Genomic DNA, 281,281 nt, shown 5'->3' with positions numbered 1-281,281 from the left:
TGCACAATTATTATATTTATGATAGCCGAATGATGGTCTGATCTGTCAAGTGCACGTATGTCACTTCTGCCCTTGTTAAAGACCAATATTGTTTTTGATCAATGTCCTAGCTGCCCTGTGTGCATGAAATACATTTTTTTTGTCTGACCAGTTTCTGAGGCTGAGGAGTTTGTGGGGTCTTCAACTGTCCCTTTAAGGGTGGATTATGGCCAAACCAAGTCCTGATTTGTGAAATTGAATCCTGGAACTCTGCCCATAGCTGCTTTGACTAACAATAGAGCCAGGGCCTTCCCATAGTCTAGTTAAATGTTATTTCCACCCTGACGTTAAAGAACCAAATGTTTATTTTCTTCTATACTGACCTTCTTAATATAGGTTCAGATCCGATAAAAATAGGCGGTCTTAAGAAGCAATCTGTTTGTGCTAAATATGCATTGCAATGAATTGGTCTTTGTTGTTTTCCAATTCCAAAAGTTTTCCTGGGTAGTACAGAAACATACCTGAACGCTGTCTAGGACATTTGCTGAGTTCGCTATGAACAGTAATATTATGTACTCATGAACAATGTTCTAATTGATTAACGCAACCGTTATACATTTTATTACATTGTGCATTCGCATTTGAGCTCTATAAAGCACTGTTTGTCGCACTACAAAAATTGAAATATACCTTTCTATGAAAGATAGGCTAGGGCTATGTAGTCGTACAAAAGAATTGCATGATTTGTTCAGATTTTATGGTAAATTCGTTTCAGAAATAAAGCTTAGATTGATTGAATCCAGCTCCTTCGTCCTCTATGGCGTTCTGCCTAGTGCCGCTGCCGAAGTGCTCTTTAGATTTATTAACTTGAATGGAGAGTAATAAGAAAATCAGAATGTTTAGTAAGAGCAAAACATGATAGCGTTACAGTTTTTATCTTGTATGACCAATTCCTTGTTCTTTCTACTTACTCTCTACTCTAATGCAGGACAAGATGCTGGACAGTGTGAGCAGCCAGTTCAACTCCTGCGTCTTCTGGAAGCTTCCTATCCCAGAGCTGGACCTAAGCGAGCTGGAGGGATTGGGCATCGAGTTCCCACGGCCTTCGAACAAGTCAAGTGCCAATGGAAAGCGCATTGGGGATTCGGAGTACGGCATGCTGAAGGAGCCAAAAGAAGAGGACACCCTAGTGCAGTACAACTCCTTCAACTACTGGAGAGCACCAATCATGGCCGTGGACTTTGATTTCATCTAGAGAGGTCTAGCATACCTTAGCATCCCCCAACCACAGTTTCTCACTCATGGAAGGTGCAATAGCAGATTTTGGGTGCCATCTTGAAAGGCAGGATAGAAGGCTTTGCCAACCAACTTTGAAGCTGGCATAGGAGGCTTTGGGGGGGAGGGAGTAGGTGATTTGGGTTTATTTGTTGTCCATAACTGTGACATCAGACTTTGGGTGAGTGGGCTCTTTTTTCCTCATACCTCCAACATCTGACTTAGTGTAGTTTCTTCTCTTTTGTTTGGGCTATCCTGTGAAATTCCACCTTCCTTGTCTTAGCCTTATATTCCTTAGCTCCAATGTTCAGATGTTTTTTCTGTACTTATGTTACAACTTTTGCTCGTTGCCTACTGGGGGTAAAACCTTAACCTAATCCTTCGGGGATGGAACAAAAATAGGACCTTTGTAATATATGCCGTTGATAGCAAGAAAGCAATGCCTCGTATTTCTGCTCCTAAGTATTAACCGAATATGAATGTTAGAGGCAGGCACAAATATAAGTGCAAACAAGTAGGTTTTGCAGGAGAAAATATTTATACAAAATCTACATATTTGACAGATTTCTGTTTACTGAAAAGATTTCCGCCCAAACTTGTTTTGTGGAAAATGTAAACACAGGCAAAGTGTTGTAAATGTTACAAAGGTAGTAAAAGTTTTCAACTTCAGAGAACGCAGCAGGATGAAATACGATTATGTGCACACAGTTCTACAGAATTGAAACACAGCAAGCCATTTATCAGCGAATCCAAAAAATATGGACCTCGTTGAGATATGGGGTTAATATATGCTGAATGTATTTCATACTTTTTATAGTTTATTATTTATTAAGGATTTCTATATTGTGTCAGTGTTCTGCTTTTCGTTCGATTTAGAGTGGCTTAAGGCACTGCAAAAACTAGACCACAACTTAAGTGGAATTAAAAGACACACAGAGTCACCACAAACAGATTAACCTTGACTAAGCAATAGGTCTTGGTGTCCTCCGTCTTCTTTCCCCTCAACAGACCCTTCTATGGAAAAATGTGGTCCAGTTGGTTCAATTGCGATGGACAAGGACTACATCTCCCAGAATACATTGAATTCTGGTAGAATGGGAAGCTCAGGAGACCGGTATGTGGTGTATCCCATGCACTGAATTGCGGTAACCTCAGACTTTCCAAAATCATGAGCTCTGGTAACAGATATTGTTACCCCTCTCAGTCTCTCTCAATTTAGCGACTGCTGCACGGCTGCCAAGTGGATCCATGAGATAACTTTATCCTTTTTTTAGCCAGTATGAATTGCATTTGGGAACTTGTAGATTCATTTTCAACTTTGGAAATATGGGTCTTACAATTTGAGTTCACAAACATAGCTGGCTGAATGTGTCACACATAACATTGGGGACATTGGCGGCTACAACCTCGCGGAACTATTCCCTAGCAGAAACCAAACTTGCACCCCACACATGCGTTTACCTGCAGATCGAGCTGTTATTCTCATTTGTAATACTGAGCAATGATTCCCTACTGCTCAGCGTGGGAACACCTCTGTCATACTTACCTCTGCTTTGGGTCGCGGTTGTATTTGAGGTTAGCTGCCAAATTGCCCCATGTCATGCGTGGAACCTTCAGACACACAAGGACTGTAAGCATGGGCTCAAAAATCCTATCTTGCCATTTTAAAAGCTGAACTACAAGTCACAGAATGCAGTGTGATATTGGCAACATGGCCAGGAAAGGCCTACGGTGCCATGCACTGCATGGGTCACTTTGCAAACTACACATGAGGGTGGGGAGAGCTATTACAAGGGAGTCTCAGTGCTGTTCCCCACAGCTAGGTGTTCCCACGTTCCTACTGAACATTATATATTTTATTTATTTATAATTATTTATTTATTTATTTATTTGTATATGTACATGTATCTGATCGGGGCGGTACCACACCTCGTCACGAGACTGAGTGAGCGTGGCAGACCTTTTATTGTGGTGTGTTAAGTTAACATCAGAGGATCCAATTAAATGTTGGCTGGAGTGTATCCCCAGGCGGCCTTCTCCTCCAGCTGATTATAACTGGCCCAGTCCTCCTGCATCGTGGATTACCTAAAAAATCATTTGCGGGTCCATGGTGGAGCTGCAGGGTGTATCCTGGCCGGTGCCGGACCCCTTCTACAGGACGGCACTGTCTTCTCATCTAACTGGCCCAAAGGCTGCACTGAACCCCTGATACCATCTAGGCTAATGCGGCTTTCAGAGCTCCTGAAAACATGCCTGAAGACATTGATGGCTAGAAGAAATTGATACACATGGTGCCCCGCTCTCAATATGTGCAGTAACAGCAGTTACCGCTTCTATTGCAATAAAGAGCTTCTTCATAAGTATCATCTAAATTTACTGGGGGTAAATGTCTGGTAAACAGTGAGACATGCAGGTGCTGCAAGAGCCAAAATCCTAATGTCATGACCCATTTTGAGGTAAACTGGCCCTAATGTGTTCTATTACTCCAACATTCTACATGTTTTGCTTATCAGGCATGCCTCTGAAAGGCCGGCGAGACTAAGACTGGGTCACTAAAACTTTGAACTTGCCTGCCTCTGAAAAACCGGCTGGGTGGGTTGAGGTGTGGCGCCGTGGCCAGGGCGACTGACTCCGGAATCTAGGGATCACCGTTCGATCCCCGGCGGCAGATTAGCCCAGCACCATGTGACTCTGGGCAATAGCTTGCTTAATCTTCCCGACGGCCCTTACGGGTGATTGTTCGCGCTGTACAAATGTGGATTATTATTATTGAGTCCGTCACATATTAGGAGCCCGAAAGCAAGTGCTGATGGGGTTGAAACAGAATTAGCCATGTTAGTTTAGCTTTCCTGATACTGAACTCAGAATACCCAGTAGAAGGCTGCACTAAAAATGGGATGAACCTCCAGATAAAGTGCTGTCTACCAGGCCAACCATGACCGAATCTTATGGGGCCACACTCAACAATGGCCCACGTCAGAATGTGTACTCCCCTCAGTGTTTTATGAATGTATTTATATTATTTAATATGTCATGTCAATTATTGCTGTTTGGCAAGAGGGGCAGGTCTCCCTTGCAAAACTCCAAGCATTCATCTGTTGGATGGCGCACAACTCTCTTTTTGCCAGTGGATTTCTCTTTTCGATGGCTCGTTTTGTGATTTTTATAATTGAAATATTATCTTTTGCCAACTTCTTTCTACTCCAGTGAACCATACTGAGGCTGCAGCATGCCCGACTACAGGTTTCTTGCCGTAACGCATAAGTAACTGTGCAGCCAGCGACTGTGGCCTGGGAGACTATAGTGTCGCCACCTGCTTTGTTTGAGAGTGGTGTTTTTGAGTTTGTGTCGTCAGAAATAGGATGACCAGATTTTAAAAAACCAAAAGTGTGACGTTCGACAAACATAGAAATAGGACTACAATTCTGCATTCACCAGAGGTGCAGTATGGCTTAATGGAGAGTACTCACCCACATAGAAAACATGCGCTGCGATGGTAATTCCTTGCAATTATTAAGTACAGAATATTCTGTATTAATTACAATGCCTTCTAGTGAGAGCTGCTATCCTGTACAGGCGTCTATGAAAACTTGGCTTCCGCTGTGAAATTTACAAAATTTACTGAAAGTTCCCAAGACAGACAGTGGAAAATCAGGAGTGTCCTGGCATGTCTGGGGCTCCTGGTCACCCTAGTCAGAGTGCAGTATTGAAAACTGGAGTATTAGTGTGGCCTGCGTTGGTCACTGTAGTGCGAAGACTTGTCTAAGATATTGTGACATCCTGGACTGCGGTGTCAGAGACTGAGGTTTGTGTAACTACTAAATAGGCACTGCGGCATCAGAGATTGTCGTGCCCAAGACTTTGTCTTGAATGCATCAGTGGTTGAGGCATTCAGTCTGTAGCAGTTTGATCTGCCGTGCCGGAGACTGTTGTATCAGACTGTGGAATTTGACAGTGGTATCAGACGCAGCAGAGTTCATGACCTCAGGATAGAGAAGACTGTATGGTTGGACAATTCTTTAAATGGAAATGTGGAAGTGCTGGTACTCAGTAGCCAGACTACCAGTTTGTTACTGAAAAGTGCTGTTAATCTCCCATTAAATGTATTGAGGCAGTGCTGAGAAGTGCAGGTACTCTTCCTTTCAAATGAAAGAAGTGCAGGCACTCAGTACCAGGCAGCACATGCCCATTTAAAGCACTGGTATTGGAGATTGGCTACCCAGACTGTGGTGTCATACAGAGTAATTTTGATATATTGCAGTATTGGACACTGCAGCATTGAAGACCATGGCATCAAAGGCTGTGGGTGTCTGTGACAGTGATAAATATAGAGTCAGAAACTAATATCTGAAACGAGCATGTCGGAGATTGCGGCATCTCAGACTGCAGTAGGAAGACCGTGCTGTGGGTCACAGTGGCTGCAGCACTGGTGAACCCACTAATACAAAAACTCGAGAAAGCAATCATCAATGGACATGTTTCCCTTTATTACACAGTATTTCAGTACAGTTGCCACAGAATTTACTTGCAGATATAATACAGGCTCACTGCAGGTACTTTCAAGTGAGTGTAGGCCAAAGAAAGACCCTCAAAGTAGAGATTGGACAGAGGATTTAAGAAAAAGAGAAGGTCCAGTCTGGAAATTGTGGTTTGATTTTAGTCAGGAAGGTTACAATGAAGGACTCTGTCGGATCTTATATTGTCACGCTTGTGTGGTGCTTCATGTCCCTATCACAGTTGCAAAGCAATACAAATTGCATCAGAAAGTGACCATGCCTCTTCTTGAAACCAAAAATGTTGTTTCACAACTTTTTCCTCATGTTATCTTTCCTGAAGCATTCCTCACGCTTGATCAAATTTTCTCTGTCCCAACCCAATCCATCATCCAAAGACAGAGCTGTTCCACTTTCAACATCAGCTCACAGGCTCCCTCGATTGCTTCTTATCTCCCCTGCTTCCATATTTCTGCCCACCATGGTACTCTGAAGCAGCCTTTGGGTGGTATAAGCACTACACAAGCAACTAACCTAACAGGAGTGTATCAGAACATTGATGATAACCCTTTTCATGCATTGCCAAGCGAGTCGCGGATCGCTTCCTCCACTGATTTGTTTTGTGATGTTTTTTCCTTGGGCCTATGGACTTTATTTATTGCATTTAATGTGCATTTCGGACGTTTGGGTCATAGCCAGGAGAAGAATCGCACACTAACGATGTTATTTAAATCAACAACATTTTCTGTGTTAATTTAATTTTCTCTGTATGTTTCTTGCAACTGGTCAGTGTTACATCAATAAAAATGTTGCAGCAATCACATAAAGAAGCAATGATTAATGATGTGCTGAATGTATACTTTCCTGTTTTTTTGTCTTCTGGCCTTTACGACAAAGAAACAGCTGTGAGAGCAAAGTGACAAATAAAATATGAACTTCAATTATCAGATTTGAAAGCTTTTTCATTTTCTGTCAAAGCAAGGTAAAAGAAAAAGTGTTATTCAATTGTATTGGCTTACGAGTCAAACCCAGGACTTTTAAAAAGAATGTTCTTGTGATAGACCATACTTTAATGATTGTCTTGCTACCCCCTTCAAATATTTTCCAGTGTATTGATGCAATATAATGATATAGACATTACAAACTATGCCACAGGTGGATCAAACCCACAGGTTCTCACTTTGGACTGCAGAGCAGTCTTTGAGATTGTCCATATCATCCAATCAATTGCAATAGACAGGGGACATCCCTGAGGCTACTTAGAACTTAAAGGCTAGATCTTAAATAACTAAATTATCCATAAGATTACACACCACATTAAAGCTCATAACTAACGACTATCAAAAAGACCAGGCCTCGCGTGGCAGAGCTACAGCGGAGTCGACACAGATGTCACAGTTGTTAGCTTGTAGACAGCACATCTGCATCTCGTATTTCATAAACATTGCGTGGTTGGGCTCCAAACAGCAGAGCAGTCCCTAAAATGGCTGAGAACACAATCCTTGGTTTCAGACAGGAGTGCTAAATCTTTGGTCAGACAGAATATACTGGTTAGACCTTAAGTAAGAGATCCATTCCCCAGGTGGCACAATACCTGCAAGCTCAGCCCTCAACAAAACTATTTCACATTCAGGCATCAGATAGCAAAGCTATCTCTCAGGCTTTAGACAGCAAAGTTATCTCTGAGGTTATGGAGATCTGTTAGTCTGAGTTCTCCATACCATGTGCCGCTGAGCCTCAAATGCTCCATACTCAACACATTTGTGTGGAACCGCAACTCTTCACACTATAGATCTTCGGGCGACAAGTTCTTCACATCCAGCGGTTCAGGAGTTTTACAGTTGCTTGTGTCACTTCTGTAGTTATCGCTGAATTGGACTCTACATAGAAGGTTCTTTTTGTTTTGCTAATAACGTTTGATTCGTTCATCCCAAATTTGGCCGCTCCATTACGGAACATTGATGATCATTCTAAACCACATTTGATTGTCTTCTTTCTCAATTGCAATCCAGCCTCAAATTCACCCAATCTAGAATGCGCCTGGGGGGGGCAGCTGAGGTAACATTGCAAGACTACATAATTGAAATGAAAGGCAGGATCCCTGGGAGAAATTGAGCCGCATGTCAATAGGTCTCTCTCTGAAGAGAGGCGCATAAGTATCTGGAGAAAAAAAAATCAAGCAGCACTAATGGAAATTATTTGCATCAACTTTGCCTTAAATCAGAGCCACATCAGGAGCTTGTCCTGCTCCAGATCCCATGCAGGTGTGTGCCCAGGCTTCATAAAACAGCAAACACATCAATAAATGCTAAGTTTGCAAACCTTCCTGATGAGCTGTCACAGAAACACAAATCTGGTCTACTAAATAGATGTGGTTTTAAACCACTGCCTGTCTCTGGTGTCCCCTCCTCCCCCAAAAAGGCTGAGAACTGAGCTTGTTATCCGGTTATGGACACTTTATCTAGAGTTTTTTGTGTGTCTAATTCTAGACGTAGGCGTTGCACCATTGACATTAAAGAGCTGCTCGATTATAGGGAGTTTTCGGACACATGGAGTATGGATACTCCAACTGCAATGAAAAAAGCAGAATAGTATTTTCTTTTATAAGTGGGCAAATTTGCTGCATGTCTCTTGCGCTGCTTAAGCGAAAACATTCTGTTTCTTTGTCGCTCAGATCTTTTCCTCTTTTTTGCACATAGAACTCGCAAAAGCTTAAGTTTCTGTGCTAACAGGATTTTAAAGACACTTATACTCAAACTTCAGGATGTTCTGAATTATAGCAATGTACTTGGCAGGAGGTTGCAACATTGTGTATCCAACTGAGATTGTACCCGCCAGCTCCACAGAAATATTAGGAGGACAAAGGTAAATAAACTCTCCCTGCTTAAGTTGAAGAAGAAAGAGAGAGATAAACCAAGAACTGTGGACATGCTGTCTGCCCTGATATTTAACTGAGAACCCTCTGGTTCCAAATAGGCATATGAGGTACTACATGCCTACAATAAAAACATAATATGATGCTGCAAAGCAAATAGGGAGGAATCAACTAGGTGATAGGAATGAGTGATTAATAATGTTTGGGGGTATATATTTTCTGTGCGATTCACATTCATGACGGTCGATTATCTACCACTATAGTGATAATTGCACATCATGGGATTCATTTTAAATTAGCACTTAATAAACACCAATTTTATAAAGGTACCAAGTTTTGTGTGGGTGATCAGGCAGGTTCTTATCTATCCATAATAAAGCGAGAGGCAATAAACATGTGTAAGTAATAAGAATAAATGTTCTTGAGTCTAGAATGTTGAGGCCGACATTTTTCTTTAATATATATTTATATTTTCACACAAGTGCAGCCAACGCGTTTCACCTTAAAAAAGCCTTCATCAGGGCCAAGCAAATCCGTCCTTGTTCACACCAGCAAAGTCTGAGTTCCCTTGATCTATGTCAGCGTTACAGAATGCACATGTAGTCCTAAAACTTTTATCGACCATATGTTAGATCAGGGTTGTTACGCCTAACTCCCAATTAGTCCAATGACGAAGTCTTGCCAGTATTGTCAAATGGTTAAATAAACAAAAGTTCTTGATGTCTCACTATATTTACAGCAAGACAAACAGGTAAAGAGCGCCGTGTACGGCGTGGGAAGTCGCGCCCTATCTTCCGTGGCATCCGGTGTTTAAAAGGACAGATTATTGTATCACTGTTTTTAAATTGACAGATTAATTGTATCACTGATGCAATTAATCTGTCCGTTTAAACACCAGACGCCACGGAATATAGGACGCAATTTCTGTTTATTGCCTCTCACTTTATTATGAATGTATTGTCTATAATGTATAGTCAATGAGCAGCGGGCCACTGAGGTGGGCAACAATTTTCTTTACGATTTATTCTTGTAGACTATAGTGACTTTTTCAGGCAGTGTGACTTTGAATATCCTGGCTTCATCCTGAAATTTGTGTTTAGGTTATTATCTATCCCAGGTAAGGATGACACCTTCTCTGGCTGGTCTGTCTGAATCCACACACACCTACACACTCCTGTAAACGCAAGCCAGAAGAAGAGGTTCTAAATCCTGCATTCTTTTTCACAAAAGCGGCAGATTACTGGCTCACATGGCTAAAGAAATCTATCAAAGTGTTATTCCCCATAAGGGGAGCGGGGATCATGACACCACGTCAATGAACTACTAGTCACAGGTAAGCTCGTCTTGTATCAACCCAATGACCCAGTGTTATACCATATCCAAAAGCTGCACTTGCATTAATGCAATGGTTCTGTAAACAAGTGGACTTGTGTCAACGCAATGCTACTGTTGTGTCGCTTATTAGAATGATGGTCTTGTAATGCCCTTGCTGTTCTATTTGCCACCGCACAGTTCGACCGTTATGAGCCAAACACCATCCTTCAGTGTGTTATCGGAGGGACCATTTATATAATTTTGGCATCACTATACTACACGTAATCAGAAAGCTAAGCTTTAGTGGATTACCGCTTCATGTTAGTATTGTGCTGAACTTATTTAGCCAAAGTATAAGCAAAATACCAGACTCAAAGAATTATCAAAAGACAGGATTATATTTGAATAAATGTTCTACATAGCACTTAATTGTGGGGTTAATCAATTCTTTGATGTTACCTACGTGAAATAGAAATAAGGAACCTGAAGTCCAGGTAGATAAAATAGTGTTCGAGGCATATGAGCTGCAGATTACACACTGTGCATAGATCGCCATCTGGTGTTGGGCCCGGATGTTTGCAGTTGTTTTTCCTCTTGGAAAGTCTTTGGAAGTCATGAGGTATGTGACTCCTCCCTTGGATCGTATTGCGCATGGGCTTCGGCTCCATCCTCAGATTGGTTTTTCCGCCATCGGGCTCAGATGTGATCTTCGCGCTCCGGTTCCGAACAGTTTCCAGTTCTTCTATTGACGCGCAATCCTCCGCCCCTTTCGCAGTATTGTCGCGATCTCCACACTCGACGCGGCTCTCATCGATCCAAGTCTTCGATTCTGGTCGTCGATGAGGGCCTTCGGGCCTACCCAAGCTCTGGTCCTGGCTGATGGAAAGGACTCCATTCAAAAAGTGTCCTCGATGTGGGTCCAAATTTCCCCACACCGATCTCCATGAGGTATGCAACCTCTGCTTCTCCCCTGAACACGAGGCTCGAGACTGTCCGGCATGCAAATCCTTCCGGTCCAAGAAAACTATTCGAGACCGAAGGGCGAGAAGAACCATGGCACACTCGTCGACAGCGATCCTAGACGACATCTTCGGAGAAGGCGTCGACGCTCCAGAAGGACAGCACACCGAAGAGGGCCTCGTCAACGCCTCCGAGGCCGACGATTCAGATGTCGAGGACATCACTCTGGCACAGAGGGTCGTGAGTACCAACATCCACCCCCACCTCACACCCTCGACGGCATCCAAAAAGGCTTCGGTCACGCCTTCGCCCTCGGGCCTAGGCACAACCTAGGACATTGCTTCCCACACCGCGCCTTCAGGCCCGGTAAAGAAGCCTATCAAGCCTTCCTGCAGCTCGGGCTCGAGCCAGCCTACCGTTAGTGCCGAGAAACACTCCTCCGCACCGATGCCGAAAAAGAAAATGGCCTCCTCCTCGGCACCAAGCTCCACACCGAAGCACTCTGCGCCGAAAACAAGCACCAGCTCCTCGGTACCGACACCGTCCCCGGAGCGGAGCAAAAAACACAAAGCTATCGACACCCACACCTCGAAGCCGAAAGTCATCTCAGAGCCGAGTAAACAACCAGCCATTCCGAAGCCGCACAGTTCAAAATAACGAACTGAGGAAGACTCCAAGACAAAAAAACCTACGGCCCGACGCCTTCGGCGCCGATGGAGCAGCTACTCACTGAAGAACTATTTAGGCCTGATCCATTACAAAAAACACTGGTCAAGGACCCTAAGACTGGACATTTGATGCTCAGCATCAAAAAGAGACCGCTGGACAAGCCTGCCCCAGCTCCACCTCCAAAGAGGAAAGACTTTGCTACCTCCCCTTTGAGAATACCTTCACCCCTCCTCCACCTCCTCCTCCAGCTCCTCCACCTCCTCCTTCTCCTCCCCCACCTCATCATTCCCCACACCCTCTCCGGCTGATGATTATGATGATGATGATCTCTATGATGACACGGGACGAGCCCCATGACCAATCTACAGGGGTCCCCACTCCTACAGGCTCCCCAGACCCATGGGATGACTATAACATTCCAGACATCCCTAATGTCCCGCAGGATGATCTCTACCCTTCGAGACCATCCCCACCGGAAGACTCAATGGGGTTTAACCAACTACTCCAGAGGGCTGCACACTACAACGGTGTGGATCTCCATACTGACCCCGTGGAGGAGGACTTACTCCTAGATACCTTCGACACAACACACAGGGCCACTTCCATCCTGCCCATGCTCAAAGGCGTTATCAAGCACGCGCCGGAGGTCTTTAAAGACCCGGTCAGAGCCAGGGTCATCAACCCTCGCATCGACAAAAAATATAAGGCCGCCCCTACAGACCCCACCTATATCAGAGGGCCAGCACCACTAGATTCCCTAGTAGTGTCCACTGCAAGAAAGCGTGCAAACTCCCAGGCATCAGGCGAGGCACCACCACCTGATAAGGAGTCCAAACTCTTGGACGCATCGGGCAAGCGTACTGCATCCCAGGCTGCCAACATATGGCGCATCGCAAACACGCAAGCGCTTTTGGCAAGATATGACAGGGCACATTATGATGAACTAGAAGCCATAATGCAACACCTCCCTGACAAATATAAAAATAGAGCCAATGAGCTAATCCAGGAGGGCAAAACCATCACCGACACCTCCATTCGCTGTGCCCTAGATGCAGCTGACAACGCCTCTAGGGCAATTAACACCAGCGTCCTCCTCCGTCGGCATGCCTGTCTACGAATTTCAGGTTTCAAACCAGAGGTGCAAGCTTCCATCCTGAACCACCCCTTTGACCAGGAACATCTGTTTGGCCCAAAAGTTGATGAGGCCCTAGAAAAAATGAAGAAAGACACAGATACGGCGAAGTCTATGGGAGCCTTACAATCGCACCCCCCCAGGCGCTCCTTTCGCCGCTCTTCCTTTCGAAGCACCTCCAGAGGCTACTCCTCTGACACCGCTTCTACTTCCTATAAAGCCCCTACACAATCCACCTTCACAAGGGGTTACCAAAGAGGCGGCTACAGGGGCAACAATAATAAAGGCAGAGGCAAGACAAACACCTCCCGCTCTGCCTCCACCCCTACCCAATGACTTCCCTCCACTCCCCCCAGACCATCCCACTCCGGTCGGGGGCAGACTCCACAATTTCCTTCCTGTCTGGACTACCATCACCTCAGACAAATGGGTAGCGCAAATAATTCAGTCAGGCTACTGCCTCAAACTAACATCTACTCCCCCAAACATTCCACCCAAACAACGCCCAATGTCACAGGAACATTTAGCACTACTAAAGCAGGAGGTAATCTCCCTCCTACAAAAGAGTGCGATAGAACTAGTTCCTACCAACCAAAAAATATGGGAGTTTACTCCCTATATTTTCTCGTACCAAAAAGGGATGACACTCTAAGGCCCATCCTAGACCTCAGACCCCTAAATCACTACACTCAGACCATTTCCACATGGTCACACTCCAGCAGGTACTTCCACTGCTCTCCCAAAATGACTTCCTGGCCACCTTAGACCTCAAGGACGCCTATTTCCACATTCCTGTTCACAACGCTCACAGGATGTTTCTCAGATTTGTAGTGGACGGTCAACACTGTCAATTCAAGGTGCTCCCCTTCGGAGTCACCACAGCACCACGGGTGTTTACCAAGTGCCTAGCGGCAGTGACAGCACACCTGCGAAGACAACACATTCATGTCTTTCCATACCTAGACGACTGGCTCATAAAAGCCAACTCATACAACCAGTGTGTACCACACACTCACGCCACTATCCAACTACTTCACGACCTGGGCTTCACAGTAAATCACATGAAGTCCCATCTGCAACCATCCCACGTAAAACAATACCTCGGTGCCACCATAGACACCGCAAAAGCGCTAGCCTACCCCAGTCCTGCCAGGATAGCAAGCATTCAGGCTCTAAGCGCCAAATTTCAACCGGAACACTCTCTTCCAGCTCGAGTGTTCATGCAACTTATAGGAATGATGGCCTCTTGCATATTCATAGTACCTCACGCAAGACTCCAGATGCGTCCTCTCCAAGAGTGCTTAGCGCGCCAATGGAACCAGGCCCAGGGTCAATTGACAGATCTGGTGTTGGTAGACGGTCGTGCCCATCGCTCTCAGCAGTGGTGGACCACCAGAAACCTTTCCAAAGGATGACCGTTCCTGGAACCGGTTCCTCAAATAGTACTGACAACGGACGCATCGCTCTCCGGCTGGGGAGCTCACATACTACATCACACCATGCGGGGCAGGTGGACGCCTCAACATAAGTTGCTCCACATCAACCATCTAGAGTTACTAGCCATATTGTTAGCCCTAAAGGCCTTTCAAAAGCATGTCTCAGGCAAGGCCGTCTTAGTCCGTACCGACAACATGACAGCCATGTACTATATACAAAAACAAGGCGGCACACACTCCCCGCAGCTCTCTCACCTAGCACAGAGCATATGGAGATGGGCCATACCCCAAAAAATCTTTCTCCTAGCCCAAAGTGTCCCAGGAGTCCAAAACACTATGGCGGATCTGCTTAGTAGACAAACACAACAGATCCACGAATGGGAACTCCATCCACAAGTTCTTCACCCGTACTTTCAAATGTGGGGGCATCCACAGATAGACCTCTTCGCCACCCACAAAAATGCCAAATGCCCAAGCTTTGCCGCCAGATATCCACACCCATTGTCCAAAGGCAATGCGATATGGGTGAACTGGCCGGGCAAATTTGCGTACGCTTTTCCGCCTCTCCCACTCATTCCATTAGTGGTGCGCAAACTACAACAACACTCCCTCACTCTCATCCTAGTAGCTCCAACTTGGGCCAGACAACCGTGGTACACCACACTGCTGGAACTATCTGTAGTACCGCACCAAAAATTACACCTCTCTCCACGCCTCTTAACCCGGAACCATGGAGAGATCAGGCACCCAGACCCAGCTCAGCTCAACCTTGCGATCTGGCTCCTGAAATCTTAGAATTCGGTTACCTAAATCTTCCCCCTGACTGTATGAACATCATTAAAGAAGCTAGACGACCTACCACTAGAGCTTGCTACGCAGCCAAGTGGAAACGTTTTGTGATCTATTGTCACAAAAATAACTTCAATCCCCTAGATGTGTCCATTCAACACATCATAGGCTATTTACTACACCTACAAAGATGCAATCTAGCCTACACGTCTATTAGATTGCACCTTGCAGCCATAGCAGCTTATCTACAAAACAGGCAACATCTATCTCTCTTTAGAGTACCTGCCATAAATGCCTTCATGGAAGGCCTCAAAAGAGTAATTCCCCCAAGAGTGCCACACTCACCGGTGTGGAACTTAAACATCGTTCTCACCAGACTAATGGGGCCTCCCATTGAACCTCTACACAAATGTGAACTTCAATTCCTAACATGGAAAACTGCTTTTCTTGTAGCCATCACTTCTCTCAGAAGGTTCAGCGAGATACAAGCACTCACCATTCAAGAACCCTTTCTGCAAATGCACCATAACAAGGTGGTTCTCCGTACTGATCCAAAATTCCTCCCAAAAGTCATTTCTCCCTTTCACCTAAACCAATCTGTGGAACTACCCGTATTCTTCTCGCAACCACAAACCGTTGCAGAAAGAGCTCTCCACACATTAGATGTCAAACGAGCCTTACTCTACTACATCGAGAGAACACAACCCTTTCGTAAGACAAAACAACTGTTTGTTTCCTTCTCACCACCACATAAAGGCAACCCCATCTCCAAATCTGGGATAGCTAGGTGGATTGTCAAATGCATTCAGATTTGCTACCACAAGGCAAAACCAACACTATCTGTTCCCACTAAAGCCCACTCTACACGTAAAATAGGGGCTTCCATGGCATTCTTAGGGAACATCCCCTTAAATGATATCTGCAAAGCTGCTACATGGTCAACACCGCACACTTTCACTAAAAACTATTGTGTAGATGTGCAACAAGCTAGTGTGGGCCAGGCTGTACTCAAAACATTGTTTCAAACCACTGCAACAGATACTGGTGGTCGCCGCTAAGGATGGGTACTGCTATATAATCTCTGCACAGTGTGTAATCTGCAGCTCATATGCCTCGAACGGCAAATGCTACTTACCAGTATGCATCTGTTCTTGGCATGTAGAGCTGCAGATCTGCACACGCCCACTCACCTCCCAGGCTACCTTTATCTGTTCCAGTTTATCTTATTTAGATACAACACACATGGGCATCTTCACTGTTTATTACTACGCTCCATCTTTCCCTGCTGGCGAAAAACAATCTGAGGATGGAGCCGAAGTCCATGCGCAATACGAACCAAAGGAGGAGTCACCGACCTCGTGACTTCCAAAGTCTTTCCAAGAGGAAAAACAACTGCAAACATCTGGGCCCAACACCAGAGGATCTATGCACAGTGTGTAGATCTGCAGCTCTACATGCCAAGAACAGATGCATACTGGTAAGTAGCATTTGCCTTATCCCACACCTCGCACTGTGGTCACATGAGGGAGCCTAGATTCAACCACATTGTCCGTTTCATAGTTAACAATGTAACTACTAACAACACTTGTTATTATTTCCTCTCCACAAACAGGATGGTTGATGACCCTGCAAAGGATCTTCTAAGATCTAAGAAACCTATTTACTTCAAACAAAGCTGCCCATGGGAGAGCTAAACCTTCTCCCAGACAATTCTGGGTGGGATAATCCATGCGTCCGTGTCCATAATAGAATCAAGACATACCTTCTCATTAGCCAGGAAATTTTGCATTCTGTATTGGGACTGGAGGCTAGGATTATGCATGTTCAAAGCCTACTTACCACCATGCTGCTTCAGAGATGTGCTTATAATAGAATTTCTATTCTGACTGATTCGGATGACCAATCCACAGCATTCATGATGTCTTTCAGTCCCTCTCCAACTGCAATTGCTTTAGAGGCCATTGCACCTCTAGCTGAAATGTTGCACATCTATTTCTTGCTTCTGCATGATCCTACTTACCCACGTGGAAATGGAGTTACATGAAACTGCTTTAAAAGGCTTCTTCAAGGCCATCAGCATTTGTCTCTTTCCTGCCAGTCTACAATATGAAGTCATATTCTCATAGGTGTTTATACCTAACCACACACAACTTTGTCATCAAACGCTGGATTCAAAACTGACCTGGTATCTATCTTTGTGGTCCGGTCGATAGTGCAAGTCACCGCATCCGGCGTAAACATATACCCTGAAATATCCAGTGCCTGGACATCATACACCCTTTTACGTGAAATCAAACATAACAATATTGCTAACTCAGCTGACAATTCGTGCCCTTATAAAAATGTATTAAACTTCCAGGACAGCAAAAATATTTTATACTTAATCCTTATCCCAAAGACTGGTATATCTAGACTCTAGGGGTTTAGATAGTTTAATTCTCTTCATCACTGTATATAACCAAGAGTGTCCAACCACAGAGGTCTCATTGATTGGGCTGTAGCCTGCTGATATGGCCAATCTAAAAGTATTCATCATCCTGTTGGCTAGATCTGTTTCAGCGTTTTCTGATAGGAAATTCAAGAGATGGACAAACCTGACCCCACTGTATCCAGCTGCCTCCCCAAACACCAACATGACCATCTCCTCCATGCTGATTGTTATCTCTTGATATTCTTCTCTGCCTAGGCTTGGTGAATGATCGCTGCAGAGACCTCTAAAGCCATTGGTTCACCTCGCATTTCCTGAAATCCCTCATGCCTAAGTCTGAAATAGTCCTGTACTACCAGAAGATGAGGTTGACCATTATAGTCCGACAAAACGTTTGGTATGACAGGTAAGGCTATCAGACAAACCCATGATAGTTCCATTAGCATCACAAACAAAGCCTCTGACCTCCTGATGGGAGTCACCAGAATCAAATCCACTGTCTGCCATCTCCCCTGTGCTGAAACCCTGGTAATTATGGCGAACAGGGGACATGCATATTTCTGCGTGCCTGACCAGTTCTGCATGACAATCGCGCCTGGATGTGGTCACCAGCTGAAATATTCTATTAGCTAATTGTTCACTCTGGACAGGAACAGTTCCCATCTTATCATCAGTGAATCAAAAACTTTGTGATTCAACTTCCAATTGCTGAAGTCTTCGCCGGAATTGCAGTTTCCATCTTTGTTCTGGCATCCCGGAAGATACTCGGCCTCTAACTGCAGAAGTGCCAGAAATCTCTGGCAAACTCCATCAGATTTGTGGATCTTCTGCCCACTAATAGGTTGAAGTGCCTCAATGCTGACATGTTATACATCTTCAGAAGCACACAGGATGACACTTTGTCTTTCGTCAGGGATCTGATGGTAAATGAGCTTGCTTGAAGTTCCAAAAGACTTTATGTGGAGTTTCAGTTCCTCCTCTAACAATTTACCCCCATTAAGATATCTTCACATTTGGCTCTCCAGTCCCAATGGCTGGCATCTGATTCTTCTGTCATATCAGGGAAGGATCCGAAAAATGCCATCCCAATCCATGCCTCCTTGTGACCCAACCAGCACTGGAACTGTACAAGCTCAGAATATCTCAACCATTTTGTGCGGTGAGATGCCTTCGTTCTTTGAAGAACTAGATAATTTAGAGGGCCTGGAAAATACCTTGAATTAATGAAAGCAGGCCTACTATCCTGGCTAGTTGTCTGAGGGATACTCAGCCCACCGAATGACCTTCCTCATTTCCTTCCTTATCTTGGACATTTTCTGCCATGGAAGACTCTAGGTGGGTTTCTTTGACTTTATGACGAATCCAAGAAATGACACGACTGACTCGGAACCAACTGCTAACTTACCTGGTTGATCACAAAGCCCAGTTCAGTAATAAAACAAGTCATGTTCAAGTTGGAACACAGCAGCGGATATCACTGGTCCATGAACAGGATGCCATCCAAGTATGTTATCAATCTGAAGACCGATATTCCACCATTGAATGTAGTAGCTTAGTAAAGCACCACAGGGCTGATTAAAAAAACATGTATATCTGATCTCTCCACACAAATTGTAGGCATTTCCTGTGTGGAGAAAAGATGGGATCTGTTAGATAGGTGTGTTATTGTCATGATTCACTCCCTGTGCTCTCGTGCCCACCACCAGGGGGCTGAACTGTGGGATTCTCCAGTATTCTAATGAGTTTCCAGACCCTCCCCTTCATGTACATGCTGACTTCCAGCCATTTGGACTCTATTTGGAAATGGCCATCCATTCCCAATCCATGCCGGGTTTTGTGGAAGACAGTCTGCTCATGCTGGAAACTCCATTACCTAAAATCCACTGCTCACTGCTCCGTCTACACCCCTGCAGGCCAAGAATGGGTGGAGGAATTCAGCTCATCTGTGGCTGGTTGCTGCTAGCCTGCTCACACCTGATGCATGTGAAAACTGTGAGCTCTTTTAAGCCCCAGCTCCCTTCAGGCCAAGGTTGGTCATTGTAGCTGTATACCGGTGAGACCGATCCTTGTTCCCAGTGTTTCCTGAGCTTTTGCTATCCTTATTTCCAGTGTTTCTTGAGCTTTTGATAGCCTTGTTTCCAGAATTCCCGAGCTATTGCTATTCCTTGTGCCTGAATTAGCACTGCCTGCAGTGCTACCTTGTTTCCTGAGTTCCTGAGCTATAGTTATTCTTTGTTCCTGGGCTTCAGCCATTTATTGTTCCTGATTTGCACTGCTTGCAGTGCTCTCTTGATTCCTTGTTTCCTGAGCTGTAGCTATGTCCTGTTTTCTTGAACCAGCACTGCCTGCAGTGCTACCGTGACTCCTGAAGCTTTAGTAATTATCTGTTCCTGAACCAGCACTGCCTGCAGTGTTACATTAACTCCTCAGCCTTAGCTCAATTCTTGTTCCTGCCCCAGCACTGCCTTCAATGCTACTTTGTTTTCTTGATTCCTGAACCTGCACTATTCTAGTATACCCCTGTAGCCTCCCCTTCTGTATATCCTTTTCCAGTCCCTGCCTTTCTTCCCATTTCCTTGGTTCCAGTTCCTAGTTTGCTGTCTTTCTATTCTGCTGTCATGCTTCTGTTGCCTTGTATGTTTGTTACCTGCTTTCATCCAGCGTGCCCTGTGATTTCCTTCCTTTCCTGGTAAGCACTCCTCCTTGCTAGCTCCTTGTCTATTGTGCTTGTGTTTAGTTCTACCCCCTTGCTGTTACTGACTTGCGTGTTCCTGTTTGATTGCCAAGATCCGTGGGCACAGCTGACGACCTAGGTGGTGTTTCTTGTTCACTGTGAGTATTGTCTTTGAGTTACATTTATAAAATCACCATAGTTATAAGCTCCACAGACCCTGCCTTTGCATGCATATCCTATATGTGGGTATTTGCAGTCAGTGTCTGTAACAGCAATTGTGGGTGAGAAACTTACTGAGCTTCAGTCTTACTGTGTGGAGCTCCTGAGTGCTTTACCCCACACTCCCCTTTATTGTTAATGTTGTTTCATATATATGTCTTGCACATTTGTCCTGGGTGTAGTTTTTCTGAATACTAAATTACCTCATAAGTGCCTGTCCTTTCTGGGTCTTAGCCATCTTGTTCACTTGTACAGGCTTCCCCTTTGGATCCCTTTTTCTCCTCTGACTTCCAGTGTGATCCTGGGCAGCGCTGTACTACTCTTTCTGTGTACGTTTTCTACCTAGTCCCCAGTCCTTGCCCAAGTCCCTGACTGTGTTCCCGACATAGTCCCGGACAGTCTCTGACAGTTTAAAATTAAGGGGCTGATTATGATGCGGTCTGAAAGTGCTCCGACTGTCGGTCGGAGCCGTTCAGACCGCATCGTAATCGGCTGTTTGGATTGCTTTGCGACCAACCCATTTTGATGGGGTTGGTCGGAAGGGAATCCGAATCCTATTTTCCAATGGCCTCCGACGGGCTCTGAGAGCCCGTCCACCATTTGAAAAGCCTTCAGTAATCCCTCGGCCGGAAAGCAATGGCAGATTTTCACAGCCTTTCTGTGCCGGCCTTTCCGACACAGAAAGGCTGTGGGAATCTGACTTTGGGGCTCTCCCAGCAGGGCCCCCATGGGTATGCCCCCCGACTGATCCTGCTGTGCCTGCTCGGGTGCAGGGATGAACTGCACCTCTGCTCTTTACAATGAGAGCTTGCATTCCGTTCGGAATGCATACTCCCATTGTAAAGTATAGGAATGCGACCGAACAGTGTTTGGTCGCATCCTAATTGTTGGGTTGGGACCGACGACAGGAGGTCGTTCGGTCCAACTTCCCAGACAATGTTGGATGGACTCAGCTCCGTCCTATATCGTAATCTGGCCCTAAGTGTGACTATCAAGTCTCCCAGAGGAGCACGTCTCATTGATTATCGATACCTTCTATTTTGAAATGGCGACACACCAGCATTCTTTGAACTCCTTCAGGTTTATTGGGGGTCACAACCCTTTGTCTTTTTGCTCCACCAATATATGGTTTTATAAGAAGCCAGTGGAAATATTGACCGGCAAACATGCACACTAACAGACCGAATTCAGGCGGGAGACTCCTGATTTTTAAAGGCAAAAAAATTGTTTATTTTAGCTGTCTTCCATCTAAATATGCCTCTGTTTCAATGTTAGTCAATGGGGAAAATGAATTCTCCTGATTTGTTTTCACTATATCCCTCTTTCCTGTTTTGAAATGTTGGCAAATTTCTCCCTGTTCTCCTACTCCATTCCAGTCTATATTGTTCCTTTCTAGGTTTTATAATCTAGGTGGTATAGGACGAGAAGTCTGCCCAGCAGACCTATAAAACTCTTTATAGAAACTCTGCACCAATTCCAAAACCCAGGTAATGGCTTTTATCCATTTTTCAGTGAACCATCACAACCACCCCTTAACTCCTGAAGGGTTAAATGGATAATCTTTACCAGAGTACCCTACTGAGGAATTCGCTCCTCCTCTGAAATATCTACTGCAGACCATGGCTATCTCATATGCTCTCAAGGGAAAGAAGGTTCCTGACGGACGTCCATTTTGCCAGGAAATGCTCCTGTTACCCTGTGCTTAGAAGGGCTTGTTGAAATGGGAAGATTAAGGAGCCACCCATGACTATTCCGGCACCTGGAAAAACATTCCCAGCAATTTTGTTTTTATCAAAGTCTGAGCCTTGGCAAGGGCTGAGATGGCTGCCACAGACTTCCCAAGTTCTTTATTAAAAATGGTCTCCAAATAAATTGCCATGGGTGATTCTCCCACCTCTGACATGGCACAATCTCTTAGCTTCTGTCGATTTTTATAAGGAGGGATCTCTATTGTTCCGCCAAGAGAGACCTGTTGGGTTTTCCCAACATACACACTGCCCTGTGAGCCCATCCAGACACTAACTCTAAAGACATAGGTCTGTCTAAACAACAAAATATAGTCCTCCTCCAGCTTTAAAAAGACCCTTTAAAAAGGAATTAATTCCTTTACTTTAATGTGTATCCACTGTGTATTAAAAATAACACTTCTGTAATTAAAAATGATATAATAATATTTATTTTTTCAATACAATAAAAATTCCAAATTTCATTAATAAAATATACTATAGATCACATATCATAAATATAAATATTAAAAAGACAATACAATGTAAAAGACACTTCTTCCCATTATTACATAAAATTCATAATGCGTAATAAAAGTAGTTCTGTTTAACCCTTTCCCTGCGTGCATCAGCCAACGGCCGTCATGAGCACTACCTCCATAGTGCTGCGCACGTCCGTTGGCCAACGTGGCCCCGCCCGCGCACGGAAACGCCCGCATCCGCCTGGATGGGGTTGAAAGACTGTTGATGCAGCATTTGTGTGGAATAAAGAGTTTACCCCACCTTCTAAAGGACACATATTGCACAAACATCTATTAATACTGAATCCAATCAATACACTAGTCACAACAAAAATAGCATTGCATTATACAGCGACTCTTATTCTTCTCGTCATTCCTCTTATATAGTCATGCTGGGTTCTCTTCCTTAAACTTGTTATTTCTCTAATTATTGAAAAACCCATCGCCACTTAGGATTCCATCTCACATTAGTGGCTCCTCTGTGCTTGATAAATTCTATTAAACACTTTCATTGTCCCCTCCAAAATGAATTACCATAATTTTGGAAATCGATTTTTCCCCCAGTTCAATTCCATACTTAGTTTCAATTCAATCACATATAGCTTCAATATGGATCAATCTTAGATTTTTTGATCATTATAGCAATCTAAGTTTACTTTTAAATGGTTGCCACATATGCTTCCAACTGATTGTATCCATGGCCTTGCCGTGTTCTGTCAGCTGAAGTATATTTGTGAGCGAACCCACCACATTCAATAATCTATCTTGTCAAACCATCTATGAGTTGTCAATTTCTTTTTTGGAGATCCTTCATGCACTTTGCAAAGAATGTGTGCATTTTGGAACCTCTGGCAAGGTCACTTGAGCCCCCCAAAGAAGATCTTGGGCGCTCAGCCCTCAATCTCATTCTGACCTCTTTATCAAAATGCTGCATAATCTCCTCTACTACATTGTCTGCCACCTTCTACTCTGGTATCAATTATGAAGATCCGGAGTGGTATAGATGCTCTGCTTCAAACACGTCTGAATGGACCATCCCTTTATATGTCACTCCCAAAGGAGTGGGTCCTGGCCGCCATGGTCCACAACCACCCAGCTCTTTATCTGATGTATCATCATCATCTATGACCCCCACCAAATATGGCGGACCCTGTCATTCAATCGATGTCTGCAGCAACGTCTTCGCAATTTTTTCCAGGTACTACTGCCTCTGGAGAAGAAACATGTTTCATATGTTCGCACTTTTAAGAAAGGATTCTCATAATTTGATTAATCAATCCAGGTGCCCTGCCTCACGTTTTCCAGGTACCTTCTTAGGCCATTGACCATCCAATCCCTCACACTTATCCTGACTGTACCCCTCTAGGTTACTCCCTTCCCCCAAAAGTTTGGGAGTCTTATCGTCAGCATGAGGAGCTGTCCATTAATATGCCTGCAAGATCTGAAATTTCCAGGGAAGAGTCATTTCTGCATCATGACAGATCTTGCCCTGATGGGAGCCACTCTTCTCCCACTCCATCAAAATACAGTGAGTATTTGTTATCCTTCAAGAATTCACTTCTATGATGGGGGTAGGCCACCGGTCAAAATCCTGCAGTACTTCGGAGGCTCCCAATCGCCGTGTCCTCGGTGCAGAGTGGAAGGCGCTGATTTTGGTCATATGTTTTGGTCTTGTGTGGGACTGAGCTCTTATTGGGCGGATGTGGTGGCGTGTCTGAATCAAGTGACGGAGCGAGAGCTGGAGGCGGAGATGGGGACTTGCCTGTGGTTTCCGCACACCCCCAATACCAAAATTACAAGCAGGTTTTACGATCTAGGATTGATAATGGCGAAGAGGGAGCTCACTATGCATTGGAAGGCTAGATCTGGGCCGAGCTTTCGGAGATGGAAGGCGAGCTTCAAGTCCTGGGCGGGAAGCGAAGGGACGCTGCGCCTGCAGTTGGCCAGATGCGCGTCTAATGATAAAGCGCTGGAGGCAGCGATAGGGATCCTGTGGACAGGGATAGGAGTGTGGAACCCGGGGTGGGGCCCTCTGAGACGCCTGGGGAGACCGCACTGAATAGGGCTACTTAGGTATACCTGTGGAGGACTCAGCGTTTGCACAATGTATTGGAAACTGCCGAATAGTCGTGGTTGGCGGCTGGGGTCTGGATGGGTGGCAGGGGGAGGGGTCTCCGGTCTCTTGAGAACAGTGGACGTGCTCTTTTGATTGCCTTGGGCTCGGATTTCTCGGACCCCGGGTCCCTCCCAGCAGAAGTGAAGGAGGGGTTGACGTGGGCACACTGGCGGGGGGGGGGGGTAGAGAGGGTGGAGGGTTGGGACCTTAGGGAGGAAACGTGGGTAGTACGGATTTCTTCTGGCATGTACATTGAGGGATGATTCTTTTATATGTTGTTGGTTTTGATGTGCTGACGGACAAATTTAATAAAAATATTTCAACAAAAAAAAATGATGGGGGTAGGCCCAAGTACGAGGGCCCTGGCATGCCCCGGTCAATGGTGTACAACATTAATAGACTCCCTCATGGAGAATCAATCTCACTGCATTTGCAGTGTCACGTAAGCAGAGGAGGGTTGGCGCAAGGAACACTTTAAAGTGGGTATTCCCTGCATGCATGGTGCCTGCCAGGAGGCCTCCTGTCAAGAATTCCTGTCATGCGAGGGGAGGAAAACGGTAACCAGCGAAAACGGACTACATCTCCCAGGATGCTTAGCGGTTGAAAGGTTATGTAAACAGGAGAGCTGTTACATAACTCAAGGAAAACACGCCCTTATGTAAACAGGAGAGCTGTTACATAACTCAAGGAAAACACGCCCTTATGTAAACAGGAGAGCTGTTACATAACTCAAGGAAAACACGCCCTATAAAGGGAGGAACCGGGAGGTACAACGCTGTCGGATATTGTGTTTACACCGACGTACCTGCTTAGTGAAGAGCAGTGTTCCGGAGTGGTGCTCCAGTAAGGCAAGAACGGAGGTAGGTCGAGTCGTTACTCCCTGGGCCGTGTCTTGCCCCATCGTCACCTGTGAAGGACCCGGAAGCTCTACCGGATAACCATTGAGCTTCGCTTTTTGACTCGGCTGAGTCAAAGCGCAGTGGCGCTTTTGCTGGTTGGAGTCGTAACTCCCAGCCCGACCAGAGATACAGGGACTGCCAGCTGTAACGCACACCAGGAGGTGTTTGCCGCGTTACAGACTCGGAAGTCCCCAGGATCGATCGAGCGGCTGCTCTCGGTTCAGTCTTCTTTGCTTGTGATTGGGGTATCGGTGACGCATCACCAGGAGGTGACTCCGCGTCCCGGTGCAGTCTGAGGAAGAGGTTGAGCGGCTGCTCCCTTCAGGTAGAGACCCCGGCTGGGTGTTTCCCTGACTCCTCGATTCTCCCCAACACTCTTCGTGCCCCTCACAGCCTACCGATTGGCATTGTCGGCCATTTCATTTCTGCCCTCTGTTGGCATACGCCGGGATCGGCGTATATGCAGAGGACGGTTAGGACCATCCGTGCTGTGGGCTGGTAACGTACTTAGCCTGGAGGATTCCAGTGACTATAACCTTTGTTTATTCCTTGTATTATTTTTGCCTTCATTAAAATAACTAAACCTTCACAAGTGGTTGCGTTCTCCTTATCGTGTCTGTTAAACGATCCTGAGACGTTCAGGGCGTTACAAAATATCCGACCGTAATAACACTAACTGTCTCCCGGTCGATAACAGACATGGCAACACTTGATGAGGTGCTGGCTGCTTTAGCGACCGTGCAAATTGAATTGGCTGCCTCCAGGCAAGAAACAGCCGATGTAAAAGCCAGACTGGATGCTATCCAATTGGACCCGCTCACGCCCAGCACCTCCCTCACGAACCAGACCCCTGCGGTAGTAGTGGAAATGCCGGTAGCCGTCCCCTTGGCAACACCAGAGAGGTACAGTGGGGATCCTAACACAGTGCAGGTATTCCTCACACAAGTGGCGCTACATTTATCGTGCAAACCAAGGGCGTTCCCCACGAGTCAGGCTCGTGTGGCTTTCCTTATATCCTATTTGGCTGGAAACGCGGCACAATGGGCCGTACCTCTGGTGAGCAGGGACGACCCCATCTTATGTGATTGGGGTGCTTTTCGCGAGGAATTCCTGAAGGTCTTCGACAGAAGGGCTGACTCGTACACGGCGGACCGTGAAATGCTTGAGTTGAGACAGGGATCCAACGACCTGGTGCAGTATCTCAACGCGTTCCGAAGGCTGGTTGCGGAAACCAAGTGGCCTGTTGCTAAACAGACGGCGCTCTTCCATCACGGGCTGTGCGATGAGCTCAAGGACGCCGTGGCTCATATTGACCCACAACCCAAGACATGTGAGGGCCTTATCAACCTGGTATTACGGCTGGAACATAGGCTAAGTGAAAGAAAGGGCGATCATGGGAGAAAAGGAAAATCCCTTCCATCCTATGTGACAGTGGGAAGTCCTGAAACTTCCACCGCATCCAAGGGAGAACCCATGGACATCGGCGCAATACGAGCGAGCCTCACAGCCACGGAGAAAGAGTCACGCCGTAAACAAGGATTGTGCCTATATTGTGGCAAAAAAGGCCACTACGTACGTGAATGCCCTGCCAAACCGAAGACGTCACGTTATCCGGCCAACCGGTCGGTAACAGCCGTGGTGGACGTACCGGCGGAAAACTAGAGGACTCCCAGACCAAAGAAGGGGCATCTCGGAGTCACTCATCCATCCCTTCACTTTCCAACTCGGTCACTAAGGGACAACGACACCTGTTTCTCACGGTGCACGTGGGAGTGCATGACCAGTGGATACCCGTTGTGGCCATGGTGGATTCAGGGGCCACTGGCATGTTTATGGACCACAACGAGGCATGCAGGCTAGGGCTAGTGCTTCTTCCCAAAGCTGTACCCGAAGACGTCTATGCTGTAGACGGAAGGCGATTGGTGACGGGGCCCATCGGGCAACACACGGGGGTCCTTCCGATGAGATGTGGGAGGAACCACTTGGAACAAATCGATTTTAACATCATCCGAGCGCCCCAATATGGCGTCATATTGGGATTGCCGTGGCTACAGAAACACAACCCCTCTGTGGATTGGCCAACACATCGCATCGACCTGACGTCACCGTATTGCATCCTGCATTGTGGAATAAGAACGGAATCCCTTGACGCAGATGAGAGCGGGAGTCGGACGGTGGCTACAGCGGCAGAAAAAGATGTGGCTCTCCCCCAGGCTTATCACAGTTTTGAGGATGTATTTGATGAGGTGAAGGCGGAAGTGCTACCACCACATAGACAGTTTGACTGCCAGATCGACCTGGTGCCAGGGGCCAGCGTTCCCAGCGGCAGGCTGTATGCCCTGACGGAGCCTGAAAACGTGCATCTCCGGGAGTACCTGGATAAACTCCTCAAGCTAGGATTCATCCGCCCGTCCAAGTCTCCGGCCGCCTCGCCACTCTTCTTCATCCCGAAGGCTAATGGGGAGCTGAGAGCCTGTGTGGACTTTAGGGCATTGAATGCGATAACCGTAAAGAATCGGTACCCCTTGCCTCTCATCAGTGTACTTCTGGAACAGGTCAAGAAAGCTCGTTTCTACACCAAGTTGGATTTGAAAGGGGCATACCATCTGGTGCGCATGAGGGACGGAGACGAGTGGAAGACCGCCTTTAAGACCAGGTTCGGCCTTTTTGAGTACCTCGTCATGCCGTTCGGTCTGTGCAACGCCCCGGCAGCCTTTCAGTACTTTTTGAATGAGGTATTCAGAGAGGAGTTGGATATCTACGTGGTCGTATATATCGACGACATCCTCATCTATTCGTCCAGTGTGGAGGAGCACGTACACCACGTCAAAGCTGTGCTCCAAAAGCTGAGGGAAAACATGCTGTTTTGTAAACTCAGCAAGTGTGACTTCCACGTCACATCCGTGGAATTCCTCGGAGTGATGCTGAGTCCAGAGGGACAGGAGATGGCAGAACGAAAGATCAAGGCAGTGAAAGAATGGCCGGTGCCCCAATGCGTGAAGGACGTCCAAAGTTTCATTGGCTTCGCCAACTTTTACAGGCGGTTTATAGATGGATTTTCAGGATTGGTGGCCCCAATCACACAGCTACTGAGGAAGTCCAAGGAGTTTGTCTGGTCCCCTGAAGCGAACAAAGCCTTTGAGGCCCTGAAAAGCGCCTTTGGTAAGGCGCCGGTGTTGGCTCACCCCGATCCGGATCTCCCCTACGTGGTGGAAGCGGACGCATCGGATGTGGCGCTGGGGGCTATCTTGTCCCAACGCAACCACGACACAGGGGTGCTTCATCCCGTTGCGTACATGTCCCGCAAACTCAACGACGCCGAACGCAACTACCATATTGCGGAGAAGGAGCTTCTCGCAATCAAGGACGCCTTCACCGAATGGAGGCATTGGTTGATGGGGGCAAGACATGTGGTATCGGTGTACACGGACCATCGGAACCTACAGTTCATGACGGCCACAAGACACCTTTCTCCCAGACAGCTGCGGTGGATGATCTTCTTTGCGGGGTTCAACTTCCGCATCACATATCGGCCGGGGACGGAAAACCGGAAGGCGGACGCCCTGTCCCGTCAATCTGCAGTTAAGGAACCATTGCCTGCGACCGAGCATTCCATCATTTCCCCGAGGATGGTATTGGGGGTTATCCAACCGGATACTTTCCTGAGAGGAATAAAGAGAGGGATCAGGTCATTCGCATGGCGGAGGTGGCTCCTCAGTCACAGAGAATGGCAGCTGAAGGACGGGATACCCCTGAAGGGCAGGTGCCTATTGATACCCACGCCTAGGCTAAGGAAACAAGCATTCATCTGGTGCCATGACTCTCCATGCGCAGGTCATTTGGGCTTTGAAAAAACGGTGGCTAGCATGGGACGGCATTTCTGGTGGCCAACCATGAGAGTGGATGTCAGGAGGTGGGGACAGGAGTGTCCTACGTGTGCTACCATGAAGGCCGACCATGGCCGAACCCAAGGGCTCTTACATCCACTTCCGACCCAGGATAGACCATGGGATAGCATATCACTGGACTTCGTGGTGGGCCTACCGGTAGACCAGGGGATGACGGCAATACTGGTGGTGGTGGATTACTTGACGAAAATGGGGCACTTCATCCCCTGCAAGAGAGTCCCTACGGCCGGGGAATTGGCGTCACTACTCCTAAAGAATGTGGTACGACTGCATGGATTACCTGGGGTGATCGTGTCGGACCGGGGGTCGCAGTTTACTGCGCAATTCTGGAAGACTTGGTGCACTGCGCTGCATGTTAAGACCGCCCTGTCCACCAGCTACCACCCTCAAACGGACGGCCAAACCGAGCGCCTGAACCAAACGCTCAAACAGTATCTGCGATGTTTTGTGGACCAGGGCAGGGAAGAATGGGTCGACTTGCTATGGGTTTCAGAGATCGCCTATAACAACGCCACTCACAGCTCCACACAGTCATCTCCGTTCTATAGCAACTATGGCCAACATCCCAGGTTCTTGCCATTTCTACATCCGTTCAGAGAGGACAGGATTCCCGCCACAGCGGACAGGGTGGCACACATAAAAGACAAGTTGATGCGCTCAAGGGCTGTCCTAATAGAGGCCAAGAGAAGATACAAGGCTGCGGCAGACAGGAAGAGAAGGCCCGGGCCACTGTACCGCACTGGAGACTACGTCTGGATATCCACAAGAAACATGAGGTTTCGAAAGAACAGTGTGTTCCATCCCAAGTACATGGGCCCCTATCGAATTACCAAGTGTATGGGTCCCGTGAACGTGAAGGTGTGCTTGCCCCAGTCATTGCGGATACACCCTGTCTTTCATGTATCATTGCTCAAACCAGCACCCTCCAAGCCGTCTGGGACACCTAGGTCGGTATGCGTGGAGTCGGAGGTGGAGTATGAAGTGTCGGGCATACGGGCGTCCAAATGGCGCAGGGGGAAGCTGTGGTACCTGGTTGCGTGGAAAGGCTATGGCCCGGAGGAGCAGTCATGGGAACCGGCTGAAGGGGTTCATGCTCCGCGCTTGGTCTCCTTGTTCCATCGGCGTTTTCCTGCCAGCGCTGGACCCGTGGGGAGCCGCTGAGAGGGAGGATGTACTGTCAAGAATTCCTGTCATGCGAGGGGAGGAAAACGGTAACCAGCGAAAACGGACTACATCTCCCAGGATGCTTAGCGGTTGAAAGGTTATGTAAACAGGAGAGCTGTTACATAACTCAAGGAAAACACGCCCTTATGTAAACAGGAGAGCTGTTACATAACTCAAGGAAAACACGCCCTTATGTAAACAGGAGAGCTGTTACATAACTCAAGGAAAACACGCCCTTATGTAAACAGGAGAGCTGTTACATAACTCAAGGAAAACACGCCCTATAAAGGGAGGAACCGGGAGGTACAACGCTGTCGGATATTGTGTTTACACCGACGTACCTGCTTAGTGAAGAGCAGTGTTCCGGAGTGGTGCTCCAGTAAGGCAAGAACGGAGGTAGGTCGAGTCGTTACTCCCTGGGCCGTGTCTTGCCCCATCGTCACCTGTGAAGGACCCGGAAGCTCTACCGGATAACCATTGAGCTTCGCTTTTTGACTCGGCTGAGTCAAAGCGCAGTGGCGCTTTTGCTGGTTGGAGTCGTAACTCCCAGCCCGACCAGAGATACAGGGACTGCCAGCTGTAACGCACACCAGGAGGTGTTTGCCGCGTTACAGACTCGGAAGTCCCCAGGATCGATCGAGCGGCTGCTCTCGGTTCAGTCTTCTTTGCTTGTGATTGGGGTATCGGTGACGCATCACCAGGAGGTGACTCCGCATCCCGGTGCAGTCTGAGGAAGAGGTTGAGCGGCTGCTCCCTTCAGGTAGAGACCCCGGCTGGGTGTTTCCCTGACTCCTCGATTCTCCCCAACACTCTTCGTGCCCCTCACAGCCTACCGATTGGCATTGTCGGCCATTTCATTTCTGCCCTCTGTTGGCATACGCCGGGATCGGCGTATATGCAGAGGACGGTTAGGACCATCCGTGCTGTGGGCTGGTAACGTACTTAGCCTGGAGGATTCCAGTGACTATAACCTTTGTTTATTCCTTGTATTATTTTTGCCTTCATTAAAATAACTAAACCTTCACAAGTGGTTGCGTTCTCCTTATCGTGTCTGTTAAACGATCCTGAGACGTTCAGGGCGTTACACCTCCTCGCCTCCCACTCTGACTGGGCATGGTTTGTGAGCACTCTACAGCGACTGACTGACACTGCACAGCACTACTTTTTTTTATGCAGAGTTTTATATAGCGCGAACTTGACCCGAATCGGGTATCAGAGCGCTTTACATAGCACCAGTTACGTTACATGAGGACACACTTTCATTTTTGGTAGGCACGGGGAGATTAAGTGATTTGCCCAGAATGACAAGATGTTCAGCGTCATTGCTGAGATTCGAACCCAGTTCCCCAGGTTCGAGGTCGACCGCCCTAGCCATGAGGCCAACTCCTTTCCCAAAAGTGGAGAGGAGTTGGCCTAGGAGGGCTGGCACTCCTCTCACTTAGTGCCAGCCCTCCGGTTGATCGCAGGGGCTTCCCCGGTTGGGGGCCTATTGCTTCTACTTGTCACAGAAAAATAAATTGCATCAAAATCAGAGTACAGTAATTAAGCAAGGATCGACCTAACTATGAGGCTGCCCGCGGCCCACACAGGGGGCACCATAGGAGGGCGGCCACCTTCGTGCCACATTAGGCACACAGCCAACAGTCTAGTGTTTGGACCCTTTGGGGTCCGGCGCGTTCAGCATCATTTCTGGCGCACCAGTGGGCAGGCAGCCAGGTATATCTATCATCTCTCCCACCCATCTGGTGACCCCTTTTGAGCCGAGACTTCACACCGTCTCCCTCCCTCCTGCTTACCCGGTGTGTCGGCTGGTGGGGTGGCTATGGTAGGTAGGCTATTAACTTGTTAATTTGTGTTGCAGGCGGAGTTACATGGTGATCCTGAGGCTGAATGGTACAGAGGGGTACCCTCTTCAGGAGCACAACAAAGGTGCAAATGCCAAACAACCCCAGGAAGTCCTTACAGCAGGACCCTGGAGGAACGAAAGAGGCCCGTTAGTACTGCGTGCGGTTGGAAACCTGAGCAACCGGGGGCATGCCTGGATACGCTCCGCCCCCTCCAGGGGCGTGAGTAAATGGGTGGACTGGTGGTCCACGTGATGTAAGGGGTAATCCCCCAAAAGGGTGAGCACCGATCGGTGAGTGCCACAGTGCAATTTGGCTCTTCAGGTGGGCAAGACAGCTTAGGGGTGTCATTGCTGCCTGCCCTTGGATCGCCTGTAAGTTGACCCACCATGTTGGCATATTTCCTATGCAAATAAACCTGCAGCAATGCTTTCTCCAACAAACAATATGTCTTGTGTGTTTTTTATTGGGAGATTACTGTATTGCGGGTGGGGTGGATTGCCGATATTGGCACTATGATTCCGGCAGTGAAAGAAGAGGACGAAAGTACAAAATTAGTTATAGACAGTGACTGGTGAACTGTAAGGCTATTTTATTTGATTTATATTTCTCTGTGATTTTGGGACACATACTTATTGTAGTAGAGAAGTGAATTTGGAAACAAACGTAAAGTGAAACAAGCATTGGAAATGTAATAGGTCTCGCATTAGCTTAATTTAGAGCTATTGGCGTAGTAAATGACAATGTCTTTTACCCCCTGTTGACCCCCGCAAAGCTCATCAGCATGTGCCCATCATAAAAAGGAATATCTGACAATCACATCTTAAACATTTTGCAACATTTCTATAGTTCCACCACAGTTGTAAAGTAAATTGTAAAATAACGTTTTTATTCTCATTGACACAACCTTAAAACGGGGGCCCTGCAAATGGTGTGCAAGGTCTTATCTGAATCTGATTGTCTTTTAAACGTTAGGTATCCTATGGTGCTATATTTAAATAAATCAATTTGTCACAGTGGCTGCTGTCATGAGCAGGCAAGTACAACCCTGACTGATCATTTCCATTGCGGCATACATAATGTTCGTAGGTCGGTGTGTAGCAGCTGCTTCTCAAGTGCTAGTTGAAGCATAAAATAATGATCCTCTGAAGTTGTATAGTGTTAACATAAATATTTACATTTTAGCACATTAAAACAAAGTCAGTAAACTTCTGGTTGGATATTTGACAGCTGCACTGCACCACTGCTCCCTGGTTCTCTGTTGTGTTGTCTGCAACTTAGGCACTAACTGAGAATTTTGGAGTTACATGTGTGCCTTTGCGCAATGTCCTACTAGCAGGCGCCACGCTCTGCACCTACGCACCCAAACATGTATGTTTTAATAGGTTGTTAAGAGGTATTTCTTACTGTGGAGGAAGCCTTCGACACGCACCCCCCCTCATAAATAAATTTTAAAAACACACGCACAAAAAGATACGAGACAGGTTGAGACCGGTAGGGTGGGAGCAAAAAGTTGTTACTCAGAGACCCTAAGCGACATCGATCAAAGTCTTTGCAGAGTGAGAAGGGGGTCCGAAAGCCTGTGAAGCCGTGGCATGTGTAGGAGTCAAGTAGGGGAGGCTTGGGATGAGGAATGAGAGAAACTCAAGGGATGGAGAGCGAAAGGGACAGCGTGAGAAAGAGTTTGAGCGTGCTCGCGCGTGCGTTTGTGCGAGAGGGAGTATGACAGTGAAGCAGAGGTGGTGAGGTCTGCATGACACTAAGAGGCATGGAACATGAAAAATGACTGGAAAGAGGCTTAGATTGACAGGGAGATGGGGACAGATAGAGAGAAAGTGGTTGAACAAAACAGAGGAGCGGACCACGGTGACACAGGGAGACGTGGCGGGTCACAGTGGAACTCAGCGGGACACTGTTCAAAAGAGACAGGGTGTTAAGAACCCCGAGACGCACACGACGATACAGAGAAACAGGCTGATGCTGATGGGGAGACATAGAGTTGAAGAGACATGCAGAGAGTCAGGGTACCTGTGAGAACGGAGGCAGAGAAAGAGAAGAACGGAGGCAGAGAAAGAGACAGTACGACACAGAGGAATGGAGAGGACAGGGGGCCACGGACGCACAACGTGGCGTGCAGAGTCAGGCACGCGAGGAGAAACACGAGGGTCACCGAGAAACATTCAAAAACACTGAAGGAAGAGTCGGGGGGTGGCCAGCGAGACGCAGCGAGGAAGGAACATATCAGTGGGATATCGAGAGAGGTAGATGAAGAGAGGATGAAAAGACTAACAGACACGAACACTGAGATAAAAGAGACTGGCACTGGAAGAAAGACACCGTTTGGCACAGAGAGAATGTAAAGAGACAGCATTGAGGAAAATATGGATGAGCAGAGTGACATCAAGATGAACAAGCTGTCGCCATTATGCACACAGCAGCGTGTTTATTTTTGCATTGCGCTTTCACTTCAAGTGAAAGCGCAGTGCAAAAATGAAAACGCTGCTGCCTCGACGGGAAAGCACCCAGAGTGTGCCGGGATCCCCCTGTCCTTCCTGTGACCCCCTCCGCCTCTGAGCTCCGTGCCTGCCCGGAGTAAACATGATCCGTCCCGCCAGGTCTCCCAAGATAAGGAGTATCGTCACGACAGCCGGCAAGCAGACAATCCAGTCCGTATACGCCGGACATAAACGAGACAGGGCGGTAACAAATAAGCCTAATTTCCAATCGGAGGCCAGCGTTTTGCATAAAGGATGACGCCAGCCAATGGGATTGATGGGCGGGGCTTCAAGTCCCCTTCTGAAATCTCCTTGATCACAAGAGGTCTCGCAGAGCAGAGCGAGCAGCGCGCATGCACTGCAACGCTCGACGAGACCTAAAAAGACAGGCATAATCCTCACATCCAGCCCTCACATAAAATTGACACATTACAAAAGAAACTGGACAATTTCACACTAATTATTTTTCATCTACAGCTCACGGCTGTCCCAGAATAACAAACCAAAAACAAATGGCCAGTATTTTTCAATGTTGTCTATGTTAGTCTACAAGAACACAATCTAATTATTGGAACTCAAAGTCTCAAACTCACAGCCCAGATATTCACTGAAATTATGGTCTTCACACTTTTCTAGCTTTTTAGGTCTCGCCTGAACCAGCGCTTTAGCGCTGCTCTCGCCGAGAGCTTTAGTAAACGGGGGGATTTGGAAGTGCAAACTAGTGCTTTCAGGCCTCCAAATACAGTGCATATGCGCCGGGCGCGCGCACCATTTGGCAGCCTGCATGATCATTTCGCGGCCGCTTTGATGTTCTCAGTGAGCCTCGCGGCCACTGAGAACATCAAAGCGGCCACAAAAGTGCTCACCATTTGCCAGCCTGCGGGCCTCTCTCCCCTACCCCCTCCCTTATCCCACTTCCTTATAGCGCGAGGAGCTGTCTATCCCTAGCGCGCGCTTCAACGTTCTTCCCCACCACAGAGTGCGACTCGCGGCCGCGCGTCTTCCACAACTCCCGGGCTTGTTGTCTTTTGTTTCCTCCCACGGAGTACCGCCCAATTGCTTGTATTTTTACGCATCTTTGTGTATGTGTTGTTTAGGGGGACAGTTTTTTTCTTTGATTCCTGCTCGTGTTTGCCTGTTTTCTTGTGGGTTCCTCGTTTTTTACGTCATAAAGTCAGCGTTATCTTGCTTAACTATTTGTCGCTGACCAACTTTGCTTGATGGCGGACGTGCATGCCTATATGTAACATCATAAGGCACAACACCAGGAGCGACCAACAATGGGATGGATTGCTGTCACGACTACTTACTTATCAGGTGCCTACCTTGCTAATCTGCCACCTTCTCTGCCGGTATCTAGCAGAGGAGCTGACCCAACCCCCACACTCTTCTCACTCAAGGGACACGCTGGCTACAGACCCAGAGCGGTAAATGTCCAATTTTCAAGAAATGGCAGGATCCCCAGGGATTGAACAGCTGATCCAGTCAGCATTCAATCCCAGACCACGATGCAGCACAATCTAAAATGATTCCCAACTCATCCGAGGTCACTATACTTTCCCTACTACTAGAATTAATTTTCTTTTCCTCTATTGCATTTGTAACTGGTTACCACACCTTTGCAGTTATTGCCATAAATTCGGTAAAAAGCATATATGTGTGATGAACAATGATGAACAACTATCACTTTAGTGGGTGCAATGTCCCCGCCCCCACAGGTACTTTTAATTCCTGGGACACCCTTCTTCTTCTTACCTTTACAATACTCTCATTCTAAGATGGCCCCCAGGATCGCGTTTCTGTCTAGATCCCCCTTATTTGTGTTTTAGCTACACCCCCAGCAGTAACACTTTACGCAGAACACGTACGATCATGGTGGTGATATTTTGATGCCGTCCTCTGCCCAGTTTTTAAGCCCTGTTTTCTCTATTTTTCCTTGCCTTTGTGAATGATGATAGATTTGTAGGTACACTGTAGCTTTCATCCCCGGGTCTGAGTCACTATCACACCGGTCTGGTTTTACAGAGCTTTCAATCTCTTGGAGCTACTTATCTCACTGCCATCTAACTACTTGAGCATTTCCCGAGTAGAGCGCGATGCTTAGAGGCTCAAAAACAGTGTGTTAAAGAGATCTCGATCGCAGAGCCAAGGCATGCTCTCCGTGAGGCTTTCAATATTTATTTTTGAGTACCTTCTTATTGTTTCAGTTAAACAGTAAGTTAGAATGTAGTTTCGAGGATGATTGTGGTGTCCTGTTTCACAGCTATGTGCAGATTTTCATATTGTTGTGTAGTTTAGGTGTGTCTTTAGCTTTATGGAGATATATTGACAAGTTACATCATGAGGTTTATTGCTTTCAATAGTGACAATTGATGTGTGCCATCAATTTTTCCATTATCCAGTTATATATTCCAGTTACATCCAAAACAGAACATAGACACCATTTTGTGCTATAAATTAGGTCTAGTTGACTGTATTTCAATTGGGGAGCTTTTATTAGCTAACCCCTGTCAAGAGTAAAAGTAAACGTCAAGAAACAAATTCACTTTGACAATGAATCCCAGACCTGTTTTTTAGTTTTTAATAATTCTTTGTTTTGTAGTGGGTCAATGCTCCAATACAGTATAATGCATTCCTGGGCTATGCACACCCCATCTATGATAAGCAAGCTTTGGCAAAGCTAATAGGTCTCACCTATGTGCAAACGATTTGCTTTGGCAATCAGTGGGGTGGAGAATGGGAGATAATGCACGGTTAAATAACAAGCATTGGCATAGCCAATAGGTCTCGCTTTTGGGACCTTTATATGTATTTAGTTATGCAATACAATATCCTTGGTGCAACAACATCAACCGTTGCATGGCTAAACACTTATAAGGTCCCAAAGGCACGACCTATTGGCTATGCCAATGCTTGTTTTAGCATGAGCCCTACGACCCTAGTCCTCGTCACAGTCATTATTATTCTCTTGATTACTTTATTCCAGCCACTACAAATTGAAGAAAACAGAATGTGTATCCTACGTGACGTTTCAATCACGTGATAGTGCGTCGCAAGTATCATTTATCTTCAGGTTGCACGCTCTTTAGTCCTTTCTCTTTATCTAAACATTTAGCCACGCCCCTTCAGATCTCCTCTCTCGCTGCTCTCTCCTCTGAGCTAGAGCGTCTGCGGCCTTCGAGCTTTCACTTCCGGTGCGGCCGCCATTTTGTAACCTCCTGAGAGGGAGAAATAAATAATATTTTAAAAAATAAACTCTAAAACCAGTGGCGATAAGAGTGGAGGGGCCAGAGAGGGTGAGTACCTTGGAGGTTAGTCGTTGACTGTGTATGTTAGTGTGAAACGCTGCTTCTCCCCTCACGACGGCCAACAGCATGTCTGTATTTTTGTGTGTCCGGGAGGTGAATAGTGAAGGCGCCAAAGCGCCCCCATCCGGCATACGCATAGCCGATATACTCACTTTAGTATGTACCGTGTGACATGCAAGTACTGTAACGTGTCTTACACTCGGGAGGGCTCAGTCCTGGCTGGGAAGGGGTGTCTTGTGCTTTACAATCTTATTATTGCCACACTACGTCACTCTCGTGGTGATATTCTCGAGATATACCTACTATCTTTTGCAAGGGGGCGCCAGCGTTGGAGTCGTTTTCACTTATGCGCATAACATGGCAATCGTTTCCCCTCGTGCTTTTGCGCGGTCTCTCGCACTGTAACACTTTTAACCGTACCCCAAAGTAAAATCCACAGCTTCTTTCTAATTAGACAGCTGTGGTACCTTTGTAGCGACTTATGCCGCCAAAAGTGGGGGTCAGTTGATGCTGTTCTTATGTGTGCACAGTTTGCGGGCTGCCAAAAGTGCTGAGTCGTTCTTAAATTCTGTACATATAGGGCGGGGTCGGGGACCATATGATAATTATGTGCGTCGCCTCTGTCATGTCATCCATCCGATGAGTTTATAGTCCACCGTGGCATGGATGTCCTGGAATAGAATACTGATCCGCTGTATCCTTCACTCCAAGTGTGCTGTTTAGCATCTTGCTCAGGGCAGGTCAGACTGCTCTGAAGATCCCGTTCGCGTGCCCCCCATAAATGTCTCCTTGCAGCGTTGTGCTCAATGGTGTCCACGTCAGTCGGACACGCCCTAGGTAGGTTCAGATCCCCTTTATATAAAGCCATTTAGTTTACATCGATGATGGTACGCGAGTAAGAATACACACGGAGTCCCGGTTTGCGGGAGGGAACAGGCATACTAGCCGACACAAAAGCAAAATACGGAAGTATACATTGAATGGACAGATAGATCCACGTGCATTTTCCCGAGCAGTTAATACGGAAATGCCTTCATATGGAGTTCATTGTATCACTTGATTGATTTCATTATGGTATTGGTAGTATTTTATCGTCAGTAGTGATTGCCAGGATTATTCTGAAATGAGGATGTTTCAACCCCGATTTACACTATTTGGGTAGTGTTTAACATTTCTCAAAATGTTGCAGAATTTAACTATAGCCCTACATTGGTGAATTAGCCTCCTGGTTTGGGGAAAGTTGATTTTATTTTTCTGAATAGTCTTGAGAATATTGTTGAATAGTAAATTAGCCTTCTTTGCACATGTTAAACATCTGCACCCGAGTGCACACCTGAAAGAAAGACATTCAAGGCAGTTGCTGTGCTTGTCAAAGAGACTAGTGAACAGTGTAACCCATTTCTATGTGGGAGTTTGGGCGCCGGATTGGAATAATTAGGTGGCTGTAAAGATTGGTTTTTTTCCGAGGAGGTAGAGATTGTTAAACTTGATGTATACAGTAAGCACCTGGCTTGAATGGTGTCTAGCAGGTTGTGAACGCTAATATAGTTGGCTGGATATTTTAAGAAAGTTTGAAGTTTTATTGGGGTGGTGAGTGAATTGTGGCATCTTCCTGTATATTTGGTGATGGCTTCGTATTAAATGGGCGTGATAGGGCGCTTTGATCAGTTTATATAACGCAATTTTATGGAAAAATATATTTTCCAAAATTCTGTTGTCCCAAGACCTGTCTAATCTCGTATTATACTTTTTTTTGCCAAACCCCGTCTATGCAACTCCAGTCATGTAACAAACAGCTGACTTCGGAGCACAGGTTTCACGGTTCGATCCCCGGCTCCGGCGGCAGCTATGCACCATGTGACTCTGGGCAATAGCTCCCATAGGGGCATATCAGCAAGGACCGGCGATAATTCTCGCTAAGCGCACTTAGAGTTAGGATAATTATTGCCGGCTATCGTGGAATTTTATCGCTGAGATAGCGTGCTATCAGCAACGCTTATCTCAAAATTGATAAAATTCCTCACGCTAACAGCCAAAAGTGAGATTATCGCTGGAAATCCAGCGATAATCTCACACATTTTTGCGTTAGCTTGCTGATAAGGCAGGGCATACTTAGCCATTATATCCACCTTACGTTGGATATAATGGCTAAGTCAGGGTGAAAGCAGGCGTAAGGAAAGTAGCGCTAACTGTGGTTAGCGCTACTTTTCTTATCGCTATGCCTGTTAGCGATTCCCTTGATAATTGGAGAAATGTCGGTTAGCGACATTTCTCCAGTTATTTTGGGACGGAACGCCCACTTTGCATCTCATTAGAGATGCAAAGGTGGGCGTTATGGGAAAGGGAGCTAAAGCAAGGAATCGCGCGTTAGCGTGACCTTGCTGATTAAGCGATAACATTATCGCCGCTTTTCGTCCGAAAACGGACGCTAAAGCGGCAATTTTTTATCGCCAGCTTGCTGATATGCCCCTCAATTTCCACGATGGCCCATAGCACCTTGAGACCTGTAGGGGTGAGTAGTTTGTGCTTTACAAATACGGAGTTACATGTACGTTTTAGCTCCAGTGGTAGAATTTTTTTTACTTTGTTTTTCTTTTGGTTTGCAAGCCTTGGTTTTGGGTTGTTATTAGAGCCTTGTTTTTGCTTTTTGGTTCAAGACTCTGAATTGCCCAACACATTTTCTATCAGTTGAAACATCTGTTTTTTTTTTTAATGGGAGCTACATGTAGAGGAGGCAGACTGCTGTGTGGTCCAGTGAAAAAGGTTATTGCAAGAAATGAAAAAAACACTACTAATAACATAGTAAGAGTACTGACTTTTTATATAGTGCGTCATACGCACTTCTGCTGCGTCTAGTCCATTTAAATCGCAGATGTTGCTGTTACCCATTCCCCCTCATGATCTCAACTTACTTATCTTCAGTCGGGTGGAAGGTAGTGTTGACCTTGCAAGGATTCAAAGTCATGACTTACCAATCAACACATTATTCCAGCGACAAATATTCAGTTCATTGAGGATACCCAGCAGACTTAGAATCATCTTGGCTTGCTAATGTCATAATATCACAATGGGGTACAAGGAGGTGGACTTTGAATGCTTAAATTTGTCTTACCTTACAGGATTGCCTCATTGTCTGTCCGTTAGGAGAGAAGCACATTTCCTTTCAATTTCTGCTAGTCATTGTAGCATCCCATATCCCAATTTCCAGTTCAATACTTGTTGAATACCTACCGTAGTGGAGGAGACTACACACAGCATAAGGGAGAAAATTGTTTGCATAGGGCAATTATTATATAATTTACTCATGCGGTTCTCCAAATGAATTTATATTTCTGAATGATACAAACCTTTCTTCTTCCTGCCACTCTATAATAGAACTTTTCGTGGTAGCAGTCTCTTGATTGCAGTAAGCACCAATAGATATCTTACAGTTATGGAGTGAAGCTTGCAGTACATGGACAGAAATAATTGTTATTAGAATAAGTAGCTATTGGGCATAATTGCTGTTATAAAGTATTCTACCATAATAATTTTTTTTCTTCACAAACGCTTTTAAGGAGCATTTATTTTAAATCATGTCTTGTGTGGGTCCCGCACAGAATGCTGGCGTTTTGGGATAACTTAAGAGCTTCTTATGTTGAATGGATTTATCCCGGGCTACTAATATTATTAGTTTTGTAACAGTGACCACATCAGACGAGCTTACCTTAGTGACCGCTAAATGCAGCATTAATAGCAATGATTACCTCAGTGCATCAGGCAAGGTTGCTGTCAGTAATGTAAAAAAGTCTTTGCCAATTTTGAATGCCTCGCCATGGGTAATACACACAGGCCTATCTCCAATGCACCTGGCACTAAGGTAATAATATGAGTACAATGTCTCCCCAATGCTACACAAGGTATAAATAAATCAGTTTTAAATATATTGTGGAAATTCAACCAATTTTCTCTAAACATCTACTTATGAGTTTTGAAAAAACTGGCAAGATGGCGGTCAGTGGCTGAGCACTGCTGAGTGTGGTTGGAGGTCTAGCTCCTACGGTAACCTACAGAATGGTGGATTGACCTCTCTGCCCTCCCCCCTCTCAGGCTTTGGTCTCAGACCAGATGGTAAGGTCTTGTGTCCCTAGTCGGTGTGGACTTTCGGAGGGCTGGCGGCGCCCAGCTGACTTGGCAGCAGTGAGGAAGTCTCATGGTGCAACCAAGCAAGAGCGTCTAATTTAGAAGGCTGGACTGCACGTAGGAGATCTACTGATGCAACTGGAGAGCTACCAGTATCTAGAGGTACTCTGAGAATCCTGATTTAGACCATGTACATTAAATTTCTGTTTGGGCCAATTGTATATAAACCTATCTTATGTGGATACACCTTGATAATCTGCCAAGAGTACAAACCTCCATAAATGATGTCCGGCATTTTTTGCTCTAAAACTTTCAAACAAGAAAGGTTGATGGGTGTACATCGATCATTGTGACTCCTCGGGCCAAAACGTTTGACCAAGTATGAGTTGATTCCATAAGTTTGTCCTTCACGGAATTTTTTTTCTCTTAAATTGCTTAAATCCTCTGCAATCTCTTCAAATTTTTTTGATGAATAGTACTTTGACCCCCTTGATGTGTGCAATTATTGCTCTAGTTTGTGGTGAAAATAGACTTAATAGGTTAACATGAAGATTTAAATTCTCTTTTCTTCTTTGGTTTAGTAACATAAGCTATTGGACACTATCCAAATAGGTCTTCTGATCGTGGAGCAGCCTTTTGCCCTTCTGACCATTCTGGGTGATCTATTAACTGCTTTGGACAATATCTTCATACCCTTACAGGCACTGCCGTGCATTAAACGCTGCCTTTGACAAAGTAGATATTTAGATCCTATCAATACATTTGAAGTTGCTGCTGTTGAGCCAAGCTGTGGTATGGTATATGCATTTTTGTGTTTGTCATAATGTGTGACTAAAGGACTCCTGTGTTGTATTCCGTTGGGGTTACTGTATTAGTTTCCCAGGGTTCCTCTCGTCCATTTTTTTTTTTCTTTTCTTAATGACACCTAAGACTAGTAATAAACCTGCCACTAGTATGCCATCTGTTCTTCCACACATAGACCAACGAGTCATAAATGTATCTGCCAGTGAAGGGACTAGCATCAGCTGATGCCTGGATTTGTGGTAGTTTGAATGGCGTGAAGAATGAATCCTAGCCAATGGGGGTCCATATTCCTACATTTTGTTTTAATGCCTCCTCTTTAGACGTGGTGTCAGCCAAGACCATCTAATCTTCAATTATGTGTATAATATACTTTCTTATAGGGACACTCTGCCAGCCCTCTTCATCGTTGCTCTTTTTTTTCATTCTTGTCCCATTGCACTACTGGGCATTGCTTCAATCCAATTCAGCCATTGGCTAACTTTACAGTGAGTGACAGCATTTTGCACTATCACATGGAACACATCAGCATATGAAGTAGTTCCATTCCGTGGTACCATAGCAATGTGCGAGTGTTTTTTAGGTCTCGCCTGACCCAGCGCATGCGCTGGTCTGGTGAGACTTATTGAGAGGGCTCCAAAAAGTGCTACCAGGCCAGCCTAGAGCCACAGTGCATGTGCGCGGGCGCCGCGCTTTACCGCGATTACTTTTACTTTCGGGGCCGCGCGGCCGCTTTGATCGCAATCACTTTTACGGCCGCTTTGCATAGCCAATAGGTCTCGCTTTTGGGACCTTATAAGTATTTAATTATGCAACTGTTGCATGGCTAAACACTTATAAGGTTCCAAAGGCGAGACCTATTGGCTATGCCAATGCTTGTTTTTTTTTTTTTAAACGAAAAAATTGTTTTTAATTTAGCCAATGTGTGTCTCTTTGTGTGTGTGTGTGTATATATATATATCTATTATTATCTAAAGTGCCTCTGATTCAAAGACGCCACTCCATCGAGAGGCGAGTTATCAAAACCTTTATTTCTGAAAGCGGCATATTATGGCTGTTTTATAAATCCCCAACGCGTTTCAGAGCCACAAGCTCCTTCCTCATGGGTTAGCAGTAGCAAGACACGGTACGGCCACACCTATTTTTACCCAAAATGCATGCAATCTCCAGTAAAGCATGCTGGTAGTTGTGGTCAAATCTTCCCCGCAATTAGGGTCCATGTAAGTTTGCCAACACAGTTGCTTCTGCCAAAACATTAATTTGCAAGCCCTCCGGTGGGCCCCAGACATGATGCGCCGCTCTCGATGGAGTGGCGTCTTTGAATCAGAGGCACTTTGGATAATATGAAGCGGGGCGGCCTCAGCCGCGGAGGATGCACCACCTGCTTGAAATATGGAAGCGGGACTGCAAGGTTGGAAATTGTCAGCCGTGAAAGCAGCGTTGAGAGGATACAATGTGAAAGCGGCGCATCATGTCTTACAGCGATGCATCTCAGTGAGTTGAGCATCTGCTGCAGGGCAGTGTGTGTGTGACATTCAGCTCAAATGTTTCGATAACACGAGGCCAGCGCAGCCTTTCATCCTTTTCAGAATTTTAAAATGAATGCCATCGAGTGGGTGATAAATACTTGTATTAAAAAATCGGCAACAGAAAATGTCATTTGTGGCGAGCGCTACATGAATGGTCATGCTAATCGCACACATGCCCAGCACAGTAGCATGTATGCATTGCCTACTGCACACCACATGCATAACCTCAAGGGTACGCATCAGGCACAGCACTGCACACACATCCAATACAGCACAGACAGGCCACATACTTGGGAAGTAGGACAGTGCTGATAACAGCCATGCCCACGAAAACATGCACAGCGCGTTACAAGAGCATACAGCAGGACAGAACCCCGAACACCTCCTCGACCTGATATGAAACTAGTGAGCCCTCGCTGGCACCAGCTAATCGTCACGCAGGCAGCTGGCAAGCAGGGGGCACCAGTGCCTGCCGAGGGGATGCATAATATAGTGCAAGCAGCCCTCCGGCCACACCGACCTCATGCAACGCCGCATCACTGTCTACCAGTGCTGTGTGGGACGGGAGCGGCACACCCCGGGCTATAAAAAACCCGACAGCCCAGCCACAAACAGCAAAGCCATCGCCAACCCAGTGCACGTCACATGGAGCAGGAGTAAGCTCGTTTCACACTAACGACACAAAAAGGACTAACCTAGACATTTTACAAAGCATACACAACCCGACTGGCATATACAGCCAAGTGAAGGAAATCTCAAAAGCGTATCAAAATGTTAGCCAGAAGAAAAAGTGCTTCAGTGCCATAACCTAATTGTAGAAGGCGCTATAGAATTAGTTATAACATAGCAAAGGTCATGGGGTGAACACACACTGTAGAGTCGTGGAAAATGACTGAGGGACACTGCAACACGGTACGACTACAGAGACACAGCCTGTGTGACCCGGGCACTGGAGCAGAGGTCTTTTGAGTGTCAAACTCTGGGGAAAGAGGCACTTAAGTGCTGAATGAACAGCAGCAGTGTGTCACGGATTCACTAATATTAGCACAACAGTCATGCTCCACTAGCAATGTGTTCCCCTTTGCTTTTCTCACATTAGTTTCCACCTGTGGACATTACTGTCACCTTCAGCAGCCCCAATGCCACTCCCTCTTACAAGCTTCCACTTTCTCATTTGAACTGTCCCCATAGCCCCCAGAGAACGACCATCGTTGGCATCACTGTGAGAAAATTCGGGGCACCTGCTAATGGTCAAAGCTGCGAGGTCAATAACGGAATGGGCATGGAATCTAAGCTCTCCAATCAGCCTCCTGACCCTACCCGAGCACCTCAGTGGCCAGCATGGAAAGACCCCCACAGCTCCTATTCTGACACCAAACCTTACCCAAAATGCTCCTAAGCGCCTTAAAACACTTCAGTTTGGGTGTAAACGTCGTCAGCCCCTTGCTGCAGATGCAAACTTGGTGGCGTTTGGATAATAACGTTATGTGTGTGTGCAGGAAGCTTTTTTGGGGGGATAGTATCACTTCATTGGTTCCTCAGTTTTACACATGGTTTCACCTCATTATTGTCAGTATGGCACCCAAAAACAGCACTAAGCAATAGAATGCTGGCAGTCAGGCTTTGCAAACGGCCTTCTGCTGCGCAACACCGGTCATTGCGTTTTTAGCAACTTTCCATCCACTTGAGCTAAAAACGTTTTTATTAAAATCTGCTGATTATGCTGTAGATGATGGATTTTGGTGCAAATGCGGCACAACCATAATTATGTGGGAAACACCCAAACCGCAGAATTGCACAATTCCAGTGGTTCTGATGATAGTCCCTCTGTCCACAGCTCTTCCTGCTCTCCCTGACCTTTATCATCCCACTCTTCTCCGCCATCTCAGCTCTCCCTCGCTGCTATGGTCCCACTCTACAGGTGTTTCTGCTCGGCATCTCCTCCTTTGTTCCTCTCTCCACAGCCCTCCCTGCTTCCACTCTCCTCTTGCCCCTCTCTCCACAGCCCTCCCTGCTTCCACTCTCCTCTTGCCCCTCTCTCCACAGCCCTCACTACTTCCACTCTCCTGTCGCCCATCTCCACAGCTCTGCCTGCTTCCACTCCCCTCTCACCCCTCTCTCCACAGCTCTCCCTGATTCCACTCTCATCTCGCCCTTGTCTCCACAGTTCTCCCTTCTTGCGAGACCTATTTCATTGCAAATGCTTGTTAGATTCTGTAGTCCTTGCAAGGGATTAATAAGCAACAGTTCTAATGTAGAAAAAGGTTTGATAGGGCTTGTCCAGGAGACATGAAACCTGAGGACTGCATGTCAACATTGATGTCTTTGACGAAAACTTCAGCTGGGTGGTTAGCAGATAAGTTACCTTACTCTGGTTGTACTTAAAATAGTTGATTGGTGTGACTCCTGTGTGGATGTGTTGACTCATTTTCAGAATGCATTTTTTAGGAGCGATCCAACCAGCTATTATGTTTTCTGCACCATATGTATTTATTAAAAAACGCTAACTTCAGTGTTTTTCACACTTTACTAAGATCTGTCCAGGTGAAGAGGTAGTGGCGGTGTCTTCTCACAAAGCATTAATATGGGGGGGGGGGGGGGGCACCCTGTCAGGGGAAGGCAAAAATAAGCATTGAAAATGCAATAGGTCTGCCATATACGTCACAGTGCTTGGTCATCAATGGTGCAACATGCATTCATGCTTTGTTTGGAGTTTGTTTTACTTTTCGAAAATACAAATATTCATTAAAAAAAAAAAAAAGAAAATGCAATAGGTCTCGCCTTTGATTAAGTTAAAGCCATTTGCTTTGCTAATGGTATTGTATAGCAAAGCAAATGGCTTTAACTTAATGAAAGGCGAGACCTATTGCATTTTTAATGCTTGTTTTCTACTCTGGCTGATTCCTGGGACAGGTCACTCTTGATGTGCCTAATGCAGCTGTGGCTGACTCCTGCGGCTCATTCCTGCTGCGGCTGATTGCTGCAATGGCTGATTCCATTCCTGCTGCAGCAGTCTAACTAGGGCTCACTCCTGCCGTGACTGAGCCCGCCGAGCCCGTCAGCACAAACACAAGCAGAGGCAGTGAGGTGCAGGAGGGGGCAACGGTCGCAGAGAACGACTTATCATTGGTGCGCAACTGCAGGTGCCAGGCGTTCAAACCTCCCGACTATGAAGAAGGGGGGATGGGGAGAAAAGGCAGTGAATTAAAAAAAAAATATTAAGAAAAGTGAGAACATAGAAGAAAATGGACTGGTGAGATGGAAAGAACGAGAAAAAGAAATTGAAAAGAAAGACAAGCGGGAAAAAATGAAGACCAAGAGTAGAGCAAAAAAAATGGAGAAAGGAAGACAGACATTAAAGTCAAGACAGAGGAACCGAAAAGGTATCAAAATAACTGTCTAACACGCGAGAAGTATAAGAATGCACAGGAGAAAAGAGGGGACAAGCAAATGGATCTCTATCATGAAGAAGACAAAAAGGTAACGGAGACAGGGGAAAATAGACAAAAGAGAGAATGGCTGTGCTGAAATGGAAGAACTTGGAAAGGGTAAGAGAACATAAATAAGGAAAGTTGAGAAAGTTCGGCGAAAGACAACGGGAGAGAAACGGAGATCGATCTGGGAAATGGGTGTGACTTGAAATGAAAGCAGGATACAGACAAAAAAAGACAGCAAATGAGAGCCAAAGGGCGATGAAATGAAAAGAGGGAGAGGGGAAGAGAATGTTAAAGAGTTCCTGAGATGTGAGAACGAATGCGCTGTAAGCAAATAACAGAAGCGAAAGAAATGGATAAACACGATAAGTATCCCAAACAGGTGAAATAAATAAGAAATACAAATTAAATTTACGAAACGCACACCAAGAGCGAAGAGAAATGCACGATGTGTGTGTTGATTTTGTCATGCATGGTTTATGGTTATACGTGTGAATACATAATAATGTTAGGTGTCTTCCCTTCCCACAAATGAGCAAATCACTCATCTGGAGACATTAAAATTGTGAGATTCTGTTTCCTTTTTAATCAATATATTGTCCCTTCACTTGAAATACAATATATGTCAAACTTTTCAACAGGGCTATGCATAAATTGCTTATCTACACTCGGGTTATATCTATAACCTACGTGCGTTTTCCGAATTGTAAATCACACACACAATACGTCGCAGAAGCTTTAAAAGCGTGCACCAAAACGTTGCTCATTTTCACTCAAACTATGAGAGCTCATACTGCCAAGTTGTGTTACATGTTTTGAGAGGCTTTTGCCTACTAAATAGCACCCCTGATGTACCAATGCTTAGATGGCTTTGCAAATTATAAAAAGCCCAGACCTGCCCCCTGCTCGTTTTTTGATGCTCGCTCTTCCTTAAATATGAAATGCCTACGTGTGTTTTAATAGAATTACGTTCTTTGCAAACCACTATCAGACAACTATAGGAGTTTACTCAGTTGGCCTTAAGGCATCTCCCCTGCCCCCCTGCCTGCTCCCCGTGGAGAGTGCTCTGTTGGCAGGCGTGACGCAGCTGTAACCCTATGACTCGCCACACTCATCTAGCGAGCTGTACATCAGAGCTGCTGCCTCTGCTCTGGGTGGGCAGGTGGGCCCGACTGTGGTGTGGTCACTAACAGCGGTGGGCTGGTGGGGTTCGCCCGTGTGGTTGAGGAGGCTGTGGGTCTGTTGTTACAGCAGACTAGATACAAGAAGGGAGAAAGACTTGAAGCGATTGATACAGGGGCAGGGACTGGGGTGCCCTGGGGTGGGCAGTTGTGTTGCGCATAGAAGTCGTGTAGTGGGAAAGGCTGCTGTGCTGGGGTGGGCAAGGGCATAACACAGGACCCTGAAACCCCTGCGGTGAGATGTGGGGGGCATCGAGGGGGCTCTCATTCAGTCCAAACAATATGAATATATTTGTGAGATATTAGCTACTCGTGGGCCCCATATCACATTCCGGGAGGGGAGGTGGGGGGGGTTTCCATCATTTTGCGTTTCGCCACTGTGTTCTGGAAGCGGGCAAAGATCTGGGTAGGGGTGAGGGGGGGTGCGTTGCGCAGGCTGCCCTAGCGTTGGGCAGTGCTGCGGTTTGGATATTTATTTTATTTGTTTAATGCAGTTTTATATAGCGCGAACTTAACTCAAAGGTGTCAGAGCGCTTTACAAAAGTACCAGGTAAGTTACATAAGCTATACAAGAATAACAAGAACTGGCAGACTTATAGTGAAGGATAATAGGTACAACTTAATAAATTAACAGACCGTTTAAACTTCCATAGCTGAAGCCCTGTCCACAAACACTTAAAGTCAAAATGGTGCAACTCAGAAAAGGGAGTACGTATTTAAAGATACTGCACAGCGCTAGCGCACTAGCCGTTCATCTGCAACGGATGTCACTTATGTGTGGTACTACCACACAACAGGAACAGGCACGAGGCTAGAAGACTAGTCTGTGGTACTAACGTTCATTAACAGAGAAACAGTATGGTAAACAGTCCGACAGCTGTAAGGTTAAAACAGAGAGATAAGCATCATGGGGGGAGCTGCACGTGAGGAAACGTAGGGCAATAGAGAGCATTCGTCAGACTAGGAATGCTAGAACAAATCCTCACCACCTTTACAGTGTCGAAGTTACAGTAAACACACGTTAAAAGCACAGTTTCCGAGGGCCTGCCTCATTTACCTTGCCTGTTTAAAGATAGATTATCTCCCTATAAATCGAGTGGTGAGCGCGCGCCACAGCGAGACGTGTTTTCAATTATCGCACCCGTGTCTGGGCACGATAATTGAAAATACATGTCAGCAATGCGCTTAATAGACACTAATAGGCCATGGGCGGAGCAATGCGCCTGCCTTTGGCCAATTGCGTTCGGTCTTTCATAAAAAGACGCACACACAGGCCAATAGCGTGGGCCAAAAGGAAAAGCACACACAAGCGTCTGCGATTCCTAGGTCCATTTCCAAACCCCCTACAAAAAGTATCTTGCTGCGCACTGCACCACTAGGTGCGAGACCTAAAAAGTGTTGTATGGAAATGTACACCCACTTCACAATTTAACAGATGGTTCAAATACATGACGATTGTTCTAATACATATGTAATACTGATGACGATGGTTTGGAGGAGTGCATGATATTTTCAGTATCAATTGAAATCTTTTTTTTCCTTCAGTTTTTTTGCCTGAATATTTCTCAGATGCTCACCTCTAAGAATGCTTAATGTTGCATAAGGAAACAGTAAGATGAAAAAGAAAAGTATTGTAACTGGGCCTTTCATGTACAGTAAAACTGCCGAAGCAAAGGCTACAAAATGATAGCTTAAAGCTGTGATATATAAAAGTTATTCTCACATTTCAGTTTTTGCAGTTCCAGTTAGATTAAATGTTGTATGTAGTTTTTCTGGGTAGTTGTTTGTATTTATGCTCCTGGTCCACCAAAAGGGCCTGGGTGCGTTCTTGTACCTTTGATACATATTATAGGTGATTAATGCAGAGAGAGTCATAATATAATAATTTCCATCACCCACAAGGGTTATTGGCTATAATTAGTCTGGGTAATAGAGGCGTTGGGTGCACTCAGCTGGAATCCCCTGGATAAAATCCATTCCCTTATTTAAGAAATAATACAGCCATCTGTCCAAAAACTTCTTTCTGCCATTGGTGCATATTTATCATTGAACATGTTCAGTTTACTGACAAACATTTTACTCAGTTGAACTGCTACTCTGTTTTCTCGCGCTGTCATCCACAGTATTGATTTGTTCGTTTTTATTATTTCCTGCGCTCCTAGCACTGAATTGAACATCCTGTCCTAACTGCTATTCTATTTCCTGTTTTCAAAGAGCCTTACACGGAGGAGTAAGTGGCAGCATTGTTTGAAAGCTGACAACCATTTTGTTGCAGGAGGGTCATAAAGGGGATTTTGTCCAGGAAATATGTTAACAAATTCAGCCTTTTATATATTTGGGCTTTACTTTTCCAGTCGGCTCATATTGAAGTTGGATGCATTTCTTTTACTTCAGTTTATCTGTAATTCTTGTGTGAAAAATGTTGTAGAAGAGCACACAGCAATACAACCATATCTAGACCCCAGGCCATTTACTACACAGAGAAACTCTGAATGATGAAACATCGCTGCAAACAACTAAAGCACAAATGGAGCATGTCGAAAATGCAGACAGGAGCACATACCAAATAATCTGAACCACCAAACGCGCTGTCCTGGCAGACCGCATTAATGCCAGCACTAGGAAACACAAAAATCTTTTCCATTGTGAAAGATTTCAACTTGCCTGGGCCACCTCCAACTCGGTCACCCCCTCACAGGACCTCTGCAACAATCTCTCTGTTCTTCAAACACAAAATCACTGCCATTTACAGCAACTTTAACTCTCAATTGGACAACACTGATCTCTCCAAAGCCTTCTTGTCTTATCCAAAGAACCAGTGCTAGCCACATAGTCCATCATCACCCCAGAAGAAACCATTGCAACCATCAAGTCCATCCATACCCCTGCCCCCACTATGTCTGCTTCAGAGAACTGCAACCCATCTGTGCCATTCGCACTCTCATTCTGAATACCTCCACCTCTTCTGTTGCCTTCCCAGATGCTTAGAAGGATGCAACTGGCCTTCCATTCCTAAAGAAACCCTTTGCGGACCCTATAACATTTGCCAACTGCAGACTGATCTCTCTTCTACTATACTTGACCATGGTCTTAAAGAAAATCAACAATAGGTGCCTCACCGAATACCTTAAAGACCTCCAACTTCTTGAAACCGCTCAGTCTGTTTTCAGACCCAGCCGCAGCCCTGAATCTGTCCTCATCTCCTCCACGGGTGACCTCCTCATGACTATGAACAGAAGAGACATGGTGATCCTCATCCACCTGGATCTCCCTTCTGCTTTTGACACTGTCTCCCACCTCATCCGCATCCAACACCTATACAGTTTCGGAATCCAAGGCCATGCACTCTAATGGATCTGTTAACTACTGTGTTACTATCAACACCTACCTAGAGTTATCCTGATGATACTTCTAGAGAATGAATTTCTGCAAAGATTGAGTATTCATCAGAAAACTTATTTCAAAAGCCAAGTACCTTGTTTTCTAAATGTTGAGTTACAGCAGGACCAGTTGCCTGAATATTTACACACCTTTTTGTTTTCTCTGATCTTATTTAAGTGCAGATGCAAAATGGGCTGGATGTTCTAAGCAGAACTGACTGAAGACTGGATATCCTGCTCAGGTTACAACTGCTTCACCTCCGTCCTAACATCTCTTCCAGCCAACCAGTACAGCTGCATGCCCAGGAAAGCCAGGTAGGGAAAGTAATTTAGCTGGCAAAACATGGCCAATCCCGTCTGTGCACTATTAACTTTCTGTAGACTGTTTCCTTCAATATTGAATTCTTTGCTTTTTCTTACTCTGACTCGATCTCGGAGTTCTGTTTTTAGTTGTCTAGCACTTTACACGCTTTCAAGTCAGCTAAGTATTTGGAGGTAGTGGACACATACATTCCACAAGTGGACCTGTTATGCACAAGAAATACTGTTTTCCCTGCCAATGTTTGTAAATGGGACCAGTATTGTTTTTCATAAATATCCACTTGACTAACTGGCAAAGTCATGGCAAAAAGGCTGCTAATCTGTGTGACTACAAAGCTAGTAATAGTTTTTCACACAGTTGGTGGCATATGTACATGGCTGTGCCTAAGTGAACGTCCATTGCGCTCTGAGTGGTCTAGTTAACTTTTTGCCTATGGTTTCAATCTGCCTGAATATTTTTGGTACGATTCTCAGTGGTTCTGTTCAGACTTGAAATGCCTTGTTCATCCATTAATTCAAACTTCTGGATGACCAATAAGAAGTTTCCTGGTGACTAGCCCATGTGCAGGAATGTATATGTATTTGCTGATACTGCTTGTTCCAAAGCATTATTAGGGTTAGTATGGATCTGATACCACAATTGAGTGCAATTTTCAATTGATGTCTGGTATTGTTGGGCCATGTTCGAGTGCCTGTACACAGAGATCAATGTAGAGGTATAGATTGATTAATCATTGTTAATGCCGCAAGTGAAGACCGCGACAATGTGACTTCTTGTAGGAAAGTACCCATTTTTGACATGGTCACCTCCACTTTTTGCCTGGTATTTGATGCAATTTTGACAGACAGTGCACGGAGTTCCTGCTATCCAGGTCCTCAGTGCTAGATCTTTCCCTAAATACTGCAATTATTACCCCAATTGGCAATACCTTTATCACTATCTGTAAGTCCCTAGTAAATGGTACACCTGGTACCTAGGGTGGGGTGTACTAAAGAGGGTCCCCAAGGGCTGCAGCATGTATTGTGCCAACCTAAGGGACTCCTCAACTAGCCTATGCAGCCTGCCATTGCAGGCTGCATGTCTTGGCGGAGACAAAAGTGAAAACACAACATGGCACACAGAATTAAGTACCATGCCGGGAGACACTGCATGCAGTATAGTAAGTCACCCCTACAGCAGGCCTTATAAGGCAGTGTGCACTATACTACATATGTGGACATATCTGCATGAGCAACTATGCCTCTGTTCTGGCCAGTTCAATTACTGCCATTATAAGTGAACAGAGAAGCCATTTTAAATACACGTGCCGGACACTGGTAAAAACGAGTTCCCCAGCTACATGATGGCTTCACTGAAACCAAAGATGTTTGGTATCAACATCTTGTATTAATGAACACACACTGATTCCATTGATGGGTTCATTAATACATGCGACCAGAGAGCACCTTAGAGGCACCCCCTGAAAACCTACCAAGTACTAGTGTGCTAGCTGACTGGACCTGACCAGCCTGTCACCACCGACTAGTTTCTGACCCCCAGGGGTGAGAGCCCACACTCTCATGAGGTCAGGAACAAAGCCTGCTCTGGAAGGAGTTTACACACCTTCAAACAGGTACAAACATCTGCATTCCCTCAGAGGTGAGGGGATGCCAACTCCCCTGACTAGTGCCCATTTGGCACCTAGACAGGCAGTAAAATTAGTAGTCAGAAAAGCGTGTTCACCCTCAGGCTAGTTCCACCCCTAAGGTGGGCTACCTGATGTGTATACAAAAATCAGGATTCTATCATTTTGGTGATGGCAGAATTAGAAACTTTGAACAGGGTTATGCCTGTTTCCTACAGAAAGTGGTCATACAGGGGACGTAGTGACCCCATGGGTAAGTATCCTACGGGCTACTACCCTACACTCCCCTAGCGCCCGTAAATGTGGTATTTAGGGGAACCCCTGGCACCAGGAAATCAGATCCTGCCAACCTGAAAGAAGGACACTGAAGAGCTGCAAGAACAGAGGAGCAGCAACTGACTTAGTGCCGACCCTGCTGGCCTACCTGCTGTCCCCAACAGGTCTGCCAAAGATCACTCGTCTTACAGCTGCTGTACCCCCAAAAGCCTGGGGGGGGGCTACCAGCCCTTCACCTAAGACCCAGAAGCTCCTGTGGAGTAGCGGAGCTGCTCCCCTGCAGGCACCCCAGAAGAACTGCAAGGACTTCGTGACAGCTGGAAACCTGACACCGGGAAGCACCACTGCACCTGTGCCTCCTAGCCAGAGTCAAAGTGAGCTAACGGTGCCAGCGTGGTCCACTGACCCTCAAGAGACAGTCCACCCTGGGTTTGCCAACAGTGGACTTTGCGCCTCCGCCTGCAGTCTCTTATTGCACGCCCCCTCTGCTGCGAGTGTCTCAGGTGTTGAAAACCTGACTCCTCAGGACACATCTGCGCCTGAGTCACCAGGCCCGAGGAGAAGTGGACTAAAGCTGTTCCTATGTCCCCAAGCATCGTTAAACCCGAGTCCCTTATTGGTTCACCCGGACTGGCCCCCCCAGTCCTACCTTGCAACCTCTTTGTGAGTGGGCTGATTCCCATTGACTTACATGGGGACACCCGATGCTGAAAACCTCCTCTGCACCTGGCCTCCCCAGGGCTGCCCGAGGTGACCGGTTGGTCATGCCTAGGACCATGCCCCATTCCTGCTTTAAGTATAGAAGATTGGTCCTGTAAGTCGCTGTAATGTACCTGTATACTGTATATGTCTTTCCTCCATAGGATAACATTACCACTCCAGAAATTGTACTGTTGATTTTTAAAAACTGTAAAAATTGGTAACTCGAAATGTACTTACCTGATTTGGTGATCTTGGTGCCTAAAGTTATATAAAGATATGTCTTATTTTTTATAAATTGGTGTGAATCTCCTTGCTGAATTGTCATTTATTGAATGTGTGTATGCAGCGGGTGTTAAGCCTAAGACTTCTCGACCAACCCCCCCCTCCCCTCAAGAGAGCACCTTGGGATTGCTAGAGCACGCCCCTGTCCACTTATAAGGGATACCTGGACTCTGCGCATTATACCTCTTTTTCCTACACACCTTACAGTGAACGCTGCAGAGTTGCTTGAGACATGCAGTGAAATTTCTTAGACTCTCAATGTGTCCTGTACTGCAGTGTGTATGAATTATTTATTATCATATTTAATGTGTTTGTCTGCAGATGTCGCTGGTGGACCTGGGGAAGCGGTTGCTGGAAGCAGCGCGTAAAGGACAGGACGATGAAGTCCGAACCTTAATGGCGAATGGTGCTCCATTTACTACTGACTGGGTAAATCTTGTGTTCGGTTGGAGTGTACTCTAAGAATTGATAAGAACAAAGAGGAAAACCATATTTCATATTTTGTTACTTGTTATGACAGAAATATGTATATATCTCCATTAACTCACTAGCAGTCTGCACATATAAAAAAAATGCCAGCTCTGCACCAGAAAATACAAATTGGTGCAAACCTTTCCATATCTTGTTATTGCACATATCCACATACAGCTTAATTAAGTGGTCCAAAGACATCTCTGTAGTTAAAGGTTACACTTTGCTCTATATTTAATCTGCTACAGCTCGCTTACTTACTTTCTTTATCTCCCCAATGATCCCCCACAAATGACCATAAACCAATTTGAAGCAAATCTTTGAGAATCTGGAAAATCCATAAATACTTCATAAAGATGTTAGTTGTAGGTACCACATATTCACTTAATGTCAACCCATTGAGTCCAAAATATTAAAAATATAGTCTAATAGGTGTTTCTAAAATTGTACGTTGCCATATATTTGTCTTTATATACAAATCTATACATGAGAGATGCTTATTTATCTTAAGTTAGACACAGAGGTTTGTACTTATGTCTTTTTTAGAATTTAATTTTGTTCCGAAACTGTGTGTGTGTATATATATATATATATATATATATATATTACCTACTGGCGGTCGCCAGTAGGTAGTTATAGTTAGGACCACGTTTCCATAGGAAATCCGCAACATTCTATTTTGAATAACTTTGGCGCCGGTCGACGAATCCTCGCAAATTTTTCAAAATAGGTGGGGCGCTACGCTCCGCTCCTACCCTGAAAGTCTCGGGGGGATTCGTCAAGTGGGGGCTGAGATAAAAGGGGGGTCCCAAACGCGTTTTTCCCATGCATTTTTCCATAGGACCTTTAGACAGGGCTACAGCCCGAACGGCTGAACAGAATTTAATGAAATTTGGCAGAGAGGTAGTCCCCAGGTCAAGGAAGTGCCTTTTGTAGGTTTGGTGTAAATCTGTTCAGTAGATTCTGAGAAAATAGCCTTTAAATCAATATATATATCTGAGCCAGCTTACGGTGCGCTTACGGTGCGCTTACCGTACGCGTACGGTGACGTGCGCGAGCGCGATTCTGATTGGCCGTTAGATCTTAGTAAACATTCGAATCGGTCTAAACCAGGAAGCGGCGGCCGCCATTTTCTCTCTCGGACTCTGACAGGGGGTTGAAAAACAAAGTGAACAAACATGTAAAGGGGCTGTTTAGACAGCTCCCAAGCACCTAGCCATGTCGAGGCAGTCCTCAACGATCCCCCAAGTGAAATAAAGCAATTTTAATTTTTTCGAAAATTTCGCCGATTACGCGTACGGTAGCCAATCTTAAAAAAAAAAAAAATATCCACATTCTCCCCACCCCGTCTGCAACTGGTGCCCGAAGGGCAACAGTTGTGGAGGGCTTATAAAGACATTACAAAACATATATTTTACCTGTCACAACGATGCTCATCATATGTTTCCTCCATGTGCGCACGGTGCGCGAAGCGCATCGTGCGTTCAGGGCCCATCTAGCATAACGTGGACACGCGGTGCGCGAAGCGCACCGCGTGCTCACTGTGCGCGCATGGTGCGCGAAGCGCACCGTGCGCGCACGGAACGAACTGCGTTAAGTGGGCGCGCACGCCACAAATGGCATAAAGTAACTTAGCATTTAAAAAACCGTACAAATTCACTGAAAAAACCATAGGTTTCACACACGTTATAGTTAGGAATTAGCATTTAAAAAACCTTGCAAATTCACTGAAAAAACCATAGGTTTCACACATGTTATAGTTAGCTGGACATTTTACTGATAAAAAACCAATGAAATTCCCCCGTTATAGTTACTGTAGGCAACTATAACTCACGCGACCGTAATCCTCTGCTGATGACATATGTGTCTTTATGAAAAAAAAATATTTGTAATATATGTATAGCTAAAATTTAATGGAAGAAGACATGGGCAAATAAGTGTCTAAATACAGTATTAGCATCAGCAGAGGATTACGGTCGCGTGAGTTATAGTTGCCTACAGTAACTATAACGGGGGAATTTCATTGGTTTTTTATCAGTAAAATGTCCAGCTAACTATAACATGTGTGAAACCTATGGTTTTTTCAGTGAATTTGCAAGGTTTTTTAAATGCTAATTCCTAACTATAACGTGTGTGAAACCTATGGTTTTTTCAGTGAATATATGTGTGTGTGTATATATATATATATTTCAATTGCATAACGTCTGGCTTAAAACAATGTTGTATGGTAATTTCAGCATTTCAAATATTATGTAATGGATGTTTATTTGAGTGGAAACAAAGATCTATACTATAATAGTGTAGGTTAAAAGGACTGTTGACGGCTTCACTGCCAAGCCAGTTCTAAAAATCCATGTTGGTTAATTATCTGCTCTCCCATTTTTGCTGCACACAGAGAAAAACACCATAAACTATCTTGTTATCTAAGACACTTTAATAGAATTACATTGTAATGTGTGTGCGCCTCTAAAAGTTCAACCTCAGGTAGCTGGATACATAAACAAAATGATTACAGCTGTGTGAAGGGCAAGCACTTTTTTGTGTAGGCGTTCAACTTCTGCCCAATCAAAACGTGTACTCCTGGCCATAGTCACCTATGTTACCCTGAGCGCGCAGTGTCTTGTCTGGAGAGCGCAGCACAGGACATCCTGCGAGACACCAGTATTCATATTAATTGCAGCGCTGATGTGGCGCTGCAATTAACTGAATACTTTCATAAAGGCATGCACTGTGTCCTACAGCCACGCTCTATTAACGAGGAATGCAGCAACTCTAGAAGCACACGTGTGCTTTCAGAATCACTGATGTATAGTGCCTCTAGACTTGCTGCATTCCTTGTTAACAGAGCGTGGCTGCGGAGCAGATTGATTATCTGCCACAGACCTGCTGATGTGAGTGAAGACTTCTGCTCAGAGGAGCTCCCTGGCGCTGCATGCACTTAGAGATGCTTTAGAATTCTTGTAATAAAGTAATCACTGAGAAGGGAGTTTTACTAGAATAACCCAATGTTATATTCTTTGGGGGTAACTGACAAATTGTGCCCCTCTTCTGCTGGGTCCTTGTGAAAACTGTACGGCTCAGCGCGTGCTTCCAAGTGCTAGGTGCTATAGGGAGCAGTGCTGCTCTACTGCCAGACAGGTGGTGAATCCTCATATCTTTTATTGTAGATAGGACAGGATTCCTCCTGTGCAAGTGCCCCCGGTACCTGTCCCCTCATGCACGCACTTCAGCCTTCAAGGCTCAGAGGAGCGAGAGGTTGAGCTGCTCTGGGGGAGGGGAGTCAATAGAAGGAACGGGAGATGACCATCCTTTGGGATAGGGAGCGGGCCCAGTGAGGATTAAGAGAGACACGTCTCCTGTTTGGTAAATGCAGATGACTCCAGTGAAGGTATCAACTTCCAGATGTGGGTGAGTATAGAGGTGTGTCTTTGTCATCTCCATTGTCCTAGAGTGCTTCTACGCCTGTCCGCCAGGACACGCCTATCAACATCCCTCCTGACGCGCCAAGAGCTTCCTGTATTGAGAAGCGGGGTTTGTAGCGATATATGGTGTCAGACAGTATACTGTACTGGGGTAGATGTGTGACATTGTTCTGCATTCTGTGCATGTGTCAGACAGTATAAGACACAATCCTGCTTATTCCAGGTGCCTCGCTGCATCCTAGATCTAGCTCCTCGGCCCCTCATAATATGTGCCCGATTACAAATTTCGAGTCGGGTGGAAACTGCGCTTAGTTCAGTGGTTTTGCCTTCAGGTTTTACCTGAATTGCATATTGTGGCTAAAACATCAGACAGTGGAATACCACAAGGCACCTACGTTTGCAAAGAACATTCTCTGTGTTTGTCCCCATTACGCCAGGTGAATGTGTCACCGGAAGTAAACCCCACACAGGGAAATGGTGGTACCAGGAGGTAGTAGTATTTCTAGGTCTTTTTGCAGCAGTTGTTAGGGTGACAGTCTAATTTGAAACTTTACATGGCAGCACATGCTGGCAGGATGACTGCGTGATAAATGCTTGCCGCTGAGACATGCTGCCATCTGAGAACTAGGTGTAAACCACCAGCAAGGTCAACAAATATTTCCATCTTGATGAGGACAATCAAAAGTTTAGAGTGATATTTGCACTGATGTGTTGCTGCACCTACACGTGTGGTCAGATTCTTGGCACACATAGCCTTGGCTGCAGCGCACAGAGACCGCTCACTGCCACACACAGAGGAAACAAATTTAAAGGGAACATTGTTCCTAGCTCCCAACATATAAGCAGAGTCACACCCCCGCTCCTGTGGATTGTTACACAATTGTCTGGCGACAGCTGCTCTGTCCAGCCAGACCATAAAAATTTGGAAAGATTAGTCAAACCGGTCATAAGTTATAAAAAGTGGGCGTTCAAAAAAACTTGACACTTTAACATGCCATCTTCCTACAGGACATGGGCCTCCCGCGACAACCACCCCCCCCCCCCCCTCCCCAGAAAACGCTGCTTGCACAAACCTAGAAACCACTAGACGAAACTTCACCAAAATGTAACCTTCAGTGGTCTTTACACCATTTGAAGCCCGTTTGTGTTTGGTAAAGCTTGGCCTAGAAGCGCTAGCACCAGTTTTATGTTTATTTTTTTGTTTTTGATCGCCACATTAAAATAAGGAAAACTTAACACAGACACTGAGCAGTAAAGAGTGCATGTGTGCAGTAGATAATTCATTCCCCTCTCTCTATGAATTTGGGGATTTTGGAGCGGAGGGGGAAGCAAAAATAAGTCTGGAAGCCGATGAATAAGTAGTCAACAGTCTTATTCAGCTGTGTTTTGGCTGCCAATTTTGTTTAAAATAAAGGACCTCGGTTAAATGTAAAATATTTAAACCGGGTTAGCATTGCAGAAGAACCCTGAAGTAATGTGTTTAGCAATGTCCCTGCTATTCCCACAGGCTGATGTTTTTTGGTCGCTTTACTCTCCGGCTTTGCCTAAAGTAGAACATGGTATAAGCTAACAATTAAGGCTCAAATTATATGTTGGGTTGATTTTAATTCAGCTGCTCAAAAGGCAAATGAAGAAGCATAATGAGACATTCTGGGGTAGTATTATGTTACTATTTGCATATTTTAATGTACATTAATAAAAACTGGGCAAATGTTTTGCCTCGTAAGTGCCGGTTTCATCACTGATTTCAACAACTGGCAATTAAACAGTTAAGTCTTGCAAATGGTCTGCTATAGCTTGCTCTGTTTTTAATAAATCTTGATGCATTTTAGCTAGTGTGTGCTGGGGGCTTCTTGAAACAGGATGCCATGTTGTAGTGGTGGTCGCAGCGTACTTTGTGTCTCTATCTGCAACCTATCCCACCTCTCAATCTGTAGCCTTTTCCTCACAGACACTTTAAAAAAAAACACACTTTATTGATGACTTTGACAGTTATACAATGCACTGTTTATCCTACAGAGGCAGTCTTTTGTTTTTGTAAGAAATTACATCATACATATTACATGCAACTTCTATATGTGTTATTCTATTAGATATAGAAAACAGAGGATAATGATCTCCAGTGATATCGTTGATACTAATACATTAGAGTCCTAGTACAGAAAGTGACAGTATATAGCCGTTACATTCCAATTAACAAGAAAAAACCTATTCAACCATGTCCCTCTCCCTCCCTAGCCCACCCAGTCCGACTCCTGGTCAGTCTTATTTTTGGCTTCCATGTTAATCAATATATGACACTAAAGGTATAAAACTCGGAGGGCGGAAGTGTCTTTGGGTTAGAAAGCATGTGTCTGGGTCTCGGAACCTACAGCTGAGAAGTCACATGGTAACCTTGTGTGCTAAAGGGTTGGGGTATCTTGTGGGGTTAATAAGTCAAGTGATTCTAGTTTAAGCTGCATAGCCTCCCAGTCCATCAAGATGGGCTACTTCCTCAGTCCTCTCTCTTCCTCTCCGCGAAGAGCTGCACACTCTGCCTTCCCCCACTGAAGCATGTCAGCCTGCCACGTGGATACCGCGGGACCCCTGGGAGACTTCCACCGCACGGTGAGGGCTCTCACTGCTAAGATGAGGGCCAGGTCTAAACACTGTATCTGTACCTTCTGCACCTTCGTGCGTCTGCGGAGGCCTGTAAGGCAATGCAGTGCTTCGTCCGGGACAGGAATTTGTGTGACTTCGCTCAGAGTGCAGCGGACTCCTACCCAGTAGTCTCTAAGGCAGGGGCAGGACTATAACATATGGAGAAAGTCCGCCTCATCTCCCTTACAGCGCGGACAGTGATGGGGGGATTCTGGGAACATGCGATGAATCCTCCCAGGGGTAAGGTATGCCCTATGGAGGACCATCATCTGAATAAACTTCAGTCTCGCGTTACGTGACACTTTTTTGTGATGTTCAATCATACATTCCCAGGCCTTTTCAGTAATTTCAATATTAGAGTCCTCGGACCATCGCGCCCTAGGGCCGTGAGTGTGATTGCTGCCTGTGTCCGGATACCTGTATATAACCAACGGACCAAGTGTCCCCATTTCCCATGTAGTATAAGAGGTGTACTAGATAATGTTGTGGGGGTTCACTCCTCTGTGGGGCCCATGCGTGCCTAATATAGTGGGATACTGTAGCGTGTAGGAAATATAAGCGTGGTGGTGCACCTGTAGACTGCCGGAAGGAGTCATGGTCCAGCATGGTACCATCGCCGAAGTATGCACCAATGTCCTCTACCCCAGCGTCTGCCCAGTCCCGCATCCTGGCCTTCGTGAGTTTGCCTTGTGGTGTGGGAATCCCCAGGAGGGGGATGTTTGTTGCGTAAGGAGTCGCTGGGGAGGTATATGATAATGCCTTCCTCCAGCATTGTAGGGCTGTCGCAATAGGGGAGGGCTGTCTGTAGGGATCATGGCCCTAGACAATAGTAAGATGTGCAGCTCGCCCCGGTCTAATCTATGGGGCGTAAATCCGATCTACAGATTTTTCCCCGCAGTCCAGTACGATAGCCATTGGAGCTGACTGGTGTAGTAGTAGGCCCCGAAGTCGGGGACTCCCAGACCGCCACTTTGGGTATCCAGTTGAAGCTTCCGCAGGCTCACTCGTCTGCGGCCTGTGCCCCAAATGAGATTCACCAGTATAGTATTCAGTGTGTTAAAAATGGACAGTGGGAGAACCACGGGCAAATTTACAAAATTGTATAACAGGCGAGGTAGCCGGACCATCTTCGAGATGGCAACTCTGCCCATCACCGATAAAGGTAAAGATAGTAAGTGGTTTATACCATCAATGGGGATGCCGAGCTGGTCCGCCGAACCTCTGAGTGCTATAGCCAGGAGCTCCAGCGCGAGTACAAACAATAGGGGAGACAGTGGGCACCCTTGTCTGATACCCCTATGAATAGAATAGTGATCTGAGATGTAACGGCCTGTGCGTGCTCTGGCTGTGGGGGATGTATATAATAAGCGAACCCATTTGAGATATGTGTCCAGAAACCCAAAACGTTGCAAAGTCGCAAATATAAAGTCCCAAGAGAGGGAATCAAAGGCCTGCCTGAGGTCTAATGCTATGCAGCCCTCAGACTGGTAAGCAGGCGGAGCAGCCGTCATTACGTAGTGTAACCGTCTGGTATTAAGGGATGTGCTACGGTTCGGTAGGAACCCGCATTGGTCACTGTGTATGAGTGTATTAAGATATGGCTGTATGCGATTAGCGAGGGCCTTACTTAAGATTTTATATTCAGTAGCTAGCAGGGAGAGGGGTCTATAATTAGACAACTCTAAGCCATCCTGTCCCGGTTTGGGTATCGATGTGACCAATGCTTGCATGGTGGAATATGGAAGGTGACCAGTCTCAAAGGTAACTTTATATATTGATTCCAATGTGGGTACCATGGTATGAGTATGTATGGTAAATTTCCACTGGTAATCCATCCATCCCAGGCGCTTTTTTACGATTCAGACCCTTAATTGCAGCTCGGATTTCTTGTTGGGTTATGGGGCCATCCATGTTTTTTGGTATGTTTTCAGGGATTGTCGGAAAGTGGAGATTCTGTAGAAACTTCGTTATAGAGGGGCCCTCCACAGGGGTGGGTGGTGCGTAAAGCGCTACAAGGTGGGCATAAAAGGCTGTGTTTATTTTTCTTTGTGTATAGACTATATGTACGGTGGGTGTACGGATTCTAGTTATGATTGGTGTATCTGGTCTATCCCGGACTATGCGGGCAAGCAGTGCACCCGACCTGTCCGCCTCCGTGTGTTTCCGTTGTAGGAATGCTCTGTGATCTATTGTCCTCAATGTCTCTAATGTTTCCGCATTGTCTATATGGGCAGACTGCAATGCCTCTTTTTTTTGTCAGGGTCTGCCACCGCCTCACGCTCAAGTGTATCCAGTCGTTGTTCGATGTTCAATAATCGTTGGTTTATCTCCTGCCTGGCTCCCACTAACCGCCCTATCGACGCCCCCCGCACCACCACCTTCAGGGTATCCCATTCGATCAGATTAGAGGAGGCTGTGTTCCAATTTTCGGCTAGATATCTCGTTATGGTGTCAGTAAGAGCTGTACGGAATGGGGCATCTTCTAGCAGCCGTGGGTGCAACTTCCAGGTAGGGAATGGGGTCGGCACATTACCCCAGTTGAGTGTGAACTCTAATGGATTGTGGTCGGAGAAGGTTTTTGCTAAATATGTAGACTGACAGACCTGAGTAATGATGGATCTAGAACAAAGGAATCTATCAATTCTAGTGTGGAGACTGTGTACTCGAGAATAAAAGGAGTGTTCTTTGTGGGTGGGGTGAAGGCATCCCCATATGTACGAGAGTGCCCATCAGCCAGCCCATGTCGTGCACTGTTCGGCCAATTTACTAGCAGTCGTACCATGTAGGGGCAGGTGTGACTTCCTCACAGACTCCTAATAAACTTTCCTGTACTGTGTTGTTGGGCAAATATTTTTGTATTGTTTTACTTCCTTCACCCGCATCTCCTGCCTCTTCTCTTTTGTTATCATTTGCCTCAGTTGCCATTGAACTTTACGTGTACCATAGCTACTGCCTTGAGGGACTGGTTGACGGTTTTCTTTTCTTGACAAATGGGGGTTCTTGGGTGGTTCCTCGACCTTTGCACCCCCTGTGTTCTTCCACAAATTCATTTTATTCTTCATCTTTTTCTGCAATTTGCAGTTCTCACCTCTGAAGCAAGGCACTGGTTGATTAACTGGTTCATAATTTACTCCAGATGAGACCACCTTTTTTGCATTGATTTCTCGAAGAAACAATGTCCTTTGTGACCCTCAACCTAGTCCTTCTGCTCCTTGTCTCATTCCAGCTCCATATTTAAATGTCTGGCATTTATGCCCTAGACTATGCCTCGTCATGACCAAGACTCCTGTTTGTTAACTTTGGGATAGAGGGCAAAGTTCTGCTTAATGGCAAAGAGCGAAAGTGGGTCAAAGGCTCACTTGCTTTTCTTACAACATTCCCAGTTCTTAAACGGCTGCAGGAAGTGTTGTGGGTAAAAAAAGGAACCCACTGCTGTATTATTGTGGTTTTCCACACATGTATTGCTGCTTTTAGACCTACTGTTTCATATTTAGGAAAAGACAGCGTACTTCAAGTACTGCTGAACCACTATTAACCTAGCAGCTTGAGTTCAAGCCTTGCAGCTTTTCCCTTAATACTTTAATGTGTGCCGAATACATTTGTAATGGGTGAAAGGAGATCGATTAGAGTAAGTTCAGAATATGCTGAGATTCGTTCGGATGGGGAATTGATGTGATGTGGTGTTGGTATTTTGAAGCATGCATGCTGCCCATTGCTCCAGCTTGGTTGGTGAGAGCTTCACATTATCAGAGATTAGAAGAGAAAACATGACATTGCTGAGAAAAATAAGGACCTAATTGAGTTGAAAGTCAAGGAGCAGCCAGATATTTTGTGCATCATAAAGGGATCCAAGTGAAGCAGTTGTATGTGCTTCAGATCTATGGTTGGTGCAGGAAGACTCCTACAGGTGTGTCCCTTAAATTCGAGAGGGCTGATCCTGAGGTTGCTGATGGACAATTCCTAACCTTTCTTAGCACTCGACTGCCTTTCCTCTTGGCATCAAGTCACTATTAGTTAATGCTATGGGCACTGTCTGATTAATATTTATTATTGTTTGTATAAATCTGAATGTCCAAAACTCTTAATAGAGTGGTTCCTCCAGTGAGCATGGTTTTCCCTTATCTACGTAAAAACGTAACGTAACTCATGCAGTGATGCTTTCAAACTTTCTGTAACCGCTTTTGCAGCATCCTCAAACATAGACAAACATTGTGTTTCTGTGCCATGCCCTGATACATCAGTGCTATCATAGTGTACTTAAGTGTTCTGTTCTTTTTGATTACAGCTGGGGACTTCTCCTCTTCACCTCGCGGCTCAGTATGGACACTATTCTACTGCTGAAGTTCTTCTGCGTGCTGGTGTCAGCAGAGATGCCCGTACCAAAGTGGACCGAACCCCATTGCACATGGCAGCCGCTGATGGTCATACGCACATTGTAGAACTGCTGGTTAGGGTAAACACTTATTTTGAGCTATTTTAAAAATGATGATCTGAAAAGTATGTTATGTTTGAGGGTTGTGGTCTGTTGAGAAGCGTACTTGCGATGATTGCCCCTCCAAGAAAACTTTCATACTGGGTGTCCTCTTCTGAAATTCAAGTTCGCAAGTAGACAAAATGCTTGCTGTACTGACCTCTGCTGAGATCTCCTGATGGTTGCTTACATGAATTCCTTCTGAGTGTGTGTGCGCATGCGCACTTTGCTGGTGGGTAGCCCACCGCTGATTTTATGTCTGTAACTTCCCCTACATGCCCTGAATTTGAGGAATCACTCCCTTTTAAATAATTGTGATGCAGGACAAGAATCCTTCAGGACAAAAACACCGTAAAAAGATGTGTATTTTTAATGATAACAATAACATTATGGATCCCCTTAAGCTAGACTGTGCTTATATGGAATAAAGCTAAATAGTGATGCTTCACTGAACTGAGCAAGAAGTATACTAGCATGGAGCTACAGAGAGATAATTTTTGGATTGAATCTTGTTTTGTGCCTGCACTTTGTTAGTCCTCATTTATGAGTGTGCCTTACAGATATCCTAGTCTTCTAATATTGATGTTTGTCACAATTCTGTTCACTTTCAGAACGGGGCAGATATCAATGCCAAGGATATGCTGAAGATGACTGCTTTGCACTGGGCAACAGAACACAACCATCGTGATGTTGTGGAGATGCTCGTTAAGTATGGCGCGGATGTGCATGCCTGTAGCAAGTTCGATAAAACTGCATTTGATATAGCGCTGGGCAAGAATAACCCGGAACTTTTGGTCATACTGCAGGTCAGTACAATGTGCAAACAGGACAGAGTTTGACAATGTATTTGATGGTAATGTGCAATGACTATCTAAAGTAACTATTGCCAGGTGTGTGGGCTTTGGACCATGATTTGAAATGGTCTTCAGACCCTTGGACAAAGAAAATATATGTTTTGTACAAGCAGCCTGACCTTTGTTAATAATTATGGCAGACTGAGGTGGGTCGTCCAAATTTTGCTGTACAATTTGCATATTTTGTCTTTGTGTGTATACTTGGAGAGAAGTGTCTGCTAGCTTGAAAAAAATCTGGTTACAACAAAGATTTATGGTACTAATTAACCTGTTTCCATCTTGTTGCTCAAAAAGCCTGCTGCAGGCAAAAGTTAACTATGGTTAATCTTCCAACCCCTCACTAATGTTCTGTTGAATTTAATTTGAATGGTGGGTCACTGGTAAATTTGTTGACTGTGGAAGCAATAGGCGTAAAGTCTAATTCAGCCTTGCTTAATTTGCTTTCATGGGTGAACAACTGTAGCTTCCCATGCCACTGTTCATTTATCAGGAAAATTGTAAACGTGTAGGCAGTCTGCACTTGGCATAGGCAATAAATAAAGATAATCTGCTCTTGCCCTCTATTTTTATTATTCTATACTGCAGTGCCACCCAGCGTCTTTGTCCTGGGAAGAACAGGTCTTCAAATGTTACTGCAGCTCACAGACTAAATAATGTAACCAGTTTCTTAAACGATTGTGTAATATAAACTTAGGGTTTCCTATTTTCAGTGGCGTTTTTGCTGATTCTATAGGGATCATTTTATATATAATAAATATATATATATATATATATATATATATATATATATATATATATATATATATATATATATTTATTTTATATATATTTTCGAGATCTGTAAAATCAGTGAATGTATTTACAGTTTTTTGCCACACATTAACAAAATCTAGTTGCCTGTATTTATCTCGCTATTCCACATATTTGTATACAGATTGAAATAGTTTTTTCCACTGCCGGAGGCTTTTTTATTTTCTTTAATCTGATCTCAGTTTGCAAGCCAGATCTATTTACTTTCCGAGTGCTTTTTTAGGAGGAGGGGGGAGATGCTGTTAGAGAGCATGAAACAAATATCTGCAAGTTTTCCCTTTTAGCTATGCAGAATGCTATCTAGTAATATACCTCCTGCTAAGTATATATAGTACTATAAATTTAAGATGCTTCTGCACACACAATCTGTGTGCTGTAGGTAACGCACAGATGAACACATCACTGTGGTTTCATCAAAGGTCAGCTAATGGTAAAGATATACAAAATGTAAGGTCCAAATATGATGCTTTTTGTTTATCCTAATGCTGTATAATATGGATAGCATATTTCATCATCAGAACACCACTTTCCTAGTCCTGGGATTTACTTCTACAAGTCATGTTTTTTATTAACTCAACAAAGATGACAACTAAAAAAGACAATGTGGACTTATGATCTGAACAACCATGCCTGGAAACAAAATGCCCGTTTGATATGGTGTGATTTATTGATCCTATAAAATGGTTAACGTTGAGTTGGATTATATCGTACCTTCTAAGTGTGGGAGGAAGATGAGCACAGAAGATTGTCTTGGGTTACTTTATCAGACCCCCGCTATGCGTGGCAGCTGAGAACAAGGTATGAAGAAAAGATGTCTAAGGAAACATAAAGGCATGAAACTCCAGTACTTGATCCTTCAAGCAAGGACACATCTCTACCCTTGTTTTCAGCAGACGCCAAAATCTGATGAATCTGGTATTTCCGAGGTAATGATCTGCTCATATTCATCTGATTCTAATTAGTCTGGGGCAACATTTGAATTGTTATGGGGTCAGCTTTGACCACAAGATCGACATAAATATTTGCACAGGATGCCCTTTGATGCTGGAAGGTTCTATCTTGAGGATTGAGAAATACTGTCTTGAGAATACGGACGTCGGACAAACGGCCAATGTTGAAAGGAGTGCATTGAACTCTAGTCTTAAAGCCTATTATCATACCTTGTGATGAGTAACTTTCAGGTTTTCTGTTTTAGGCCAATTGAACTTACTGATATTCCAGCAGACTTGGAACTCCATAAAGTATATTGAGTCACATATTCACAAGGAAAAGCCATTTCTGATTTCTTTCAGTGATCAGAAAAAGATTTCCCTGACCAGGAGACACCATAGTTCCAGGTCACACTCTGATACTATTTGTGACTACGGTTACATTTGTACAGGGATAGACCGAACAGCTCCTTGAATGTTCAAAGATTTGCATCCTTATTGCCACTTTATATCACAGAGAGACCAACTAAAATATTTCCTGATATTTATCTTGGCTGGCTCTGTAGTTTCTCAATATTTTCAGGTCTGTGATACACTACTCGGGCAATTTCTTAAGCCCTAGAGTCAACGCTGGCCCTAAGAACAAACGTTCCTCAGATCTGTGGTTTCTTAAACCAGTTATGAAGGTTGCAGATTCTAGCTTTAGCAAGTGCCTATCGTCACGGATCTGAGCTTAAATATAGAGCTCCTCTGGGTGGTTGTATGATACAATCACGCATTACATTTACCACGCATGCCGTACAATGAATTTTCTTGTAAAGGTATATGCATGGTAAAGGTTGTGGTACTGGTACCAGCTTTGTAACCGCTGGCACTCACCACGGTCCCTCCCACGCCCCAAGCCCTGTACACCGCTCCTCCCCTTTCCCCCAGCCCTGAAAACCATCCCGCCCCTGCCCTGAAACCCAAAACCAGCTTCCCAGCCCTAAAATCACCCCAGATCCCCACTCTGAGCCCTAAAACCTGGCCCCAGCCCTGAAAACTTCTCACCAAGCCGTGTCTCGATCCCTATGATGTCCCGATGATTTTAACATTTTTTTTTACCTCATACACCCTGCACCCATTCACTTCGAGCCTAGAACGCTGAGTACCTTTTCCACACACATCCCTATGCCTCCTTTATAACGAAAATCGTAAAGGCCTGCGTGGTAAAGGAATGTGTGGTAAAAGCATATGCATGGTAAAGGCAAGTGGGGTAATGCTTGTGTTGTAATGGCATGCATTTTTGAGACCGCGTGGTAAATGCGGTTTCCCCTCTGAGGGAACTGCTTCATTTGAGGGATAACAAGCTTACTAATTGAGCCAAGTTTCAGCTGAATAGGTAAGCAGATATTGTTAACTTTATTCTCTGGACAACCGGAAAAGAGGACTGAAAGCAGAGGCCAATTGGGGCAGAAAGTGTTGTGCATCAAGCACTTTGGCTGTGAGGGCCCCATGCTAATTAGGTTGCGTCATGTGCTCATCAGGAAATCATGGAATGGCAGGACAGATAAACCATAAAATATGTAGGATAATTTAAAAAAGTGCTTAAGAACACTTAATAAGGATTCCTCTTCAGAGGAGTCCAATCTCCATGTATCAGCCATAACTCAAAGGGTCCTGGTAAAGCTATCTGTAGTGCCAGTAAGGCTCTTTTTCAGTTAGCCAAAACAGTGACTTCTTACTTCAACCTCAATCATTTGTCCCTTGGGTAGGAAGAAAGATTTCTGATTCCATTTAGGCTTGGTGGGGAATCTCCTTGGACGATGAAATGTGAATGTTGTTTTAGAATAATAATACTCTGAAGTTTCAGTACCATCTCTACTATCTCCTTCAAAGTAGAGTTGCTTTCGATGACATTTACTACAGTTGCAACAGGTCTCTACCCAGTCTCATTTGAGAAGGAGGAAATAAGAAAATGTTCACTGTGTCCCCATTAAAATAGAGTACTTTTGCTTAATTGTTCGTAGCTCTCCATAGGTATTCAAAAACCTATCATCTGTTTTCATTGTTTCTTTCGTGTAGTTTAGTTCCAGAAACATAGATGTATTTCTTGAGATATTGTCTTTCAAGACCACACACACTGTGTGGCAACCTACATATTCTAGTACGACGACTATTTTCTGATGCGGAGACCGGGTTATCTTCACCGTTCTTCAAAATACTCCCCACCCCAGAGATTTGTGGTGTTTGTAATGTTCGTTCCTCAAACACTATTTTCATATTTCCAGGCCATGTTGAGAGCATTTACCTTCCTTCAGTTGCCTGTTCATGCTTACAAATAAAGTTTAAACCTTGAAAGGTTCCCCAAACAGAGCTTCTTGGAAGGATCTTTGGATGATTGTTAGAAAACATTCCAATTTTCAGTGCTGACTTTTGCCTCCTATATCTATAACCAGTTTCTATATTAGTTTTGAATTTTCCTGTAAGATTCCAGAGTATTACATTTTGGTCCTTCTTTGCTGTACCTGTGCTAATATATTGAGAGGTTCCTCGGGTTTCTGGCATGCAGATCCCACTGTTTAAATGTCTGTCTTATACCTCGGTTCGCTGTTTGAGAAATACGACATAATGCACTCCCAAACGAACAACAAGCAAAGAATTTACTAATGGTATGCATTTTTGTAGCTACAGCAATGTCTTCATTTTACCTAGGATTGGATCCAGATGTGCTGTTTACAGCTTAAAATAGAACATCTAAAAAGATGGGTTTGTGTGTAATGACAAATCCTCTCTCACATATCAATCTGACTCTTCCTTTAAAAAAAAATGTAAGCTCTCTTATGACCTAGTTGTAGGAAGCTGGCTCTTTATATAATATACCAAAAAGAGGTATATTGTGTAGTGTCCAGTTATCCCTTATGAGTGGACATAGGCTTGCTTAAACAATCCTTTAGTGCTTGTGAGGTTGAGCAGCCTTCGTCTGATTAAGGAGGAGTGTTAGACATCTGCTCTCTCTCTTCCCTCCCTCTCTCTCTGCTCTCCTTACTCCTCCCTTCTCTCTCTCCTCTCTTGTCTCTCTCTCTCTCTCTCTCTCTCTCTCTCTCTCTCTCTCTCTCTCTCTCTCTCTCTCCCTCTTGTCTCTCCCTCTTGTCTCTCCCTCTTGTCTGTCTCTCCCTCCTGTCTGTCTCTCTCTCTCTCTCTCTCTCTCTCTCTCTCTCTCTCTCTCTCTCTCTCTCTCTCTCTCTCTCTCTCTCTCTCTCTCTCTCTCTCTCTCTCTCTCTCTCTCTCTCTCTCTCTCTCTCTCTCTCTCCTCTCTCTCTCCTCTCTCTCTCTCTCCCCTCTCTCTCTCTCCCCTCTCTCTCTCTCCCCTCTCTCTCTCTCCCCTCTCTCTCTCTCCCCTCTCTCTCTCTCCCCTCTCTCTCTCTCCCCTCTCTTCTCTCTTCTCTCTTCTCTCTCCATGGGTTCCATATGAACGGAGAGGGGCTTGCTATGCAATCCCAATGTGCTCTAGAGTAGTACTAGCCTGAGAGGGGAACACGCAACTCCTGACTAGCTAATTTACCCACCTGTCCTTGTACCAAATGGGCCCAGGGCTAGGGAGGCATTTCCCTTGTAAGGGAAAGTCTTGGGTCTCATATCGAAGGCTTTCTACTTTTCTTCTATTGACTTCAATTATGAATTGATTTCTTAATTTGAAAAGCTTATCATATGTAGTATAGTCTGCAGGTAACCTTGGGGGGGGGGGGGGGAAGTCCTTACGGTTATCTATTATAAAAATGTTCCAAATCCATCCACACATTGGTGTGCCTGTAAGATGTTGCTATGTTAGCGATCCAGGATTACAAGTAAGTAACACTTCCTTCTCTATTCAAAACTGTGTCAAAATATACAATTGACTATTGCCGAAGGTGATGTCTTTTTCTGCTAGTGTTTGAATCCATTCTGTTTCAATTTCATGCTGCAGGTTAGACTTTGTACATCACCTAAAGACCTAGGAATCATAAGCTCTATATAATTTAGTCCAAGATCGAAGTACACCAAATTAGTTGTCTGATCTACTGCATAAACTTAACGGTACGTAAGAAGGAAGGAAGCAAGGTTTACTGCTGTAGGATTAATTGTTTAGGGAAGTTCACCTGTTGACTAACCTTAATTTTAAATCATGCCGTGTTTTAAGCTGGTACGTGGCAGACCAATTTAAGCAAGCATGTTATTGTCTGATGATTGGCGAATGATTTTACAACGTAAATCATTTGTATTTGAAGCATTTTACCATCTTTACCCTCTAGGAAGCTATGCAGAATCAGGTGAACACGAATGAGGAGCAGCCAGAAACTGTTTCAATGTCCTCACCTCAGTTTATCTACACATCAGGTGGACTTGTCAACCTTGCCAGCCTGGTATCCTCCGCCAAGACCACCTCAGGTCCAATTTCTTTGTTAGTTCCACAGTCTTTATTGTTAGCCTGACTTTGAACTATGCTGGTGGTCTTTGCTCAAGAGTGCGTTGCATTTGGATGGTTTATATGGGAAATGGTTGTTTCAAGATAAAAAATGATCAGGGTGAGAGGTCGTTTTTTATCCTAAGCAGATAAAACCATTGTAGATTAAGTGTGAATGTTTTTGCCACAAATATAATTTTCAAGTTTATGAGTTTCATTTTTTGCCCTGTGGTCGTTTCCTATATTTGTTAATCCGTTTTAGTTATTTTTTTAAGAGTTTGAGGTTAGTAACTATATCTTGCAGACAATGGTTTGAACAGTTCAAATGTCAGACAACGATTTATAATTGTTGTTGATTCCAACATTTTCAGAAAAAAAACTATGGTGTTTTGGCACCCTTTCTGTGCAAATTTGGTAACCAGGGCCTATTTTACCATCGGCATGGGTTCAGCAGTGCACAGATAAGCTGAAGATTTATGGCCAGGGAAACCACAAGCACAATTGACAAAAGTTTACATTTCCACGTTGTGTTCGTTTTCGGAAAATCTATCCTAAAAGGATCTTCATTGAGGTGTTAGATGGCACTGACCCTCCTAAGGAAAATGTTTTGAGGTCAGGCCCCCCCTCCAAAACCTTATGGCAAGACTTGTAGGAGTTGGAGTGGTAACGGCTGAGAGTATGAGATAATTTCAGGTGTACTTTTCTGTAGCTCAAATTCTGCACTATATGTGAGCAGTATAAAAGAGCGAATTTGTCGCACAAAAACAAAAATTGGCTGAATAACTCTGTCCCATGTAATTTGGGTGTTGTGAGCCCCCCATTCTCCTGGGCCCAATGGAACTGGAACTGCTGCACTAACGAAAGCTGCAGTCCTGAGTAGCAAGCTGTCTCTCTGCCTTTGCCACCACGCCTGGCCATCCTCCCAGTCCTGAAAAAGACTTTCCCTTTTTAGAAAAAAATTGAGCCTCCACGTGTTGCCCCCGCTTTGTAGCAATGGTTACCTCTGCTCAAATCAGAACAAGGCCACGCACCTCTTTTGGAGACTAAGACAGTCATGATTCTGATGCAGTTGGCCCCTCAACCCTCTGGGGTACAGTGCCACTTTACCTACAAAGCCCCACACCCTCCTGGTTGCTGGGGCCCTGTTCCCTATGCAGTAAGGGTGACCTGTGCCCTAATACGAGCAAGGAAAATGGGTCTCCACTCCACTTTTTGATAGTAAGAGAGTCATAATTGGGTGTAGTGGCCCCCTCACACTCTTGGTCCCAGTGCCACTGCACCTGCTACATTAATAGTAGTGCTGACCCTTTTATTTAAAAAAAACAAAAAACCCACATGTTGCCCATATGTCTGTTTATTAGTAGATGGAAAAATGAGTCCCTAGATAGCACCGCTCTTATGGGCCATGTTTGGATCTTGTTCTTTTCCTCTTTCCACAGTTTGAAGACCTCTGAGCTACTTTATTCTTACTGTTGATAACGCCTTCCTTCTGTGTGTTAAGTGAAGATGCAGCAAAAGATGGGGTGGCATATAATCTGGTGCACGTGTAAATATTCTCTTCTCTTTTTGGTCTTTCTAGTGGCAAAATTTGTCAAGGAACGTGGGTGGAGACTGAGCCTAATTAACCCAGTCTTTTAAGAAGGGAAAATATATATATTCACTCCTCCTGACATACTTTTACTGGCAATGCACTACCATATACAAAAATATTTGCCCATTCCATAAGTTGATTTTCACAGCCGTGCATCAGCATCACGTGCCAAGGGATTTGACTTCAGAGGTGCTATTGTTTATTCCTTTTTAAGTCTTGCAGACCTAGCCCTGGAGCGCACATGCGCTCCTCGCTCTGCGAGGGCTTATTGGTATCAATACGCTTTCCTAAGGGGACTTGAAGCCCCGCCTCTTATTCCCATTGGCTTGCGTCATAGCTTTGGCTAAACACTGGCTTTCTATTGTGAAGGAGGCTTTTTAGTCTTACTTTTCAAAAGCGCACACACCACACTTTCACAGGAGGGGAGTGACCGCTCTGGTACTTAAAATGGCGGCTGCGTTTTTGTTTTCTGCGCAGCTCACCACAAACTACTTTACAATCATTCATTTGTTACTTTTAAAAGTGCGACTTACAGCGCTTTCACTTTCATAGTAGTGGACCGCTCTATGCCTGCCAACGCTGCAGCCCGCTTCCGCTCCCACTTCTCAGCAGGGGAGGCCAGAGCAGCTGTGCCACCCGGTCTCAAGCTCCATCCTGCATAAAGAAGAGCGGTTGGCAAGGGCAACAACCGTTTATGCTGCAGCAGTAGGATGTCTGCAGTAGGTGGTCCGCATGAGGACCGCACGTTTGTAACTCCCATTGCAGAGTGAAAACCAACCTGGCTGTTACCACCGACCTTGGGGACGAGTGCACATTTGTCAGGTTCTCCTTGGGCAAATGGCGTCCATTGAGATGGAGCACCACGCAAGGCTCATATATTATGCATTTTGTCCGGTGCTTTCGTCTAGTACGTGAAAGTGAGTTTAGTCCAATTTATTCTAAAAATGTTGTCAACCGCGTATTCAAACCAGTGCTCTCAGTTAACTTTTAATAACAAAGCCACAAAAAAAATTCTCCCAAAACAGGTTACTCTTAAAGCTTTGAAGCTTGTTGAATGGCAGAATCATTATATCCTGTTCAGGAAGGTGCTAGAGTACTGTGGGAGAGAGAGTGCCGGGAAAAAGAGTGAGAGGAAGTGAGTGTAGCATGGAAAGATAAAAACCAGAAAAGAAGGCAGAGGAAGAGAGGGAGGACGACTGGAAAGGGTGAAAAGTGTGGTGGAGGGAAAGACCGAAAGGGGAAAGGAGGTGAAAGGAGGAGCAGTGAGATAATGATGAAAAAGAGATTGGTGAGAGGAGAAGGTCCAGAAATGGAAAGGGGACAGGGTAATAGTAAACAAGCATTTGCCATGCAATTTGGTCTCACATTTGCAAAAGTTTGAGCTCTTGGCATTGTAAATGACAGTAACTTTTATTTATGTGTTGGTTTTTAAAAAATAAATGAAAGGCATTATTATTTACAATGCCAATAACTTAAACTCCCGCAAATGCGAGACCTTTTGCATTGCAAATGCTTGTTTGTATAGTTATGGTTACTTGCTGTCAATATCGTGCAAAATAGTTGCTGATTTGTTTTGGCTTTGTGTTTCTACAGCTGGCTCTGAAGAAATCATGGAAGCGGATTCTGTGGACTCTGCTATCCAGCAGATGGTTGGCGGTGGTGGTCAGAGAGTTATTACCATTGTTACAGATGGTGGTGTGCAACTGGGTAACTTGCAAGGAAGTCTTACCTCTAGTGGCATTGGTCAGCAGTTCATCGTTACCATGCAGGATGGCCAGCAAGGTAAAGGGCAAGGATGTGTGGGTGTGTATTTTTACTCTACAGATATTCACAATTTGAGGTACTTTGCAATAGGGACGGTGTTCAGTTCCAAACCGTTAATTTTCTTCATTGTTTTGGTCAAGTAGGATAGTTTGGATTAGACCACAAGGCTTCAGGTTCCCAGATCACCTATTCAAAATGAGGTTGTCACCACAAGGTACTTCACAGACACTGCCCAGTTGTTGGAGGGCATGGAAGTGTTTCATTGCTATGTCTTGCTTACGACAAGGCGTAGGCATGCATGTATGTCCAATCTTCAGATACTGTGGCCGAGGAAATTGGTCATTCAAATGTTTTCACCAAACCTCTCAATGCAGTGCTTATAGTTGCATACGTTACAGTTGTGAAAGCAATACCGATTTGTCCTAGGGAGCATTGTGTTGGATACAACACAATGGTGTCTAAGAGACATGATTTGCGCTACACTTGTTCAACAAAACGTTATTGGCCAAGAAATATTAATTCTCTCCAACAACTGTTTAAAAAAATAAATTAAAAAAAGTAAAGGCATGACAAGCTGTAAATGTAATGCACAATATAACTGAAATCATTAAATGCTTTAAATACTGAAATAATGAAAACAGAAAAATATTAATGAAGAAAGCAAACCTAATGTTTTTATATTAAACGCAATAAAAAAAAATACCTAGGGAACGGGTTTGTTACAGACCACAGGGTTTCTGTTGGTGTTAAACACCTTTAGTGCACAGTTCAACAGTTGTATAAGTGACATCCATAGACAGGACAGACCTGGTCGATACAGATGAAACGAGTAACTGTATGAAAGTAGAGAACTGACAAAGCATTTCAGCTGTTGATACATGCTCATGCAGTCAGCTAAATGGCAATAGTCACATGAAAAGAAGATTGTAGTACCTTACAGCAGCCCTTAGAGACCGAAATCGTAGAAGGGAATGGTGTGAGAACACTGTTAAAAACGTAAGCAGTAGAGCAGTATGCAGCTTTATGTGTATGTAGCCTTTGGAATTCCACATTGTCTCTTATTTCGGTATAAGATGAATGCTTTTGTGCGGAAAGATTTGCCAGCAGCCTAAGAATAAAAGTCAAGCTTCTAAAGGATGATGGAGGTGGGTGTGTTCTAGTGCTAAAGAAAAACAAGAGTTTTTGAGATGAAGCAAAATTAGAATTTTAATTTTTCAAAAGCTGAATTCGTTGAAAAACGGGACCGTCTGCAATTTGTTTTTGTATTTAGTATTTCCAGCTCTGGAAACCTGAAAGTGAGTGGCCTGCCTGAAAGAAAGCATTTTTATTTTTGATTTGTTTTAATGAGGTACCTATCTGAGATTCTGTTATGCTCTCCTCTAATGTGTACTCAGAGTGTATTCTGATGCAAATTATTCACCGAAGCAGTTCCGTTATATTAAGCAAGTGCTATCTGTTACAAGATATCACTGTATAGTTTACCTTTGACACTGAAATCCTATGCACCTTGGTGCAAAATGGGCCTGACTCTTGCATGTCCCTCCGCTTGGCCACTCGTGGTAAGTACCCTAATCACAAGCAATAAAGCTTCCTTGAAATAAGTGAATGTTGGGTTTAAGTCTGCATGCAAAAAAGGTAGTTTAATAGCAAGGACTTGATGAATATTATTGTGTGTAAATATTTAGCTGAATATTCCAGCTCATTGTTACGTACACAATTCCAGACTCTCGGAAGCCCAAAAGAGATATGCGGCTCCGATTTGGAGTCTGCAATAGGCCAGATCGTATTCCGATAAGCACCTCTTTGTATGAGCCTTGTGGACTCCTTCCCTTGTTGCGTATGTAACGACTTTAGAGTAACTCTACAAGGGGTGCTTTTCCCATCCACGGGTGACACAGGTGAGTTTAGTTCAATGCACCACGTTGAATGCGAGGAACGTGTTAATGTAGCTCCGCAGTATCGGTGTATCTGTCATTTAATTAAAGAACTTGGACCAAGAGGGCGTTGGACCTACATAAGACTGAATTGGACCGTAGGGACTTAATGTCACCGACTAATAAGCAGGGCCACTGGAATTATGCGATTGCGCGGCGATTTTCTCATAATGATAGATTTGCTGCATTTGCACTTAATCCATCATCTGCTAGATAATCTACAGATTTGAAGGAAAAAAAATAGTGTTCGAGGCATATGAGCTGCAGATTACACACTGTGCATAGATCGCCATCTGGTGTTGGGCCCGGATGTCTGCAGATGTTTTTCTCTTGGAAAGTCTTTGGAAGTCGCGATGTATGTGACTCCTCCTTTGGATCATACTGCGCATGCGCTTCGGCTCCATCCTCAGATTGTTTTTTTCTGCCATCAGGCTTGGATGTGTTTTTCGCGCTCCAGTTCGGAACCGTTCCAGTTTTCCTGTTCGGCGCACAATCCTTCCCCCTTCGACGGTATTGTCTCGATTGCGTTCTCCACACTCAACGCGACTCAACAATTGAAGTCTTCGATTCCGGTCGTCAATGAAGGCCTTCGGGCCTACCTGGGCTCCTGTCCTGGCTGATGGAAAGGACGCCATTTAAAAAGTGTCCTCGATGTGGGTCGAAGTTTCCCCACACCGATCTACATGAGGTGTGCAACCTCTGCCTCTCTCCAGAATACGAGGCAAGGGACTGTCCAGCTTGCGCCTCCTTCCGATCGAAGAAGACTATCCGGGACCGACGAGCAAGGAGAACAATAGCTCACTCGTCGACTTCGATCCCCGGCGACATCTTCGAAGAAGGCGTCGATGTTCCGGAACAACAGCACACCGAAGAAGGCCTCGTCAGCGCCTCCGAAGCTGACGATTCCGGCGTCGAGTACATCACTCCGGCACAGAGGGGCGTGAGTACAGACGTCGACCCCGACCCCAAACCCCCCTCCACGCCGTTGAAAAAAGGCTTCGGTCACTCCTTCGCCTTCGGGCCTAGGTATGCACCGAGAGACTGCTTCCCATACCTCGTTTCCGGGCCCGGTTAAGAAGCCCACCAAGCCTTCAGGTGGCTCGAGCCAGCCTACCCTTGGTGCTGAAAAACTCTTATCGACACCGGCACCGAAAAAGAAAACGGCCCTTTCCTCCTCCGCGCCGAGCTCGACACCGAAGCACTCGGCGCCGAAGACTAGCACCGGCTCCTCTGCACCGATAACCTCCTCGGAGCCGAGCAAGAGATCGAAGAGCCTAGACTCCCAAGCCTCGAAGCCGAAACCCACCTCGGAACCGAGGAAGCTAAAAGACATTTCTAAACCCCACGGTTCCAAACCAAGAACCAGTGCCAAGTCGACGTCTAAAAAACCCACTGCTCCGACACCATCGGCACTGAAGGATCTGCCCCCTACAGATAAACTGTTTCGACCCGATCCTTACCAAAAAACCCTCGTAAAGGATCCAAAGGCTGGGCATTTGACGCTTAGCACCAGAAAAAGACAACTGGGCAAGCCTGCACTAGCTCCACTACCAAAAAGGAGAGACTTTGCCACCTCCCCTTTGAGGATTCCTTCACCTCCTCCACCTCCTCATCCCCCACCCCATCATTTCCCACACCATCTCCAGATGATGGTTATTAAGCACGCACTAGAAGTCTTTAAAGACCCGGTTAGGGCCAGGGTCATCAACCCTCGCATTGAAAAGAAATATAAGGCCGCCCCAACAGACCCAACCTTCATTAAAGGCCCCGCACCACTAGACTCCCTGGTAGTCTCCAATGCGAGGAAACGTGCCAACTCCCAGGCATCAGGTGAGGCTCCACCGCCTGATAAGGAGTCTAAACTCCTGGACGCCTCTGACAAGCGGACGGCGTCCCAGGCGGCCAACATATGGCGCATTGCTAACACCCAAGTGCTCCTAGCCAGATATGACTGGGCACATTATGAGGAGCTGGAGGCCATAATGCAATACCTCCCTGACAAATACAAAAATAGGGCCAACAAACTATTTCAGGAGGGTAAAACCATCACTAATACCTCCATCCGTTATGCCCTTGATGCAGCTGACACCGCCTCCAGGGCAATAAATACCAGCGTCCTTCTGCGTAGGCATGCCTGGCTACGCATTTCGGGGTTCAAACCTGAGGTTCAGAGTTCCATCCTGAACCACCCCTTTGATGAGAAACACCTGTTTGGCCCTAATGTCGACGTAGCCCTCGAAAAAGGACAGCGACATCGCAAAATCTATGGGAGCCTTGCAGTCGCAAGCTCCCAGGCGCTCCTTTCACCGTTCCTCCTTTAGAAGCACCACCAGAGGGTACTCCTCCGACAGCGCCTCCACTTCCTACAAGGCCCCTACCCAATCCACCTTCACTTGGGGTTACCAACGAGGCGGTTACAGGGGTAACAACAATAAAGGCAGAGGCAAAACTAACACCTCCCACTCTGCCTCCACCCCCACCCAATGACTTCCCTTCACTCCCCCAGACTATTCCACTCCAGTCGGGGGCGGACTCCACAATTTCCTTCCTGTCTGGGCTACCATCACCTCAGACAGATGGGTGCAACAGATAATTCAATCGGGCTACTGTTTAGAACTAACATCTACCCCCCCAACCATTCCAACCAAACAGCGCCCAATGTCACAGAAACATTTGTCACTTTTAAAACAGCAGGTGATCTCCCTCCTACAAAAAAGTGCAATAGAACCAGTTCCCACCCACCAACAAAACAAGGGAGTTTACTCCCTATATTTTCTCATACCAAAAAAGGACGGATCTCTAAGACCCGTTCTGGACCTCAGACCCCTAAACCAATACATACACTCAGACCACTTTCACATGGTCACACTCCAGCAGGTACTTCCTCTGCTCTCCCAGAATGACTTTCTTGCCACCATAGACCTCAAGGACGCCTATTTCCACATTCCCGTTCACAACGCTCACAGGAAGTTTCTCAGATTCGTAGTGGACGGTCAGCACTACCAGTTCAAAGTACTCCTTTTCGGAGTCACCACAGCACCACGGGTGTTTACCAAGTGCCTAGCGGTAGTGGCAGCACAACTTAGAAGACAACACATCCACTTCTTCCCATACCTAGACGACTGGCTCATAAAAGCCAGCTCATACAACCAGTGTGTACAACACACTCATGCCACTATCCAACTACTTCATGACCTGGGCTTCACAGTAAACCACGCCAAGTCCCATCTGCATCCGTCCCACGTACAACAATACCTCGGTGCCACCATAGACACCTCAAGAGCGCTAGCCTATCCCAGTCCTGCCAGGATAGCAAGCATACAAGCTCTTTGCGCCAAATTTCAACCACAACACTCTCTTCCAGCCCGAGTGTACATGCAACTTATAGGGATGATGGCCTCTTGCATATTCATAGTACCTCATGCAAGACTCCAGATGCGTCCTCTCCAAGAGTGCTTAGCACGCCAATGAAACCAGGCTCAAGGTCAATTATCAGATCTGGTGTTGGTAGACGGTCGTGCCCATCGCTCTCTGCAGTGGTGGACCACCAAAAACCTTTCCGAAGGGCGACCGTTCCTAGAGCCGGTTCCTTAGATAGTTCTAACTGTGGACGCATCGCTCTCCGGCTGGGGAGCTCACCTACTACATCACACCATGCAGGGCAGGTGGACACCTCAACAAAAGTTACTCCACATCAAACATCTGGAGTTACTAGCCATATCCCTAGCCCTAAAAGCCTTTCAAACACACGTCTCAAGCAAGGTTGTCTTAGTCTGCACGGACAACATGACAGCCATGTACTACATCCAAAAACAGGACGGCACACACTCTTTGCAGCTCTCTCAGCTAGCACAGAGCATATGGAGGTGGGCCATACCTCAAATCATTTTTCTCCTAGCCTAACCTGTCCCAGGAGTCCAGAAACACCATTGCAGATCTGTTGAGCCGTCAAACACAACAGATCCACGATTGGGAACTTCATCCACAAGTTCTTCAACCATTCTTTCAAATGTGGGGGCAACCACAGATAGACCTCTTTGTCACCCACGAAAACGCCAAATGCCCAAGCTTCGCCACCAGATATCCACACTCCTTGTCCAAAGGCAATGTGATATGGATGAACTGGTCAGGCAGATTGGCGTACGCTTTTCCGCCTCTCCCACTCATTCCATTAGTGGGGCGCAAACTACAGCAACATTCCCTAACCCTCATCCTAGTTGCTCCGACTTGGGCCAGACAACCGTGGTACACCACATTGCTGGAACTCTCCGTAGTTCCGCACCAGAAGTTACACCTCTCTCCATGCCTCTTAACCCAGATCCGTGGAGAGATCAGACACCCGGACCCGGCTCAGCTCAACCTTGCGATCTGGCTCCTGAAATCCTAGAATTTGGTTACCTTAATCTTCCCCCTGACTGTATGACGTCATTAAAGAAGCTAGACGACCTACCACTAGAGCTTGCTACACAGCCCATAGGAAACGTTTCGTGACCTATTGTCACAACAATAACGTCAATCCCTTAGATGTGTCTATCCAGCACATCATAGGCTACTTACTACACCTTGCTGCCATAGCAGCATATCTACAAAATAGACAGCATCTATCACTCTTCAGAGTACCTGCCATAAAAGCCTTTATGGAAGGCCTTAAGAGAATAATTCCCCCCAGAGTGCCACCCTCACCTGTGTGGAATCTAAACATCGTTCTCACAAGACTAATGGGCCCTCCATTTGAACCTCTACATAAATGCGAGCTTCAATTTTTGACATGGAAAACTACTTTCCTTGTAGCCATTGCTTCGCTTAGAAGGGTCAGTGAGATACAAGCACTCACCATTCAAGAACCCTTTCTGCAAACGCATCGTAATAAAGTTGTTCTCCGCACTAATCCGAAATTCCTTCCTAAAGTCATTTCTCCCTTTCACCTCAATCAATCTGTGGAACTGCCCGTATTCTTCTCGCAGCCCACACCATTGCAGAACGAGCTCTACACACCCTAGATGTCAAAAGAGCTTTACTCTACTACATCGAGAGAACACAACCTTTTCGTAAGACCAAACAACTATTCGTGTCTTTCTCACCATCACACAAGGGCAACCCCATCTCCAAATCTGGGATAGCTAGGTGGATTGTTAAATGCATACAGATTTGCTACCACAAAGCAAAACTAACGCTATCTGTTCCCCCCCCCTAAAGCCCACTCTACACATAAAGTAGGGGCTTCCATGGCATTTTTAGGGAAAGTCCCCTTAGATGATCTCTGTAGAGCAGCTACATGTTCAACACCACACACTTTCACTAAACACTATTGTGTAGATGTGCAAACTAAGAAACAAGCTAGTGTGGGCCAGGCTGTCCTCAAAACCTTGTTTCAAACAACTGCAGCAGATACTGGTGGTCGCGGCTAGGAGCGAGTACTGCTATATAATCTATGCACAGTGTGTAATCTGCAGCTCATATGCCTCGAACGGAATATGCTACTTACCAGTACGCATCTGTTCTTGACAAGTAGAGCTGCAGATCTACACACGCCCACCCGCCTCCCTTTATCTGTTCCAGTTTTATCTTATTTAGATACAGCACACATGGGCATCTTTCCTTTTTCTTACAAAGCTCCATCATTTCCCCGCTGGCGAAAAACAATCTGAGGATGGAGCTGAAGCCCATGATCCAAAGGAGGAGTCTCATACCTCGTGACTTCCAAAGACTTTCCAAGAGAAAAACAACTGCAAACATCCGGGCCCAACACCAGATGGCGATCTATGCACAGTGTGTAGATCTGCAGCTCTACATGCCAAGAACAGATGCATTCTGGTAAGTAGCATATTCCTTCCAGCTCAAACTGGTCAAAGGTTTCTAAAAATGCAGCGATGTGTTGCCGCGCACTGCAAGGCCCTTTTATATTTGGGTGTTAAATTGGTGCTGATGAGGCACAACCAATGCCCATACAGTGATACCAAGTTTAAATATGACAAAATAATAAAGTAACACTATTACAAAAAGTGCCACATTATGCAGCATAATTTGCCCATCTTGCCAAAAAGTGCCACATTATGCAGCATAATTTGCCCATCTTGCCGCATAATTTACTCAACACTGCCACATAATTTGCCCCCTATTGCTGCATAATTCCAATGGCCCTGCTAATAAGTCATGTAGTCAAAAAGGCGTGGTTGTCATTCACATTGTTCATCTCACCCTGAACTGTTTGACATTTGAAGTGCAAAAATGGCTTTGAGGCTTCTAGTCTTATCTCTTAAAATTAAGATGTAGGTCCAGGTAAAATTGTTTATGCCAGCATTATCTTGCCTAAATCCTAATTACTGTGCGATTGGTTCAAGTAGAAAGTGTCGCTTGGATAACACCCTATTTAGCAGTTATCTCATATGATTTATGTGCATCAGGGCATGCCTCCTGTACTTTACAAGTGCACACTCCTAATTTACGTAGTTTTTGTGAGAATTATTCTAATTATGTGCAGAAAAGAAATCCCTCTGTTTTGAAGCCCTATTTAGAAGCTTTGTTAACATCTTCTGTTTGTATAATGCATTCCCCGCGCTTCTCATCTTACTGTATGATATCCTAGAATTTTGATGAAGGACTGTGAGGCTAGGAAAGCATTTGGAGTGGGTTGAGTCGAGTGGATGCTGCTCCTGGTGGTTATTCTACTGAGTAACCTGCAACTTACCACCTACAAATACCTTCATGTTCCTATAGCATTACTTGCTGTCAGTCCTGCACAGAAGTACAAAACAATACCACAGCATGAGAAAAGTAAAATTTAAACTGCCTCATATAGCACTCTGATATGGCCAATGTTCTCTTGACAAATGAAGTGAACGAACAGCTTACATTGTTTGGGGGGCTTTCAAAGTGCTAGCGCCATTACATGCTAGGACAAGTTTATCTCCGTCACACCATTTAGCAAAATGGTCTATTAAGTATAACAATGTAAATTTCTTACCAGTAATTACTCTTTTTAATTGGAATCCATTTTTCATCGAATCATTGCTAAAGTAAACTAATTCAACTGTAAAAAATGCGTATTTAACAAACTTGTGGATGAGAATCACCTACATGGACCACATTGCTTACTGGGTCCGAGGCAGGTCCGCATGCATGTCTAGAGCGCTGGTTGGGGTAGTATCTCTTGCGTCTGTTCATCAGTGTGCGATTCGTCCTGGATCATTTTCCAGGAATGTTAAGCACATGAATCTGTTAATCACAGTGCTTCCAGGGCTCAGTCCCTGTTGGTGTTGCTCTTATGAACTGGGGCACACCAAGCACTAGTTAACTGGCTCCAATGTGTGATAGACCAGCTGGAACATTGATTTGATATTTAGGGCAAAGGGCTCATCCCTGATGTCACTAGTTATTTTTTAATAATGCTTCTGTTGATTCCAGTGTTAACTGTACCTGCTGGCCACTTTGCTGAAGAGACGATCATAGAGGAGGAGGAAGAAGAGGAAGAGGTGTTGGAGGACGATGGTGAAGAGGAGGAACAGCCACCTCCAAAGAAAGTGAGATTTGAACACGTCATTAATAACGTGGAGGAAAATAAGGTGAGCGAGACTTGTCTCTCTGTGTTTTGGCTACAGTTACTTTACTTTCACCCATTTACGTTGGTATATCTTTTTATCCAGTATTGGGGTAACTTTCATAGATTCACATGTTTGAAGCATTCCCGCCGTCGAGATGGGAGTCCCATTGTAAAATAATCAAGCAGTAATTAACAAATATAATAGGCTATAATGGCCCTAGGCCTTGTTATGGATAGCCTATATATTCCCTTTTTTTTTTTTTTAAAAAGGACCAAATGTTGAACCCAGCCAATCAACTGTCAGCACCCTCTAGAACACTCCCAGCAGAGGCAGATTCCCGCCGATGTCACTGCTTGTCATGTGGAAAGGAGTCTCCCTGAGTTCTACTCAGTTTCTTTCTACAACTTCTGGAATTTCTACAGTCTGGACACCATGTCTGACAAAGGAGGCCTTTTCCACCTATGTTAGACCTGTGGCAGAAAAAGGGTCCATGTGAATGATCCACATAAGAAGTGCAAATATTGCCTCCATCCTTAGCATGGGATGAGGGAATGCAAGTTCTCTTCCAGGGGATCCTCATCAAAGTCATAAGCATTAGAATATTCCCGCCCATGCGCGGGACCCCGGAAACACTATATTGTATGTGCCCCACATATATATATATATATATATATATATATATATTAAAGCTCCAAGGTGCCCACAGGCAAGGTTGCACTCATCCAGCAGCACTTCACTTACAAGCGGGTAAAGGACATCACCGCATGCCGGTCTGCAGCTCTCATGTCTCGATTTAAAGCCTGACGCGTTTCTGAGCCTTCGCTCGTCTTCAGAGGCTCGACTATATATATATATATATATATATATATATATATATATATATATATATATATATATATATATATATATATATATATATATATATATATAACAAGCAACTGCAGCCTACTAAACACCAGAGCTGAATCATGCCATAAGGATTCTCTACCATACATGAACAACATGCATTAGAAACAGGAGAAAACAATAGCAAAACTTGTTTTAGAAACCGTTTTAATGCTCAGCACACAGTAGAAAAACTCATAAACCACTGAAAGCATAGGAAGCTCCCAGGCTGCATTGCAAACACCCAGTCTAAAAAGACTGAAAAGCTAACTTGTAGCTGCATAGCAGCAAACTGACACCGTGCCTTTAAGGCACACCTGAACCCCAACTTCCCATCATGCCTCAGGGGTGACAGTTAGGTCAGTTGTTCTTTCCGGCTCCTTCAGGAAGGATCCTGGCAACACAGCTCCACTCTTTTCTGGTTTTTGTCAGAAAATGTTTTCACTTTTCACAACTTTTATTCCTTACTTCGACGTTTTACATCAGTTAAAGTAAGAGGCTGTCTCTTTTGACAGGTTTGGGCATTTTTTAATATCTTAAAATGCCATCTCTTTTGGACCCTTGCCCTTCTTGTGCCAAAAAGAAGGCCAAGACTGATTCTCATAGGGTCTGTATCCTTTGTCTACCGGAGGACCATGATCCTACGACCTGCCCTCACTGCCAGAACCTGTCCAGAAGAACTTTGAAGGACAGGGAAAGGATTCGCCTGTATGGCCTGGCAGGTAAACCATCTAGGGGAAGATCTCCAGTGAAGAAGGGCTCCAAGAGGTCTAGAACGCCTTCTAGAAGCAAGTCCTCGTGTCCTTCTGCTTCAGCGTCGTGCTCGGCGCTGACAAAAGATCTTCAGGTGGGTCATATTTCCAAGAAAAGACCTTCGTCAGCGGGCTCGCTGTCGAGAAAAGGTACGTCGTCTACGTCGAAGACTCGTTCGCCGTCGTGAACAAGACCCCTCCGTCGTCAACTCGGCGTCGAGGAGCAGAGACCCTCCGGCGACTCGGCGTCGAAGTGTCACCCCTCCGTCGTCGAGGGCAGGCTCACTTCCGTCGTCGCAGTTCCACCAGCGATCGACGTCGAGAGCGGAGACTCCTCCGCCGTCGTCAACCAGGCGACGATCGGCGTCGAGGATGAGATCGTCGTCGTCTCGACGGCATTCGGCTTCGAGGGCGAGAAATACCCCTCAGCCGTCGTCGCGCAGACCGTCGACGTCGAGATTGGACGCAGCTCCGCCGTCGTCTAGACGACGTTCGGCGTCGAGTGAGAGAGTCCCTCCGTCGTCGGCTTCACATCGCCGTTCGACGTCGAGGCATCATTCTTCTCGGCACAGGTCGCCGTCGATACGGCGTTCGACGTCGAGCACACTGGAGGCCCGCCAAGCACGAAGACAAAAGCGCAGATCGCCGTCCAGAGCACGCTCGACATCGAAACAGGCCTCGGTGAGGTCTGGGGATGGATCACAAAGTGGTCTTCGCGCCATTCGTCCTCTCTCTCTCATCCAGAGCTTCTCCAAGGTCAGCTACATGGAGGGAAGTGGCTAGCCATGTCCGCAGGTCTCCTTCAAGACAACGCGAGACCACTGCTGCGGTTCCACTGTCGCCCATATGGCTTCTGCCCGTACGTCACTGGCAGGACTCGGGGGCTACAAGAAGGATGCAAGAGTATGCCAGTCTGGCACATAGATCCCCGCTTCAAAGATTGGTGGACGAAGTGGACAGAGTGAGCCCTCCCAGGCAAGCACGCGAGAAGTCACCTGAGACACAGCGCCATAGATCGCGCTCCCCCAGTCGAGAAGATCGTGCAGTCAGATCACGGGCCGGTGATCATCGACGAGGTAGAAGAACACCATCTACTTCCTCGACTTCCTCCACCCGATCTTCAAAGAGGGATTACTCCCCCACGCTTTCTGACAGCCCAGTGTCTAGGGTCTCTCCCATAGACTATATCAACACCTACCATGAGGTTCTGCAGAGGGCGGCTCAGAAGCTCAAAATTGAGATGTCAGTCCCGCAAGTCACAACGTCTGTGATTTTCGAGACTTTGCATCAGAAGACTGCGTCTCGGCCGCTGCTCCCATTGGTTCCTGGGATCCTGGAACCTGTCATGGACACCTTCTTAACCCCAGCAACCATCAAGGCGGTGCCGGCTCGCATCCTTAAGAAATATAAGCCGGCTACCTCTGACCCGGTCTTTGTTAAGATGGACCCTCCTGCAGACTCGGTCATAGTAGCAGCGGCAAGGAAGACTCGCGCTGTATCGTCATCTTCTTCTGTCCCACCAGATAAAGAGAGCAGAGCTCAGGACTTGTGGGGTCGCAAAGCCTGCACGTCGGCGGCTGCCTCCCTTAAGGTCTCCAGCGCGGCTGCGCTGCTCGGCCGGTATGACAGAGCTCTCTGGGACTCTTTGGAGCGGATCAGATCCAAGCTCCCTAAGGAAGACCAGAAGGATTTCGAGGAAATAGTCACTGAGGGATCCCTGGTGGCGAATCAGTCGATTAGCACTGCGGCGGATGGAGCGGTGCTAGCAGCGCATTCTTACGCACATGGAGTATGCTCCAGGAGATCGTCCTGGTTGCGACTAACAGGACTGAAACCTGATGCGCAGCAGAGAATCTTGAACCTTCCATTCTCTGGCTCTTCACTCTTCGGCACGCATGCGGACGAAGAGATGGGTTGCATGAAGACCGAGTTGGACACCCTCAAGGCGGTTGGGTTGGAGAAAAAAGAGTTCAGACGCCGCTACAGACCCAACCAGCGCAAGGGGCCTTAACAGAGGGTTCAAACCCCTCAGTGGTCCCAGTATAAGGCCCAAGGAAAGTCAAAATATCGAGGAGGAAAGTCCAACAGAGATAGAGGGGGACACCAGCAGCAGTCCTCTACCACGGCGAGAGGAGGGAAGGCATGAGCAGTGGCTTCCTCCACCGCCGTTGCCCACTCCAGTGGGAGGAAGTGCTTCACAACATCTGGCAGAGTGGGACAGCATCACAAAAGATCGCTGGGTGCTGAATATACTGCGCAATGGATATGCGCTTCGTTTCCGTGCGCTTCCAAAGGACATACCACCAAAACGGTCTCGTCCTCACCAGTTGCAGCTGCTTCGGAAGGAGGTGAGGGCCCTTCTTGAAAAGCAGGCTATCGAAAAGGTTCCACCTTCTCAAATTGGAAAGGGAGTGTACTCGTGGTACTTTCTGGTCCCCAAAAAAGATCAGGAGCACAAATTTCGGCCGATCCTGGACCTTCGTCTTCTGAACTAGGTGATCGTCAAGGAGAAGTTTCGCATGTTGGCACTTCATCAAATATGTCCACATCTACAAATAGGGGATTGGATGTGTTCGGTGGACCTCCAAGATGCGTACTTCCACATTTCCATTGCAAAGCATCATCGCACGTACCTGCGGTTTGTGGTGGGCCGCCAGCATTACCAATACAAGGTCCTGCCCTTTGGGCTCAAGTCGGCTCCGCGAGTCTTCACCAAATGCATGGCAGTGGTGGCAGCCTGTCTGCACTGAAAAGGTCTCTTAGTCTACCCATACTTAGACGACTGGCTGCTGAAAGGTCCTTCCCAGCAGCGGGTGAGGCAAGACTGCCAGATCTGTCTGCAACAGTTGCACGATCTCGGCCTTCATGTCAACATGGAGAAGTCAGTGCAGCAGCCCACCCAAACCATTCACTACCTTGGCTCCGTTCTGGACACAAGCGTGGGAAGAGCGTATCCTTCGGAGGAGAGACTGTCCTCAATGAAACGGAAGTGCGGACTCCTGCTCCAGGTACAGAAACCGTCAGTCTGACAGGTGGCATCCCTGCTGGGATCCATGGCGTCCTGCATTTTTCTTATCCCCAACGCACGGCTGAGGATGCGGCCTTTGCAACAAACTCTGGAGGACCAGTGGGATCAGTCAACAGGTCGCTGGGAAGATCAGATATGTCTCTCCCAGGCGGCGAGATCCTCCCTCACATGGTGGACTCAGCAGCGGAATCTGATGGTGGGAGTCCCTTTTCACCAGCCACTTCCAGTGCAATCGGTGGTGACAGACGCGTCTCTACAAGGCTGGGGGGCACACATGGGGTGCCTTCAGATACAAGGGCGGTGGTCGGCGAAAGAACAGACCTACCACATCAATATGCTGTCCACCTTGCTCTGAAAGCTTTCCTACCGGCAATCGAGTCCGATTCGGTCCTGGTCTAGACCGACAACACAACGACCATGTTCTACCTGAACAAACAGGGCGGAACTCGGTCACGTCCTCTCTCCCTGGAGTCTCAGGCGATCTGGCACTGGCTTCTTGCCCGGAACCTCTCGGTAGTGGCAGTGCACCTTCCAGGAGAGCTCAATATCAAGGCAGACGCACTCAGCAGGCACTTCAAAGATCAGCCAGACTGGGTGCTGCACGACGAGGTGGTGGCGGACCTTTTCCATCGTTGGGGTCGTCTGGAGATAGATCTCTTCGCAGACGACGAAAACACAAAATGCCACGCCTTCGCGTCCAGATTCCACCGTCCAGGGACAAGGGGGAATGCGCTTTTGATGGACTGGTCAGGGACATATGCTTACGCCTTTCCTCCTCTGCCCCTGATCCCCAAGGTGGTGTCCAAGCTTCTCAGATCCAGCATGACGATGCTTCTGATTGCTCCAGACTGGCCACGGCAGTGGTGGTACCCGGACCTTCTTCATCTGTCGGTACTTCCACACAGGAGACTGCCTTGCAGGCCGGACCTGCTGACAAAGATGGGCAGGAGGATTCTGCATCCCAACCTTCCCTCACTGAACTTGGCAGCATGGCTCCTGAGGTCCTGCAGTACGGACATTTGAATCTGCCTCCTGATTGTATGCATATTTTGAAGGAAGTAAAAAGGCCCTCCACAAGAGCGTCGTATGCGTTCAAGTGGAAGAGGTTTTTTCTTTGGTGTAGAGAACATCACCTTGATCCTACGAAGGGGCAGGAGGATGTCATTCTCCCTTACCTTCTGTACTTAGAAGCATACTTTAACCCTGCTCTTGCTATCTGGGTCCATTTATCTGCCATTACAGCGTACAGGAGATCTCCTAGTCAGCCCTCCTTTTTCCAAATGCAGGTGGTCAAGGACTTCTTACAGGGGTTGAAGAAGGTGTATCCCCCTGTTCGAAACCCTTCTCCTCCGTGGGAGTTGAACTTGGTGTTATCGAAATTGATGGGCCCGCCTTTTGAGCCAATCCATAGAGCTTCCTTGCAACATTTGTCTTGGAAGGCCGCTTTTCTGGTAGCCATTACATCGGCACACAGAGTAAGCGAGATCCAGGCTCTCTGTACGAAGGAGCCTTACACTGTTTTTCACCATAACAAAGTGGTCTTAAGGGCACATCTGTCTTTTCTCCCTAAGGTAGTGTCTGATTTTCATATTAATCAGTCCATTTCCCTTCCTTCTTTTTTCCCGAATCCAGCGACTCCGGCTGAGCGGTCGCTTCATTCCTTGGACCTCAAGAGGGTACTTAAGTTCTACTTGGAAAGTACCAAGGGCATCAGGAAGACAGATCAGTTATTTGTCAATTATGGCGCCATGAGAACAGGCTTCCCAGCCGCTAAGAGATCCATCTCCAGGTGGATTGTGTCCTGCATTACCTTAGCTTACCAACTGGCGAAAAGGCCCTTACCGGTGCCGCCTAAGGTGCATTCCACTAGAGGGAAAGCGGCCACTGTTGCCTTCTTACATGACGTCCCGATGTCAGAGATTTGCAAGGCTGCAACCTGGAAATCGGTTCATACCTTTACGAGGCACTACTGCCTAGAATCTGATTCCAGGGCTGATGCTTAAGTAGGCCAAGCCTCCTTGAGGAATCTATTTGGGTAGCTTAGTTTTTTCTTTCTAAGCCTACTGAGCAGTTTTCTGTCTTTTTCCCTTTGCCCGCAGGGAGATGAGGTGAGGCTCGTTCTCTTCCAGGGGTATCCTCATCAACCCTCCCGCCTCCCCGGGCAAAGGATAGTTTTCTTTTGAAGATGTTGTTCATTCTTTGTGCCATGGCTTTTTCAGTCTCCGCAAAGAACAACTGACCTAACTGTCACCCCTGAGGCATGATGGGAAGTTGGGGGTCAGGTGTGCCTTAAAGGCACGGTGTCAGTTTGCTGCTATGCAGCTACAAGTTAGCTTTTCAGTCTTTTTAGACTGGGTGTTTGCAATGCAGCCTGGGAGCTTCCTATGCTTTCAGTGGTTTATGATTTTTTCTACTGTGTGCTGAGCATTAAAACGGTTTCTAAAACAAGTTTTGCTATTGTTTTCTCCTGTTTCTAATGCATGTTGTTCATGTATGGTAGAGAATCCTTATGGCAGGATTCAGCTCTGGTGTTTAGTAGGCTGCAGTTATATATATATATATATATATATCAGTAAGCCGCACACGAGTCAGAGAGAAGGTTTACCAGCCTTTAATAAACGGTGTGGAAAGAAGCATCAGTCAGTGCAATTGGCAGCCTCTCCTCCGCCTTACGCGTTTCGAGTTCATCTCTTCATCAGAGGCGCGTCGGGAAACGTTCGCGCTCAGCTGGCAGTTCCTCCCTTTTTAAATCACGCTTCCTGTTTGCGTTGCAAGTTCTTATGGGAGTTGTAGTGCCAGTATACTCCACCTCAATAACGGTGCGCTGATCACCGCCGCAAATCAAGCCCTAACATGGGCCCTGGCCTAGGCTTCCTTCCTCTATCCGACCTCTCTGCTCCACATTAGAAGTGTTAAATCTGCTTCCGGGGATCATGGGGTGGTGCTGGCTTGGCGGATGGGCGTCCGCCTCATCAATTCAAACACAGGTAGCCCAGTAAGCCGCACACGAGTCAGAGAGAAGGTTTACCAGCCTTTAATAAACGGTGTGGAAAGAAGCATCAGTCAGTGCAATTGGCAGCCTCTCCTCCGCCTTACGCGTTTCGAGTTCATCTCTTCATCAGAGGCGCTTCGGGAAAGGTTCGCGCTCAGCTGGCAGTTCCTCCCTTTTTAAATCACGCTTCCTGTTTGCGTTGCAAGTTCTTATGGGAGTTATATATATATATATCACATACAATATAGTGTTTCCGGGGTCCTGCGCATGGGCGGGAATATTCTAATGCTTATGACTTTGATGAGGATACCCCTGGAAGAGAACTAGGATTACAGGTAAGTAATTAATCCATCTGTCGTACCTCTTCCTCAAAAACCCTCAAGAATGGAGAGGGAAGGTTGTTGCTGTTGCTCCAGACTACTAAGCACCAAACAGTTTTCATCAGATTAAGATAGTTAGAGCTCTTCCAAGTCTCACAATAGGGCCAGGTCGAGGGACAGTTCCTTTGGCGAAGGTAGGAAACACCATAAACCTTCTCATGGCACCAAGGGCTGTAAGAAGGAGAAAGGAGTGAAACACTCCTCAGAGCCTATACTGTCTGTAACCTCCATGCCGCCCAGAAAGGACAAAGACCGTCCAAGAGCCTCCTCCTCAGACCCTGTGAGGCTGAAATCTGGCAAAAATCCATCGTCGACGACGTTACCACACTCGTCGTCGGCGACGATAAGTGTGACATAGTCGGCACCATCACCGACGCAACTGTGATGACGACGGCAATATTGGTCCCTATATCATCTATGAGTGATTTGTCAGCAAGTGCCCCGTCGATGACCACCCCATCAAAGACCCTACCGTCGACGACGACACATTTGACAATGGAATCTGCCCTTCTGGCTATGTCTGTTTCGTCGACGAGTGTTACTCGGATCACAAAGGTAACCAAGACTTATTTACACCCAACCATATCTGAGTACAGTATGGTGTCCCCGTTAATCCCATAACATATTTTTGACATACAGGACTCTGATGATGGTGTTTATGGTGTAGCTCATAGTCCATCAGAGCTGCACATGAAATGTCAAAATGATGAGGATTACCAGGATGAAAAACAATACGATCAGCAGAGCTATATGGCTCCACCTCATCACTACCATCCATGTACTTTCCTTCAAACCATCCCAGACTTCATTTTAACAACAGACGCCTATAAGGACGGCTGGGTAGGCCATCTGCAGGAGCTATGAATACAGGGCAAATGGTCCAGTGTTCAAAGGCAACAGCACATCAACAGGCTAGAGCTCAAAGCCATTTTTCCATCTCTTCAGGCTTTCTTGCAAAGGATAGCAGATCACTCTGTGCTGGTTCGTAGAGACAACACGACCAGCATGTACTACATGAACAAGCAAGGGGGAACCAAATCCATCACGTTATCACAGGAGGCATAGGAGCTGTGGGACTGGACAGTGCAACACGGAATCTTGCTCAGAGCCGAGCATGTTTAAGGGCTACACAACACACTGGCGGATACGTTAAACCGAGCGTAGTCTGGTTGCCAAGAATGTGATTTGGACCAGTACGAACTCAACAAGGTGTTTCAGATGTGGGGAAAACCAGCTTTAGACCTCTTTGCCACAAGAGAGAATGCCAAATGCCAGTCCTCTGCCAGCAGGTTTCCTGGCCCAAGGTCATAGGCGAATGCCCTTTTAATGCGATGGTCAGCGATATATTCTTACGCTCGCCGCCCCCCCCCCCACTAATTCCCAGGGTGCTGACCAAGATGAAAATGGAAGGCTGTCATCTAATTCTGGTAGCACCACGATGGCCAAGAACGCATTGGCTCCCGGACTTCTTCTGTTTCCGGAATCAAAACTCGTATGCATACAACCATCCATCTGTCCTGACCAGACATGGGTCAAGTATGTCACCCAGACCCGGAGTTTCTTCATTTGCATGCATGGCTCCTGAGTTCCAAGACTGAATATCTCACATGACTGCAGGGACATATTTGCAAAATCAAGAGCTGAAAGCACTAATAAGACATAACGTCTAAAGTGAAAGCGGTTTTGCTGCTGTTGCCAAAGGAACAGCTACACCTGTTGCAAGCGTTTCCAGAATAGATGTTGCCATATCTCCTCTTTAGCAAAATCTGTTCTCTTCAGTGAAGGTGCACCTCGCCTCGATTTCCAGATACTGAAGATCTCCTCAAGTTCTGTTTCTCTGTGCCTCGAGTCAGGTGAAGCAATTCTTGATGGGGCTCTTCCGAGCCTTTCCTCCGGTGCGAGAACCGAGCTCAACTTGGTCCTCACGCAATTGAATAAAATGACAACAAACCAGTGTGTGCCAAGCTTTTGCCCTAGCTGAAACTGTGGAAGCATGTCAAGTCTCCTTTTGATTGCATGGTCTCTTTCTACCCTGAAGTACCAATTACCAATAATAATGACATTAGAAATTGTGTTAGTGGAAATTCTGGAACGTCTAGAGGCCTCTTCCTCATTTAAACTAGGAAAAGGAAAAGCAAGGGTTTCTGGGATCTAAGAAGAGTATTCGGCTCACATTTATTTATTTATTTTATTTATTTAAAGTTTTATGTAGCGCGAACATGACCCACAAGGGTATCAGAGCGCTTTGAACAGGGTGAGAGAGAACAAGCAAAGCATACAATGATAAGCAATAATAACAGTCAGAATAACTGTACAGGAAGTAGTGGTACTAGGGCAGGGTGGCGAACTACCACCAGTCCCACATACAGAAACTAAATGGGCCGTGTTGTAGAGCGACAATTCTCAAGAATAGCTAGTGTGAATTGTCACTGCCACGGAGTAAACTTCCTGTGATCTAGCACAATTCGTTCATCAATAACAATTTCACTTGTTTAAAAAAAAAAAAAAAGCCAGTGAAGGATTAACTCTGATTTCAGAAGGTAGGAAATTCCATATTCTAGGGGCTATGCGAGAGAATGTCCGATTGTACGTTGAGGATCTAGCCCCGCCAGGTAGCTTGAGGTTTTGTGCAATGTACCTCAGGTGTTGGAGTGTAAGGCTTTGTGTAATGCATTCAATTTTTATTTGAATTCTTGCCTCAAGAGGAAACTAGTTTAGTGATTTCAGAGCCGGTGTGATGTGGTTGTAGCGTTTAGAGGCGGTAACAAGCCTAGCAGCTGAATTAAGAGAGGCCTTGAGGTGGGCAACATTTCCATAGTCCAGCCTGGAGATTACTAGGGCTTGAACAACTGACTTGGAAGTCATCGAAGGGGACGAAGGGTATAATTTTACTTAAGAGGCTCATTTGGAAGTTAGCTCCTCTGGTGGCTAAACTGATGTTTCTGCATGTTCAAGTTCTTGTCAAGCCTAATTCCCAATGATTTCGTCGAGTCGATAAACTGTGGAATGCAATTGATGGCTGTTAAATGTTTCAGCCAATCCGCAATGTTGAGTGAATGTTTGATGGGGGCAATTAAAAGGAATTCTGTTTTGAGAGTATTTAGTTTGAGGTAGTTGCAGGTCAACCAATTTTGAGTTCTTTGTAGAGTTGCGTTAAGAGACCTAATATCTTCAAGAGAGGAGATTTTCAGTTAAAGTTAGGTGTACATGTGATAGTTGATTTGATGATTTCAAAATTTCAGGTAATGGTTCCATGAACAGGTTAAAGAGAGTGATAGTGTGGAGCTCTGCGGAACACCTAATGTGACTGGCATGGGTTTAAATAGGGAATGATTTAATCTTTATTCTTTGGGTTCTATTGTGCAGGAAAGAGGCGAACCAGTCTAGGACATAACCAGAGAGTCCCATCCTGTTTTTCAATAAATCAAGGAGGCTGTCACGTTTGACCGTATCAAATGCTGATGAGAGGTTGAGGAGGATTAGAAGACGGGATTCATTATGATCAAGCATTTGCAGAGCGCCATCAGCTATGTGAGTGATGGCCGATTCTGTGTTGTGGCCCTGATAGAAGCCAGATTGATAATTTCCATCTCTCAGACCAATGCCAATGTGATTGCTTAACTGGATATGGACACATTAATTCAGGAGCTTTAATAGAGTCTGGATGTTAGAGATAGGGCGGAAATTATTTCGATGAGTGTGATCTGCCATGTGTTTTTCAACAATGGGATTTATCTGTCCAGATTTGAGGCAGTCTGGTATAGAGCCTTGAAGTAAGGAAGCATTTACTATCTTGGTCCAAAGAGGTAGAAGAGAGGTTTTAATCTCCCCGATTAGGTTGACAGGAAGTGGTTAGAAGGTTTCGGTGTTGAAAGGATTTTTAGAATGATAGTTTCATCAATGGATTTGAATGAACACCACAAGGTGTTAATTTTAGGGTTGAAGGTTGGGCGCTCAAGCCTCAAGTGGGGGGCTGCAGTTTTAAATCACCGGGAGGAGCTACCATGCAGATATTAGGTCACTTTCAATCATTCCCGTCTTAACAAGGAAGAAGGTGGCAAGTTCTTTGCAGTTAGGTCGCAGGTTAGAATCTGATAGGTTAGGTGGTCTGTTAGATTGCAATTTCACAAGTTCAAACTATTTTTTAGGTCTGTTCCTGGGGTCGTCCAGCTGCTTCTTGAAAAAAGTTCGCTTTTGCGATTCGAATGCGTTTGTTGTAAATGCTTCTCGGAGTTCTTAGGTGCTAGAGGTGATCATAAGTGGGGAGACTCTCCATGCACGTTCAGCTAGTCTGAGATTACATCTTTCCCTTTTTAGGCTGCTATTAAACCAAGGCTTGGAGTCTTAGGTAGACACTCTTTAGTTGGAGAGGTGCCATATAGTCTAGAATGTTTGTCATTGAATTATTGTAATGATCAGTTGGGGTTAGTGGGTGGGTACTAATAGAAGTCGATTCATATAAGTTTGTTACGTGATGACAGACTGTAAAACAGGGCAAGCCGATTAGCTCTTGCACTGTCAGGGCTGTAACATACCAAGTGCTTTTTCTCTCGCCCTGATATTTCAGGATGCCAGTCTTGCTAGGGTCAGACTTGTGACCTAGCTGGTGCTCACCTGCCTTTGTTGGCCTTCGGGAGCCAGACCAGGTCTTTGGGTACAAACCACTACTAAAATGTTTGGCCTCTTCTGGCGTAGCAGGAGGGGGAGAGATCTAGTCATTTAAAGATTGACGTTCAGCCCTTGTTGCCCAGCTTGTTTCCTTTTCTGTTTTTTCTTCGATCGCAAGGTGACAAAGCAGGAGATAGCCACCCTGCCTTTTAAAAAGGTGCTTGGCTGTTGCTAATGTCACCAACTACCACTTTGGCATCAATTTACTCCTTTAACACATGTCCTATATTGCCATATGGATTACGTGGTCTTTTTTGTGTGTAGACCGTTAGCACCCCACTGCCTCTCTGGTTCTACAGGTGTTGTGTAGCTGTATTTTTTAGGTCAGAACTATAATTATAATTTTGATTGTGAGTCTTTTCTGCATTCACGAGCTGTGCATCATTCCACAGTCTAGTCGTTGGAGCTGGAATTTTTTCCTTGTCTCTCCCCCCCACCCCCTCTGTTTGTGATATCATGGACTGTTTAGTGCCATGTCTATTCTCTTGTGATCTTAAGGGTATGTCCCTGGAAGTCCTTCCACACTGTCACCATCTTCGTATTATTTTTTTCTGCCATTGGGTCTGAAGGTCCTGTTGAGAGTTCTGGGCTGTGAAGGAACGAAGTAGAGTTTTGTTAGTGGGTTACCATGGACTGAAAGTAAAACCACAGAATCATTGCAGGAAAATAACAGAGGAAAACTTTAGATTGTGTGGGTTTTCTTGGACGCAAAGACCTTGACTACATGGGTCAGAAAATTAACACAGAAGATGGACCCTGAACTGCCACCACAAGTTCTTTCAGAAGAATAGTCATTTGATATGCAACAGTTGGCTATCAAAAAATCACAGTTAGAGGGATACAACACTTGTGCCGGGTTCCTGTCAAAGTCTCAAGACCAAGGCGAGGCAGGGGTGGGAACATTATGCCATGATACGATCACAGCATGAACAGCCCTCTCTGAGTGACCTAGGGATATACAGCGAAAAAGAGAATGACGAGGAAAAAGAATGTAACTGGAAGGATCTGACACTGTGGATGTCATCAAAGCATCAAGGGATAAGGTACCAAAGAGGACTCCTAAAGAAGGACATCAAATAGGAACTTCACAGGCATGCAGTGAGGCGGAGCCGAAACCCTTTGACTTTAATTCCTCAAAGTTTAACCCGATGCTGAAGCAACCAGTGATCAAGGCAAACCAGAAATGGACAGAATCCCACAGATGCCATTGGTGATAAACTCTCAGAGCCAACATTTAGTCCAGAAGGGGATCGAGAGCTTAGGAAGGCAAGAGGTTCTAGAGAAAAATACTTTTATGGCAAAAGGAAAGCCTCAACACTAGAGGAATCTCGAGGGGGGAAAACGCCACCTTCAGCTGAGATGGAGAAACAGCCAAGGAGGAAGAGGGAATTTGAATCCCAAAAGAGATTCCAAAACCCCTTAGGCCCTGTGAAACTGAAGGCCAGCAAAGGGAAACTCTAAGTTGGAGACTGTTACAATGCTGGAGCCCCAAGAAGAGGAGGAAAAGGGAATATTTTTTGAGGAAGGTGACCAAGAATGTCAGTTCAAGCAGGGCTCATTCCAGTATGTGGAGTCATCAAATGAGGGGTGGCCAGAACTTGGATGCAGACTCCACCCTAGATGGGGTTGACAGCACTTAAGATCTTGCCATCATCATGACATTTTAGTGTACAAAAATGTCTTTTTAAGAGGGCAGCTGACACCTATGGAGTACACTTAGAAGAGGATAAACTGACTCCAGTTTTCTGTTTGAGACTTCTTTACCATAGCAGAGGAAAGACTAATTTCTCACAATGCTCCGAGGGTGAGAGGCTGTCAAGGATCCATCCTCAACAAAAGCAGTGGCTTTCCTGCATTGTGAAGAAGTACACACATTCTTCTCAGTATGCCATTAAATTAAAGGCCACGTAGCAGGGCACTCAACGGGCCCCTAGTGAACAAGGAAGAGTAAGAGGTTTGAGATGGTGTGGCACAAGGTTATAGAGGTCTGCTGTCAAACAATGGCAAATATCCATCTCTAATGCACTGAGAAAAAATGAGTAGATAGTGGAGTTGATGGAACATATCTTAGAGCAGTATATAAGTGTGAAGGCCATTATCCAAGGAGGGAAGGACTAATTGCAACACATGCCTTGAATAAGTGCTGAAGGGTGTGGATGCATCTAGCAGGCAGTTGTGCTTAGGCATCACCCTATGGAGACTTAATGACTGACTGTGTTTGACATTAAGCAGAACGTATAGGTGGCAGTAATAAACATGCCTTTCATGGGTGAAATCCTCTTTGGACCTGCAGTGGACTAGTTTCTGCAGAGAATGAAAAAGGAGAACAAGACCACAAAGTTAGTGGGTGCTTGCAGAACAGGGTTTTGTTCTGAGGAGGAGACTCACCAAGAGGAGGGTTGCAGCCCTTCACTACCCCATGCTCAAACGGATGATAGAGAAAGTCTCATAGGGGGAAACACATTAAGGGATCATTTCTGTTTACTTCTTGGTGGCAAAACCAGACCGGATATTCAGACTCCACCTAGACCTCATAAAGACCCAAAAATTGAAGAAGGCTGTGTTGCAAGAAGTCAGCTTGCAAGGGTACTAAATGCCAACCATCGCCCTCAAAGATACCTACCGGCCAGTGCAGAGGAAAAGCTGAGACAAGAAGTTCCTGAGAAATTATGGCATGCTGCACATCCCCAATCCAGGTTAAACGTGAGATCAATCTAAGATTGGCTTTGTCACTGGTGACTAGGAGTTGGAAGGATCTAGTGGATGGCACAGAGAGGGTGCAAAAAGAAATGCCGTGGTGGAATACATACAGCATCATAGTGGACCCTTCAAACAACCAACTTCCTCTGTAGCCATCACACCAAACTCATCCCGCACGGTGTGTGGAGCTCCTATGAGGAGGCTGATCATCAAGAGCCTGAGGAGCAAGGAGTTTTTGAAACACATAAATGTGTTGGAACTAAAGACGGTCTTCTTAGCACTAAAAGTCTTCCAAACTCCTGTCATGGGGACTTTGTGTCAAATCCAGACAGCCAAAACAATCACTGTGCTTCATCTAAACACTCAGGGGGAAAAACAAGGTGGGTAGGGGAGAGGATTTGGCCTAACGGCTAGGGCGGTCGACCTCGAATCTGGGGAACTGGGTTCGAGTCTTGGCAATGACGTTGAGCATCATGTAATTTTGGGTAAATCACGTAATCTCCCTGTGCCTGACAAAAATGAATGTGTATCCTCATGTAACGTAACTGGCGCTATGTAAAGCGCTCTGATAACCGATTCGGGTCAAGTTAAAACTCAGTTAAAAAAAAAAGTGACACATGCTGTCCAGGTTGGCCCAGGACATATGGAGCGAGGGCTAAGCAGAGAAGCACATCTTTTCTGAATGGGGCACATAGATGATAGATCTTTTTGCAACTCAAGAGCAGGCAAAATGCCCATGCTTCGCATCCAGGTCCCCGGAACACCAGTCTCTGGAAACTGCCCTGTTGATATATTGGTCAGATAAATTTGCATCAGCCTTTTACCCCCAAATACTGCTGAACCACTAATGCTCAAACATTGAAGATAAACTCCCATGGAGTTTGCTAGTGCCTCAATGGGCCACACTGTGAGAAAGTGCCATCTCTCTTGCATGGTATGCCTCCACTTTTTGTTGGATTGCTGATGTACTTTGACTGAGTGTGCCCTGGGCTCCTGCCAATCAGGTACCCAGGGCCTATGTTCCTTCCCTAAAACTGCATGAAGCCTAAACCCAATTGGCATCTCTGGCCACAGGTCAGCCCCTGGTAAATGGTACCATAGGTACCCAGGGCACTGAGACCAGAGAAGGCCCCTAAGGGCTGCAGCACTTATTGTGCCACCCTTAGAGGCCCTGTACCCTGACACACACACACTGCCTTTGCAGGCTGAGTGTCTTGGTGCAGAACAAAACAAAGAGTCGACATGGCACACATCCCTGTGTGCCATGCCCACAACACACACTGCCCTGGCTTACCTCAGTTACCCCTCTAGCGGAGTGCCCTATGCCAGTGGTGTGGGTACAGGTGCATGAGCCCTGTGCCCCTACAGTACCCAGGTCCATTCCTGGGCACTGTAAGTGCAGTGCTGCCAATCTGCCAACCCCACCCCTCAGGTGGGGGAGGCGAAGTAAAGCACATCTCCGGGCTCTCGCCATCTTGAAGATGGGGAGCCCTGCCCAATCAGGACTAGGCTACTGACCCCCTCCCACAGGAGAGTGGCAGGATAGGGGGTGTACCCACCCCTGGGAAGGAACCCGTTGGTCCCTGCCCTTTACCTACCTGTAACGCCCCTAAATTTAGTATTTAGGGGCACCCTGAACCTTCCTTCCTCAGATCCAGATTCCGAAACAAGCAAGAAGATCCAAAAACTAGAAGACCAGCAGTGCAGCTGCTAACAAGAGGAAGAAACAAACTGCTTTGGCCCCGGGTCTACATGCCTGTTGACCCTTGAACCTGCTCCTGCTAAACCCCGGCGTCTCCAGTGGTCAGCAACCTCAAAAACCCTGGAGGACCTGACTGCCTTGTGACTAACTAACTGGGACTCCCACGAGCAGCGGTACTGCTCAAAGCAAGTAACAAGCCCCTGACATCAGCCAGGAACCGCGACTCCTGCGCCCTTTGCACCTGCCCAGCCTGGCCTGTGCTGGAGTGAACCAAGACCACGAGGACATCCCCCCGGCGACTGTGAGCCCAAATCCAGCACCCAAGGACCCACCTCGACGCTCCTGACGACGCCTGCAGCCTCAGAACCAGGGACCCCTCCAACTGCAACCAGCTAAGGGTAAAATTTCCTGACGCGAAAAGACACCCTGGCGCCCTGCGGCCCCCTGTGCCCAGTTCCTGGGTGTCTGCCTATCCTACAAGTTCCCAACTTACCTCTCGAAGTGGTGGTCTCACCTGAAGATTCTTCGTCCCCGAGCTTGCAGCCTTTGTTCGTCACTGAGCTTCTCCATTGAAATCCATTGAGCGCCCGACGGCTCAAATGCACCCTGCACCCAGCCGCCCGAGTGCCCCTGGCAGTACAACCTCTACTCTAATCTACTTCCCCACTTGCCCTGAGTAAGTGACCAGGAGCCCAGCTCCCACAGCTGCATGGCCTGCTGGCCAGCAGCCACAAACCAAAGACCCCCTGCCTCTCATAGGATAACATTGGGCGTAACTCACTCTGCACCTGGCTGCCCCTGTGCCGCTGGGGGTGTAACAACTGTACCTACCTGACCCTGAGAGACCCCTGAGTCTATGCCCAGAACCTTAACTCTGCCAGTCGAGTACTTACCCAAAAGCCGATAACTCACTTTTCTTCCATAGGGTAACATTGACTGGTTTCACTTGGAAATTCTTCTAAGTGTCGAGTTTTGAAACTTAAAATATTCATCTAAAATCAGCCGAAAAACGAAAACAAATGTACTCACCTATTAGTAGAGATCCCAGTGCTGGATCTTGGTGCCCAGCACTGACCCTGCAAAGTAATTACAACCGTACTTGCCGCTAACTTGATTTTCCTCCATAGGATAACATTGCCTGGTTTTCACCAGAAATTCTTCCAAGTGTCGATTTTTGAAACTTACAAATATTCCTTAAAAATCGCCTGTATAACAAAAACACTTTCTTCCAACTGTTTACAGGAGATGCACCAGTGCTGGATCCAGGATCCAACACTGAGTTAGAAAAAGTACCGATAACCCTACTTACCTGTTATGTGAATTTCCTCCCATAGGATAACATTGGTGATTCTATGTGAAAAAGTTTCCAAGTGTCAACTTTTAAAATACAATAATATTCCTTAAAAATCATTCCTGTAACTTAAACGTATTTACTTACCTGTTTCCAGGAACTGTCCCAGGATTGAATCTAGGATCCAGTCCTGAGGTTAGAAAAGTAATCCTAAAAGTAATCTATTGCATTTACTTAGAAATTCCTATTGAGCTCAATGTATAATTGTGTTTGAATTGTGTTGCCCATTGCAACAACTGTAACTATTTCATTCAAAAGTCTATTGCCTATTGAAAAGTATTTAACTAAAGTATCTCATTCTGATAAAGTATATTTTGATACCCTATTGTTGGTTCTAAAATAAAACAACTATATCTTTTGATACAAAACCATTGGCCTAGAATTCAGTTCTTGAGTGTATGAGACCATTTGCTGACTGAGTGTGTACAACAAATGCTTTACACTGTCCTCTGATACTGCCATACTGCTCGACCAAGCTACCACTTTAGAGAGTAAGGTTATATCTAACGTTAGCCTTTGCCAAACCTCTGGTTACTGTGGATGCTGTACACACTGTACCTATTTGGGAACAGTATATACAGAGGTACTCTCTTACACACACCAAAGTTGTTTTCCGATCTAGTGGATATAGAGAGCAGGATGATGCAGCTAACCAGCGCATCAATACTTGTTGAAAATACAAAGGTGTTGGGTGTACAAACCGAAGCCAGAAACTGCCAGCCTAGCAGCATTGCTGCTGAAGACCCAGAATTTAGGAAACCGATCCATGTAAGTAATAAGAGAGGCTAGAAGGCCTACCACATGGAAGTTCGACACTGCAACATGGAAGAGGTTCATATACTAGTATAATAGGGAAAGAACTTGGAGATAGTTGGACAAGAGACATTATTATTGTCTGGTACCTCACCCACCTTCTAGATTAGAACCTATCCTACCACTCACTGAAGGTATGTCTTCCGGGTATGGTGGCATTCACAAGGGGTGCCAAAGGAAGTCGTTCCTTCTGCATCAGCCACCCACACCAACTTGGAACCGAAACTGAGTACTAACACAGTTGGTGAAGCAGCTGCTTGAACCAATACATTCATTAGGTCTTGTTTGCTTAACACTCGAGGTAGCCTTTCTGATCACCATGCCTTCTTTACAGAGAGTTAATGAGCTGCAAGTTCTCTCAACAGAAGAAGCTTAAATGCAGATACAGAGTGATAATAGGGACAAATCCACAATTTCTGCCCAAGATAATTTCACGCTTCCATGTCAATTAAGATATACAGCTACCAACTTGTTTCCAACAACCATGACCACAAGCAGAAGGAGCCCTACACTCGCTGGAGATCATAGCAGCCCTGTATTATGTACAAGAAACAAATATATTCAGGAACGGGAGCTACTTCATCTCCTTTGCACCATCAAGCAATACCTTGGCTGCCACCAAAGTGAGTCTCTCAAGAAGGATAGTTCAGACAATCCATACATGCCAAAAGGTGGCTGGAGTAGGGCTTGGGGGTGTGGTGGTGGGGGAGGGAGGGGGAGGGGGGGGGTAACCACCAACGGGTGGACTCTGCAAAACAAAATGGAGAGCTTGTTTCCATAATAGACATCTGTATGGCAGCCACATGGTGTACCTTTGCAAAACATTGTGACTATTCAGGTAATGTAAAAGCGCAGGTGGTAGAAAAAAACTCAACCAGGCCTCCTAAGAAGGGAGAATACAGGCACATAATCTGGGCAGTGCAGGTGAACCCTCAAAAGATTCAAGTTTCAAAACAAAATGGTTACATACCTGAAGGAGCAGTTAGCTAGTTTTTTATTCACATGCAACCCTCCCACCTTCCCAGAAATTAGGACGTTCACAACCAAGAGGTGTAGAACTGAGTCTATGGCCACCATTTTCTTAAGCTTGTCTTTTCCTTAGTGTCCGCATAACCTCAGCAATCCAAACAGTGATTATTTTTTTGCCACAGTAGTCTGTCACCAACCATGTGCTTACATTGCTGTTGCTTCATTGTCTTAATTAACCATTACTTTCCAGACATCACTTCTGCTATCAATATATCGTCCTCCTTTTCCTAACATTTATGACTGTTACTTCGAGTCCTTCTCTACAACCCCAATTTTTAATACCTACCGAGATTCTAACCTAAATATTCCTAATGTCTACATGTGCACATATGTTAATTGCCTGTAATAGATTTTAAATACATAGTTGATTTTTTAGGTCTAGGCAGCGCATGTGCTGTCTCTTTGAGATATTCTGTATCTAGGATACGGGCTCGAAAAAACACCCATCTTTTTCATTGGTTCCTCTTGCTGTCCTTTAGAAATGCTAGCTTTTCATTGGTGAATACACTTAGTAGTCCCTCATCTTGGAATTTTGCATCCTTCCATGAGGACTGCCTCTCCTACATGTGTTCTTACTGTTCTATTTACTTGTGTGATGAAACTTCGGTCATTTCATTTCCTTGCTGTGTGCCTCCCCCTCACTTCTCCCACAACACTGCTTGCGTCTCTTCTCTCCAGTGCCTCCCTCTCACCCCCTCCCCCACATCATTGCTCACAGGCCCCCACCACCACTCTGAGGTCACTGCTGTTTTGCTCCTTTGGTTTATTTAGGCAGTCTACCCTAGGCAGTCTACCCCCACCCCCTTATACCACACTGCTTTCCCGCCCCACAATCACGTTTGAATTCGTATGTCATTGCTTTGAATTCTTATGTTATTTTAAAATAGTGTATTATATTTATGGAGCATGCTGCTTTTATTTATATAGTATAGCGCTCAATGGTTGGGCTGACACCAGTCTTAAACACCGATCCCCAGCTTCCCAGTTGGCAGCCCTCACCGCTAAACCATATCCTTTCCCTAGCCCTGTTGCAGTACCATATGTGGCCAAAAGAGGTCCCAATAGGCACCCAGTACCAGCCTATGGTACTGCACCCTCACATCACTGCTTGTTTTTAGGTCTCGCCTAGGCAGCGCGCATGCGCTGCTCTAGGAGGGCCTTTAGCCATCGGTCTGCTTTTTCTCAAGCACACTCGTGCTTGTGCTGGCATCCACCTTGCGGAAGCGAGCAGCGGCGCGCGTGGTAATTGGAATGGCTCTTGCGCCCCCGCTGCTCGCTCCCACAAGGCGGATGCCAGCACGAGTGCCTTTGCCTGCCCTTTCGGGGCCGCGCCACGCTCCCTCACGCTTGTTCATTATTTTCATGTGCCGCCAAGAACTCCTATCGAGAGTCCACTTTTCATTATTTTTTTTGATGTGCCGCCAAGCAGTTCCAGCGCAGCACACCGTGCTTTCAATGCTCTTGCAGCGCCTGTTTCATGAGTGCTGCTCTTTTTCTTTTCAGTACGAGGCTCTTTTCAAAACCACCTCGCCTTCTTTTTCAGCCGAGGGCTTGTTATTTATCTACATCTGCCCTGTTGTAATTACAGTGTGTGATGTCAGCATGTAACGCTGCCTTCTGAACATGCTGCAGGAAAGAATGTGTAACAGTAAAACATGTTTGTCTTTCATGGTCCTCCTTTCTTTAGTAAGAGCACGGTTACGCCGCAACGCGAACAGAGAGCAAATGTATAACTAGAGAAGTATCCCTAGGGCACCCAATCCTTGTTTTTAGTCATGGATTCTTAGTATTCTCGTGCTCACTGTTGCATGTTTTCATTATAGTGGCTTAAGACTGAATTGGCCATTGACACAACATTTTCACACACTTCCAGGATCACACACAAATTTGTGACACAATTTACACTCCAGTTGCATAAAGAATGTGTCCACAAGACCACGCACCGTTCCAGTTCGCCGCCGCTGCTCTTGCACCAACTTTAGACACGTCTGCCTCATTAGGCTCATGAAATTTATTTATTTTAAACAGATGCTACTTTTCCGAATACTGTTAAACACGATTAAGGGACTATTGATTGCTCTCCCAGGTAGAAAGCAGGAAACAGGCAATGTAGCTGGACCTGCTTCTGATGACAGTCTATCAAATGTTGAAAGTTGAAAATAATTATTAGAAAAAATGTCTGCTTTCAAAAGAGCTGCATATGCTGGAGGTTCTATAGACCTAGTTAAAGTCCTTTTTAGGTCTCGGCTGCGAAGGCTGCGCTTGCGCAGTCTCGCTCCAAAATTTAATGTTTGAATGTTTGAACCCGCCCCTCTTCTCCCCTCTTCTCCATTGGCTGGCCTCCTAAATGCTGGTCAGCCATTGGAGAAGAGCTTTGTCTCTCCAAACAAGCCCTGTCTTTTTCGGATTCGGGGGCGTGTTTTTTCACTTCTTTTGCGTTTTTTAAGCCCTGCCCCTTTCCGCCCCGTTTACACGTGGTGGGCGTGTTTTTTTTTTTTTTTTAGTTTTTTACCGTCGGAAGGTTCCTCCATTTTGTGCGCGGTCGGGACGGAGTGGGACGCGGGGTCGCCTCTTCCTTGCTGCTCGGCGTTTCCTGGATCGGCGTTTCAAGTCCGGCCCTTTCAGGTAAAAGCACTCACTGATTTCTGATGTCTAGCAACATATTTTGTACATATTTTAAAAAAGAGCCCCGAACAAAACACAATGCACTCCGCTTTCACATGATTCGGCGTTTCAAGTCCGGCCCTTTCAGGTAAAAGCACTCACTGATTTCTGATGTCTAGCAACATATTTTGTACCTATTTTTAAAAAGAGCCCCAAACAATACACAGTGCACTCCGCTTTCACATGATTCTTTTTGTTGCTGATGGACACATCCAGGCGAGGAAAGAACAAACGGGACCCCCGCGGTGTGTGCTGGGACATGTTAAACGATTCCGCTGTTACATGGAAGTGCAAACATATTGGAGAGGCCAGGGCCGGCTTTAGCGTTGGTGGCGTGTGTGGTGCGACAATCGTTCCTAGCACCAACCCCCTTCGTGGATTCCCTCACTGCCACCTTCCCACGAGGCCCCTCATTGCTCCGTAGCCCTTCTGTTACGTTCATTCATTCCTTTTACGGCGCCACTCAGTCCAATGTAGGGTCCGTGTGGCAGTCTGTCGTATACTGTGTGGAAGCCTTGCTTATACTAATGGTGCACATACTCACAGTGCTTTCTGTCACGGGCTGGCTACTCATAGCACGTCCGTATTCCCCAGTGCACCAACCAGTGACTCTCCAGCCCCACATTTAGAATCTGTAGTGAGTGCATTAACCAACTGAGCCGTCCTGGCAGAGCAATGCATTTCCCACAGATACATTTCACTGGCATTTACTTTTCATTTACGGCGTGTGCATTACAAGTGATCTATAGGAGTTACCTATAGACGAAAGGCTAAAATAGTTACAGAACATTTTGTTCTTTTTAACTACCTGTCTGACCCAGTTCTCAAACTCCCTGGCCCCACCCCCATACTTCTCAGGCCCACAGTTCCCATACTTTTTAGGTCTCGGCTCTTGAACGAGATTTCAGTCAGTGGAGTTAACATCTAATGCTTAACCATTTGAAACTTCTCACAATTTTCTGGGAAAGAGAGGATTTCTTATTGTTCTTGTTGTTAAGAAAAATGCAGAAAGCCCAAAAAATCATTAGGAATGCATTTCATTTATGTCACACATTTTCTTCTTCAATAAAGCAAAAGTACACCTTCAGTAGAGAGGCTGTCAGTCCACATGTCTTTCTTAAGGACACTGGACCCTCATCCTGCCATCCAGTGCAAATTAATTTGTTGTCTCTTTTTTTACATGAGAAAAAGGGTAGAGTCGGTGTGCACGTAGCTACCAATATATGTGTTCACTCTTTAACGGTTTTATATTTCTAAAGGGATATTCTGTTTTTTTTCTCCCAGCATTGCATTAAATGCTTCCTTTAAGGCAGTCTGTTGGCTGACTTTTGTGCTTTGAGGGCATATTTATATGCAATTCTCGGTTCATCATGTCCCATGGCATAGCCATGTTATGTGTTATTGTGGAGTGTCTCTTCCCCCTATCAAATTCATCATTGCCAGCCCTCATCTCCTTTTTAGGTCTCAGCTAGCGAATGTGTATGTGTCTAGATCTATGTGTGTTTGGGTGGCTCTGTGTGTATGTGGGAGGCTCTATGTGTGTGTGTGTGTGTGTGTGCGTGCGTGTCCCTCTGTGTGGGTGGCTTTTTTTGTAGGTGGTTCTATGCGTGGGTGGCTCTGTCTGTGTGTGTGTGGGTGGCTCTATTTGTGTGTGGGTTGCTGTATGTGAATAGCTCTGTGTAGGTGCCTATGTGTGGGTGGCTCAGTGTGTGTGGGTGGCTTTGTGTGTGTGGCTCTGTGTGTGGGTGCAAATGCAATAGGTCTCGCATTTGAGAGAGATTAAGCTATTGACATTGTAAATAACAATGCCGTTTCTTTAAATGTTTTAAAAACAAAAACATAAACAAAAATAATGTCATGAGCAATGCCAATAGCTCTAAGTTTAACAATGCCGAGACCATTGCATTGTAAATGCTTGTCCTTCCTTGACGATTGGTGTCTCTATGTCACCGTATGACTGACAAAAGGGACAGTTCTAAAAATACAATTAATAATGATTCTTATTTAAGAGGTCTGTGGAGGTTTGTAGCACATTTCAGTTTCTACTCATGCACGTATGTCAAGTGCTGTTGAGTTTGTGTTTTAAGAGGCAGGGCGATTATGCCATTTACTGTTACATTATATATATATATATATATATATATTCACTGAAAAAACCATAGGTTTCACACACGTTATAGTTAGGAATTATCATTTACAAAACCTTGCAAATTCACTTAAAAAACCAATTATCATTTACAAAACCTTGCAAATTCACTTAAAAAAACCATAGGTTTCACAGATGTTATAGTTAGCTGTACATTTCACTCGTAAAAAACCAATGAAATTCCACGTTATAGTTAGATCAGGTAACTATAACTTGCGCGCCCACAATAAACTGCTGATGACGTCACATATTACATCACTCATGACATCAATGATGACATCTGAAATTACACATTGTGGATTGCGGTCGCGCAACTCTCTTCGTTGCCCCCTTTTCACGTTCCCCACCTTTGTTTGTCAGTGCGAGAGACAGAAAATGGCGGCCGACACTTCCTGATTTTGACCGATTCGAATATTTACAGTCATGTAACCACCAATCAGAATTGAGCTCGCGCACAGCACCGTACGCGTACGGTAAGCTTACGGTAAGCGCACGGAGCGCGCTTACAGATATATATATTGATTTAAATGCTATTTTCTCAGGACCTACTGAACAGATTTACACCAGACCTACAAAAGGCACATCCTTGACCTGAGGACTACCTCTCTGCCAAATTTCAAGTAATTCTGTTCAGCCGTTCGGGCTGTAGCTCGGACTAAAGGTCCTATGGGAAAATGCATGGGGAAAACGCGTTTGGGACCCCCCTTTTTTCTCAGCCCCCGCTTGACGAATCCCCCCCGAGCCTTTCAGGGTAGGAGCGGAGCGTGGCCCCCCATTCGTTTTGAAAATTTCGCGAGGATTCGTCGACCGGCGCCAAAGTTATTCCAAATAGAATGTTGCGGATTTCCTATGGAAACACGGTCCTAACTATAACTATCTTTTTTATAAGAATTGTTAAAATATGTTTTGATTTATAAACATGCTCATGGATTGTTCTGGTACGTTTATTTTTTTATTTCACACTTGTGACTCTGAATTACCTCCATTACATTTGTTTGCCTGCAGGGTGCAGTATGTCTCATGCATAGCATGCGAACGTGTGCTGAGTAAGATTAATTCTGTTTTTATGTCTTTATTTGTTGGGTCTTGTTTCTGCTTGTTTTTTTTAATTGTTTCTGTACACTTTGAAATTGTATTTGTTGCCAGAAATGTCTGATGGGTTATAACATGAAGTGCAATGTGCTATGCTCTGTGGAGATTTCAGAAATATTCCTGAATATATCTTTTTATAATTTACATTTCTTCTTGTGAAAGTAATTTCTTGGCAAAGACTTAATATTTCACTAAGCCTCTTTTTGCTGCTTATCTTTGCACAAATTCCACACATGGCAACATTCGCAATCACAGAAGGTGAAGATTTAGAAAAATTGCGTGGTATTTAATTCCCTCATGTAATTTCACTGCAGTGGGCGATATTTTAAGTGGGAGAAACCTAAATTAAAGCCATTTGTAACCTTAAGAGCCGTCGATATAAATTGTTAGCACGCCGCTGTTTGCATGTCCTTCCGACAATAAAGAATAGTAAATAAAACAAGCATTCACAATGCAAAAGGTCTCGCATTACTGAAAGTTTGAGCTATTGGCATTGCAAATAATGCAACGCCAGTAGCTCAAACTTTCAGTAATGCGAGATCTATTGCAATGCAAATTCCTGTTTTAATAATATGTTAACACTAAAAAGTTGGTTTAAATTTAATTGAAGAAGGTGAAATATTGGAAATATTTATTTAATGTTAAACTAAAATAGGATTTGCTAACCTCTAGTCTAATAAGTGTTAAATACTCAATTGGAATAATTTTCCATTTCTTCAAGTAAAAAAAACAACCCTAAAATATGTTTAAAACATTTACTAATTCAAGTAAATTAATTTGAATGTGTAAATGGACATTTACATTGCTCAATATTTACTTTAAATGGATGTAAATTGTTAACTACTTTTAAACAACTTATTTCCTTACCTCTTACTGTGGTAGTAGTAGTACGTCTCAGTAAATGGGAGCTTTACACCCAACCAATACTGGAACTGGCTTGCTGTATTGAAGTGTGATCGTATGCTGTCTTTGTTCAACCTCTTGTTTCCTGGTTAACCGCTAACCCTAAACTTATTTTTTCACTCCACAGACCAGTAATGATGATCGAGAGCGGGAGCTACTGCAACAGCAACTGCATGAAGCAAACTGCAAAGCTCAGGAATATCGCCAACAGCTGCTCAGGAAGGAGCAAGAAGCAGAACAGTACAGACTGAAACTGGAAGCCATGCGCCAGCACCAGACCAACGGAGATGAGCTTCCGGTTCTGGAGGAGATCAGTGGAGTAGACTCAGTCATTGTAACGTCTGATTTAATGGACGGCACAGTGACCACAGAAGTGGTGACAATGGAACAGTCAGCAGAAATTCCTATGGACACTGTGACATAGCTTACTCTCTTGAAAAGTTCCGCACCCTGGGCGCCGACGAGCTGTCGCCGCTTCCCGCATGGGCTGCACAGTCACAGGGAAGAGGCAGTCTGTAAAACTGGAAACGCAAGCAATGATTTGGTTGGAAAGCTATCCAAGGGCAGCTGCTGCACAGCAAAGAATCCTCAGGCCTTGAGCAAAAAAGAAAACTGTACACAACCATGCAGGCCTTTTGTGAAAGAGAGAGCTAAATAAAGAAAGTATGCTTCCATACAATAAAACTATTCCAGCATGAGGCAAACATGCGTACTATAAATGCCCATTTGCTGATGACCAACCTAAGTGCACCGATCAGGAGGAACCTCAGAGCCAAGCCTCTTGTGATCCTTGTTCATGCCCTGAATTTATTCTATTTTTTGCAACCAGCAAATATACTATTTTTATGTTATAGCTCCGCAGTGCCTGCTTGGATCTTTCCAGACCATAATAACAGGCTTATAAATAACAAAGTTGAAAGTGTTGCATTCATTTTTTTTTTTTTAGAAAAGAATTTGGCTTGATGATCACTATGACAGACTCTCGCTGGTTTCGGTCTTCCAAATCTGTTGGCCACTGAGGGGCTTTTGGCTTAAAAAAAGATTTAACTAGTATGTATTGGAACAGATGTAAATCCTACACAAAGCGCTTGTATTGGTGACTTCGGATGTCTGAAAACCTGTTGTAATCAAATTTCTTTGTTTACTCTAAAGTAGAGATGTCTTTGGCAAGTGCAGTCTACTTTCTGTGAGGTATGCTAGAAAACAGACCCTTCAGTTTTATGAAACCTTGGTCACGTTTTCGTTAGTATGTTGACACTGTTGGACAGTGGTGTTTAATCTGAATTGAATATGCAAACCACAGGCTCCGCCAGGCTGTGGTGGACGTTCTTGAGGCGGGCAGATCATCATTTATGGCCAATATCCCTCGCCCACCTTTGAAGATGTTGCTTTTCACTCTTTAGCTCTGGAATCTCTAAGCCAGGCTGGGCCAATAGTCAATGCTTTAATTGCTGTGCAATGAGCAAGCCTGATATTTGTATTAGCTTTACAACTATTAATGTTTGGCCTGCTATTACAATTGGGGAGGTTTTGTGCTGGGTTTAGAAATAGCACACCCTTAATAAGAGTAGCTATATTAAATAGGAGAGCCGTGTATCTATAGCTGCTGTGCTTGAGGGAACAGGCAGGCATTACTTGGTGTCATCACCTTTGGCCTGAAACAGTTTGTAAGGCCCCCTTGGCCAACCATGTCAAGTATAGATCCAATATGCATCTTTGTAGACCGTATTGTGGCTTGTAGTTGAAGGTCAGACCCATAGATGCAGCTTCTGCAAGGAGATCTCTTGCCTTTTTGGGAGGCTGCAGATTTAGGCAGAAACACTTGTACTGGGTAAAAAGGACTTAATGGTAACCTTTTAAAGATGTGGGGGATATCTCCTCCGCCTTTCATGCATTTTTCAGTTCTCTCTACCACATCAAGTTTGGTACCAGTAGGAGTATGTGGGTGTAATGTAACAAACAACTAATTGCTTCATTTTCTTTCACTGACGCGCGCTGTGCCTTTTGTAAGGAGGTTGCCTTATGTTTTTTACTTGTACATAATAAGATGAAGTCTGTGCTACTCCACATGTTTTGGCTGCACTGAGTTATCTAAATCTATTTTTAATGCAGACATTGTGAGGATGTAATGTTTTTTACGTGGTCTCGTATTGACTGTTGGTGCCTAAATGACTAACAAGTGATATTGACCACTACTAGTCAGGGAGCGAGCCGCAGGCTTCAACTTTAATTTTGCTCTTGAAAGTTGTGTGAGCTGCAGTTGTCCTTTGTAATTATTGCTCGCTCAGCATTATCTCTGCGGGATTCAAATTGTACTTACTCACTTGATTCTCCAAAGCAATAAGCAGCATTGTAGAGATGATATATTATGCAACTGTCTGTCCTGTACCATTATAGGTCGGATCATGAGTTGTTTGTAATAAGAAACTACCAGATTTTTTTTTTTTTCCTGGCTGAAGTTTTAGTAAAGGAAGCTAAATGACTAAAAGGTTTTTTCCCCTCTTCGTTCACTTCCCAGAGCTGCAATTCACGCCCTAATGATGCAGTTAAATACCTGAATGTGTCCTTAGTCTAATCCTAATAAAGCATCGGAGTTTATTTCAATCGGTTTAAGGAGGCACAGTCCAGCCTATTTATTTTGTTACAGGTACCTCCTTTTTTTTTTATGTTCCTTTCCTTTTATTGGAGTAGTTAAGTATTTTTACATTGTGTATGTTGGAAAATCTGCCATCTTTGTAAAGGATGGAAGTGCTTGTGTTCCCACAACCATCAATTTTCTGATCCCTTTTGTTTTATTACCCACATCTAAAAACAAGCCGTGAATCCGCTGTTATTGTGAAGTAACATGTTTTGACAGGCAATTTCAACAGGCCTGTAACAGGCCGTTGACGACCACTTTAGTTGTATGTGCTTGCCTAAGATGCCAATGGAGGACTTTCCGATCACCATTAAAAATGTAATTTTCTATGTTACATCTTGTCATTTTATCCCCCTGGATGTTGATCTTTTCAAGCTTACTTGAGAGAGCCCGATGTCTACTTTTGGCTTGGCCGCCGACTTATCGGCATTCAAGTAACCATACATTTAGGTGGTATGTGATACTGCATGGTTCAGGTAACTGTTTTGCACAGGCTTAAATGCAAGGGTCCACAATTGCCGGAAATACATCGGCAACCTTTCTCTCGTTTGATATGGAATGTATTTTTGCATACACCGGTCAGTTTTTCTCATGACACCATTAATGAGCTGTGCCTTTGTGGCGCCCTAAATGTCTGTTGCTCAATTTCCACTAAGTGGCACAGTGGGTGGTGTTTGGGTCAGGCAATAGGGAATGTTATCTTTAAACTTGTCATTAGGTTTGATTCAGACTTCACTTTAACACCAGAGAGCCTCGACCAGACTAAGGTGAATTGTCTCATTCATGGTTTCATGTCTGCATTATGATCCTCACCCACGCAAATCGAAGCTTTATGAAGAAGGTTTGGTTAGTTGGTCATTCAGCTGTGCCTCAAAGTTCTCATTTGATTCTCTGTTATACTCTATCTGACTTGTGCAAACTTGAATGTCGGTGCACTAGATTTTATCTTTGGCGGAGCCTTGTGTTTTTTCTACAAGGGGCACATTTTTATGGTCTTTTTTAGGAACTGTGAAGGGTTTAATGTGTTTACATACATCTCTGCCTTTAATTGCAGTGATTAGGGTTTGATTGCCTTTTACCTCCCAGTGTGGACAACAGAGGCTGTTGGTTGATGCAATACCATTTCAGAACAAATGATTCTGTGATTTTCAAATATCCCAAAATGTCTCTTTAAAAGAAAACTCTTTACTTTAGCACAATATATCAGGCCAAACTTGTTTTTGGTTTATGGTTGGCTATGAGCATCAACATTTTGCTTTGAAACTATAGACGATAGTGATTAATGATAAAGTAGATTAATATATAAAACCCCAAATATATGCAAATTATGATATTGCTTCCAATTACCATTAGGCAGTCTGCAGTGCTTGTGCATGAATCCTTGATACCTTCACTTTGTGAGCTAGTTAAGTGCCTTCGCTTTGTTTTGAATTAATCTTTAGCAGCTTAGGTAACCTTAGTAATATCTGCAAAGGTTCAATTTCCGGCATGTTATGGGAATGTGGTTTGGGTTTTTGTCTCGTTCTTTGCTTCTCGTTTTATTTCACTGGGATACCACATCTCAGAACACTTTCCACCACCGTAGCCTTCCTTTGTTACGGAGTCTGGCAGACAAAGAATAGGCACCGCCATAGGAAGTATGTAAATTGAAAAAAGTAAAATGGCCGCACCAATTTCTCCTTCCCACAATTCAATGAACGAGCTGCCCGACAGAGGCGCTTCCCGCTGCATTGAGCGCTACCTACACCCACCCACTCACAGCCAGGATAAAGGTTTGCACTGTAATTTCAGCATTTTCAAGTGCCGGAAACTGTCAAGGAGTCGAATAGCTTTATGTACAGGACACCATTTAGAAAGTATTCTTTTTTTTATATAATTAGGATAATGTTTTTAAAATATTGTTTAATGCTAATGTGTACATACATTTTGTACTATTGTTATAAAAATGTTTTCTTAATAAATCTCCGAAGTCTCTTTGTCTGTTCCATATGAGCTAATAGGTTTTCTTTGTGCCATGATCTGGATAAACAGAAGCACGCTCTGCAATTCCAAAAAACATAGACAATTAAAGGCAAAATCTTTGTTTTTTCAGTTGATTTGTTTTGCATTTAATGCTTCGTTTCAGGGGGTTCTTTTCTTGTCTCCCTTTATTTTTATCTTCTTGCTTTCAGTGTAGGGTTGAATGAAGTGTCATTTCTCTGAGGGTGGAGCTGTCCTGGTACATGCAAATAGGGGAAAATGTTTGGAAACTGCAAGACGTGGTAAAACGCCAACAATCTCATTGGTGAACAGCAACATAACGTTGTGTTCTTAAAACAGTGCTTTCAACCTTGTTTTCCCCTCATCTTTTCTGTTTCACCCCTCTTCTATTTGCTGTCCTCCAGGTGCGATACAGTGGAGTCATCCAGGGATGGAAAGCAGTGTTTCGTTTGTTAACGAATAATTATTTGCCGTGACCTAAAGTTTTGCTCAGAAGCCCTCTCGTGGGTCGGGGTGCCAAGTCTGTGCAGTCTTGATTCCACCTCACGCCTTCTTTTTTCACCACCAGACAGTCCCTGCTCCTTTATCGTACTTACTATTGCAGGTTCCTTTTCATCTCTGCCTTCTACCTTTGTCGTTTTTAGCTGTTTTTCTTCTCCTCCTTCCCTTGTGTGTTTTTGTTGCTGTCGTCTTCTGAGTTAGTCTGAAGAATAAGTGCCGGTGGGCCCCACCTGCAACCACCGGCTCAAATTAAACACCGAGGCCGGTGCCTTATCTTTGTGCATGTTGAAAGCTTTTACTGCGGTGTCCCAGGCTGTCTGTTCTTTTTGTGAAAATCTTGTATTTGCTTTCCCTGTGTACTGCTGGTTCTTTGCATGAGCTGCACTTCTGATTCCTGTCCTGTAACTATTTGGAAGGGTGAGGAAAGCCTGCATTGCTAATGCCACAGGTAAGTCTGTGTGTAAAGGAAGTTTGTTTTGGTTTTCTCATTCTGAACTTATTTGTGTGAGGTAACTCTTTTATGCTTGTATGTGCTATGTTTTGTGATAGAAGATTACACAGGTCCCACCCCTACTGTTATGTCTGTTACTCTGCTCCCAATTGCAATAGTGTAGTACATGTGGAGTGAAAATTGCACAGCTGCAGTTAGTGATGTACTGTGCACGCCTGTCTGTCGGAATGAAGCTTGAAGTGCTACTTACTATACTATACATTGTGGGTGTATCTGTTTATTAGCCTGTTCGGGCAAGGGATCTTCAGTGTTCTGCATATTCTCCTTGAGTTCACTCTCTTTCGTCTATTGGGCTCATGGTAGGTGTACAGGATGGATTTTGTGCCAGATTGACATTACATATAGGAGATTGGCTCTTTGCAATAGATAGTGGTAATTGTTACTTTCACATACCATCTAGACTCCTTGCAGACGTTCCATAAATTGTTGTGACATTAAACTGCCTAGAATGGTACCATTTGACCACCTTTGAATTGAGATTCTCTACGTATCTTCATAAAGGTGATGGCAGAAGTGAAAGCAGTCATTTACCAGCTGGAGTTTGACATTTATCAATGCTCAAATGACTGACTGGTTGGTTCGCCTCCCTGATCAGCCTTGGTCAGTTAGCCAATGTAGCAAGTCGTTTCCAAACTCCACCACTTCCTCCTCATTGTAGCTATCTTCGACTCGCAACGGTCGACTCGCAACTGTTTTTCCCTGACTGGCGCTATTCCCGTACTCCATCCCTTCCCTGTGGCAGAAAGCATGGTCTTTTTTTTTTTTGTCAAACTTATTTTTATTGAGAAATTTTCAATACAAAAGAATACACATCATCTCTCTCAACACAGTGAGCTTATATGTTAAAAACCTACAAAAGGGTTGAAGCCATAGCCCGTTGTCCAGCCATTAATCTGTCCCTTGATGCGTAGAAGATGCAAATACAATGGGTACAGTGTTCTAACATCGCAAGGGATCAAACCCGGGTCTAGCTTCCACAATAGACAAGTAGGGCACACGGCCTGCCAACCCTCCCATCTTTCCTTTGTTATGGGTTTCAGTTGACTCTTCCAAGAGAGAGGAGCAATACACAATAAAAAATAAAATAAAAAAAAACCTCCAGTCCAACAAAAACCAACCCTCCCTCCCCTCCCACGATGGCGACTGCTCCGGTACGAGTTATATCCTTAGGTAAATAGGCTGAGGCAGGTCTGAATTGAAAGAGGTGCCGTGTTCTAATAGAAGAAGGACACACGGCCATGGGCAAACCTCGGGAAAGAAACGCAACCAGCGGGCCCCACGTATATTCAAAGTTCTTATAATTATCTCGGAAGATATCAGCCATTCGTTCGAGGCTGAGTAGCCTCCACAGACGAGAGTGCCAGAGAGAGATTGCGGGAGTTGTTCTCTGTTTCCAAGAGGCCGCTATGGTCACCTTGGCCGCCCCTATACAGAGCCACATGATTTCCTTGTCTGCTCTGGTCTGGTGTTCGAGTGTCTGGTCGCGAAGCCCTAGTAGGATCTCTGCTATGGAGGTTGGGATGGGGTAGCCTAACATTTCCTTAATGTGCGCTAGTATTTCTTCCCAAAAGGGGCGCATAACAGGGCAATCCCACCATATGTGTCGGAAGTCACCAAGAAGTCCGCACCCCCTCCAACATCTATCCGAGGTGCTGGGAAAAATCTGTTAAAGTTTGGAAGGATAGAGATACCAATCCATCATGGTTTTAAGATGGGCTTCTCGGAGTTCCGTGGAGTGGTTGAATCTTGAGATATCCGTTCATAAGCGTGACCATTCCCCATCTGAGATGTCGCGCTGCAGCAGACCCTCCCACATGTTCATGTATCTTTGACGTGGTGAAAGCGCAGTGGCAAGCAGGTGAGAATACATGAATGTGATTGCCCCTTTCATAGTGGTGGCCTTTGCAAGGAAGCATTCAAAGTCTGTGGGGGGGGGGCGGGTGGCCGCCCCCCTCACACATGGAGTGAGAGCCCAGTGTATCAGCTGTGTGTAGTGGTACTGTTCCACGTTCCCCAGGCCATAATCGCGTTTGCAATTCTCAAATGTCCGGGGGTCCGCGTTGTGGAAAAGATGAGTCAGGGCCAAGCATCCACCCTCCCTCCAAGCATCAAAGGGGCCCTCGCGCATGGCCGGGGGAAAGGCCGGGTTAAAATGAAGAGGCGTGAAAGGGGAAGGGAACGAAGCCCACCGCTCGTCGCCCGCTAGGGAGTCCCATACCCTCAGGGTAGTGCGTGTAGGGGTGCTAAGGTATGCGTTCATGGGTCTATCTTTCTTGGGGCGCCATGCTAAGTCCCAAATGGTCCTCCCCGCCACACATCGGTCCATATGCAACCAGTGCTTTCAGAGTCTGGCTTGGACCACTCTACCAACACTCTAAGCTGAGCAGCCTTATAGTACAGAGCCAGATCTGGGAGGCCCACTCCCCCCGCCGCTTGCGGGCGGCGTAAAATGGTGAAGGAGAAACTGGCTCGCCCTCCCTGCCAAATAAAATGTAGGATCATAGATTTAATTCTGCGAAGAAAGTCTCGTTCCAATTCTATGGGTAGGGCCTGAAATAGGTATAGGAGCTTGGGGAGGAGGGTCATTTTAATGGCGTGCACCCGACCTAGCCAGGAAAGAAAGAGAGGTTTCCATCTAGCCAGATCTGCCTGAATGCGGGTGAGAGCAGGGGGAAAGTTAGCCCTAAAGAGATCCTCCACTCTGGCCGTCAGCATGACCCCCAAGTATTGTATAGAAGAGGTGGCCCATTGAAAATGGGTAAGGGATTGTAGGTCACGCACGGCGGTCTGCGACAGCGTGAGGTTAAGTATGTATGACTTGCCAAGATTGATCTTGAGGCCCGCCACCGCCTCGAATCTCCCCAGCTCCATCTGCAGGGGTGGGAGGGACCGAGCAGGTTCGGAGAGGGACAAAAGGATATCGTCCGCAAAAAGCGTGATCTTGTGGGAGTCCCCACTAAAGGGGATTCCCCGAATCTCCGAGTTGGCCCTGACAGCCAGCGCTAAAGGTTCAATGCTAAGGGCGAATAACAGGGGCGAGAGTGGGCATCCCTGACGGGTGCCCCTGGTATGAGGAAAAGGGGCTGAGTGCATCCCGTTGACCTGTACTCTAGAGCAAGGTTGAACGTAGTCGGCCCGAAGCATGGTAATGAAGTCATCTGCAAAACCGAAGCCCTTGAGGGTGTTAAAAAGAAACGACCAGTCCACTCTGACGAACGCCTTCTCAGCACCCAGGCCCACTAGGACAGCAGGGAGTTGTCGTTTGTTAGCCTTTTCTATCAAGTGGACTATGCGACGGGTGTTGTCGTGGGTCTGCCGGCTCTTAATAAAGCCCGATTGGTCAGGATGTATAAGGTCGGGCATAAGATCATTGAGCCGTGTCGCAATGATGGCGGAATAAAGCTTTGCATCGAGATTTAGCAGAGCGATGGGGCGGTAGGAGGCGCATTGTTGAGGGTCCTTCCCCGGCTTGGGTATAATCGATATTACCGCTTCAGTCATGGATCTAGTGGTCTCCCCCTCCTTCGCCATTTTGTTAAACAGTCTTGTGAGGTGCGGAATTAGATCAGGGGCGAAGGCTTTATAGAAGTGAGCGGTATAACCGTCGGGTCCTGGGGCCTTGTGAGGTTTAAGCGCTTTTATGGCGATCCCTATCTCTTCAGAAGTTATGGGAGCGGTGAGTGTGGTGTTCCACTCCGCCGAAACTTGTGGGAGGTGCAACGACCGGAGATACTCTTGTTGCCTGTTCGTATCTAGCTGATTAGCAGTGTACAGGGCCTTGTAATAGGCGCTAAAGATGTCAGCCTTGAGCTTGTCTTTGTGTGCGATTTCTCCATTCGCCCCCCGTACACCCCCTATGTACTCCCGTTCCCTTTTCTCCTTCAGTTGCCTGGCCAGGTGTTTCCCAATCTTATTGCCCTGGAGGTAAGAGAAATGGCGGAGTTTAAGAAGGGTGAGTTCCGCCCTGTTATTATAGATATTTCTAAGCTTGCCCCGCAGAGCCGTTAAGTTGCGGAAAGTCTCCCTGGTGGGGTTCATCTTATGACCTTGTTCAGTGTTGGCTACCTCCTGTTCCAAAGCCTCCCTCTCCCTGGTTTGCTGTTTGTTTAAAGCCGAGTTCAGGGCAATGCATTTCCCTCTAAGGACGACCTTAAACGCATCCCAAGTATTATACTCTGAGGTGTCTACGGGGTTGTTGTTAGTAAAAAAATCTGCTATCGTTTCTCTCAGCTCCGTACAGAGCACCTTGTCTCGCGTGAGGGACGCCGAAAAGTACCACCTGGGGCGAGATGAGGCGTTACAGCTCCAGGCCAGGCAAATTGATACTAGGCCATGGTCCGACACGGACAGAGGAAAGATCTTGGCTTTCAGCAGTACTCCCAAGAGGTTTTGGCTTATAAAAATATAATCCAGTCGGGAGTATGTACGGTGTACGTGCGAGTAAAAGGTGTAGTCGCGGGATTGAGGGTATAAAGTGCGCCAAGCATCTAGAAGACCCAGGTCGTGCAGGTTCTGTTTAGTGTCAGCGGGAAATGTGCTCACGTCAGAACGCTGTGGGTGAGTGCTGTCCAAGTCCCTCTGCCAGGTCAAGTTAAAGGCCCCCATGAGAATTGTAGGTCCCTCTGCGAAATCTTGAATTTTCCCCGTTAGTGTGTTTAAGAAGGCCGCTTGACCTGTGTTAGGCGCATACACTGCCACAAATGTACAACATCTGCCCATCAAGAGGCCTTTGACCATAATAAGGCGACCGTCTTTATCGGCCTGAACATCATGTGGCTGGAATTTCACTGAGGAGTGAAACAGGAGAGCCACCCCTCTATGTTTTGTGGGTGCAGAGGACCTGTATATCAAAGGATATTGTTTGTGGCGGAAACGCGTGTCCTCAGATCTAACCAGATGGGTTTCTTGCAAGGCCACTATATCAAGGTGATGGTCGATGAGATATTTCCAGACCTTTTGGCGTTTTTGGGGTGAGTTGAGGCCCTTGACGTTCCACGAGCCAATGGTGATAGTCATCTATCTAATGAGGGAACCTGCGCTTCTTTGGGCATTGTGTACCGACCCGCCACGCCAAGATATCTGGTGGATCTCCTCCGAATGTCGCCATTAGGGATGGTGTACCACCCGAACTCTGCACAGTGTAACAGCAAAGAGCCGCCGCCATTCCCCTCCCTAACCCTCCCACCTTCCCCCAACAATGTAAAAATAAACATTATCAAAAGTTGAAATCAGAATAACAATAATATGGTCCCAATAAGGGAAAGATACTCCCCACGAGGAGTCGGTGGGAGCAGTAGAACCGAGGTCCCCGCCCACGCCCATCCCGATCAAAACTGAGGTAAAACTGTATAAACGGCCCACTTGGAACAACTATACCATCAGGGCCCCCCGGCCACGCCCATCCAGAACATGACATGAAATGGCCCCCCTGGACAGCCGTGAAAGTGTCAGCAGGTCTGTGAGGCAACCTGCAGGAGCGCAAAGCCAGTAGAGCGATCACCAATCCAGCCGCAGCAGCTATCAGCCTGCACATTGAGGTCAAAACCAAGGAATCTGCGATGAGACCCGATGTTGGCAAGGTCAAAACGACCCAGGAGAGAGTCCGTCATCCCACTGCTACGGTGATACATCATGAGTCGACAGCAACATCGCCCGTTCCGAGGGCAGCTTGAGGAGAAGGAGATTTTGTGTGCCGCCCGTGGTTCCTACGCGGGCCCATGGACCAGGGGGGGACCGGCGGGCCACCCCGCAGCACTCCCCTCTCCGCGACACGGGCTGGGCCCGACTCCTCGGGGGGGAAGGCCCAGTATAACCAGACCGTCCTTCAAGTCAGTGATATGGCGCTGCCTGTTATTTAGCTCGAAGCTTAGGCCAAAAGGGTAAGTCCATCTATATCGTATCTTATCCTCACGCAGCTTTGAGGTGATAGGCCGGAACAGTTGCCTCCTGGCCAAAGTGGTGGGCGCTAAGTCCTGATAGACAGCGCATGAGTAATTCTGGAAGGATATATTCCCTTTCTTACGCGCGGCAAGAAGTACCGCCTCTTTAACTTTATAGGAGTGGAACTTGGCCAACACATCCCGGGGGCGCTTCTTTTCGCCAGTGGACAGACCACCCACTCGGTGTACACGCTCCAACTTGATGTTGAGAATATGAGGGCTCAGGATTTCTGCAAAGAGCCCCTCCAAGAAGGCTGCCAGATCGGGACCCTCCGCTCCCTCCTCCAGGTCTCGTACGCGAAGGTTATCTCTTCGAGCCCGGTTCTCAAGATCCTCCGCCTTAAGTTGTGTCTGATGGAGCTGGTCCTGGAGGATCCGGACGTCTTCTCTCAGTTCAGTGGTACATGCCTCCTGGCTCTGAGTTTGTGTTTCAAAGTCGAGCACTCTCGCGCCCACCGAGTCCACATCCCGCTGTAAGGGGGACAACCTGCCTGTGAGGTCAGTACGCAGTTGGTCTATGGATGCCTTTATGTCCTGGCCGAGATCGTTCCTGAGTTCTGTTTTAAAGTCTTTAAACATGCCAAGGAGATCTTCCCGCGTGAGGGCCATACTGTCCGCACCACTGGAATGCTGCGTTAGGTGCCTGTCAGTTGGGGCGAAAAATTGTGAAACCTTGGTGGGTGCTTTGCCTGATGTCCTCTTTGGTGGCATAAGGGCGAGCCCAGGAGGACCCCCGAGGCGGTGGCTGGAAAGGCACAATTAACCCACGCGAGAGGACTATCCCGCCCCTCGATATCAGGAGTGGGCTCCGGGCTGCTGTGTAAGGGAGACGGCAGGAGGTGAGTCTCGTGAGCGCATTAACCTCTCGGGGGACCCATGAGGTGCATCACAGCGGCGTGTCTCCAAGGAGGGGGCCTGGCGAATTTACGGGTAGGCCCAGCAGCAGGCACCAAAGGTCGCAGGCTGAGTGTCCGTTAGCTATCCCCACCACAGAGCAGACCAGGCGCCGAAGAAGTAGTCAGCCCAGATGAATGCTACCGCCCTAAGGTCTATCAGTCAAGCTGTTACTGAGAATCTGGGCCATTGGATTATCTCCCTGCCACCAGAGAGGAGACCGTGCTGGCCAGGACGGGAAGTGGAGCTCCGCCGCGCCATGTCACACCGGAGCCGCCATTTTGAAGTCCGGCAAGGCGGGCGAGACCCCCGTCGCGGGCCGCAATGCATCCGCTGCTAATGGTGAGCCCTCCGTGACCGGCGCCAGAAGGTGTAAGGAGACAGCACCTCGGTCACTTCCCTCACCGTCCGATACTGGCTCCAGTCCGCAAAGCCCCTCCTCACCTCGGAATCTGGCCTGACAGCGGTTCCGGCTCACTCCGCCGCTTCGGGTAGGTGGGGGCGTCCGCAGCTTCAGCTTACTCCACCCCCGGTCTCGGTAAGTGGTGCCGTGATGCTAATAGGCTCCTGCTGTAGGCGCTACGGCGCTCCGAGTCGCGAACGCCATCTTGTCCTCTCTGGCGATCCGGCAACGGCGGCACATTCTGCTTGCGGCGGCGATCACAGGGCAAGACAGGGCTTTCCAAGTGTGCCCCATATCATCCGCTCCCCGGAGCCATGGCGTCCCAGCTGCAAGGCATCAGCTGGCTGCGAAAAACAGATCGGGAATAGTGCGTGGGCTGGGAGCCGAAACGATCTATGCCCGTTCGGCATCTTGCCCGGCCACGCCCCCAGCATGGTCTTTTTGGCATATGTAGTTTGTTTCACAGTAAAATCTGTAAGTGGCAGTTCCAAGAGGATTTTAAGGATTGTGGTCTTGTTTAGATGGTCACGTTCATACTGAGTATTGATAGGGCTCGGTCCTTTTCACGTTATATTGGACCAAGCTGTGTGTTCGTCAGTTAAAATAAGTGCATTTCTCATGGAAGGCTCAGTCTCACCATAGTTGGTTGTTGGTGAAGGCCAACCTGTTGTTGGCTACCCTTGCATGCTGCGAATCTTTCAAATCTCAGTTGTTACGTGAGAGTATGGCGTAAGTGCTACATTTGTACATTTGAACATTCCAATTTTTTCACCGCACCTGATGCCGTTTTCCATGTCAACATCTTGAAGAGGAAGCTGGTTTTCAAGGCCCTAAACGCTTTTTCATATTTTTGAAGGGAAAGAAAGCCCTTTGCTTACCAAACAATTGTGGTGGTTCATGATCTAAACAGACAGAGGACACATTCACCCATCAGCTCTGCTTTTTAGCACTGGCTTGACAGTGCAGCTGTTGCTTGGCTTGATGTGATCATCAGAAAGAGTATTAGGAAGCGCTACTGCAGTAGGGGCTTTAGCTCCACCCACACAATGTCCTTGAGGTCTGCTTTTAATTGGGAAGTTGTGTGCTTCCACTGCAAAATAGGGCTTGTATCTAATATTTAATTGTGTAAAGCTGATGCTCCATGCTGCAGAAAGAAAGTAGACCTAATATATCGATTGTGAACATCATATGCTTCAGAGAATGGGTATATATAGGTGGATAGTTATTGTACAGTGTTAGTCTGTTGATGGTATTGGGTTAGGGTTTTCATGTTGGTCACCCACTCTGGTCCCTGGGCGTAGAAGATTTGCACTTTGATAATAATTGCAAACCTTTGATCTGTTAGTTATGAAAGATTACGACAAAGAGTAGGCCTGACCTTTGTTTTAAAAAGCATATGATCCTGTGACGTTTGAGTGGATTGTTATTGTCTGGTATTGAAGCCTGTAGACCGATATTGTGTTACATGGAATCGCTGACGTTACTGCAGTAGGCAAGGGTCAATCAATCCGGGGTTGTAAAGCGCGCTACTCACCCGTGAGGGTCTCAAGGTGCTGAAAGGGGGGTCAGCTGATCCGTTCAACCGAAGAGCCAGGTCTTGAGAATCTTCCTGAAAGTGTTCAGGGAGGGGGCGTGCCTGATGTTTGACAGCAGATCGTTCCATGTTTTGGTCGTGATGTGGGGAAAAGATCTTCCTCCTGCTCTGGCTCTGTGGATGCGCTGGGTTTCGGCCAGTGAGAGGTTGCAGGATCGGAGGTTCCTTTTAGGTACGTGGAAGTTGATTCTGTCGTTGAGGTATTGGGGTCCGGTGTTGTGCAGGCATTTGTATGTGCGGGTGAGGATTTTGAAGGTGAGACTCTTCTCCACGGGGAGCCAGTGGAGCCTACGTAGGTGTTGGCTGATGTGTTCGTGCCAGGGGATGTTGAGGACGAGTCTGGCGGCGGTATTCTGTATCATCTGGAGTTTGCGGAGTAGGGACTTGTTGATGCTGGCGTAGAGTGCGTTTCCATGTCAAGTCTGCTGGTGATGAGTGCGTGAGTGACTGTTTTTCTTGACTCAGGGGGGATCCACTTGAGTCTTGCGGAGTATTTGGAGGGTGTTGAAGCAGCTGGAGGTGACAGCATTGATCTGTCGGTACATGAAGAGGGATGAGTCCAGTACGATGCCGAGGTTTTTGTCGTGGTCTGAGCGAGTCGGTGGGCTTCCGAGGGCGGACGGCCACCAGGTGTTGTCCCATGCCGAGGGGGTGGTTCCAAGGACGAGGACTTCTGTCTTCTCGGCGTTGAGCTTAAGGCAGTAGTTGGTCATCCAGATTGCTTCTTCCCGCATCCCTTTTTGGAAGTGTTGTCCTGTTTGTCACCTCCTCTGACAAACCTTGGGTGTAGATTATTTACATTTAGATAATCCTTGTAATTTGTAGGAGACGTGGTATAATGTTTTGTCAGATATACATTTATGTGCATTTGTTTATAGCAGTATACCTGGTGGGTGTCTTGTGGGAAAGCTTAAGAGCGATATAACAGGCCTGTGTTTGTCATGTCCCAAGGCTCTGTTTGGTTCACTGTGAAAACTTAGTCAGGTGCCATAGGTCCAATCTGTTTATTATGCCATTTTCCCCAATGGAAGTAGACCCAATGCATTTATGTAAAACACATATGTTAAAGTGGGAGGGCTTTTGAGTGGGTATTGGTATCACAGTGTGTTAAAGCCTGTAGAAATTTATTTTGTCACATGGAATCTCACAGATTACTTTAGTAGGCAAGGGTTTTTGTGTTTGGCTACACCCTCTGACAAACCCTGGGCCTGTTAAGATTTTTACTATTAGTAACCTTTTTACACCTCAAAAGAAGATGGCATATTGTTTTCCTAGCTGCATTTTTATACTTATGTAAAATGTTATGTTTTATACCTGCTGGTTGCCTTGTGGGTAGAGGTTTACAATTAAAGAAAGACTGAGTTGCTTATGGCGTCAAGGCAGTTTGAAAGGTTATAGACCCAATTGGTTCATTGGGTAAGGCTATGTTAGATGCCTACGTTGGGCATGTTTACTGTGAAAAGTTATTACAAAGGCAGTAGGCCTGATCTTTTTATTATGAAAATGGGTGTTAACGTAAATAGGCATTTAAGAGTGGATTGTTACTACAGTTCCAAAGAGCATGTAGATGTGTATTTTCTTATTTGGAATCCCACAAATTACCTTAGTTAGCAAGGGTTTTGGTGTTTAACCCACTTTGACAAAAACTGGGAGTATTTGATTTGGGCAGTGATAATCACTGCCGAGCAGATTTTTCTTGGATATTTGTGATAGCTTGCACGTAAACCTTCATAACCCTTTTTCCACAAATGGTATCCATGCTAAATGATCAGTTTTCCCCCAACAGAAATGAGATTCTAAAGGTACGCAGAGTTTTTAGATTCCATCAGCGGGTACTAAGAATAAATACCCATTTTTGCAGGAAATATGTGGGTAAAGTGCTGTGCAAGACAGTGTACTTGTTGTTTTCCGTATTACATCAACAAAAGGGTTGATGTGCTAGGATTACCAGCTTTCAGAAACGAGCAGAGTTGTATAAAAAAAGGGAAAAAACACTATTGAGTTTAAATTTTCTAGCAGGTAGTCCGTTTTTCCCAATTTGTATTTGTTTCAGCCTACTTTAAGTTTGTGGTGGAAACAGGTGTGAAACCCTTGGGTGATAACAGACAGCTACACAAGTCTGAAAAGTAAACACAATTTTGTAGTGGTACCCACTTGTGTGGCTGTGCCTAGCACCTGTGACACAAAATACCGCAAAGCACAACCTGGGGAAATATTTCACCTAGCAAAAGTAACACTTTTTTTAAATGTGGAATTAGTGCCCTTGCTCAGCGTGCACACACAGAAACTTGCCAAACCCTGGCATGCCTAAAAACTTGACATCCAGTTCAAGATGGTGTGAATTTGTGGGATCCTGTGACTTTTTCTTTAATCCAGAAGCCCTTGCAAGAATGAAACATTGCCTAAAACACATATTTTTTTAAACATTTCTGTGTGGCAGCAATCTAGAATCGTAAGAAATTTGTGGAATCTGCACTTGTTCCGATAAAAATGGTACGTTGCTTTTGGTGGTGGGCCCAGCGCACCTGTTCGAAAAGGCCCCAAAATATAACATGAACAGGTAAAATCTTTCCACTCAAAACAAACATATTTTTTAGCAATGCGGAAAGCTGTTAATTTTGTACCAGGGCTCAGCAAGCCACCTACAGACCCATACCAACTCCAGAAATTTCCGAAAACTAGATGCTCCGGAGAGTCCAGTGTGTTGTGACTTGCAAGTATCCTGTGACTTTTCTTTTACCTAGAAGCTCTTGCAAACCTCAAATTTTGTCTTAAAAACACAAACTTTCCTCTCATTTCTGTGATGAAACGTTCCAGAATTTGCAGGGATCCACATATTTCTTACCACCTGGCGTTCCCACACATCTGCTTTTAGAAACAGTATCCCACTAGTGTGGCATTGGTTGATTTACAACATAAAGCGGTGGTAGATGACATCCTTCCCACTTGGCATCTTTTTCACAAAGTCTACGCTGGGTGCTGGTACAAATTTGTGGCCTAGTGTGGTATCCACGCAACTGACCGTTTACAAGCAAAGCTATCAGATGTTCTTTTGTTTGTTTTGTCTTGGGTCGAGCAAGGCCTTGCAGTGGGCATTATTGAAGGTCCTCTTTTTTAACCCCTTTGCTGCTGGGGACATTCCGCTGCAGCGCTGGGGGGGGCAGGGGGGCAGCGCGGTGGGCCTGTGCTCATGACGGAGCCGCTCCGTCATGAGCCACAGTTGAGCTGTGCTCATGACGGAACGGTTCCGTCATGACTCCGCCCATTTGCGTTGTCGCCCCGCACAGGCGGGGAAACAGCGCCGCGCAGGCGGAGCGGCCGCCGACAGGATTGTCATGACGGAACCGTTCCGTCATGAGCACACGGCAACCGTGGCTCATGACGGAACGGTTCCGTCATGAGCAGGGAAGGGGTTAAAGTACCTGTTATGATGAGATTTATAAAAGGGCTGATACATGTTTCCTCCCAAACCGTTTGTAATGCCACAGTGGGACCTTAACTTGGTCTTGATGTTTCACATGTGTACTGCCTTTGGGCCGATATCAGCCTTAAAGACCATCTTTCTCATTGCGGTTGTTTCAGTTTGTTGTGTCAGTGTACTTCAGCCACAAATGGTGCAACAGCCCTATACCACCTTTGTCCAGGACCAATTGGTGCTGAGGGCTAAGGTGGCTTACTTACCTTAAGTTGTGACACATTAGAAGATTGGGCAGTCTATCACCAGACCAATGTCTTTTGCCCCCCACTCCACCTTAACTCTCTGATAGAGAAAGAGACTTCCCTCGCTGAACCCCAAAAGTGCTTGCCCTTATATTGACTGGACCAAAGAACACTGTGGGGACTGTCTGCTTTTAGTGGGGTTATCAAGAGCAAAGAGAGGGATCCACTCCACAGACCTTCTGCCTTGGGTATGTACTGCTTCTAAGGTGAGGATTCTGTGGTTATAAGTATCAATTAAAAGATTTACTTACCTTCTGTAACACACATTCACTTTAGGTGAATACTCTATCTAACATTAGATTTCTCGCTGCCCACCCATCTCCCAGTTATGTGGAGTTGTCTCATTTCAACATCTAAAAATGTCCTAATTCGGGAATCTGCTCACTGGTACCAACAATTGTTCACACACCATGCCTGTTAACTTGGAAAAGGAAAAAAAATGATGTCAATGTGCACTTATATGCGTTTCGGCTCTGTGAATTCTAGGGCGATATGGAGCTGCACAGCACCATGTAGTGGCATGCAGAACCATTGCTGGTGAAAAGTTTCCCGATCCACTCTGATGTTAGGGGAGTATTCTAAGGTGATGAATCTGCGACTAGATAGAGTATCCACCAGAAAGAGCGTTACCGAAAGTAAGTCACTTTTTTTTTTTTTAAATGTAGCAGGTATCTGTTCTCAGTACATTGAGTGATGTTTGCCAGAAATAGGTGGCCAAAACCTGGTTTTGTTCAGTTTTTAGATGCTGAAAGCAGAATTTTTGGGTAGATCTTCCAGTTCTCTGATATGCGTTTGAGGAGCATATACTGTATCCTTTCTTTTTTTAATGCTCTCCCAGCTCATGAATGCATGGGGCACACAAGTGGACAAACAGCCCTATAGCTGAAGCAATACTTCCCGTCAAAAATGCAGTACCTACTTATTATTTGAAGGATAACCAGTCAGATTAGCTGCAACAAGCTAGTTTTAGCCCCTGTTATTGGCCTCTCTTTACGAATCAGAATTGGCCCTCTTGTTCAGACAGATCTGGCTGCAATGCAGTAAACTAGGATGGATGAAATATCTGAAGGCAAACCTTGCTTTAATATTGTCTATACTTATGATACTTGTGTGTTATTTTAAGGTTCCTGTGCACTTTGTTACTCTCTCTGTTTTTGCTCCTGATAAGGGAATCTTGTTCCTGAACTGTGAGCTGTGCTATTTGGGAAGAATTTGAGTGGATGTCTACTTCCCTCATATCTCCAAAGACTTCTGTATGAATGTGTCAGAATAAAAAACAAATAGCCACCATTTACCAACATTTTTATAAGCAGCATCATCACCAATAAAGGATATCAACTTGCCCAGTTGTTTTTACATTCACTTAATCTCAATAAAAAAGAAACAGGCTTTAAAAAAATTCAACTATAGCTACGGAATGTTAACAAGTAGTGGATGGAACCAAAGAAGTTCTGGTTTGACCGCTTTGGTGGGAGTTCCATCATTGCTTGCTTTTCCCTTGTTGCTGTTTTTAACAAAGTCTCACTTTCTTGTGCCTTCCGCAATGGAATTTATCTTTTTCACTTTTTCTAATCATCAAGTGCCATGAGCACCAAAGGGACCATGTGTGGAGTGGTGCCATTGCCTTCTGTCACCCATAGGAAAGCAGCCGAGATTTAATTTGAAAGGGTAAGGGAGTACCAACAGTTTATCTTACTTCACAAAAGATGATTTGGTCTGGAAAAGAACAGTCATTGAGATTTTGGTCTTAACCGCCTACACTCTATGGTGAGGAACATGTATAGCACCCTTACACTGAAGCTTTGTGGTACCTGTTGACTTTCTTGCTATTGATCTGCAGCATCTGCAATATGGGGAGAAACGTCTGTGGTTGCTATAGGATTGGTGATGTGTTCAGATGATTGTGTGGTATACCCTATTACTACAATCTAGCCAGTTTTCTGTTTTTCTCTACTTGCTCTATCAGAGAGCGAGTGAAAGGTCATTTGTAGTATTAATGCCCACTATTCAAGATAAAACCAAAAAGGTGGGGGGAGTTTGTAGATGTTTGAGGTACATCCATTTTCTTTTTTACCTCTCTAGTAGATCCATGGCTTACTTTTCCACACTTGCCGTATCATGACTGAAGAACTGCGAAAGACAAAGGAAACCCTGTAAAAAATAACCCTCATTTTATGTGGCTTTCTCCATGTAAGCAGTACAAAAGGGGGTGGTGATGGACGGAGCATCAGAACCAATCAAACACTCACACCGTCAACAGATCTGGGTTTGATCCATCACCGTTCTTTAGCCCACTCTGCCAACCCAGTTCAGACATGGCCATATGCAAATCAGTCTGACCCTGTGCCTCATGGGAACAGTCCAGCCCGAACTGCAAAGCCATGCCTTCCCTGGACCGGAAACAAGCTTCCTAGGACCGGTTTCTGGCATTTCAGCCGTCTTCAGCCAGGCTTGCTTGAATCCAGTGGCAAAGTGAGCAAGGGACTCACGTCTGAGCATACCCTGCCAACTTATGGCGAACAAAGCAGTACAAAAGGGGGTGGTGATGGACGGAGCATCAGAACCAATCAAACACTCACACCCAGTCAACAGATCTGGGTTTGATCCATCACCGTTCTTTAGCCCACTCTGCCACCCCAGTTCAGACATGGCCATATGCAAATCAGTCTGACCCTGTGCCTCATGGGAACAGTCCTGCCCGAACTACCAAGCCATGCCTTCCCTGAGCCGGAAACAAGCTTCCTAGGACCGGTTTCTGGCATTTCAGCCGTCTTCAGCCAGGCTTGCTTGAATCCAGTGGCAAATTGAGCAAGGGACACACGTCTGAGCCTACCCTGCCAACTTATGGCGAACAAAGCAGTACAAAACGGTATGTCTGAACTGGGGTGGCAGAGTGGGCTAAAGAACGGTGATGGATCAAACCCAGATCTGTTGACTGGGTGTGAGTGTTTGATTGGTTCTGATGCCCCGTCCATCACCACCCCCTTTTGTACCGCTTTGTTCGCCATAAGTTGGCAGGGTATGCTCTGACGTGAGTCCCTTGCTCAATTTGCCACTGGATTCAAGCAAGCCTGGCTGAAGACTGCTGAAATGCCAGAAACCGGTCCTAGGAAGCTTGTTTCTGGTCCAGGGAAAGCATGGCTTGGCAGTTCGGGCTGGACTGTTCTCAAGAGGCACAGGGTCAGACTGATTTGCATATGGCCATGTCTGATCTGGGGTGGCAGAGTGGGCTAAAGAACGGTGATGGATCAAACCCAGATCTGTTTACTGGGTGTGAGTGATTGGTTCTGATGCTCCGTCCATCACCACCCCCTTTTGTACTTCTCTATTTAAGCATCAACTTCATTTTGAACTGAATATGTGGATTTGGTGTGCAGAGGGTTATAGGAATAAATTGGAGTCAATTTTCCATATTGTTTAGCACCATTGGTTGAGGGGTTTGAAAATGTGTGTGTATTAGCAGCGGAACGAGGTGTGACTGCTCAAAAGGTTTCAGACCATTTCTTACTGCGACAAGACATGGTGGAAATGAGAGGAAACTGGTCATCTGCATTTTGTGTCTGGGGAAAGGGAATGCAAATTTGGGGTTCTGTGCTTTCTTATTGTCCCTTTGGATCTTTTGCATTTAAGGAAAAGGGATTGTTTTTCCTTTCTATGTCGTGTTCATTTCTGCTGCTTTGTGCTACCTTTGTAGCCCTTACGAAATAAATACAATTGCACAAATCTGTATTACTTTGCTGTGCAGAGGAATTTTTTTTAAACATTGATCCTTTGGTTGCCTCTCATAGTAAGCTGTTTTTCTCTAATAACTCCTGGATGAGGCTGGCCTGCTGCTGTGCTTTCGGTCAGATGATCTTGACCAATAGACTTTGCAAATCTAATAAATGAATGATATCTGGGCAGCTTCCCTCTGAATGAGTTAAATGAGAAACTAAATGATTGTGTCATCGTTTGTAAGGTGAATGAATCTAGGCTGCTTCCTTTTGTGACTGAGCCATGGCACCTCTTTAATGTGTGAATGTTGGGAACCCTACCATTTGGTAGTACATCAGTTGAATGAATTAGACCCTCTAACCTGTGAGTTAATCAAGTCCTACATCTGTGCTTAGTAAACCTAGTCTCCCTTTTGGGAATGAATGCGAACTCCTCCCCGAACCCCAAACTTTTACCAAATAAGAAACTTTACCAATAGCAAACGGTTGCAGGTTTTCCACTGTGAGTAAATCAGGAGGCATCTGTCTCAAGTGAAAGTGGTCATTCCTTCGAAGCGAAAATGACGATGCTCCTCATTGACTCGGTGACAACCTCCAACTTTGAGTATATATTTAGACACTCTTGTGAATCGGGCATTCCCAAGTGGGACGCTTCTTCCTGTGTGAGTCAGAGACGTGCGTCCCTGTAGTAAATAATGGATCACCCCATGACATGAGACCACAGCTGTTTGTGATAGACAAGGCAACGGCAGCTGCATGTAGCCAAGTACTTCACACAGCATACAGTAATGTGTGCTCTTGTAAACATTGAGTTGCTTGTAAACATCACATCACATCACACTAGACAGCACAGTTATCCTTGGTGCTAAGAAGCCAAGCTTTGTACTTAGAGCTGCAGTTTTATCTCGAAGGCATTTACACCAGTGTCCGTGTGAATCCTAGATACACACCCATTCTACCAAAATGCGCCAGGACGTCTGCTAACATGACTTCCATGCCCATCTGGCCCTCTGTGACCGTGCCGTGCCCCTCCAGTCCCCATATGTGTCCTCTATGCCCATGCAACTTGTAATGTGAATGCACCAGGCACTTATTTCTCAGTAGCGGTCTACCCACAGTTTAGCACCAACGTTTAGTTGTTGTGCTAAGCTTTCAAATGCCAGCTTGACAGCAAATCCTAACCACAGTGTTCGGTGAAGACCGAAGCATATACAATCTGTGTCTTTGGATTCTCATTACCTACCACATACGAATACAACACGGAGGTAAGGCATCCCTGGCGTGAGCATGTACTCCGGAGGACAACTGACATGTAATGTGGCCTACTGCTCATAGGCGACTCTTCGCTGTCAGTATGTTAGGCTTGGAAACTAGGGCCCTTGTTGGCAAATGCACCCATTTGCAGTATGCTGATGGGTAAATACAACCATACAATGGAGGGTAAAGCTAATAGTGTGCTAGGGCAGGGTGTCTCCAACACAGGTGAAGGAAGCTCAGGTCCACGCCGTAGGTTAAGGATAACTACTATGTAGTTAAATTCCATTTAGAGTCCGTGTTTACATCTAATTCATTGAAAATCTGGCATGGATCAGGCCTTCCTAGACCTATGTTGAATAAACCTCTGCTGGAATGTAACTGGTCAATTTTCACAGGTAGCCTGAGGCCCTACTGCAAGCTAAGGATAACTCTAGGCTCACAGCACAGGTGAATTCCTCCTATTAGCTGAAGTTTCATTGGTTGAAGGCCTTGTGTCCTTTGCCTGATTGGTAAACACCAAGAATGGCAAGTGCGGATTTGTTAATTTCCACTTGTCCTTTAGGCCAATAGGAATGTTGTGTGCAAGCCCTGCTATGTGCAGAGATGTTATCTCACTTCACTGATTTAACCCCTTCTGCTCTGGTCTAACATTAAACGTCCATTCAGGGGCATTCTATGCGGCATCAAAGTGATGAGATTTTCTGTTTTGAATTCGATTAGGTAAGAGTCCCACACCTCAATGTCTCAGAGGGGCTCTCCTTCTCATTGGTGCCATAGCAATTTGCTGGGCTCAGCCCAGGCGGTAGTCCAGAGTGTCCTTCTCCATGTAGTCTGTCCAGGTAGAGGAGGGCATGCTACGATATGGGTCCAGCAGAATCCGGAAGCAGCGGACGATCAAGAGCACTAAGAAGATGAAGAGGAAGAAGACAAAAACGAAGGCCGCTTTCTGCTCCAGGGTCAAGGAAGTGACGTGCAGCACCGCCCCCGGCGTTGACAATGTGGTGCTGAGAAGGTCTCCCGTCATGGCAGGTGCTCAGGGTGCGTCTCCCAGATGGACGAGGGTACACCTGGAAATGCAAAGTCTGATTAGTGATGCAAAATAAAAGGGGGAACCAAGGCTTTCAGTAGAATAAGAAGCACAGAGACCAAAAAGTGTCCTAAAATAATAATCATTTGTGGGTGTGGCCCAAGAACAGGGGAGCGGTTCATGCAAGTATGAGGGTGGTGGATAAATGTAATCTGTCTGAAAATTAACTACTAAATATAATATTGTTATGCTGATAGCGTTGCTGAATAGAGTAAAGGAAAATATTAATGTACAACATATACCTATAGACCACTAAAATCACCATCGCCGAAAATCACTGCAACACCTCATCAGGGGTAGCAAGCGTTGTATATATGCAAACCTTTTTACTTCTTCCACCCCTTCACTATCCTTCTCCATCCAAATAACTGACTAACATATTCACCACTCAAATTACTTTCATATTTTCACTATTCTAATTCACCAATAATCCTTTATGGGTTCCTGAGTAGCATGCTACTCTCCGAAAAAGCGCTTTGACGCCTCATCAGTGGTAGTAAGCGCTATATAAATGCTATTACTATATATATATATATATATATATATATATATATATATATATATATAATATTACCACCCTCTTTTCAGAAGAACAGAGCACACTCACGGGTGTTATCACAATGTTCTTTTTCATTTTCAATCCAATATTACGGGCATATCATCTCTTCCAACGATTATCTGGCTTCACCCCGTAAGGCTGTGAGGGTCAGGATACCCCTACTATTAAGCTGTCTTATCGGTTTTGTATTTATTTTACATGACTCTGGGACCAAGTACCTGAGTCCTGTACTGGCATCCGCAATATTTTTAGTCATGTTTCAGGCAGCCAATAACCTCACTTAATTCTGCTAGAGTCCCACTGAACCAGCCAATCCGAATGCTATATATTCCTGCGACCGTCCCGTGGCACTAGATATTCCTATTTTTTTTCACTTTAGTTTCTCAAAAACAGCCGAATTAGTTTTACACCAAATCACAAAAAGCATGTTTTCTGTTTAAAGATCTATTTTTCTGCCAGATTTGGTGTAATTCTGTTCAGCTGTTGTTTTTTTCTGTGACTTAGACGAAAGCAAAAGAAGTAGAGGAAGGGAGAAATCTAAATGGAGAGGCTTTGGGGAGGCAGGTACATGGTGATTTACTGATACATAAAAATACGTCCAATTAACAATGTAGAGAAGTCACAAAATTAAGGTACTCATACATTCTTCGCTCTCTCCCAATTAGATGTGTTTTTTCCTTTGATATTCGTGTAATGTCTTATACGACTGTCATACTGTGTACTTTTTTATGTTATTGTAAAATGTTCCAATGTTTTTCTGTGTGCGTTATGTGCATTTAAGTACTTCATTAGCAATTTGATTTTACCTGTTAGTTGTGTTTGTTTGGTATGTTACTTGCAATGTTCTGGTTTAAAATCTGCATTGCTCTGTGTTTTATTTTTTGCCGCATTGTGTGGAATTTGTTCAGTTGTGTACATATGATTGCTTTCTTTGGATTTTTTCTTTATAATCTTTCATGGTTGTAGTTTTACTTTGTGTGTTAGGTTGTTTTTAAGTACTGTAGTGTAGAAAATACACAAACTCACTTGGAGTACTGAAAGGGAAGGAAAACAGTAGTTTCCTGAATATCAGTTGTGGAAGGATACAAGTCATTGCTTCTCTTTATGCACTTATGGGCACATTTATTTTATTTTACTGTTCTAAAATGCTGTAGGGTGTGTTGCAATAATAAAGAAAAATAGCCAAAAATGGCAGCTGGGACTTACAGATGCATGTAAGGACACGGGGGACATCCTGGAATGTTTTTTCTTAAATAATTTTTCTTAATGAGAACAACCTTTCCAAGATGGCTGCTACCCTGTAAGAGTGAAAATGTGAAAGTACTTTCCAGCAGCACTCCAATAGAAACTCGCACTCTCCTTGGACTTGAGAACTCACTCTCTCACATGACCTATGAATTAAGGAGAAACTGCACACAACAACATAGTAAGGGGATCTTTCCCCTACAACCTCTACAGTCCTGTGAACTGACATTAATATTGTGAAACCGCATAGAAAGGTTCATGTGCTCAACAGCCAATAAAGGGCAAAACGAATGCGGGCTAAGCCAACAAAGGAACTTCTTCAGAGTGGAAAAATACTATATTCAGAATGTGAAAAGAAAAAAAAAATGCCCAACGCCTAGTATTTCCAAACTACTTTTTGTTCTAAAACATGTTATGCTACTGATTTTGTGATTCTCATTCTAAAACTTGGTACACCACTCTCATTTTACTAACATTTATTCCCATACAAGGCAGTAAGTCCAACCCCTGCAACAAGATTGTACTCTGGAATATAGAGTAAAAAAATATTGTGGCACAGTAATATAGAAGACAAAACATTTGGGCCAAAATATCAAAAGTTAAGTGCATGTACGGAAGTATAGATGTTCGAGGCATGTGGGCTGCTGAATTCATATCTGTGCATAGATCGCCGCCTAGTGTTGGGTCCGGATGTTTGCACGTTGTTGTCCTGGAAGAGTCTTCGAAGTATCACGAGATAGGTGACTCCTCCCCTGGACCACAGTGCGCATGGGCATCCTCTCCATCCTTAGATTGTTTTTTTCCGCCATTGGGTTCGGATGTGCTTATCTTAGCTCAAGTTAGAAAAATTTAGTTTAAGGCCAAAAGGCCTTTAGTTTGCGTCGGTACTGTTCCCGCTCGGTATCGACTGCTTTCTTGCTTAGTTTAGAAACTTCTTCCAGTTTTTCGGATCCGTTTAATCCGAACATCGACATTACATCGACGATGGAATCGAGGACCCCGTTCAAACGGTGTCCTGTATGCCACGCCAAATACCCACACATCGACGTCCACCCGGTATGCAACAAATGTCTCTCGCCGGATCACGACGAATCAAAATGTATGGCATGTGCCCGATTCCGATCCAAGAAGACTCTCCGGAATCGACGGGCAGCGAGATTAGAAGCGCAGCAATCGGCACCGGCCCCGGCCAACATCTTCAGCACCGAGGACGAAGATGTTGAGAGCGTGGAAGAAGTAAACTCCAGCCCCGCTTCCGAACACGATTCCCAATCGGAAGACGCCGATGAAGCGCTTTTTCACAGGGAAGAAGCCGTCGACGAGGTAGGAGACTACGATGGGGCCTTTGGGGCCGAAGAAGATAGCTCTGGTGAAGAGCCAGGCCTACCCGTCGAAACAGAGGCCATCAAAGTGCGTCATTCTACAGCTCCGGTCAAGGGATCGCCACCGGGCCTTACCCAAGATCAATCCCAAAGTTCTTCGGGCCCGGCCTCGAACATCCAGCACGAGCCATTATTACCAAAAAAGACTGGTTTCCCTTCAATGAAACCGAAACCAATCGTCGCACCAGTTCCACCGAAACCAAAAGTGAAACTGGCAGTGGTCGGCTCGAAGCCCTCGAAGACCTCCACTTCGCCAGCACAGACCATAGGCTCCGAACGCACTAAGAGGGATTTCGGCGCCGAACTCGCTGCAGCAGATATCGGTACCGACCCGAAAAGGAAGGCCATCAGTCCCACAAAAGCGCCTCGGCCCCTGGCACCGAAGCAGTCGGCCCCGACCACCAAAGTCAAAATGGCCGCTCCATCTGAGTCCACTTCGAAGACAGCGACACGCGTCAAGTCATCGGCTCCGACGACCGCTGATACCTCTCCTCGGATCGATGACCCTGTGGCTCCGAAGCAGTCGACGCCTACCTCTACGGAACCACTCTGCACCAAAGAACCTTCGGCGTTCTCGGTGCGGCAAGTCGCGGCGTCGTTGCAACGCATCAGGGAACGGGCAGCCCTCCGGTCCACGTCGGGCCCCGACCTGAACAAGGCTCCAAAGGCACCCTCGGCACCAACCAACATCACTTTTGGTTTGCCGCCATCCACGGCGCCGAAGATGTTCGAGATCCGAACACGTGTCCGCCAGACAAAGTCCCCTTCTACTGGACACTCTCCTACTGAGCCTTCACAGTCACAATTCATCGACGCCGACACTGGCAGACTCATACTCCGAAAACGGAAGGTCACGCCAGAGCAGGCCTTGGACTCCTACAGAATCCCTCTAAAGCAGAAACTGCCAGCAGAGTCGGAACCGGTTCTGTACGAACGCTTGCACACCTCCTATCAGGATCCCCAGTCCTTTTCTCCTACGCCCTCCGACACGGACGCAATGGAGGATTACATAGTTGATGATACCACCTACCCTAGGGATATCGATCCTGAAGAGCAGCAGGACCCAGATCAAGCTTGGGATGACCCTACAGACTAGGGTGCCGCAACAGATACCCAGGACACGCAGCTTTACGGCGCAAAAACATCTCCCACAGAGGACACTGCTGCCTTCAATGCCCTCATAGAACGGGCTGCAGCCAATCATGGAGTACAACTCCACTCTGACACAGTTGAGGAAGACTTCTTAGTGGACACTTTCGCCTCCTCCGAGAGAACTGTAAAAACTTTGCCCATGTTGAAAGGTGTTCTCAAACCTGCAAAGGACATTTTCAAGGAAACAACCAGGGCACGGGTGCTAAACCCCAGAATTGAAAAAAAATACAAACCTGCGCCCGGGGACCCTATGTACATTAGAGGTCAGTTACCTCTGGACTCCATGGTGGTTGCTAACGCTCGCAAACGAGCCCACTCGCAAACAACAGGTGATGCTCCTCCCCCAGACAAGGAGTCCAAGGTGCTAGAGACCTCAGGCAAAAGAATTGCAGCTCAAGCAGCAAACCTCTGGCGCATCGCCAATTCACAGGCCCTCCTGGCTCGCTATGATCGTTCACACTACGACACGCTAGAGTCACTACTCCAGCATCTGCCAGACGAATACAAAGAGGCAGCGGAGCTCCTCATCAGAGAGGGACAACTTCTTACCAACGCATCCATTAAGTGCGCACTAGATGCTGCCGACACAGCTGCAAGGGCAATTAACACCAGCGTCATGTTACGAGGACACGCTTGGTTAAGAATCTCCGGATTCAAACCAGAGATTCAAAACAACATCCTGAATCAGCCAGTCAACCCCGACTACTTATTCGGCCCAGAAGTTGACACCACCTTAGAAAAAATAAAGAAGGACACTGACACTGCGAAGTCAATGGGGGCTCTGCAAACGCAGACTTTTCGTAGTGGCTACTTTCGTCGCCCCGGGAATAGGGGAGCAGCTAGAGGCCAGGGGTCACAGCAGCAATACACTAAAGGGGGCACACAGAGTACCTACGATAAAACCAACAGAGGTGGATATCGTGGCTCCAGCACCAAGGGCAGAGGACGCGGTTACGGCAACACCAGGTCCTCACCCAAGAACAAACAGTGACGCCCTCTACCTTCTCCCCGACCACATAACACCTGTCGGGGGGAGACTCCAGCGGTTCCTGTCCACGTGGAAAACCATCACCACGGACAGGTTGGTCAGGGATATTATCCAGCACGGTTACTGTCTCGAATTAACCTCCACTCCACCCACAATACCGCCAAAGCACCGTCCTATGTCCGCAGAGCACTTAGCATTATTGCAGCAGGAAGTGCTAAGTATGCTGCAAGAAGGTGCAATAGAGGTCGTACCCGTCAACCAGCAGGGGACAGGGGTGTACTCTCTGTACTTCCTAATCCCAAAAAAGGACGAGTCGCTCAGACCTATACTAGACCTGAGACCCCTCAACCACTACATTCTGTCAGAGCATTTCCATATGTTCACCCTACAGCAGGTTCTCCCGCTGCTCAGCCAGGGAGACTTCCTAGCCACACTAGACCTCAAAGATGCGTACTTCCACATACCCATACACCCGTCACACAGGAAATATCTCCGGTTCACTATTCAGGGACAGCACTATCAATTCAAAGTCCTCCCCTTCGGCGTGACAACAGCACCCAGGGTTTTTACCAAGTGCCTAGCTACAGTGGCTGCACATCTACTGAGACAACACATTCATGTCTACCCTTACCTGGACGACTGGCTTGTTCAGGCAAAGTCAGCCCAACAATGTGCCAGCCACATGTCCCTCACCATTCACCTTCTTCACAGTCTGGGATTCTCACTAAATTACCCAAAATCACATCTACAACCCGCACACGTACAGCAGTACCTGGGCGCGACCATAGACACTCTGGCAGCCACAGCTCAGCCAAATTTAGTGAGGATCAACAGCATGCAACTGCTGATCTCAAAGTTCAAACCTCAACACTCCCTTCCTGCGCGAGTGTTCATGCAGTTGATAGGCATGATGGCCTCCTGCATTTTCATAGTCCCGCACGCGAGACTACATATGCGCCCGCTTCAGGAGTGCTTGGCACGTCAATGGAATCAGGCCCACGGGCAATTAAAAGACCTAGTGTTGGGGAGCGGTCGGGCATACAACTCTCTGCATTGGTGGAATCCACAAAACCTTTGCAAGGGCCGACCATTCCAAGAGCCTATTCCACAAATAATACTGACAGCGGACGCCTCTCTCCAGGGATGGGGAGCTCATGTACTCAGTTACACAGTGCAGGGACTATGGACGACACAACAAAAGAAGATGCACATCAACGTTCTGGAACTGATGGCAATCTTCCTCGCCATGAAGGCATTCAAAGTACACTTGTGCAACAAAGTCGTGTTGATCCGGACGGACAACATGACTGCCATGTACTACATACAAAAGCAGGGAGGAACACACTCTCCACAGTTGTCTCACCTGGCTCAGAGCATGTGGAAGTTGGCCATTCAGAGGAACATATTCCTCATGGCGGAACACCTCCCCGGCAAGGACAACCAGATGGCGGATCTGCTCAGCAGAGACAGCCACCAGATGCACGAGTGGGAGCTACACCCATCAGTACTCCAACCGTACTTCCAACAGTGGGGTCATCCAGAGATAGACCTATTCGCCACAAACGAAAACGCAAAATGCCAAAGCTTTGCCGCCAGGTTCCCACATCCGCAATCGCAGGGCAATGCGATATGGATGAACTGGTCCGGCAGATTTGCGTACGCTTTTCCCCCAGCGCCCTTAATACCGCTGGTGGCACGCAAACTGCGACGGCACTCACTGACACTCATCCTAGTTGCTCCAACGTGGGCGCGCCAGCCATGGTACACCACCTTTCTGGAACCTTCAGTGGTGCCGCATCAAAGGCTGCGGATAAAACCTGCACTCCTTTTTTTTTTTTTTTTTTTTTTTTTTTTTTTTTTTTTTGGAAACCGTTTATTACAAGACTCAAAAATATACAAATATGGGCCTACAACCTTTGAAAGGAGCATACGATATACATTTATAAAACACATGGTGCTGCGGCCGAGCATGCACAGGAGGTAACATCGTTGCGAGCCACACTGTCCAGACCCCACTATACGGTTCCATTTTAAACTTAAAGAACAACAAATACAAACAAACCCACAAGGCAATCCTCAATCGGAAATAGCAACACGTGCTCCCCTGGAGGGGGGATCCTAGCCATCCATAGGAATCTCCCGAGGGGGGAGAGATCAGAACTAGGGCTGGGTACACCTAATGCCCAGGTACCGGGGGGATGAGTTGGCTAAGGGGACGGGGCCGGCGACGGATCGGGCAATAACGGTGGAGCACAGATTCCCCCGCGGTAGGCGTTCCAGGGGCCCCACACTTTCACCCATGTCGCAGGCTTACCTCTCGCCACATACACCACCTTTTCCCGAAACATGCACCAATCCATATGTTCCTTCCAGGCCGAGACAGTCGGGGGCCTCTGGGATCCCCACAGCCGGGCAATATCACGCTTGGCAACCATATACCCCAGAGTCGCCCACCACGTCTGCGGCACCGAGTAATCTGTAGGCTCCCACACATTCAACAGGCATCTCCTCGCTTCGGGCAACAGCGCCACATGCGTGACCACTCGCAGCACCTCATGCACACCACGCCAGAACCCCGCCACCTCCGGGCACTCCCACAAGATATGCAGAAAAGTCCCCAGCGCACCACACCCACGCTTACACAAACCGTCCTCAGCGTAGCCCATACGCAGGAGCTTTGGCCCCGTCATGTAGACCCTGTGGAGTATCTTGAGCTGGACGAAGCGAAGGCGAGCCGGTATGGCCACCTCTTTCGGGGCGGCCACCGCGGAGATCCAGTCCTCGTCGTCCAGCTCCAGCCCATCGGCTACCCAAGCCTCACGAAGGGCAATCAACAAGTCTGAGCGGTCGTTGATCAGTTTTTTGTAGATCAGTAAGATCGTGCTGTCAGGGACGTGTCCGTCCAGCACTCTATCCTCCAGGGGGGAACACTCCGGGATGGAGGCAACGTCCGGAAAGACGGAGCCCAGCGCATGCCGGACCTGCAAATACCGAAAGTACTCGCTGCCCTGCAACTGAAATTCCGTCTGCAGCATCTCAAACGTTTTAAATCCTCCCCTCGTCCAGAGATCCCCCACTTTGCTAATGCCTATTAAGTCCCACCGCTCAAAGCCCTTCGAGGTCCACAAGGAGCCCAACCGCTCAGACGCATATAGTGGTGACGCCCGGGTCAGACGGTCCTTCCACCCCATAGCTGCATTGGCCGCGTGCCACACTCGCACCATGACACGCGTGGGGCCCGTTAGGCGAGTGTCGGGCGCGCTAGAATAGAGCGCTCGATTATGGTCACCACCTGGAAGTAGCATCCGATCCATTTCAAACGCCGGGTTTAAGGCTGGCCCATATAGGCCCTGATTAATCGCAGCTAGCTGGGAGGCCCAATAATACCGTTTAATATCCGGGAGGGCTATCCCCCCGTCATACCATGGGAGCGTCAGCTTAGCCAGGGCAATACGTGGCCTCCCGTCCCAGAACAGGCGGCGCTGCAAACTCTCCACTTCGCGGAAGTAGCGCGCCGGGATGAGGTCCATAGTGTTCTGCAACGCGTACAGGAAACGTGGCAGCGACATCATTTTAAACAATGCCGCCCGGCCGAGCGGCGAAAGCGGCAAACGCCGCCAGCGCGCGACATCCTCTTTCAGACGCTGGAGGGGGGGAAGCAAGTTCCGATCATACCGAGCCTCCGGGTCCAGAGTAATGAAGACACCCAGGTACCTAAATCCCTGCGGGGCGACCTGGATCGGACAGCCCCGCGGGAGGATAGGAGCCTCCCCGGAGAGAACATACACACACGATTTAGCCCAGTTGATGACCAGACCGGAGTTACGACCGAATGAATGCAAAACATCAACCAGTACTATGAGTGATTTACGTGGGGAAGCTAGGTACAAGAGGATGTCATCAGCGTATAGGGATACGCGGTCCTCGTACTCAGGGGTCCAGCGGAGACCACGGATGGAAGGCTCCCACCGCAGCCACTCCGCCAGGGGCTCCAAGGCAAGTGCAAAGAGGAGCGGCGATAAGGGGCAGCCCTGCCGTGTGCCCCGGCCCAGCTCGAACGGAGCTGACACTCTTCCGTTCACCACCACCTGCGCCAATGGGCCCGAATACAGCAATTTGACCCAACTGATGAACCCTGGGCCGAATCCAAACTTCGCAAGCATCGCCCAGATATATGGCCACTCAAGCGTGTCAAACGCCATGGTGGCGTCTAAGGACGCCAAAATGGCCGGCTCCCGCATGAACGGGGCACGTGCGAGCACACCGTGCAAACGCCGCAGATTAAGGGCTGTGTTGCGATGGGGAATAAAGCCCGATTGGTCCTGATGAACCAAATCGCCCACCACACCGACCAGCCGATTGGCCAGTACCTTGGCGAGAATATTGGGCTCCGCATTCAGTAGCGAAATGGGCCGATAGGATGTAACCCGGTCCCGAGGTCTCCCTTCCTTGTGGATGACCACGATTGTAGCCAGACGCTGGTCCAGCGGGAGGGAGCCCACCGAGTGTGCTGCCAGGAACATAGCCCGGAGGTGGGGTGCCAGCGTATCCGGTCGCAACTTGTACAACTCGATAGGGAGACCATTCGGACCCATGGCCTTGCCGGAAGCGACCGAGCGTATGGCGAGGGCGATCTCGTCGGAGGTGGGAGCGGCGTCCAACGACACCCTGTCATCCCCGGAAAGGGACGGCAGCGCGATATCACTGAGCAGGGCACGGAATCCTCTTCCGAGCAGGGAGACACCGGGGAATACACCCCACGGAAATAATCCGCGAAGCAGGAGACAATTTCTTCTGGCTCAGTTACACACACACCATCCGTTTTCTCAATCAGCGGGACCACACGATTCGCTCTCTCTTTTTTGTCCAACCACGCTATAAGTTTACCAGCCTTATCACCCACATCATACAGTCGCCCCTGTTGCTCTCTACTGAGGCCCCTGGCCGCCTCCGTGACGAGGGCCCTAAAGGCCGCTTGCTTGAGTTGGAGGACATGCAATGCGGCATCCGTCACCCCACCTTCTAAATTACCCTCCAACTCGGCTATTTCAGCCTCTATCCGGGTAACCTCCTCCCGCTCGCGCCTCCGGGCGTGGGAAATAAGGGATAGGGCCTCCCCTCGGAGTACTGTCTTGAAGGCCTCCCATAGCGGTACAGCCGAAGGCACAGACCCCACATTCTCATCAAAATATCGCTGAAGGGATTTAATCAATTCAGCGCGAATGGTGGGGTCGCGCAGGTACCAAGGATTGATTGGGACCACCCTACCCTCACCCCTCGGAAAGACATCAAAGTGCAGTAGGAGCGGGGAGTGGTCCGAAATACCCCGTGGCAAATGGCGCACCTCTCCCACCCTCCCAACATAGGCCGCCGGGACAAGGACATAGTCTAGTCGTGAGAGACTACCATGGGCTCCCGAGTGGAAAGTGTACTGCAGCTGCGTGGGGTGTTTTAAACGCCAGCAGTCCACTAATCCAAATGTATCCAAGAGGCCGGGTAGCCACGCCTGTGCCCGGGGGAGGTCCCTAGGGGGGTGACGATCCACAGACCCAGATACCACCGCATTAAAATCCCCCCCCCCCCACAACTAAAAGCCCCCCCGGAAGGCCAAGGAGAAGGCGCCCAAGGTCCGCAAAGGTGGTCGACTGCAGCCCCGGTGGGATGTATACTGACACAAAAACAACCACTTTGCCCTCCAATCTTCCCACCACGACCGTGTAACGTCCCCTGTCATCGTGGAGCACCTCATCAAGCTCCAACGGGAGCGAGTTCTTCACCATGATGCCCACACCCCTTGAGCCGGACGTGAAGCCCGAGTGAGCCACTAGGCGATAGCCACGCCGATTCATGGCGCAGAAGGAGTTGCCAATAAGGTGTGTCTCCTGCAGAAAGACTACATCGGGCGAGATTCGCTTCAAAAACTGCAGGACCACACCCCGTTTGATCCTGTCCCCCAGTCCATTCACATTCCAAGACAACAAAGTTAGTTCCCTACCCCCCATCATATACAGAAGCCATCATTCGTCCCCCGGAGAGCACTTTAGAACTAACACAAAAATACGTTTGCCTTGTGATAAAAACGAACAACACCCCATCCCTACCCACCCACCCCAACAGAACACCCCCCTCCCTGCACCCCTGCATGAGCCCAAACAGCCCCCCCAACGTGCAGTGTGCCTGTCGCCCCATATATAGTTAGACTAACTAAACCCCCTGGAGGAGGAGGGAGAACCCCCAATAGACGCAACACAACCTCCATAGGAGGGGAACTTACAAAAACTGACGCAGAATCAAAAGTGGCAACATTTTCGTCCAGAGTGAGGCCCAATATTAGATCCTCCGTCCCGATCCAGCGTGCCGTCTCCCCCCCGCCGCCCCCCCCCCCCGCCCCCCCGATCACGATCCCCGGGCAGAGTATCCAGCCAGTCCCCGGCCGCTTCGGGACGATCAAAGAAGTGAGTGCGACCATCCACCTCCACACGCAGCTTGGCTGGGAAAAGCATGGCGTATTTGAGGTTTAGGTCCCGAAGACGGCGTTTGACGCCTAGGAAGCTCAGTCTTTGCTTCTGGACCGCTGGGGTGAAATCAGGATAAAAATTAACCTCCATATTGTCAAGCTTGACCGGTCCATGCAGTCTGGAGGCTTGCAGGATAGCGTCTCTATCCCGAAAATTGAAAATCCGGGCGATGAGAGGTCTCGGAGGGGCTCCGACCCTCGGCCTTCCCCCGGGAACCCTGTGGGCCCTCTCCACAGCGAAGAATTTGCTCAGCCCCCGTGGCTGGAGATGGGTAGCAATCAGGTCCTCCACAAAGAGATCCGCCGCCTCCTCGCGTCCCTCGGGCACCCCAATAATGCGGACGTTGTTCCTCCGTGCCCGACTCTCGGAGTCCTCCAGGCGTCGATCCATAAGCGCACTCGCCTGACTAAGCCGGCGCACCTCTGTTTGCAAGGCCGCCACATCTGTCGTTAGGCCCGATGCGGTGTGGGCCAAAGAATCTACTCGGTCGTTGGTTTTGGAAAGATCGGCCCTCACCAGACCAACATCCACAAGGACCGAGTCAATCTTCTGCGCCAGTGTATCAAACCGCTGGCCCACCGAGGCCTTCATCTCGGCAATGGCGCCCATGACATCTCGCAGAGTCAGATCTGCGGGCAGGTCTGGGGCATCAGGAGGGCTCTCAGGGGACTTGCGCGGTCCATCGGGAGATCCCTTCTGGAGGGTATAGCGGTCCATACTGTTGGCCTGATGGACGGCGCCACGCCGGGTCGATTTGGTCTTTGCCCGGTCTCCATCTTGTTTCGTGGCCATGGCCACCAGTCTCCCAGTCGCACCAGCCACGTCGTGTAGGGCAGGAAAGCAGGGCCACGAGCTCCGGGGGGGCCCCCTCAGAGCAGCGGGGTGGATCACAGCCGGCAGGCAGGCAGAATCTCCCAGCAAGGCCACACCACACCAACACCAAGGGCTCCGCGACCCAACCTCGCAGAAACGACAAGGTGGTGCGAAAGCGAAAGTGCGGGGTACGCGAGTCGCCAGGCCCTGCCTGCCGCTGTTGTTCACTTTGTCACTGGATCACCCCACAGCGCAAATCCGGGGTCCGGCGAGGGGAAGGCCGCAAACCTCAATCGGTGCTCACTCCGGTGTCCGAGGTCCGATTCGGAAGCGGAAAACGGGTGCCACCTCAGCTCGGGTTCACCAACATAGTCCCCTCATCCAGGACAGGATAATTTCAGGATAATCGTAGGAGGTTGCGGAGGTCCTCGGGAGCCTCGCACCTACGCGGCCATCTTGGTTGCGCGCTAGGCTCCTCCCCCCCAAAAAAACCTGCACTCTTAACGCAGAGCCATGGCGAAATTCAGCACCCAGATCCGCAACAGCTGAACCTGGCAATCTGGCTCCTGAAGTCTTAGAGTTTGGCTACCTAAACCTGCCACCTGACTCTGGAGATCATCAAGGAGGCCAGGAGACCCACTACCAGAGCTTGCTATGCAGCTGAATGGAAGAGGTTTGTCATTTACTGCACCAACAATGACATTAACCAGCTAGACGCATCCATTCAAAACATAATCTGTTACCTCTTACACCTATACCGATGCAATCTGGCATACACCTCAATCCGTATCCATTTAACCGCAATAGCAGCCTATCTCCAAAACAGGCAGCACCTCTCTTTATTCAGAGTGCCTGCCATCAAAGCCTTCTTGGAAGGACTTAAACGAGTGATTCCTCCAAGGCACCCACCAGCACCGGTGTGGAACCTCAACTTGGTCCTCACCAGACTAATGGGTCCACCCTTCGAACCTCTCCACTCATGCGAGATTCAATTCCTCACCTTGAAAGTAGCTTTCCTAGTAGCAATCACTTCGTTAAGAAGAGTTAGTGAACTCCAGGCACTAACCATTCAAGAGCCATTCATACAGGTTCACGCAAACAGGGTCGTACTACGTACCAACCCCAAATTCATGCCTAAAGTAATATCGCAGTTCCACATGAATCAAACTATTGAACTGCCTGTTTTCTTTCAAAATCCACAAAATGTCGCTGAGAGAATGATCCATACACTAGATGTAAAGAGGGCCCTCATGTACTATATAGACAGAACTAAGGACATTAGGAAGACAAAACAACTTTTCGTTGCCTTTTCTCCACAACACAAGGGCAACGACATTTCCAAAGCAGGTATAGCCAGATGGATCGTTAAATGTATTCAAATTTGCTATCAAAAAGCTAAACGCACGCTAACGATTCCCCCACGAGCCCACTCAACACGAAAGTTAGGGGCGTCCATGGCTTTCCTGGGAAACATTCCTTTACAGGAAATATGTAGAGCAGCCACATGGTCCACTATACATACATTTACCAAACACTACTGTGTAGATGTACACTCAAAACAGCAGGCAGCTGTAGGACAGGCTGTTCTCAAAACTCTTTTTCAGACTGCTTCAGCTGGCACTGGTAGCCGCCGCTAATAGGAGGTACTGCTATGTATTCTATGCACAGATATGAATTCAGCAGCCCACATGCCTCAAACTGAATATGCTACTTACCAGTATGCATCTGTTCTTGGCATGTAGGGCTGCTGACATTCATATCGCCCACCCGCCTGTAGCAGCTGCAGCTCTCAGAATTACTGTATAGCATGGTCATCACTTACTGTATCTACTCCATCACTGCCACAATGGCGAAAATCAATCTAAGGATGGAGAGGATGCCCATGCGCACTGTGGTCCAGGGGAGGAGTCACCTATCTCGTGATACTTCGAAGACTCTTCCAGGACAACAACGTGCAAACATCCGGACCCAACACTAGGCGGCGATCTATGCACAGATATGAATGTCAGCAGCCCTACATGCCAAGAACAGATGCATACTGGTAAGTAGCATATTCATTACTATTCATTTATTTTATTTTAATTAGATTTTTATTGGGTTTTTTGGGACATACGGCATAGCATATACAACATTGTTCACACCAGGAATAACAAAGTAGCAAAGGTAAGGTCGGCCAAGAGAGCAAGCACAAGATATTTGTGGTCATGTAGAATCTTCAAAGTAGCCTACGACCTCTATTCTGGTCTGGAGCCCAACAGGCAGTGGAGTTCCAGAAAGTGGTACATACATTATATTTCAGATGTATCATCTCCTAAGCCATAGTATTTCATCCATGGGGCCCATATTTTAGGGAGCTTTCTCGGACACCCTTGCACCCTGTATCTGACTTTTTCTGCTGCCATGTAGAGATCCATTGCCTTTATCCATTCCATATGGATCGGCAGCTCCAGAGCCCCCCACTTCCTAGCCATCTCCCTCTTGGCTACTGTCAATACTAAGCTGGTAAAGAGGAGTTTGGTCCCGGGGAGGTCTACGTCTGTGGGCACACCCAGGAGTACATATTTAGAATCTGCTGGTATGATATCCTTTAGTATTTTACGAAGTTGTCCTAATATGCCCCCCTAGTATTCCTGTATCCTATAACACTCCATAATGTGTGAATAAAAGATCTCCCTTCTATTTTACAGTGCGGGAAGTGCGCCCTGTCCAGTCTGTGCACACGTGCCCTGTCGTAATACACCCGGTGAAGGATCTTATATTGTATCAGTCAGAGCCTGGACTTAATTACAGTTTCTCTGGGATACATCAGGGCCCCATTTCAGTCTGTGTCATCCAGGTCTCCCACCTCACTTACTAATCTATCACGCAAATTCTGTAAAGTGTCAGGCATATTGTTATTAATCGTTTTATGAATCCAGGAAATGGCCTTATCTTCCAGTTCACCCAGTAGCAACCTTCCCTCTAGGTAGGCATATTCCGGTCGGTCCCTACAGTTTATTCTTTCTGCCTGCCAAGTGTGTCTAAATTGTATATATTGAAAATATTGCGGCTTGTGTAGTTGGTACTCCCTCTGCAATTGGGCAAACAAGATTAGGGTTCCCTCCGCCAGGGCGTCTCCAACCCTGGAGACACCTATTGTATACCACGCAGTATAGCCCTTTAATTTCCCTAATTCCTTCAAGAGCGATCCCTCCCAGAGCAGAGTCACCTGGGTTACTTTTAGGTCCCATCCTACATATTTCTCTGCTTGTCTCCAAGCTTCTATTGTAGTCTGCGAGGCAGTTAGTAGGCTCCGCTGTCCCCGCGCACCGTAGAGATTATGTAGGTAGGAGTGGTTTTGAAATTGCTTGCGCTCAAGGGCGAGGTTGGATGATCTCCTGGTGCATAGCACCAGTCATTAACCACCACCAAGTGTGCCACCCAGTGGTAGGCATGCATGTCTTGGAGATCGACTCCGCCATCATATTGATTTCTTTGAAGTGTTTTTGGTGCTACCCTTGGGTGCCCTACGTCCCTTAGCAAATTCCGGACTTCTGTATCTATTTTAGCAAATATCTCATCCAGTATTGTGTGATCAGTGTTTTGCAGGGAGTATAGTTGCTTGGGCAGAGTGATCATTTTGTACATGGTGGCCCTTCCCAACAGAGTGAGGGGCAGCCCCCTCCAGCGTTCTACGCCTCTACGGATACTGCGATTCAGACTATTGTCTATAATTTGTGTTACATAGATGCCCAGATATTGAAAACCGTTGTGTACCCGATGTAGATGCTGTGGATTCATGGGGTCTCCCCAGTCGTCTCCGTTCATATATAGACAGGATTTGTCCCAATTGATCATGTGCCCAGTATGTGCCCTGTATCTTTTGAAAACCCGAAACACTTCCGTCAGGGACTCCGTTGGGCATGTGAGATATAGTAGGATGACGTCGGAGTATAGCGAGATAAGCTCATCATCAGCCTCTCCTGGCGCCCTGCGGTAGCCAGTTATACCGGAGTGAGTCAGTATTCTACAAGCTAGAGGTTCCAGCACTAGAGAAAATAGAAGGGGAAAGGGGACAGCCCTGTCTCGTCCCTCTTTCTATGGGGAAGTCCGACAACGTCTCGCCGTTCACCCTCACATTCGCAATGGGTTCTCTGTATAACAACTTTACCCACATTATAAACCGGGGTCAAAACCCAAACTGTTCTAGAACCTGAATCATATAGGGCCAATGTCCCACATCAAATGCTTTCTCAGCATTGAGTGATGAGAACATGTGCGGGTATTCTCGCATCTTGACTGTTTCTAACCAATTGTGGAGCCAACGAAGGGTATGTCTTGTCAACCTTTTGGGCATGAAGCTAGGCTGGTCCCTATGATTCAGGGGGGAGAAAACTTGTACTAGCAGAGCGGTCAGTATTGTAGCCAGTATCTTCGGCTCAATGTTCAGGAGCGATATCGGGCGATACGAACTACATTTGCTAGCTGATTTCCTAGGTTTATGGACTACCACTATACTTGCTGCTTCATACATTTTTAATAGAAGGGGTCCTAGAAGTCCAGCATTTCTCTTGAAGAACTCTGGCGATAGCCTGTTTGGTCCTGGTGTTTTCCCAGTTTTCAATTTGCCTATTGCTTCCAGGATATCGACAACGTGATGTCTTCCTCTAGCAACGCCTTATCCTCAACCATAAGTGTTGGGATGCTAATTTCATCTAGGTAAGCGTGTATTTGGTCCATATATACATGGGCACAGGCTTTATAAAATTGTGAATAGTACTGACCAAATTCTCGATCTATGTCTTGGGCCCTGTAGAAAGATTCGCTCTGGCCATCTACTATTTCATGTACCCACTGCGCCTCTATCTCCCTCCTCCCCAGCCAAGCTAGTAATCGTCCTGCCTTCTCGCCAACATCATACAGATGGTGTTGTATTGCCAGGATCTGCTTCTTAACCTCATGGTTAGCTAGCATCTGAAACTCCTTTCCGAATTATCGCTTCTATGCTTTGGTTGATTGGGTTTATCGTCTTCTCGTGGTGGCCTCCAGTGCCAGGAGGAAGCGTTCTATGGATGTAACGTCTAGCGTCTCCCTCTTTTTTTTATGAGCCAAGATGTTTTGTGCCCTGTCCCGCAGCATTGCCTTGCAGGCCTTCAAGACCACGACTGCCGAGCTCACCAAGTTTTCATTTTCCGCGAAGTATAGCTCCGAATTCACTTGGAGTTCGTGGGCAACTGTTTTGTCTCGCAGACCATGGGCATTTATTCTCCAACTCTCGCCCCTCCGATGTTGCCTCGTACCCATTGTGACCCATAGAGGCAAATGATCTGAAAGGATCCTTGCTAGATATTGTGACTTTCTCACTGAGTGGGATGCTCCAGCAGGAGCAAGTATATTATCCAGTCAAGAGAAAATTTTGAGTGCCCGAACAATAAGAATATTCCCCCGCTCTTGGACATGTGTGATGCCAGAGGTCAACCAATCCCAAAGTGTCTGCAAAGAAAGCCATGGGTTTCTCCCTCGCAGCTACCCTGACTGAGCTTGAGCGGTTCAGAGAAGGGTCAAGAACTTCGTTGAGATTATCTCCCACAACATGTATAGATGAGTTTGCTTCCAGGAGTTTACCCGCCACCTTGTCCATAGTGCATTTTTGGAGTCTTGGGGGGGGGGGGCATATACCGTGGCATATGTTCAATTTGGGTCTAGCCATTTTTTTCTATGCGTAAAGGTGGTGTTCTCCTAGTCAGTATGGCTATCCCCTGGGCACCTGAGGTAAAACCTGTATGTGCCAGTGTTACATAGGATCCCCTACCAGGAAGGAGAAGGTAGTACCCCTCAAATGTATTTCCTGAAGGACCACCACATCTGCTTTCAGTCTCCTGAGGTAGGTGTCCACAGCCCTCGTTTGATTTTTGCTACCCAGTCCATTAACGTTCCAGGTCAGAACGGAAGAGGAAGAGTCATCCTGGTCTCGGCCTTCCCATTTGTGCGGCTCAACTGAGATTGTAATCCAGTTTCCCTCTCGAGTATGTCTGTGTCCATATGTTGCTAACGTGTCTGCCATGCGTCTACACTTTGTTCCCTTTGTCCCCAACAGAAACACAGTAACGGCATCCCCCATTTCCCCCCCACCCCTCCAACACCGCCCACCGCCCCCTGCAACAATTGGACAACTGCGGTGCAGGTCGAACCAGAGGGATCTGTAGCCCGCCCTCTCATGACCTATTCACCCACCCTAGTAAACTATAGTCCAACTATGATCACAGGAGTGATTGACTCTCAAATGGAACTCACAGGCAAGGGCCAGCAATACGAGGAAAGATATGAAGGGAATAAAAAAGGGGAAGGGAGGGAAAGAGTGAAGAAAAAGGGGGGGGAAGAGGTGAAGGAAGGAGAAAGAGAAAAGATGGGATAAAAGAAAGAGGGTGAAAGAGTATGGACAAGCTGTACACTTAGTGAGTGCTCTTTGGAAGGAATAAAATAAGGGTGTGTGAGAGGTGAAAGCTATTCAGTCTTATGCAGCATCCGCCGTGCCAGTTTCCAGTCAGCGAGCAGCAACCCTTATGCGCTGCAACTCTTGTCTGGAGTAGGGGATCCCAGCGAGGGCCCTCCATGTTGGGAACTGCTGCCAATATCGGGTGGCCATCACCGAGTCTGAGGAGATCTTTTTCTCTGAGGGGTCCGGTGTGTTCGAGTCCCGGGCTGACCTCTGCCTGGTCATTTTTGTGGTCACTGTCTGTTGTCTTCCGCCCTCGGTTGAGCGACCCGATTGAGACGGTCTACTCTCAGTAGGCAGGTGTCTTCCTCAGCCTCATATGGGACACGTCGACTCTATGACGTTTCCCACACCGAGGGGTCATCCAGATGGTTTCTCTCTCTCCTTTCTGCTGCTGTGGCTTACTTAAGGCATTTTTGGGGCTTTTGATGAAGTCCTCTCCTCTATCCAGGTCCATTCCTCCTCGGGTCTGAAAGAGGAGTCTTTTCCATGTAAAGCACCGTGAGTTTCGCAGGGAATAGAAGCATATGTTGTATATGGAGAGTCCACAGCTTCGCTTTGACTGAATCAAAGGTACATCATCGTTTCTACACCTCCCTGGAGTAGTCAGGAAATATCATGATTTCTGAGTTCTCATAATAGACGCCTCTGTGCCTCGCGGATGATCATGTCGCGATCATGATAATTTAAGAAGCGGGCAATCACAAGCCTTGGTGAAGCATCCACCGGAGGTCTCATTGTCCGTGCACGATGAGCGCTTTTATTGTCTCAAAGCAGGTAAAGAAGTGCACCTCTGGCAGGGAGGTCTTCAGCCGCTGTCACAAGAAGTGACACGTCCGTGCCTTTCGCTGCTTCTTGGAAGCCCACAAAGTGCAGGTTGTTCCGTCTCGTAAGGTTTTCCACATCCTCTACTCTCCAGTCCACCTCCTTCAATGTTCCATATAAGTCGGTGACCTCTTTGTGCTGGGTCTGTGATGTGTCCTCCAGATCTGAGATTCTATTTTAGGTATTTGTAATCAGTTCCACAACATTATGCAGATCCTGGCGGAGCAGTGTGACCTCGGAGCGTACCTCCTTGATGCATCCCTCGAGAGGCACAGATAGCCTGAAGGAGTTCCTCATTGTTGGGCATGGACAGCGCTCCCTCTTTGAGTAATGACCTTCCTGAATTTATCAAGCTTCTCCTGTTTGTGGGGTTGAGGGTCTTTGGCCCTTTTGTTCCTTTCTCCCCCATCAGGCCATGCCAAGCTATGAGAGTGTGTCCTCCCACACGCACCCACCTGTTGTCTCCTCCGCGCTGCCAGATGATTGCTAGAGGCAGGCCCTGGAAGCTAATTAGGGGAGGCCACACAAGGCATCCACTCCAAGAGGCCCTGCTCTGGAAAGTGGGGCCGGCTCCAGCCGCCCCCAGTGTCTTTTACGGGCCAGCGGCAGCACATCCACTCACGGCGGGCCTGGCTCTGTCTTCTGGCACCAACCAGGAGCACTCTATCTTCACCGGCGCTCGGTCTCCCACTTCTGGCAAGACAGGCCTCAGTGCGGCCCCTCGTATGAAAACTCACCTTGCTGCGGCCTAACCTCAAAGGTGTGACCAGTGCGGCCACCCTTTTACTGCTTCTCTGATGCGGGCCTCTGTCGTCCTCCCCTCGCTCCACCGTGACGTCTCTCCCCTTCGACTGTTTCTCTGTTTCGGCTGACTAGGCCCAGTCTCCGGGGACGTTCTGTACGATGAAGGGAGTCAGTCACCAGCCGCACCTCTCCTGTTCGAGTCACCACCTGGACGTTGAGGCTCTCTGAGCCTCATCCTCTTCCAGCAGCCCTGCAGGCTCCAATCTTTACTGGGACTCAACCACAGCGTACCTTGCAACGGACGCCGCCTTCTTGTCCGCCATGGCGCAACTCGAGGGAGGTGGGCTAGATTTACTTTTCCTAACTCCACATCTGTGTACTTTGAAGATATTTGTATTGTCAAGGTCCATGTATGTGGAGTAAGGTATATAAATCTATACATATCAACTTTTGATATTTTGTGTCTCAATATTCTGTCTGCGATATTAGCGTCTCTTGATATTCCGCAGTTGATATTGAGGCTCAACACCGTGCACCAAGAATGAGTTCCATAGTCACCCAGTACATTATGACTGGCTAATACATTTTGGAGCCAGAGTATTGGGAACTCCCATCTCACTGTGACCATGAAGATTATCATGGAAAAGTCCTGTATGCGTAGTGCCTGTGCAAATGTTAGTGTATTGAGCCCAGGATTCTTTTGGGGTGAGTGAGGCATGAGAGCGGGCTATTGATGGACTCAATTTAAACCCAAGGAGGTCATCTTTAGCATAGGTCCACCCTTTCAAGAATCTGGTCTGTAACCTCTTGTTGTGCACAGATTACATATATTTTACATGCAGCATTTGACACATTGCAATAGGCACACGTTTCCTCTCTGACGTGTATGCTTGTATGATGGCATTCCTATTGCTGTGCAGTGTGCGCCATGGGAGTCATTCCATTCTCTCTAGTGCCCCTGACTTTACTTGCAGTCTCATGCACAGCACATGAGCAGGCGCAAGGCTCCTACACTGAGATGACAGCCAACACATGTCGCGAAAATAGAAACAAATAAAGTGTATTGGCGGTGCCATGCTTGATGAGCATTTGCTGGGATGGAGTCCATGAGGGAAGCCTTACACCCACCGGGCCCTGGCAGTCAGTCAGGCATGCCTGGTGATCCCTTCCATTGTATTCTGGCTAGTGTTTGGGAAAAGCTTTGTGTATCCATCGCTCTTTATCCATGCAAAGCCTGCTCCTCACATGCAGGTGTTTACCTGCACTGTAGATCAAACGCCCTTTATCCCTGCACAGCCTGCCATTCATATGCAGGTGCTGGTCACCTGCGTTGTATAGCAAATGCTCTTTATCCCTGCAGCGCGTGCCTTACACCTCCAGTAATTGGGAACTGTAATTTAATTTAGTAACCATCACATGCAGGTTTTGATGACTGCATTGTATATTGAATCTTTTTTTTAAAAATAATTGTTTTATACTCGGCGCATCATACAGCTGTGATTATGACAGTAAAGTGCAAATTATGGTACATCCCCATTCACATTATTGTAGCTATTAGGTGGGGGGGGGGGGCGCCAACGCCATGTACGACATTACTATCCAACAATGACAATTCACTTCAAAGATTATCAGCTTAAGACACTGTTTAACCCCTTCGCCGCGGCACAAATTTTGCCGCGGCGCTGGGGGGGTTCGGGGTGAGCGCGGCGCCGCCATGCTCAAGACGGAACCACTCCGTCATGAGCCACGGGTGCGCTGTGCTCATGACGGAGTGGTTCCGTCACGACTCCGCCCACTTGCATTATTTACCCGCACAGGTGGGGAATCAGCGCCGCGTGGGCGGAGCGGCCGCAACGGCCGCAGCATGACGGAACCACTCCATCATGAGCACACGGCGCCCATGGCTCATGACGGAGTGGTTCTGTCATGAGCAGGCAAGGGGTTAAAGCAATATCCAAACATAACATGAAAGAAATAAACCAGTAAACTTAGCACCAGCGTTCTAATGTGTCTGTCTTATGAGTATCACAAGTATGTCCCCGCTGTGTATGTCGGTTATGCAGAGTGTAAACTATCAGAGACCTGCTGTTGTGGACGCCACTATGTAAGCAGAGTGTTGGGGTGGGGGTTATGCAAAGTAGGTGTTGCATTACGTACGAGTGTGCGCGATCGGGGAGGGGCGGGTGGGGGGACTGTAGTGTGGGAGTGCCGCTCCCACGTGTATATGGCCCAGCTCTTCATCTATAGGCATGTCCCAGCACAGGTATGGGAGGGATCAAGGGTATGTTAGCCAGGTGCAGTGTCGGCACCGACGACATGCCCCCCACGATTGTCTGCCCTCCTGCAGGCTGGCCTCTATGGTAGTCACATAGTGTTGCCAATCCACAGGCAGTGTCCGTGCCGTTGGTCGCGGAGGTTCGAGACGTCGACGTAACGTGTTTGGCAACAAGGGCACGCCGAAGGGCTAGCAGCCAATGTCTAGTGCATGGGCCTGTTGGGGATTTCCATGCCATGGCCAAGGATCATTTGTTCAGAACCATCGCCAGATCAATGAATTTATTAAGGTTTTTACGACTTACTTTTCTTCTAGTATAAAAGGCCCCCCCTGAATTGGAATCGTGGTTCCCGTTGCCGCAGACAATACGTCGGAGACCATCCCCCAGTATATTAAAATGCGGGGGCAAGTCCAGACCATGTGTAGAAAGTCTGCACCCGTGGCTTGACACCTGGGACAAATGTCCGTGGAGGTCAGATACATACGCGCCAATCTGTGCGGCATTAGGTACATGTGGTGTAAATAGTTATGCCGGTGCCCCTGAACTGCATTGTATATGAAACTCGCTTTACCCTTGCAGAGCTGAACCCTCACATGCATGTGTTGGTGAAGGGCATTGTATATGGAGTGCCCTTTATCCTTGCGGAGCTGACCCCTCACATGCAGGTGCTGCTGACCTGCACTGTATATGGAATGACCTTTATCCTTGCGGAGCTGACCCCTCACTTGCAGGTGCTGCTGAACTGCATTGTATATGGAATGAGCTTTATCTTTGCGGAGCTGACCCCTCACATGCAGGGGATTGCAGCTGACCCTCACATGCAGGGGATTGCAATACATGAGCCTTCATATCCTTGCAGAGCCTGCGCCTTCCATGCAGGTGTGGGTGACCTGCATTGTATAGATGTTGCCCTTAATCCATGCGGAGCTGACCCCTCACATTCAGCGGTCACTGACCTGCATTGTATATAGAATGCGCTTTATCCATGTGGCACTGACCCCTCACATGCAGGAGCTGGTGAACTGCATTGTATATAGAATGCCCTTTATCCTTGCAGAGCTGACCCTTTACATGCTGGTGAACTGCATTGTATATGGAATGCCTTTAATCCTTCCGGAGCAGAGTCCTCATATGCAGGTGAACTGCATTGTACATAGAATTCCCTTTATCATTGCAAAGGCTGATCCCTCACATGCAGGTGTCGGTGAACTGCATTTGATATGGAATGTCCTTTATTTTTGCAGAGCTGACCCCTCCCATGCTGGTGAACTGCATTGTATATAGAATGTCCTTTATCTTTGCAGAGCTGACCCCTCCCATGCAGGTGCTGGTGAACTGCACTGTATATCTAATGCGCACTCTCCTTGCAGAGCTGACCCTTCCCATGCATGTGTTGGTGAAGGGCATTGTATATGGAATCTGGTCTATTTTTGCAGAGCTGGCCCATGCATGCAGTTGCTTGTGAACTGCATTGCATATGAAATGCCCTTTACCCTGGCAGAGCTGAACCCTCGCATGGAACCCTCACATGCATGTATTGGTGATGGGCATTGTATATGGAGTGCCCTTTATCCTTGCGGAGCTGACCCCTCACATGCAGGTGCTGCTGAACTGCATTGTATATGGAATGACCTTTATCTTTGCGGAGCTGACCCCTCACATGCAGGTGATTGCAAAACATGAGACTTCATATCCTTGCAGAGCCTGCGCCTTCCATGCAGGTGTGGGTGACCTGCATTGTATAGATGTTGCCCTTAATCCTTGCGGAGCTGACCCCTCACATGCAGGTGTCACTGACCTGCATTGTATATAGAATGCGCGTTATCCATGTGGCACTGACCCCTCAAATGCAGAAGCTGGTGAACTGCATTGTATATGGAATGCCCTTAATCCTTCCGGAGCTGACCCCTCATATGCTGGTGAACTGCATTGTATATGGAATGCCCTTAATCCTTCTGGAGCTGACCCCTCATATGCAGGTGAACTGCATTGCACATAGAATTCCCTTTATCCTTGCAAAGGCTGATCCCTCACATGCAGGTGCTGGTGAACTGCATTGTATATAGAATGCGCTTTATCCATGTGGAACTAACCCCTCCCATGCAGGTGCTGCTGAACTGCATTGTATATAGAATGCCCTTTATCCTTGTGGAGCTGACCCCTCACATGCAGGTGCTGCTGAACTGCATTGTATATGGAATGACCTTTATCCTTGCGGAGCTGACCCTTCGCATGCAGTTGCTGCTGAACTGATTTGTATATGGAATGACCTTTATCCTTGTGGAGCTGACCCCTCACATGCAGGTGCTGCTGAACTGCATTGTATAAGGAATTACCTTTATCCATGTGGAACTAACCCCTCACATGCAGGTGCTGCTGAACTGCATTGTATATGGAATGCCATTTATCCTTGCGGAGCTGACCCCTCACATGCAGGTGCTGCTGAACTGCATTGTATATGGAATGCCCTTTATCCTTGCGGAGCTGACCCCTCACATGCAGGTGCTGCTGAACTGCATTGTATATGGAGTGCCCTTTATCCTTGCGGAGCTGACCCCTCACATGCAGGTGCTGCTGAACTGCATTGTATATGGAATGCCCTTTATCCTTGCGGAGCTGACCCCTCACATGCAGGTGATTGCAATATGAGCCTTTATATCCTTGCAGAGCCTTCGCCTCCCATGCAGTTGTCGGTGAACTGCATTGTATAGAGAATACCCTTTATTCTTGCATACCAACCCCTCCCATGCAGGTCCTGGTGAACTGCATTGAATAGAGGATGTCCCTGCGGAGCTGACCCTTCACATGCACTTGCCGGTGAACTGCATTGTAGAGAATGCCCTTTATTCTTGCAGGCCTGACCCCTCACATGCAGGTGCTGCTGAACTGCATTGTATATGGAATGCCCTTTATCCGTGTGGCACTGGCCCCTCACATCGAGGTGCTGGTGAACTGCATTGTATAAGGAATGCCCTTTATCCATGTGGCACTGACCCCTCCCATGCAGGTGATTGCAATACATGAGCCTTCACATCCTTGCAGAGCTGGCTCCTCCCTTGCAGGTGTGGTGAACTGCATTGCATACTGAATTGACCTTTATCCGTGCAGAGCAGCATGCTGGTGTAAGTTGACTGTATTATATATCATCTTGTCCGTTATCCAATCGGGATCTGACCCTTACATGCTGGTGTTGGAATCTGCAATGTACACGTAATGCCCGTAATCCGTGCAGGACCAGCCCTGCACATGCAGATACAGGTGACTACAATACACGGAGCATCCCTCTGCAACAAAAACCTGTACCTCACACACAATATTGCTCTATTGAGATAGGGTATGCATGGTGTGTGGTGACATCACCCCCGTGCGTGCAGGTCATTGGTCGCTGCCCTGTGTCAATCACACACTAGCTGCCAGGCTCTGCACTCTGCGTGCAGATTTTGCATTCTTGCCGTGTAAGAAGCCCTCTTCTCCAGTGCAAGCAGCCCTAGTCATGCATATAGGACCAGAGTGGGGGGTAGTCTGCAGTAACCTGCCCACGTGCTTTGCTGGTGACACCTTGGTGCCTAAATGTGTATATTTTGGGGAGGTACACAATAAATCCGCTCTGAACCCCCCCCCCCCCCCCCCCCCCCCCAATGCAGGTGAAGGAACGCCAGTACCTTTCTCACTCCAGACTCTTCGTTTTCCACTTGTTGGTCTCTCCTATCTTGTAAACCACCGCCCAGGGTGGGGGCGGCGAGGGTCTTTGGGAATTGCCTACGGATCCCCCTTACGTAGCCTCTGCTGTGATGCGGCCTCAGGTGTGTCGCGCGCCGGGAGATGGCTGGATCTCGCGCGCCTCCGCCAGCGGTTTGGACCCGTCCTGCCTCCTCTGCCTCCGTGATCAGAGCATCCTTGGATGCTTTAAGGCAATGCTTGGGTTGCCGGTAGCAACTGGTAGCTATGGCAACCCCAGAGGCACCGCACTTGTTGAGGCTAGGGATGCGGGAGCCTGAGAGATGCCCATCGCTGCCACCCACTCACTTCCTCCTGCCTGCATCCAGTCACGCCTGCACTCAGCTCGCGTGGGTGTCTGCGGGGGTCTCTCCTGCTCTCGCCCACAGGTGGAGGGGGCGGGGGCGTCCCCAGCAGTTTATCCAGGAATGCGAGTGGTGCCTCTCCCACATTTAACCAGTTGCGGGGCTGTCCCCCCACCCAGGGGTGCAGGGGAGTCTTTCTGTATTCTACCAGCAGGTTGTTGCTCGTCGCTTGCGCTGTAATGTACCGAGGCTCAGCCGTGCAATCCTTCTCTTGGGTGTGCGTGTCTTGCTCTTCCCAGGCCCTCTTTGCTCACACAGGGGGCGGAGGTCATTCTCTTCCGCATTACATGGGCCGGGCACACACACAAAGGGTCAAAGCCTGGTCCTGTATTAGTAAACCATTAGTTGCAGCCCTGGATGGCAGCAGCTCTGACCAATCAGATCCTTCCCCAGGTTTTGGTCTAAAGCATTTTTACTGGAACACAGAACAAGAGGGACTGTGGAACCCAGCCTGTGTGTATGTGTATATATACACTCTCTCTCTCCCCCCCCCCCCGTGGAACACAGAGAGTGGATACACACCAACACTACAGTGTACTTCTATCCCCTCATGGAACACAAGCAGTGGATACACACCAACACACAGAGGAGTTCTCTCCAGGGAACACGGAACACAGGCAGTGAATACACACCAACACACAGGAGTTCTATCTCTCAGGGAACACAGACAGCGGATACACACCAACACACAGGAGTTCTATCTCTCAGGGAACACAGGCAGTGGATACACACCAGCACACAGGAGTTCTATCTCTCAGGGAACACAGGCAGTGGATACACACCAGCGCACAGGAGTTCTGTCTCTCAGGGAACACGGAACACAGGCAGTGGATACACACCAACACACAGAGATGTTCTCTCCCGGGAACACGGAACACAGGCAGTGGATACACACCAACACACAGAGGAGTTCTCTCCAGGGAACACGGAACACAGGCAGTGAATACACACCAACACACAGGAGTTCTATCTCTCAGGGAACACAGGCAGTGGATACACACCAGCACACAGGAGTTCTATCTCTCAGGGAACACAGGCAGTGGATACACACCAACACACTGAGGAGTTCTCTCCAGGGAACACGGAACACAGGCAGTGGATACACACCAACACACAGAGGAGTTCTCTCCAGGGAACACGGAACACAGGCAGTGGATACACACCAACACACAGAGGAGTTCTATCTCTCAGGGAACACAGGCAGTGGATACACACCAACACACTGAGGAGTTCTCTCGAGGGAACACGGAACACAGGCAGTGGATACACACCAACACACAGAGGAGTTCTCTCCAGGGAACACGGAACACAGGCAGTGGATACACACCAACACACAGACGAGTTCTCTCCAGGGAACACGGAACACAGGCAGTGGATACACACCAACACACAGAGGAGTTCTATCTCTCAGGGAACACAAACAGTGGATACACACCAACACACAGAGGAGTTCTCTCCAGGGAACACGGAACACAGGCAGTGGTTACACACCAACACACAGAGGAGTTCTATCTCTCAGGGAACATGGAACACAGGCAGTGGATACAAACCAACACACAGAGGAGTTCTATCTCTCAGGGAACACAGGCAGTGGATACACACAGGAGTTCTCTCCAGGGAACACGGAACACAGGCAGTGGATACACACCAACACACAGAGGAGTTCTATCTCAGGGAACACGGAACACAGGCAGTGGATACACACCAACACACAGAGGAGTTCTCTCCAGGGAACACAGAACACAGGCAGTGGATACACACCAACACACAGAGGAGTTTTCTCCAGGGAACACAGAACACAGGCTGTGGATACACACCAACACACAGAGGAGTTCTATCTCTCAGGGAACACAGGCAGTGGATACACACCAACACACAGAGGAGTTCGATCTCTCAAGGAACACAGGCAGTGGATACACACAGAGGAGTTCTATCTCTCCGGGAACACAGAACACAGGCAGTGGATACACACCAACACACAGAGGAGTTCTCTCCAGGGAACACAGAACACAGGCAGTGGATACACACCAACACACAGAGGAGTACGATCTCTCAAGGAACACAGGCAGTGGATACACACAGAGGAGTTCTATCTCTCCGGGAACAGGGAACACAGGCTGTGGATACACACCAACACACAGAGGAGTTCGATCTCTCAAGGAACACAGGCAGTGGATACACACAGAGGAGCTCTATCTTTCCGGGAACAGGGAACACAGGCAGTGGATACACACCAACACACAGAGGAGTTCTATCTCTCAGGGAACACAGGCAGCGGATACACACAGAGGAGTTCGCTCCAGGGAACACGGAACACAGGCAGTGGATACACACCAACACACAGAGGAGTTCTATCTCTCAGGGAACACGGAACACAGGCAGTGGATACACACCTACAGACAGACGAGTTCTATCTCTCAGGGAACACAGACAGTGGATACACACCAACACACAGAGGAGTTCTCTCCAGGGAACACAGGCAGTGGTTACACACCAACACACAGAGGAGTTCTATCTCTCAGGGAACATGGTCTAAAGCATTTTTACTGGAACACAGAACAAGAGGGATTGTGGAACCCAGCCTGTGTGTATGTGTATATATACACTCTCTCTCTCTCTCCCTCCACCCGTGGAACACAGAGAGTGGATACACACCAACACTACAGTGGACTTCTATCCCCTCATGGAACACAAGCAGTGGATACACACCAACACACAGAGGAGTTCTCTCCAGGGAACACGGAACACAGGCAGTGAATACACACCAACACACAGGAGTTCTATCTCTCAGGGAACACAGGCAGTGGATACACACCAACACACAGGAGTTCTATCTCTCAGGGAACACAGGCAGTGGATACACACCAGCACACAGGAGTTCTATCTCAGGGAACACAGGCAGTGGATACACACCAGCGCACAGGAGTTCTGTCTCTCAGGGAACACGGAACACAGACAGTGGATACACACCAACACACAGAGGAGTTCTATCTCTCAGGGAACACAGACAGTGGATACACACCAACACACAGAGGAGTTCTCTCCAGGGAACACAGGCAGTGGTTACACACCAACACACAGAGGAGTTCTATCTCTCAGGGAACATGGTCTAAAGCATTTTTACTGGAACACAGAACAAGAGGGATTGTGGAACCCAGCCTGTGTGTATGTGTGTATATATACACTCTCTCTCTCTCTCTCTCTCTCTCTCTCTCCCTCCACCCGTGGAACACAGAGAGTGGATACACACCAACACTACAGTGGACTTCTATCCCCTCATGGAACACAAGCAGTGGATACACACCAACACACAGAGGAGTTCTCTCCAGGGAACACGGAACACAGGCAGTGAATACACACCAAAACACAGGAGTTCTATCTCTCAGGGAACACAGGCAGTGGATACACACCAACACACAGGAGTTCTATCTCTCAGGGAACACAGGCAGTGGATACACACCAGCACACAGGAGTTCTATCTCAGGGAACACAGGCAGTGGATACACACCAGCGCACAGGAGTTCTGTCTCTCAGGGAACACGGAACACAGACAGTGGATACACACCAACACACAGAGGAGTTCTCTCCCGGGAACAGGGAAAACAGGCAGTGGATACACACCAACACACAGAGGAGTTCTCTCCAGGGAACACGGAACACAGGCAGTGAATACACACCAACACACAGGAGTTCTATCTCTCAGGGAACACAGGCAGTGGATACACACCAGCACACAGGAGTTCTATCTCTCAGGGAACACAGGCAGTGGATACACACCAACACACAGAGGAGTTCTATCTCTCAGGGAACGCAGGCAGTCGATACACACCAACACACACAGGAGTTCTATCTCTCAGGGAACACGGAACACAGGCAGTGGATACACACCAACACACAGAGGAGTTCTATCTCTCAGGGAACACGGAACACAGGCAGTGGATACACACCAACACACAGAGGAGTTCTATCTCTCATGGAACACAGGCAGTGGATACACACCAACACACTGAGGAGTTCTCTCCAGGGAACACGGAACACAGGCAGTGGATACACACCAACACACAGACGAGTTCTCTCCAGGGAACACGGAACACAGGCAGTGGATACACACCTACACACAGAGGAGTTCTCTCCAGGGAACACGGAACACAGACAGTGGATACACACCAACACACAGAGGAGTTCTCTCCAGGGAACACGGAACACAGGCAGTGGTTACACACCAACACCCAGAGGAGTTCTATCTCTCAGGGAACATGGAACACAGGCAGTGGATACATACCAACACACAGAGGAGTTCTATCTCTCAGGGAACACAGGCAGTGGATACGCACAGAGGAGTTCTCTCTAGGGAACACGGAACACAGGCAGTGGATACACACCAACACACAGGAGTTCTCTCCAGGGAACACAGAATATAGGCAGTGGATACATACCAACACACAGAGGAGTTCTATCTCTCAGGGAACACAGGCAGTGGATACACACAGAGGAGTTCTCTACAGGGAACACGGAACACAGGCAGTGGATACACACCAACACACAGAGGAGTTCGATCTCTCAAGGAACACAGGCAGTGGATACACACAGAGGAGTTCTCTCCAGGGAACACGGAACACAGGCAGTGGATACACACAGAGCAGTTCTATCTCTCAGGGAACACAGGCAGTGGATACACACAGATGAGTTCTCTCCAGGGAACACGGAACACAGGCAGTGGATACACACAGAGGAGCTCTATCTCTCCGGGAACACGGAACACAGGCAGTGAATACACACAAACACACAGAGGAGTTCTCTCCAGGGAACACGGAACACAGGCAGTGGATACACACCAACACACACAGGAGTTCTCTCCAGGGAACACAGAACACAGGCAGTGGATACACACCAACACACAGAGGAGTTCTCTCCAGGGAACACGGAACACAGGCAGTGGATACATACAAACACACAGAGGAGTTCTCTCCAGGGAACACGGAACACAGGCAGTGGATACACACCAACATACAGAGGAGTTCTCTCCAGGGAACACGGAACACAGGCAGCGGATACACACCAACACACAGGAGTTCTATCTCTCAGTGAACACAGGCCGTGGATACACACCAACACATAGGAGTTCTATCTCTCAGGGAACACGGAACACAGTCAGTGGATACACACCAACACACAGAGGAGTTCTATCTCAGGGAACACGGAACACAGGCAGTGGATACACACCAACACACAGAGGAGTTCTCTCCAGGGAACACAGAACACAGGCAGTGGATACACACCAACACACAGAGGAGTTCTATCTCTCAGGGAACACAGGCAGTGGATACACACAGAGGAGCTCTATCTTTCCGGGAACAGGGAACACAGGCAGTGGATACACACCAACACACAGAGGAATTCTATCTCTCAGAGAACACAGGCAGCGGATACACACAGAGGAGTTCGCTCCAGGGAACACGGAACACAGGCAGTGGATACACACCAACACACAGAGGAGTTCTATCTCTCAGGGAACGCGGAACACAGGCAGTGGATATAACCTACACACAGACGAGTTCTATCTCTCAGGGAACAAAGACAGTGGATACACACCAACACACAGAGGAGTTCTCTCCAGAGAACACGGAACACAGGCAGTGGAGACACACCAACACACAGAGGAGTTCTCTCCAGGGAACACGGAACACAGGCAGTGGATACACACCAACACACAGAGGAGTTCTCTCCAGGGAACACGGAACACAGGCAGTGGATACACACCAACACACAGAGGAGTTCTCACAAGGGAACACGGAACACAGGCAGTGGAGACACACCAACACACAGAGGAGATCTCTCCAGGGAACACGGAACACAGGCAGTGGATACACACCAACACACAGAGGAGTTCTCTCCAGGGAACACAGAACACAGGCAGTGGATACACACCAACACACAGGAGTTCTCTCCAGGGAACACGGAACACAGGCAGTGGATACACACCAACACACAGAGGAGTTCTATCTCTCAGGGAACACAGGCAGTGGATACACACCAACACACAGAGGAGTTCGATCTCTCAAGGAACACAGGCAGTGGATACACACAGAGGAGTTCTATCTCTCCGGGAACACAGGCAGTGGATACACACCAACACACAGAGGAGTTCTCTCTCTAGGGAACACAGAACAAAGGCAGTGGATACACACCAACACACAGAGGAGTTCTCTCCAGGGAACACAGAACCCAGGCAGTGGATACACACTAACACACAGAGGAGTTCTCTCCAGGGAACACAGAACACAGGCAGTGGATACATACCAACACACAGAGGAGTTTTCTCCAGGGAACACAGAACACAGGCTGTGGATACACACCAATACACAGAGGAGTTCTATATCTCAGGGAACACAGGCAGTGGATACACACCAACACACAGAGGAGTTCGATCTCTCAAAGAACACAGGCAGTGGATACACACAGAGGAGTTCTATCTCTCCGGGAACACAGAACACAGGCAGTGGATACACACCAACACACAGAGGAGTTCTCTCCAGGGAACACAGAACACAGGCAGTGGATACACACCAACACACAGAGGAGTTCGATCTCTCATGGAACACAGGCAGTGGATACACACAGAGGAGTTCTATCTCTCCGGGAACAGGGAACACAGGCTGTGGATACACACCAACACACAGAGGAGTTCGATCTCTCAAGGAACACAGGCAGTGGATACACACAGAGGAGCTCTATCTTTCCGGGAACAGGGAACACAGGCAGTGGATACACACCAACACACAGAGGAGTTCTATCTCTCAGGGAACACAGGCAGCGGATACACACAGAGGAGTTCGCTCCAGGGAACACGGAACACAGGCAGTGGATACACACCAACACACAGAGGAGTTCTATCTCTCAGGGAACACGAAACACAGGCAGTGGATAAACACCTACACACAGACGAGTTCTATCTCTCAGGGAACACAGACAGTGGATACACACCAACACACAGAGGAGTTCTCTCCAGAGAACACGGAACACAGGCAGTGGAGACACACCAACACACAGAGGAGTTCTCTCCAGGGAACACGGAACACAGGCAGTGGATACACACCAACACACAGAGGAGTTCTCTCCAGGGAACACGGAACACAGGCAGTGGATACACACCAACACACAGAGGAGTTCTCTCCAGGGAACACGGAACACAGGCAGTGGAGACACACCAACACACAGAGGAGATCTCTCCAGGGAACACGGAACACAGGCAGTGGATACACACCAACACACAGAGGAGTTCTCTCCAGGGAACACGGGACACAGGCAGTGGATACACACCAACACACAGAGGAGTTCTCTCCAGGGAACACAGAACACAGGCAGTGGATACACACCAACACACAGGAGTTCTCTCCAGGGAACACGGAACACAGGCAGTGGATACACACCAACACACAGAGGAGTTCTATGTCTCAGGGAACACAGGCAAAGGATACACACCAACACACAGAGGAGTTCGATCTCTCAAGGAACACAGGCAGTGGATACACACAGAGGAGTTCTATCTCTCCGGGAACACAGGCAGTGGATACACACCAACACACAGAGGAGTTCTCTCCAGGGAACACAGAACACAGGCAGTGTATACACACCAACACACAGAGGAGTTCGATCTCTCAAGGAACACAGGCAGTGGATACACACAGAGGAGTTCTATCTCTCCGGGAACAGGGAACACAGGCAGTGGATATACACCAACACACAGAGGAGTTCGATCTCTCAAGGAACACAGGCAGTGGATACACACAGAGGAGCTCTATCTCTCCGGGAACAGGGAACACAGGCAGTGGATACACACCAACACACAGAGGAGTTCTATCTCTCAGGGAACACAGGCAGCGGATACACACAGAGGAGTTCGCTCCAGGGAACACGGAACACAGGCAATGTATATACACCAACACACAGAGGAGTTCTATCTCTCAGGGAACACGGAACACAGGCAGTGGATACACACCAACACACAGAGGAGTTCTATCTCTCAGGGAACACAGGCAGTGGATACACACCAACACACAGAGGAGTTCTATCTCTCAGGGAACACGGAACACAGGCAGTGGATACACACCAACACACAGAGGAGTTCTATCTCTCATAGAACACGGAACACAGGCAGTGGATAAACACCTACACACAGAGGAGTTCTATCTCTCAGGGAACACAGGCAGTGGATACACACAGACACACCGAGGAGTTCTCTCCAGAGAACACGGAACACAGGCAGTGGATACACACCAACACACAGAGGAGTTCTCTCCAGGGAACACGGAACACAGGCAGGGGATACACACCAACACACAGAGGAGTTCTCTCCAGGGAACACGGAACACAGGCAGTGGAGACACACCAACACACAGAGGAGTTCTCTCCAGGGAACACGGAACACAGGCAGTGGATACACACCAACACACAGAGGAGTTCTCTCCAGGGAACACGGAACACAGGCAGTGGATACACACCAACACACAGAGAAGTTCTATCTCTCAGGGAACACAGGCAGTGGATACACACCAACACACAGAGGAGTTCTCTCCAGGGAACACAGAACACAGGCAGTGGATACACACCAACACACAGAGAAGTTCTATCTCTCAGGGAACACAGGCAGTGGATACACACCGGCACACAGAGGAGTTCTATCTCACAGGGAACACGGAACACAGGCAGTGGATACACACCGAGGAGTTCTCTCCAGGGAATGTGGAACACAGGCAGTGGGTTTACACCAAGACTATAGAGATGTTTTCCCCTGATAATGTGTAACATAGGCTGTAGATACACATCAACCCCAAAGAGGTGTTCTCTCCTGGAGATGTGGAAAACTACGAGGGCCTGCTGATTATCACACAGCTCAGAATCCCGACCCCTGTGCTAAGTGATGCTTGCACGAGGCTTACAATTTAAACTGGAACTTGTAATGAGGGCCAAAATGATGGATATCTCAGTGACGTCATTTAATATTGGCACCGGGCACACAGTACAAAAGTTAAAGGCACCTGCTATGAGCACAATATACAGAATTTTAATGATCGAAGACTTCATTAGCACAGAAGGGGAATCTCCTCAAGCTCTGTTTATTTGTAAGACCATCAGTGCAGTGGCCCAAAGTTTTTCTTAGGGACCCTACGCCTGCGTTGCCAGATGTGGTAGTTGCCAGATGCCAAGGATGCCTTGTTTTAATTCCACCTCATGTCTCTTCTTCCACGCTCTACACTTCTTGTCTCTTAAGCTCACCCTTGCAGGTTCTTTTTCTTCCTTGCTTTCTACGTTTGACACTGTTTTCCTATTTGTCTCCCCCTTTCTCGTTTTCTGCTTTTCTCCATTTTGCTCTGGGTCAACGTCTAATGATGCAAAACACCTAAACATTAGTTTCTGTGCTCACTACAGGCACGCATTAAGCACTGAGTATGTCAAAATAATTTTGAGGGGTGGCTGGCAATAAAGTGCGAGGCCCAGTCCTGCTTCCGAGCCCACCCTTGGAGCTACAGCCCTGGATAAGGTCTGTGCCCATTGAAATGAGGCTCCTTCGATGGTGTCTTGATGAAGTGAATGGCGGAACAGACACAAGGACCTTGCAATCCAGCCTAGAACCGAATCACAGCCATCTAGCTTATACAAGTCCTCCAAACCACCTTGATTGGTAAAGGATGTCTCCACATGAGGTAGCGCCCCTTGATTGGTAAAGGATGTCTCCACATGAGGTAGCTCCCCTTGATTGATGAAGGACGTCTCCACGTGAGGTGGCTCACCTTGACTGGAGAAGGATGTCTCCACATGACGCAGCGCCCCTTGATTGGTGAAGGACGTCTCCATGCGAGGTAGCACCCCTTGATTGGTATAGGGTGCCTCCACATGAGGTAGCGCCCCTTGATTGATGAAGGACATCTCCACATGAGGTGGCGCACCTTGACTGGAGAAGGATGTCTCCACATGACGTAGCGTCCCTTGATTGGTGAAGGATGTCTCCATGTGAGGTAGCACCCCTTGATTGGTATAGGGTGCCTCCACATGAGGTAGCGCCCCTTGATTGGTGAAGGACGTCTCCACATGAGGTAGGGCCCCTTGATTGGTGAAGGATGTCTCCACATGAGGTAGCTCCCCTTGATTGATGAAGGACGTCTCCACGTGAGGTGGCGCACCTTGACTGGAGAAGGATGTCTCCACATGTCGTAGCGCCCCTTGATTGGTGAAGGACGTCTCCACATGAGGTAGCACCCCTTGATTGGTATAGGATGTCTTCACATGAGGTAGCGCCCCTTGATTGGTGAAGGATGTCTTTACATGAGGTAGCACCCCTTGAAAGGTGAAGGATGTCTCCACATGATGTAGCGCCTCTTGATTGGAGAAGTACGTATCCACATGAGGTATTGCCTCTTGATTGGTGAAGGATGTCTCCACAAGACGTAGCACACCCTGATTAGTATAGGATGTTTCCACATGAGGTAGCGCCTTCGATTGGTGAAGGATGTCTCCACATGACGTAGCGCCCCCTGATTGGGGAAGGTGTTTCCACATGAGGTAGCGTCCCCATGACTGGGGAAGGACGTCTCCACATGAGGTAGCGCTCCTCGATGGGTGAAGGATGTCTCCACATGAGATAGCGCCCCTCGATTGTAAAAGGATGTCTCCACATGACGTAGCGCACCTTGATTGGTATAGGACATCTCCACATAAGGTAGCGCCCCTTGATTGGTGAAGGATGTCTTCACATGAGGTACGTCCTTTGATTGGTGAAGGACATCTCCACATGACGTAGCACCCCTTGAAAGGTGAAGGATGTCTCCACATGATGTAGTGCCTCTTGATTGGTGAAGGACGTCTCCACATGATGTAGCGCCCCCAATCGGGGAATGATGTCTCCACATGAGGTAGTGTCCCCCCCTGACTGGAGAAGGACATCTCCTCATGAGGTAGCGCTCCTTGATTGGTGAAGGATGTCTCCACATGACATAGTGCCCCTTGATTGGTATAGGATGTCTCCACATGAGGTAGCTCCCCTTGATTGATGAAGGACGTCTCCACGTGAGGTGGCGCACCTTGACTGGAGAAGGATGTCTCCACATGACGCAGCGCCCCTTGATTGGTGAAGGACGTCTCCATGCGAGGTAGCACCCCTTGATTGGTATAGGGTGCCTCCACATGAGGTAGCGCCCCTTGATTGATGAAGGACATCTCCACATGAGGTGGCGCACCTTGACTGGAGAAGGATGTCTCCACATGACGTAGCGTCCCTTGATTGGTGAAGGACGTCTCCATGTGAGGGAGCACCCCTTGATTGGTATAGGGTGCCTCCACATGAGGTAGCTCCCCTTGATTGATGAAGGACGTCTCCATGTGAGGTGGCGCACCTTGACTGGAGAAGGATGTCTCCACATGACGTAGCGTCCCTTGATTGGTGAAGGACGTCTCCATGTGAGGTAGCACCCCTTGATTGGTATAGGGTGCCTCCACATGAGGTAGGGCCCCTTGATTGGTGAAGGATGTCTCCACATGAGGTAGCACCCCTTGATTGGTATAGGGTGCCTCCACATGAGGTAGCGGCCATTGATTGGTATAGGATGCCTCAGCATGAGGTAGTGCCCCTTGATTGGTGAAGGACGTCTCAACATGAGGTAGGGCCCCTTGATTGGTGAAGGACGTCTCAACATGAGGTAGGGCCCCTTGATTGGTGAAGGACGTCTCAATAATGATGTAGCACTAAGGGTGGGCGTAGTTCGCGAAGTAGCACTTCGCGAAGCTACGCAAAGTGAAGTTCGCACTACGCGAGCTACGCGTAGCACTTCGCGAACTGCGTAGTAACATGTTCGCACTGTGCAAGATGTTGTTTTCAATGATTGCACAGTGCGGACAAGCAACCGGCACTGTGCAATCATTGAAAATGGCATCTTGCACAGTGCGAGCTGTAGTTTTCTGCTGCTCTAGTAGATTTTTACTCGAGCTTCAGCTTTCTCAACGCGAACTGGTAGTTTCTCATCGCGAGCATACGCGACCACTCGCAATGAGAAACCTGACCTCCTCGCGTTGGGAATCTCGCTGGGAGGTTTATTTTCCATGCTCGCGATCGCCAACTTGCAGTTGCTGATCGCGAACAAGGAAAAAGTCTCGCCGGGATGTCATTTTGCTTGCTCGCGGTCGCCAACTTGATGTTGAGGACCGCGAGCAAGCAAAAAATGACCGCAGCACTACGCAACACTACGCTACGTGTGTTCGCACTGTGCTACGTGCAGTTCGCGTAGTGCGAAGTAGCGCAAACTTCGCAAACTACGCGAGCGTAGCGTAGTGCTTCGCCCAGGCCTACGTAGCACCCCTTGAAAGGTAAAGGATATCTCCACATGATGTAGTGCGCCTTGATTGGTGAAGGGCCTCTCCACATGAGGTAGGGCCCCTTTATTGGTGAATTTGCACATGAGGTAGCACCCTTTGATTGGTGAAGGACATCTCCACATGACGTAGCACCCCTTGAAAGGTGAAGGATGTCTCCACGTGAGGTATCGCCTCTTGATTGGTGAAGGACGTCGTCACATGACGTAGTGCACCCTGATTGGTATAGGGTGTTTCCACATGAGGTACCCCTTATTGGGGAAGGATGTCTCCACATGAAGTAGCGCTTTTTTTCACCTCCCAACCTCACCTCCATTACTTTCCACGCCCGTCTCTGTCGCCGTACTTCCTGCACTAGGCCAGACCAAGCTCGCGCCCAGGGATTCAATGGCAGTGCCGGATGATGTAATTGGCACCATCCCCAGTGGAATCACAGACAAAAGCTGTTCACATCATCCTCCCTGGAGAATGCTTCCGGGTCACACCTTAGCAATAATAACTAGGCGATGGCGTGCCTAGTGCACACGAGATAGCTTCTGGCAAGGCAGTGACCCATGCTGTTTATACTGCAGAAGTAATAACCAGAGAGTGACATGCGATGTGCACTCTAGAGAACATGTCTACAAAGAGAGGGAACCTAGGGCTTTTTAAGCAGGTCAATGCACTCTAGAGAACAGCCATGGCATGCAGCATGAATAGTAATAAGGCAATGACGTGTCATGGATTGTGTTTGCATTTATATAGTGCTTGGTAGCTCTGACAGGGCACGTTTCTCTGTAACCCAAATTTAGTGGTTAATCCAGTGGTGGTTATTATTGTACATTTGTAGGTTAATGGGTCGGTCTTGTGCTCTATGGGAACTGACACATTATCTCTATTTTCAAGAGGGTGATTTATTTACGTTAATCGGAGTTAGGTGTAGTTATTAGAGTGTGTACCAGCAAGTGGAAAAGGGATGAGTAAATACATAGGGTGGAGGAGGTTAGATGTTGGGTTCTTGCTAAGAGAAGTTACACACAAGGAGAATATGCGATTTATGGGAGTGGGGTAAGCAGATAGGTAACTAAAGGTTAAGTGACGCATGATAGGTCACTCAGGAGGAGAGTTTATGATTTGTTATGAGGGGTATGGGGAGTTTACCGAAGTTTAGTAGAGAGTAGGGCAGCAGGCAAGTAAATGGCTTGAGTACACTTAAAGGAACTAAGGCCGCAGAGGATGGAGTGTAAGGAGAGGACCATTCAAACACAAACACAGGAGCAAGAATCATCCATAGCTATACATCAAGGGATTTTCATGCAGGGGTTTTGGAATGTTCAAGTAGGCTGCAAACTGAAGAAGTAGAAAGAAAGAAAGATGGGCAGTTGAATAACTGTGGGCAGGTGATATTAGTTGTTGCATCTTTGCCTGTTCTGTTTGGCTGTTGATGGTGTTGAATAATAACCAGTGATGATATGCTCTATGCACCTCACTGGAATAATAACCAGCAATGATATGCTCTATGCACCTCACTGGAATAATAACCAGCGATGATATGCTATATGCGCCTCACTGGAATAATAACCAGCAATGATATGCTCTATGCACCTCACTGGAGTAATAACCAGCGATGATATGCTCTATCCACCTCACTGGAATAATAACCAGTGATGATATGCTCTATGCACCTCACTGGAATAATAACCAGTGATGATATGCTCTATGCACGTCACTGGAATAATAACCAGTGATGATATGCTCTATGCACCTCACTGGAATAATAACCAGTGATGATATGCTCTATGGACCTGATAGGAATAATAACCAGCAACGGTATGCTCTGTGGACCTGATGGGAATAATAACCTGGGATTAAATGCTCTGTGCTCACCGTAGGAATAATGTCCAGTGATGATATGCTATATGCACCTGATAGGAATAATAACCAACGATGATATGCTGTATGCACCTGATCGTAATAACCAGCAATGATGTGCTCTATGGACCTGATAGGAATACTAACCAGTTATTATATGCTCTGTGCACATGGTACGAATAATGACCAATGATGATATACTATATGGAGCTGATAGGAATAATACCCAGTGATGATATGCTCTATGCATCTGATAGGAATAATAACCAAACATTATAGGCTCCATGCACCTGATTGGAATACTAGCCAGTGATGATATACTAATGCACCTGATAGGAATAATAACCAGCGACAATGTGGTCTGTGCACGTGATTGGAATAATAACCAGCTATCATATGCTCTGTGCACACAGTAGGAATAATATCTAGCGCTGATATGCTATATGCACCTGATGGGAAAAATAACCATCAATGATATATTGTATGCACCCGATAGGAATAATGACCAGTGATTATGTGCTCTGTTGTCCTAATAGGAATACTAACTAGCGATTATATGCTCTGTGCACATGGTAGTATTGTATCCAGTGATGATATGCTCTATGCACATGATTGGAATAATAGCCAGCGATGGTATCCTCTGTGGACCTGAGAGGAATAATAGCCAGCAATGTTATGCTCTACACATCTGATAGGAATAATAACCAGCAATGATTTGCTCTGAGCACCTAATAGGAATGATAACCAGATACTATATGCTCTCTGGAACTGATTGGAAAAATATCCAGCAATGATATGCTTTATGCAGCTGAAAGGAATAATACAAAGTGATTATATTCTCTATGGACCTGATAGGAATAATAACCAGAGATTATATGCTCTGTGCACACAGTAGGAGTAATAACCAGCAATGATATGCTCTGTGCACCTGACTGGAATAATAACCAGCAATGATGCTCTCTTTGGATCTGATAGGAATAATAACCAGCGATTTTATGCTCTGTGCACACGGCAGAAATACCAGTCAGCAATGGTATGCTCTATGGAGCTGATAGGAATAACAGCCAGCGATTTGACGCGCTGTGCATCTGAAAGGAATAACCAGCAATGATATGCCCTCTGCACCTGATAGGAATAATAGCCAGCGATGATATGCTTTATACAGCTGATAGGAATAATAACCAGCGACGATAGGATCTATGCACGCGGTTGGAATAATAACCAGCAATCATAAGCTCTGTGCACACAGTAGGAATAATATCCAGCGATGATATGCTATATGCACATGATAGGAAAAAAATAACCAGAAATTATGTGCTGTATGCACCCGATTGGAATAATAACCAGTGATTATGTGCTCTATGGACCTGAATGGAATAATAACCAGAGAAGATGTGCTCTGTGGACCTCATAGGAATACTAACCAGGGATTATATGCTCTGTGCACATTGTAGGAATAATATTCAGTATGATCTGCTCTATGCACATGATTGGAATAATAGCCAGCGATGGTATGTTCTGTGGACCTGATAGGAATAATAACCAGCAATGAAATGCACTGAGCAACTGAGAGGAATGATAACCTGATCTGATATGCTCCATGCACCTGATTGGAATAATAACCAGCGATGATGTGCTCTGTGCACATGATTGGAATATTAACCACCTTCATATGCTCTGTGCACACAGTAGGAAAAATATTGAGCGTTGATATGCTATATGCACCTGATAGGACAAATAACCAGTAATGATGTGCTGTATGCACCCGATTGAAATAATAACCAGTGACTATGTGCTCTATGGACCTAAATGGAATAATAAACAGTGTAGATGTGCTCTGTGGACCTCATAGGAATACTAACCAGGGATTATATGCTCTGTGCACATGGTAGGAATGATATCCAGTGATGATATGCTCTATGTACATGATTGGAATAAGAGCCAGCGATTGATGCTCTGTGGACCTGATAGGAATAATAGCCAGCGATGATGTGCCCTATGCAGCCACAGGAATAATAAACAGCAATGATACGTTCTGAGCACCTGATAGGAAGGATAACCAGATATGATATGCTCCATGCACCTAATTGGAATACTAGCCAGCGATGATATGCTGTATGCACCTGATCGGATTAATATCTAGAGACGATATGCTCTGTGCACGTGATTGGAATAATAACCAACAATCATATGCTTTGTGCACACAGTAGGATTAATAACCAGCAATGATATGCTCTGTGCACCTGGCTGGAATAATAACCAGTGATGATATGCTCTATGGACCTGATAGGAATAATATCCAGCGAGGATATGCTATATGGAACTGATAGGAATAATAACCAGCGATGATATGCTTTATGCTGACCTGACCTGGTCAATCCGGTCGCTCCTCCTGCCGCGTGGCCCACCCCGAGTGTGGCCGTTCTCCTCCCGCTGCCGCCGCCGCTGCCAAGAGTTGTTTTGTGCCTCTGTTAGGTCTGGCCCCCTGCCCCTGACTTTCCCTCTGTGACTGCTTCTTTTTTCTCATTGTATTCTGTATTGTTTCTTTGCCGTTTTTCTCGTCCCTCCTCGTGTTGGTTTTTGTTGCCCCTTGTCGCTCCAGTTCTCCCCTGCACCTCGGTGCCGCTGCCCCATCCCGCTCCCTGCCGCTGCTCCCCCGCGGCCCCACCCCCGCTCCCTCTAGCATCACCGCATCGTTCCCCCCCACTCGCCACCCCGCTCCCGCCTCCCAGCTGCTCCTCCCTCCCACAAGAGTACTTTAGGCGAGGCTCACGGGCATGGAGCTGTGACCTGACCTGACCTGGTCAGTCCGGTCGCTCCTCCTGCCGTGTGGCCCACCCCGAGTGTGGCCGTTCTCCTCCCGCTGCCGCCGCCGCTTCCAAGAGTAGTTTTGTGCCCCTGTTAGGTCTGGCCCCCTGCCCCTGACTTTCCCTCTGTGCCTGCTTCTTTTTTCTCATTGTATTCTGTATTGTTTCTTTGCCGTTTTTCTCGTCCCTCCTCGTGTTGGTTTTTGTTGCCCCTTGTCGCTCCAGTTCTCCCCTGCACCTCGGTGCCGCTGCCCCACCCAGCTCCCTGCCGCTGCTCCCCCGCGGCCCCACCCCCGCTCCCTCTAGCATCACAGCATTGTTCCCCCCCACTCGCCACCCCGCTCCCGCCTCCCAGCTGCTCCTCCCTCGTCCCGCCCCCCCCCACTCTCCATTTATGGCAGAGTGCATGCGTACGTGCAGCGTTGACGCGCAGCGAGCGCGCCGATTGTGCGCCGAAGGCGCGCCAAAGGTAAGCCTGTCTGCGCCCGTCCACGCCTGGACCGTGCCCAGCGCCAGAACCCCTGGCCCCCGAAGAGGCCAGCCCGCCCGCCGGACTTACGACACCGCCACCCTCAACCCACTCAACACCGGCCGAATCCCCGGCTGCCACCGAGCCACCCCAGGACGCACCCACGGACCCTTCACCTGCCAATCCTGCAAGTTCTCCTGCATCCGGACCTGTACCGCACCCGCCAAGCCGACCCCCAGCAGCAACCACCTGAAGTGCATCCTCCTCAACACCCGCTCCGTCCACAGACACGCCGTGGAGCTCTGGAACCTCCTCGACTCCACATCTCCAGACGTCGCCTTCCTCACGGAAACATGGATGAACGCCTCCTCAGCGCCCGACATCGCCATCGCCATCCCGGACGGATACAAGATCACCCAGAAGGACCGCGTCAACCAGACAGGAGGAGGCATCGCCATCGTCCACAAGAACACCACCCGCATCACGACCAACTCCGACGACACCCTCACAGCTGCCGAACACCTGCACTTCCAGATACACACCGACCCCAAGACCACCCTCAGAGGCACCCTCATCTACAGACCCCCGGGACCGCGCACACAATTCAGCGAAGACATCGCCGACTTCATCAGCCCGCACGCCCTCCCCTCCGCTGACTACATCCTCCTAGGGGACCTCAACTTCCACCTAGAGAACAACAACGACAGCAACACCACCACCCTGCTGGACAACCTCGCCAACCTCGGACTCAAGCAACTGGTGACCATCCCCACCCACTACGCCGGCCACACGCTTGACCCCGTCTTCTCCTCCAGCAAGGACATCTCCTTCAGCCATGCCACCGGACTCCACTGGACAGACCACAGCTGCGTCCAATTCAGCTTCAGAAGGACCACGCTCCACCACCACCCGCAACAGGTTCCCCGCAGAAGCTGGAACAAGATCACCACCGACCAGCTAGCCACATCCCTGAGCCAGAACCCTCCCGCCAGCTCAACGAACCCCAACCAAGCCGCCAACAACCTCACAAGATGGATCACCAACTGCGCAGACGACCTCGCTCCACTGAAGACCCCCCCGCTAGACCCGGCAACAAGAAAGCATCCTGGTTCACCGACGAACTCAAGAGCTCCAAGAAGAACTGCTGTGCCTTCGAGAAAACCTGGCGCAGAGACCAGACAACATGACCACCCTCAAGCACGCCACCCGAAAACACCACCAGCTGATCCACACCACCAAGAAAACCGCATTTAAGGAACGAATAGACAACAACGCCCACAACACCAAGGAACTCTTCAACATCGTCAAAGAGCTCTCGAACCCTAGCGCCGGAAACAACGACATCACCCCTTCACAAGACCTCTGCAACTCGCTCGCCTCGTTCTTCCACAACAAGATCGCAGATATACACAACAGTTTCAGCACACAGCCGACGCACCCCACGACCGCACCAACGCCCCCCACCACCACCCTCCGCGCCTGGACCCCGATCAACAACGAAGACACCATCCGCATGATTAACTCCATCCACTTCAGATCACCAACCGACCCCTGCCCGCACCACGTCTTCAACAAGGCCGACTCCATCATCGCACCCCATCTCCGAGACATCATCAGAGCCTCCTTTGACACCGCCACCTTCCCAGAGCGCTGGAAGCACGCTGAACTCAGCGCCCTACTGAAGAGACCCTCAGCGGACCCCACCGAACTCAAAAACTACCGCCCCATCTCGCTTCTTCCTTTTCCTGCCAAAGTCATCGAGAAGACCGTCAACAGACAGCTGGCCGCCTTCCTCGAGACAAATGGATCCCTCGACCACTCGCAGTCCGGTTTCAGAGCCAACCACAGCACCGAGACCGCCCTCATCGCAGCCACCGACGACATCCGAGCCCTGCTCTACAACGGGGAAAGAGTGGCCCTCATCCTCCTGGACCTCTCCGCAGCGTTCGACACGGTCTGCCACCGCACCCTAGTGCAGCGCCTCAGCAACGTCGGAATCCAAGAGTAGGCTCTGGAGTGGATCATCTCCTTCCTCGCCGGAAGAACACAGAGAGTCTGCCTCCCCCCGTTCAGATCAGAGGCCACCGAAGTCATCTGCGGTGTACCACAAGGATCATCGCTCAGCCCCACGCTGTTCAACATCTATATGAGCCCCCTCGCGGCCATCGCACGCCAACACAACCTCAACATCATCTCCTACGCCGACGACACCCAGCTGATCCTCTCCCTCACCAACGACCCTGCCACCGCCAGAACCAACCTACACGAAGGGATGAAAGACTTAGCCGAGTGGATGAAGTACAGCCGCCTGAAACTGAACTCAGATAAGACGGAAGTCCTCATCCTGGGATCATCACCCTCCGCCTGGGACGACTCCTGGTGGCCACCTGCCTTGTGCAGCGAACCCAAACCGACGGACCACGCACGCAACCTGATGCTTCATCCTGGCCTCCTCCCTCTCGATGACCAGACAAGTCAACGCCGTCTCCTCGTCATGCTTCAACATCCTACGCATGCGACGGAAGATCTTCCGGTGGATCCCCACCGAAACCAGGAAGACGGTCACCCAGGCGCTCGTCACCAGCCGACTGGACTACGGCAACGCCATCTACGCCGGAACCACAGCCAAACTTCAGAAAAGGCTCCAGCGCATTCAGAACGCCTCAGCACGACTCATCCTTGACATCCCCCGACACAGCCACATCTCCGGACACCTGAGAGACCTGCACTGGCTCCCAGCCAGCAAGAGAATCACGTTCCGACTCCTCACCCACGCACACAAAGCTCTCCACAACCAAGGCCCCAGATACCTCAACGACCGCCTTACCTTCTACACTCCCGCACGCCAGCTGCGATCGACCAGCCACGCCCTTGCCGCCGTTCCCCCGCATCCGAAGAGCCACAACAGGAGGAAGATCCTTCTCCTACCTGGCTGCCAAGACGTGGAACTCCCTCCCTATCCACCTCCGCCTGATCCAACACCACCTCTCCTTCAGGAAGCAACTCAAGACCTGGCTGTTCGAGCAGTAGCAGACCCCCCCCCCCCCCACCCCCCCCCAAGCGCCTTGAGACCCTCCGGGTTAGTAGCGCGCTATACAAATGATTGATTGATTGGAATTATAACCAGCGATTATGTACCCTTTGGACCTGATAGGAATAATACCCAGCGATTATATGCTTTGTGCACATGGTAGGAATAATATCTAGCAATGATATGCTATATACACTTGATAGGAATAATAACCAGCAATTATATGCTCTGTGCACATGGTAGGAATAATAACCAATGATAATATACTATATGTAGCTGATAGGAATAATACCCAGTGATGATATGCTCTATGGACTAGATAGGAATAAAAACCAGTAATGTTAAGCTCTACGGACCTGATAGGAATAATAACCAGAGATGATATGCTGTATGCAATTGACTGTAACAACCAGTGACTAAATGCTCTGTGCATATGGTAGGAATAATATCAAGGGATCACATGCTCTACGGACATGATTGGAATAATAGCCAGCGATGGTATGCTCTATGGACTTAATAAGAATAAAAACGGGCGATGATATGCTCTATGCATCTGATAGGAATAATAACCATAAATGACATGCTATGAGCACCTGATAGGAATGATAACCAGCGATAATATGCTCTATGCACCTGATTGGAATAATAGACAGCGGCGATATGCTCTATGCACCCGATTCGAATAACAACCAGCAATATTATGTAGTTTGCACACAGTATGAATAACCATCAATGATAAGCTCTGTGCACCTGACTGGAATAATAATCAGTGATGATATGCTCTATGGACCTGATAGGAATATTAACCTGCAATTATATGCTGTATGCATCTGATTGGAATAATAACCAGCGATTATGTGCTCTATGAACATGGTAGGATTAATATCCAGAGATGATATGCTCTATGGAACATAGAGGAATAATCTATGTACCTGATTGGAATAATAAGCAGCGATTTTATGCTCTGTGCACATGGTCGGATTAATATCCAGAGATGATATGCTCTTTGCGCATGATTGGAATAATAGCCAGTGATTATATGCTCTATGGATCTGATAGGCAAAATAGCCAGTGATGATATGCTCCATGCATCTGATAGGAATAATAACCAGCAATGATATGCTCTGAGCACCAGATAGGAATGATAACCAGCAATGATATGCTCTGTGCACATGATTGGATTAATAACCAGCAATTAAATGCTATATGGAACTGATAGGAAAAATAACCAGCTATGGTATGCTCCATGAACATGATTGGATTAATAACCAGCAATGATATGTTCTGAGGACCTGATGGGAATAATAATCAGTGAGGATAAAACCTATGCAGCTGATAAGAATAATAACCAACGATTATATGGTTTGTCGACATGGTAGGAATATTAACCAGCAATGATATGCCCTATACATCTGATAGGAATTATAACTACTGATAATATGCTCTGTGCATATGTTAGGAATAATAACCAGCGATGATATGCTCTGTGCACACGGTAGAAATAATAACCAGCAATAATATGCTCTATGCACCTTATTGGAAGAAATCAATGATGATATGCGCAATGGACCTGATAGGAATAATAACCTCGGATTACTGGGATTATATGCTCTGTGCACACAGTAGGAATAATATCCAGCGCTGATATGCTATATGCAGCTGATAGGAATAATAACTAGCGATGATCTATGCACCTCACTGGAATAATAACCAGCGATGATGTGCTCAATGGACCTGATATAATAACCAGTGATTATATGCTCGGTGCAAGTGGTAGGATGACATGCTCTATGCAAATGATTGGAATAATAACCAGCGATGATAAGATCTATGCACCTGATTGGAATAATAAGCACAGATGATATGCTCTGTGCACCTAAGAATAATAATCGGCGATGATGTGCTCTATGGGCCTGATAGGAATAATAACCAGCAATTATATGCTCTGTGCACATGGTAGGAATAATATCCAGAGATGATATGCTCTATGTGCATGATTGGAATAATAGCCAGTGATTATATGCTCGATGGATCTGATAGGCATAATAGCCAGTGATGATATGCGCTATTCATCTGAACACATGACTGGAATAATAACCAGCAATGATATGCTCTTTGCACCTGATTGGAATAATAGCCAGCAATGATATGCTCCATGAACACAATTGGATTAATAATAAGCAATGATATGTTCTAAGGACCTGATGGGAATCATAATCAGTGATGAAAAGATCTATGCACCTGATTGGAATAATAACCAGCGATGATAAGATCTATGCAGCTGATAAGAATAACCAGCGATTATATGCTTTGTCGACATGGTCGGAAATGTAATCAGCAATGATATGCCCTGTGCATCTGATAGGAATTATATCTATGCTCTATGGGCATATGTTAGGAATAATAACCAGCGAAGATATGCTTGGTGCACAGGGTAGGAATAATAACCAGCAATAATATGATCTATGCACCTTATTGGAAGAATAACCAATGATGATATGCTCTATGGACCCGATAGGAATAATAACCAGCGTTTATATGCTCTGTGCACCGATTAAGAATAATAACCAGGCATGATGTTCTCTGTCGATATGGTAGGAATAATAACCAGCAATGATATGCTCTATGCATCTGATAGGAATTATAAACAGTGATGATATGCTCTGTGCATAAGTTAGGAATAATAACCAGTGATTATATGCTCTGTGCACATGGTAGGAATAACAACAAGCAATAAAATGCTCTATGCACTTGATTGGAATGATAACCAGTGATGATATGCTGCATGGACCTGATAGAAATAATAACCTGGGATATGTTCTGTGCACACAGTAGGAGTAAAATCCAGTGAAGATATGCTATATGCACCTGATAGGAATAATAACCAGCAATAATATGCAGTATGCACCGGATTAGAATAATTTCCAGCGATTATATGCACTGTGGACCTGATAGGAATAATAACCAGTAAGTATATGCTATGTGCACACAGTCAGAACAATATCCAGCGATGATATGCTATATGTACCTGATAGGAATAATAACACACAATGATGTGCTCTATGGACCTGATAGGAATAATAACCAGTGATTATATGCTCTATGGATCTGATAGGAATAATAGCCAGCGATGATATGCTCTGTGCACACAGTAAGAACAATATCCAGCCATGATATGCTATATGCACCTGTTAGAAATAATAACCAGTGACTATATGCTCTTTGTACCTGATTGGAATAATAGCCAGCAAAGTTATGCTCTATGCACATGATTGAAATAATAACCAGCAATGAAATGCTATATGGAACTGATAGGAAAAATAACCAGCTATGATATGCTCCATCAACATGTTTGGATTAAGGACCTGGTGGGAATAATAATCAGTGATGATAAGATCTATGCACCTGATTGGAATAATAATCAGCGATGATAAGATCTATGCAGCTGATAAGAATAATAACCAGCGATTATATGCTTTGTCGACATGCTAGGAATATTAACCAGTAATGATATGCCCTAGGCATCTGATAGGATTTATAACTAGTGATGATATGCCCTGTGCATATGTTAGGAATATTAACCAGCGATGATATGCTCTGTGCACATGGTTTTATCATAACAATTGATACTCATAATAATAATTGACATTACGAGTTGGTGATTAATTTTATTGAATACTTTACATCATTTGTTTTCTATGGGCTAGGGAGTAATGCGATGGTGTTAGCTTTGTCGTAACTAGGACCTGTCCAATGCATTATGGGTAATGTAGTTGGTTGAAATTGAAAGTAGGTTTGACTTCTGCACTGTTGGCGGGAAAGCGTTCGTAATAAGCCTATCAGGGAGCTTTAAGAAAAGACACACGTGGTTAAATAAGGGAGGGTTGCAGAGTAAACAATCGGTTTGGTACGGAGAGGAGACTGGATGGTTTTAAAACGCTCATGGCAGGTACGGGAGGAGAAGGGTTGTTTATTATAACTGAAGGGTACACGTGGGGTTAAAGACTGAGTTATGGGGGGAGAAATGGTTATAGAAGTGTAGCAGTGACAAGAGGAAAAGTCAGGGAAACCTGAAATAGATCGATCTAAGGAGACAGGAGTGTTTGCACGTAGAAAACCGACAGTAGAATGAGACCAATGTTATGATTAAGAGAGTAGGGGAGAGAACTCGGTTTGGTGCATGTAGGGTGATGGAATTAGGATAAGGAGGAGGGTTTAGGTCATGGGGGGGAGTGCTGTGAGTGTGAATTGAGCGTTATTTGGAGACATCATGGGAAAGTCGATTGTTGAACAGGTTTTGTGTAACTACGGTGCAAAGACTGGGTAACGTATCAATCATTATATAGGCTTGTAAGATGAACGATGGATGTATATTAGTACTGGCTGAGGGAGGCAGAGTGGGGAAACAAAGAGGAGTGTACTGTAATTTGGCATTTGGAAAACGCATTTGTACATGTTAGTTTAAAGTAACAATTTAGAAATGTTGTTTTTATATGGTAATGTTGATTATTTTCGTTTTTTAAATGACACATTGTTGAATATTGTTGTTTTTATCGTTATTCACAGTGACCCCTGATGAAGGGCACCTGATTGCCCGAAATGCATTGGGTTTAATTTAATAAAACACTGCCTTGGAGGAATCTTTGCATTGGTCATGTTCTTTCATGAGGTCTGGATGGGCACGGTTGGAACATAAGAAACTTGGGAAATGGCAAACTATTCCGTGTGTGGCTTGACAAATAAGCGCAACTTGAAAGGAAGTTCAAAGCGCAGGTTTACAAGGATCAGAGTGATTAATATTGATTAAAACGGATTAACTTTTGGATCGCCATGATGGCGCATACAGCTGTGCGACTGGTAGGGGCTAAAAGGACGCCCGCCCCCTCACTGTGCACATGGTAGGCATAATAACCAGCAATAATATGATCTATGCACCTTATTGGAAGAATAACCAATGATGAAATGCTCTATGTACCTGATAGAAATAATAACCAGTGATTATATGCTCTGTGCACCGATTAAGAATAATAACCAGCTATGATATGCTCTGTCTACATGGTAGGAATAATAACCAGCAATGATATGCTCTATGCATCTGATAGAATATTAACCAGTGATGATATGGTCTGTGCATAGGTTAGGAATAATAACCAGTGACGATATGATCTGTGCACACAGTAGGAGTAAGAACAAGCAATAATATGCTCTACGCAACTGATTGGAATGATAACCAGTGATGATATACTGTATGGACCTGATAGAAATAATAACCTGGGATCATATGTTCTGTGCACAAGGTAGGAGTAAAATCCAGCGAAGATATGCTATATGCACCTGATAGGAATAATAACTAGCAATAATATGCAGTATGCACAGGATTAGAATAATATCCAGCGATTATATGCACTGTGGACCTGATAGGAATAATAACCAGTAAGTATATGCTATCTGCACACAGTCAGAACAATATCCAGCGATGATATGCTATATGTACCTGATAGGAATAATAACACGCAATGATGTGCTCTATGGACCTGATAGGAATAATAACCAGTGATTATATGCTCTATGGATCTGATAGGAATAATAGCCAGCGATGATATGCTCTATGCACCTGATTGGAATAATATTCTGCAATGATATGCTCTCTATGCATATGATTGGAATAATAACCTGCGATGATATGCTCTGTGCACCTGATAGGAATAATAACCTGCGATTTCATGCTCTGTGCACCTGATAAGCATAATAACCAGTGATGATAAGCTCTATCCGCATGGTAGGAATAATAAGCAGCAATGATATGCTCTATGCATCTGATAGGAATTATAACCAGTGATGATATGCTCTGTGCATCTGATTGGAATGATAACCAGAGATGATATGCTGTATGGACCCGATAGAAATAATAACCTGAGATTATTTGCTCTGTGCACACAGTAGGAATAATATCCAGAGATGATATGCTATATGCACATGATTGGAATAAGAGCCACCGATGGTATGTTCTATGGACCTGATAGGAATAATACCCAGCAATGTTATGCTCTATGCATCTGATAAGAATAATAACCAGCAATGATATGCTCTATGCAAATCACTGTAATAATAAGCAGCAATGATATGCTCTATGGACCTGATATATTAACCAGTGATTATATGCTCAGTGCAAGCGGTAGGATGACATGCTCTATGCACCTGATTGGAATAATAACCAGCGATGATATGCTCTGTGCACCTGATAGGAATGCTAACCCACGACTACATGCTCTGTGCACCTGATAAGAATAATAACCAGTAATGATATGCTCTTCTCACACGGTAGGAATAATAACCAGCAATAATATGCTCTATGCACCTGATTGGAATAATAACCAGTGATGATATGCTCTATGGACCTGATACGAATTATAACCTTTGATTATATGCTCTGTGCACACGGTAGGAATAATGTCCATCAATGATATGCATTATGCACCTAATAGGAATAATAACCAGTGATGATATGCTGTATACACCTGATTGTAATATTAACCGGCGATGATGTGCTCTGTGTACCTGATAGAATACTAACCTGTGATTATATGCTCTGTGCACATGATAGGAATAATATCCAGTGATGATATGCTTTATGCACATGATTGGAATAAGAGCCACCGATGGTATGTTCTATGGACCTGATAGGAATAATACCCAGCAATGTTATGCTCTATGCATCTGATAAGAATAATAACCAGCAATGATATGTTCTGAGCACCTGATAGGAATGATATCCAGATGTGATATGCTCCATGCACCTGATTGGAATATTAGCCAGCGATGATATGCTATATGCACCTGATAAGAATAATAACCAGCGATGATATACTCTGTGCACCGAATTGGAATAATAATCAGCTATCATATGCTCTGTGCACACAGTAGGAATAATAACATAACCAGCAATGATATGCTCTGTGCACCTGACTGGAATAATAACCTGTGATGATATGGTCTATGGACCTGATTGGAATAATAACCTGTGATTATATGCTCTGTGCACACGGTGGGAATAATTTCCAGAGATGTTATGTTATATGCATCTGATAGAAATAATAGCCAGCAATGATATGCTCTATTTATCTGATTGGAATAATAGCCAGCGATGATATGGGACTGCGAGGGCCAGGCTGCTTGGCGGCGTTCGCAGCTGGCTCCTCTTCCCGGCTCCTCCCTCCACAGGCTCATAACGCCTCGCGGCCCCCGCTTCGCGGGGGCCGCTCGTAGGCTTGCTGCTGCACTCACCCTACCTGGGCTGCTGTCGCTGATCTCTGCGGTCACTGTGGGCTCTGCCTGAGGACGCTGTGCTGTTTGGGGGTGCCATCAACTTGGACAATTCTTCACCGGGACTGCGAGGACCAGGCTGCTTGGCGGCGTTCGCAGCTGGCTCCTCTTCCCGGCTCCTCCCTCCACAGGCTCTTAACGCCTCGCGGCCCCCGCTTTGCGGGCGCCGCTCGTAGGCTTGCTGCTGCACTCACCCTACCTGGGCTGCTGTCGCTGATCTCTGCGGTCACTGTGGGCTCTGCCTGAGGACGCTGTGCTGTTTGGGGGGTGCCATCAACTTGGACAATTCTTCACCGGGACTGCGAGGACCAGGCTGCTTGGCGGCGTTCGCAGCTGGCTCCTCTTCCCGGCTCCTCCCTTTCCGTTCCCCTGCCTTCATTGCGCAGCCCTGTTCCCGCGTGCAAGCGGGATGCGCGCGGGACGCAGCCCGGGGCGAAGACCGGGCAAAGAGCGGGCCGTTTGAGGCCGTTCGAGAACGGGCGAGCCAGGCCCAGGGCCCCATTACTGTTATTTATTGCACTAATCTAGGGGCCCTTAAGGTTCCGCACCTGATCACACCCATGTCTGCCAGGGAAACTAGAAGCAAATCTGCGCTTGCTGCCGGAGCTGCCTCTGGCACTTTAGATATGTACTTTGCCAAGGCGGGCTCTTTGCTGATTGACGAGATTACTGTCCTGGAAAGACGCATTTCCCAGGAGATTGACTGGGTAAGAAGATCCTCATTGGGTCCCCTCGTTCAGGCTATCTCTCCACCTCACGCGCAGGATCCCAAGGTAGTTTCTGTTGTTTCTGACTCTGGTATCCCTGAGCCAGTTATCCCGTCTACTTCTGTCATTGATTCTGATATTTCAGCTTCAACTGAACCTAGCATTTCTTCCCTTCCACCACCAAGGCCCCATCCAACTCTAGATCAGACTAACACTCACTGTAGTAATCCCCCAACTAAACTATCCAGTCAGGGAGAGCGAGAGGGCGCAATCTCGAAGAGGAAAAGAAAGGCACAAACCATCAAAGGGCAAAAGTCTAAGATCTTTAAGTCCAATTCGAGGAGTATATTCAATCATCTAAGACTAACCGAAACAGGGTCAGACCCAATAGATATACCCGTCCATACACCTTTGGGACACAATTCAACATCGTGTGGGGCCGGCCCTTTTCCTTCTGATCTTAGTTCTCTCCTGAAGAACTTACTTCTGCCACTATTGGACCATCTGGCTCTAGTTGAAACTTCTTTAGTGAATCTCCAGAAGGGAATCCAATCACTTCCAGAAGTACCCAGACCAGTGAAGCATCATGCAAACAATCTCCAAATTCCCCGTGAGAAGGAAGGCCGTTTTCCGCCCAAGTCCACACAGCTATGTACCCAAACTGCACCCACTCTGCACACATCTGAACCTTTGCCCACATCTTGTCCCACTGATTCCAACTCCTATGGGCTGACATCTGCACCCACATTAGGGACACGAGGCACTGATACTGGATGTGGGCCAATTCATTTGCCCCCGGAGGCTGCTCCATATACTGTTGTTTTAACTGGTATCCCGGAACTCCGCCCTTTTGCTAAGGAGCCAGTTGATGCCCTAAAAAATAAGGTCATCCACTGGCTCTCTCAAAATAGGCCCCTACCCCAGGGCATTTACAGTGAGGTTCTTATGGTGAGGAGGGTTTCGTGGTTGGGGTCTACTACCAAACTTGCCAAGGGAGATTGTGTACTGATCAACTTTCGTGATCCCCGGACGGTGGCACACATTTGTAGCTGGCCTCTAAACACCCAGGGATCCCTGATCCAACCCCAGCCACTTACATTTTTTTATCCGAATATACTGCCTGCTCAGGAGCAAGAACGATAGGCACTGGTTGGTAGGGGAGGGAAGTGGGGTGGCCAAGGGTTTAGTAGGGACCCCCCTTCTTCGGTTCCTCCTCGTTACGACTACCCATGCACATACAACAGGTTTAGCCCTTTAGATATGGTGGATTGACCACTCACTTGGGGGGGTGGTGTAGCCTTGTACCAAATTTCTCCTTGCATCCCCCCTCTGCCTTCTGATACTCTAATTGCACAGGAGCACCACTCTAATCATCCAAATGTAGACGGTCTTATGGAGACTACTTGTTCTTTGCCTAATCTGGCCATGGCCAGCAATGCTCAAATCCCTAATCTTTCTTCTGATCTGTATTTGGAGCCATGCCCAGACCAGGCCTGCAGCCCAGATCTTCAACACGTGACGGCTGCTTTGTCTCCTCTCAAGATTCTATCCTGGAATGTCGCGGGCCTAGCCAACAAATGGTCCAACCCGGCCTGGAGCTCCTTTATAGGGGGCAAAGATATTTGCCTCCTCCAGGAGACCTGGGCAAGGGAAGATGTCCTACACACTGGCTTCGCTACATTCTCAGCACATGCGACCTGGGGGGGGAGAGGCCGCCCGTCCGGAGGTCTAGCCATTTGGGTGGCTATCGATTTGGGCTGCAAGGCCACTATCTTTCCAACCGACTCAGAAGACATTCTAGCTGTATTGCTGGAATGGCCCAACTCCTATAATCTTCTCCTGGTCAATATCTATGCACGGCCAGTGAACATCGCACAGGAATCGCCCACTATCGCAAAGCTAGTGACGGTCCTGGAAACAATTCCAGAGGACATCCCTTTTATTATCGGTGGCGATCTAAATTGTCAGTATGAGCCCCTTCCAGGTATATTAGAGGGGCTGTCCTCGGAAGAAGATCTCCTGTGGTCTATTCCCCCCACACAGGCTCCGGTCGCAAGAGCTTGTTCCCCTCTAGTTTTACAAATCACTTCCCTGTCCCTGAAATTTGGCCTTAGAGCTTGCAATGGAAGGCTAAAGTCGGACATTCCCTCTAGATGTACATTCAATCGAAAGGGCAGTGAATCCCGTATAGATTATGTCATGGTCCCCCTGTCTTCATGGATACGTATAAGGGATTTTAGCGTTTTATCCAGGTAGGACAGTGATCACAACGCCCTCGAACTAGTCTACGACCATCCCGGACTGGACCCGAGAGGTACTCCAGGGACTGCTGAGGAGAACCTTTTGGTTCTCGCTAACAATAGGCGAAGAGTAAAATGGGAACATTTAGCCTCACACCAAGAGAAGGTCCCTCTACTATACGCACAGGTTATTCCTATTTTTGAAAAGCTTGAGGCACTTAGAACAGAAGAAGCTCCCCAGATTACTTTTATGCAACTTGGACAGATCCATGCTGATCTGGTTAAACACCTTTCAGAATGCCTAACTCAAAAAAGAAATAGGCTTGGCAGGAAAAGCCCCCGCCCCCTTCCCTTATGGTATAATAAAGTTTGCCGGAAGGCAAAAAACGATCTTTTACTCTCCATTAAAGTGGGCAAGGATAAAGAGGATATCAGGGCAAGAAGAGCAGCCTATAAAACCCTGATTACTAATGCCAAAGGTGAATGGGAGCATGATAAGTGGGAAAGACTGACTACCTTCTTAGCCAGAGGAGACTCACGCAAATTTTGGTGCTGTGTCAACTCCGGCTTAGAGGAGCTGGCTCCGGCCACACTTTCCAATATTTCACCAAAGGTCTGGCAAGACCATTTCCAGTCCCTCTACCAGTCACCACAGGATGTCCCAAACAGTACCATCTCCATTTTACACCAAGGAGGGTTGGTGGTTCCTCTCAAAATCGATGAGGTGCGTGTGGTTGTAGTTGGCCTGGCATCAGGGAAGGCACCGGGGTTGGACGGCATCCCAGGTGACCTATTTAAACAGGAGCCGGATGTTTAGGCGCCCTATCTCACGATCCTTTTTAATGCCATCCTTGAAGGCATGGCTATCCCTGGTACTTGGCTGGGTGCAGAGATTGTCCCAATCTTTAAGAAGGGCTCTCCTCTGCTCCCGGCCAACTACAGACCTATTAGCTTAATTGACGTCTCCCAAAAGATCTTCGGCAGACTCATGCTAAATCGCCTTCAGGATTGGATCGAAGCCAACGAGATTATGAGCCCATACCAGGCAGGGTTCCAAAGGGGGATCTCGACTACCGACCAAATTTTCCGTTTGCACCTTATCTACTGGAAAACGGTCCTTCTGTAGTAGGGGATCTCTGTGTATAGTCATAATCTAGTGAATAGTCCCGCCCATGTGCGCGGACCCCGGAGCAATAAAAAATAATCTCTAAAAGGTGACAATCATGCAGACCTGCATACACCTTTAAGAGAGAATTTAATTTAAAGACAGATAATGCAGCCTATACCCACAGGCTACACTGTCCAGTACTTCAACTAGAATTCCACCAAAATCCACAAACAGCACTGCCTGTCCAGTTTTTCTCCACATAGGAAAAAACCCTGCCTCTACCAGCAAAAGCCTCTGGAATGATAGAGAGGAAGGAGTGGACAGACAAGTCCCATAGGCTGCCATTATGTGGCTTGGAACAGGATACTGTGCCTTTAAGAAAACTTTCCAGTTTTCCAGAACTTTCCCCAGTATCCCAGAATGCCCAGCAGGTCCCATTTACTTTCAGTTCTTTTTTCCGGCTCCTGCTAGCAGGACCCTGGAGCATTGAGCTCTACCTTTTTCAAGGTTTTTCATTGAGATTTTGGCAATTTTTGTCACTTTTTCTTGTGTTTAGTAGCTGGTACTGTCAACATGCCTGGCTTGTTCGACAAGTGCCCGGAATGTGGTCGAAAGAAGGCGAAAACTGACCCACACGAGCTGTGCATAGCTTGCCTTCCCCAGTCCCACGTGCCTGAAAGCTGTACCATCTGCCACTCGTTTTCAGCAAGAACCCTGAGGGACAGGATGAAGAGCAGGCTTCAAGCTCTGGAGGAGCGAAGACTGAAGGCACCAGGTGGGTCTGGAGGGGCTGATTTGGCCCATACTGAGGCCTCTGGGGGGCTCCCCAGGGGCAGGAAGACCAGTAAGCGCTCCCGCTCCCCGTCGACGTCGAGGGCGTCGACGGCGACGTCGAGGAGGATGACCACCGTCTGTTCGCCGTCTCCCCAGGGCTCTGGGGAGAAGCGGCGTCGACGATCGCCGTCGAGGGACCTGAATAGGCCGCCGTCGACTACATCGGCGTCGTCGGCGACGACGCCGTCTTCGGCTGCGTCCAGCGGTCGACGTCGAGAGAAGACCCGGCGTCGGCGTTCGGCGTCGAGGGATCGCAGCTCGCCGTCGATGAAGAGAAGGAGAGCGCCGTCGAGGCGAAGATCGCCGTCGAGGCGGAGATCGCCGTCGAGGCGGAGGTCGCCGTCGAGGCGAAGGTCGCCGTCGAGGCGAAGGTCGCCGTCGAGGCGGAGGTCGCCGTCGAGGCGAAGGTCGCCGTCGAGGCGGAGGTCGCCGTCGAGGCGGAGGTCGCCGTCGAGACGGAGGTCGCCGTCGAGACAAAAGTCGACGCCGAGGAAGAGATCGACGCCGAGAAGATCGCCGTCGAGGCGCAGGTCGACGTCGAGGCACACGTCGACGTCGAGGAAGAGAGAGTCGCCGGGATCGGTGTACTCAGTGGTGTATACCCCGCCTCGGAGGTCTCCGTCGCCTCCTCCTCTCCCACCTCTGCCACCGCCTCCTCCACCACCGCCACCTCCTCCACCACCGTCTCCACCTCCTCCACCGCCTCCTCCGCGGCCGCGGACTCTGTCTCCGCCACCCCGGCCTCTGTTGCTGCCAAGCACTCCTGCGGTACCGCCGCCGGTCCCCCCGAGGTCGGTTTCCCTTCCACGGTACCCGACTCCGCCGCAGGGGACCCCGAAGCCACGACGCCCACGGTCGCCTGGACCAGCGAGACCGGCGGACAGGCCTAAGCCGAAGAGGTCGCGCTCCCGCTCTCACAGGAGGCGACGATCGCGGAGCCGAGGGCGATCCTCGTCAGACTCTAGACGACGCCGCAGAAGGTATAGGTCCAGGTCGCGCTCCTCGGACAGGGACCTTTCCCCGACGCTGTCGGACTCCCCGGGGACTAGGGTGTCGCCGGTGGACGACTTGGTCTCGTTCCAGGAGGTGCTGTTGCGAGGGGCTGCGAAGCTGAATATCACGGTGACGGTTCCAACACCCACGACGTCCGTGATATTTGAGACGCTTCATAAAAGACACTTGTCTCGCCCCCTCCTGCCTCTCGTGCCTGGACTGGTGGAACCAGCCTTGGAACTGTTCCTCACTCCCGCAACGGCGAAGGCCGCTCCGTCCAGGCTCATGAAGAAATATAGGGCCCCGAGTCGGATCCGTCATTCTTGAGAGGGGACCCGAAGCCGGATTCGGTGATCGTGACGGCGGCGAGAAAACAACATGCGACCGCCCCGGCCTCCACGGTGCCACCGGACAAGGAAAGCCGCTGGCTGGACTCTGCGGGCAGGAAGGTGTGTGGTACCGCCGCCACCACGATGAAGGCGGCGAGTGCAGGGGCGTTGTTGGGCCGTTACGACTGGGCCCTGTGGGAATCCCTGCAGCAATATGCGGACCTCCTGCCACGAGACAAGAAGGAGGACTTCTTGGAGACGGTGCGCGAAGGCATGCTGGTTTCTAACCAAACGATCAGCGCAGCAGCGGATATATCGCTATTGGCCGCCCACGCCTACTGTCATGGCGTCCACCAGCGGCGCCATTCCTGGTTGCGCCTGACGTCCCTCAAGCCGGAGGCGCAGCAGAGAGTGGCCAACCTGCCCTTCTCGGGGGAAACCCTGTTCGGGAAGCATGCGGATGATGAAATGGCCCGCATGAAGGCTGAAGCGGAAACCCTGACGGCCGTCGGGTTAGAGAAGGCCGAGAAAAAGAAACGACCGTTCCAGAGGAGGTTCGGGTCGTCGGGCCGAGGGCGTGGGCAGGGCTCGGGACAGCAGCAGCCACAACAGCAGCAGTTCCGCAAGCCCTTCCAGAAGCGCCAGAGGGGTAGAGGTGGCCAGCAGGCTACTACCACAAACAAGGGCCCGGCCGGGTCTCGGCCCTGAGCTGTTACTTCCCCCTCAACCGTTACCCACTCCAGTGGGGGGAAGCATTCGATTTTTTCCGGCAGAGTGGAGAAAAATTACTCAGGACAAGTGGGTGCTGAATATTGTTTGCAATGGATACAGTCTTCGGTTCATCAGCCCGCCTCCAGCGATTCCGCCGGTCAGCTCTCGCTTCCAGCTGAGGGAGCTCCAGGCGGAGGCAGACATCTTGTTGAGAAAAAAGGCGGTAGAAGAAGTACCTTTGTCTCAAAGGGGAAGAGGTCTGTACTCTCGGTTCTTCCTCGTTCGCAAGAAGGACAAGAACGAGTTCAGGCCCATTCTGGATTTGCGACAAGCAAACAAGTGGATTCGCAGAGAGAAGTTTCGCATGCTATCGTTGCACCAGATTTACCCTCAGCTGCAACGGGGAGACTGGCTCTGTGCCATAGATCTACAGGATGCGTACTTCCATGTGCCCATAGCACAGAAGCACAGGAAGTTCCTGCGATTCCAAGTCGGCGCCAATCACTATCAATACACAGTACTGCCATTCGGGCTAAAGTCTGCTCCCAGGACTTTTTCGAAGTGCATGGCGGTGGTGGCGGCACACCTGTGGAGGAACAAGGTGTTTGTCTACCCGTATCTGGACGATTGGCTGATCAAGGCGTCATCCTTCGAGGAAGCGCAAGAATACTTCCGTTGGACGTGCGAGCTCTTGAACAAGCTGGGGTTACACGTCAACATGTCCAAATCGGTCCCATCTCCGGTACAGTGCATACAGTACCTGGGGGCCTCCATAGATACGCGGTCAGCAAGCGTGTCTCCTTCGGAGGAGAGACGGTTATCACTCCTTCGGACGGCTCAGGACCTCAGGACTGCTCCATCGACGACTGTGAGAAAGGTGTCGTCTCTACTGGGATCGATGGCCTCCTGTATCTTCCTCACTCCGCACGCACGTCTACAGATGCGACCACTGCAGGAGTGCTTGGAGGATCAGTGGGATCAGAAGACAGGCTCTTGGGACGACAAGATCCGACTGTCTCTGCATGCTCGTCAGTCTCTGAAGTGGTGGTGTTCGGCGGAAAACCTCCTCCAGGGGGTTCCCTTCCACAAGGACATTCCCACGACGAATGTGGTGACGGATGCTTCTCTCCAGGGCTGGGGTGCGCATTCCGGGGACCTGCAGATTCAAGGGAAGTGGTCTCCTTTGGAATCGACGTACCACATCAATTTCCTGGAACTCAGAGCTGTCTTCCTGGCACTGAAGGCTTTCCTTCCGTCCTTCCAGACCAACTCGCTGCTGATACAGACGGACAATACAACCACGATGTATTACCTCAACAAGCAGGGGGGGTCGAGATCGCGCACTCTGTCGCAGGAGGCGCAGGCGATCTGGCACTGGCTGCTGGCCCGAGGGCTGACGATCACGGCCACGCATCTGCCAGGGGTGCAGAATGCTCAGGCGGACGCCTTGAGCAGGCTGATTCAGGAAAACCACGAATGGGTCATAAACGACGAAGTACTAGGAGAAGTCTTCGCAAGGTGGGGGACTCCAGACGTAGATCTGTTCGCCACCGCCGAAAACAGCAAATGCCGAGACTTCGCATCCAGGTACTACCAGCGGGGGACGCTGGGGAATGCGCTATGGATCGATTGGTCGAACAGCTTTCTGTACGCTTTTCCACCCATTCCCCTGATTCCGGCGGTGCTCATCAAGCTGTCCCAGTCCAGGGCGCGGATGATCCTGATCGCCCCGGAGTGGCCCAGGCAGTGGTGGTTCACGGACCTTCTTCACCGGTCTCTCCTTCCTCACATGCGGTTGCCGTGCAGGCCGGACCTTCTCACGAAGTTCGGGGGGCGGATGGTGCACCCCAACCTCTCGTCTTTGAGTTTGGCGGCATGGCTCCTGAAATAGTGCAATATGGTCATCTGAATCTACCAGACGATTGTATGGACATTCTGAAGGAGTCTAAGCGACCTTCCACTAGGACATCCTATGCTTACAAGTGGAAGAGGTTCTGTATCTGGTGTAAGTCCAAGAACTTTGATCCGACAACATGTAAGGAAGATGTCATCCTTCCATACCTTTTGCATCTGGCGCAGTCTGGCCTTAATTTCCATTCCATTAAGGTTCATCTGGCTGCTTTGACTGCTTACAGGAAGTGCCCTTCACAGACGTCCTTCTTTCAGATTCCTGTGGTTAAGGATTTTTTGGAAGGCTTGAAGAAGGTGTTCCCTCCTGTCAGACTTCCCTCGCCTTCTTGGGACTTGAATGTGGTGCTGTCCAGACTGATGAGAGAGCCTTTTGAACCTATTCACAAGGCTTCATTGCAGCACCTATCCTGGAAGGCGGCGTTCCTAGTGGCCATTACATCGGCCCGCAGGGTGAGTGAACTTCAGGCATTATGTTGTCAAGAACCTTATACTGTGTTTCATGCTGCTAAGGTTGTGATGCGTACTCACCCTAAGTTCCTTCCTAAGGTTATCTCTGACTTTCATGTCAATCAGACCATAACTTTACCTACGTTCTTTCAGAATCCCTCTTCACCAGCGGAAAGGGCTCTCCATTCCCTGGATGTCCGAAGGGTGTTGAAATTTTATCTGGATAAGACCAAGGATATTCGTAGGTCTGACCAATTGTTTGTTAATTATGGCTCAGTCAGGACTGGTCTTGCGACCTCTAAGCAGTCCATCTCTCGGTGGATTGTGTCCTGCATACAGTTGTGTTATCAGAAGGCTAATAAGACCTTAGGGGGTAAACCTAAGGCTCATTCCACCAGGGGCAAAGCTGCCACGACGGCTTTGCTGCGTAATGTTCCGATTGCGGAAATCTGTAAGGCGGCCACGTGGAAGTCGGTCCATACCTTTGCTGCGCATTACTGTCTGGACACGGATGCCAGGGCAGATGCTCAGGTTGGGCAGGCTTCGCTGCGAAATTTGTTCGCACAGTAGTGGTAGTGTCTTATGTGTTCTCCACCGCTTTTGTTGTGTGGGGATGGGCTTGCCATTCTATTCACTAGATTATGACTATACACAGAGATCCCCTACTACAGAAGGAGTAGTTTCTTTTCTGTAACTCCAGTTCTGTAGTAGGGGTATCTCTGTTATAGTCATAAGCGCCCGCCCTCCTCCCCGGTGGAGAGATACTTATTCATATGTAGAATGCTACAGGTCTGGCGTGCTACGCCTTCAAAAAGAACTGAAAGTAAATGGGACCTGCTGGGCATTCTGGGATACTGGGGAAAGTTCTGGAAAACTGGAAAGTTTTCTTAAAGGCACAGTATCCTGTTCCAAGCCACATAATGGCAGCCTATGGGGCTTGTCTGTCCACTCCTTCCTCTCTATCATTCCAGAGGCTTTTGCTGGTAGAGGCAGGGTTTTTTCCTATGTGGAGAAAAACTGGACAGGCAGTGCTGTTTGTGGATTTTGGTGGAATTCTAGTTGAAGTACTGGACAGTGTAGCCTGTGGGTATAGGCTGCATTATCTGTCTTTAAATTAAATTCTCTCTTAAAGGTGTATGCAGGTCTGCATGATTGTCACCTTTTAGAGATTATTTTTTATTGCTCCGGGGTCCGCGCACATGGGCGGGACTATTCACTAGATTATGACTATAACAGAGATACCCCTACTACAGAACTGGAGTTACAGAAAAGAAACTACTCCTTCTCGAGGGCGGCAGTTTATTCATGATTTTCGTGGATCTACGGACTGCCTTTGATTTGGTCCCAAGGGACAAACTGTGGGCAGTCCTATCGGACCTAGGGGTCCCGGCCGACATATTATCAATCCTGAAGAGACTTCACCATGGGAATTTTGCCAGGGTAAGGTGTGGTAGGGATGGTTCCCTGTCTGATGCTTTCCCCGTTGACAGGGGGGTTCGTCAGGGGTGCGTTCTCGCACCCACTCTCTTTTGCCTCTTTGTCAACGGGGTTATAAGTCTCCTCAATCAGTTGAGTAACACCGACGCTCCCAAGCTTGATGGCAGCAGGGTTCCCGCAATTATGTTCGCGGATGATACCCTGCTGCTCTCTAAATCTCCCACGGGTCTTCAGAGAGTCCTGGATGGGTTTGTGCGTTTCTGTACAGACCGTGGATTGGAGATCAATGCCGCGAAAACGAAATACATGATCTTCAATCCCCCCTCCAGAACTCGAGCACCGCCCTCTATTGGGACAGTCAGGCTAGAACGGGTATTCACGTTTGAATACCTGGGGGTGGTGCTAAACCAGTCCATGTCATGGGACCCCCACCTGACCAAGATGAATATGAAGCTCGCCCAGCTTGTGGGGGGTATTGCAAGGATGGCGAGGGGTCTAACGTATAGGCCGTTTGCGCCCCGCTTGCAGATTTATAAAACCCAAGCAAGAGCATCGGTGATATATGGAGCCGAATTATGGGGTCACACTATGGGGCAGAAACTCCAGACTACGGAGAATGATTTTCTCAGACGATTGACCGCTTTACCGACCAGTACTCCACTTATGCCGCTTAGATTGGACCTGGGCTTAAGACCGATTTCAGAGGTCCTCGGTCTTAAACCCTTGACCTTCTGGCGTAAAATCTGGTCGTCTCAGGATCTCTGGAAATATAGAGCCGAACTGGTGGAGATTCTGCGTTTGTGCAAAAGTACTTCAATTCCATGGCTCACCTACATTAAACGTACCTGTGAAGCACTCGGTAGACCGGAATTGTGGTCAGATCCGGCACTGGCGTGTCCAAAGATTTCACGAAGGTCTCTCTCCAAGGCCTACAATGAGCACCACCTGAGTCTTGCCATCTCAAGCGCCCGCGAGGGCTCTCAAACAGCATACTTTTTGGGCTTCAAAGATTTTTTCCAATTAGAGCTTATTTATGATGATATGGGTCCCCCCTTAACGAGGAAACTTTTTATGCAATGGCGCTATAACACACTGCCATTAAGGGCCTACACAGCACGTTGGGCACACTCAAACCACTCTGCTCAATGCCCTATATGTTTACTCCCTGTGGAAACGGATCTCCACATCATATTTTTCTGCCCGACCTACCGTAGAGCAAGGAACTACTGGCTCCGGCCCCTTCTTAGCAACATGGGTTTTAGACACTGTGCCCCCGCTTTTAGAATATTAAAAACGGACCTCTCCCCTCCAATAGTATTTGCGGTGGCAAACTTTTTAACTTCTATGTGGTTTACCCGAATGCGTTACATCAAGTCTTTATAATTGAGTTTAATGCTGGACGATTTCAAAATGTATTCTTATGTAATTTTAACTGTTCATATTGTTTTGTAATGTTGTACTGTGTTTTCTTTTATGGCCCTGGTGGCCGAAATAAAGATTTGATGATGATGATGAGGAATAGCCAGCGATGATATGCTATATGCACGTGATATGAATATCAACCAGCGCCAATATGCTCTATGCAGCTGATTGGAATAATATCCAGCAATGATATGCTCTAAACACATGACTGGAATAATAACCAGCAATGATATTCTCTATACACATGACTGGAATAATAACCAGCAATGATATGCTCTAAACACATGACTGGAATAAAAACCAGCAATGATATGCTGCATGCACCTGATTGGAATAATAACCAGCGATGATAAGATCTATGCACCTGATTGGAATAATAACCAGCGATAATATGGTCTCTACACCACATAAGAATAATAACCAGCAGTGATATCCTCTGTCCACATGGTAGGAATAATAACCAGCAATGATATGCTTAATGACTTGATAGGAATAATATCCAGTGCTGATATACTCTGTGCATATGTTAGGAATAATAACCAGCGATGATATGCTCTGTGCACACCGTAGGCAATAATAACCAGTGATAATTTGCTCTATGGACCTGATTGGAATAGTAACCAATGATGATATGCTCTGTGGACCTGATAGGAATAATAACCTGGGATTATATGCTCTTTGCACATGGTAGGAATAATATCCAGCGCTGATATGCTATATGCACCTGATAGGAATAATAACCAGTCATGATATGATATGCTGTATGTGCCAGATTGTAATAATAACCAGCAATGATGTGCTCTATGGACGTTATAGGAATAATAAACAGCAATTATATGCTCTGTGCACATGTAGGAATAATATCCAGCGATTATATACTCTATGCACATGATTGGAAGAAGAGCCAGTGATGGTATCTTCTATGGACCTGACAAGATTAATAGCCAGCGATGATGTGCTCTGAGAACCTGATAGGAATGATAATCAGCGATCATATGCTCTGTGCACCTGATTGGAATAATAGCCAGCGATGATATGCTATATGCACCTGATAGGAATAATGACCAGCGATGATATGCTCTATGGACCTGATTGGAATAATAGCCGGCAATGATATACTCTATGCACGATTGGAATAATAACCAGCAATGATGTGCTCCAAGGACCTCATTGGAATAATAACCAACGATGATATGGTCTATGCACCTGATTGGAAAAATAACCAGTGATGATAGGCTCTGTGCACCCGATAGAAATAACAACCAGTGATTATATGCTCTGTCCACATGGTAGGAATAATAACCAGTACTGATATTCTCTATGCATCTGATAGGAATAATAACTAGCGATGATATGCTCTATGGGCATGGTAGAAATAATGACCAGTGTCGAAATGCTCTATGCACATGACAGTAATAATAACCACGCAATGACATGTTCTGATGACACAGGTGGAATAATAACCATGCTAGGACATGGCCAGTGCACACAGCAAGAATAATAACTAGAGGATAGCATCCCTCTGTAGGAGAAATACTGACCAGCAACAACATGCCCGATGCACACGACTGGAATAATAACTAGACAATTACATGGTCTATGCACAAAATGAGATAACCAGGAGATGACGGCTACTGAGTACCGTATTAAATAGTCGATTACATGTAATGTGTAAACAGTAGGGCTAATAGCCACTCTATGACCGAATATGTGCACACAGGAGAAATAATAACCAGACAATGATAATCTTTATGCACAAAGTAAGAGTATTCACCAGGCAGTGACAACCGTACCCACACAGAAAAAAATACAGACCAGGCAAACTGCCATCCTGGACACACTTGGGGAATAATAACCCTTTGCACACAGCAGATACAATAAAAGGTTGATGGAGTGCCCTGTGTATGAAATAGGAACAACAACCATTTTATGACATGCCCTGCTTATGAAGTATGAACAGTAACCAGCCAATGTACAGTTGTGTAACGGGTGAAAGGCAAAGACACAGTCAATGAGCGATTGGAGGTGCAACTGGGTTGTGAGACTGGAAGTAGGTTGTTACTGCGTTGTGATGTAGTAGTCTTCAAAGAGGTGTGTTTTCAGCTCTTTCCTAAACTCCAACAGGTTTGAGGCTTTGTGATGGATCAGGAGAGGTCATTCCAGACCGCGCGTGCAAAGATCGAGAAGGTCTGGTACCCAGCCGCGGGTCCTGCAGGTAAGCGCGGTGGGGTGGGGATAAAGTCAACAGACAGCGAAATAGGATTTATATATTTATTTTATTTTCCCTATTCCGTCATCTGTTGACCCCCCACACCCACAACCTGCCCCGCCCACCGTGTTTACCTGCAGGAGCTGCGACTACTGGTACCCTGCTTTTCTTTTTTCACTTCTTAACCTCCAATCTGATGGTGTCCTGGCTGCGGGTGTGAAATCCACTGGAGAAGGTGAGCTTGTCCGTCAGATTGGCAGAGGTGGTGTTCATGGCAGCTTGGGGGATGGTGAAGCTTACAAGGGGAGTCAGTGGAGTTCTATCAGGGTGGTGCTGATGTGGTCATCTCTGTTTAGTCTCTTGATGTAGGATATCCTTACGGGGGCCCGTGTGCAGCCTCGGAAGCCATGCAACAGGTCGTTACCACCATTTTGATGCAAGAGTATGTTGGAAAAGTCTCTTCCACCTCTTTCACAAAATCAAATAATCTGGAGCTTCCACTCGCGTGTGGATGGTAGGAGTGCCATCAACTTCATGGAACTGGTCCAACTTTTTTTCTTCTTCAAATGAAACAAGCAGTTCAGGTTTCCAGATTTACCGATGACTTTCCATGATGTGTCTGTCTTCCGCTGCTCATCCTGAATCTGCAGCGCTTTATGAAATGTTGCCTTTGTCACTTGGTGGGCGACATACGATGTTTTGAAGCGATAGAGGTTTTGGAAGCCCCCGGCACAGTAACCCATTATGTCTGATCACCTCAAGGTTTTTTTTTGTATTTCTACTGTAACAATGTGACCAACGTCTGAAGATTTTCAAGGCAATGTCTATTGTGTTTAACATATGTTATTTTCTTTGATTGTAGGTGAACATTGTTGGATAAAAGTGAATGTAGGTGACTTGGAATGAATTTGAAAACCTGGATCTGAGAGTGTGTTCAGCTCAAAATTAGATCAAAATAGAGTGGATAATGAGAAATGCCATAGAAGTTTTTTGGGGAGCACCTTTGAATCGCAGGCCACAACTGCGGTGGTGGAAAAGGCAGAGGGGACCAACATCGAAAGGCCAGGAAAGGTTCAAAGAACATCAATGGGAAGAGATCAGAGTTTGCACCTGCAGAGGCTGTGTTGGTTGTGGTGGTGGCCGAATCCCATTCGACTGTGACAAGTGTTTCCATGGGTGGTCATGTCGTTGACCTCAAGTATCACACTTCTGAGTTTGTTGCATGTCAGTGTGAATCCAAGGATATTGGCGCTGTTGGTAGTGTGACACTGGGTGTGAATATTGTACCTGTCAGTGGCGGGCCCTATTTACCAGAGGTGGTGAGGCAGGGGGTGGGGGAGTTGTAAATTAATAAAATAACAAAAAAAACACTTACCTTCAGGCTGGTGTCCCTCCGTCCGCTCCCGTCCCCTCTTGCTCCTCGGAAGCAGGAAGCACCCAGGCTCCTGACTCCCCTAGCCAATCACAACGCTGCACTGCAGCATTGTGATTTGTCTGAGTGCCGTAGATCGGCGCTCAGATGGGTAATGGGGGCCTGGGCATGTTCTGCACCGATGCTGTAATGCAGCTAGGGTGCAGAACATGCAAAGTGCGCATGACTGTTATGGTCGGCCCGAGAGGGCTGGCCAAACAGTTCTGCACACTTTAAAGTGGAGCAACCACTCCTCCTCCTGGCCCCTGCTCTGGAAGTCTAGCCCCGCCCGCACCAGGAAAATGCAAAACTAAAATGATAATGAGGCTGGTCATTATCATTTTAGTTTTCTTTTAACTACTGCTCGCAGAGCAGTGGGGTGCTGCTCCTCCACCATAGCGGAGGAGCCGCCACTGGTATGTGACAATTCATGTGCAATGTACCCATCCATATCAAGAAGTTAGTTGTGCATGTTTACGTGAGGCCTTGGTGTTGTTATGCCTGCTCTTGCTCTGGGAAAGGGAAAAGGTGATATGTTTTGACGAGAGAGAGAAAGTGTGTGAGAGAGAGCTGAGTAAGGTGACCACTTTCCTCCAGATCATCACAGCACTTTTCCACTCCTGAACGTTTGTGTGATAAACTAATGCATTCTGGGTGTTGTAGTCTTGTCTTACTTTCATTTAATTAATTGGAATGGCACACATTAGAACAATAATTTGCAGGTGAAAAGTTCAGGACTGGAGACCTGGAGTGAGGCAGTCACCCTCTTCCTGAGGAATCCTTCTTCGGCAGTTAGAGGGTCGTGTGGCAAGAGCACACACGCGTGATATTTATCATGATACATAAATCACCTTAGCTTCAATGTTTACTCTGTGTCTTTTCCTATAACAGAGGGAGGGATGGCCAGTATGTGCTGCACAGGCATGAGAGTCTTTTATGACTTCACAGTCATTTGGGAGTTGATTAGGACACCCTAGCTATGAGGTGTTTTTAAGGTCCTCTCAGATATGGGATTGCCAGTTAGGATGCCAGAAGTCCCTCAAATGTTAAAGTCCCAGACCCCCCCCCCCCCTCCCACACACACACACCACCTCCTCCAAATGCCCAGGTTTTGATCAGGGCCCCAGATGTGAGGATGTTGATCTGCTTTCAACATATCCAAAAAAGAGCAACAAAAAAAGTTGCAAAATCCTTGCGCTACTACTAAAGCTCTCAAGTTCTGAAAATTCATAGGAGTGAAAAACAATTAGAATATCTATTGCCCTCCCAGGAAGTGATGTCACTCGGCCTTGGACATCATTGACTACTATGTGGGAAGCGACATAAGAGAACTTATAGAAAAGTTAAATAAAGTTTAAACAAATAAATCCTTACTGAAGTAGACTCGTACTTTGCAAAGGTAGTAGCACAGAATTGTGGAGGGTTCACAGCAGACCCGCCCTCAATAAACAGCAGGGGGCGTAGGAGGGCTCCCCGTATGGACCTCCCAGGATCTGAATATGGTCACATTTAGAGCTTAGGTCGTGCCATAGTTTTACCCAGGTGTGACATTTAGTTTGCACGGAGTGAGAACTTGATCTATGTTCCAAATGTGTGAGTCTCACTTGCACTGATAAATGAATGAGACTTGGGGGCATATTCATCAAATATTCATGCAACGCAGCAAGCTACTTTGCTGCGCTGCGTGAAAGGGAGAGGGTAGGAATATGCTGTATTTAACGTAGTATGGTTCAGTCCTGCTCTCTACCTGTGCTGGTGCACAAACCCCTGCTTAGCGCCAATGAAGGCGCCCTTACACCATGGTGCAAGGGTGCTTGCGTTGTAGGCAGGATTGTTTTGTGTGCTGGAAGGGATACCTTCCTGCGCAAACACAATCCTGAGAGGAATTTTCCCTCTTCCACACTTAGAAAGGGGAAAAACTAGGAGAAATAAGCATAGTTCTCGGCGTTACACCTCCCGTGGGGAAGCCTATCCTTTTGACACATTCTCAAGCCTACAACGAATAGTAAATCTGGGAATGTGCCAAAATCCATGGGTGGGTGTGTGGAAACACCCACACTCCACCCAATGAATGCCTGTCTGGGGCACAATAACACATGGCATTGCTTCTCGCTGCCCTGCGCTACTCCAGATTTACCGAGCCACGCAGGGCCATGCAAGGTGGCCTTGCATAGCTTGGTAAATGTCAGTCTAGGTCTTGCTGCGCCCATGTGCCCCCTTGCGTGGTGCAAGGGCAACACAACACCATGATAAACATGCCCCTTGATGTCTCTTTTGCCCACAGTCTACAAGAGAAAGCTACCAGCAATGCACACAGTGATGCTGAAACCACGACGAGGCCTGCGAAGAAGCAGCAGGGGCAGGCCAAGGCGCGGAGGCCCCCTGCCATGCGACTGCCCTCTTCAGAGAGAACAGCCTTGGACAGTGAAGAAGACAGTGAACACGGGGATGGGAGGGCGCCTAAAGCCAACATGGCAGCAGCCACAACGCCTGCAGCAGAGCAGTCTGGGTACAGGACAGGAGATAATGGTGAGCCACAAGCGCGCAGCATGGCTGGAGCAGGAGAGCAACATAGCGGGGGCCAGGTGCTGAGTACTGCCCCTCCGGGGGTATTGTTAACTACGGCATGCAGGTGGGGGTGATGAACACCCCAGCACAAGGGCCATTGGGGCTCTAATCCAATACAAGTTAAGAGGTGGTGGGGCAAACAGGGCTTCACAGGGCAGGGCAATGGCAGGGCAGAACGGGGGCATGGGGTCAGAGGTTACCTCCCTTTAACTGTGCACCATGGTGGCCGGGGCCAGGCTCGGGGAACTCTTTACCAACACTGGGCTACCCAGTCTTTTGGCAAAACACAGGTCCATAGCTAGGACAGGGCAGCGGGTGCCAAACGTGACGGCAACAGCCATGGGCAACACAGAGCCGGCAACACAGGAAGGCAGAGATGGTCAACAGAGTACCTCAACAGTAGCAGGGGAGGTCTTCAAACCTACTGGTGACACAGCGGGCAAAGAGATAGAAGCACAGATCACACAGATCCTACAAAGGAATAAGTTGGGGAAGGAACAGTGGCAGGGGTGAGGGTGAGGGTAAGCCCGCCAGTGAGTACTTAAGGCCTTCACCGGGTGACCCACCAGTCATAGCCAGGCAGACTGGGTTGGCCAGCCTCATCCCCCCAGCGGTGAAAGAAACGATCTGGAGCAAGGAAGTACGTAGGCATTTTTTTCACTGTTGTAAATGCGCTAGGCAGGGTTAGAGCTGACAGTTCAGAATAATAAAGAAGAAGAGAGGGAGAGACAAAAGACGAGAGTGGAGAGGAACATCAAGAATTGGCTCCGGCTTCAGAACCTTAATTAGTGTGTTGAGAAGTTTTCGCAGAGCGCAGCGGCCCTGTGCTTGCATGAGCAGAACGTGCACGAGGCACAGCTGAAATATCAGGGAGACGCTTGGCTGTAATATGATGAGGGGTTCAAGGAAAGATGCAAACCTGGCTATGCATTGACTGGAACCACCAGGATGTAGAAGGGTATACAACAAAATGGTGGCGGCAAAGGAAGGAGTCATTAGTAAGGAATCACCGTTTTGGTGTACAGGACAAAAAGGGAGGCAGGATGGGATTGCTCATAATAGCAAACCATGGGCCTATGCGGGAGGAAAAGCAGGAAAAAGCCGCAATACAGCATGCTGGAGATACAACAGGGATGAGTGCAGGTGGGGTTAGCCCTGTAAGTTTAGACATGCCTGCAACAACTGCGGGCGGGCACATCCAGCCGGAAACATAAGGGAGGCCCCCCACACATTTGCCCACACCTGTAAAAACTGCAACACTGCTTAAATTGTTGAACAGCTACCCTAAGGTTAGAGAGAAAGAGTTGCTTGCAGAAGGCTTCTTGGTAGGGTTTAGGATATCATACCATGGCTCCCTGACCATCTGGCTTAGCCAGAACTTGAAGTCAGTCAGACACAACCCGTCCATGGCAAAGAAAAAAGTAGACAAGGAGGTTCTCTTAGAGCGGGTAGCTAGCCCCCCTTTCAGAACCCTGTGTAGCAATTCTGTGGTGTTCGGGAGCCGGGCCAGTTTTGAATCATTCACCACCTGTCGCACCCAGCTGGGGAGTTGGTCATTGTAAGAAAGTGTCCTCTTTTTGCATGGTTGCCCCCACGTTTTGCCAAACTGCTGATGTACTTTGTTTGAGTGTGCCCTCTGTTCCTTCCAAACAGGTACCCAGGGCCTAGGTTTTTTCCCTAAAACTGCATTAAGACAAAACCCAATTGGCACTTTTTGGCCACAGGTCAGTCCTTTGTAAATTGTACCATAGGTACCAAGGGGACTGTGGCCAGCCAGGGAAGGCCTCTAAGGGCTGCAGCACTTAATGTGCCCCCTGAGAGGCCCTGTACCTTCACACACACACACACACACTGCCTTAATGTGCCCCCTGAGAGGCCCTGTACCTTCACACACACACACACACACACACACACACTGCCTTAATGTGCCCCCTGAGAGGCCCTGTACCTTCACACACACACACACACACACTGCCATTGCAGACTGTGAGTTTTGGTGCAGAACAAAGTTAAGAGTCAACATGGCACGCATCCCCGTGTTTCTGAATAAGTGATAGGATGCACACCAGTTTTTTCAACTAACCAACTTGTTCAAGATTTTCTCTTTTCGTGTGCAGACCGTGCAGTCTGCACGCAAAAAGAGAAAATCTTGTACAAGTTGGTTAGTTGAAAAAGCTGCTGTGCATCCTATCACTTATTCAGAAATACAGTTCATTATTGCCTCGTTGATTTAGTTTGCACTCAAGAAAAACAATAGGATTGACCAGACTAAGGAATACAACACCACATGTAAGGCAACTTGATTACATCATGTTCAAGAGAGGCAGTCGATTTCGTTTGCCGAGGGTCACCAGAACACTCAGTTCGTTTGCGCAGTCCCATCAAAGAATTTTCAAGAACATTGGTTTTACATATTGTTCATCATCGTATGATCATTTATGTGAAACACACTGATTTTGTAAAAGCATGAACTTCTGTTGTTAACAAAAATGTGAACATGCAAGTAATTGTGGCAGTGCATCAATGGGAGGAATGCAGTGGCATATGGGAGTTGTATTTCTGTTAGGGATGTGGGTAGGTTAGCGGGGATTGAAAGTTACGGAGCACGTAGGCATTCACGTAGGAGGGCGGGGTCATATTCGGGCATTACGGAGCACGCAGGCATTCACGTAGGAGGGCGGGGTCATATTCGGGCATATGTAAAGGGGAGTGTCAGCTGGGAGCTGTTAGTTGAGCACTTTCATAGGTGAGGTCGGAGAGGCAGCTGTTGCTGTTTTACGGCCACACGTAGGATTCGGAATTTCCAGGTACATGGCAAGTTTATGCTGTTTGTTTGGAGAAGTCACTATGTTTTGAGGGCAGTGGTGGATGGGAGTTGCATTTCTGTTGTAGGGATTGGTAGGATGATGAGGCAGATAAAGTCACAGAGCAGGTTGGAAGTGAAGTAGGAGGGAGGGGACATGTTTGGATGGATGTGACGGGGAGTGTCACGAGTGAGTTGTGGGTCTAGCACCTTCACAGTGGAGGCACTTGCAGTTGTTTCACAGTTGAATGCAAGATTGTGGAGGCATACATGAAGAGGTTTCTGGTTGTTTGTAGGAGGTTTTATGTTACATTGGAACATAGTGTTGGTAGTAAGTGGTTCCACTGGGGAATTTTCCATTCAGTTCACGGTGGATGCATAGGGGGTTTGAAGGCACAGGGGGGATTCGGTTGGTATGGATCTAGGTTTACAATGTTTAAAGTGGAATATATGTTGTTTCTAAAAATGAATGAAGCGGAGTTTCTGCATCTATAGTGAGAGATGCAAAGTTTGTGCTGTATGTTTAATGTAGCTAAATAGTAAACAGTGTTCTTGATCTTGTAGTTACCCCTGACGAAGGGCCAGTAAGCCCGAAATGCATTGGGTTCAGGCAAATACAGCTGTTAAAGAATGTATCCTGCGTACTGGAGAAAAAGGCCTGGCTAGACATATCTTCAGTATTTGAAGCAATGGGGAGCCGCTTCGCTGTATCCCTGCTCTGCCCTACCTGTGGTCACCGTGGCTGTGGACTTCGTAGCCCAGGAGGCTTTGCGGGGCTGGTAATTGGCTGCACCTGAGCTGGAGTAAGGGCTATAAGACTCCTCGCCGCTCCCGCTGCGCGGGAGCCGCTTCGCTGAATCCCTGCTCTGCCCTGCCCTACCTGTGGTCACCGTGGCTGTGGACTTCGTAGCCCAGGAGGCTTTGCGGGGCTGGTAATTGGCTGCACCTGAGCTGGAGTAAGGGCTATAAGACTCCTCGCCGCTCCCGCTGCGCGGGAGCCGCTTCGCTGAATCCCTGCTCTGCCCTGCCCTACCTGTGGTCACCGTGGCTGTGGACTTCGTAGCCCAGGAGGCTTTGCGGGGCTGGTAATTGGCTGCACCTGAGCTGGAGTAAGGGCTATAAGACTCCTCGCCGCTCCCGCTGCGCGGGAGCCGCTTCGCTGAATCCCTGCTCTGCCCTGCCCTACCTGTGGTCACCGTGGCTGTGGACTTCGTAGCCCAGGAGGCTTTGCGGGGCTGGTAATTGGCTGCACCTGAGCTGGAGTAAGGGCTATAAGACTCCTCGCCGCTCCCGCTGCGCGGGAGCCGCTTCGCTGAATCCCTGCTCTGCCCTGCCCTACCTGTGGTCACCGTGGCTGTGGACTTCGTAGCCCAGGAGGCTTTGCGGGGCTGGTAATTTGCTGCACCTGAGCTGGAGTAAGGGCTATAAGACTCCTCGCCGCCCACGCTGCGCCGGGCGAAGCCCGGGCCAAGGGCGGGCCCGTTTGAGCCCGTTAGAGACTGGTAGGGGCTGGGCTGGGCCACCCCTTGCATTTTGGTGTACAGTTAGAGGGTCCCTTACACAAGCCAAGCCCGAACGGATGACCCAGGGTTGCTAGATTAGTGGGACGTCTACAACTGCAAATACGCTCTTCATTCCGCATTGTGTACCTAGCCTTGGGTAATCGCTTCCTCCTTCATTATGAATTTGCGGGATGGTAGAACCACCAAATGTCTTGCGGGAGGGAGCGTTGCGGGGACTTTGGACAACTTTATAGTAAGGGCAGCTTCCTTATTAGAGCGGGAAATAACTTTAACTAAGCGGCGGATGTCCCTGGATCCCCAAGGTAACAGAAGATCTTCCTTGGGTCCTCTAATGACTGCCAGAACTCCTGATAGACCACCTATTTTTAATTCAGGAGTTGCTCACCAACCCTTGGGGGTCAGTCTACCTGTTTCATTGCACTCTCCTCGACCTGAAGCAGTGGATGTCGCTGTTGTTCCCTGTTCAAATGTATGTACATTACCATCTACATTGTCTTCGAGGACAACGTCCCAAAAAAAGCCAGTGCCACCAAGTTCCCGTAAGGACCCTGTTGTTGTTAAAAGGAAACGCGGGGGAAAACAACATTTAGGGAAAGCAGCCAAAATTCCTAGGTCTGCTAAAACTGTAGACGGATCAACTATGCTTTCCCTCTCTCCCCCGCAAGTTGATAGCTCTTATGTGACTACCAATGTTCCCGAACCCCTAACGTTGAGTGTTAATCTGCCAAGTGCCAATGAGGAGTATTTCTTAACAAAAATAAGGGAAATGCTAACTCTTTCGTTGAATCCTATTTTGGATAAACTGGTAAAGATCGAGCAGAAACTCTTATTTTGCGATCATTGTGTTAAGGTTAAGACAGCACTTGGGTCTGCAAAGTCAGTAGGTCTTCAAACTACCCCCGAGTTTCCCCTTGTTCCAATCAATAGTATTCCTAGTGGAATCGTCTCCCCTAGCCCCCTTGCACCTTCTCCTTTTACTGTTTCCCCACTAACGAGCAACCTATTAGAGGGACCGAATTTCAGTCCTTTGGTTAATTGTGTACAAGGTGAGGGTATGGAACTTGCAAACTCGTCAGGGGAATCAGTGTTGTTTATCCCTTGCTCTCCTCCCAAAATTGTGGATGACTGGCCAAGAAGGTCAATACGAGATCAAGTCGATAGGCAATCACGGACAAGGGGGAATATTGCTCAAGCAAGTATGTCTAAAAGTTTGGGCCAAGCTAGGTTTGGCCGTGGTCCAGTGCTGGGAGCCCTTGATTTACCTCCGGTAGCAGCCCCGCTGGTGGTAATACTCAGACAAGTGCCCCCAGTGCAGGAGGGACAAACAGAAACGATTGCCCAGTTAATGCTGAAGGTGATGCATTGGCTTAATACTCAAATGAAAAAAGAGTAAGCAGGGAGTGGGACATTAGTGAGTATCTCATAACGGTGAGGCGGTGTTCTTGGCTGGGCCCGACAGCGAAAACAGAGAGTGGAGACTGTGTTGTGGCTAATTTTAATAACCCCGGAGTAGCTAGTATGATCTTAGATTACTTAAGCCAAAACACTGGGGGCTGCCTTCCGTCAAAAATAACTGTTTGCCCCCTAAGCTACTTATCTAAGCTAAGATATCTTCCTGAAGTCTCTACATTATCCTAGGAACATTATTATTGCTGGAGACTTCAACTGCACCTACGAACCCCTTGGTTTTGAAGATGGGAATCTCACGTGTGATGAGGACTTAGTTTGGGGTATCCCGACTTTGTCATTAGAACCCGTTAAAATCTGGTCAGCAGCCGCACTACAGCTAAAGACACTTACAATGGAATATGGGCTCCGGGCAGCCAATGGTAGGTCTAAGTCAGACCCCCAGGGTATGCCTACGTATAATATGGGTACAAAACATAGTAGGATAGACTATTTTATTTTAAATGTTGAATTGTGGTCCAAATTGATAGATATGGAGGTACGAGTTAGGATTGAGAGTGATAACGATCCCCTTTTAGTACAGTTGGAAGTGCTCGCTAAAGAGAGAGTAGAAACTCAGAAAGTTGGTGTTCCGTCTTCTATTTTGGTCACCAATAATTGCCGTAGAGTAAAGTGGGACCACATTGTAAATGATGAGGTAAGATGCTCTATGATGAGGCAAATTAGTAGATACCATTGCTGCTGTTACCCAGTTAAATTTAGATGTTACTGGAGTTAATGTTGATGGGATAACAGTGCAGCATATAGTAATGGTTAAGAAGCTGAAGTCAATTCTTTTTAAATCAGGCCCACACCCCAATTGTGCCAATAAAATAAAATATAAGTCGGCCAAGTGGTACAATGGGGATTGTAAGAGGGCATTCAGGGCTCTGTCTTGTGCAATCAGGGTGGGGCAAGTTCCAGAAATTAGGAGATGTCGAGCTGCATATAAGCAAACCCAATATTTGGCAAAGAGGATGTTTGATGAGGCACGTTGGAGGGATTTGTTGTCATCATGTAGGGATAAGAATTGGTGTAAATTTTGGCACTTAATTAAATGGGGAAGTGGCAGTGATAACCCTAATCCGGTAAATCATGTATCCCCAGAAGACTGGGTTGTCTTTCTTGAGACCCAGTTTGCCTGCACTAATCCGGAGAAACCGTTTTTCTTATTGTCCTATTCAAGAGTGGGGGCATTATCATTTTCCCATGCAGAGGTGGAGCATGTATTGGAAGGCCTACCGGCCGGGAAAGCACCAGGGCCAGATGGAATTCCATCTGATATCTTTAAAATCGATCGTGCAAATTGGGTAAAATATATCCATATATTGGCTAATGGTATTGCAGGAGGAGCCCCAATACCCGTTTCAAGGCGTGGGGCTGAAATCATCCCAATATATAAAAAGGGTGATCGGGCCCTGCCATCTAATTATAGGCCCATCAGCCTGATTGATACCACCCAGAAGCTGGTGGCTAAAATAGTACTAAATCGGGTATTAGGGTGGATAGATGATAATGACATATTATCAGAATACCAGGCTGGTTTCCGGAGCCATGTCAGCACCATTGACCAGGTATTCAGATTCATGATGCTGTATTGGAACACAGTAGTGCTGGGTGGCGGTGTTCTTTATGCAGCATTCGTGGACCTTAAATCTGCCTTTGATTTGGTTCCACGGAATAAGCTTTGGGAATCTTTGGAAAGGGCTGGGATGCCACTAGAAATCTTATCATTCATTGTTAGGCTCCATGAAAATAACTCTGCCTGTGTGAGATGGGGAGGGCAAGGGGAGACTACCAATAGTTTTAAAGTGGTTAAAGGAGTGCGTCAAGGGTGCGTGCTTGCTCCCACTCTTTTCTCCCTTTTTATTAACAATGTCGTCCCCTATTTCACTGATTACCCAACGGATGCCCCCACACTCGCTGGATCTAGAATACCGATATTAATGTTTGCGGACGACACTCTTTTATTGTCCAAAACTAAAAATGGCCTCCAATGTGCCCTGGATCGCTTCCAACTTTTTTGTAGTGATAATGAGTTGGAGGTTAATGTTGGGAAGACTAAATTTATGGTCCTTCATAAGAGGAAAAAAATGTGTACATCTCTTAGAATTAATAATGCCCCTATTGAACAAACAGATTTTTTTGCTTATTTAGGGGTGACCTTGGGACGAAGACTTAATTGGAACCACCAGTTGGATCTCTCGGTAATTACACATAACCAAATAGCGGGAGCACTTCCAAAAGAACACAGATCCTCTTTAACTAAACCTATAGCTCCAGTAATGAAGATGTATCACGGGAAGGTTAGAGCGTCAATACTCTATGGTGCGGAACTTTGGGGTTTTGAAAACCTGCAACCCCTGGTACTTGCCCAAAATAAGTTCCTTCGTTCCCTGACTGGCCTACCTCAATCTACACCCCTAAAACCATTGCTGCAGGACCTAGGGAGTGTATCATTTGACGAGATTGCAGGTTTTAGACCACTGGCTTATTGGAGACGCTTGTGGACCACCCCAGAGCTAGCATCTTATGCTTTGGCTCTTAAACATCTTATAGGGGTGGACAAGTCTCGCCAAATCCCTTGGCTCTATAAAATTAGAGCTGTCCTTATGGCAATGAACCTTGGACAACTTTGGTTAGACCCAGTAGGGACTCCCTTCCCGTCGAAGATGGAGCTTAAGAGACTGTATGTTGAGATGTTCCAATTTAAATCTTACGCCCAGATCACTGGGGGCTCATTAACTGACCTCTTTATGGACCATAAGCTTGATTACTCTCTGGAACCCTATTGGGACATTATCATTGGAACTGGAGATAGGAAGTTGTATCATCAATTCAGAGTCAGATCCCTACCTTTAAAATCATTTATTTAAAAATGGGGTCAGAATTTGGGTTCAAATATGGATACCTCCTGTCATTGTTACCCAGGGATTCCAGAGACTATTCCACATGCTCTTTTTGTTTGTCCTGCATATAGAGTTCCACGTATGAAGTGGATCAAGCCCTTGTGTAATCAGATAGGTATATGTTCTGCGCAAACAGCCCTGCGCATTTTTAAGTGCGACACAAAGGAAGTTATTGTAGTTGCAGTGGCGAAGTTCTGGTCTTCGTGTTGGGCCATAAGAAGAAAATTTCTTCAGACTTAAAAATTTAACATTAGGATCTTATGGATTATTGATTTGTATTGTTTTATTGTTATTACATTAGTCTTGGAATATTTAATATCTTTTTAACGTAACTTATTGATGATGGTTTTTTCTTTTTACTTGTATTCTTTGAAATAGTATTGTATATCTTGTCGATGTTGTGTCTTTTATGATTTTTTTAATCGAATAAAGACTAATGAAATGAAATGAAGCAATGGTAAAATATGGAACCTTACACGTGGATGAATAAAGTTGAGAATATAAACAAGTGATAAATATTGCAATGAAATTTATTTAAATTGATTATCTCATCAAACGCAGAGTCAATTGAATACTTCACAGATGCCGCTGTGCGACCAGTAATGGGGCGCAACGGCGCTCCTCACTGTTTGGATTCACACATCCCTGTGTGCCATGCGTACAACCCACTGCCCTGGCATTGATCAGCCACCCCTCTAGCTGGGTGCACTATTCCAGTGGTGAAGGTACAGGGCCATGAGCCCTGTATCCCTACAGTGTCCAAGCCAATTCTTCTACATTTTAAGGGCAGGAATGCCATTAAGAGTATATGGTGCTGGGAGTTTGTCATTACGAACTCCACAGCACCATAATGACTTTACTGAAAACTGAGAAGTTTGGTATCAAAACTTCTCAGCACATTAAACCCACACTCATGCCAGTGTGGAATTTAATTAAAAATCACACTTAGTTATGCCCCCTGAAAAACGACCTACCACTAGTGTCCAGGCTGACTGGCTGCTCACCTGCTGCCACCACCAGACATGTTTCTAGACCCCTGGGTCAAGAGCCTGCATCTCTCGGGGTCCTGAAACAATACACATCCTAGGACAAGGTGCCTAGCCTCCTCCCCTAGGATGGGCAGGGTCCACGAAGGGGAATCTTCAACGGCTACACCAGCCATTTGCTGCTTCTAGCAACTGGCCCCACCGGTTCTGACCCTCCCATTGGGCGGAAGAATCGTTGGGAAAACCAAGTGAGGAAGGGAGGTGTGCCCACCTTTGCCAACCCACCCCTCAGATGGGGGAGGCGAGGTGAAGCACAATTCTCAGTCTCCACCATCTTGCAAATGGGGTGACACAGCCAACCAGAGAGAGGCATATGCCCCCTCCCACTGGAGGATGACATAATAGGGGGTGTACCCACCCCAAGGAAGGGGCCCATTGGTCCCGACCTTTACTTACCTGTAACACCCATAAATCTAGTATTTAGGGGCAACCCCGAACCTTGCCTCCTCAGACAAGAACCAACCAGAAGAGAAGAAGAAGGACCAAAGAAGCTGTGCTGAACTAAGAAGAGGAGGACGCCTACTGACTTGGCCACAGCCCTCCTGGCCTGTGCGCACCTCGAACCAGCTCCAGCGAAATCCCGGTGTGTCCTGCAGCCAGCAGCCTAAAGAACCCGAAGGACCTGCCCTGCCTTCCATAAGAAAGACGTCTTCTGTGAACACCAGATTTGCTCAACAACAGACTCTGGCCAAATCTGCTAGTTTGCACCACTCTGCACCCGACGCCCATGGCCCGAGTTCGAGTGACCCAATATTATGAGGAGGTCTCCACGGTGATCCTGACCTGAGATCAAGTGATCTCTGACCTGCCTCGAATCTCCAAACGACGCCTGCAGTCTCTTTCTGGAGGATCCCCCCGACCTCGACCTGAGCTGGTAAGGAAACCCGATGCCTAAAGACACCCCTGCACCTGACGTCCCACGGCCTTGGGTGACCCAACCGACGGTGTCACAATATCCCCAGGCATCCCAACTTACCTCTCCAACCGGTGATCACCTCCAGAAGATCTTCGTCCCCAAGCCTGCAGTCTTTGTTGCAACCGGAGAATCCCCATTGAAAACAACAGGGCACCCAACGCCAAACCAGCACCCTGCACCCAGCCGCCCCGCCGGGTGTACTTTGGGTGCGAACTCGGATCCCCCTTTGCCCTGAGCCTCACACAAGGAGCTTTACTCCCACAACCTTGTGGCCTGCTCATGAGCAGCCACCAACCGGAGGCCACCTATCCCCCATTGGATAACATTGCCCATCAGGACTCTGCACCTGGCTGCCCTAGTGCCGCTGAGGGTGTTTTGACAGTGTATCCTTGACCCTGGGGGAACCCTGGTTCTAACCCCAAAAGCAACTCCCAAACCCAAGTACTTACCTTGAAACCGAAAACTTCATTTTTTTCTCCCACAGGACTGCATTGCCTGCTTTCTTGTGAAAATTGTTTTGAGTGTGGAGTTGGTTTGGTATGAGAGCTTGAAAAACTATCTAAAAACTACGTTACTTACCTTTTTTCTAGGAAATGTCCCAGTGTGATATCTAGGCATATGACACTGAGTAGGAAAATTAATTCATAAAGTAATCTGAAAAGTAATCAAAAGTAATCTAACAGTAATTTCCACTGTATTCAAAGTATTTACAAACCTGTAACAAAGTCATGTTCATTAAGTTTGCTTGTATTGTTCGACGTGCCTTGAAAAGTATAATTTACACTTACCTGTGCCAGGCTTGCTTGGGTCTAGAAAATAATTATAACTAAATAATACTTTTTATACAAACAAATTGGTCTGAGCTCAATCTTTGAGTGTGTGTGACATAATTTGCTGCTTGAGTGTGTACAACAAAAGCTTAACACTACCCTCTGATAAAGCCTTAATGCTCGCCCACACTATCACAAATAGAGAGTAAGGTGCTATCTACTTTTACCTCTGCCTACCTTTGGGGTTCCACTGGACTCTGTGCACACTATACCTCATTCATTTTGGTATAGTATATACAGAGCCAGCTTCCTACAGTCAATGAGTGGCTGGACCAAACTAGCTGTTCCATATCGTATGCCTCTATATATGAGGCAATAGACCAGATCAGTACGAGTGGGAGAGGGTCTATGCTGGCCAAGGCTGATATCGAATCAGCATTCCGCTTGTTTCCTGTACACCCAGAGAGGTATCCCCTGCTAGGGAGGATTATTACCACAATAAATGCCCGCCAATGGGATGTGCCATTTCCTCCGCTTACTTTGAGGGTATTTAGCAGCTTTCTGGAATGGGCCTTGGGGAACGTCACCCAGAAGGGGGGCCGATTCATTACCTGGATGATTTTTTGTTCATTGGAAAATACGGCTCTATGCAGTGTGCGGGGCTGTTTGTATCTTTTGCAAAAGAGCTAGGGGAACCCCGGCCCAGGAAAAAAAAAGAAGTCCCTACCACACAGCTGTCCTTCCTGGGCATTGAGTTGGACACTGTTGGACAGGCCACATGAAGGGCTTGCGCCCCCCCCCCCCCCGCATGACGGGGCCTAAGCCCCGGACCCCCAGGTGTTACCCACAAAAGCAACCCGCACCCCGTCTCCCGACGGAACTCCTGCCTCCGGACATCCATGTATCATGGGGCCGAACCACTACCGGCTCCCCCGGCCGGATCAGCCGCCATCTTGGACACTGCACCACGAGGCCGCGTGGCCTCAGCTCGACCCTAACCCTGGGCCTGGCCAGGCCCCGACATCCCGGCACCACCATCCACCCAGGAGGTGAACGGACCACTTGGCAGGTCAATGGGAGAAAGAACTGTCGATGGCTCTCCCCCGCCAGGTGCCGATCGCCCTCCAGCTCCCCCGGGCGCTGGCTCCACCCCCCTGCTGGGTGTCTGGACTCCCTCATCCCGGACCTTCCAACCTCCAAGTGCGAGGGTCCGGACATCAAAGGGCGCCAGACCTATAACTAGGGCAGCTCCAGAGCAGGAAGGCAGTTGTATCCTGGAGTCGAGAGACACCGAGAGAACTCAGCCTTGACGGACTACCGGCGCTGCCGTAGCCCTGCCTTGTGAACTATCGTCCTGCCTGCTGGCGCTGCCGCGGCCTTCTACATCCTCCATCCTCGTCGGGACCTGCTGCCGCGGACCGTGTAACGACCACCTTCATCGGGACCTGCTGGCGCTGCCGCGGACCGTGTAACGACCACCTTCATCTGGACCTGCTGGCGCTGCCGCGGACCGTGTAACGACCACCTTCACCGGAACCTGCTGGCGCTGCCGCGGCCCGTCCAAAGCTAGAACATCGAGCTCGAGGATTGTGAGCTATGCATCAGACCATCTCAGCTACCAGATTGGTAACCAGACTGTCCCGCTACCCCCCTTTCCCAAACCAAGAGACTAGAATCGAGGGGACCCCTGAGTCCAGACCTCCTTGTACCATTCCATCGTACCTTAAGAAATCGCTTATAAAGAATGTTAAATCCTATCCTTGTGTGGTATATATCTGTGGGGGGGAAGTTACGCATCTGTACGATCGCTGGAGACGGCTCTCCCCGGAGACCTCTCCCCTTGTCCTCGGCCGACCCTCCCGGTCCGTCTAACATTGGTGGCCAGCGGCGCGATCCGAATCAACGCGTAATCGTACAGAGAGTAGCTCACCCCACGACAAAACCACGATGTCAACCAAAGAGAGCGGATCCACCGAGAAATTCCAGATGGATAAATTGGAAGAGTACAGCCATCGTGAATTGAAACAATTCTGCATGGAACTAGGCATTGCTACCACCGGCCTGAGTACCAAAGACGATTTTAAGCACGCCATTGAGTCGTGGGCAGAAACCGGGGTCGCCAGATCCCCAGACCAAAACGGTGCAGCATCGGAGAGGAACGCCACGGCTCCCGAGGAGCGAGGAACGGGCCTCTCGCAGGAAGAGATCCAAGAAAGAGAAAAAAACAGACTACATGAGTTAGAAATGGCACGACTCAAAATGGACGGTGAACTAAAATTAGCCGAGCAAAAACTGAACCTAGAACATCTGCGGCTCCGAGAAGAACGGGAAGAAAAACCGAGGCAGAGAGAGCTCGAAGAAAAAAGATTAACATACGAACACGAGCGCAAACTGGCAGAAATAGAACTACGGAAGCAGAACAAAGAACCGGAGGTGCCCGAGCGACCGCGCACCCCGGGAGCGACAGAAAAGAAAGTCCACATCCCCAAGGATGTCGTCCGAGAGTATGTCCGAGAGGACGACATACAACAGTGGTTCAAGGCCTACGAGATCGCCATGACCTCTCACCGGATCGATCGAAGTGACTGGGGAGCCGGCCTATGGGGGAGGTTCGTCAACGAAGGCCGCGATGCCCTGCTACAGCTCCCAGACCATCAGATGTCATCCTATGACCACATGAAGGCTGCCCTCCTCACCCGATATGGGCTCACACCCGAAATGTACCGCCAGAGGTTTCGGGACTGCACCCGGATCCCGGGTACAACTTGGGTGGAATATGTCAACTATTTCAGCCGAGCCTTCGAGGGTTGGATCAAGGGAAGCCACGTAACAACCTACGAGCAACTTTTTAATCTCATGGTGTGGGAGCACCTATCTAACAACTGCTTCGTCGAGCTCAGGCAGCACCTCCTCGACAGTAAATTGACTGACCCACGGCAACTCGCCGCCGAAGCTGACCGGTGGGAAAGCACCCGAGTGGGCCGGAGAGGGCCACACGAGCAGAACCGGAACAACCAAGGTCAGCACCGTCCCCGAGGAGGAGGAGGAGGAGGCCAGGGGCGAGGGAGAGACACCGTCCCGGCCGCTCCCACTGCCAGCACCCCGCCCCCGGCCAGCCGGGGGAACCCCCCGATGCGCCCGGGGTTCCGAGCCAACGTCACGTGTCACCGATGCCAGCGAGTCGGCCACTACGCCAATGACCCGAGCTGTCCACAGAACCAAACTCCAAAACCCCGCCAGGTAGCGGCCGCCGCCCTGGGGGGAGAACAAATCTCCGAAGAACAAGAAGAATACGAGCAGGCACAACAAGAGTGGGAACCGGCCGCCATGGTTCTAGCGTGCCTAGGGGGAAAAGAAATGGTCCCGCGGGCCCCCCTACCCGCCAACACCAGAAAATATAGCCAGTGGGTGAACATTAATGGTCGGCCGGGCCTTAATGGGGATCTTCTCCCGGGTGGGCTTCCCCCGAGAAGTCGTCAGCGACCGAGGCACAAACTTTATTTCGAAATATATGAAGTCCCTCTGGCAACAGTGCGGGGTCACCTACCGATTCACGACCCCCTATCATCCTCAAGGAAACGGACTAGTTGAGCGATTCAACCGCACGCTCAAGGGAATGATTGGGGGATTGGAAGAGCCCCTCCGTCGCCAGTGGGATGTACTACTTCCGTGCCTCCTCTTCGCCTATCGAGAAGTTCCCCAGAAGTCCCTCGGTTTTAGCCCTTTCGAACTCTTGTACGGGCACCCTGTGCGAGGGCCCCTCAGCCTAGTCAAAGAAGGTTGGGAGATGGCCCCCCTAAAGACCCCTCCAGACGTCTTCAAGTACCTCCTGGCACTACGCAATCAGACCCGGCGATTCAGGGAAATGGCAAAAGCGAATCTTGAGGCCAGTCAGGAGGACATGAAAAAATGGTACGATCAAAATGCCTCCTCCGTCGAATTCGAACCTGGTCAACAAGTGTGGGTGATGTACCCCACCGAACCATGTGCCTTGCAGGACAAGTGGACGGGGCCCTTCAAAGTGGTCGAACGCAAGAGCCCCGTCACCTATCTCATCGATATGGAGTCTCCCCGGAACCCCCTCCGGGTCCTCCACACCAACAGACTCAAACCCCACTTTGTGCGCTCGGAACTCAGCCTCCTGATGGCTACAGACAGTGGGGCGGAAGAAGACTCCGAGCCTCTCCCTGATCTCCTGAAGACTCAGGAGAAAGATGGTTCCGTGGACGGGGTCCGGCTCTCCGAGGCCCTCACCCCAGAGCAGCGCCAAGGCTGCCGGGACCTCCTGCTGCAGTTTGCTACTTTGTTTTCCCTCACCCCAGGGGTCACCCCCTGGTGCTTGCACGACGTGGACACTGGGGACAGTCCCCCTATCAGACACCGGGCATACCGCGTACCAGATCGGGTGCGGGCCTGCATCCAAGAGGAAGTGTCCAAGATGCTCACGCTCGGGGTCATCGAGCCCTCGGACAGCCCCTGGGCCAGCCCGGTCGTGCTGGTCCCCAAAGCTGCTGCCCCCGGCACCACTCCTGAACTCCGATTCTGCGTCGACTATCGGGGCTTGAATGCTGTCACCAGGACCGACGCTCATCCCATCCCCCGAGCGGATGAATTGATCGACCGCATGGGGGCTGCCCGCTACCTCAGCATCTTCGACCTGACAGCGGGCTACTGGCAGATCGGTCTCACACCCCGAGCCCAAGAACGGTCCGCCTTTTCTACCCCCGATGGCCACTACCACTTCAAAGTCATGCCCTTCGGCATGAAGAATGCCCCAGCTACTTTTCAGCGACTAGTGAACCAGGTCTTGGCGGGGCTCGAAGAGTTCAGCGCCGCCTACCTGGACGATATCGCTGTGTACAGCCGCCACTGGTCCGACCACCTCCACCACCTCCGAGAGGTCCTGCAGGCCCTCCAGCGGGCCGGCCTCACAATCAAGGCCGGCAAGTGCCAAAGTGGTCAGGGGTCCGTGACCTACCTCGGACACCAGGTGGGAAGCAGTCTGGTGGCCCCTCTGCAACTCAAAATCGCTGCCATCCAGTCCTGGCAACCCCCAGTCACGCAGACCGAGGTCCGAGCCTTCTTGGGACTCACCGGCTACTACCGGCGGTTCGTGAGGGACTATGGCAGCATTGTGGGGCCCCTCACGGGTCTCACGTCCAAAAACCACCCGAAGAGGATTAACTGGACCCCCGACTGTCAAGCGGCCTTCGAGAAGCTGAAAGCCGCCCTGTGCACTGCCCCTGTGCTCCGGGCCCCCGATTACAGTCGGGAATTCATTGTGCAAACGGACGCCTCCGACCACGGCATCGGGGCGGTTCTCTTCCAGCTGAACCCCGAGGGTCTTGACCAGCCGGTGGCCTTCATCAGCAGACGCCTCCTGGCCCGAGAACAGCGCTGGAGCACAATCGAGAGGGAGGCCTTCGCAGTGGTGTGGGCCCTCAAAAAGCTCCGGCCCTATCTCTTCGGTACCCACTTCCGGGTGCAAACCGATCATCGACCCCTGCAGTGGCTAATGCAGATGCGGGGGGAAAACCCCAAACTATTGCGCTGGTCCATCTCCCTGCAGGGGATGGACTTCACTGTGGAACATCGCCCGGGCCAAGACCACGCCAACGCAGATGGCCTGTCACGCTTTTTCCGCCTCGACGAGGAGAGTCCCCAAGAGGATGGGTGACTCTCCCCGCCTTCAGCTGGGGGGGACGCATGTTGGACAGGCCACATGAAGGGCTTGCGCCCCCCCCGCATGACAGGGCCTAAGCCCCGGACCCCCAGGTGTTACCCACAAAAGCAACCCGCACCCCGTCTCCCGACGGAACTCCTGCCTCCGGACATCCATGTATCATGGGGCCGAACCACTACCGGCTCCCCCGGCCGGATCAGCCGCCATCTTGGACACTGCACCACGAGGCCGCGTGGCCTCAGCTCGACCCTAACCCTGGGCCTGGCCAGGCCCCGACATCCCGGCACCACCATCCACCCAGGAGGTGAACGGACCACTTGGCAGGTCAATGGGAGAAAGAACTGTCGATGGCTCTCCCCCGCCAGGTGCCGATCGCCCTCCAGCTCCCCCGGGCGCTGGCTCCACCCCCCTGCTGGGTGTCTGGACTCCCTCATCCCGGACCTTCCAACCTCCAAGTGCGAGGGTCCGGACATCAAAGGGCGCCAGACCTATAACTAGGGCAGCTCCAGAGCAGGAAGGCAGTTGTATCCTGGAGTCGAGAGACACCGAGAGAACTCAGCCTTGACGGACTACCGGCGCTGCCGTAGCCCTGCCTTGTGAACTATCGTCCTGCCTGCTGGCGCTGCCGCGGCCTTCTACATCCTCCATCCTCGTCGGGACCTGCTGGCGCTGCCGCGGACCGTGTAACGACCACCTTCATCGGGACCTGCTGGCGCTGCCGCGGACCGTGTAACGACCACCTTCATCTGGACCTGCTGGCGCTGCCGCGGACCGTGTAACGACCACCTTCACCGGGACCTGCTAGCGCTGCCGCGGCCCGTCCAAAGCTAGAACATCGAGCTCGAGGATTGTGAGCTATCCATCAGACCATCTCAGCTACCAGATTGGTAACCAGACTGTCACGCTACCCCCCTTTCCCAAACCAAGAGACTAGAATCGAGGGGACCCCTGAGTCCAGACCTCCTTGTACCATTCCATCGTACCTTAAGAAATCGCTTATAAAGAACGTTAAATCCTATCCTTGTGTGGTATATATCTGTGGGGGGGAAGTTACGCATCTGTACGATCGCTGGAGACGGCTCTCCCCGGAGACCTCTCCCCTTGTCCTCGGCCGACCCTCCCGGTCCGTCTAACAGACACCATGCAGGGCCAGTGCAGACTGCCAGCAGCAAAATTGAAGGACTTGCAGCACATGATAGAGGGTTCGCTAGGGAAGAAGACAGCTACGCTGGGGGAAATTTAACAGCTTGTAGGCAAACTCGACTTTGCTAACCAGGTGATAGCAGCAGGGAGGCTTTTCGCCAGGGATATGGCCTGGTCGACAAGAGGGCTGACAAACAGGCAGCACAGGTTTAGACCGACACAAGGTGTAAAAGAGGATTTTCGGCAGTGGGCAACATTTCAAGCTTATTTTAATGGAACTCTGATATGGCGGAAACTGTGGGTGATGCCAGAGAAGCTGAAACTATTCACAGATGCAGCAGGAGCGATGGCCTTGGGGCCATCTTGAGATCAGCGTGGGTGGCAGCCCGCTTTTCAAAAAGTTTGCATGAGAAGGGGGTCACCAAGAAACTGATGGTGCTAGAACTCTTCTTAATAATAGTTGCCTTCTCTATATGGGACGACGGCTTAGCTAACAGGCAGATTACACTGTGGGTGGACAACCACGAGTGGTACAAGCTTTGAATTTGGGGATGGCACACTGCCCAATAGTGGTCTTCTTCCAAAAAGGCATTTGGTAGGTTGCCAGTTTAGTGCTAATATTGCGGTCAGGGCCAGGCATATTCCTGGAATTAAGAATGTGGGGGCTGACGCGGTGTCCCATTTTCAGTGGCAGAGATTCAGGGAATTGGCACTGCATGCGGACAGCGACGAGACAGCAATACCACAAGAACTGTTGAACCTGATAGACCGGACCTGATCATGCTGGTGAACAGTGCATTAGCACCCAAGATGGCGAGCAAGTACTGTAAGTGTTTGCAAACTTTTAAGGTGATAACTGGCACCCTGGGTGTTGAACAAGTGTCCAGTAGGGACATGGAGGGATTTATACTGTGGCCTTCTCCAAGAATAAGACTAGATCATGGGCGCAAACTCCCATCAGTGCGGTTACTTGCTATGCAAACTTAGCGGGCATCAACGACCCAGCGAGCACATTCCATTGTAGGGAAGCCATTAAGGGATGGGGGTGGCCTGCAACCAAAGCAGCAGGACAGGATATGTCCCATAGATTTCGGCACCTTGCAAAAAGGTGTTTAAGGGGCTTCCGAGCATCTGCACGCAGAGGCATGAGCTGTTTCTCTTTCAAGCAGCATTCTTGCTAGCCTTCTTTGGGACCTACAGAGTTAGTGAATTTGTGGCCCCTGACAGATACAAACCTGGGTGGGCCTGCTGGAGGAGGAATGACCTGCACATGGACACCAATGCCAAGACCATATTTCTGCGTAAATCAAAGACAGTTCAGGAGGGCAGAGGTATCTACACAAGCCTGCATTGCCTCACAGACAGCGACTGCTGCCCTTTTTCTGATAGATACATCTGTCAGTGGATTCCTCACCTTGTGAATATCCCCTGCGCCAGCAACATTCGGAAACTTTTGTAGCAGTCCACGCCGATGAGGTCGAAGACGACGTCACAGAGGAACGGCTCCGCTCACGACTCCGCTGACGTCACCGGCTCCATAAGAGGACCTCGTTGGCGTGATGACGTCAGTTCCCTTTTTTCCGCGCCGTCGAAGCCAACGGATTTCGGGAATCGCTGTTGTTAGCATCGTTGATACTTTGTGTATTATCTAGTTTTTCTCTGTTCTTTCTCGAGAATGTCGGCAAGGAAGTCTGGATTCAAGCCTTGCCGTGAGAGTGGCAAGCACATGTCGATCACAGATCCACATGAGGACTGTGTGTGGTGTTTGTCATCAGACCACGACGTGGATGGCTGTTCCAGCTGCCGCAAGATGAGCACGAAGGCTCTTAAGGAACGGGAAGCGAAGCTCTTCATTGCAAAAATGAAGAAGGAGAAGAGAGGGAGAAGGAGGTCGAGGTCTCGATCGAAGTCAAGGTCGGCGTCGAAGTCGACTTCGGGGCATGCTTCTCGAGCCAAGAAGCATAAGAAGAAGAGAAGACACTCGTCTCAACACCATTCGGACAAGAGTTCGGCTCCGAAGTCGAAATCACCAACTCGACGCCGGAGGGACTCTGTTTCTCCTTCTCCTGTGCCTGATTCACCTCCTGGTCCTTCATCGCCAGTGGCTTCCTTGTCTCCGGCTTCACCGGTTCCGGCTCAGACTCCGACGCCGGTTCCACCTCCGGCGCCGGTATCATCTCCGGCTCCATCTCCGGCCCCGGTTAAAGAACTTCAAGTCCCGGGTGAGCCTGCGACGCCGTTGATTCCACCGTCGGCGCCGGTTGGCCAGAGTCCGGTGATGCCTGACCAGTACCCTGCTTTCCCTGGACCAGGTCAGGACCCCTCGCATTATTTAAATGCTATGTACGGGGTGTCCGCTAGAGCCATGTACACCACTGGTGCACCTGCGGGTCCGATGGGTCCAATGGCGTTTAATTTAGGGGTGCCGCAAGTATATCCACAGGCCCCTTTCATGCCGTTCTTTCCAGCGGCGCCGTCTTGGCATCTACCGGCGCCGAGGACGTCGACGCCGCTTCCATCCTCACCGGCTCCGGCTCGACCTCGTTCGACGCCGGCGGCTCCTGCAGATCCACGCTCGACGCCGGCGCCGTCGGATTTGAACACGGCGCCGCCGACGCCGATGATACGGATTCTGTCCAGAAGGGAGGCTCAGAGGGTTGTTGATGAGCGGAGGTACCTTCTGGAGGAAGCAGAGGAAGGAGAATTGGTAGAATCAGATGAAGTATTTGAGGAGCTTAAGGAAGCTAGTGGGTTGGATTTGTCACCTGAGTGGGAGATTACTCCACCGCCGGACGAACCCTCTAAGGACGTTGCTCCTTATCATGCAGTTATCAGGAAGGCTGCAGAACTGCTTGATCTCCAGTTACCAACTACGGAGTTTAAATCGAACATTTTAACTGAGGTTTTACATTCTCCTACGGCAGCTTCAGAGCCATTGCTTCCTTTTAATGAGGCCATTATGGACCCTGTGTTAGAGGTGTGGCGTAAGCCCTTTTCTGCTCCTGCGGTCTCTAAGACGGTTGCTAGGAGATATAGGGCAGCCCCAGGGGACCCTGAGTTTTTAACGTTACCTCCTTCACCTGAGAGCCTGGTGATTCAGGCAGCTTGTTCGGGAAAATCCAAGGGTGCTTTTCCTCAGGTTCCAGGGGACAGAGAGGCTAAAAAGCTGTACCAATCAGCAAAAAAGGTATTTTCATCAGCCAGCATGGCCTTGAAGTCAACGAACGCCACTTGTCTTCTAGGACGCTATGTGCATGCGCTTATGGATTCGGCTAAGAAGCTGGCGCCGAAACTGTCTGAGGAGGATAGGGCTGGATTCAATGAGATTTTGACTGATGCCCAGGCGGCTGCACGCCAGGTGATCCAAAGTGGACTGGATACGGCGGATTCAGTGGCTAGGATCATGGGATCTTCTGTCGCCACCAGAAGGAGTGCATGGTTAAGATCTTCGGAGTTTTCACAGGATGTGCAATCGACTCTTTTGGACCTGCCATATGATGGATCTGGCCGGTTTGGTAAAAAGGCTGATGCTGCTCTGGAGCGTTTCAAAGAGAGCAAGGCGACGGCTAAATCTTTGGGCCTGCAATCTCAGTCGAGGGGGTCTTTTAAAAGGTACAGAGGGTTCGGAAGGACATCCTTTCGATCCTATAGACAGACCCAGCAGCAGCAACAGCAGCAGCAAGGTTCCTCGTCTAGAGGTTTCAGAGGTAGAATCAGGGGTTGCACGCGTGGCCGTCAACTCTCCTCCTCAGCCCCTCCCACTACCGCAAAGCAGCCCTAGATTCGCCATTACGGATCATGCTGGTCCTGTGGGGGGCCGGCTTACCCATTTTCTACAAGATTGGGAGTCTGTAACTACAGATCTCTGGGTTCTGGATCTTGTAGAAAATGGGTACGCCCTTCCCTTTCGGGAGTTCCCTCCAAATTACCCTCCTTGTCAAGGGGCTTGCTCGGAGGACCACCATCTTCTTCTACAGGAGGAAGTCCTGAAGCTATTTCAAAAAGGTGCCATAGAGGTGGTTCCAGAGCAGGAGAGGGGTCAGGGATGCTACTCCCGGTAATTTCTGATTCCGAAAAAGGACGGCAGATTGCGTCCGATATTGGACCTCAGAATCATGAATCTTTTTCTAAAGCAAGAGAAGTTCAAGATGCTCACCCTTGCTCAGGTTCTTCAAGCGCTGAATCAGGAGGACTGGATGGTGTCGCTCAACTTGCTGGATGCGTATTTTCACATCCCCATCCTGAAGTCGAACAGGAAGTATCTCCGGTTTCGGTAGGGTCGCAACATTATCAGTTTGCTGTCCTCCCGTTTGGTCTTACTTCGGCACCTCGGGTCTTCACGAAGGTGATGGCAGTGGTGGCAGCCCATCTCAGAAGGTCGGGGATCTCAGTTTTGCCTTATTTGGACGACTGGCTGATCAAGGCGAAGTCGCCAGAGAAGGTGCTACGTCATCTGCAGGATACAACTCAGCTGTTGTACAAATTGGATTTTTCGATAAACGTGCCCAAATCTCACCTGGTGCCCTCTCAGCGCAACCTGTTCATAGGTGCGGTACTGGACACTACTGTTTGTCGAGCATTCCCTCCTCCTCAAAGGATTCTCGACATACAGGAAATGATTCCTTTATTTTACAACGGAGCGGTCGTTCCAGTTCTGAAGGTCCTTCACCTGCTCGGTCTGTTCGCTTCCTGCATCCTGTTGGTCAACCATGCACGCTGGCACATGAGGGCGCTCCAGTGGTGCCTCCGCAAGCAGTGGTATCAGCACAAAGGAGATCTCAGGGAGTCTGTGAGGATCTCCAGAGAAGCTGCAGCGGATCTGTCCTGGTGGAGCGTGGAGGGCAACCTGTCTCAAGGGAAGCTCTTTCATCTACCTCCATCGGTGGCCACGGTGATAACGGATGCATCCACCTTAGGGTGGGGTGCTCATCTGGGGGATCTGGAGATCAAGGGTCTTTGGTCTCCAGAGGAAAGGTTGCTTCACATCAACCTTTTGGAATTGAGGGCAATTCGTTTAGCACTCAAGGCCTTCCTCCCTTCCCTTCGCGGTCAGTCTGTTCAAGTCCTGACGGACAACACTACCGCGATGTGGTATATAAACAAACAGGGAGGAGTGGGGTCTCTTTGTCTCTGCAGAGAGGCCCTGCATCTATGGTCCTGGGCTCAGGACCATCAGATTTTTCTGATGGCAAATCATCTGGCCGGGGTGCTGAACGTACATGCGGACAGTCTCAGTCGGCAGTTCTCCGCCGACCACGAGTGGAGGCTCCATCCGGAGGTAGTTCGTCACGTCTTTCGGATGTGGGAGACTCCTCGGGTGGACCTGTTCGCCACCCGCGAGAACGCGCACTGCCCGTCATTCTGCAGTCTCCAGTTTCCGATGCAGGGGGCGTTGGGGGACGAGTTTCAGTTGAGTTGGAGCTCACGACTCCTTTACGCGTTTCCTCCCATACCCATGATTCCTCGCGTTCTGAAGAAGATTCGCCAAGACCGGGCCCAAGTCATATTGATCGCCCCGGATTGGCCAAGAAGGGTGTGGTATACAGATCTTCTCCACCTCTCCTCGTGCCCTCCGCTCCGTCTCCCTCTGAGGGCAGACCTCCTCTCGCAGTCGGAGGGGCAGGTTCTACACCCCCACCTCCAGAGCTTACACCTTCATGCCTGGAGATTGAACGGGGCAACCTGAATTCCTTCTCTCTCCCGCCTGACGTGGTGGATGTAATTTTGTCTGCCAGACGTCATTCCACTAAATCTATATATTCCTATAGGTGGTCTAAATTTGTACTTTGGTGTGGAGAGAAGTCAATTGATCCTTTGAAGGCTCGTCCGTCTAACATTCTACAGTTTGCCCTTTCTTTTGCTCAGCAAGGCTTTGCTGTGGCCACTGTGAAGGGATACTTGTCGGCTTTCCTTTGCTTGCCGGATCAGCCGTCATTATTCAAATCACCTATTGTTCTTAGATTTCTTAAGGGTCTCACAAACAGGTTTCCTCCTACTCCCTTTATTGTGCCTCAATGGGACTTAAACCTTGTCTTAACTTATCTGATGGGTTCTCCCTTCGAGCCCTTGCACAAGTGTCCCTTGAGACTGTTGTCTTTTAAGACGGTTTTCCTCATTGCAATTACCTCGGCAAGGAGGGTAAGTGAGCTTCAAGCTCTTAGTTCAAAACTCCTGTTTTTGGCCATTCATGCTGAACGAATGGTACTCGGGACCAGGGCTGCATTTTTGCCTAAGGTGGTAACTCCTTTCCATCTGGGGCAATCCATTACCCTCCCTACCTTCTATCCTCCCCCTCACCCTTCCAAGGAGGAGGAGAGACTTCACCGCTTGGACCCTAAGAGGGCGGTGAGCTTCTACCTTGACAGGACAAACAACTTCAGGAAAAGGTCGAGCGGTGCACAAGCGCACCCTTTCCAGATGGATTGTCTTGTGCATCAAGATATGCTACTCTTTGGCGGGTAAGGAACCTCCAGAGGGTTTGAGAGCTCATTCCACTAGAGCAAAATCTTCCTCTTCTGCTTTATCTAGGGGTGTGCCTGTGGAGGACATTTGTAGGGCGGCAACTTGGGCCTCCCTCCACACCTTCGCAAAACATTATTGCTTGGACACCGAGGTGAGGAGGGACGGACACTTTGCTCGTTCCGTCCTTCAGGACTTTTTGGTATAGAAGGTTGGACACCCTCCTCTGGGAGTGGGGACTGCTGTGGGATTCTATTCACAAGGTGAGGAATCCACTGGCAGATGTATCCATCAGAAGAACAAGTTACTTACCTTCGGTAATGCTTTTTCTGGTGGATACAGTATCTGCCTGTGGATTCCTCACTGACCCACCCGCCTCCCCGTTGTCCATCCTTCTATACCTACAATTCTATTGATGGTGTTTCAAATGGTATTTGTTACTGTCAAAGGCATTGTGTTATTCTTTTGCCTGTTTATTTATTCTTCACACTGTGTGTGTTGCTTTGCATATCATGTACTGTGTATACTGTGTATATATTGCTGTCGGTCCGTCCGTGTGCCTCGAAGGCACGGAAAAAAGGGGCGGAACTGACGTCATCACGCCGACGAGGTCCTCTTATGGAGCCGGTGACGTCAGCGGAGTCACGAGCGGAGCCGTTCCTCTGTGACGTCGTCTTCGACCTCATCGGTGTGGACTGCTACAAAAGTTTCCGAATGTTGCTGGCGCAGGGGATATTCACAAGGTAAGGAATCCACAGGCAGATACTGTATCCACCAGAAAAAGCGTTACCGAAGGTAAGTAACTTGTTCGTTTGCTGCATGTACAATTGCCTAAAGACCCCCGCCTGGAGCAAGCAGACTCTTTTTTGGCATAAGGACTGCTCGCACCTTATCCATTTTCAATTTAACGCTGTCCTCAGAATCGCCAGTAGGGCAGCAGTGCTCCCACTAGAAGAATTTGTGCTAAAGTTCTTTAATCTAGGCACCACCACAATGGCTGCAGGCAGCGACCTTGAGGTGGAATGCATCCAACAGCTAGGCCGGTGGGCATCTGAGGCCTTTTGGGGTTATTTCCAACCTAGCTTAATGTTTTTCCAGCACTACAGGTGCCCCTGGTCAGGTGCGCAAGGTGTGGATCCTAGGACACACATGTATCGACAGGGCTCAGCGGTGGGTGGCAGCGCAGAGGCTGGGCAAAGGACTGGGGCTGTGCCACACGAAGGTCTCATGGATGGGCAGGCTGGGAATGCAGTAGGAATACCTGCTGCCGACCGCGTGAGATGCAATAAAGTGCGGAGGGGAACCTGATGCAGTGGTAGTATACCAGGGGAGGAATGACTTGGCTAACCTGGGGTGCAGGGATTTAATTGGGGCCATGACAGCTGGGCTGACAGCAGTCGCCCGGCTCATAAGACCAGCAGTTCTAGTATGGTCCGAGATCATACCACAAGTATTTTGGAGGGGGGCCTTGGATAACGCAGTGGTGGAAAGTTCTAGGAAGAAACTAAACATCACTATGTCCAGAGTGTGCAAGGCTAATGGGTGGAGTTTCGTGAGGCTTGGCCTTGTTAATCTTAATAGGAGAGGATACCACAAACAGGACGGGGCACTTGTTGGAACTGGGTATGGGTCTGTTCCTCCTCAACATTGGAGGGCTCTCGAGTTATTAGGATTCAGCTGAGGCAGGAAATGAGCATGGGGGGCTGCCTGAGGTCATGAATCCGCAGGCAGTGTGGCGGGGAAGGCACAAAGGGACAACAGAAGGAGCAAAATAGCCAAAGGTGGAGCAGCTCAAGCTCGTGCCCTTGGGATGTCTTACGGCAGGGACATGGGGAGCAGGCTATGGGGCAGCATGGGGTCAGCAGAGGGCTGACACGGCACTTGCCGTCGAGGGCAGACATGAGGGCCTCCCAAAACACTTGGCAGCAAGGTGTAGTCTAGATGTCGTAGGAGAGGTGCTAGACCCTGGCTGAGGAAGGGCTTTAACTCAGGGCGCTGTCACAAGGTGCTGTTTTGGACTAAGGACTACTGGTTTTGAGTTACAGACAGTTTGGGGCAATGATGATGTTGCATGTTTTTAAAATAAAAGATCTGTGAGTTTTGCATGTCAATATGTGACCAAAGAGGAGCTTCAGCCGTTTTCCACAATCCGAGGCTTGTTTTCATCTTTACAGAGAAAATAAATGGGCAGGAGGAAGAAGCAGAGGTTCATTCAGCTTCCAAGAGGTACTGGTTATCTATCAGAAAGGGGGAATGAACCACATAAGTGTCAGTACAAGAGTCTCCGAACTTATTTTCATGGAGACCCTCAACCACACGTTTACAGACTGCGGTGTATGTAATTTCCGCTTAGTGTGTTTCGGTGGATAGCGTCATCATCAGGTCTTGCCATTTGAGCGTCCTCTACAAGTGACATCAAAACTCCACCAGGAAGGAGACTGTCTGAATGTTGACGGTGGTGAGTGGATTAAAAGTATCTCCTATACTTTAGGTGAATCTTTATTGGGGGAAAAGAGTAGGATAGGGATAAGTCTAAAAACAAAGAATTATGTTGTTCATTGTCTCCCTTTCTGAAAGATAAACTTGTTTTCATCTGTGACAGCAAAAGGGAAGGTGGGATGCAGGTAGAGGCTGGGATGCTCAAAGGCACTCGCCCTCTTGGGAGAGGTTTGATTTTGTTAATGCTCCCTCGGACTATCTGTGGAGAGGCATTGATGCTCCGTCATGGCGCTTCAAGGCCCATTAGATGCAATGCATTCCTCAGGAAAGGCGCTGCCTGCAAGATAATTTTGTTATTATTATCATTATCGATCAGAGGCCCATTAACCGGAGTGCTGAAACAGTGAAATAGCTGTCTGTCCGTATAAGCTCACCAGTGTGCAATAACCCTCCTTCTGAGGGGAGGGACGTGGAGACGATCTAGGCTGCAAGCAAAGTGAAGAGCTCACAGTCACATACAGGCAGGGCCGGCCTTTAGCATGGCGAGCTGGGCCAGGGCCCCGGGTGTCAATTTTTTGAGGGGTGCACGGGGCTGTGTGCCTTAAGGTTATCCCAACAGCAGCGTCCTTCTCATCTTGCTGCAGCCTTGCCCCTGCCTGTTAGTTTCCATCTGATTTGCCAGTTTAAAGTGGTTTTAGTCCTTCATTATCATATGGCGGCACAATGTTTTTAACACCCCTTTAGCCACCTTCCATGCCCTCCTTTCACCCTTTGACCCCTACTGACACACATCAATAAAACTATCACCTGCATGAGGAAGCTAAGCTATCAGTGATTTAGGTGCGCTGAGGAAGGTCCGGGTATCTTTGTGTTCAGGGGCCAGTCCCTGCTCATCCAGGTACTGACCAGTGAACACAGAAGGGACCCCCTGCTGACTCATATAATGCTTTACCAACAGCAAGGGCGCCAAATTTCTCTCTGCCCACGCCCAGGGTGCTATCTTAGCAAAGACCGGCTCTGCATACAGGGCAGTTGTTCTCTCACAATGGTGTCAGCCTCTCTTGCGAAGGAAACTGGGCTCTTACACAATGATAGAGGGATGCCGTGCAACGGTGCACTAGCTCTTACAAAGCACACAGCCTTTGTTGAGATGGACATGCCCCTTGCATGCTTTTGTGCACGTGCACCCTTGATACGAGTTACCTGGGATGTAGCGTAACGGCCAGAGCTGTCGACTTTGGAGTTAGGGAACGAGGTTAGAGTCGAGGCATCGGCTCAACATCCTGTGATTCTGGGCAGATCGTTAATCTCCCCATGCCTACCAAAAATGAATGTGTCCCTGTGTAATGTAACTGGTGTTCATGTAAAGTGCTCCAATACCATTGGGTCGAGTTTGCGCTGCATAAAACTGCAAAACAAAACAAACATCCACAGTATGTTTGATTTTTAGCCCTCAGTGGGCACAAGGCCTTGTATGTGTAAATGTGAAGATGTCCCATAGTGGTGCTCTGTGGTCTGGTTTTTAAGTCAAGAAAAAGAGGGGCCCCTTCTAAACCAAAGGAGTAGGGCACTATAAAGTGAATGCAAACGGTGTCCTTTGGACCGGGAATTCTAATAAAACAATAATTCTTTCGCAAAGTCTCACTGAGTCTCTCTATTCACATACATTCATCCAAACTGAGGAAGATTGAACAACATAATCAGAAAATACGCAATATAACATTAAAATCTCCTTAAAAAAGCCTGATTTCACAGGTAGGTTTATTAATTGTACAACATGTGATCAGAATAAAAGATTTTTTTTTTAATATATAAACATAATCAGCTTAAGTCAAAACCAGACAGGCTAAATTCATAAAAAGCAAATTAACAGTCTAAAAACACATAAAAAGAGCGAGAGTCACTAGTACAGACCGCTACAATGTGTCATTGGAACAATTACACATCCGTATGAACAGTACATAGGACGAAGACCCCGGTACTATAATACTTTGTACTCGTTAGTTATCGCCCGTGCTAACCGATTTGTGTAGAAAAAATAGGCGTCAACGCGTTTCGATGGGTAGATTATGTCTCCATCTTTTTCAACAACCACCACAAGGGCAGCCCAAACCACCTAAACCAGGGGCATTCAGTAATTATTCCAAACAAAGGTTCAGAGTATACGATTCACAGTAAATAAGAATAAGAATAAGAGCAACACAGAATCCATTTGATATATATACTGTTCATTTGGGATGCTCAGTTAAATTTTATGTCCTGAAGATGACCGTGGACTAATGCCAAAGGTCGAAACGCCGTCGATGCAATTGTGGCCGCAACTATTGGAGGACACATTGTTTTGTTTGTCGGAGTTTTATGTAAAGCTTTGAAACTCTGCCTTTTATGTCTTTTTTCTCCCTGTTTGCCACCTGTCTGGTTATGTATATGGTTGTAATATGTTATATGTACCAGCTTGCAATACTGAGCCCTGGTGATATTTTTCATTGAATACATTTTGTACTATTTTTTCATTAGGGTCTTTTACTTCACTTTTTTGTATTTCAATGTGTGCATTGCTATACATGTAATTTTAGTTCATTAATTGCTCTTTCTTATTTACTGTGAATCGTTTCCATCTTTTTCAAGACCAAGGATTTTTTTACTCTTATAGTAGATAAAAACAGGGGACTTGCACCTTGTTCAGATGTTTGCCTATATATGTTAAAACATAAAAAACAAACCATTTCAAATAAAGAAACAAATCTATCCCAAAAAAAATTGTGTTTGTTTTTTGTTTTGTTACTAACAACAAAAAGTAATTCTATTATCTGTTTCCTCTGACATTCATCTAGTATAAAGATGCATTGTTCATTTCTCTTAGAATATAAACCTATAACCTCAACTTTAAGGCAAAAGTTCTATTACAATAGCTTCAGTTGTCTTACACATTGTAATAACGTAATTTTCACAATTCATATAATAGATCTAAGAACAACACAAATGCAACCTGGACCTATACAGTAGGATGTCATCAACATTTAAACTAAACCTCTATGTTGCCAGAAGCCTAGTCAATTGATTAAAAAAAGGATAAAAAAAGAATACATCTTACAATTATTTTCTGATTAATATCACAATCTTTTCCTCTCAGAATTGAATATCCACACCCATTCACACACTGATAGAAGCATCCTTAACATTCGAACATTTGTTACACATCTAGGTTAAACCTCACCTATTGTTTTTTAGGCAGGCTACCTTCCATACATTGGGCCAATGATTATCAATTTTTCTAATGGAGGAACTCCTCTCAAAAAGTCTTACGGGTCCTACGATTGATCTAGGAACTATAAAGAAGAATTAATTTACTCATCATTAGTATTATAGTGGAACTTGTTAATTTAATTGGTTTTTAGAAAAGAAGGAAACAACTCACCTTTCGTTTCTTTCGGTTTATTTTATTCACCTTTCCTTATTTTATTAATAGGATGTCACTGTTATGAATCAATTAAGAAAACCATATGCGGTATATGTAGCACTCTGTGAAATATAAATAGTATAAATCAGAAACTCCGCGCCTTTCAAATTATTTCGATTAGACTTAGCAATGGGCCGTTAGTGTTTTACCTTAAACTGAGCCGATGTAGATTTCCAGTTTACACCTCTTTCGTGTTTCTTGACTTTGTAATCGTCAAATATATTTAGTTTCTTATTTTGAGTCTCATCTGCGTAGTTTCCCTCTTATCATTAGGGTCTGAAATCACAACAGCATGACCAGAATTACCCTTCTATAGGTAACTATTTGTCTCAGAAAATTATCTCAAGAAAGGGGAATATTCCTATTGGCCCTCGCTCTGTATAATTGGGCTCATTGACTATTATTGTCCATTTTAGATAGTTGGACCATCCTGCTCCCTCTTTTATCGGAATGGTTTCCAGCTATATTATGTTCGGGGGGACATTCCTTGTCTGTATGAGGGTCTGCCCCTAAATTAAAAAGATCTAGTATTGATATCTAATTCTTTCTCATGTACTTTGTGGTATAGCTTATAAGCTATACTCGAAGCAAACTATCTATCCGGCGTCGAGTTACTCCGCTATATTACACAGGGTTAACCTAGTCTGCACCATCCCCACACCGGGCTCAAATCCCATAACGAACATGTTACTTACTTGGATAAGTCGATGTCACCAGATTCGGTCAACACAAGAGGAGTTGTCACCCTCACACGTGAAGAATTTTTTCTATATATACTCACTAGAAGATATCCAACACCTGGTCATAGACGGCGTCTTCCCGCCTACTAGAGTACCGTGTTTCTCTGCCCGACCCTCCAAGTATTCCCGGGTCGGGAACACCACCATTTCCGGGTTCCAAACACTCTGTGGTCTGGCGCAGTGCTGCCAAGTACTACGCATTAGGCGCTAGACTAACGCATTTTAGTGCGGTGGTCCACATCACCAAACTAAAATGCAAAGTCACGCATTTAAGCGCCTCCTGAAGTTGGTGACAAGTGAGAAAAGCTGATCGCTGCTATAACACTAATTGAACAAAGCAAAGACACACGCTGCTCTGGCAGCTGCAGTGTGTGTGACAGACTGCTCTACGTTTTGTAGCGCACTGCTGCTCTGCCCTGGTACTTAATTTCTTAAAGTTTGCATGAAATGCTATCGAGCAGGCTGGGCTCTGTGGCTATTGCTGGCTTTTGCACCGCGGCGGCAGTCACGAGACGTCATGGCAATTTCTGGTGCTTTCCAGTAGTTTTAAGATCTTTTTCGAGTTTCTCGTTGCTCAAATTGGTTTAATTTCTGATATTTATATGTTTCCCTCGTCTTCTTTGCTTGATTTTGCTCACTAGAAAGTGTCACTCATAGTTGTTGAATGTCACTCACAATTACACTGTAATTATGAAAATGTCACACATAGCAATCTGAAACCTTGGCAGCTATGCTGCAGGGACTCACCAAGAGTGTCCAACTTTTTTAGACGGCGCTACTGTCCGTGGACTGGGTTCTTGGTGATAACCGATGCGTCAAACAGCATTTTTGAATCTCTAATACCAGACACGACTTACTCTTGACCCTCATAGTGAGCAAGAAGCCCGATAGCTTTAGACAGTAAGGTCCCGCCATAGTGTCATGACTGGGCCCCCTGTTGACACCGTGAGTGCGTGGTTCGTGCGCAAGGAGTCTCAGGTGGCTGGCATTAAGGATCAGTATGGCACGCACGTTTGGTACAAGTTCAGGGGGTCTGGTCTGTTTTGGAATTTCCCAGCTAAAGTATTGGTACGAGATGGGGACCGGGCAATCACCTCCCAGATGAGGCTACAAGAACTGAGCGAATCACCTCAAACTGCTTCCATGAGGATGACAGTGGAATACTAGAAAAAGAATGTAGTGCGCGCACTTCCTGAAAGACTGTTGGAAAATTTAGTAGTTGTGTCGTGCTCCGGGGTGTCACTCTCCGAAAACGAGTGTGAATATTTCCCTCCACCCCCCTTTTTCTACCGCGCTTCTCACCGTTTATCTTACTTTCCCTGCCACATCACAATGCATGGGTGACAATAAGTTCTCGTATATTATACTCACTACCGTACTTATCATTTTTAGATTTCCCCTGACGAAGGCATGAATGCCGAAATGCATTGGGAATGCAAAACATATTAGTCGCTAAACGCGTAAGATGCATATAATGGATTAAAAAGCAAACCTCTCAAGCTTTATGGAGAATTCAAATGAACAATAAAGTTTTTTGAGACAAAGAGCTTGCAACGACCTTCTTTTCAAGTTTGGAAACCTCTTCTAGGACTATAGTCAGTGCCAGGGGGACACACCCCAATGTTTTTGGGGGTGCATCTTACAGATGACAGTGGAATAAACATTGCCTGTTCGGAAATTAACTGTAAGAAGAAGCTTAAAACTTCCTCAAATAATTCCAGGATTTCTCCCCTAGTGTGCCAAGGGAACTCTTGAGGCCTAGGGTTGATATATCACAAGCAGCCAGTCTCCCAGAGATGTGGGGTCGCCACTTGAAAGTCTCCAAATAGAATTGTCACCAGTAGCATATTTTGATTTTGTTGTGGTGCTGCAGCGCCTGCCGAAGGCGCGGCGCGTGAGGCATGGTTTGCTCTACACTGCAGTGCTGCATCCTTACATTGAATATTTACTAAAGGAAATGTGCAGAGCCTACCGCCAACCTGCAGTTTGAATGACATGCTATTCCCCGAAGGTCCAGCAGGTGGCACTGTGACTCTCCCGAAGAGCTAGAAATATTAATCCCTCACCAGAATGAAGAGCAGCACGCCGCACGCAGCAAGGTTCTCTAATAAACAACACTCTAAAGTTTACCCCAACAGTTTTGTTTACAGGAGTTTAAACAAGCATTGGCATAGCCAATAGGTCTCACCTTTGGGACCTTATGTGTTTAGCCAGAACTTTTGGCTATGTTGTAGAGCATTGTGGCTGTTGTGCATTATGTTGAAAAGTTATAATAAAAAGTGTTAAGCATTTTTGTTACCTTTATACAAACCAAGATGACATTTTATACAACTAAACAACCTGATTAAAAAAAGATTTTAACGTAAAAAATGTCTTCTAGTTTTGTTGTACTTGCACTGCCGGCAACTTCTTCCTGCCTGTCCTCATGCTTGTTTGTTATCATTTTTTCTGTTAAAGGGGAGCGGTACATAAATAACGTGGGAGAGGAGGTGGGAAAACAGCTTCCTATTGAAAATGTTACTTGGCATTGTAATGGCCGGGCAAGTTAAACGCTCTTGGCTGACATCTGCTGAGCTCAGCAACAGGTCGTAGTCTACTGACTGAGGTCATGTGAGCGCTGCAAAGTCCTGGTAAATGAGGCATTGCTTGTAGAGCCAATAAAAAAAGGCAACAGTGCTGTATACAATATAATGCTTAAATCATTTTGGTATTACTATTAGACCGTAACTTCATGTAGAATATAGGATGGAAGCCTCGCGTTTTGTGCCTCATTAGCATGTCTTTAAACGTAAAAGCTGGCTATTCGTGGGTGTAAGATAAATTCATGAGCAGCACTAAGGCCTTGGTGAGTTGGGTAGCAGCTCTTCCCGAAAGCAGACATCTCTGATGGCTGCAGCCTGGGGTGTGCTGGAGCACTGGCGTCTGACTGTATGATGTCCAGTGAGGGCGCGAGAGCAACTTACCTAGTGCCCTTGTAAACAGGGATGTAAATCATGTTATCTCAAATAAAACCATCCCCAAGGGCTCCGATCTGCCCGTTTCATCACCTCTAGAGGACCGACTCCTTGACGACTATCTCCCAGACAAGGCCATTTCCCTAACTTAACCGCAAGATAATTAACAACTTACCGGAACTACTTGACAAACTCCGCATGAAATGGGTTGACGATCTAAGGGACATACCGGACGAGGACTGGAGGGAGGCCTTGGCATCTCCCAGGGAGGTAGCAATCCGATCCTGCTTTAAGCTTATACAACTTAAAGTCCTTCATAGGGCATATTACACCTCCACGGCTCTAGTCAAAATGGGTTTAATTACCTCCCCACTTTGTCCTTGGGGCTGCGGCTCCCTGGGTACCTTCCTATATCAGTGGTGGGACTGTCCGATTCTCCAACACTATTGGACTGAGGTTCTATCTACCAAGTCCTGAATATGCCAGAAATTGATAGTTCCTTCCCCTAGTCTCTGTCTCTGTCTCCTGAACATTTGGGATGCCACCGATCTTAATCGTACCGAACAACTGCGGGTCTCCTTGGACTGTTTTGTTGCAAAATGAAATATTGCCAGAACATGGAAGGGGGGAGTGATACCAAAACGTTCAGACTGGACTGGGGACATGGACTGGTGCATGCAGGCCGAAAGGGTGATATATGAAAGTAGAGGCTGCTCAGGCAAATGGACAAAGATGTGGGGCCCTTGGAATAAAGATAGAGGATTTCTATGTACCTCCTTTTCTGCTGACGCCACATACAATGTGGACAGGGAGTCACCTTAAAGATTATTGTCATTGTGTGCTCGTATTGTCACTGTTGTAATTTATTTTGATTTTTTTAGTCGTAAATGTGATATGTTTTTCCTAGACGATGTGCTAATCCTGGAGATTGCTCCTTTTTAGTTTGTTTTCTTTGCTGTATTGTTGGTTTATGTTTTCTTAATAAAAAAAGATTTATAAAAAGAGAAAAAAAGCACACGCACGTGCGTGTGTTTGGAATTTGAAAGCCCTAATTAAATGTCTCGCAGATCAGCGCATGCGCGCTGGCTCAGGCGAGACCTAAAAAGAAAGAAGTAGGCGATAAAATTTACTTACCCCGTAAACCTGGAGTTACGGCCAAAGCTGCCGATGTTGGAACTGGGGAGTCGGTTTCGAGTCTCGGCGTCGGCTCAACATCCTGTTATTCCGGCCAAATTGCTTAATCTCCCGTGCCTAAATATTTTTTTTTAACAAATCAGTTCTGTGTAATGTAACCGGTGTTCATGTTAAGGGCTCCAATACCCTTTAGGCCGAGTTCTCACCAGTGCTTAATTTGTGCCTGTTGTAGGCAGCACACGCATTTAATTGTCAGCACCTTTCCTGGTGACAGTCCTCCACATGGTGGCGCTGTCTGTCTAATTTTGAGATGACCACAACAACAGTGTTTAATAAGTCGATATACATTAAAAAAAGAATAATAGCTGTCTTTATGCCATTATTATAGTTTTGGGTGGCCTGGAATACCCTGGAATTGTCACACTTGTAGGAGTGCGATGGTTAGGAGTTGTGTCAGTACTCATTGGCAGCGCTGGCAGGGGCAATGGGTGGTGCAAGCTGTAGTGGACTCCCGAAAATGGCCCTGGCGCTTCCTTTTTTACATATTAAACACTGGTTTGCACTATATAAAGCTGCAAACATAAAATAATAAAAGCAATTAACCTAAAAATAAAATTCCATATTTGTAAAGCGCGACTACTCACCCCTAAGGGTTCCCAGGCGCTGGGGGGCGTCGAGGAGATTAAGTGAGCGATTGCCCAGAGTCACATGATTCGGAGCTGAGCTGCTGCCAGTGCCAGTGATTAAACAGTGAGCCCCGTGCTCCGGAGTCAGCCGCTCTCCCCGCTGCGCCACACCTCTCCAACCTAGAGCACTGTGGTTCTTGGGGTCCTGTGCATAAATGGTCCAGTGCCCTTTCTCCTCACAAAACACAATCCAGCCGTGGTTTATTATCATTAATGCAGCGGAGCTCTCCATGAAAAAATGCTCTTTTATGGAATAGGGTCGGGTCCTTATAACACTAAAGAGGTTGAATGTTAAGGACATTACACAAAAAATATAATTATCTTCTCTGCCGTGATTTGTAATAGTTAAATGCACACTGTAAATCCATTGTATCAAGTGAAGCAATCAACACATATTTATTTAGTTACTTTGTCAGAATGTATTTCTGAGTTTATACTTCCGGGAGCATACTGTATGCATATTTTGCAGAATTATGACATTGCAACCAGAGTAAAAAAAATATTAGTTACATAATCTCTTGCTCCATATTCAAATAGAGGACTCAAAGAAATACTTCACCAGTGCAAATAGTTTGAGTAAAAAGTCTAAGTAGTGAAAACATTTTAAAGATTCAATGAGTATAAGTAACTTCATGCCCACTCATTGTTTTCAGTTGCATTGTTCAAAATGTATCTTTGCGATTAACACAATTAGACACCAGTCCAATGGATGAGCAGGCACGTGGCGATGTGACTCGGTTTAAAAGATAAAGCACTGAGCCGCACTTTAGATGTCTTTTGTCAAGGGCGTGGACCATATTTGACGAAGATGAGGCCGACTCAGGAGATTTTTGAGAATTGGGTGTCCTCATAACACTGTCTTTATCATCGTCCTTCAAGGTCCTGTTTTTCCTAAGGTGATGTCTCAACACGTTTCGACCACTAAAATGTGTGTGGTCTCCTCAAGGCGGGGGCTGGTGTGGTGTATCTGGAGAGGGGCAGAAAATGAATATTAGTCAAATCTTGCCACATAAAGTGTGGGGGACAGGGGAGTGTCTTTAAAAGACTTACTTGGAGTTCTGGAAAGTGTATCTGAAGAAGAGGGCCAGAGCTGGCTGCAGGACGAGAATGTAGACGGTACCCGAATGAGAACAATGAGCCATGTTACTTGTTGGGCATTTCATGGTGCACATACCTTACAAAGTACTGGATACTTGGAATACTCCAGAATAACTATAATATAATAATGAGGGATTATCTTTGTGAATTAGAAGGTGGATTTGTAGGCGGAGCCCGGAAACCACATGCCGAGCATACCTCAATGAAGATGGTTGACACTGGGCTTGGTCTACGGTGGATAAGGATCTATCTGAATGAAATGTGCATCTAATTAGCCTATTGTAGATGAGGTTCTGTTAATAACTAAAATAAAGTAAGGTGTGAACCTGACTGTAAGAGCCAAGGTGTTGTTGGCTCACCTTACTCAGAAGAGCTTGTGGTGTTGAGCGTGTTCCGGTGACATTTTTAGGCGTCCTGAAGCCGGGGTGGGGGAAAAATCAGAGGGTATACGGCGAGAGAGGTGATTGAGTAAGGCAGCCCAGAGAGTGGACCCGCTTGTAGCATGGTGGTGTACTCAGGTCAGCAATGGGCATTTCCTGCTCAGTAATTAGGGGTGCCCTGTGCAACATAATGGGGTTTCTGGGAAATGTAGTTTTTTTTCCTCTAGATGTTGAAATGCTATGTACAGACAGTGAAATATTCAAGTTTTCAGTTTAAAGGTGCATGTCAGAGTGACATTATCTTAAGGAAAATCTGCTAAGAACATGTGGGTCATGTCTGCTGAGGCGGAGGACTGTGTTCGGGTAAACGAGGCTGATGAAGGATTTCTGGGCAATGTAGTTTAATATTAAATATGGTGGAATGGCTGTGGAGCATTCAAACAGCATGTGCTGTTGTGTGCTACCAGTATAGTATTGTATTTTTAAGAAAGGTGCTTCAGTCGTGTGATTAACACTGTAAAGGTCGGTTCTGAGCTGTCATTTCCTCTGGTTTGAAGAAATGGATGCTACGGTCATTGCTTACAGAATCAGGCCAGGCTCAGATGCCCTCATGTGTTTAGGATTTCAGACATTTCATTAAGTCCAGAGTTTATTGTATTGAATTTCATGACCATAAATGTTTCTTTCTTAAGGAGACTCCTGTCTGTGTCCTCTACTCTATGGTCAGGCCGAATAATATCCAGCAGTGTCCATTTTATCTCTGTCTCGTTTTGGGAATAATCACAGTTATGTTTGACCAGTGGTGCCCTGGTGACTTTACCTCGAATAGATGATCTGTGTTGGCTAATCCTCTTTCTGATTTCTTGGTTGGTTTTGCCAATGTACAGTTTGTTGCAGGGGCAAAGTACGCTTTAAATGACAGGGAAGGCTGTAGGTGTTTTTTTCTCACAACAAAATTTAAATACCTGTAAATGGATAGCACAGATATTTCTAAATATATCCGCAGATAAAAAAACACAAATGAAGAACTTTTTTTGCAATTCTGAAGTGAGGTGGAAACAAATATTTTAATCGGATCAAAACAATTCAAGACACTCTACTTGGTGATGTGCATAGTTATTGACCAAAATCCAATTTCCACACCTTGTTGTTGAGGTGCTATGAAGTTTTATCAGTAAAACTTCATGTCTGTACAAATTTAGTGGCCAGTCCAATGGCAAATATGCTGTCTGTAAATGTCTGTAAATGACAGTGCAGTACTGCTCTATGCTTTGGTGATATACTTGAGACCGTGTGCTCCAAAATCCACCACCAGACACATAATACACCCTCACCACTCTCTTGCTGAATCGGCGTGAGTCGTCTGCTACACTTGTTCTTGTGTTACGCTTGGATTTTTCATAATTCCTATCACTTGAGTGATTTGACAATGATGACGTTTAAAGAAGGACAAGGGGACCCAATTAGGTAGGCAAGGACCTTGGGTAACAGTTTTATAGTTTTGTAGGAGGACAGTGGTCCTTGTTGCAGGAAAATTAGAGCAAAACAACGAATAGAGAACAGAATCAGCTCTCTATGGTTTCTAGCCAGCCGGAGAGTGAGATTTAATCAAGCTTATTAGTAGGTATCAAAACAAACACAGGAGTCTCGTTCGTTATCGGAATTAACCAGACAAATCGCTCCACCAACTAAGAACGGCCATGCACCACCACCCACAGAATTGAGAAAGAGCTATCAATCTGTCAATCCTTTCTGTGTACGGGCCGGGCGAGGTTTCCCGTGTTAATTCCGATAATGAACGAGACTCCTCCATGCTAACTAGTTACGTGACCCCTAGCGACCTCTCAAACACCGTGCACACAAACTATTTATATACCATGTGTAACGGCTGTGTTAGTTATCACACTTGTTTCATTTTTCTTATCTTATAACAGGCACTCCTTTGTTTCACATGATTGTGTTGTTTTTTTGTATTTTGACACTTTGTCACTACTTGTTTCACTTTTACGCTATTGGATACAGGATTGTATCCCACTGTATATTGTGTGTTTGTTGTGATACCTACCAATAAGCGTGATTAAATCTCACTATCCGGCTGGATAGAAACCATATAGAGCTGATGCTGTTCTATATTCGTTGTTTTGCTCTAATTTTCCTGCAACAAGGACCACTGTCCTCCTAAAAAATTCTCAATGATGACAGCACCACCACTCTGAAAATTGTTCCAGCGCCACTGGATACAGATGCTTTGCATGTGGACAAAATATGCCAATTCTGATTTATGATCTTTATGAACTGATTTGTCTAGAGTCTGAACCCATACCATGATTTTTTGATTTTCCTTCTGTCTACCTACTGGTAATATAAGTCTTTCAGAGTGAACCAGTCTCTCTTGTGTGCATGTTTAACAAGTTTCTTTGGGGACCCTCTCTCACTGAATTTTTGCATAGCTCATCTTACTCTGTAAAATACTCTCCTTTCTTTGTGTAGTTCCTGCTGATTTATAAAACTAGTCCATATGGTAGATTACCCTACGATTGCTTTTGGATGGAAGCTGTCAAACCTGTGGAGAATGATTGTACTTAATCAGTTGATTCCCCACAAAATATGGTTGCTAGGTTTATGGGGGTTTCCAGAGGGTGCTATTCACCCATTGGTTTGTTTTTGTGTCATTTAAATTTTCTCCTGCCCAAACGACATGCAGCATGGGGGAAAAGGGTCAGCCGACTTCAGTCACTGATTGACTTGACAGTGACAGACTGCATTCTGCTCTTTAACAAAGAGCACCGCCGTACACAAAGTAGTTCCCTTATGTAACAGGGACTCCTGGGGCAAAGTGTGCCTTGTGTGCCCAAAACATTTTTGCTATTATCCAATGTTTATTTTTAGGTCAAGCTGGGGCTGCGCATGCGCTGCTCTACGAGGCATGCTGTATTCAGGTAGGGACTTGAAGCTCCGCCCACTTTCCGCCCATATTTTTCATTGGCTTGTGTCATTGTCCACTGTAAACTGTGGCTGGTCATTGCTCAATAGGCTTAGTAGTCCCTCCTTAGTACCACCTTGTCTTATTTTGTAACCTCCCATGAGGACACCCCGTATTACTGGCTTTTCCGAAGGATGCACTACAGAATCTGGTCTTTTTACGCCCTATGCGTTTATGACTGTGCATGGCTAAGTGGTACTGTTCATATGTGTAGCTATGTTAAACGCTCCTTTATCCATCTTGGGACTGGTACGCGCTACATAAAACCACATATATACAATTGAATAAACATTCACATAGATGAAAGTCCACCTTTTAGCTTCAACCATAAGATGAAACAAGAATTGGCATAGCCAAAAGGTCTCGCTTTTGGGACCTTATAAGTTTTTAGCCATTCAACAATTAATGTTGTTGCAGTAAGGATATTGTGCTGCATAACTAAATACTTATAAGGTCCGAAAGGCGAGACCTATTGGTTATGCCAATGCTTGTTTACTTTGTGCACAGTCATGACGCTTTTCTGCCACAGCAGCCCTGATCAGATGATCAGCAGTGTTACTACTAAATACATATAGTGAGAAACAAAAAAGAAGGACTAATGTGGGTCCAGGGGCGCCATCTTGTAAAGGCAAAAATAATCATGAAATATCATGAAAATAATCAAGCAAAATGTGCGAGCAAACACAAAACAATACTAAGTGTGCAGCTAAAACACAAAACCGTATTAAAGATGAGAGGATATGGCCTAACGACTAGGGCGGTCGACCTTGGAGCAGGGAAACTGTGTTTGAGTCTCGGCAGGGACGCTCAACATCCTGTGATTCTGGGCAAATCACATAATCTCCCTAACAAAAATGAATGTGTCCGTCTGTAATGCAACTGGTGCTTATGCAAAGTGCTCTGATACCTTTGGGTCGAGTTCGCGCTGGATAAAACTCCCTAAATAAAGTGAGCAGCCAAAAATGCTGATAGGTCCTCAGCTAGTTTTTTGTTGTTGATATATGTATTCACTATACCCTATTGTACACTAGTATTTCTATAGCAGCTTCCTCCCTCTTATCGAGGCACCAACGCACCTTCAAGAGGGTCTGATGAGTAAAAGCGTATTCACTAGTCCATGGATGGGAGAAGGCTGTTAGCTGTAGTAACGCATGCTTGAGTTGAATGTTGGTATTGTGCGTGAGACCGGGAGTGAGTGCTTCAGACCTGGTGCAGTGGCACGTATGCGCGTCTTAAGCATGTGTACACTCTTCAAGGAGAAAGAGGTTGTGTGGCGGCTCAACAGCCTTTCCGGGATAAAGCCCTTAACCCAAATTCGAGGTGTGAAACAGGTCCGTGTGACCTGTAATTAAAAAAAAAAAAAAAAGTGAAAGGGACATGCCCTTGTGGAGGGTAGTTGGGGCTCAGGTGAACTGCGTTTCGTGCCCCCGGAAGTATCGAGGTCCGTGTTCAGAGCGGGCCGCTTGGTCTCCCCTGGTCGGACAGGGTTCGATATAACCCTGCATGGTGGGGGATGGCCTGGGGCGCTCGGATGCCCTTGGGTCAGCCCGCACTGGTTCGAGGTCCAAATTCAAGGGAAGGGCATCAGCGCGAGTGTTGAGCGCAGGATTAGAGCGACATATAAATGCGAGGTGTCAAGTGAAGGGGTGGCAATGCAAGTATGCCCAGCCCTATGAAAAGTTGTAGTGTGAATCATCTGTACAAGCAGGGCATAGTTTACACCATGCGGAGAGTAGTGGAATGCTAAAGTCATCCCCTGAATTCATAGTTACCCCGGGCGTTTGGCTGGAAAAAGTAGGAGTGGCAAAACAGCGCAGAGTCGTTGTCCCTAGGTGCAAGTCATTGCAGGGATGTGTAGGTGCGGCCAGCGCTATCCGCCAGTGTGCTAAACAAGGACACGAGGACCGAGGCTTGGCTCGCCTGGTGGCAAAAAAAAAAAAAGTTGGTAAGGAGAGGATTTTGCTTCATGACTACGGCGGTCGCTTGCAAAGCTGTGGGCCCGATTACTCCGGCATTTCCAGGCTGGGTGTCCGCATGTAATGCAACGTGTGCTCACTCGTGGCGCTCTGCAACCCAGGGGCCGTATAAATATATATATATAAAAAATTTTTAAAAAACTGTGTTAGAGTCGAGCAAAAACAATTATAGTTTGACGCTGATCGTGCTTTGTTTAGAACTGCAGGCATTCACTTAGCAGGCAAGACCACGCTCGAGCGAGCCGCAGAGTGAGGCATACAGGGGGTCAAGAGGGGATTCAAAAGCACTCAGCTGCATGCGTCTACAGGCTAACAAAGTTATTACGCTAGCCCACACTTTGAGACCAATGGGAGCATGAACGGGACAATGTAACATACGCGACATGCCATGGCCCTGAGGGATAGTCCATGCATGCAATGGCAAAAAGAGCAGACATGGCAGGAGCCACAAGACGTGCGGCCGAGTGGTGCTAATGACCCGTGAAAGACAGATGGCCGCTGCGCACTTGCACGCTTGCGTGAACGCAAGCGCTAGTCCAGCCAGTAGCACTTTGAAAACTCACCTACTAAATGTCTCGCAGGGCAACGCATGCGCTGACTTAGCGAGACCTAAAAATGTAACATGTTGTCAATAGTCCACAGGAGCGCCTCTGAATGCAATGAGCCCCTTTTAGACTGTTGAGGTGATGCAGATTAAATTAAGCATGATGAGGGGCTCGTGGCTAACATCCTCAATGTTATGGCGAGTTAAACAAAGGATGCAAAAATTGATCCTGCGCAACTTGCCTAGAAAATAGCTGTTCTCTTTCCGGCCCTGGTCTGCAAAGCAATTATAATAGTGAAGACTTACATCAAAATTGGCCACTAGGTGGCAACATCTCTCCGTTTAATAAAAGCAGACCTAGCGCAATTGAAAGGCATAGTATCTCCGTACCAGAGTTCAAAATAACATCGACCCCCCCCCCCCCCCCCCCTAAAAACAGTGCTGTTACTTTTACTTGTTTAAATTGTATGGGATTTCCAAAAACTCTCTCCATCCATTTATTTATTTTTTCCATCAGCATGCTTTCGACTTCGACTGTTCTCTATTTAGTTAACTGCAGTTCTCGCTTTAACTATGGAAGTTACTTTTATAAAGAACTAGAGCGCAGCCGACCAGTGTCTGCGGGTAAATTACCGCAGATATCGGCAAAATGCCAGGCTGCATTTTGAGCTATTTTGTCTCGACAAGTTCACATCGGAACCAAACCACAGACGCTTGTTTGATGGGCCCCCTTCCCCCTCCTTACGAACCCGACCCGCCCACTCGGATAGATTAATGGCATGTCTATCTCTACCTCGTCTCCATGTCCATTTAAATGTCCCATCACCCTTATACTAACAGTCATCCACAATTATTACTACTAGGACCATCACTTCATGCCCCCCTCCCTACAACTAACACTTTTGTTTCATTTCGTATGGATCACTCTACACATTTTCATAATTTATCTCGGAGTACCAGGGCTCCTAGCCTGAAAGATACTGCACTAAATGCAAGACCCCTTACCAGTACTTTTGACTTCAGCCCTTCCAACAACCTGCCATAGTACATTCCCCCCTTTTAGCTTGCAGTGGTACGGCTCACTCTCAGCCAATCATGATACGGACATCACCCAGCCAGCTCTGGTAGGGTACGTCTACCTCCACTCCAAGGCACTCCCAAACCACGCCTGTCACAGTACCCTTCCGCTACCTCTTCACCTGCGCACAAGTCCCTGCTTGTAGGGCCATAGCACCACTCCCAGTCTGCCAGCGTACTGTTCCAATTCCAGCCAACCTAGGCTGAGCCTCACTTTCACCCACCTATCGCAAGGCACAGGTTCTTGCTGGCCAACGCATGCATCCACTCTTACCCTACCCCAGAGTGACGCTGCTCTCAGTCCATCCAGCATTCCTTCTCTCTCAGTCCTATGGGAAACATCCTTAACCACGAAGGCTTTTCTACGCATTACGTTTACAACGGTACACTTACCGCGTAAACGTCTTTACCACGCGTATGCCTTCCACGACCGTCTTGACCACGCAAGATGGACTGGAACGTCTTCATCTTCGTCCGGTTCATGTGTTAAAGGGTAACATTAGAAAAAGGGGGCTTGAGGGGTCTCCCCCCCAAAATAAAAAAAAACGCGAGCGAAAAAAAAGGGGGCTTGTGGGGGTCCCCCCCCCCAAAAAAAAGATCCAGTTGAAACGTCGGGAAGTGGTGACAATCGGCGTAGTTTTAGAGGAAACGGAATGACGCTTCCTCTTTACGACATAGGACGTCAACAAGGAAGATCGAGGAGAGGACGTGAAGAGGTAAGGGGAATAAAAGTAAAAAAAATATATATATTCCAGAAGTTGCGGGGAGATTGAGAAACTGACGTGGGTGCCTTAGATGAGGACGACTGGAGGGAGGCCCTGGCAGCCCCAAGGGAAGCAGCTATAGCGATGCGACTGCGCCTCATACAATTTAAATACCTGCACAGGGTGTACTTTACCCGGGCCAGACTGTTCCGAGCGGGCTTGATTGCTGCTCCGGACTGTCTTAGGTGTGGTCAGGAGGAAAGGACATTTATACACACTACTTGGCACTGCCCAGTGCTGGACCGATTCTGGAGGGGGGTAACTACCTGTCTGGCTGAGGTGCTGGGGTGGGCTGATCCCGCGCACGCCACGATTTGCATTACTACATGTTATGGAGGGCATTGGGGGCAACATATATAAGCGGCACTTGCTACGGCTGGGCCTTACGCTGGCAAAGCGGGATATCGCCAGGGCATGGAAGGCGCCTAGAGCTCCATCGATTACAGCATGGAAAAACGGCCTAGATTTTTGTATGGGGCTGGAACAGCCCATATATGTAGCCCAAGGATGTCCACGCAAGCATTATAAAATATGGAAACGGTGGGCGGATTACCGGGGGCTGTGGCTGGAGCCACCAGTGGAAGAAGAGGATTAATTATGGGGATGTCTAGGGAGACTAGTCGAGAAGGGGGGGCGCCAGGCAAGAGGGGAAGACCGGGTGATCCATCTTACCATAATACGATGTGGCTGTGGGGCCTTAGGGCTGTGGTGGGGAATCCATGGATATGGTGCGACGCAGGGGATGGGGTGGTGGGAGTTTAGGGGGGGGGGGGTTGTTATTGTTCAAGATATATTTATGGCGAATGTACAAATAGATTGCTATAGAGATATGCTGCAATGTGATTCTGTTGTCGACTCTGATATTCAGGGTCCTGTAACACCTGTGCAATCGATTAATAAAATGTGTTTTTAAAAAAAAAAAAATATATATATATATATATATAGATAGAGGGTAACGGGCAGGGGTAATTATAATAAGGATTGGGGGGTCACGTATAGGAGGGGTATAACCTTTACCAAGAGTATGCCATTACCATGCAAGTATGCGTCGTAAAGGAATATTCGTGGTAAAGGTTGTCCGTGGAAAAAGAATTCCGTTGTAACGCATGCGTGGTAAAGGCATGCGTTGCAACGGAATGCGTTGTAACGACATACAACCCATCCCTATAGTTCTCAGGGAGGAAATCTGGTTTCCTGGACATATATCAGGTTCGGTTTCAACCCACCATGGGTGCAGAGTGCTCACTCTCATTTTATCAGGTCTCGCCTACCGGATATTGCAGTATTATACCTCTACTTGTATTTTGTACTCTTTTGTAACATGCACACGTCACTTTTCCTCTTGTAACGTATCGTTTGCTTCCTCTTGTATTTTGTTTGCTCTTGATCCATGCACAATTGTCACTATTGCCTCATGTACCGTAACGTTTGCTCTTGTACTATGCACACTTGTAATTTTCTCCTCATATATCATTACTGTTCCTACTGTGAAGCGCTCTGACACCTTCCGGTAAAGTCTGCGCTATATAAAAACACATAAAATAAAAATTAAAAATTAAAATAAAGTAGTCTGGTAGTAAAAACCTACTAAGAACTTAGAGTAGGCTTACAGCCCGCCTTTTGATAACCATTGGCTAGCTTTATAGCCACTCTCATTTGCTTGCTTATTTCTTTGTTGGCTTAACTTCCTCTTCTTGATGTTTGTCCCACCGTTGAAATATAGCCTTATTACAATAGTTTTGATTGGCTGACGTGTATCCTTCCACTTCTCACCTTTAGTGGCCTACTTTCTTGTTTTTCATTCAGCACTCCATGAGGGTGCATGTGTTTTCAGATGCTCTCCCTTGTGTGCTGCTTAGTTCTTTAAATTCCTCACCGACCACGTGCTGGGTCGCTTTGCACCCCTCACAGGTTGTTTGTAAAAGCACAGAAACTGATATTTTCTGGGGAATGGCTAAAGAGCAGACTTTAAAGGGTGTTTTTGTTTTATCTGTTGCATTCCAGATATTGCATGAAAGCACAAGCTTTGGCACACAATGGCTTTTACAGCACTGGGGGAAGGGCCATTTGATGTCCTCACTCATCTGGTGTCTGAGGCAGAGGCTTTACATAGCAAGTCCTTTCTCCTGGAGCAGTGCTTAATTTGAGCCGGTGGATTCCGGTCCTCAGCACTAGCACTTAATTGTAAGCACCTGGACCTGTGGCAGTCTGCCACAAGGTGGCGGTGTCTGGCTAATTTAGAGATTACCACAACAGTTAAATATTAAATCAATATGCATTAAAAATGAATATTACCTGTTCCCCAAGCCCTTCTTGTAGCTTTGGGGGCCTGAAATAGTCTGAATTGTCACACTTGTAGCAGTGTTAATGTTAGTACTTGTGTTGTTACTGTCATTGGCAACATGGCAGCAGGAATATGTGGTATAAGCTGCAGTGGCCTCCTGACGAGAACTCCAGCACTTTTTTGTGTGAAAATTAAGCACAGTCCTGGAGGCCCATAAATCTGCTCCCTGTGCTACTCCAGAGGACAAAAAGGCAGAAATGAAACCTTGGCAAGCGTTTCCCTTTTTATTGCATCACTTCCTTATTCTTTTTTAATTCTGTTCACAGTTTCGTGGCTGGAAAGTCTTTGAAAAATAAACCATGACATTTATAAAGATTGAACATTGAATCCAATGTACAATTTTGAGATACCATAAGAAATGTTTGGTTTTCTCCTATATTTTGACATGCTTTTTTTCTTTTACTGTTTTTAAATAATACTTTACAGACTAACATTGGCAAAGCCAACAGCTTGGCACTCGTATTATAAAGACAAGAGATATTGGCTCTGCAAATATTTGTTAGGTTTGCCAGCGATGTTTGACCCCTTTGATCACAGCAGTCTGTTCGGCTTCTGAAGGAAGCGGGGATAGGAATATGGCAATTCTGAGCAGGGTCAACAAATCCATAGGCTAACGTAAGGTCTGAATTACGGCAAAAGGCTCCAAAACTGCCTTTTCCCAGTCTACAGGGAGCGCTCCATGAGGCAAAATTCTGTTTAGCCTAAAATGCAGAAAATCCTTGAACCCTTCCCCCTTCCCATTGTTCCCCAGCTGCGCCATCCAGCAGAGTTCCTCTAGTTCCTTCATTCGCTGGTTCTTTTTTATCGGTGTTTGGCTGTTGGCATTGCTCGCCTCTTGATTTGTCTTCCAGTTTTTCACCTAAGATCACATGATGCTCTATGGGGACCAGGACCGAACGTCGGCTGGCAGTCAGTTCAAGAAGCGTCTGGTTGTAATCGAGTGGGTGGGTGGTGGCTGGCTTAAACGGAACACTGACGTAAAAAAGGTTACGATTAATGACAACAGCAAGAAGCTATATTCTCCTCCTCTTAGCCACAGCTGGTGGGATCCGATCCCAACCACATCCATTCAAATTTTTATGGGCCCCACAAGTGTGTTGTAGGCCCAGATTTCTGTACTGGGGTGAATGTATGACATTGTTCTGCATTCTGTCCATCAACAGTTCTTTTTGCATGTGGGACCTAGTTCAAGCAAGGAAAACGGTCCCTCTGACTGCTGGTTGTGTAGTAAAATACATCAATAATGGGGGTTCCGTTCGCCCCCTGGTCCTGCTACTAATGCAATCTACTTTACCTTCTACACAGACCTAAAGAAACCATCCCTATTGTGGAATGCCTGAATACCACCAAAAGTCTCCTGATGTCCAAAATGTGCCTGGCACAGTAGCTCAGGGTACTTACTGCTGGCATATATGGTCAGCAGACAAAGGGTTTGAAACTTGTCATGGTCAAAACAATGTTCAATCCTTCCAAGGTAAGTAAATTGAGTACCATTGCACAGGGTAACAATAATCCTGGTAATTTGCAGTGCTTGGAAACACAAATGTGCAGTGTGAAGTGCTATGTTAAAACAAGTTATTATTATTATTCATGGGCATCCCATTGAACAACAACTTGAAAAGTAATGAGTTATATTTGAACTGCTACTAAAAAAGCCAAAAAAATATTTAAGTAGATTTATTTTTAAATGTGACACATTTTGCTAACAGAGGAACATATCCGTTCACACTACTGAAAGTATATCTTTTTAGCCTGCCCCAGACTCCTGTGTGTGATCTGCTATTTGGCTTTGTCAATTTTTTTAAGACATGTTGCACCACAGAGCGGCTGCTGTGTAGCATGGTTGAAAGTGAAAATAAATAAAAGCGCTGTGACGCGGCCAGCGTTCACCGCATCATAGAGTTTTTTTTTGTTTTAGCCATGCTGCAATGCAGCATACTGCTGCTGACTGAACTCCCTGTCCCGGCTCTGGACCACCCCAGCTCGGGCATGCTCCTGCAAGGAAAGCAGTGCATGATGTACCACGTTCACGCAAAAGATGGGATAGCCACAGTAGTCGCAATAAATGATACATGACCACTGGAGAGCGCGTCTGCAAGAGGATGGGGCAGTTTGGATGAGAGCCCTTTAATATTTATTACTCCGCGTCAATGAATACCGCCAGATGTGGGCCTGAAATGGCGTCTGATCTATGGCGCAGCGCAAGACGTGGACTGAACTGGTATAGTCAGGGGCCTGTGGCTTTGGGCATCAGGCAGGGTGAGGCCGGTAGGGCCTTGGAGAACGGAGCCCCTGAAAGGTACCAATGACTGATTGACCCTTCCCAAGCCATAAGGGATGATTTATCATTAGTGCAGTAGGTGCATTGGCACTTGGGTCCAAACATTTTAGAACCTACTATCACCTACCCAACAAAGGTATAGAAGGCACAAGTTACCTGCTTCCTTGCAAGGCCTAGTTCGTCTAGAGGAGTCATTATAGGGCAGTCACTTCAGCGGAGTGAGCACAGCGGAGTCACTATAGCACAGTCACCTCAGGAGAGATAGTACCAAGCAGCCACTCCAGTGGCGTGAGCACAATGCACTCAGTCCAGCACAGTGCAGTCACTTCAGCAGAGTCAGCGTGGCACAGACACTTCAGCAGAGTCAGCGTGACACAGACACTTCATTAGAGTCAGCGTGGCACATTCACTTCATTAGAGTCAGTGTGGCACATTCAGTTCAGTGGAGTCAGCGTGGCACCGACACTTCAGTGGAGTCAGCGTGGCACAGACACATCAGCAGAGTCAGCATGGCACAGATAGTTCATTAGAGTCAGCGTGGTACATTCACTTCAGTAGAGTCAGTGTGGCACAGACAGTTCAGCAGAGTTCGCGTGGCACAGACATGTCATTAGAGTCAGCGTGGCACAATCACTTCAGTGGAGTCAGCGTGGCACAAACACTTCATTATAGTCAGCGTGGCACATTCACTTCAGTAGAGTCAGCGTAGCACAGGCACTTCAGTGAAGTCAGAGTGGCACAGACACTTCATTAGAGTCAGCGTGACACAGACACTTCATTAGAGTCAGCGTGGCACATTCACTTCATTAGAGTCAGTGTGGCACATTCAGTTCAGTGGAGTCAGCGTGGCATCGACACTTCAGTGGAGTCAGCGTGGCACAGACACATCAGCAGAGTCAGCATGGCACAGATAGTTCATTAGAGTCAGCGTGGTACATTCACTTCAGTAGAGTCAGTGTGGCACAGACAGTTCAGCAGAGTTCGCGTGGCACAGACATGTCATTAGAGTCAGCGTGGCACAATCACTTCAGTGGAGTCAGCGTGGCACAAACACTTCATTATAGTCAGCGTGGCACATTCACTTCAGTAGAGTCAGCGTAGCACAGGCACTTCAGTGAAGTCAGAGTGGCACAGACACTTCAGTAGAGTCAGCGTGACACAGTCACTTCATTAGAGTCAGCGTGGCACAGACACTTCAGTGGAGTCAGCATGGCACAGTCACTTTAGTAGAGTCAGCATGGCACACTCACTTCAGCAGAGTCGGCATGGCACAGACACTTCACTAGAGTCAGCGTGGCACAGACACCAGTGGAGTCAGCGTGGCACAGGAACTTCAGTGGAGTCAGCGTGGCACAGGCACTTCAGTAGTCAGTGTAACACAGACACTTCATTAGAGTCAGCATGGCAAACTCACTTCAGTTGAGTCAGCGTGGCACAGACACTTCAGTGGAGTCAGCGTGGCACAGACACTTCAGTGAAGTCAGCGCGGCACAGACACTTCAGTGAAGTCATCGTGGCACTGTCACTTCACTGGAGTCCGTGTGGCACAGACACTTCAGTAGAGTCAGCGTGGCACAGACACTTCAGTAGAGTCAGCATTGCTCACTCACTTCATTGGAGTCAGCATGACTCAGTCATTTCAGTGGAGTCAGTGTGGCCCAGACACTTCATTAGAGTCAGCATGGCAAACTCACTTCAGTTGAGTCAGCGTGGCACAGACACTTCAGTGGAGTCAGCGTGGTACTGACACTTCAGTGAAGTCAGCGTGGCACTGTCACTTCACTGGATTCCGCGAGGCACAGACACTTCAGTAGAGTCAGCGTGGCACAGACACTTCAGTAGAGTCAGCATGGCTTACTCACTTCATTGGAGTCAGCATGACTCAGTCACTTCAGTGGAGTCAGTGTGGCACAGACACTTCATTAGAGTCAGCATGGCAAACTCACTTCAGTTGAGTCAGCGTGGCACAGACACTTCAGTGGAGTCAGCGTGGCACAGACACTTCAGTAGAGTCAGCGTGGCACAGACACTTCAGTAGAGTCAGCATGGCTCACTCACTTCATTGGAGTCAGCATGACTCAGTCACTTCAGTGGAGTCAGTGTGGCACAGACACTTCATTAGAGTCAGCATGGCAAACTCACTTCAGTTGAGTCAGCGTGGCACAGACACTTCAGTGGAGTCAGGGTGGCACAGACACTTCAGTGAAGTCAGCATGGCACTGTCACTTCACTGGAGTCTGCGTGGCACAGACACTTCAGTAGAGTCAGCGTGGCACAGACACTTCAGTAGGGTCATCATGGCTCAGTCACGTCATTGGAGTCAGCATGGCTCAGTCACTTCAGTGGAGTCAGCGTGGCACAGACACTTCAGTGGAGTCAGCATGGCTCAGTCACTTCAGTGGAGTCAGCATGACTCAGTCACTTCAGTGGAGTCAGTGTGGCACAGACACTTCAGTGGAGTCAGTGTGGCACAGACACTTCATTAGAGTCAGCATAGCAAACTCACTTCAGTTGAGTCAGCGTGGCACAGACACTTCAGAGGAGTCAGGGTGGCACAGACACTTCAGTGACGTCAGCATGGCACTGACTTCACTGGAGTCTGCGTGGCACAGACACTTCAGTAGAGTAAGCGTGGCACAGACACTTCAGCAGAGTCAGCGTGGCACAGACACTTCAGTAGGGTCAGCATGGCTCAGTCACTTCATTTGAGTCAGCAGGGCTCAGTCACTTCAGTGGAGTCAGCGTGGCACAGACACTTCAGTGGAGTCAGCATGGCTCAGTCACTTCAGTGGAGTCAGCGTGGCACAGACACTACAGTAGAGTCAGTGTGGCACGGACACTTCAGTAGAGTCAGAAGGCTCAGTCACTTCATTGGAGTCAGCTTGGCACAGACACTGCAGTAGAGTCAGCATGGCTCAGTCACTTCATTGAGTCGGTGTCACACAGACACTTCACTGGAGTCAGCGTGGCACAGTCACTGCAGCGGAGACAGCATTCACAGACATTTCAGTGGAGTCAGCGTGGCACAGACACTTCAGTGAAGTCAGCATGGCTCAGTCACTTCAGTGGATTCAGCGTGGCACAGACACTTCAGTGGAGTCAGCATGGCTCAGTCAGTTTAGTGGTGTCAGCGTGGCACAGACACTTCACTGGAGTCCGCGTGGCACAGACACTTCACTGGAGTCCGCGTGGCACAGACACTTCAGTAGAGTCAGCATGGCTCACTCACTTCATTGGAGTCAGCATGACTCAGTCACTTCAGTGGAGTCAGTGTGGCACAAACACTTCATTAGAGTCAGCATGGCAAACTCACTTCAGTTGAGTCAGCATGGCACAGACACTTCAGTGGAGTCAGGGTGGCACAGACACTTCAGTCAAGTCAGCGTGGCACAGACACTTCAGTAGAGTCAGCGTGGCACAGACACTTCAGTAGAGTCAGCGTGGCACAGACACTTCAGTAGGGTCAGCATGGCTCAGTCACTTCATTGGAGTCAGCATGGCTCAGTCACTTCAGTGGAGTCAGCGTGGCACAGACACTTCAGTGGAGTCAGCATGGCTCAGTCACTTCAGTGGAGTCAGCGTGGCACAGACACTGCAGTAGAGTCAGTGTGGCACGGACACTTCAGTAGAGTCAGAAAGCTCAGTCACTTCATTGGAGTCAGCTTGGCACAGACACTTCATTGAGTCGGTGTCACACAGACACTTCACTGGAGTTAGCGTGTCACAGTCACTCAGTCACAGCAGCGGAGACAGCATTCACAGACACTTCAGTGGAATCAGCGTGGCACAGACACTTCAGTGGAGTCAGCGTGGCACAGACACTTCAGTGGATTCAGCGTGGCACAGACACTTCAGTGGAGTCAGCATGGCTCAGTCAGTTTAGTGAAGTCAGCGTGGCACAGACACTTCAGTGGTGTCAGCGTGGCACAGACACTTCAGTAAAGTCAGCGTGGCACAGACACTTCAGTGGTGTCAGCGTGGCACAGACACTTCAATGGAGTCAGCATGGCTCAGTCAGTTCAGTGGTGTCAGCATGGCACAGACCCTTCAGTGGAGTCAGCGTGGCACAGACACTTCAGTGAAGTCAGCATGGCTTACTCACTTCATTGGAGTCAGCATGACTCAGTCACTTCAGTGGAGTCAGTGTGGCACAGACACTTCATTAGAGTCAGCATGGCAAACTCACTTCAGTTGAGTCAGCGTGGCACAGACACTTCAGTGGAGTCAGCGTGGCACAGACACTTCAGTAGAGTCAGCGTGGCACAGACACTTCAGTAGAGTCAGCATGGCTCACTCACTTCATTGGAGTCAGCATGACTCAGTCACTTCAGTGGAGTCAGTGTGGCACAGACACTTCATTAGAGTCAGCATGGCAAACTCACTTCAGTTGAGTCAGCGTGGCACAGACACTTCAGTGGAGTCAGGGTGGCACAGACACTTCAGTGAAGTCAGCATGGCACTGTCACTTCACTGGAGTCTGCGTGGCACAGACACTTCAGTAGAGTCAGCGTGGCACAGACACTTCAGTAGGGTCATCATGGCTCAGTCACGTCATTGGAGTCAGCATGGCTCAGTCACTTCAGTGGAGTCAGCGTGGCACAGACACTTCAGTGGAGTCAGCATGGCTCAGTCACTTCAGTGGAGTCAGCATGACTCAGTCACTTCAGTGGAGTCAGTGTGGCACAGACACTTCAGTGGAGTCAGTGTGGCACAGACACTTCATTAGAGTCAGCATAGCAAACTCACTTCAGTGGAGTCAGCATGACTCAGTCACTTCAGTGGAGTCAGCATGGCACAGACACTTCAGTGGAGTCAGGGTGGCACAGACACTTCAGTCAAGTCAGCGTGGCACAGACACTTCAGTAGAGTCAGCGTGGCACAGACACTTCAGTAGAGTCAGCGTGGCACAGACACTTCAGTAGGGTCAGCATGGCTCAGTCACTTCATTGGAGTCAGCATGGCTCAGTCACTTCAGTGGAGTCAGCGTGGCACAGACACTTCAGTGGAGTCAGCATGACTCAGTCACTTCAGTGGAGTCAGCGTGGCACAGACACTGCAGTAGAGTCAGTGTGGCACGGACACTTCAGTAGAGTCAGAAAGCTCAGTCACTTCATTGGAGTCAGCTTGGCACAGACACTGCAGTAGAGTCAGCATGGCTCAGTCACTTCATTGAGTCGGTGTCACACAGACACTTCACTGGAGACAGCGTGTCACAGTCACTCAGTCACAGCAGCGGAGACAGCATTCACAGACACTTCAGTGGAATCAGCGTGGCACAGACACTTCAGTGGAGTCAGCGTGGCACAGACACTTCAGTGGATTCAGCGTGGCACAGACACTTCAGTGGAGTCAGCATGGCTCAGTCAGTTTAGTGGTGTCAGCGTGGCACAGACACTTCAGTGAAGTCAGCGTGGCACAGACACTTCAGTGGTGTCAGCGTGGCACAGACACTTCAGTGAAGTCAGCGTGGCACAGACACTTCAGTGGTGTCAGCGTGGCACAGACACTTCAGTGAAGTCAGCGTGGCACAGACACTTCAGTGGTGTCAGCGTGGCACAGACACTTCAATGGAGTCAGCATGGCTCAGTCAGTTCAGTGGTGTCAGCATGGCACAGACCCTTCAGTGGAGTCAGCGTGGCACAGACACTTCAGTGAAGTCAGCATGGCTTACTCACTTCATTGGAGTCAGCATGACTCAGTCACTTCAGTGGAGTCAGTGTGGCACAGACACTTCATTAGAGTCAGCATGGCAAACTCACTTCAGTTGAGTCAGCGTGGCACAGACACTTCAGTGGAGTCAGCGTGGCACAGACACTTCAGTAGAGTCAGCGTGGCACAGACACTTCAGTAGAGTCAGCATGGCTCACTCACTTCATTGGAGTCAGCATGACTCAGTCACTTCAGTGGAGTCAGTGTGGCACAGACACTTCATTAGAGTCAGCATGGCAAACTCACTTCAGTTGAGTCAGCGTGGCACAGACACTTCAGTGGAGTCAGGGTGGCACAGACACTTCAGTGAAGTCAGCATGGCACTGTCACTTCACTGGAGTCTGCGTGGCACAGACACTTCAGTAGAGTCAGCGTGGCACAGACACTTCAGTAGGGTCATCATGGCTCAGTCACGTCATTGGAGTCAGCATGGCTCAGTCACTTCAGTGGAGTCAGCGTGGCACAGACACTTCAGTGGAGTCAGCATGGCTCAGTCACTTCAGTGGAGTCAGCATGACTCAGTCACTTCAGTGGAGTCAGTGTGGCACAGACACTTCAGTGGAGTCAGTGTGGCACAGACACTTCATTAGAGTCAGCATAGCAAACTCACTTCAGTTGAGTCAGCGTGGCACAGACACTTCAGAGGAGTCAGGGTGGCACAGACACTTCAGTGACGTCAGCATGGCACTGACTTCACTGGAGTCTGCGTGGCACAGACACTTCAGTAGAGTCAGCGTGGCACAGACACTTCAGCAGAGTCAGCGTGGCACAGACACTTCAGTAGGGTCAGCATGGCTCAGTCACTTCATTTGAGTCAGCAGGGCTCAGTCACTTCAGTGGAAACAGCGTGGCACAGACACTGCAGTGGAGTCAGCATGGCTCAGTCACTTCAGTGGAGTCAGCGTGGCACAGACACTACAGTAGAGTCAGTGTGGCACGGACACTTCAGTAGAGTCAGAAGGCTCAGTCACTTCATTGGAGTCAGCTTGGCACAGACACTGCAGTAGAGTCAGCATGGCTCAGTCACTTCATTGAGTCGGTGTCACACAGACACTTCACTGGAGTCAGCGTGGCACAGTCACTGCAGCGGAGACAGCATTCACAGACATTTCAGTGGAGTCAGCGTGGCACAGACACTTCAGTGAAGTCAGCATGGCTCAGTCACTTCAGTGGATTCAGCGTGGCACAGACACTTCAGTGGAGTCAGCATGGCTCAGTCAGTTTAGTGGTGTCAGCGTGGCACAGACACTTCACTGGAGTCCGCGTGGCACAGACACTTCACTGGAGTCCGCGTGGCACAGACACTTCAGTAGAGTCAGCATGGCTCACTCACTTCATTGGAGTCAGCATGACTCAGTCACTTCAGTGGAGTCAGTGTGGCACAAACACTTCATTAGAGTCAGCATGGCAAACTCACTTCAGTTGAGTCAGCATGGCACAGACACTTCAGTGGAGTCAGGGTGGCACAGACACTTCAGTCAAGTCAGCGTGGCACAGACACTTCAGTAGAGTCAGCGTGGCACAGACACTTCAGTAGAGTCAGCGTGGCACAGACACTTCAGTAGGGTCAGCATGGCTCAGTCACTTCATTGGAGTCAGCATGGCTCAGTCACTTCAGTGGAGTCAGCGTGGCACAGACACTTCAGTGGAGTCAGCATGGCTCAGTCCCTTCAGTGGAGTCAGCGTGGCACAGACACTGCAGTAGAGTCAGTGTGGCACGGACACTTCAGTAGAGTCAGAAAGCTCAGTCACTTCATTGGAGTCAGCTTGGCACAGACACTGCAGTAGACTCAGCATGGCTCAGTCACTTCATTGAGTCGGTGTCACACAGACACTTCACTGGAGTCAGCGTGTCACAGTCACTCAGTCACAGCAGCGGAGACAGCATTCACAGACACTTCAGTGGAATCAGCGTGGCACAGACACTTCAGTGGAGTCAGCGTGGCACAGACACTTCAGTGGATTCAGCGTGGCACAGACACTTCAGTGGAGTCAGCATGGCTCAGTCAGTTTAGTGGTGTCAGCGTGGCACAGACACTTCAGTGAAGTCAGCGTGGCACAGACACTTCAGTGGTGTCAGCGTGGCACAGACACTTCAGTGAAGTCAGCGTGGCACAGACACTTCAGTGGTGTCAGCGTGGCACAGACACTTCAGTGAAGTCAGCGTGGCACAGACACTTCAGTGGTGTCAGCGTGGCACAGACACTTCAATGGAGTCAGCATGGCTCAGTCAGTTCAGTGGTGTCAGCATGGCACAGACCCTTCAGTGGAGTCAGCGTGGCACAGACACTTCAGTGAAGTCAGCATGGCTCAGTCAATTCAGTGGTGTCAGCGTGGCACAGAAACTTCAATAGAGTCAGCTTGGTACAGACACTTCAGTGAAGTCAGCGTGGCTCTCTCAGTTCATTGGTGTCAGCATCGCACATTCACTGCAGCGGAGTCAGCATTCACAGACACTTCAGTGGAATCAGCATGGCTCAGTCACTTCAGTGGAGTAGCATGGCACAGTCACCTTAGTAGAGTCAGTTTGGCACACTCACTTCAGTGGAGTCGGCATGACACGGACACATCACTAGAGTCAGCGTGGCACAGTCAATTCAGTGAAGTCAGCGTGGCACAGTCAGTTCAGTGGAGTCAGTGTGGCACAGACATTTCAGTAGGGTCAGCGTGGCACAGACACTTCAGTGGAGTCAGCGTGGCTCAGTCACTTCAGTGGAGTCAGCATGGCTCAGCCAGTTCAGTGGAGTAGCATGGCACAGTCACCTTAGTAGAGTCAGCTTGGCACACTCACTTCAGTGGAGTCGGCATGACACGGACACATCACTAGAGTCAGCGTGGCACAGTCAATTCAGTGAAGTCAGCGTGGCACAGTCAGTTCAGTGGAGTCAGTGTGGCACAGACATTTCAGCGTGGCACAGACACTTCAGTGGAGTCAGCGTGGCTCAGTCACTTCAGTGGAGTCAGCATGGCTCAGTCAGTTCAGTGGTTTCAGTGTGGCACAGAAACTTCAGTAGAGGCAGCGTGGCACAGACACTTCAGTGAAGTCAGCGTGGCTCTCTCAGTTCATTGGTGTCAGCATCGCACATTCACTGCAGCGGAGTCAGCATTCACAGACACTTCAGTGGAGTCAGCATGGCTCAGTCACCTTAGTAGAGTCAGCATGGCACACTCACTCCAGCGGAGTCGGCATGACACAGACACTTCACTAGAGTCAGCATGGCACAGTCACTTCAGAGAAGTCAGCGTGGCACAGACACTTTAGTGGAGTCAGCATGGCAAACTCACTTCAGTTGAGTCAGCGTGGCACTGACACTTCAGTGGAGTCAGCATGGCACAGACACTTCAGTGAAGTCAGCGTGGCACTGTCACTTCACTGGAGTCCGCGTGGCACAGACACTTCAGTGAAGTCAGCGTGGCAGTGTCACTTCACTGGAGTCCGCGTGGCACAGACACTTCAGTAGAGTCAGCGTGGCACAGACACTTCATTAGAGTCAGCATGGCTCACTCACTTCGTTGGAGTCAGCATGACTCAGTCACTTCAGTGGAGTCAGTGTAGCACAGACACTTCATTACAGTCAGCATGGCAATCTCACTTCAGTTGAGTCAGCGTGGCACAGACACTTCATTTGAGTCAGGGTGGCACAGACACTTCAGTAGAGTCAGCGTGGTACAGACACTTCAGTAGGGTCAGCATGGCTCAGACACTTCAGTGGAGTCAGCATGGCTCAGGCACTTCAGTGGAGTCAGCATGGCTCAGTCACTTCAGGGGTGTCAGCGTCACACAGAAACTTCAGTAGAATCAGCGTGAAACAGACACTGGAGTAGAGTCAGCATGACACAGACACTTCAGTGGAGTCAGCATGGCTCAGTCACTTCAGTAGAGTCAGCATGGCTGTCACTTCAAGGGTGTCAGTGTGACACAGACACTTCAGAAGAGTCAGCGTGACACAGTCACTTCAGTAGAGTCAGCATGGCTCAGTCACTTCAGTAGGGTCAGCGTGGCATAGTCACTTCAGTGGAGTCAGCATGGCTCAGTCACTTCAGTAGAGTCAGCATGATACAGACACTTCAGTGGAGTCAGCATGGCTCAGTCACTTCAGTAGAGTCAGCATGACATAGTCACTTCAGTAGAGTCAGCATGGCTCAGTCACTTCAGTAGAGTCAGCATGGCTGTCACTTCAGTGGAGTCAGCATGGCTCAGTCACTTCAGTAGAGTCAGCATGATACAGACACTTCAGTGGAGTCAGCATGGCTCAGTCACTTCAGTAGAGTCAGCATGACACAGACACTTCAGAAGAGTCAGCGTGACACAGTCACTTCAGTAGAGTCAGCATGGCTCAGTCACTTCAGTAGGGTCAGCGTGACACAGTCACTTCACTAGAGTCAGCGTGACACAGTCACTTAACTAGAGTCAGCGTGGCATAGTCACTTCAGTGGAGTCAGCATGGCTCAGTCACTTCAGTAGAGTCAGCGTGACATAGTCACTTCAGAGGAGTCAGCATGGCTCAGTCACTTCAGTAGAGTCAGCATGGCTCAGTCACTTCAGTAGAGTCAGCATGACACAGACACTTCAGTAGAGTCAGCATGGCTCAGTCACTTCAGTAGAGTCAGCATGACACAGACACTTCAGTAGAGTCAGCATGGCTCAGTCACTGCAGTAGAGTCTGAATGACATAGTCACTTCAGTGGAGTCAGTGGAGTGGATTCATCAGTCAGCATGCTATAAACAATGCCGTGTTCAGACCAGTATGGAAAAGGTTAAATCTTAGGGATTATTATTCAATGAAGATCTTTCTTTTAAGATCTTTGTCAAGCCTGTCTCCTCTTTCATGCTTTCTGTCTATGGGGGTTGCATATTTGAACCTCTTATTTAGAAATATCATCGTACATAAATATTCTGTCCTAAATATACTTAACTAAAATCTATCTGTCCCATTTTCCTGCACCAACACCAGTCTGGCTTTTGATCTTGCTGCTGCACAGACACTGCTATCTTACACAGCATAGACAACGCCCTCTCGACCACACATGAGGATGACCTCTGCCCCCTGATATTTCTGGACCCTCAGCTGCCATCAACACAGGCGACCATCCCACTATCCTGCATGCCCTGGAGTTTCAAACGGGATTCACCATCAATGTCTCTCACTCTCTCTCCTCCTACCTTTCCAACAGACACAGGTTTGCTCTCATTGACCCCTCCAGATCCCAAAAGATTCTTATTACCAGCGGTGTCCCGCACGGTTCCATAAAGTCACCTTTTACCTTTAACCTCTGCTGGGAGCCAATAGGTGCTCCGCTCACAGATAGCATCAAAATTCAGCAATACACTTACGATACACCACTCTAGTCGAAAGTCTCCTTTGCTTTAGACATCCAATGACACAAACACTGCCTGCACATTGTCCACACCTAGATACCCGTCGCGTACCTGACGCTCAATCCAACCAAGAAAAAATTCCTGTTGTGTGCTAAGAACAACAAACAAGAAACAGTGCGAATCTGGCACAATGACGTGAACCTTGACGGCTTCGAACCCCAACAACCACCAAATGCCAAGTCACTGGTATTCACCCTGGACACCAACCTCCCCCTCAAGGAACACACTGGCAAAAAACAAAGATGGCCTGGAACCAGCTCCCTCTTCTAAAGAAAGTGGAACAGTTTCTTCCAGAATGCAACTATAGAACTGTTGCTCATGCCCTCATACACTTGCATATAGATGGTGGCAAACCCTCGCATAATGGCCACATAGACACTGTTTGAGGGCATCCAACACCTACAACACATCTCACTTGGGGCCTGAAGAAATATGATCACAGCATCCCCATCCTGCTGGAACTCCTTTGGCTGTCCTTGTTGGGCCATACCATTGTTAAAATCAGCTGCATCATCTATAGACAGCACCCCTACTTATCTTGTAGACAAGCTCGCCATTTCCGGTGGTTCTCTGCACACCAGCAACCAGGAATGCAGACTAAAAAGTGTAAAAAAAGAAAAAACGAGGCAGCTCACCTTTTTCACCTATACTCCCAGGATCTGGAACAATATCCCCACATCCATCATGAATACCCAAGCACTGTTCCAATTTCGGTAATAGTTGAAGAACACTACATCACAGTGCATTAACTGTCCAACCCAGGTGCCTCTCCTGTCACCCGTTGACGTTATGCTTGTCTTAGACCCTGTACAGCTCTCCGCTACTTTTTGGCTAGGTTTGCACTATAGAAATACCATACGCATATGAACATTTTATCTTGGAAACTTTTAGTGTCAAGATGCTCTTTGGTGTGAATCTGTGCGCTGTAAAAGAAACAGTCCGACAAGGTCGGTCTGGCATTGTCAGCCACAGCCGTGAATTTGGTCCATATCAATCAGGTGCACGCAATTCGGAGCAGCACAGTCAGTCCCTCAGAGTCAGTATGTTATAATCAATACGGCGCAGTCGCTTTGGTGCGGTCTAACGTAGTCCATCCGCTGCAGTCTGCGCAGTGAGGCTCTTCGAGTTTAGTCAATCCAGCTCGTCAGGTACAGGCGGCTCAGTTACTCCAGTAGTCGATATAGCATAGTCAGCCCAGGGCAGTCATTTCAGCAGAGCCAAACCAATGCAGCACAATAAGCCCCGCTCGATCACTCTAGTACATTCAACTCCCCACAGCTAATCTGGTGCACAAACCAGCGCACCTATCCCATAGCAACCATTCCTGCGCAATCAGCATAGCATAGTACTGAATTATATTGGCATTTGTATAGCACTTTCTAACCACATGCGATGCCCACAGCTCCGTCTTGGTGGTTGATTGTAATATTTCCATAGCACATCGTACCCCTGCTGAGGTTGTGAAGTGTTCTGATTTGTGTTGGGTTCCTGGGCATTGTCCAGTTTGCATGACTGAAAGGGCGTGTGGTGTGGTTTAGCTTATAAGGTGCATTCTACGAAAGGTACATGATTTCTTATACCTGTCTGTACCCTGTCCTCACGCTTAAGAACTGCATGCTGTGGCATTTGTGAGAATGGACAGCTTCACAAAAGGTGCAGTGAGCACAGTGGTGTCAGTCTAGCACAGTCAGTAAATCCTCTCTGCCCTTTTATGTAGATTATAACTATTGTATGCTCTTCGACCATGCATAGACTAGAAAAAGCCCAAAACCTTGTTTGAGCATGGCTTGTCACATGCAGGAGAAACACACACTAATCTACATGTAGGAACCGATCACATTAGGCTCCAATAAGCTTCCACAGGCGCCTTCCACTGGGGCTACTCAGACGCTTCCCATATCTCAGCCAGGTACTGGAGAAGCAAACTTTAGCCAGCGGCTGTTCACTTACTAGGCAATACCAGATATTACTTTCCTTGACTCGGGGTGATCTGTCTAGTGCACCTGAGACGTCCGTGCATGCTAGCAGGGCGCTGAGGTGCTCCCGGCAAAGAAAATTAATTTCCAGGCGCAGCGAGAGAAGGATCTAGAAGACCTCACCTCCTCTCTAAACATCTTATCTGTGGGGCGACCTGTGGGATAGGAAAAGAAGCGTAAATCCAGATCTCACATATTTTAGGAGTTTAAAATAATGTCTGACAGTCATAAACACAGAAGGACTGGGTTTGAGGTCAAACAAATAGCTCAATGGAATTTTTAAGAATTCTTTTCCTTTAAGAATATACTTTTTTATTCTTCATCAACGACACAAACGGGTTTGTCTGGCTGATGAAGAATGAAGAATATTTTCTTCAAAGGAAAATAATTCTTACAGATTCCATTGACCTATTTGTTTGACCTCCACCCAGTCCATTTGTGTTTATTAGGTGTATGTGGTGGTTGGGGGAAACCATGTACGCTTTGAGGTCATTGTGTCTAACTGAGAGAGCCTCTGCATCCCGGAGGCAGCGTACATGCCTTAAGGTACTGGTTCGCATCCAAGGTTCCCTGTATTCCTAGGTTTCAGCAAACCATCGACCCGGATTCTGTGAGAAATTGTTGAATAAAATATAATAAATTGTGGAATAATACATTTTTAAAAATGATTAAACAAATTTAAATGCCACTAAGTATTTCAACAATCCTTCAAAATAGCATACTATTTTTTTTCCAGCAATTGCTATACTTGAGGACCCTACCAAGCGCTTCTTTGTTTTTTAATCATTTGATATCTAAGGTTACATTTAGTTGTATTGTGTGTACGTTACTTTAATGCTGTTATGGAGCCACCTCACTAGTGGCTTTCGCCGGAGAAAAAGAGGCCAACTCTCTCTCTGGAAGCGGTGAATATATCTGTGGGACAAGTTCTGAGTATCTCGTTCACCCGCCAACTGCTTTCCTGAATTCTGTGAATTTGTGTACTTCCCTCCCCTCCTTCTGCTATCAGACTGCTCTAGAAAGTGTTTTTTTCTATATTTAAGAACAAGGACCAGACAAACGTGTCAGTCTTCAGCTGACAAGGCTGCTGTTCCACAAATCCCAACACTTGTGACACTCTATTTTCTTTTGATATATAAAAAGATCAAATATTTGCTTAAAAAAAGGACAGGAAATTTGAACCTTCTTTTTCCAACATGCTGACACGTCTGTATTTTATAACAGCTCTTTGCAAACACAGTATCTGGAAAATAATTAAGCCGTGATCAAATTCAGCTTCATCCTATAAACTTTTTTTTCTGTCCTATAATCATATTGGGGAATAGGGGTTCCTTGGGATATGGAAACGTGTTTTTAGGGGTTCCTCCTTGAGAATAAAATGGAGAATCGCTGTTTTATGGCAACTCGTGAAGGTTTTATATATGACTAGACCAAATCCAGTGAAATACCCCTGTCTAAAGGACTTTAATTGCCAGGGGCATCTGTGGAAGTTCTTTAAAAATCCTCATTTAATAATTGTGGCTTGTCAATATTAGTAAGAAAAGGGGTGGGTGGGTGGGTGAGTGTCCATGGAAAAGCTGTGTGTGCAACAGGGAGCCCTGTCTGTGACACCAAGCAGTCTATAGGGCATCATAACGAAGTGTGCAATCGTATGTAAGGTTTGCATTTCAGTACAGTTTTGTTTTTTAATGCACTGGCTACATAGAACATGCGTGTCACCTTCATGTCCCTGGGTATATTGGTGAAAAAAATATTTCGGTTGGCTATTGCACCTGCTGCAGAGTTCCATGTGTAGCCTCCAAGCCTCTTGTCTGAATTTCAGTAAATCATTTCAAAGAGTTGGTATACTTGCTGAAGGAATCTATAGGCAATCTGCACGCAACAGGTTGGAAATTCAGTACATTGGCTTTGTGGGTTAATGGTCTTGCTGCATAGATATATCCGAGAACTTGGGGCATAATTTAGAATTTTGGTTAAATTGCACAGCAAGGATAAACCATTTGCTGGGAAGATCTAAATACATGCAGGTCAGGTGTGAATCGACTCCGCATTTCACCCGTTCAAGGCTGATAAAACAAGGAGCCTCAATTAGTCAGCCATATCACCAGTTATTCAGCTCCAAGAGGCCACCCAGTTTGTAGTGCGCTACACGAATACTTACTGTTGGCTGGTATTACATCTGGAAGGCGGCAGGGAGCTCTCCCGGTGATTACCGCTTGCGCCGTCGGGCCTCAGTTTTATCCACTTTGACGGCCTGGGGTGATGGATTGCAAGACGCATGTACACATTATGGATTGAATAATATTTACCGGCTTGAGAGCTGATTCCATCCAGTAACCTTTTTGTTACTGTCAGAAAGATGAATGCGCCGGATGACTTCTTATTTTCTGATGCGTTACACGCATCACTGCCGCAGGGACTTGTCTTTTTTCTATTTCCCTAAGTATGGCTGCGCAGAGCCCGGATGCACGTGGGCTCGAGGCCAGGCACGTACAGCGTCATTTGCGTGCACTAGAGGTGGGCGAGCCTGAAAGGTGGCTCTGGCTCAGCTCGAGGTCCTGCTGGAACCTCGAGCCCATGAGGAGCCGAGCTTTCATGAGGCTTGTGCCTGACACCATCCGTTTACTCCGGATGTGCCATTCCAGCCAGAGCTGCCGAATTTACAACTGAGGAAACAGGTTCGACTCTCTGAGTCGGTTCAACATCCTGTGATTCTGGGCAAATCACTTAATCTCCCCGTGCTATAATACAATGAGTGTGACCTAGTGTAATGTAAACAGTGCTCATGTAAAAAGAGTCGAGCTGCTGAAAAATGCACTGAGAAGTAAAAACAAAGGGTTACCCTAAAAAAGGAAAGAGAGCTCATTTGTACAAAGGAAAACCTGGATAAATCGGGGCTTCCCCGCTTAAATTGGGTGAACTTCGGCAAATATTTTATTTCACCAAAGCCACTTTTTTTTTCATTATCGCGTATAAACGACATTCAAAAATGCAAGTTCAGAATACCAGTTGTACAAAAAACCATTGTGTTTGATTTAATGGACTATAATGCTGCTCTATAATAACGTGGGTCCCTTGCGCACTTTGCCACTGGATTCAAGCTAGCCTGGCTGATGACGGCTGATTAGCCAGAAACCGGTCCCAGGATGCTTGTTTCCGGTCCAGGGAAGACATGGCTTGCCAGTTGGGGCTGGACTGTTCCCATGAGGCACAGGATCAGACTGATTTGCAAATGGCCATGTCTGAACTGGGGTAGCGGAGTGAGCTAAAGAATGATGATGGATTAAACCCAGATCAGTTGACTGGGGGTGAGTGCTTGCAATCTTCAACACTTCGTCCATCATCCCCTTTTGTTTTGCTTTGTTTGCCCTAAGTTGGCAGGGTATGCCCAGACGTGGATCCCTTGCTCACTTTGCCATTGGATTCAAGCTAGCCTGGCTGATGATGGCTGATTAGCCAGAAACCGGTCCCAGGATGCTTGTTTCCGGTGCAGGGAAGATATGGCTTGGCAGTTCGGACTGGACTGTTCCCATGAGGCCCAGGGTCAGACTGATTTGCATATGGCCATGTCGGAACTGGGGTGGCGGAGTGAGCTAAAGAATGATGATGGGTTAAACCCAGATCAGTTGACTGGGGGTGAGTGCTTGCAATCTTCAACACTTCGTCCATCATCCCCTTTTGTTTTGCTTTGTTTGCCCTAAGTTGGCAGGGTATGCCCAGACGTGGATCCCTTGCTCACTTTGCCACTGGATTCAAGCTAGCCTGGCTGATGATGGCTGATTAGCCAGAAACCGGTCCCAGGATGTTAGTTTCCGGTCCAGGGAAGACATGGCTTGGCAGTTCGGGCTGGACTGTTCCCATGAGGCACAGGGTCAGACTGATTTGCAAATGGCCATGTCTGAACTGGGGTGGCAGAGTGAACTAAAGAATGATGATGGATTAAACCCAGATCAGTTGACTGGGGGTGAGTGCTTGCAATGTTCAACACTCCGTCCATCATCCCCTTTGGTTTTGCTCTATAATAATCTGGGCCTTGTATAGGGTTTACGTGACAACTGTTGTGTCTCTTAGTTCACTAAAGGTTCATGTTTAAAAACTATCACTTTTTATAAGTACTTCTTATTGCTGTGCTACGTGACGTATTAATGTCTAAGCTGACATGTTAAAGAAAGACACTTTTTTTTTATTTTGAAGGGATTTTATCATATTTTTAGGTGATGTTTGCTGTATGATTTACGCAGCAAACATTTTCAGGGCTCGGCACGGGCTCTAAGAGTCAAACCTAACCCTTGGCTCATCTATCTCTAGCGTTCACAGGAGGTGAAATCCAGAGCACCAGAAGAATATAGGGTGGCCAACTTTCCATTAGAACTTTGCACACCATTTTGTGCTGTGAAGACACTTTGAGCGCAGGGAGATAGCAGACTACCTCTGGTGGAGAGCAGAGAGCAATGAGTTGCACCGCGCATTTTTGGCATTTTCACTCCAGTAGCGTAGCAAGGATGCCATGGGCCCTGGTACAAACAAGGAATATGACCCCTTTGAGTGCTGCTGGGGTGGTAAAATACAGCAACTATCGGGATTCAATGGGCGTCCTGGGCCCTGGTGCCACTGTGCCTGCTGCACCAATGGTAGCTACTCCCATGTTTCATTCTATATCCCCTGCCTCTAAAGCAGGTCCTGCAAAAAGGGGTTACCACCTGACCGGTTTTATACGAGCATGGCCAGTGATTTATTGTCTCGGCTGGTGCACAAAAAAATAGGAAAATCCCATGAAGCTGGTATTTTTTCCATTTTCAGTACATACGTCAAACCGTAAATATGCGAAGAAAACAATTTAAAATGTGTTCTGAAGCTGCTTTCTTGATTACTTACCGATAATGAAAGTAAACAAAGACAGAAAGGCCTTGTTGAAAATAAATACAGACAATTTTATGTAAAGTTCTTCATAAGAAACTTGTCTGGGCCTTTGCAGAATCTTAAAACGTGAACAGATGGCTGGTATTTTTCTCTGGAAAGCGTGGCAACCCTACCTGTGAAAAGATAACACTCAGCCAGATATTGAGGCTATCACGTTATCACGCGTGATTACTGTTCGCATTGCATTCGAGCCCCAGTCCTTTTAACGCTTCCTGGAATAAGCCTGGACTGCTCGCTATTGTCACTTTTGAGAGACAAGTTTACAAAATGAAGAACTCTTTTATTCATATGGAATATAATAGTCTAAAGACCTGGAAAAAGGTACATAACAGTAGCCACCCCATATACAGTCCATTTAAAGCCACAGGATGCAAAGAAAGGGGATTTGATATATTTCCCTCATTGCATGTAAATGCTGGCAGAGCTTTGAAACAGGCTCAACATAGGTGGCAAGTGCTATAAAAAACACATTTGACAATGTGCGCATTGCACTGGCATGGGACAGACATCATCACTATATGTGGTCCACTACATCTGTTTTAGACATGAAACTAAGGGGCTTGACACCTAATCTAGGCTAGGCTATACCCAGGGCCATTGGAATTATGAGATTCTGCAGCCGCAGATTTTTTGTTTTGCACAGTTATGGATTTGCCGGGTTTGCCACATAATCCTTCATGTGCCACATAAACTGCAGATTAAAAAAATTCGTTTCTGGCTCAAACGGATCAAACGTTACTCAAACGTTGTGACACATGTTCGCGCGCAATGGAATGCCCTTCGCAAAAAATCGTTTCTGGCTCAAACGGATCAAACGTTACTCAAACGTTGTGACACATGTTCGCGCGCAATGGAATGCCCTTCGCAAAGGTTAACTGGTCATCTTTCAGTTGCTTATTTCTGTATTTGGCTGTTCAACTGGTAGTAATGATGTGAAATAGTTGTCCAGACAGAATTACCATATGCAAAAATTATAAAATACCGACGTTATACAATAAAATTATTGTGCCACATTATGCTACATAATTTGCATTTTCTTGATGCATAATTTAGTCCTGCTGCATAAATTGGTGCTCCCCTGCCGCATAATTCCAGTGGCCTTGAGCATACTTCTTCACCTAAGTATGCTAGAAATAAACACAGATTTCTAAATCGGGGCAGGGCCCCCAACACAGAGATATTTCCCTGGGAAGGCTAGTCTCTTGGCCTTGCCATCAGAATGACTGCCACCCCACAGTTTCAAACAATTCTACTTTTAGTCCAGTGGGCTATTTGGAAATTGTGCAACCAGGATGCATGTCTTTTTTAATCCCAGCCTCCCCATTTGACCGAATTGTGTGATCTTGGGCAATCAATGTTCACACTTTTTCCCACTGCTACCCTTTTAGCAAGATTGGGAGTATTTAGAGTTAATATAAAAGCTGCTAGTTAACGTGAGGTAAAAATAAATCTAGACTGGACAATACATGGGGGGAGGTGGACAGTGCTTAGTCTCAGGGTGTATTCACCAAAGTGCAATGCTGTGGCAAATGTATAGCCTTTGGAGCGAGGAGCAGTGATCTGCAGTCTCAGGCGTCCTTCTTGGACAAATCACACTCACCCTCTGTCCTTTAATTGCAAAATATGCAAGCACCTTAAAATAGACTTATTGGACAAGATAAACACCAAGGGCATAGTCCAAGTACAGGCCCCAAGCATCATTGTCATTTGCACATTGAGGGCTATTTAATACGAGGTCGCTTGATTTGTACCTCTATAGGTGAAAATTCATTGCAAGACCTTCCTTGGCAGCAGCTTCTCCACCCCAGCTGCCGACAGGCACCTCTGTCACAGATCGTAAAGGTGTGAAAGAGTCAGGGCTGGGCACCATGCAGAGGAGACCAAGGTGTCCCACCTGGCAGCTACCTTCCTCTCCTGCTTGTGCTGTGAGGTGGTCAGGAGAGGGAGGCATGGTGGGGCACCTGAATGTGGCCGCAGTGCCCCATCGAGACAGGCGCTATTATTTTGGGACACACTGGCAAAAGGCAGGACGCTAGGCCTTGAATGGTTGCTCTTCACCCTCAAACAGCAGCTCATCTTCCTTGTACCCCTCCTCTTCATCTGCCAATACCTAAGCTGAATGCTGATCAATGTTCGTTCAAAGAACAAGAATTGATTAAACATCTTCTGTCTGATCTCAGTTTCGAAACAGGCTGACTTAATTACTGTAACAGCTTTGACACAATGCTTCAATGTTTTACAGAAAGCAATGTCCTCTGGATGTCAACTCCTTACATGAAACGACCAGAGGAAGGAAAAAGGCCCAGCCACCGTCTTCAAAGAATCATTAAAGCCAGCAACAGTCAAGCCAACATCTTGAAAGGTTAGGAATCTCTGCTTGCCCACTGCTCAGCCACACCGACCGTCGGTTGTTCACCTCTGCTGATCTACAGACCACAGGC

The 281,281-nt window shown here is 47.3% G+C and overlaps 3 protein-coding genes across 7 annotated transcripts in view; 2 read left to right on the top strand and 1 right to left on the bottom strand.

Annotated features, from left to right (window-relative positions):
• The window catches only part of MLLT11 (MLLT11 transcription factor 7 cofactor), a 20,955-nt gene extending 18,903 nt beyond the window's left edge, over positions 1-2,052 (top strand). The window contains exon 2 of the mRNA XM_085636821.1: positions 968-2,052. Coding sequence (XP_085492947.1) covers positions 974-1,234 — 261 coding nt within the window. The 5' untranslated portion in view covers positions 968-973 and the 3' untranslated portion in view covers positions 1,235-2,052. The remainder of the gene's footprint in view (positions 1-967) is intronic.
• Positions 2,053-38,048: 35,996 nt separating this feature from the next.
• On the top strand, positions 38,049-118,444 carry GABPB2 (GA binding protein transcription factor subunit beta 2). Of its 4 annotated transcripts, XM_085640088.1 has the most exons (10): positions 38,085-38,210; positions 42,312-42,506; positions 52,853-52,984; positions 56,197-56,304; positions 66,694-66,861; positions 67,491-67,685; positions 73,744-73,879; positions 77,080-77,268; positions 86,589-86,746; positions 113,958-118,444. In XM_085640088.1, the coding sequence occupies exons 4-10, from the start codon at positions 56,197-56,199 to the stop codon at positions 114,252-114,254; spliced, it is 1,251 nt and encodes a 416-aa protein (XP_085496214.1). In that variant the 5' UTR covers positions 38,085-38,210; positions 42,312-42,506; positions 52,853-52,984; the 3' UTR covers positions 114,255-118,444. The 4 variants fall into 4 exon arrangements, with proteins under 4 accessions (XP_085496212.1, XP_085496215.1, XP_085496213.1 ...); XM_085640086.1 differs by lacking the exon at positions 42,312-42,506 and having other exon boundaries at positions 38,049-38,210; XM_085640089.1 differs by lacking the exon at positions 42,312-42,506 and having other exon boundaries at positions 38,076-38,210; positions 66,694-66,855.
• A 16,791-nt stretch (positions 118,445-135,235) lies between these two features.
• LOC146772700 (cortexin-3-like) lies at positions 135,236-181,923 on the bottom strand. Of its 2 annotated transcripts, none has more exons than XM_085639843.1 (2): positions 181,711-181,923; positions 135,236-138,047 (listed from the first exon to the last, which is right to left on the bottom strand). In XM_085639843.1, exon 2 carries the CDS (start codon positions 138,002-138,004, stop codon positions 137,771-137,773), a length of 234 nt encoding a protein of 77 aa, XP_085495969.1. In that variant the 5' UTR covers positions 138,005-138,047; positions 181,711-181,923; the 3' UTR covers positions 135,236-137,770. The 2 variants fall into 2 exon arrangements, with proteins under 2 accessions (XP_085495969.1, XP_085495970.1); XM_085639844.1 differs by lacking the exon at positions 181,711-181,923 and adding an exon at positions 164,707-165,281.
• Positions 181,924-281,281: the final 99,358 nt, after the last annotated feature.

Source organism: Triturus cristatus, chromosome 12, assembly GCF_964204655.1.
Source record: "Triturus cristatus chromosome 12, aTriCri1.1, whole genome shotgun sequence".
NCBI classification, from domain to species: Eukaryota; Metazoa; Chordata; class Amphibia; order Caudata; family Salamandridae; genus Triturus; species Triturus cristatus.
Note: the sequence above shows the minus strand (reverse complement) of the source record. Positions and strands in the feature narration are given on the sequence as shown.

Coding starts and splice junctions, on each gene's coding strand:
- LOC146772700 (XM_085639843.1), bottom strand. CDS start 138,004: ATGACGGGAGACCTTCTCAGCACCACATTGTCAACGCCGGGGGCGGTG.
- GABPB2 (XM_085640086.1), top strand. CDS start 56,197: ATGTCGCTGGTGGACCTGGGGAAGCGGTTGCTGGAAGCAGCGCGTAAA. Junction 77,269..86,588: donor CATGCAGGATGGCCAGCAAG/GTAAAGGGCAAG, acceptor TGTTGATTCCAG/TGTTAACTGTACCTGCTGGC. Junction 86,747..113,957: donor ATAACGTGGAGGAAAATAAG/GTGAGCGAGACT, acceptor TTCACTCCACAG/ACCAGTAATGATGATCGAGA.